This window comes from Diabrotica virgifera, chromosome 3 (genome assembly GCF_917563875.1).
Source record: "Diabrotica virgifera virgifera chromosome 3, PGI_DIABVI_V3a".
NCBI lineage: Eukaryota > Metazoa > Arthropoda > Insecta > Coleoptera > Chrysomelidae > Diabrotica > Diabrotica virgifera.
Window position 1 is genome coordinate 68,784,751 of NC_065445.1, and position 252,187 is coordinate 69,036,937.

At 32.8% G+C, this 252,187-nt stretch overlaps 5 protein-coding genes across 7 annotated transcripts; 4 read left to right on the plus strand and 1 right to left on the minus strand.

Annotated features, from left to right (window-relative positions):
* Positions 1-638: 638 nt before the first annotated feature.
* LOC126881115 (prothrombin-like) lies at positions 639-131,770 on the plus strand. 3 transcript variants are annotated; one of them, XM_050645166.1, is made up of 10 exons: positions 639-917; positions 7,341-7,570; positions 15,964-16,490; positions 51,858-51,962; positions 87,740-87,942; positions 90,452-90,619; positions 98,170-98,376; positions 118,346-118,507; positions 121,975-122,025; positions 131,499-131,770. In XM_050645166.1, the coding sequence occupies exons 2-10, from the start codon at positions 7,358-7,360 to the stop codon at positions 131,708-131,710; spliced, it is 1,848 nt and encodes a 615-aa protein (XP_050501123.1). In that variant the 5' UTR covers positions 639-917; positions 7,341-7,357; the 3' UTR covers positions 131,711-131,770. The 3 variants fall into 3 exon arrangements, with proteins under 3 accessions (XP_050501123.1, XP_050501125.1, XP_050501126.1); XM_050645168.1 differs by lacking the exon at positions 121,975-122,025; XM_050645169.1 differs by lacking the exon at positions 51,858-51,962.
* Positions 131,771-142,416: 10,646 nt separating this feature from the next.
* LOC126881116 (cytochrome P450 4C1-like) lies at positions 142,417-217,786 on the plus strand. The gene is made up of 12 exons (XM_050645170.1): positions 142,417-142,709; positions 172,149-172,392; positions 173,731-173,922; positions 183,638-183,823; positions 188,977-189,043; positions 198,440-198,566; positions 206,315-206,375; positions 206,520-206,632; positions 210,753-210,821; positions 210,910-211,075; positions 214,777-214,956; positions 217,531-217,786. The coding sequence occupies exons 2-12, from the start codon at positions 172,164-172,166 to the stop codon at positions 217,692-217,694; spliced, it is 1,554 nt and encodes a 517-aa protein (XP_050501127.1). The 5' UTR covers positions 142,417-142,709; positions 172,149-172,163; the 3' UTR covers positions 217,695-217,786.
* On the minus strand, positions 153,127-153,750 carry LOC126882508 (general transcription factor II-I repeat domain-containing protein 2A-like). Its single transcript, XM_050647475.1, has one exon. The coding sequence runs from the start codon at positions 153,748-153,750 to the stop codon at positions 153,127-153,129; it is 624 nt and encodes a 207-aa protein (XP_050503432.1).
* Positions 217,787-218,631: 845 nt separating the features above from the next.
* LOC126881117 (PRA1 family protein 3) lies at positions 218,632-234,912 on the plus strand. The gene is made up of 3 exons (XM_050645171.1): positions 218,632-218,975; positions 223,399-223,616; positions 227,003-234,912. The coding sequence occupies exons 1-3, from the start codon at positions 218,776-218,778 to the stop codon at positions 227,137-227,139; spliced, it is 555 nt and encodes a 184-aa protein (XP_050501128.1). The 5' UTR covers positions 218,632-218,775; the 3' UTR covers positions 227,140-234,912.
* Positions 234,913-237,275: 2,363 nt separating this feature from the next.
* Positions 237,276-237,850, plus strand: LOC126881118 (biogenesis of lysosome-related organelles complex 1 subunit 1). The gene has a single exon (XM_050645172.1). It carries the CDS (start codon positions 237,371-237,373, stop codon positions 237,743-237,745), a length of 375 nt encoding a protein of 124 aa, XP_050501129.1. The 5' UTR covers positions 237,276-237,370; the 3' UTR covers positions 237,746-237,850.
* Positions 237,851-252,187: the final 14,337 nt, after the last annotated feature.

Here is a 252,187-nt window from a genome sequence, read left to right on the forward strand (position 1 = left end):
TATATAGTATAGTTTGTTCCTTTTGACTGAGTCGTATGCCCGTTTGAAGTCTACAAACACGTTGTGAACATCAACATCGTGTTCCCATGCTTTGCTCAAGATCTGTTTGACTGTAAATATTTGATCCAGTGTCGATCTTCCCCGTCGGAAGCCCGTCTGATACTCTCCAATAATATTTTCTGCTAGCTGTTGGAGCCGCTGGTTTATAATATACGTGAGGACTTTACATGCTTTACATAGTAGAGAGATTCCACGGTAGTTTTTGCACTGGAGTTTGTCTCCTTTTTTATAGATCGGGCATACTATGCTTTTCTTCCAGTCGTCGGGTATTTTCTCTTCTTGCCATATGTCTTTGATGAGCGAGTGGATGTGACTTGCTAGGTGGTCGCCACCTACCTTATACAGTTCTGCTGGTATTTCGTCAACTCCCGGAGCTTTGTTGTTTTTCTGAGCCTTAATAGCTTCGAGAACTTTCTCTATGGTTGGAGCTTCAAATCCATTCTCTTCTACTTAGTTCATACCCATTTCATCTTCCGACTAGACACTGTTAAGCTATTAACAAATTTTCAGCTTGTTATGAATAAACTTTTTTTTGGTACGCGGGATCCAGGCCTATTATGTTTTTACACCTTTTTTTACAAATATCGAGCTTTGAATGTAAATATGTTTATTTTTCTTGTAAATAAGTATATTAACTATAAAAATTATATGTACCTATGTCCATCATATTTGGGATTTTCCGTTTCTTTTATTTGGAAACAAGTTCGATTTTAATCAACGTAGTATTCTTGGATCCTATTACAACATGGAATCAGTCACTAATGAAGTATGATGGATTTCTAATGTGTCTACGACATCATTGTGACAAGTGTGTTGTTATGTTAAAGTGTTGTGTTATGTTTAATTTTAAACGACAGGTTTGTACCCTTATTTATCTAATCTATTTAATCCAATATATTATCTATATGATATATTGGACCACTATAGATCTGAAAAGGTCTCAGTGCAATAGGCCAAAAAGCCCTCTTTGAATCTATCTACCTATATGTATATAAAATCTATCTCTACAGGGTGTAACAAAAATACAGGTCATAAATTTAATCACATATTCTGGGACCAAAAATAGTTCGATTGAACCTAATTTACCTTAGTACAAATGTGCACATAAAAAAAGTTACAGCCCTTTGAAGTTACAAAATAAAAATCGATTTTTTCCAATATATCGAAAACTATTTGAGGTTTCTTATTGAAAACGGACATGTGGAATTCTTAGGGCAGGAATATCTTAAATAAAAATTATAGTGAAATTTGTGCACCCCATAAAAATTTTATGGGGGTTTTGTTCCCTTAATCACTAATCACTTATAACGTTGATTGAAATATTAATATGGGATAATTGGACAGAAATAGCCAAACAAATTACATGAGCCACTACATCCTTACGAAGGAGAAAAGATAGAGGAGAGTGAAGGGGGAGATAACAATAAGCTTTTTACTCTACTTGTAGATATTCGGTTTTTTCCATTTCGAATAGATACTCTTTGGATATTCATCATAAAAATATTATATCATTTTGTCGGATTCGTCCACTAGTCCAATATTCCAACGAATCGATTACATTATCATTATTACAAAAATAAAACAATTTTCCACAACGAATGAGAAATTTTCATACGTCTTTGTTGGTTTAAAAACATATCTAAATCATCTGCTACCGAGAAATAAAGTGGATCACAATTTTTTATAAGAAAATAGTGTCATTTGGTTTTATTACATATACAGGGTGTCCCGAAAAGAATGGTCATAAATTATACCACACATTCTGGGGTCAAAAATAGTTCGATTGAACCTAACTTACCTTAGTACAAATGTGCTCACAAAAAAAGTTACAGCCCTTTGAAGTTACAAAATGAAAATCGATTTTTTTCAATATATCGAAAACTATTAGAGATTTTTTATTGAAAATGGACATGTATAATTCTTATGTCAGGAACATCTTAAAACAAAATTATAGTGAAATTTGTCCACCCCATAAAAAATTTATGGGGATTTTGTTCCCTTAAACCCCCCCAAACTTTTGTGTACGTTCCAATTAATTCATTATTCTGGTATCATTAGTTAAACACAACGTTTTTAAAACTTTTTTGCCTCTTAGTATTTTTTCGATAAGCCAGTTTTTATTGAGATGCGGCTTCTTTTTCAATATATTTACGTAAAAATTTTATGGGGGTTTTGTTCCTTTAAACCCCCCTAATGTTTGTGTACGTTCCAATTAAACTATTATTGTGGTACCATTAGTTAAACACAGTGTTTTTAAAACTTTTGTCTCTTAGTCTTTTGTTCATAAGTCACCTTTTATCGAGATGTAGCTTCTTTTTCAAAATATACCTAAAAATGTAAATTATAAATAAATTTTCAGATTATTAACAGGTCTCTATAACCGTACTTAACCATATACAAATATGTGGTGGATTCGACAAATATTCAAAATATCTCGATAAACACTGGCTTATCGAAAAAGTACTAAGAGGCAAAAAAGTTTTAAAAACAATGTGTTTAACTAATAGTGCCACAATAATAATTTAATTGGAACGTACACAAAAGTTTGGGGGGGTTTAAGGGAACAAAACCCCCATAAAATTTGTATGGGGTGCACAAATTTTACTTAATTTTTTTTTTAAGATATTGCTGTCGTAAAAATGCCACATGTCAATTTTCAATAAAAAATCTCTGAGAGTTTTCGATATATGAAAAAAAATCGATTTTCATTTTGTAACTTCAAAGGGCTGTAACTTTTTTTGTGTGCACTATTGTATATAGGTAAGTGAGGTTCAATCAACCTATTTTTGACCCCAGAATCTGTGGTATAATTTATGACCAATCTTTTCGGGACACCCTGTATATCTAAGGGTCATTAATAATATTTAACAATACTATACTAAATTTACAATCAAGATGCAGTAGAAATAAATAAACCAAGACACGTTAAATGCTACTAAGTGCACTCCTGAATCATAATTTACAATGTAATATACATTGTAAATTATTATGATTCGGGAGGCATATTTACAGATGCTCCTATACTACGGCACCAGAGTGCTGAAATCGGTTAGCCTTTGAAATACACTATTACGCTACAAACCGTCATTGATTTAGGCACCTATTAAATTATAAGACACCTACTAAATTATGGTGCCCAAGTTTTTTTTTATTTATTTGCTAAGTGCTACAATCTGGTCTTTGACCAATGAGTAACTTTTTATCTATCTTATCTTACTAACTACTTAATATCTAAGAGTCACCCTTTGATGTCTTCTTAGTTGACTTTATTATTAGTGGGGCACTTTTTGCTTGCGCACTATCACACAAAGCGCTGCTTTTCACTTTATCACGCACTTCTTGCCGCGTCCAACTATCGAACTTGCTGGAAAAAGGGTGGCTGATTACTTTACAATGGATCCCTAGTCATGTCGATGTTGAAGGGAATGAAGCGGCGGATGAACTTGCAAAAGAAGGCACTACTCTTCCACAGCCCCCTAGCTTCCAATCGTACACATCAGCAAAGTCCACCGTTAAAAGAGGAATCAAAGCGAAGATAAAAGACCAGCAAATACAAGCCGGTGCTGGAAAATCTTGGGCCCACCTAATCGAGTCACCAATCCCTCACAACTTGCCGAGACCCATCAGTGTAGCCGAGTTCAGAACAACTACGGGGCATGACTACCTGGCCTCCCATCTACATCGCATCGGCGTCCGTGAAAATGACAACTGTTCACTATGTAATCAGCCCCAGATGGATGCTGCTCACCTCCCAGAGTGCCCAGCCCTGATAACAGACCCACCCGAGGAGGATGAAGATCGCCTACGAGAAACGGCTCGTCTATTATAGACTATTATAAACATGTTAGCCATTTGGCGGCGCGCTGACCAGTATAATACTGGTCAGCGCGCCGCCAAATGGCTAACATGCCAAGGGTGGGCGTTGGCTAGTAAGTAAGTAAGTACTTTATCACGCACTGCACCAAAACGTTGCTTGCACACTAGTCGCGCAATGCTCCGCTATTAGCTTTGTCGCACTACACCAACTCGTGAGGTTTGGTCCTCTTCAGTCTTCTTTTCTGGTTTGAGTTGTCCAGGAGCTGGATGGCCTCAATATTTTCGTGGAGAAGAAGTCTTTTTCAGGACAATCTGCGTGTTTTCTGATTTCTTTGTCGACGGGCTCCATTCGTAGATACTTGTGGAGGTCGTCATTACGGATGTACCAGGGTGCATTAACTATGCCCCTTAATACTTTGTTTTGAAAACTCTGTATTATTTTCAAGTTTGTCTTTTTTGTACATCCCCATAGTTGGATACCCCAAGTTTTTATTGCAATTAATATTATTGTGAGTATTGTATATTTCAATTTATTGCTTGAAAAACAGGAATAGAAATGTCGAAACTGCAATAAACCTAGCATACTTAAGTGTTTTTTTGACCCTAACCCGAGAAACAAATAAAACAAAAATTATAAAAAAGCGCCAACGAATAAAAAAAATAAATATTTTTTATTTTTATTTATTTATAAGTACAGATATATTAATTACTCGTATTCAGTGCGTCCATAAAGTAACGCATAAATTCAATATTATCTAAATAAACAGCATTTTTAAAAATTACCGAAACAGGTCGATTTTTGATTTTCATTTATGATTTTTTGGCATATATCATACTAGTGACGTCATCCGTCTGGACGTGATGACGTTATCGATGATTTTTTCAATAAGGATAGGGGTCGTGTGATAGCTCATTTGAAAGGCAATTTAATTCTCTATCCAGTAATATAAACATTAACATAATTATTTATACAGCATGTGCAAAAACAATTTTTAAATTAAATTAATTGACACAAAAAGAAGACTGTGCGTAGTTTATTTAATTCAAAATACATTTTACTTCTGCCAGAAAACAGAAATAAAATGTTTATTTCAAATATAAACATTATTTTTTGCTTAAATTCAATGTTTAAGCTGCCACCCACCTGCCTCTTGACAGTTTGAACATTTAATTTAAGCGAAAATCAATGTTTATTTGTCAAATAAAAATTTTATTCCTGTTTTACGACAACCGTAAAATGTATTTTGAATTAAATAAATTACGCACATTCGTCTTTTTGTGTCAATTAATATAATATAAAAAAAATTTGGACACCCTGTATAAATAATTATGTTAATGTTTACATTATTGAATATAAAATTGAATTGCCTTCCAAATAAGCTAGCACACGACCCCTATTCTCATTAAAAAAATATCGATTACGTCATCACGTCCAGACGGATGACGTCACTAGTATGATATATATGTGCCAAAAAATCATAAATTAAGATCAAAAATCGAACTGTTTCGGTAATTTCTAATAATGTTGTTTATTTAGCTAATAATGAATTTATGCGATATTTTATATCTGGACGCACTGTATACGAGTAATTATATCTGTAGGTACTTATAAATAAATAAAAATAAAAACTATTTATTTCTTTTTTATTCATTGGTGTTTTTTGTAATTCTTGTTTTATTTGTTTCTCGGGTTAGGGTCAAAAAACACATTCTTAAATATGCTAGGTTTATTGCAGTTTAGACATTTCTAATAAAAATTTCGACATTTCTATAAAAAAAAATTAAATTAAACAACAAAATGTACCTGTGTATCTATAAAAATAATATTGTAGTACTTATGTTATGCAATAAGAGATTTATGACCATGAATCTGCAATCACAAACAAGTCTGGCTAATTGGCTGTGCCAAAGAAATTCAGAAAAAAAGACATTTCTATTCCTGTTTTTCAAGCAATAAATTGAAATATAAATATACAATACTTACAATAATATAAATTGCAATAAAAACTTAGACACCATAATTTAATAGATGTCTTATCATTTAATATAGGTACCGAAATCAATGAGGATTTGTAGCGGAATAGTGTATATCAAAGGCTTACCGATTTCAGCACTCTGGTGCCGTAGTATAGGAGCATCTGTAAATATGCATTCGGGAGTGCTCCTAGTAGTATTTAATGTGTCTTGGTTTGTTTATTTCTACTGCATCTTGATTGTAAATTTAGTATATATTCCTGTATAACGTACTAAAAAACGTTTTATTTTAATTGATAATCTTCTTTTTCTTCAGCCCGTTTGCATCCACTCCTGGACAAAGGCCTCACGAGTTCTCCATTCTTCTCTGTTTTGTACTATTTGGTGCCAGTTTCTCCCTATTTTTGCTTTAATGCCGTCTATCCATCATTTTTTTGGTCTTCCTCTACTAAGACTGTGCTCGCGTGGTCTCCAATGTACTACTGATTAGCATCCCCAATGAAATTATTCGTTACTGCTTCCGGTTCAAAGTGCTTATTTTTGAAAGGGCAGTAGTTGAAAGGGCTTGAACAAGTCACTAATCACAAGTGTATGCAAATTTTGACCAGCCATATCTTTGTCTTACAGAAAAACAAAAATCCAAAATATTCAGAAAATCAAAACCTACATTTTTTTACTCTAAGGTTTTTGGTATCAATAATACTTTTTGAGCTATTTTGAAAAAAAACATTTTTTTCAAAATTAATAATTAAAAGAATTTTACTTCGAAACCAAATTTTTTCAAAAATAAGCACTTTAAGCCGACAAAACTTACAGATCATATAATAATAGATATATAAGTAAAGTAACTTGTGAAGCGGTAACGACCAACTTTATTTTGAGCGTAACTTATTTACTTTTGATGCTAGAAACTTTCTCAAAAAACAAAAATAAAACTTTCTTTAAACACTTTAAAAAAGTTTTAATGAGTTTTCTCAAAAATGTGCTTAATTTTTTGGTTATTTCACCTTGGAATACTCGATTTGGAATTTGACGAATATGAACCTATTTTTCATTAGCTACAACTCTTTTTCTACTGGACTAGAGACCTCACACATACACATTTTTTTCACTTTTTTATAAGCTATATTTTTGCTAAGGCTGTTTTTTTGATAAAATACTTAGTTTTTGAGTTATTTGCGAAAAACCGTCTAAAAATGTGTTTTTTTGTTGTTGAAAAATGAACATATTTGTTCGCAAATAACTCGAAAAGTATTGACTTAGCTATATAACAACGTAGAAAAACGCTATAGAATAAAACTTACTTAAAATTCGAGAAGGGGTGAATCTCACCCTCAGAGCAAAATCACACATCGGCACAATATCACTTTTTCTTTGACATGCTAGCCAAATTTAATATCATTCTAAGCGGTTCTTTAAAATTTGGAGCAAAAACCGTGAGTAACTGGACTAATCTGTTTTCGAAAAATTTAACGTATTTTAATTTGCAGATTACTGATCTATTAAAATGCATCTACATCTTCTGATATTAACATGTGTGTTGAAAGATATAGTTACCCAAGTACCAGATCCATTTTTGTCACCATGCCCAAGGGTATTTTATTACGAACCTCAGAAGGAAGTTGGCAAATGGTTTGGAGTTATGAAAATCTATACTACCGAAAAACTTACCGGAATATGGCTTACCGTGAAGTTGGATAGGAAGGCTGAACTGTTGGGGGTATGTAGGTATTTAAATTTACTTTACATTGTTACTAATATTTTTTAGATGAGCGAAACACCCCCAAAACTCGCTTATTTTTCGAGATACTTTCGGAGAGGTGAATGGCCAATTTTAGTCGTACTGTATGTTTTTGATGGTGCTGAAAACCAAAATGAGGTTTATTTTGAATTTCATGTGGGGGAACATTGTCAAAATCGCTATTTTACCCTAAACATAAAGAAAAATCACGTTTTTTTGCGTTTAGTTCGCTACAACTCTGATCCGTTTTAATATTTTTTTCTAAAGTTTATACACTATATATCGCTCACTTTTTTGAAGACAATGGTTTCTGCTTTAAGCTTTTTGTTTTATTTTAGTAAAAGTTATAAATATTTAAAAGAACAAGGTGCAGATTCATGAATTGCAAAGTATAATCGCAAAATTTGACTGACAAAATTTGAAATATAGATAAAACACTTTCAATCCAATGGCATATAAAACAACATAAGGTTATTTTACATCCCACCAGACTGAAAATGGTTATTCATTTTTGATTGAAATATAGATTTTAAATCAAATTCAAAAATTAAACATGAGTACAAGGAAGTTTTCTGAAAAGTTTTGGATCAAAATGATTTATAGAAAACAAATGGTGCAACTTTTAACATCTACGTTATAAATCCCCAAAATAACGCTAATTTTTCGAGATACTGATCATTGGTGGTGAATGGCTAATTTTGGTCTTAATTTATGTTTTTGATGGTGCTGAAAACGAAAATCAAGTTTATTTTGAATTTTAGGTGGGAGAACATTGTCAAAATCGAAATTTTGCCCTAAAAGTAAAAAAAATTAAACCACGTTTTTCTTAAAATTAAAAGTTGCACCATATTTTTTTATAACACATCTAGACCAAAAACTTCTTCGAACTCTATGGTTTAACATAAACGTAATCAAATAGGTAAATTTTAAATTTTGTCACTTAATTTTTGCGATTTAACTTTGCAATTCACGAATCTGCACCTTTGCTTTTTGAAAATTCAACTCAACTTTTATGAAGAAAAGACTGAAAGACTACAGTAGCTTTCATAGTCTTCACAAAAGTGAGAAATATATGCTGTAGACATTTTAGAAAAGAATATTAAAATGGAACAGAGTTGTAGTGAGTTAAACGTAAAAATTCGTGACTTCACTTTGTTTTTCATTTTTAGGTTAAAATTGCGATTTTGACAATGTTCCCTCACATAAAACTTAAAATAAACCTCTTTTTCATTGTCAGCACTATAGAAAACATAAAATAAGACTAACATCAGCCATTCACCGCCCATGGTCAGTATCTCGAAAAATAAGCGTTATTTTCAGGATGTATAATGTTTATATTAAAAGTTGCGCCATTTTTTGTTCTATTAAACATTTGTAACTAAAACTTTCCAAAAAATTTCTTTGTACTCTGTTTTAACACAAATGTGATTAATAAGATAAATTTTAAATTTTGCCACTCAACTTTTGCGATTAAACTTTGCAATTCAGGCATCTGCGCCTTGTACTTTAAAAAATTCATAACTTTTACTAGGATAAGACTAAAATCTTAAAACAGATACCGTTGTCTTCAAAAAAGTGAGCAACATATAGTGTACAAACCTTAGAAAAAAATATAAAATGGACCAGAATTGTAGCGAGTTAAACGCAAAAAAAGTGATTTCACTTTTTTTATATTTATGGTAAAATTGCGATTTTGATAATATTCCCCCACCTAAAATTTAAAATAAATTTCATTTTCGTTTTCAGCAGCGTCAAAAACATAATCTAAGACCAAAATTAGCCATTGACCACCCATGGTCAGTATCTCGAAAAATAACCGTTATATGTATTAGGGATTTCTAATGTCGATAAGTCGATAATAAAAGTTGCAATATTTTTTTTTCTATAAAACATTTTGATCGAAACTTTTCCAGAAAACTTCTTTGTACTTTCTGTTTTAACATAAACGTGATTAAAATGCTAAATTTTAAACTTCATCACTTAACTTTTGCGATTAAACTTTGCAATGCACAAATCCGCACCTTTTCCTTTGAAAAATTCATAACCTTTATCAGAATAAGAATTAGAGCTTGAAGCAGGTATCGTTGTATTCAGAAATGTTAGAGCTATATGTATAGTGTAAAAATTTCAGAAAAAAATATTAAAATGGAACAGAGTTGTAGCGAGGTAAACGCAAAAAACATGATTTTATTTTTATTTATTTTTAGGGTAAAATTGCGATTCTGACAATGTTCCCCCATATGAAATTCAAAATAAATCTCATTTTCGTTTTCAGTACCGTCAAAAACATACAGTATGTCTAAAATTGGCCGTTCACCTCTCCGTGGTCAGTACCTGGTCATTTTGGGAGTGCCTGCCGCTAGCCTATTTGACAAACTTGAATTAGTTATTTTTAAAATATCAGAATTAGGGGAGTCAATGTAGATCAAAAATTTGCATTGTTTCGGAAAAAATCAAACAGGCTTATATTTTTCTAAAACCTTTTTTGATAATTTATATTTATGTTAAAGTAAATCCATGTCTACCCACAGATTTAGCCGCTAATTGTTTATTAATTGTTTAACCAATAAAAGCTGTTTTGTATAGGTAAATAATTTTAAAAATATCGGTGAATTCATCATTTTACTTTGATCAAAAATGTTTTTATTTTCTTTTTGATTGTGCTGAATCTGAATCTGACATTACAACTTGAAAATTAAAAAAAAAATTGAGCACTTATATGTATAGTTTCTATGTTTGCATGACTTATGGGAACCATATGGGAAACTTTTTTGTTATCAATTTTACGAAAAAAGTTATTCTCCATAGAATGCTGTGCATGGTCTAAAACCTAAGATTCAACCATCAGATATCAAATTTTATTAATTTTATACGAGGTACCTATGTCAAAAAATATGAATTTCGTTCAACAGTAAAGTGGTACCTACCTTTATATTTCGCAACATCGAAAATTGTTATTATAGTAGGGGAGGCAAGGATGCTAAATTTGAAGTTACTCGAGCGTTATGGGGATCTATTGGGTTGTAAAGATTAGGCAATAAAGACAAAAAAGTTAATTTTTCCAAAATGTCACCAAAAAGGTCACTTGCCGTCATACATTCAACATGTAAACAAGTCAAATCTACATCTCAGATGTTACCTGGAGCAGATTAGCTTCTTCTTCTTCTTTCTCGAAACTCCTTATGCCCCTCAGGGGCGTCGGAGGTTTTATTCATCTTCTATCCATCTCTTCCATTTCTTGCGGTCCTTTGCTAACTCTTTCATTTATTGATGTGTTTTTCCTTTTTCCTGTCCAATTTCTATAATCTGATCAATCCATCTCTTCCTTGGTCTCCCTTTCCTTCTTTTACCATATCTTCTCGATTCCATCACCTGCTTTGGTAGTCTTCCCTGGTTCATTTTGTTAATGTGTAAATACCATTTTAATTTTCTTTTTTGTCTCTTGGTTATTATCGATCCCTGTTTCAGTCTTTGTCTAATATCTTCATTTCTTATTCTGTCCAATTTCGTTTTTCCTGCTATTTTTCTTAGCTGCTTCATCTCCGCTGCGTTTATTGTACTGTCTATTTTTGCATTGTTTACCCATGTCTCACTTGCATATATTAAAATTGGTACAGAGATTGCGTTGTATACCTTCAGTTTTATTTCTTTATCTATTTCTTCCTTTCCAAATATTGTTTTATTTAGTGCATAGTAGATCTTATTTGCTTTTTTCGCTCTGTATGAGATTTCTTGATCTATCTTTCCATCCTCTGATATTATTACTCCAAGGTATTCATTTGGTCTTCATTTTCTTTACATTTACCTCCATTTTCAAATTTTCTATTTCCTCCACCCAGATATCGATTAATTTTTGCATTTTCTCTTTATTGTCTGCTATTATTACTAAGTCATCTACATATAATAATCCCTCCATTTTCACTGGTACTAAATTCCTGTACCCTATTATTGACTGTAATTGCCTTGACCTTCTTTTAGCGCTCTTCATTACTCTATCCATTACTAATATAAACAAAACTGGGCTGAGACTGTCCCCTTGTTTTACTCCTCTCCTTAGGTTTATTATTGGCGAACTGTTTCCGTTTATTTGTACTTTAGCAAGTACGTTTCTATATGTACTTTTTACCACGCTTACTATCTTTTACGGGATTTGCAGATCTTCCATTACTGACCATATTACTTCTCTATTTATAGAATCAAAAGCAGCTTTAATATCTATAAACGTAATAAATAAGTCTTATCATATTTCGTTTTCCTTTCAATTATATTTCTCAGTATGTATATATTATCTGTTGTTCCTCTTTCTTTCCTAAAAGCCGCTTGTTCTTCTTCTAGTTTTTCTTCCAGTTCTTTCCTGAGCTTCCTTTCTATTATCCCGGTGTAGACTTTATATGCCACTGATGATAATCATATAGCCCTATAGTTATCACATTCGGCTTCATCTCCTTTCTTGTGTATTGGTATCAATAAATTTTCTTCCCAGTCTTCCGGTATCTTTTCTGTTCTCCATGCTTCCCTCATTATTTCCAGTAGGCAAAGCTTGCCTCGTTCTCCCACGTACTTCATCATCTCCGGATCTATGTCATCGGCACCTCCCGCTTTTCCAATCTTTATTCTTGCCAATCCTTCTTCAATATCTTTGATATCAATTTCGACTTTCGCAGATTAGCTTAATATTATAAACATCCATACTTTATGTAGCTTTTTAAACCAATGTTTCCTAGACGGACTTCTTTTACTGGGCTTTGACGCTAATATTTTTGTTAAATACTATCTTGGTGGTTAGCATGTACATTGCACGTAAGCACTGATGATGACTGGTAAACCAGTCGAAAACTAGTTATGTGATTTTGATGTGGCCCTTTTGAGGGTTTTTAAATATACCTTTTATACAGGATTTTACTGTTTTTTTGTATTACATGGTATACAGCCAACCACGAAAATTTTTTCCTTGTTAATTTTTAATTTTTCCATTTTAGTGATGACTTTCAATTATTTAATTTAATTTTCCATTTCCAACAATCGTTTTTTCCGATTATAGCGACATTTTTCCATAATTCGAAAAAATGTATCAAATAAAAGTTACTTATATTTACGTAAGGAATCAAAATCTGCAATAAAAAATGGGGGCTCCTATTTAATATTTTAAAGTAACCCCCCACCCCACCTCCGTGGCAGGTCGAGTTTGGTGTCTCGATCTAATGTTCATTTCGCGAAATATCACGGGGTTTCTATTTAAAATTTGAAATTTACCCCCTCGCTCATTCCGCTGGTGTCGTATTTGGTATCATTCGATAGATTTTTGAAAAATATTGAACATGTATTTTTTAGTTTTTCGATTTGACGTTCATTTCGCGAAATATTCGCTTTTTTGTGAAACTTTGTGACTCGAGTTTAGCCCAGCTCAGCATATAGATAGGGCCGCCTTAAGTCTGACTTACGTTGTACCATAATTTTCGATTCTTATCAATGCAATCCACGTGGCAATCCATTACATTACATTGTGGCAAGCTGAAAATTGATCTAAGACTCAGTGGTGCAACGCGTATGTTTCGTAAGCTGAGCTTAAGGCACATCTTAAGCTTAAGATATGTTGGTGCAACCAGGCATAAGAAACTACGACATGTATTACCCAATAAAATAAAACAAAATCAAAATGTAATTCCGTACAGGTTGGAATAATTTTTTTATCAAAGTTTAGGTCCAAACAAAAGATATTTTCAAGAAAGTATATGATTCATATGAGGGGATCATTGTTTAAATAATTAAAAATGGGTAATTTTTGCACAAAATTAACTTTTTTAACTGCTGAGGTAATTCATGTTTTTATTAAGGATTTTACAATTTTTTTCGGCAAAGCTGAAGAAACAATCTTTTATATAAGACTTACTGAATTAATTTTGACCCTTAATTTAGTTAAATATTTGTAAATCAAAATTGAAAAACAAATTTCCGAAAAAATATTATTTGCATTATAAATAAACACTATAAAACATTATGTTTTACAAAAAAAGTTGCGCTATGGTACCAGTATAAACCGAAAAAAAATCGGTTAATAAATATTAAGTAGTTTATGAGATATTTAATTTGTTTATTATAAAAAATTACCATTTCTTTTGTGTTTTTTCGACAGATGTATTGATAAATCAAAATTTCAATTAAACACCCCTCCAAAATGGTGGTTGAAAATTGGTGTAATTTGTTTAAAACTTGTTTTTTTAATAGCATCGCCATGATTAAAAATTTTGAAATTATTTTTCGATATTCGTGTTCCTGATAGTTTTTGACACACTTACAAAATAAAAAAAAATTCTAGATCCATTTTTTGCCGAGATAGCTTTTCCAAGTTTAAAAATTCATATTTTGTTTATTTATCAATATTAACATTTTAAAATGCGTGAGTACGTCGATCAACCCTACTACTCAACAATGTCATTTATACATAGTGTTAAATTTTTAGAGTATTTTAAAAAATAATGATTTCCTTAGCGACCTTAAATGAAAACTTTTTGCCTGAAGAGTGGTGCAGTAGTACTTTGCAATATATTCGTTAATAATGGACCAATTTCAATGTTTTTTTTTTGAGTTTAGGGCAGCCTATAAAAATAATAACGTCTAAATGACACTTTTTACAATAAATATTCGTCAATTTGTTATAAAAAAATTTTTTTTCTCTACGTGTGATAAATAAAAATTTACACAAAAATTTTTTATAAAAAATTTAAGTTTAAGATAAATTAAGATAATACTGAATTAGCATTAAAAATTTGTTTTTAAAACTTTTTTTAAAACTAAAAGACTTTTTCTTTGTACAATTTTAAAATATATGTATATGTTGTATTTTACATTTAATTTTACAATCTTTATAACAGGTAGTACACTAAAAATTGTGTATATATTTGTTAATTTTTATTCACTTATATACATAATAGATCTATAATAGAGGTTGTCCTCCATTTTTTTATATATTTTCTTTTGTATTCACATTAACTTTGTGAGATTTTGCCAATGATTTGTACAAAGAAAAAGTTTTTATGTTTTTTTAACAAAATTTTATTATTTTGTTAGATTTTTAAAATAAAAATTTGTTTTAATACTGTTTTGTGGTTACCTTTGGTGCCAACTTTTATTTATCACAATATTAGAGAAAAAAATTTTAGAAAAAAATATTTTTTATAACAAATTAATGAATATTTAATGCAAAAAGGGTCATGCAGACGTTATTATTTTTATATGATACCCCAAATTAAAAAAAAAACATTGAAATTGACCCATTATTAACGGAGATATCGCAAACTACTCCTCCGCCAATTTTCAGGCAAAAATTTTTCATTTAAGGTAATATGAAAATCATTATTTTTCAAAATATTCTAGAATTTTTATTATGTGTATAAATGGCATTGTTAAGTAGTAGGGTTAATAGATGTATTTACGCACTTTTAAATGTTAATATTGATAAATAAACAAAATATGAATTTTTAAACTATCTCGAAAAAAAAATGGTTCTAGAAATTTTTTTTCTTTTGTGAATGAGTCAAAAACCAACAGAAACACGAATATCGAAAAATAATTTAAAAATTTTTAATCCCGGCGATGTTATTAAAAAAACAAATTTTAAACAAATTACACCAATTGTCAAACGTCATTTTTGAGGAGTGTTTAATTGAAATTTTAATTTGTCAATACATTTATCGAAAACATACATAACAGCAAAAGAAAATGAGATCTTAAAAACTTGTCTACTCTATCGGCAACAACCGCGTTTTTGCAATTGAAAAAATGGTCATTTTGTATAAACAAATTAAATATCTCATAAACTACTCAATATTTATCAACCATTTATTTTTTCAGTTTATACTGATATGATAGCGCAACTTTTTATGTATAAGAAAATGTTTGATAGTGCTTATTTATAATGCAAATAAAAATTTTTTGGAAACTTGTTTTTCAATTTTGATTTACAATTATTTAAATAAATTAAAGGTGAAATTTAATTTAGTAAGTCTTTATAAAAGACTGTTTCTTCAGCTTTGCAGAAAAAAATTGTAAAAACCTTAATATGAACATGAATTACAGCAGCACTTAAAAAAGTAAATTTTGAGCAAAAATTACCCATTTTTAATTATTTAAACAATGATCCTCTCATTTCATTCATATACTTTCTTAAAAATATCTTTTGTTTTGACCTAAACTTCGATAAAAAATTTATTCCAACCTGTACGGAATTACATTTTGATTTACATGCATTGTATTTTTATTTGATCGGTTTGAATGCCGAGAAGCATCTTGCCGTTAAATTTAAATATTTATTAGAGGTTTGAAAAGTAGCTTTTGAATATTATAGCACAGCTAATAAAATCCTTCTTTTGTAGAACTGGTTTGGAGAAACATATTCTTCAGACAACATAGAATTCCGGATCTCGAATCCGGACTACGTTCTTGAAGCAATAGCTCCAATATCAATAAGATTTTTTGTAAAGTACAACCCAATTGGTATACCCCCGAAGTTGGAGATAATACGACTTAATGGTTTACGTATTTGCCCCCAACAGCGGGAGATTTTAGACACAACGACAGCTAAGTTGCATATTAGCAAACCTAAGCCTACTAGACCTTCAACTATCGTTGGTTCAAGCTCATCTCTTAATAATGATGCACCATTAAATAATTTTAATAGTCAGACCGTAGAAGGGGACCACATTAGTGATTCCAGTTTGAATATTGACAAACCAGACGTTCATATTCCTTCTACGGGTACAAATAATGATAGAAATAGGTATCCCGTTAACACGAAACCTGTGGATCATCCGAGTTTGGGATACAATGTAGCTACAACAGGAGATTATGGTACCAACGTTCTAACAGGATCAGATGGAACCCATAAAAACTTTGAAACAAAGTAAGTAAAATTTTGTGCCAGAACTATTATAATTATAGTTGAAAGACTGATAAGTTTGTACACACTTGAATGAATAAGGGAAAATGAAAATGTAGTATGTCAAAGTGTGTAAATAATTTGTTTCCTTAGCTGAGCGCTTTCGACATAAACGTCATCATCGGAGCTAATGGTCAAATACTAAAAAAGTACCGCTACATAGAGGTGTAAACAAGTGCATCTTAGGAATGTAAATTTGATTTTTAAATTGTGAATGCTAACTTAGTCCTCCGTACAACAGCAAACAGCAAAAAAACAGAAAGAAACGGCCACATACACGTTGCACAAAAACATATAAACTTTTTTCATGGTACGGGTGTCGATATCACCCGTCCATCCTTGGCCTAGTAACAACAGCTGACTGACCTAAGGTTGTTACTAGGCCAAGGATGGACGGGTGATATCGACACCCGTACCATGAAAAAAGTTTATATGTTTTTGTGCAACGTGTATGTGGCCGTTTCTTTCTGTTTTTTTGCTGTTTGCTGTTGTACGGAGGACTAAGTTAGCATTCACAATTTAAAAATCAAAGTTACATTCCTAAGATGCACTTGTTTACACCTCTATGTAGCGGTACTTTTTTAGTATTCGACCATTAGCTCCGATGATGACGTTTATGTCGAAAGCGCTCAGCTAAGGAAATAAATTATTTACACACTTTGACATACTACATTTTCATTTTCCCTTAACTATTATAATTATTGAAATGAATGTCGACTCGATTCCAGTTCTCTGTTTAACCCAGATATGACAATATCAAAAGGCACCGCTAGAAAAATATTCCAATATGCGGTTCAGAGAACCTGTATGAAACGAGTCTTTGTACTCTAATACAGAGTAGGACATTAGTAAATTTATTATAATTATGTATACAGCATTATACACATACAGGGTGCAACAAAAATACAGGTCATAAATTAAATCATATATTCTGGGACCAAAAATAGTTCGATTGAACCTAACTTATATATATATATATATATATATATATATATATATATATATATATATATATATATATATATATATATATAACAAACAAGGTTGAAATATTGGGGTAGCAGCAATCTCAAAGAAAACTCTTTATAATAATTCCAAGCTTTCGATAATGTTTATTATCATCTTCAGGAAACTACAAATATAAATATACAGTATTTAACAATTAGTCTAACTAAAATCAATAAAAATTGTTATCTTTGTGCCATCAAAAATCCAAAACACCATAGTTTTCTCTCACTAAACTAGGTGTCTAGGATCCCCAGAAACACAAAAATAACAAAATATTGCTCTGAGAAATGCAGAGCTAATACTCTCACTATAAACACCGCATATCACAGAACAATCTTACTAAAAAATTATTTATATGTTTTGGTACTTACATTATTTGAGGATGTAGAGCCTAGTTGTTAAATACTGACATAACAATGAAATTTTGTCTTGGTAAATAGTAAATAATATAAATTAAAGTAAAAACTATATAAAAACTTATAAAAATCTGAGTATAAAGCGATAAAAGCTAAAATATTTTTTAAAAAATTATGTATGTCTAATTGGCATTTTACAAAATGTCTAACAAAATGTTATGGATGTTTATTCATTTTTCTTTGAATTCATACGGAAACGTCACATTCACTGAACCAATTACAGTTTTGTTATAAATTTCTAATAATTTTGAAATAGGAAAAGAGCGAAATGATAATATAAAAGTTTTAATAAATGCAAAATTGTTTCATAGTCCTTGTCTTTTATTATTATGTAATAATAATTATTATAACTTTATCATCTCGAATAATTTCACATAAAAGTGATTCTAGACTACATCCTGAACGTTGTGCTTTAGCAGAACATGTTTCCAAAGAGGGTCATGTAATGGATTATCAACATACTAAAGTACTAGCTTCTGAGAACTCATATAAAAAAAGACTTTTTTTGGAAATGGCTTTTATCTTTCAAGAAGAAAATTCGATAAACAAAAAATCAGATGTAAGACATCTCAGTGAAATTTATTCTTATTTGCTCACTTTAGACAAAAATAACCAATTTAAATTTAATAATTCAGATTCTTCTTTAATTTGATACATAATTTGTAGATTTTTTCAGTATACTACATAATAATAAAAGACAAGGACTATGAAACAATTTTGCATTTATTAAAACTTTTATATTATCATTTCGCTCTTTTCCTATTTCAAAATTATTAGAAATTTATAACAAAATTGTAATTGGTTCAGTGAATGTGACGTTTCCGTATGAATTCAAAGAAAAATGAATAAACATCCATAACATTTTGTTAGACATTTTGTAAAATGCCAATTAGACATACATAATTTTTTAAAAAATATTTTAGCTTTTATCGCTTTATACTCAGATTTTTATAAGTTTTTATATAGTTTTTACTTTAATTTATATTATTTACTATTTACCAAGACAAAATTTCATTGTTATGTCAGTATTTAACAACTAGGCTCTACATCCTCAAATAATGTAAGTACCAAAACATATAAATAATTTTTTAGTAAGGTTGTTCTGTGATATGCGGTGTTTATAGTGAGAGTATTAGCTCTGCATTTCTCAGAGCAATATTTTGTTATTTTTGTGTTTCTGGGGATCCTAGACACCTAGTTTAGTGAGGGAAAACTATGGTGTTTTGGATTTTTGATGGCACAAAGATAACAATTTTTATTGATTTTAGTTAGACTAATTGTTAAATACTGTATATTTATATTTGTAGTTTCCTGAAGATGATAATAAACATTATCGAAAGCTTGGAATTATTATAAAGAGTTTTCTTTGAGATTGCTGCTACCCCAATATTTCAACCTTGTTTCCTAACTGTTCAGCAAAGATTATATACCTGTTATATATATATATATATATATATATATATATATATATATATATATATATATATATATATATATATATATATATATATATATATATATATATTGTTATGATCTGCTTCTTATTAATTTTATATTAATTATTATTTATTTGATTAATTATTTAATTGTCGCAAATCATACATAAAAAATGAATAAAAAATCTCAGGGTGCCTTTTTATAATATCAAGAAAATGTCTAAATTATCTTACGTTATACTTATCTTCTCTCGTGGGTTCAGTATTTCTTAGTTGATCCTAATCGGGATAAAATAGGGAAAAGAAATAAAGCAAAACATAAAACAAACATACAGAATTGTCTTTTATTTATCAAAATCGATACTCTAAAAATCTATCAAATCTAAAACCTGTGGACACAGATGTCCGAATGAAATTTCTACCATTTAAATTTATTCTAGTTAAAAAAAACAATTTATCGGTTTGTTCCCGATGACTTTGGTACAACAAAATAAACAAAACCAAATTATGTATTCGCAAGATTAGCTATACTCCCTATTTACTTTCTGAAATATTGGAATTTTAATTCCTACGCTTTTTACTCAAAATTTTAGTTTCCGAACATAAAAATATCTTTCACATAAGTTGACTGACCTTTTGCTTCACTCACTCTGATGTCTTCTCGTGACCCAAAACAGCTCTCCCTCGTTGACTATGTTAAAGGCTACTCATCAAAGTCCTCTCCGTTCTCCAGCTTCAAAACTATCAGCATACCAGCACCAATTCTCCAACAAGCCAGGCCTCTTTTGACCAGTACTCGATTCAAACAAAACTCCAAAAATTCTCTATCTGTCTCTCGTTCCACTTTTCAGCACTATTTTCCACTATCAAACAACCACTGGTACTTGCTAACTATCTATCCACGAAAACGTCGAACTGCTCCTCAGCGATGCCAATAACATAATAACTTCTTTTTCAAACTCACTCAACATTCAAACCACTTTTCCCCTTCCAACTTGCCAAGAATCAGAAACATTTCTCTTTTCCATTCGACAAACAGTCATTTTCAAAATTATTCCGACCATCCTAATTACTTTCGGGGAACCCTACAATATTTACTCGGTTTGAAACAAAGATATTAAAATTCCAAACTTTCTTTTAAACCATTTTTCTAGAAAATGATAATTACCTCTACCTGTGGATTCTATAGTTCCCGTAATAAACAATCTTTTTCCATTTTAAATCTAAATACATCGTCCTTTTCACTTTAATTATTCACAAAAGTCTTTAATGGTTCATCGGAAAGCTCATTAAAAAAGAAATCCACTTACATCCAAACTAAATTCTAATAAATATTTACAGATCAATATACAGGGTGTATTAAATTTATGTGCCCTCGTTATTTAAAAAAATTTTAATTTAATTTTCATTTTGCCTTTGATTGATAAATTGAAAACACAATAATATATATATATATATATATATATATATATATATATATATATATATATATATATATATATATATATATATATATATATATATATATATATATATATATATACAGCGTGTCTACTTGAGTTGGAAACATATGGGAAACTTTTTTATTATTAATTTTACGAAAAAAAGTTATTCTTTATAAAAAGTTCTGCATGCTCTAAAACCTAAGATTCAATCATCAGATATCAAATTTTGTCAACATTATACGAGGTATGTCAAAAAATATGAACTTCGTTCAAGAGTAAAGTACCTTTATTTCTCTCAGTATCGAAAATTCTTATTATGAAAAGTTGTTTGGAAATAAAAACTAAGATCAAATATGCAATTATATGCTTATAATTGGAAAAAAATATTTTCCAAATTTTTCTCAAATTTATTGATACTAACTTCGTTTTTATTTATTACACATAGGATAACTCTTTTATTATTACTTTTACGAAAAAAGGTATTCTTTATAAAAAGCTCTGTATATCCTAAGACCGAAGTGCAACCATCAGATATCACATTTTATTAATTTTATATGAGGTATGTCAAAAAATATGAATTTTTCTCAAGAGTGAAGTACCTTTATTTTTCATAATATTGAAAACAGTTATTAAAAAGGTTGTTTAAAATTAAAAACTATGTTTCAATATGCAATTACATCCTTCTAATTGAAATATTGTGAAATATAAAGGTACTATAATCTTGAGCGAATTTCATATTTTTTGACACACCTCGTATAAAATTAATAAAAGTTGATATATCATGGTTGTGTCTTAGATTTTAGACCATGCAAAGCTTTTTATGAAGAATAACTTTTTTTCGTAAAATGAATAATAAACGAGTTATCATATTTGTAATAATTAAAAACGATGTTGGGTATCCATAAATTTGAGAAACAAATTTTTTTTTCAATTAGAAGCATGTAATTGCATATTTCATCTTAGTTTTTAATTCCAAATAACTTTTTATCACAAGAATTTTCGATATTGAGAGAAATAAAGGTACTTTACCCTTGACCGAAATTCATATTTTTTGACATACCTCGTATAATATTGAGAAAATTTGATATCTGATGATTGAATCTTAGGTTTTGGGGCATGCAGAACTTTTTATAAAGAATAACTTTTTTTCGTAAAATTAATAATAAAAAAGTTTCCCATATGTTTCCAACTCAAGTACAGTCGGAAAAATGAAAGAATACCCATGAACGAACATATAAAACACGCTGTATTTTCCTGTCACCGTGTCACAAAGAAAATTGTCCAGTGCAAGTACATGTAACAATAATTATTACATGTACTTGCGTTGGCCAATTTTTTGTGTGACACTGTGACAGGAAAATACAGCGTGTTTTATATGTTCGTCCATGGGTATTCTTTCATTTTTCCTACTGTAGACACGCTGTATATATTGTTCTTATTTATTTTATATTAATTATTATTTATTTGATTAATTATTTAATTGTCGCAAATCATACATCAAAATTGAATAAAAAATCTCAGGGTGTTTTTTATATTATTAAAAAAAATCCAAATTATCTCACGTTATACTTATCTTCTCTCGTGGGTTCAGTATCTCTGAGTTGATCCTAATCGGGATAAAATAGGGAAAAGAAATAAAGCAAAATATTAAAATAAAAATACAGAATTGTCTTTTATTTATCAAATTTATACTCTGAAAACTATCGAATCTAAAAAACCTGTGGACACAGATGTCCGAATGAAATTTATACCACTTAAATTTATTATCGTTACAAGAAAAACAATTTATCGGTTTGTTCCCGATGACTTTGGTAAAACAAACTAAACCAAACAAATTTATGTCTTCGCAAGATTACCTATATTTACTATTTATATTTTGAAATATTGGAATTTTAATTCATATGCTTTTTACTCAAAAATTTATTTCCCGAACACAAAAATCTCTTTCACATAAATTGACTGACCTTTTGCTTCCCTCACTCGGATGTCTTCTCGTGACCCCAAACAGCTCTCCCTCGTTGATTATGTTAAAGGCTACTCATCAAAGCCTCTCTCCGTTGTCCAGCTTCAAAACTATCAGCATACCAGCACTAATTCTCCAACAAACCCTGTCTCTTTGACACGTTCTCGATTCAAACAAAACTCCAAAAATTCTCTGCTCTCCTTCTCACAATAATACAGAATCAAAGAGGTATTTCGTCTCGATTTGATCTGTCTCTCGTTCCACTTTTCAACACTATTCTCCACTATCAACCAGCCACTGATATATGCTAACTATCTACTCCACTTAACACGTCGAAAACCGCTTCTTCTCGCTGCCAACAACATAATGAAATATTTTTCACTCTCTCTCAATCATCTAATCCATCTTTTCCCCTTCCACATTCCAAGAATCAGAACATTGACTTTTCCATTTGACAAACAACAGTCACCCTCAAATTTGTTCCGACAATCCTAATTACTTTCGGAGAAACTCTCCCACATATACTCGTATTGAAATGAAGATATTAAAATTCCAACTTTCTTTTCAATTATCAATTTCGAGAAATATTGATAATCACCTATACAGTAAACAATTTTTTTTCATTTTAAATCTAAATACATAGTTCTTTTCACTTTAATTATCCACAAAAGTCTTTAATGGTTCCTCGGACAGCTCGTTAAAAGAGAAATCTATTTACATTCACTAAATTCTAATAAATTTTAAAACAGCTCAATATACAGGGTGTATCAAATTTATGTGCCCGCGTTATTTAAAAAAAATTTAATTTAATTTTTATTTTGCTTTTGATTGATAAAAAGCAAACACAATAATATATATATATATATATATATATATATATATATATAAAAGACAATGAGTCTTTGCTGACAGTAATTATATAAATTTGGTTATTGGGTTATGCAGCAAATGAAAAAGTGTACTCTTTTAAATTTCTTTAATCCGAGCTTTCGGTTAAGATTTTAACCATCATCAGGGTGCTACAAAGATATTTTTGGTGTAAGATAATATGAAAACATGTATAAAATTTTGTACTTACAAACTTATTGAGGATATTTCAAATATGGTGTAACTAAAATGAGAATCAAACTTAACATGGTCATGTAAATGCTTAAATGGAAAAACGTAAAATAAAGTAGTAATTTAGTAAAATAAAAGTTAATTAATTTAGCACAACTTCAAAATCAATAAAAGATAAAATTACATTTAGACATGACATGACATTATTTGAAATATCTTACAAAATTTTTTTAATATAGATGAACAATTTAGTGAAGGACCAATAGGGTCAATGATAAGTATTGAAATATTTTTAATTTTTATAAAATATTGTTAGCACTATAGAGTACAATCTTTTGAGCTGAATTAAAAGTTGCCTGCATGCAGGGCTTCGGCAAAAGCTTTGTTAATGCTAGATTTTACATACCAAATAAATGGTGTAAGATCACATCGTTAAATCCTCCGTATATCAATGGGTACCAATAGAATAGACTAGTTTCGCGATGCCTCGCTCGTCAGTATTCGGCTAGGTACGAATTGATACACCGACGGTTCAATGATGTGTCTTAATATTTCGCACCTCAGGTGCCGAGCTACAAAAGTGCCATCTTTTCGAGTCGTGTTTCTACTTCTTGGTCATCAGAGTAGATGGCACTTTTGTAGCTCGGCACCTGAGGTGCGAAATATTAAGACACATCATTGAACCGTCGGTGTATCAATTCGTACCTAGCCGAATACTGACGAGCGAGGCATCGCGAAACTAGTCTATTCTATTGGTACCCATTGATATACGGAGGATTTAACGATGTGATCTTACACCATTTATTTGGTATGTAAAATCTAGCATTAACAAAGCTTTTGCCGAAGCCCTGCATGCATATATATATATATATATATATATATATATATATATATATATATATATATATATATATATATATATATATATATATATATATATATATATATATATAATTTTAAGTTTCTGTGGGTTGGAGTCAATAAAAAAGGGCTTTTAGAAAACTATTTTATATCTCTCAAGCTTTCGAATGTTAATTACATTCCTTTTCAAGAGCTAAAATACAGAGTTGCTAATAAAGTGGAAACAAAAATGATGTAAAAAATATAACTCACCAGATAAATTTAGGTTGGTTATTAAACTGCTAACTTAAGTAACATCAAATATAAATTATTATCAAAATGTATATTTCCCAGACTGTAAGGAAAATTTATGAATTTTTATTTAATTTTGAATGTATGTAGGGGAGTGAATGGTAATATATGTTTTGATTACCAGAAGCATTGTTTTGAGATCTCACTAAAGATGGTGTTAGATTATTAACATGAACTATGTTAGAAAACAGCATCCTGTGTAATAAAACTATGTTTTCTAACATAGTTCATGTTAATAATCTAACACCATCTTTAGTGAGATCTCAAAACAATGCTTCTGGTAATCAAAACATATATTACCATTCACTCCCCTACATACCATCATTAACACCTAAATTAATAAAAATTTTAAAGGTTATTGACAGTATAAAAATAGCAACAAAAAACATCAAAACCATTACATCTCTGTATTCTAAGACCAAATATCCTATAGATATGTTAAAAAAAATTTATGTAGTATACAGCATTAATTGTACTCAGTGTGAGGCTGTATATATTGGTGAAACTGGAAGGAATTTGTCTAATCGTATTATTTCGCATAAAAGCGATTGTAGAATAAAAAAACCTTCTTGTGCTTTGGCAGAGCATGTAATTGACAAAAACCATATAATGGATTTCGATAATACTAAAATTTTGTGCAGTGAAGGTAATAAATTCAAAAGGACCTTTTTGGAAATAGTATCTATTAGTAAAAGTGATAATAGTTTAAATAAAAGATCAGAAATTCAAAATTTAAGTAAAATTTATAACTACATCATCTCTTTATAATTCAAATATTTCACCATAAAACCATAAGACACATTGACTCCAAAAAAAAAAAAAAAATTTTTTTTATTCTATTTTTTATATCCTTTTTTAAAAAAAATTTGCACTTCTGTAAACTATAATAGAAAACAAAATATTTTTCTACTTATTTAAATCTTCTTTTTCTTTCTTTTTAATAAATTATCATTTGGTAATATACTTAAATATACCCCACTTTCATTTACTTGTCTATGTAGGATGACTTTTTATTTGACATTGACTTTGAATTTTATAAAAAAAATTTATTTTATCGATAATTTTAAATTCAAAATTAAATAAAAATTCATAAATTTTCCTTACAGTCTGGGAAATATACATTTTGATAATAATTTATATTTGATGTTACTTAAGTTAGCAGTTTAATAACCAACCTAAATTTATCTGGTGAGTTATATTTTTTACATCATTTTTGTTTCCACTTTATTAGCAACTCTGTATTTTAGCTCTTGAAAAGGAATGTAATTAACATTCGAAAGCTTGAGAGATATAAAATAGTTTTCTAAAAGCCCTTTTTTATTGACTCCAACCCACAGAAACTTAAAATTGTTTTTTAAATAAGTCAACATAGTACTTCTTTTTCTTTATATATATATATATATATATATATATATATATATACCGTTTTTTAGGCGTCAATGCCCTTCCGGTAGGGATCTATGGAGGAGTGTCACCGAGCCGCAAGCCCTTATTCCTTGCCGTACTGCTCCTCCATAGGCCGATCAGACACCAGCTTATTCCAGACCAAGTCGTAGATTCTTTTAAGAATTTTAGACTACGACGTCAGCCTTTTTATTTTTCTATTCACCGGGCTGGGGCACGAACCTCGATCGCCTCGACCTCATATCCACTATAGATTTGTCAATCGTGCCCCTCAGTCCGCTTGGCTAAGCTGATCGACCTAACTTACCTTAGTACAAATGTGCACATAAAAAAAGTTACAGCCCTTTGAAGTTACAAAATAAAAATCAATTTTTTTCAATATATCGAAAACAATTAGAGATTTTTTTTTTATTGAAAATAGACATGTGGCATTCTTATGGCAGGACCATCTTAAAAAAATAACAGTTAAAGGACCAGGCAACACTCCTTATGGAAAAGTGGTCCCGGTCAAATTTGATGAAAGTTTGGTCAATGATACTTCTTGATGTGTAGATTAAAAAAGTCCATGGCACCTGGGTCTGAATAACTACTATTCTCGAGTTACAGCCTTCTGAAGTTATTGGATTCGGGTGCTCGGTTTACGTTAAGTGCACTAATTTACGGTCAAGTGAACGAAAATATTTATTATTAGAAGAAGAGAAACTCATGTTCTTCATACATACTTGAGTGTTGTATATGATTTGTGGTCAAAAATAGTTGGATCGTATTTTAGTCTTCAGAAAACCTCCGAAAAGTCTTCAGAAAACTAAAGAATTGCGGTATAAAATGTGCTGCTAGATCGATATAAGCATTATCATGATTTCATGAATGCTTCTCAGTTATGGAATACCAGCAAAACTACAGTTCCGCCTTATCTTTAGAAAACTACTGAACAGTGGCGGATCTAGGGGGGATGGGGGTAATTCCACCGGTAACATGTTCCAGAATTAATGAAATAACTTTATTTAACGAAAATGAACCAGATAGAGCCATCAAAACACATTTATAACCAAAGAGCGGATAGCTTGACGAAAAGACGTAAGCCCAGAGCACGGGCGCCCATATAAAAATTTTTAGGGGGTGGCAAACGTGAAGATGTTGCACATTATATTTTGTATCCTTTGAATAACCAATATAATTCAAAGCACCCGAAAAGCCAGGGGGTCACGGCCCCCCTGCCCATGGGCATGGGCGCCCATGGCCCAAAGTACGATTTAAGGACCAGAGAAGATGAGTTACGGGTGTTAAGAGTACGAAATTGGAAAACCAAGGCGGAGGATAGAATGGAATGGAAGCTGATTCTCGAACAGACCGAGGTCCACCAGGGGTTCTACAGCCAATGATGATGAGCTTTTTAATACAAAATATTATGGAGAATAATTTTGTAGGGTTATTTTTATAACAACTATAATATTCATACTTAGGTATAATCATATAGAAGAAATGGTCAATGGAGAAGGCTTCATAATCATGATTTTGCTAACTTTCCTGTTTTCGACTTAGACTACCTAAAAGACCTTACGATTGGGACATATCAAATTAAACTGGCACCATCTTACATACAAGATAAAAAAATAAGAGAAAATGACGAAGAGTTTCAAATTGATGAGAATATGGATAAACCGGGATTCATATGAGTTCGAATATTTTCTAGGTTTCGGCAAGCTACAAAACACCAAGTATTCATTTCCTATACGGTTGATGAAGATAATGATGAAGATGAGCCTGTAGAAGAACCGATTAACAGGTACTACTGTACCTGTCAATCTGGTGCGAGAAATGTAGGTACTTGTGCTCATATCACCAGTGTCTTATATGGTTTTTAGGCTTTGTCAACCCAATGTTAAGTATCCTGATAGGTCGTTAGTTAACACGACGTATGATGCATCTAACCGAAATCAGCAAAATGTTAACATACGAATAGTCGAAGATGATTTAAACCCGTTTTTTCCATAGACAATTGTAATTAATATTTAGCATTTACAAACTACCATTTACTTTGTTTTTTTTGTATTGAAATCAAGTCCATGTTCTCTACCTGTCTTATATCTGATATGCGGGACAAGTTTCATGTCAACTAATGTATTTTTTATGTTTCAACAATTTTTTCTTTAATTATTCTGGAACATGTTACGAGTGGAATTACCCCCATCCCCCTAGATCCGCCACTGTTCAGTAGTTTTCTAAAGATAAGGCGGAACTGTAGTTTTGCTGGTATTCCATAACTGAGAAGCATTCATGAAAACATGATAATGCTTATATCGATCTAGCAGCACCTTTTATACCGCACTTCTTTAGTTTTCTGAAGACTTTTCGGAGGTTTTTTGAAGACTAAAATACGATCCAACTATTTTTGACCACGAATTCATATACAACACGCAAGTATGTATGAAGAACATGAGTTTCTCTTCTTCTAGTAATAAATATTTTCGTTCACTTGACCGTAAATTAGTGCACTTAACGTAAACCGAGCACCCTAATCCAATAACTTCAGAAGGCTGTAACTCGAGAATAGTAGTTATTCAGACCCAGGTGCCATGGACTTTTTTAATCTACACATCAAGAAGTATCATTGACCAAACTTCCATCAAATTTGACCGGGACCACTTTTCCATAAGGAGTGTTGACTGGTCCTTTGTACACCCCATAAAAATTTTATGGGGTTTTGTTCCCTTAACCCCCCCCAAATTTTTGTGTACGTTCCAATTAAATTATTATTGTGGTACGATTAGTTAAACACAATGTTTTAAAACTTTCTTGCCTCTTAGTATTTTGTTGATTAGCCACCTTTTGTCGAGATGTGGCTTCTTTTTTAATATGTTTCAAGATATACCTAAAAATATAAATTATGTAAATAAATTTTCAGATTATTAACAGGTGTCAGGTGTCTATAATCGTACTTGACCATATCGCACACCTAGTTCAATTGTGCCACAACTGCAAAAAATTCGAATTTTGGGTTAAGGCTGTAAAATATTGCCTATATAATGGCCCATCTAATGCAATACAGCCTGAACTAAAATATTGTTTTGGATAAGTATAAAGTAAGTTACTTCGGTATTTCACTCTAATGTTTTTGGAGGTTTTGAAAATGCAATACGGCCATAACTGGGAGATGTGGCGATCATATACACTGCCACAATACAACCGATGTAATTCAATACGTTCAATACGGCCACAACTGCAAAAATCAAGAGAGATGTGGCGATAATATACACTGCCACAATAAATTTGAAGCCAGTCACTTTCAAAATAAATTATTTACAGGGCATAACGCATTTACTACAGAACGTTTTGCTCATTTCTCGAGAATATTGTGTTTTGCACTTGTGGCACTATTGAACTAGGGTGCGATATACAAATATGTGGTGAATTCGACAAATATCCAAAATATCTCGATAAACGCTGGCTTATCGAAAAAGTACTGAGGCAAAAAAGTTTTATAAACACTGTTTTTAACTAATGGTACCCAATAATAATTTAATTGGTACACAAAAGTTTGGGGGGTTTTAAGGGAACAAAACCCCCATAAAATTTTTATGAGGTTCACAAATTTCACTATAATTTTTTTAAGACGGACTTGCTATAAGAATGCCACATGTTCATTTTTAATAAAAAATCTACATTAGTTTTCGATATATTGGAAAAAATCGATTTTCATTGTGTAACTTCAAAGAGCTGTAACTTTTTTTATGTGCACATTCGTACTAAGGTAAGTTAGGTTCAATCGAACTATTTTTGGTCCCAAAATATGTGATTTAATTTATGACCTGCATTTTTGTTACACCCTGTTATATTTAACAGGGTGTAACATTTCTATTACTTTTGTGAAATTTTCTATTACTTTTGGATTTTTGCCTATTCTAGGTTATATTCAACTAATCCTTTTCAATTATTTCTTGATTATTTTTTTCCTGTTTTTAAATGTTAAGGTTTTCATTTTATGTTGCATGTATCTTTTTTTTTCATTATTTATGAAAAGTAGATACTTGACTTAACTTCAGAAACATCTAACATCCATGTGAGGATTTATCCTATTCCTTATAATATTCTTAGTTAACAAGTCAGTACCCCATAAATAGATTATATTCACAGAACACAGTCAAATCCAAATCATATCGACTAGTGATGTAACGAATGTTATTTTTTTAACATTCGCGAATACGAATGCGAATGCGAATATCTGCTACTGATATTCGCGAATGCGAATGTCCAGTTTTTTTTTAATTTGTTTCTATTTTTGTAATATTTCCTAAATTTTTAATGAAAAGTTAATTGATATTTAGTGTAAATCAATCTGAATCTTAAGCTTTATTACATACTACCAAATAATAAAAAAAAGTGAAGGCTGATAATGTGATTATACAAGGTTAAGTTCTATCTATCTATTGCCCTTCATTTGTCCAAAGTTGAACGTAGGCCTCCCCCTTACTTTTCCACTCTTCTCGGTTCAGTGCTAACGCTGTCGATCTGGTCGCTGCGTATCTCTTTAGGTCATTCGACCATCTCGTCTGTGGTCTGCCCCTTCCTCTTTTGTAGTCCCAAGGTCTCCAGTGAGTTATCGCTTCATTCCATCTTCCGTCTCTTTGTCTGCTGTTTTTGCATTGTCCTGCTTTGTCCTGCATATTTCCATTTGAGAGTAGCTGCATGTTTGAGGTTAAGTTACCTTTTCTTAATAAAAAAAGATGAGAAGTGAATAGATTTTGATTTTATTAACTTAATATTATTTTAAAATTATTTTTTTTCTGGTTTTCATATTCGCAAAATATTCGCACAAATTTCGCGAATGCGGATGCGAATTCGAATATGCAAAAACATGCGAATATTCGCGAATGCGAATGCGAATACGAATATTCGTTACATCACTAATATCGACGATATGCCTCCCACTCAGGGCCGCCGCTAATGTGTTGGCCGCCCTTGTGCAACTAATACTTGCCTCCCCCTTCTAACACTTCCTCCAAATATACGTACGATTATAGTTAAGTTTGGAAATGTTGAAGTGAAGATTTTATGTCAAATTTTGGACTTTAAAGGATTTTGCTACCACGTTTATTTTACTTAAAATATCTTGCCCCACAACAACAGAACCAGGACCGTCTTAAGCATACACGGTGCCGGGGTGCAAGACTCATCTTTGCGCCCCCTTTTGTCAGAAGATTATACAGGGTAGCGAGAAAGTATGGAAACACGGTAATTTCTCGGAAACTGCTAAAACGATTCTTATAGATTTTGGTGAATCAGGGTCTTCTAATGCGGCCGATATTATAGTGGTAATTACATTGTTGTCAAATCTTCCGTTTCTCTGGAAATCTAATGAACTTTCTTACTTTAAATTGAACACTTTTGCGTTTTTAAGAGTCTAAGAAATACTGATTATTTTTCATGTTATATTCTCTCTACCTAAATGCCATAATCTCGGAGTTATTATGACATTTAGATATTAAAAACAATTATAAAGAAAATTTATAAATCAATTTTTTCGGCTCAGTTTTCCATATTTTAGGTCTTTTTGGATCATTGGGAATAAAAAAGATCTTTTATATTTTTTCTCTAAAGCTAATCGTTTCCAAGTTAGAAACAAATTAAAACTGAAAAAAAATCGAAAATAGATGATTTTCTAGGTTCAAAAACACAAGTAAAAAATATTATTTTTGAAACTACAAAGTGCCTAATTTAAACTCAAACCTTATTGTATATAGTCCAGAAAGCCACTGCGTATCCGCTAGGAAAAAAATTCTGATTCGGATTTTTTGCACAATCCTACTTAAAAAGGACTCCTTTTAACAAATTTGCATGTTGCCAGGACCAAAAGGTGGTCAAAAATTTTTTAAACGTTTTTTTTTGTTTTTTCCCTAAAATTATTTTTTTGCATGGAAAAAAGTTTTTTTATGTTTTTTAGATCATTCCAAACAGAAAAAGTCTTTAGTGACTTTTCTCTAAAAATGATAGCTTTTGACATATAAGCGATTAAAAATTGAAAAATTGCGAAATCGGCCATTTTTAACCCTCAAAAACTGTGTCAAAAACTGAAAATTTGAATTTTGCCAAGGTAAGTAGATATTCTTTAAACATCGATTGATGAAATCCCGAAGAGTTTTTTGCAATACAATATTCAAAACTCCTTTGTTTTTTTAATTGCTAATCAACCGTGCGCTACACTATTTTCCACCGACAGTATGCTGCAAATGATAGGAATAAATTCGTTATTTCGTAAACCGGCGACTTTAAGGAAAAATCCCGAAACAGGTCGATTTTTATTTTTAAGTTATGATATTGTGGCATATATGGTATACTAGTGACATCATCCATCTGGACGTGATGACGTAATCGAAGATTTTTTTAAATGAGAATAGGGGTCATGTGCTAGCTCATTTGAAAGACTCTTTAATTCTCTATTCAGTAATATAAACATTTACATAATTATTTATACAGGGTCACCAAAAATTTTTTATTAAATTAAATTATTTGACAAAAAAAGAAGTAGAAGGACACCCTGTAAAAATAATTATGTAAATGTTTACATTACTGAATAGAAAATTTAAGAACCTTTCAAATGAGCTACCACACGACCCCTATTCTCATTTAAAAAAATCATCGATTACGTCATCACGCCCACACGGATGACGTCACTAGTATACCATATTATGCCACAATATCATAACTTAAAAATAAAAATCGAACTGTTTCGGGATTTTTCCTTAAAGTCGCCGGTTTATGAAATAACGAATTTATTCCTTTCATTTGCACCATACTGTCGGTGGAAAATAGTGTGCTCACGCTTGATTAGCAATTAAAAAAACAAAGGAATTTTGAATATTGTATTGCAAAAAACTCTTCGGGATTTCATCAATCGATGTTTAAAGAATATGTACCTACCTTGGTAACATTCACATTTTCAGTTTTTCACATAGTTTTTGAGGGTTAAAAATGGCCGATTTCGCAATTTTTCAATTTTTAATCGCTTATATGTCAAAAACTATCATTTTTAGAGAAAAGTCACTAAAGACCTTTTCTGTTTGGAATGATTCAAAAAACCTAAAAAAAACTTTCTTCAATGCAAAAAAAATAATTTTAGGAAAAAAACAAAAAAAAAACGTTTAAAAAATTTTTGACCACCTTTTGGTCCTGGCAACATGTAAATTTGTTAAAAGGAGTCCTTTTTGACTAAGATTGTGCAAAAAATCCGAATCAGAATATTTTTATTAGCGAATGCGCAGTGGCTTTCTGGACTAATCAGCTACCGATAAGTCATTTGGTCTTATCTCATTCTAAAATATTGTTTTTTAATTGTTAATGCAGCCCGATCACCCGTCCTCTCATATGAGCTTTATTAACAATAAAAAACCATGTTTTATAATAAAACGTGCCAATAATTTGGTACTTCGTAATTTTAAAAATCATTTTTTTTACTTCAGTTTTTGAACCTTTAAAATCGTCATTTTTCAATTTTTTTTCAGTTTTAAATTGTTTATAACTCGGAATCGATTAACTTTAGAGAAAAATTACAAGAAAACCTTTTTTTATTCCAAATGATCCAAAGAACCTAAGAAATGTCTAACCGGTCCGAAAAAATTGATTTCTATAATCAGTTTTTCTTAAGGACTTCAAAACGCAAAATATATACAGGATTTTCCATTTAAAATAAGAAAGTTCATTAGATTTTCAGAAAAAAGGAAGATTTGACAACAATTCGTGTAATGTGTTCTGATAGCGTATTATCAAAATTGGAAATATATTCTATTAATTTTAAAAAGTTATCCTATTCATGTAACCTTTGACTGGTTCCTCTTAATGGTACATTTTGTCGTGCTAAAAATGTTATTATTTCGATCATTCTTTCTAAAACCGCCGTCCACCTTTTTCTTTCGCGTTCAACTGCTGCTGAATTGACAGAGTCTACTGTATGACTTTCTAGTAAGTCTTTTTTTAGATCTACATACCATTCTCTCGTGTCTTTCTAAAAACGTAATAAACGTATTTTTGGCTCAAACGTAGTGAAGAAAATTAGGTTTTCGAAAATCAGCATTTATATTTTCCTATTATTAAAGACGTCACTAAAATTGGGATACATAGATAGCTCCCCAACTGCAATTATACTTTTATCAGCAGAATCGGATACACTGATAATTTTTACAAGATGGTGATTCATTGTTACTCGACATTCAATATTGACCAAAGTCAAAATAGTGTACCCGTCACCTTTTTGAAATTATTATTGTAGGTGTAGTAAGCATTAATAGCCTTTGTAAAAAATACCTAAAGTGCACTTGTATGTTTTTGTTATTTTTAGTTTTTTTAAGGACAAAAATCGCCATTTTGAGCTTAGCAAATGTTCGGCTTGCGCCCCTTGGACTTGGCGTCCGGGTGCCTCGCACCCCTTGCACCCCCCGGTTGAGACGGCCCTGAACAGAACACATGAATTTCAATTTCCAAATTTTATTTTTAAGGGATTTTGCTAAAGTTATTGTATTCATATACCTTTTGTTTGTTATCATTTTGCAATTCTTCTGAAGCATCATATATTTCACTTACCTGGGTTTTTAATGGTGCGATTGCATCGATCCGACTCTCCCATCGCGTGTCCTACAATGCTTTTAATGTCAACCTTGGAAGGTGCTTTAATAAAATGTTCCATCTAATATTCGAAGAAGAATAAAATACATATACATATATACTTCCTGTACAGTATTAAAAAATTCCACCGACTCAAACCTTATTTTTACTGCATCATTCACCACCAGATTTAAACTATGCGCAGAACAGGGAATAAAAATCTTCTTCAGCCTGTATGCATCCACTCCTGGACAAAGGCCTCCCCAGGAGTTCTCCACTCTTCTCTGTTTTGTGCTATTTGATGCCAATTTCTCCCCACTTTTGCTTTGATGTCATCTAGCCATCGTACAGAAATAGTTAAAAACTTCTAACGGTTCTAACGGTCTGGCGTAGCGTAGTGGGGGCGGCAGGGGCGGCTCGCCCCGGGCGGCACTTTTTAGGGGGCGGCAAAATTTAACAATAAATAATAAAAATATTTTGTAAATATTGGAACCATTTTATATTTTTATCGCAAACCATTTTTTTTGCATCGAACAAAGTTTTTAGGTTTTTGGATCATTTCAAACAGAAAAGGTCTTTAGTGACTTTTCTCTAAAGTTGATAGTTATTGACATATAAGCGATTGAAAATTTAAAAATTGCAAAATCAGCCATTTTTAACCCTCAAAAACTATGTGCAACACCAAAAATTGGAATGATACCAAGGTAAGTAGATATTCTAAGAATATCTATTGATGAAATCCCGAAGAGCTTTTTGCAATACAATATCGAAAACCCCTTTGTTTTTTAATAGGGAACTTGCACAATTTTTTTATTACATAATAATGTTTAGTTTTGTTTAAAAATGAGATTTCCAAAATTTCACGCTTCAAAAACTCGTAATAACTTAAAAAATACGTATTTAAAGTCTTCAGCGGTATAAAATAGTTCAAACGACCCGTGACGTCACATAGTTTTACATTAGTTATTATTATGGTTATATTTCGCTGTGTCTAGGTACACGCTAACGTGTACGCAAATAAAAAAGTTAGGTACACGCGAATTAAACTTCATCAAGCCAGTGACGTCATTATTTAGCGTGCGCAGTGACTGTATATTTTGGTACATGCTATTTTGATATGTTTAGCGGGTGTTTGATAGAAAAATATTTGTTAAAGGAAGGGAAGCAGAACTATTCAGATGTTTCAAACTTAATTGTAATAAATCAATGTATATATTAAAGTATATATTTAGGTTAGCAAAATAAATATATGTATTTAGTTGACATAACACGTAAAAAATATTGTTAAAATAATTTTTATACATAAGTTAATTATTATAATCAACTATTCTAAATGGGAAATAAGCCACAATTTAACTAAAAAAATAATCTTATTAACGTTTCGACGTCCAAATCGGATGTCATTGTCAAAATACAAAAATTAGTCAGATTAAATAAATTATTAGAAAAAATTTTTACTAAGCAAAACCATTTTTGTTGAATTTAATAATATTTTGTATTTTGACAACGACGTCCGATTTAGACGTTAGTAAAAATAAAATAATAAAATCATTTTTTGGTTAAATTGTGGCTTAGTTCCCATTTAGAATAGTTGATTACAAAAATGCCACAAGGATAATAGCTTCAGAACAAGTTAATTATTATTGTGAAAGCTTTAGGTCTTCTTTCTATTTTAATCTTTTACGGTAATACATACTATTTCATTTATAACTAAAAAAAATATATAATAATTTATAGTCTCTTATCTTTTTCGTACTGTTTTAAAATGTTCTTAAACTCATTAAAAGAACTAAATAATTGTCCACACTCCGTAGTTAATTTAAAAACAAACACTAAACAAATAAAAAATAAGAAATCACTGACACTCTAACTTTTTTATTTGCGTACACGGTAACGTATACCTAGACACAACCTTATATTTAGGTATATTCTTCTTCTCCTTCTTTAGTTTATTGGCCTCCACCTACTTGGGTATTTGGCAAGCTCATCGTCGTGGAATAAGTCAAAAATATTTATATTCTAATGACATTTCTCGTATGTCATTGTAATAATATATACCAGTTTGTTAAAATTGTAGTTTTATACATGTTTTATACTGTTTTTGAAGGAAAGGAACGAAGGTTTACTATTGAAAATAAAACCATTTTGTAAAAGTACGAATTTTTCTATGAATAGTTCAACCGATCAAAAACACTTGTAACGTCACATAAATGTATTTTCTAGTGACGTTTATAACGTCTAATTTAAAATTCTGTTTACTTTATTGGAAAAATGTAAATGTAAAACCAAGTGACGTCACGACGCGTTTGGGACCACCTGTTTTAATTTGAATTTTTAATCGTCTTTGGGGGCCAAACGAAAGACAAACAAAACTTTTTTATCTTTGATACATGTTTTAAATTATGTTGTGTTGTGATTTATAACATTTTTTTCGAATTTAAAAATTTATGCAAGTTCCCTATTGCTAAGCAAGCGGCAGCGACAGTATTTTCAACCGTTGCATGTGTATACAGGGTGATTGATTAGTGTGAGGAAGCTCAGTATATCTGTTATAGTAAAAATTACAAAAAAAAGTTATTGACAAAAATTGTAGGCAGCTTTAAACTCCACATTTTAAAATTAGCTGCAATCTTACAGGGTGTTCCATAAGATGGTGGAAGACCAAACTTATGTTTTTTTAAATGGAACACCCTGTATTTTATTTTAAATTTGAAATCTGCTTCATTTTCCCATCACAACAATGTAAAGTTTTATTATGTTATACCGGGTACTTAAAAAGTTATAGCCAATATTACCTGAAAATCGTATCAAGTTTAACTCCCTGTATAATTAAAAAGGAGTATAGAAACATTGATCTATTGCATCCATAGTTTTTTAATAATTATTAAAAATTATGAAACACATTCGTTTTCATAATATTCGTTAAATCAAATACAGGGTAAGTCAAAATGCAAGTACATTATTTTCTTGGTAATTTTAAATAGAACACCCTGTATTTTATATCACTATCGAAAAGTACTAATATCGTACTTCAAATTTTATAAAGTACTCCCTATACCTAAAGTTATCAGTTTTCTAGATATTTTTATTTTTCCATCAAAGTATTAATTTGGTAGATATTTTAACGTTTACCAATAATTATTGTGAGTTGGCCATGATTGATTTGTCAGAAACTGACAGTTTGACATTATTGTTTATTAATTCAGTATAGGGATTTTCATCGACTGACATTTGTTTCGAGCTTCTGTCATATGTTGTATAATCTGTGTATATTAATATTATACATGGATTATACGACATGTTACAGAAGCTCGAAACAAATGACTGTGAATAAAAAGCCCTACTGGGGTACACCGTAAATTAGCAATAATGAATTTTACTACTGATGAAATGGTAGATATGATCTGGATTTTGGGGAAATGCAATAAAAATTCATTACTATCAGCTAGAATTTATCAATAAGGGTTTCCAGATAGGCGGCAACCGAGACAAGATACATTTGAAAAATTGAAAGATCGATTTAACCGCACTGGTTCAGTGAATTATGAAAAACATGAACGAACAAAAACTAGTGTGACAGAGGAAAACGAAATTAGTGTGTTGATGGCAGTTACAGAAAACCCACACACAAGTATAAGGAGTATTTCCAATGAACAAGAACTTAGTTACTACTCCGTTCAAAACATTAAATCTAAAAACAAGATGCACCCTTATCACATTCAAAAGCACCAAGAATTAAATAATGATGATTTTCAGAAACGAATAGTATTTTGTGAATGGGCCTTAGAAAAAATTAATGAGCAGAGAGATTTTTTTGATTATGTCTTATTTGGCGATGAAGCTACATTCCATCGAAACGGTTCTGTTAATAGGCATAACTTTCACTACTATTCAACAAGTAATCCATACCACATAGTCAAACAAGATAGTCTCTAAATTTGTGGGGAGGTATCGTCGGTAACCATGTAGTAGGACCATATTTTTTTGAAGATAGTTTAAATGGTGAGATTTATTTAGATTTTATCGTAAATCAGTTACCGATATTATTAGAAGAGGTTCCACTTAATATACGTGAACAAATGTGGTTTCTAAATGACGGTGCTCCTACGCACCACAACGAATTAGTACGTGGTGAACTTAATGATCAGTTTGGTGAAAGATGGACCGGTAAGGTGGCCCCCAAGGTCACCAGAGTTCAATAAAATGGACTCATTTTTTTGGGGTTACGTTAAGAACGAAGTATATAAAATACCTCCAACAACAAGAGATGATATGAAAAATAGAATCCGAATTGTATTTCAAAATATTTCTTTACAAATGCTTAGCAATGTAAGCAACTCTTTCAATGACCGCTTTCAAGTATGCATAGATGTTTTGGGAGGTCATTTTGAACACCTTACTTAAGTAAGATAAGTTAAAATTACTGTTGTTTTTTATTTTTTGTGTTTTTATTTTTTTTTTAATTTTCCGTCGGTTATTTGTTAAAAATTTTATTTAAAATAAATTGTTTTCTTTTCTGTGTCGGTATTTCTTTACTGAATTAATAAACAATAATGTCAAACTGTCAGTTTCTGACAAATCAATAATGGCCAACTCACAATAATTATTGGTAAACGTTAAAATATCTAGCAAATTAATACTTTGATGGAAAAATAAAAATATCTAGAAAACTGATAACTTTAGGTATAGGGAGTACTTTATAAAATTTGAAGTAAGATATTAGTACTTTTCGATAGTGATATAAAATACAGGGTGTTCTATTTAAAATTACCAAGAAAATAATGTACTTGCATTTTGACTTACCCTGTATTTGATTTAACGAATATTATGAAAACGAATATGTTTTATAATTTTTAACAATTATTAAAAAACTATGGCTCCAATAGATCAATGTTCCTATACTCCTTTTTAATTATACAGGGAGTTAAACTTGATACGATTTTCAGGTAATATTGGCTATAACTTTTTAAGTACCCGGTATAACATAATAAAACTTTACATTGTTGTGATGGGAAAGTGAAGCAGATTTCAAATTTAAAATAAAATACAGGGTGTTCCATTAAAAAAAACATAAGTTTGGTCTGCCACCATCTTATGGAACACCCTATAAGATTGTAACTAATTTTAAAGTGTGGAGTTTAAAGCTGCCTACAATTTTCGTCAATAACTTTTTTTTGTAATTTTTACTATAACAGATCTACTGAGCTTCCTCACACTAATCAATCACCCTGTATATAATCGGAGAACATTTTAAGTTTAAAAAAATTGTTTAAAATTTTTTTTGACACATTTTTGACCCTGGCAACATGCAAATTTGTTAATAGGGAACATTTTTAAGCAAGATGGTGAAAAAAAATTGAATCAGAATATTTTTCCGCACATATTATGTATATTTACGCATATTACATACAATGTTGTATACATGCAACGGTTGAAAATAGTGTCGCTCCCGCTTGATTATCAATTAAAAAAAAAAACAAAGGGGTTTTCGATATTGTATTACAAAAAACTCTTCGGGACTTCATCAATCGATATTCTTAGAATATCTACGTACCTTGGTATCATTGAAATTTTCGGTGTTTTACATAATTTTTAAGGGTTAAAAATGGCCTATTTTGCAATTTTTAAATTTTCATTCGCTTATATCTCGAAAACTATCACATTTACAGAAAAGTCGCTTGAGATATTTGCTATTTACAATGATCCAAAAAACCTAAAAAAAAAATTGTCCGATGCAAAAAAATTAGTTTTAGGAAAAAACAAAAAACAAACGTTTAAAAATTTTTTTGACTTTTTGATTCTGGCAACATACAAATTTGTTAAGAGGGGATATTTTCAAGCAAAATGGTGAAAAAAAAAATTGAATCGAATTATTTTTCCGCACATATATTTACGCATGTTACATATACATGCAACGGTTGCCAATCAAGTGCCCGCTTGATTGGCAATTAAAAAACAAAGGGGTTTTCGATATTGTATTGCAAAAAGCTCTTCGGTATTCCATCAATAGATGTTCAAAGAATATCTTCTTACCTTGGTAACATCGATATTTTCCGTTTTTCACATAGTTTCTAAGGGTTAAAATGGCCGATTTCGCAATTTTTAAATTTTTAATCGATTATATGTCAAAAACTATCAACTTCAGAGAAAAGTTACTAAAGACCTTTTTTGTTTGAAATGATCCAAAAAACCTAGAAAAAACTTTGTTAGATGCAAAAAAAAGTTTAGGAAAAAAACAAAAAAAAACGTTTAAAAAAATTTTTACCCATTTTTGGACCTGGCAACATGCAAATTTGTTAAAAGGGGACCTTTTTGAGCAAGATTGTGCAAACAATCCGAATCGGAATATTTTTCCTAGCGGATGCGCAGTGGCTTTCTGGACTAAATAGAAAAAACTTTTTCTGTTTTTAATTTAACAGTTTTTGGACAATTATATTTTAAAATAAACGGGCAATCCAAATCAATCGTTTATAGGTTGGCGCAACTGGACATTAGATAAACTTTTTTATTTAAAATCTAACCTGTATAATGCAAAATAATGATGACTGTTCTCGCCGAAAAGTTCTATACCTAAAATTAATGTATGTAATGTGTAGTATACAGTATACATTAAATTAAAATATGTACCTAAATAAGAGGGTGGCAAAATTGTCTTCCGCCCCGGGCGGCAGATACTCACGCTACGCCACTGATGTTAGCTGACACGAAAGGAACTTAATTATCGACAGACAAATTCAACCAATAAAACCCGCTAGTTAATAAAATTAAGTGAACTTAATGCATACAAGTTATTATATATATTTATATGTCTTTTATGTACTTAGTTTGGTTGGTGTTTCATAGGAAGTTTCAAAAATTGTATAAAATATATAATTCTCTTTATTTTTGTTCATGTACAATTATGTCGTAAAGTTAATAATAAATGAGACAATTCAATTCATTTTGATAGAAAATAGAACATTCAATTCATTTTGATGTTGCTATCTGAAAGCCGCCAGCAGCTTTGAATGAAAAAATATTCCGAAAAAAATAAACGTCGCATACAAAATATTGGCAATGTGTATGTGTATATTGACTGTAATAAAGCATTCGACAAAGTACGACATGAACAATTAATGCATGTTCTGGAATCAAGGAAGCTGGACTACAATGACCTCAGGATTATATCCAATTTATACTATAAGCAACGAGCAAAAGTACGTGTTAACGATCAGCTGTCGGAGGAAATTGAAATCAGACGTGGAGTGAGACAGGGATGCGTGTTGTCGCCGGTTCTTTTTAATGCCTACTCGGAAGAGATCTTGAAAAAAGCTCTGGATGGTGAAACAGCTGGAATAAAGGTAAATGGAGTTCCCATTAACAACATTAGATATGCGGATGACACTGTCATCTTAGCTGAAAATATTGGGGATCTTCAGAGGCTGGTGACCAGAATAGCAGAGTTTGGAGAAGAATACGGGCTAACAATGAATGTCAAGAAGACAAAGTTTATGAGAATATCGAAAACTCAAAGAAATAACGAAAATCTCGTCATCAACGGATCCAATATCGAACGAGTCGATCAATATGCATACCTTGGAACAATGATCAACTCCACAGGAGATTACTTACAAGAAATCAAAATCAGGATAGAAAAGGCTAGAGCAAATTTTAACAAAATGAGGAAAGTGCTCTGCACAAGAGATTTGAAGTTGGAGCTAAGAGTTAGGTTGGCTAGGTGCTACGTTTTCTCGACTCTGTTTTATGGAATGGAAGCTTGGACCTTGAATGCTGCATCAATGAAAAAACTAGAATCATTCGAGCTGTGGGTGTACAGAAGAATTCTGAAAATATCGTGGACAGAACACGTTACAAACAAAGAGGTTCTGAGAAGGATGAATAAAGAAATGGAAATCCTAAATACCATCAAAACAAGAAAATTGGAATATCTCGGACATATTACACGTGGAGAGAGATACAGCTTGCTCCAATTGATTATGCAGGGAAAGATTCAAGGAAAGAGAAGCATAGGGCGACGCAGAATATCGTGGCTGCGCAACCTGAGAGAGTGGTACGGATGTACATCAAATGAACTTTTCAGAGCAGCCATCTCTAAAATACGAATAGCTATGATGATTGCCGACCTCCGCCGCGGAGATGGCACTTAAAGAAGAAGATGTGTATATTATAGAATGTACTAAAAAAATAGAAGATATAATTGATGAATACCTGGTGGGCTTTAGACAAGGAAGAAGCACAGTAGAACAGCTTTTCTTGCTGAAAGATATACTTCAGGAAAGCTACAACAGAAACCGACCATATTATTATTTATAGACTTTAAAGAAGCATTTGATAAAGTAAAACAACAGGAACTTTATAAATCACTTGAACAACTAGGAATAAGCAGAAAAAATATTAGAATGGTACAACTAACGCTAAGAAGAACTGAAAACGAAGTAAAAGTAAATAATGAAATATCAGACAGTTTCCTAGCAAATGAATAAAGGTGACAAGCACTTTCACTTTCATCTATTCTCTTTAGTCTCCTCCTGGAAAACGTGATGCGGGAACAGGGCCGTGCGGTGCTATGATGCGGTGAGGCATTCGCATCAGGCGGCATCACAAGGGGGCGGCATAATCAGTAAAATGAAAATACATCAAAATAATCATAGGAATAAGAAAGGGTGTGCAAAATAGAACATTTGAAAAATATCCGATGGTGTGTCACTCGAGTTTAAGGCTAAGGCCAGACAAGCGATAATTTACGTCGCCGTAAGAGCAGTAGAATGGAGCGCGAAAAATGGGTACTATCCTATGTTGCTGCGCGATATTTTACAGCTCGTCTGGCCATCCACTACTCTCACCGTGGGACCCATTTTCGCGCTTCATTTTACTGCTCTTACGGCGCCGTAAATGATCGCTTGTCTGACCTTAGGCTAAAGCATGCCACTCTGTAAACTTAGTTTTAAAAGTGAAATCGTCTTCTTCTACAGAAACAATACCCTTTTTTTATATTATTTTTGTATTTTTGTACACTTTTTTTTTTCTGGTTCTACAAAGCGTTGGGAAGCTCTGAAAAATCATGTTTCACAACTAACTTTAAAACCATTAAGCGATACTAGTATATGGTCAAGTCGAACAGATGCATTGAAACCTTTAAGATTTTGTGAAATAATATGATGCCTTATTCGAAATAATAGGAGAGGTCAACAAAGATACAGAAACTAAAGTCAAAGCACGAGGATTAGCAAAAAATATTAAAAATTATAAATTTATATGCGGTGTAGTTCTTTGGCATGATATTTTATTTCATATAAATTCGGTCTCAGTCTTGAAGATGTTGCAACATGTAACTATAAATTTGTCACATTGTGCAAAAAGGTTGTCAGAAACAATAAAAAAAATTAATAGCTACAGATAATCTGGCTATGACTAAACGAAAATTGCTGCTAATGAAATTGCAGAAAATCTTGATATAAGCTCCGAATTTCCAGCGAAAAATGAAATTCGAGCTAGGAGATAAAAGCGTCAGTTCAATGACGAAATATCTATGGATGAGCTCTTAACAGAATATATTAAAATTGAGGCGCTCAGAGCAATAGTGGCCTAACCCACATCTCACAATTTTACCTAAACACTTTTATTACATTAAACTTATCCCTTATTTAAGTATTTTCAGATGCAGAGTAGCTTAAACGATGGTTGCTTGAGCCACTCTGCATATGAAAATATTTAAGTAATGCATAACTTTAATGTAATAAAAGCATTTTGGTAAAATTGTGGGATGTGGGTTAGGCCACTGTTGCTCTGAGCGCCTCAATTTAAAATAATTTTTTTCATCTATATTTTAGATATTGTCATTAATTCTTTGATTGTTCGATTTTCGCTTCTAGAAATTCATAAATAAATGTTTGATGATATTTTTAAATTGGGGAAAATAAATGATAAAACACTAAAAAATATTGTATGAACCTTCATTCAATCCTTTCAATAAAAAAAGAATCGGATATACAGGCAAATGACCTTCTAGAAGAATTGTGTGATATATCCCAAATGATAACATAATATGTAGTCCATGAAACCGTTAGAAGTTTTGAACTATTTCTGTACCAAATGTAGTTGTATCGCTAAAAATTTTATTAACAATTTCTGTCTAGGTAGTGGGTAAGGAAAGAAGTTTTTCAAAATTAAAAATTATTAAAAACTGTTTACGAAGTTCCATAAGACAAACAAATCTAAAAAAAATAGCACTCATTTCAATAGAGTCCTCACTGGCTGCTACTTTAGACTACACCAATCTGATTGACAAATTTGCCAAAATTAAAGCCAGAAGGGTAAAATTGTAATTTTTGTAAATGTCATTTAATGTTAATACGTATTTCATTTAATTTAAATTATGTTTTCTTTTTAAAATAAAAGTGTGTTCATTTTGTGCAGTTGCATTTAATAAAAATAAAAGTTAAGTTATATTGAAGGGGCGGCATTTGGAAGACTTGCATCATATTGAAAAAATGTACCGCACGGCTCTGTGCGGGAAGCCAATATGAATAAAAAAGGAATTATACAGGGTGTTTCATTGGGAAACGGAAATACGTGAATGGTGCAAAGAGGTCACTGAGGCGGTTCTAGATATACCACATTTATTGCCTTACCGATTTTTATAACCAAGTTACAGGGTGTTTTATCAATTTTGCCCATTTCTTTCTGGACCCATAACTTTAGTACTTAGAACCACCCTGTAGATTTTTTTGGTATTTGGTAGGTACACATATGTCTCATTTAAAACACAAACCATCCAACTACTAATCGCAAGAAAAATCCAGGTCCGGACTAAAAAAATTATAAAATATTATTTGTGACCTTGAAACAATACCCTCTATATTGAAATTTTTAAATTCCGTTTACATATTTAAACAGAGCACAAAAAATTAAGTTTAATGGTTCGCTTGAATTTTTCGGTCAAACAATTTAATGACTTTAATTTTGAAATTATATTGAAGTTTTAAAGAACTCTTAGATTAAAAAGCAGGTATTATTAACTTTTAATAATAAATTATTAAAGTTAATGAACAAATACTCATTTTAAAAGCAATAAATACTTATTTACTACATTAGAACGACCCATTTACTAATCACAAGAAAAATCCAGGTCCGGATTAACAAAAAAACATAAAGTAATTGTGACCTTGAAACAACACCCTGTATATTGAAATTCTCCAAATTGGTTTGCACATTTGAAAAGAGCACAAAAAACTGAATTTATAGGTTCGCCTTAATTTTTTGCATAGAAAATTTAATAACTTTAATTTTGAAATTACATCTATTAAAATATTTTATAACTCTGAGATTTAAAATCAGGTATTACTGGTATCAGTGTAACTTTCAATAATAAGTTAATGACTAAATATTCATTTTAAACGTAATCAGTAATCATTTACTACATTGGAGCGACCCATTTACTATCACAAGAAAAATCCAGGTGCGGGTTAACAAAAAAATATAATGTAATAATCACCTTGAAAAAACACCCTATATATTGAAATTTTCAAAATCCGTTTAAACATTTGACAAAAGCACAAAAACTAAGTTTAATGGCTCGTTTTAATTTTTTGCGCAGACAATTTAATGAAATTACTTTTGAAATTATATCGAAATTTTTGTTAGAGTTCTCAGAGTTCTTAAAAAGGGCCTAGCCGGGTAAGATGATGAAAAGTGCCCCCAACTCGATTCGAATTCCATATAGGTCACCGTTTAGCATATATAGTGAAACTAACTTTCTAAAATTTTTAGCCCCCTAGGTGGTCATGTGACCCACCTAGAGCCTAATTAGGCTTTTTAAGTTTTTATTTTTTATCTCAGCCGCATCGAGAACTAGCGAAAAACTTTAAATAAAAAAGTTGTAAGCTTTAAAAAGTTCTGTCCGAAAATTTTTTTTTTTTAATTTTTGGCGGGAAATTAAAATTTTAGAACGATTTTAAAATTTTAAATGAGTATAAAAAAATAACTAAGACATTTGTTTTCACGAAAAAATATATAACGTGTATTTTTGCATAATATTTCACCCTGATTTTTTTCAAATTTTTAAAATTGGTGAAACGCACCTTTAAAAATAAAAAACCGCATTTTTTCGGTTTTTTTTTTCGTTTTTTGATATAATTTCATACATATTTTTCAAAAAGGTAATACCGTCACTAGAATAGGTAAAAAACTGAAAAATAATTGGGTTTGCTTAATAAAAATTTTTTGTAATCCCATCCATTTTCAATATACAGGGCGTTGAAGAAAACAAAATTTTACACATTTTTTACGATTTTGCCAAAACTACTGGCAACATTGTAATAAAATTTGGCGAGTTTTAAAAGGTAGTTGTTGTGCATTTTTTGACATACAATTAAGAATTTTATATTTATCATTGGCGCGTGTACGGGTAATAGCCTGAAATTTTTACAGAAAAAAGATAGTACGCCACTGATATATTTAAAATTAACAATCCTTTTTGAATTCCTCGTTTAATTTGTGACAAAAAATCTATCTTCCTATTTTTCATACGACGCGCCATTTTTATTCAAAAAATAAAACATCTTAACCCTTACAAAGTATTCGAACTTATATTAGTAGTTTCTACATCTGTATTAAACTCGTACGTCCATTATAAAAACTAATTCTAATACTTTGGAAGCGTTAAGATATTTTATTTTTTGCAGCAAAACGGCGCCTCGTATGAAAAAATGATAGGATTGTTTTTTTATCGCAAATTGAATGAGGAATTTAAAAATGATTGTTAATTTGAAATATGTCAGTGGCGTACTATCTTTTTTTCTTTGAAAAGTTCAGACCATTACCCCTAAGCGCGCCAATGATAAATATAAAATTCTTAATTGTATGTCAAAAAATGCACAACAACTACCTCTTAAAACTCGCCAAATTTTATTACAATGTTGCCAGTAGTTTTGGCAAAATCGTAAAAATTGTGTAAAATTTTGTTTTCTTCAACGCCCTGTATATTGAAAATGGATGGGATTACAAAAAATTTTTATTAAGCAAACCCCAATTATTTTTCAGTTTTTTACCTATTCTAGTGACGGTATTACCTTTTTGAAAAATATGTATAAAATTATATCAAAAAACGAAAAAAAAAACCGAAAAAATGCGGTTTTTTATTTTTAAAGGTGCGTTTCACCAATTTTAAAAATTTGAAAAAATTCAGGGTGAAATAATATGCAAAAATACACGTTATATATTTTTTTCGTGAAAACGAATGTCTTAGTTATTTTTTTATACTCATTTAAAATTTTAAAATCGTTCTAAAATTTAAATTTCCCGCCAAAAATAAAAAAAAAACTTTTTCAGACAGAACTTTTTAAAGCTTACAACTTTTTTATTTAAAGTTTTTCGCTAGTTCTCGATGCGGCTGAGATAAAAAATAAAAACTTAAAAAGCCTAATTAGGCTCTAGGTGGGTCACATGACCACCTAGGGGGCTAAAAATTTCAGAAAGTTAGTTTCACTATATATGCTAAACGGTGACCTATATGGAATTCGAATCGAGTTGGGGGCACTTTTCATCATCTTACCCGTCTAGGCCCTTTCGGCATAATTTCAAAATTTAAGTCATTAAATTGTCTGCGCAAAAAATAGAAGCAAACCATTAAACTTAGTTTTTTGTGCTCTTTTTAAATGTTCAAACGAACTTTGAAAATATCATTATACAGGGATGTTTTTCAAGGTCACAAGGTCACATTTTTTTGTTAATCCGGACCTGGATTTTTGTTGTGATTGATATGTGGGTCGTTCCACTGTAGTAAATAAGTATTAATTATTTTTAAAATAAGTATTTAGTCATTAACTTTATTAATTTATTATTAACAGTTACTAATACCTGCTTTTAAATCTCAGAGTCTTAAAAAATTTCAATAGATTCAATTTCAAAATTAAAGTCATTAAATTTTCTGCGCAAAAAGTTAAAGCGAAGCTATGAACTCAGTTTTTTGTGCTCTTTTCAAATGTGCAAACCAATTTAAAAATTTTAATATGCAGGGTGTTGTTTCAAGGTCACAATTACTTTATGTTTTTTTGTTAATCCGGACCTTTCTTGTGATTAGTAAATGAATCGTTCTAATGTAGTAAATAAGTATTGATTATTTTTAGAATGAGTATTTGTTCATTAACATTAATAATTTATTATTACAAGTTAATAATAACTGCTTTTTAATCTAAGAGTTCTTAAGAACCTAAATAATATTTCAAAATTAAAGTTATTAAATTGTCTGGCCGAAAAATTTAAGCGAACCATTAAACTTAGTTTTCTGTGGTCTTTTCAAATATGCAAACGGATTTTAAAAATTTCAATATATAGGGTGTTGTTTCAAGGTCACAAAGAATTTATAATTTTTTGTAGTCCGGACCTGGATTTTTTTTGTGATTAGTAGTCGGATGGGTTGTGTTGTAAATGAGACATATGTGTACCAGATATCAAAAAAATATACAGGGTGGTTCTAAAGTTATGGGTCCAGAGAGAAATGGGCGAAATCGATAAAACACCCTGTAACTCGGTTATAAAAATCGGTGAGGCAATAAATGTGGTATATTTAGAACCGCCTCAGTAACCTCTATTCACCATTCAAGTATTTCCGTTTCCCAATGAAACACCCTGTATATCATAAAAAGCATCAATGCCTGGCGTTCACTGATGATATAGCAATATAGTAGCAAAAAGCCAATAGGAACTGATACAGACAACTAAAGAAGTAAAAAAAAGCGATACCATATTCTTGTTGTAGTGCCTATCCGTTTCAGATGTTGGCAACCATCATGGCAATCTGTACTATGCACACTGCTGCCCTGAAAAGATTTGTGGTTGTTCTGTTGAACCACATACGTAGATTTTTCAGCCAGGAAATCCTTTGTCTTACTGGTCCTTCTACTTTTTCCTGTAAAATTAGTTGCAGCAGTCCATATCTTTCGCTGTTTCTCATAATGTGACCGAGGTATTCGATTTTGGTTGTTTTTAGTGTGATTAACAGCGCTTTTTCTTTTTGTAATCTTAATAAAATGCCCTGATTAGTAATGCTGTCGGACAAGATATCTTCAGAATTCGACGATAAACCCACATTTCGAAACCCTCAATTTTCTTGCAGATGGCGTCTGTGAGAGTTCACGACACTACAACCATATAGGAAGGATATAACATCATAGTACTCTCAGAGCCGGATTTAAGGCAGTGGAGGCCCCTGGGCAGAATTGTCGTGGGGCCCTACCTTCTACCATTAAAAAAATTGTTATTATAACTATGGTAGGTACCTATACACATATACAGCCAACTACAGGGTTTTCCCGCTTATAAATTAAAAAAAATGTTGATCTAAGCTCTGCAGTTAGTTAGCATTTAGCATCAGAACTAAATATAAACGCAGTGTCACTCAACGTTTGGAAACGCATCATTCACATTCTTTTCTTTTAGCAGTCAGTACATTTGAAGTGCTTTACTTATATTTGATGAGACGATTTCCTCTTTAAATGAACTAAAAAATTCTACAAATTGTACCAGTTCGATACACAGGTTTTCATCTAAATCCTTGCTATAAATGTCGGTAAGTTTCATTAAGTGAGCTTCAATTTCATTAAATTTTCAAAATTATGTGAAAATACAACATTGGAATGAATGGATTCATATGCAGAAAGCCTCTGACGTAAAGGGAAAATGAAGTTATCTATAATACCGATAAAATTTCTAGTCCTAAATTTCTCCGATGTTGTCATTTCAGTCTCTGGAGATGTTCCATAATGCAGTGGAGTCAGTCGAATATGCCTTAAAAGAATATAAATTCTTTAAGTGATCTAAGTGCCACCACTCCTGAATTAAGATCAATATTTGGATCTTGGAGAATAAAACTTGAGCTGTTTGTCCTCTTTAAGATTTCATTCTAAAATATTGCAAATATTTCTGTTTCCAGTAGTCAGGGGCGATTATACAAACCATTTGCATCGCTACGAGTTTTAAATTGTTGCTCTTCGTCTTCTCAAATTTTGGATAATGCTCCTTTAATCTGATTATAACCTTAACTAGTGCTTTTGCGGCATCACTTCTAAATAACCATCTAGTAGTATGTATTACTCCTTTACATAGGCGTAACCAGGAAGGGGTTTTGGGGTCATAATCCCCCCCCCATTGGGATGTACTTTGAGCTCTATACGCTTAACACCATACCCCTCAGAGACCTTCCAGTAGTTGTAACCCCCCCTTTCAGGTAGTTGTAACCCCCCCCCCTTAGGATCATCCTGGTTACGCCTATGCTCCTTTAGGAACAATAATATTTCTGCCACGGTAGACGTTGCTCTCGCTTAAAGACGCAGCTTTTAAACATCCAAATAACAAGTTGTATCTATGTATGTATATGTAGAGGAAGTGAAAAATACATATACTTCATATAGTTTTTTAAAGAACTCAAAGAATGCTTTGGCAGCAGGACAACACTCAGCTGCAGCTTTTGCAACTTTTATAGACTGTGCTGCACACAACGCCAAGATATATTCTCTAATTTTAGCCTGACTGAACACCATTGTATTTTCGACTCACAACTGACGCGTTTTCGTAGGACTATCCCCTGCAGGTTTTCAAATTTCAAATCGATATCACGTTCTTACACGAATGTCATTAGATAATTAAATATATCTTCTGCTTTATGACCGTGTTTAGACCTACTTCTATTCATCAATTAAATGATTACATATAAGGATTTTAGTACAGGGCTGAACAATATTTATTTAAATATATAGAATACATGATTTCACCGTCATCTAGTATATAACGTTAGCCTTCAATAAGGATCATATGGCATATCACTATGTGTACCTAAATATACCTAATGATTTTAGGTTGTTAGGAACCAATACACAGAATCCAAATACTATTCCTAAGAGAGAAGTGAGGCCGCCATCTTTATACAATGGGCTTAATGTACATGAAAACAGATCACCAAGGCAAGTAAAAGTAAAGAATGAATATTATTAAAACGTTTTTATATACTTCACTTGGTCTTTGTCACTATATATGTCCGGTAAGCATATTTACAGATGCTAGCGTGTGTAGACACCAAGGTGTTGAAATCAGTTAGGGTTTGGAAAAACAGTACGTTTACAGATGCTAGCGTGTGTTGACACCAGGGTGTTGAAATCAGTTAGGGTTTGGAAAAACAGTACGTTTACAGATGCTAGCGTGTGTTGACACCAGGGTGTTGAAATCAGTTAGGGTTTGGAAAAACAGTACGTTTACAGATGCTAGCGTGTGTTGACACCAGGGTGTTGAAATCAGTTAGGGTTTGGAAAAATAGTACATTTACAGATGCTAGCCTGTGTAGACACCAGGGTGTTGAAATCAGTTAGGGTTTGGAAAAACAGTACGTTTACAGATGCTAGCGTGTGTTGACACCAAGGTGTTGAAATCAGTTAGGGTTTGGAAAAATAGTACATTTACAGATGCTAGCGTGTGTTGACACCAGAGTGTTGAAATCAGTTAGGGTTTGGAAAAATAGTACATTTACAGATGCTAGCGTGTGTAGACACCAGGGTGTTGAAATGAGTTAGGGTTTGGAGAAACAGTACATTTACAAATACTAACAGATTAGGACACCAGAGTGTTGAAACCAGCTAGCTTTTTTAGTGGCGATACATGCATAGATGCTAACGGCTATTGACATTGATATTATATACCTACTTCTGTGAAAAAATATTTAAGTGATTTAGATATTAATAAATAATTAAACGTTGTTAGGATATTAACAATATAAATATACAGGGTGATTCATTAAGAATGTCCAATCTCTGAATTGTAGATTCTAGACCTGAAAATAATAAGATTTAACACAAATGACTTAGATAAAATGTGGCTCGTTACTGAGCTACAGGGTGTTTTATTTAAAAATTTAATAACCATTTTTACACAGTACTTTAACACTATTTGACGTATCCTTGTCATATTTGGCAGACAGTGTAAGTACTGTGTACCCTATTAAATTATGGTAAACAAACGTTTCTGGCTACTACCAGAGGCATACGACAGGGGAAAGTGAATTGTTGACCCTTCCAAATTCTACGCCAGTGACGGCGTAGAATTATTGATCAAAATAGCTGTGTCGTTTCATTTTTAAATTCAAATATCTCGAAAACTAACGACTTTATCGTTACAAATGAAGAGTACCTATATTGTTTACATAGAATGGATTAAAGAATCTAAACATTGAGCTAAAATAGCAATTCTGCCAGTGGCGTAGAATTTGGGAACATAGGGTACACAGTACTTACACTTTCTGCCAAGTATGACAAGGATATGTAAAAATTGTTAAAATTAAATAATTTTTTAGTAAATTTGTGGCTTATTTCCCATTAAAAATAGTTAAATAGTGTAAAAATACTGAGTAAAAATAGTTATTAAATTTTTAAATAAAACACCCTGTAGCTCAGTAACGAGCCACATTTTATCTAAGTGATTTGGGTTAAATCTTATTATTTTTAGGTATGGAATCTACAACTCAGAGGTTGGATATTCTCAATGAATCACCCTGTATTAACACAAAAGAACAACATAAAAATATTAGGTTAATGAGCAGATCCGTGCCCTTTAGCGTAAGGTTTGTTTTGTGTGATGTTTCTCATCAGGTTTCTACTTCTTTTTTTTTTCAATCTGGACGTCCGTCCAAACCGAGGCCAAAAAAGGAAAAAAAAAAGAAGTAGAAACCTGATGAGAAACATCACACAGAACCAACCTAACGCTAAAAGGCATGGATCTGCTCATTAACCTAATATTTTTTATGTTGTTCTTTTGTGTTAATACAGGGTGATTCATTAAGAATGTCCAACCTCTGAGTTGTAGATTAGATTCCAGACCTCAAAATAAAAAGATTTAACCCAAATCACTTAGATAAAATGTGGCTCGTTACTGAGTTACAGGGTGTTTTATTTAAAAATTTAATAACTATTTTTACTCAGTACTTTAACAGTATTTAACTATTTTTAATGTGAAATAAGCCACAATTTTACAAAAAAAAAGATTTAATTTTAACACTATTTAACGTGTCCTTGTCATACTTGGCAGAAAGTGTAAGTACTGTGTACCCTATTAAATTATGGTAAACAAATGTTTCTGGCTACTAGCAAAGGCGTACGACAGGGTATAGCAGCGTTTCTCAACCTTTTACCCTTTGCGACCCAATCTTCCATAATTATTTTCACCGCGCCCCCCCTCGTTCAATAATTTTGACAAAAAACAGTAAAATCTTACTTTTTAGTATTGAGTGCTCTTTATGATTATAACTCCTATTCAGTGTTCATGTGTATTTTATTTTTTATTTTGTCAGAATTTTGTTTTGCTTTGATTTTAGTAAATAGTTAATGATGTTGGTGTATTTTTTTATATGCTCACGCCCCCCCCCCCATTACTAAAAGCGCGCCCCGTTATGGGGGCGCGCCCCACAGGTTGAGAATCGCTGGGGTATAGTAAATGGTTGACCCTTCCCAAATTCTACGCCACGGGCAGAATTGCTATTTTAGCTCAATGTTTAGATTCTTTAATCCATTCTATGTAAACACAATACTTTTCATTCGTAACGATAAAGTCGTTAGTTTTAGAGATATTTGAAGTTAAAAATGAAACGGCACAGCTATTTTGATTAATGTTTTGTGCCCCTCCGTTTTTAACATCAAATATCTCGCAAACTAATTATTTTATCGTTACGAATGAAGAATATATTGTTACATGGGAAGTATTAGAGGATACAAAAGTTCTCCTAAAATAGCAATTCCGTCAGTGGCGTAGAATTTGGACGGGTCAACAATTCACTTTCTTCTGTAGTACGCCTCTGGTAGCAGCCAGAAACGTTTGTTTGCCATAATTTAATAGGGTACACAGTACTTACACTTTCTGCCAAGTATGACAAGGATACGTCAAATAGTGTTAAAGTACTGAGTAAAAATGTTTATTAAATTTGTAAATAAAACACCCTGTAACTCAGTAACGAGCCACATTTTATCTAAGTCATTTGGGTTAAATCTCATTATTTTGAGGTCTAGAATCTACAACTCAGATATTGGATATTCTTAATGAATCACCCTGTATTTATATTGTTCATATCCTAACAACGTTTAATTATTATTAATATCTAAATCACTTACTTAAATATTTTTTCACAGAAGTAGGTATATAAAATCAATGTCAATAGCCGTTAGCATCTATGCATGTATCGCCACTAAAAAAGCTAGCTGGTTTCAACACTCTGGTGTCCTAATCTGTTAGTATTTGTAAATGTACTGTTTTTCCAAACCCTAACTCATTTCAACACCCTGGTGTCTACACACGCTAGCCTCTGTAAATGTACTGTTTTTCCAAACCCTAACTGATTTCAACACCCTGGTGTCTATACACGCTAGCATCTGTAAATATCCGTCCGGGAAATCTTGTAATTCATTATAAACATAGCGAATATAGGTCAGTGGTAGAGCATTCCACTGCAGATCTAGAGGTTCCCGGTTCAAACCCGGGTGTTCCGTTTTCTTATTTTTATTTTTGGTTTACTTTAGTTACCATTTTCATATTTTGTTAAGTTTATATACTAAATAGTATATTAAGTATGGAGAACGGTAAGGGTTTTATACCGATCGAAGACAATAGGGAACTTGCATATATTTTTAAATATTAAAATAATATTAAAAAATATAATGTAACATGATCATAAAACGCATGCATGCAAAAAAACAAATATTGTTAACCCATATGCTTATTACGACACATTGAAAAAACTATAAAATTCAAATTTCTTCAGAGACGCGTAAACGGGTCTGACGTCACGACCCACGTCTACCTGCTAGATTTCTATGAGTCGACAACAAAGCCGCTAGGATATTTCGAAATTATTTACAAATTCATTCACATTTACTTAAAACTCTCATGTAGAAGTTGATTGTAAATAAAAGTTCAAAAAAAAAGGTTGTTTTTGGGGATTGTATTAATTCCATTTTAATCATATTATTTAATTGGAAATTCCAAGGTATTTGTGTTCTTGTATAGTTCCATAATGAGTATATTTAGTTTCAAACTGAAATTGATCATTTTCAGTGCTACTTTATAAAGTAATGTTTTTAAATGTATAATATGACTGACTAGGGTTTTTCAAAAAGTTAATGTGACAATCTACAGTAGTTGATGTCTTCATGGTGGCAAATTTTATAAAAAGCAGTGAAAGTTATTCTATTGGAGAAATGCGAGGAGCCAAATAAGTAGGTACCTATTATAAGTATTATTAATAAACACATTTAAATTGTTTCTAACAATTGTTTTTAGTTACTCTGACTTTTATTACTAAAAGTTTTGTTTATTTTTAAGTTATTTTTATTTTCTTTCTTCTTTGTTATGAATTTAAAATATTTATAAATTATAGGTTTTAGTTTTGTTTATTACAAAATATTACGACCAGAAGTACATATATTTGGAACATTTAATAACCAATAGACAACCAAATAACCAATGTTACAATGTACAATGCAAAAGTACAGTTGCAAATAATGTTTCTATTTGAAAAAAAAAGTGTTGATTTTGCGTACCAGATACACACTTTAAAAATAATTCAAAATTTACTTATATTTGGATAGAATAGGACGCAGATATTATCGACAGTTTGATTAGTATAGCACAAGACTTTTGGAGTGTAAATATTTTCCCTCATCTATTTGGATCTGATAATTATTAAAAATAAATGGAATAAAAATTTGATAAAATAAATTCTTTATGTGAGAATGAAATTCATATTTTAAACTAAATATATATTTATATATTATAATAAAACATTCTTTCTTTTTCTTTTTCTTTTTATAAGTAATATTTTAGTAGTATCTATGTACTTACATTTTTTAAGAAATATGATATTAATGTAGGTATTTAATTTTGTTCAAACTTTATAATATAATTTGGCATTTGAGATACCTATGTTGTAAAATAAAAATGTATTTCCCTAAACTAAAAATAATATTATGAATGCATGAAAATCTTTATAAGATATTATCTGCAGAGTGCACGTCTGGCACTAGGCACTAGGCAGTAGCCAAACGAGTACAGTGGTAAATATCATGGTTGGTGACGTCAGACCCAAGCGCGCGCTTTTAAAGTTGTTTGAAACGGTAATTTCGGGCGCGGAATTATAATCAGTTGTTGTACGTACCTATTAATTGTTAAGACGTAATATTTTGAATTTATCATTTTGAAACATAAATTAACAATTTTATGCAAAAATATTTTTATGTGCAAGTTCCCTATTGTCTGAGATCGGTTACCCTTACGTTCGACATGCTTATAACGTTTTTTGCACGATTGATACCATTATAAATTATAAAATTAAACATTTTCGTCATATTGACTAGTTTCATTCATTTTATCAAGATAGATACTTTGGTTGTTAGGTAGTAACTAGGGTGCATAACAACAATGGAGAATTGAGTTTTTATTTAGTTGTCAATAATTTTAAGTACAATTTTGATTATTATAAATTAAAATATGAGCGAAAGTGAATTTGAAGAAATTGAACGGGCTTGGGAAGAAGGGTGTTCCGCAAACAAATTGTACCATAAGTTTCAATATTAATAAATAATTCGTTAGTTTTCTTTATTCTTTCAAAAAATAAATTAAAATTAAGAGATTTTTTAACTCGACGGTAAGTGAATTACTTACCGTCGAGTTGGAGTACTTACCGTCGAGTTGGATTACTTACCGTCGAGTTGCTAGTTAATTTCACCTACTGACGTAAAATCTGTCACGATAAACAGTCAAAAATTATCAATCGTGCAAAAAATTTATATTTAACTAAGTCAATATACTAAAAATTCACATTTTCTTAATAGACCTGGATCCCGCCTATCAAAAAAAGTTGATATAGCAAGCTGAAAATTTGTTAATAGCTTAACGGTGTCTAGTCAGACAAACTTTGATGTATGTGAATACTGAAACAGGGGAAGTTTTAATTGTGGAACAGGTTAAAAATTTGGAACGGAAGACTACAAAAACGTTCCATGTATTTTGTCGGACAGAACTTCCAATTGATTTGTTACCATTTCATTAAACTTTCATGCAAAAATCAGACTGGTGTTTATCACTAACTGGTCGTTTTAATGAGTGGAACACGAATAACATGTCAAATGACAGGAATCATGTTGGCTAGTAATAGCAGTCTGATTTTTGCATGAGAGTTTAATGAAAGGGTAACAAATCAATTGGATGGGTACCCAGTCAAAATAGTCCCGTCGAAAAAGCTCCGACAAAATAGCCCCGACATAATATCCCGCACACAAAATAGCTCCGACAAAATAGCCTGCAGACAAAATAGCCGCGGAATAATAGCTCGCTCACAAAATAGCCCCGACAAAATAGTCCCGACAAAAAAGCTCCCTTCAGAATTCATCATGAAATAATCCCTTAAAAATACATTTTTTCGGAAATGGTAATTATCATTTATTCAGATCGGCGGGTGTAATTTCCTCACCAAAATAATCTTTTGCCTGCGTTTATAAGGGTATATCATAATCCCACAGGTATTTTCCTCACCAAGACCAAAATGGTTATTTCAGTTATTTCAGGTAGCTTTTACTAAAAGGCATTTAATTGAATTATTTATCTACTATTAACTTACAGTAGGTACCTATAATTATAATAATTAATTAATGAATTATAGTGTTTTATTTTTAGTCACAAATGGAATTTTGACAAAAATGGCATGTTTAATAGAAAGTGATCGCGGTAAACCTTACGCGGTTGGTATTTGAAAATTTTATTTTTTATAAAGTGAAAGTTTTAAAAAGTGAAGAAGTGTTCTGGAGGATAAAACAACTTGTAGTGCGAAATTTTTTACTATTGGTGCAACTTTTACAATATCTAGAAGTAGCCGACAACATAATCATGAACCAGATTGTCAGAAGTTAGATCGAAAAATTGTTTCTAACTATGTATTGTAAACGTAAAGCAGAAGAGAATTGAAAAACCAGCAAAAATTATACGCCAAGCACTTGCAGCTAATTTGTCTGAAACAATTACTACGATTGTTGTCAATTACATAAGAAAAAATATATAATTATCGACGAAAAGTGATGCCTGATCGACTTCCTTCCAATATTGATGAGGTTCAAGAATTTGTGACGGGGTGTGCTCAAAAAACAACAAGAGGGAAAATGTTCTCTTTCTAAACTGTGTCAAAAGTAGGATAATTGTATTTAGTTGTGAAACAAATATAAGACTTTTAGCCACATTGAATTTTATTACAGTCGAACCCGCTTATTAGAGTACCGGTTATAGGAATATCCCGGTTTAAGGAATATAAATTTGAGGTCCCGAAACGTTTCTATTTACTCCTTAATAAATTTATCCTTTTATAGGAATACATTTTAATTAATTAATATCGCTTAATCGAATATTATTTAAGTGGACGAACAACTTTTTATTCATATTTTCCAAAAAAATTAAAATTATGTCTGGGTTATTATATTTTTCAGATAATAAATACTTTATTACGCACCAGTTGGACCCTTTTACGAAATAAAACAGGCCATAGACTACCTACTTTAACTTGTCTCACAAAACTTGTAAAAATTTCTATTGCGACCTACCTCGTTGCAGTTATAAATTTTATTGGTTAATGGTTTATTGACTTCGACAATACAATGGCAGACAAGAATAGAAATGTTCTCTTTTATTAATATCCGCCCTGTCCATTCATAAACCCTATATGAGTTTGAATATTTTAACAATCCGTTTTTTGCCTGCCAATGTGCCAATTCATCAAAACACAGAATTCGAAAAAATAAAAGACGAATATTTTTAAGAGTTGTTTCGTTTGACCATAATTTATCGGTTTTCGAAGGTACTGAAGATTTAGAACAAAACAATGAAACCACCCAACTCAATATTAAAGCGAAAGATGAGGCAAAAGATGAAGATTTTTTCGATTTTGTGGATATTCCATCCAATTTGGCAAGTCCTAACCGTTTGTAATATTATAAGAAGATTTCTGGAGGGCCAATTCAATGTAATTTTTTCTAATTTGTATAACTTAAAGATTTTTCAAAAAAAATGAGAAGGAATTTTGTCGTATGCATTTTAAATAAGATAATATATACATGTTTACATATTGCACACATCTCATGCTTAATAATGGATTTATGCACAGAAAATGTAATTTGGTTTTTTAATAAAATAAGTTACACTGCTGTATCATTGACATAAAACGACCTAAAACCATATAAATATAATGTAAATGTAGGTACATACATAGTATGTACTATTATTGTGTAGGTCTATTCAGTAGGTACCCTTATTTCTACCAGCCATCAATGATCGGGTATTAGAATATCCCGGTTATAGGAATATTTTTGCTTGGCACGAAGGCTATTCCAATAAGCGGGTTCGACTGTATATGGATGGCACATTGCAATTATTCATTATTTATGGGCTAATTAATGGGCATTATATTTCTTTATTAAACTGTTTACTGCCAAACAAAAAAAAAACAGAAATTTACAACAATATTTTTTATTTGTTAAAATCAGAAATTTTTAAAGCTCTCAAAATTGAGTTTAATGTTAGTAAAATTTTTGAAGATTTTGAAAAGGAATGCAATCATTGAAATGTGTCCGAACACTAAAATACATGGTTGTAAATTTCACCTACACTAAGCTTGGTATAGAAATATCTTGGTCTCTTGATTTAATATCAGAATATAAAAATGATTCTGAAAGAGGCAAGTGGCTCAAACATACTTTTGAAGACGTATCAGATTGTTTTGTGTTTGATTTGAAATGAAATTTAAGATAGATAATATGTTGATTATTTAGTTGAAACTTATATAGACGAAAATGCCATATTCTCCCCATATTTGTGGACAGAGGCAAATTCTTCTGTTATTCGTATTACGAATGCTTGCGAATCTTTTCATTCGCATTTTAATTTATCGTTTTGTAATACGCATCCATCCATATATTATATTTTCTTTGAAAAAATTAAAGAATTTCAGGTAGTTACGTATGTTAAAATTTAAAGTTTCCATATTGCAAAACCTATCAAAGATAAACAAGTTAAACTGAAATTGAAAAATGTAGTAAATTTATTAATAAGATATCAGTCTAATCAAATGACTAGAATAGTTTTTGTAAAGTGTCTGTCTTATAATAGTAAATATTAAATAATAATTTATACGTCTTGCATATTATCTATATTATAAACGATTATTATAATGTAAAGAAATTATTCGGATTTCGGATGCTTTCATAATAGACATTCTTAAATTAAACCTATATTTTTATTTTATTACCTGAGTGAGTTGCTGAGGAAAATACCTACCGGATTAATAGGAACCTTTAAATTTGGTGAGGAAAATACCTGTCGGATTATATGTTTTTACTGGTTGGTGAGGAATTTACCTCCGCCCATTCAGATGTTTATCTTAACCACATTAAATAAAAATGGTCTTTTCAGAGAACTCGAACCCTGTCTTCTGTTTCGATTAAATGTGTTCTGCTTTTCGATTAAATTCAATGTTTAAGCCAGCTCCCACCAGCCATCTGCCTCTTGGAAGTTTGAACATTTAATTTAAGCGAAAAGCAATGCTTATTTGTCAAGTAAACATTTTTTCTGTTTTCTGACAGCAGTAAAATGTATTTTGAATTAAATAAATTACATAAATTCTTCATTTTTGTCAAATAATTTAAATTAAAAAAAAGTTTTTGGGCACCTTGTATAGATAATTATGTAAATGTTTATATTACTGAATAGCGAATTAAATAACTTTTCAAATGAGCTAGAACACGACCCCTACTCTCATTTAAAAAAATCATCGATTACGTCATCACGCCCAGATGGATGACGTCACTAGTATGACATATATACCAAAATATCGTAATTTAAAAATAAAAATCGACCAGTTTTAGGATTTTAGAAATAACGAATTTATTACTTTCATTTGCACCATACTGTATGTCTGAATTGCCGATATGAATGAGTCAGATTAAATTGAAATAAGAAGAAATTTTTTACCAAGCAACAACATTTTTGTTTAATTTATTAATATTTTGTATTTTGACAACGACGTCCGAAGTGGAAGTCGAAAGGTTAATAAAATAATTTTTTGAAGTTAAATTGTGGCTTATTTTCCAATTAGAATAGTAATTTAAAATAAATGGTATTGTGCCCTCGGAGATCGCTGGGAAAATTTACACTCAAAATAACAAAATTCAGTTTGGCAACACTGTGTGAATGTTGATAGTAACATAATATCCCTTTTAAGATAGACAGAACTGTAATTTAGTCCAGACAAATTAATATATGTTTTTGCCAACAAAAATGAGATTTTTCAACCAAATAATGTTTCAAATATGATGTGCAAAATAATTTTTAATTGGGTTCTGTTAATGAGCTTGTTTTTTGTCATTGAAGTAGAAAAAACTTTAAATTTCACTCATTAAATCATTATCGTCCAGTTACCGTCGTATTTATTTTAACTGTACTAATATCCGTCGATTAATTCTGAATGATTAATGGGTTGTTAAAACATTTTATCTGTAGGGGCTTCTGGAATGTCTTAAAAATATCGAATTTCATTGATAAAATGCGCATATCCCACCGATCTTCGCTTCGATCATACTCCCATAAACTTTTTATTGGGGGTGTTTTCGCCGGGGCTGTTTTAGCCGGGGCTGTCTTGACCGGGGCTATTTTGTGTGCGATCTATTTTGTCGGGGCGATTTTGTTTACGGGCTATTTTGTCGAGGCTATTTTGTATAGCATTTATAGATTACGAAAAAGCTTTTGACAGCATAGAATTATGGACTATTGAGGAAGCACTGGTCAATAGCAGAATCGATTCTAGATATAGGATATTAATACATAATATATACAAACATGCTGAAATGGTAGTCACGATGGATAATGACATGAAAACTAGGCCAATCAAAATCAACCGAGGAGTAAGACAGGGAGACACCATATCTCCAAAACTATTTCCTGCCGCACTTGAAGACATCTTTAAATCATTAAATTGGGAAACAAAGGGACTCTCGATAAATGGGAAGTATTTAAACCACCTAAGCTATGCAGATGACGTGGTACTAATAGCCGACAGCTGGAAAGAACTGAAGGTGATGATCGATGAGCTCAATAGAGAATCCTTAAAAAAGGACTAAAAATGAACTTGAGCAAAACTAAGCTAATGTCGAACAAAGATGATCAACCAACGATAACCATCCAAGGAACAAAAGTGGAACATGTAAAAGAATATATATATCTAGGTCAGAATATCAAGGTAAACAAAGAAAACCAAACTACCGAAATAAGCAGACGAGTAAGAATGGGATGGGGTGCATTCGGAAAACTCTCATATATACTAAAAGACAAAAAGATACCACAATACCTTCGAACCAAAGTGTTCGATTCTTGTATCCTTCCGGTTCTCACTTACGGAGCTCAAACCTGGACATTCACAAAAATGAACATGGACAAGATTAGAAAAACTCAAAGAGCCATGGAACTACAGATGCTTGGTATCTCACTCATACATCGGCAAACAAACGAAGCAACCCGAAACAAAACAAAAGTAAGGGATGCCGTGGAACAAGCGGCTAAATTAAAATGGAAATGGGCAGGACACAACGAACGTCTCGAAAATGGTAGATGGAGCAAAGAAGTTGGAAACTGGCGACCGTACGAAGCGAAGAGACCAAGAGGAAGACCTCCAATGCGCTGGAGCGATGACATCAGAAGAGTCGCAGGACCAATGTGGAAACGCCTCACACACAACAGAGATGAATGGCGAGAAATGGGAGAGGCCTTTATTCGACATTTCGAATAGAAAAAAAGGCTATAAAAAAATTGTATCCGGGCTATTTTGACGGGGCTTTTTTGACGGGGCTGTTTTGACCGGGCCATTTTGACGGGTCACGAATTGGATGTTTTGTCCGACAAAATACATGGGACGTTTTCGTAATCTGGCGTTCCAAATTTTTAAACTGTTCCACAATTAAAACTCCCCTGTTCCAGTGTTCTCGTACATCAAAGTTTGTCCGACTAGTTACCGTTAGGCTATTAACAAATTTTCAGCTTGCTACTAATCAACTTTTTTTGGCATGCGGGATCCAGGCCTATAATATGATATTAGCTATATTAAGGTAGGTATATCACAATTATTATTCTTTCGAAGCATGTTTCATTAATTTTTTACAATTTTAAACATTTTATTTGAAACAACCATATAGGTAATAATGTTATATTGTGTCCTATATTATATTATAACAAAACCGTGACTAGGATACCTGGCTTTCACCCAGGAGGCTTAGGTTCGATTTCCGGCATTGGAGATCGTTTTTGTTTTTCAAATTGCCATTTTGATTTGAAACATAATAATTGTTTTTATAATACTTTTTTATATTGTGTTCTCTAATTAATAAATACGTGGTATTATAAACAGTTCTATTTGACATAAAATTTAACTATTTTGTGTGAACATTTTCATTCACAAAAAAACACCGAATATCAAAGAAAATTTTTTATTATAAATTATAAGCATAACAAGTGGAGATAAGAGCTGGAGATAAGACACTGTACGTCGGAGCATATTATGGACACCCGTGTTGAGCTGCCCCCCCCCCCCCACTTGCGAAAATCAAAAAACAAATAGCCCTGATTTATGAGCTATTTATGAGCTCTCATATTCCGCAAACTAAAAATTTTGAGCTCGTTCCACTGAGCAGGAATTCATTACTTTAGTGGTCAGCCCCCCCCCCACTACTTAAAAATAGGAATATTGAATCGGTTTTTGCGGCAGAATTACGAGCTATTTATGAGCTCTTGAAATTATATAGTTTCGATTTTTGAGCTCATCCCCTTCACCCCCAAACAACCCTTTAATTGATTTAACTTAAGAGAAAAATGCTGAGAAAACTTAAAATATATCGTATTGCAGATATAATTCCTATAGCGTATATACTCTAAGAATAAACTATTAAATCACGTGCATTTCGATTATTGAGCTACAACCCCTTCGCAAGAAAACCACCCTATCTTCCCGGCTTAAGAGAAAGTTGTACTTAAAATGCATTAAATTAATTATTTGGCGACTACATATCATTTAATAATTTATAAGTTTCCAAATTACACGCATTTCAATGAGTAAATTGCAATTTATTTTGTATAGTGCAGTCACTGAAAGTAAAAATCAACGATTACCTTCAATTTCGGTGAACCTTCATCGATTTTCACGAAAATTGGTCAGTGGTTAGAGGATACCTCAAGAAACAAAGGTGACATGGTACCAACTTGCGCCTTTACCCTGAGGGTGGATACCGCCCCTTCTCGGGGGCGAAAATTATTTTATAAAAAATAACTGCACAAATCTATAAAAGAACAAATTATAAGCAAAATTTATTATATAAAGTTATTAAAATAAGTCAATACTTTTTAAGTTATTAAAGATCAAAGATTTTAATTATTCGTGAAAAAAATGCATGTTTTGAAGCGGTTTTTCGTAAATCACTGAAAAACTGTAAGTTTTTACAAAAAAGTTAATAGTAGTATAATTCGTATAGCTTATATTCTAAGAATAAACTCTTAAATCACGCGCCTTTCGATTATTGAGCTACAACCCCTTCGCAAGAAAACCATCCCATATTCCCGGCTTAAGAGAGAGTTGTACTTAAAATAATTTAAATTAATTATTTGGCGACTAGATATCGTTTAATAATTTATGAGCTCGCTAAAAATATACGCATCTCAATTATTGAATTGCCATTTTCTTTCTATAGTGCAGTCACTGAAGGTAAAAATCAACCATGACCTTCGATTTCGGTAAATCTCCATTCATTTTCACGAAATAGGTGAGCGGATTTTGATGATATCAACTTTTTCTGGAGCTCAGTTTTGCTAGGTATTTCTAAGTACTTTGACAAGTATTTAGTACCTAAGTGTTATAAAATGCATCTCTTTCCCGTTATTTAACTTGAATCCTTAGATTTGAACAGTTGGAGAAAAAAATATACATTTAATTTGCAATAACTTACTTTAAATTAACATTAAAGAGTTTTTCATGTAAGCAATTTATTATATTTTTTATTAGCTTCAATTTTAGTAATGAAAACTTTTTTGTAAAAACTTACAGTTTTTGAGTTATTTAAGAAAAATCGCTTTAAAGCATGCATTTTCTTTCACAAAAATTAAAATATTTGATCTTTAATAACTCAAAAAGTATTGATTTATTTTAATCACATTATATAACAAATTTTGCTTACAATATGTCCCTCTCTCGATTTGTGGGGTTATTTTTAATAAAGTAATGTTCACCCCTGAGAAGGGGTGACATATACCCCAGGTTAAAACCCCAAGTTGTTACTGTCAATTCGTGAAAATGAATGGAGATTTACCGAAATCGAAGGTCATAGTTGATTTTTACCTTCAGTGACTGCACTATAGAAAGAAAATGGCAATTCAATAATTGAGATGCGTATATTTCGCAACATCATAAATTATGAAACGATAATATGTAGTCGCTAAATAATTAATTTAAATTATTTTAAGTACAACTCTCTCTTAAGCCGGGAATATGGGATGGTTTTCTTGCGAAGGGGTTGTAGCTCTATAATCGAAAGGCGCGTGATTTAAGAGTTTATTCTTAGAATATAAGCTATACGAATTAAACTACTATTAACTTTTTTGTAAAAACTTACAGCTTTTCAGTGATTTACGAAAAACCGCATAACATGCATTTTTTTCACGAATAATTAAAATCTTTGGTCTTTAATAACTTAAAAAGTATTGACTTATTTTATTAACTTTATATAATAAATTTTGCTTTTAATTTGTTCTTTTATTGATTTGTACAGTTATTATTTATAAAATAATTTTCACCCCCGAGAAGGGGCGGTATCCACCCTCAGGGTAAAGGCGCAAGGTGGTACCATGTCACCTTTGTTTCTTGACGTATCCTCTAACAACTGACCAATTTTCGTGAAAATCGATGAAGGTTCACTGAAATTGAAGGTAATCGTTGATTTTCACCTTCAGTGACTGCACTATACAAAATAAATTGCAATTTACTGATCTAAATGCGCGTACTTTGGAAGCTTATAAATTATTAAATGATGTGTAGGCGCCAAATAATTAGTTTAATGCATTTTAAGTACAACTTTCTTTTGAGCCGGGAAGATAGGGTGGTTTTCTTGCGAAGGGGTTGTAGCTCAATAATCGAAATGCACGTGATTTAATAGTTTATTCTTAGAGTATATACGCTATATTAATTATATCCGCAATACGATATATTTTAAGTTTTCTCAGCATTTTTCTCTTAAGTTAAATCAATTAAAGGGTTGTTTGGGGGTGAAGGGGATGAGCTCAAAAATCGAAACTATATAATTTCAAGAGCTCATAAATAGCTCGTAATTCTGCCGCAAAAACCGATTCAATATTCCTATTTTTAAGTAGTGGGGGGAGTCAGCCCCCCCACTAAAGTATTAAATTCCTGCTCAGTGGAACGAGCTCAAAATTTTTAGTTTGCGGAATATGAGAGCTCATAAATAGCTCATAAATCAGGGCTATTTGTTTTTTGATTTTTGCAAGTGGGGGGGGGGGCAGCTCAACACGGGTATTATGGACTTGGAGTCCGAAACGAGCGAGAAGACCTCCTAGAAACATTCGCGGAAGACTCTGTGTCACCAACACTTTCTTCCAATTACCTCCTCGCAAGCTGTAGGTACACGTAGAAATCCCCTCAATACAGACCCGGAAGAATTTATTTATTTATTTACTAAGTACCTAAATAAATGATTCCAAAACAGCTTTCAAGATTTATCCTGGAGCAGATTTTGAGACGGACCACGTTCCACTGATGGGAGTATTCTGAGTTAAACTCAAAAGAGTGCAGAAAAGAAAATCGATCTACGTATGCTAAAAGAAGTTAATACCGAAATGGGAGTTCAAGCCACGTTGAACGAGCAAGTGAGTGTAATAAAGACGAATCGAACGAAGAACAAACGATCAAACAGATTACAGATATAGTTTAAAATGTAAACGATAAACACTTAAAGGTAGATAAATTAATGAAGAAAAAATCATGGATGGCAGATGATATCCTGAAACTAATGGACGAAAGAATAAGAGCTAGAAATGACCCAAACAAATATAAAACGATTAATAGTCCAAGTAATGAAGCTTAAAATAGGACAAAACTTCGCAATTTTTACAGAATGGATCGGTTTGCTTGAAAATTTGAGAATAAGTAGTGGATAGTCCAAGGATCAAAATCTATATCATGCCGATAGGCGCTTTTACTATGGGGGTTGTTGCCACCCCATCTCGGGGGGTGGAAATTTTTTATTATATTTTAATCGAAAATGTTGGTAAAAACGTTCATTCTAAACAAAAAACCTTCTATACATTTTTTTGATAAAATTGACAGTTTTCGAGTTATTCGCTATCGAAAGTGTTAGTTTTATATCGAAAGATCAATGTTTTTAATAAGATTTCTGCTAATAACTCCAAAAGTTTTCGTTTTATCAAAACAACTTTACTAAACAAAAATGTACCTTTTGAACAAATATACAAAACCGTTTTTTTAAATTTTCTTTAAGACCAATAGTAATCGAACTATACTTTATTATAATATTGGCTCTTTTTCGTCAAATGCTAAATATTGTAGTTTCAAAGTCAAAAGACGGGAAACTATGCATTTTTCGAGGACAACTTGTTCAAACTAATCTAAAGTACTTAAAAATATATATCTCTAGAAATAAAAAAAGTCTCTAGCTCAAAAATTAAGTGACTTATAATGAAAAGAATGTCAGTCCCCATTTTTTTTAGCGAAAACGTGATCGCAAGCAACCCCCCAATCACCACCCTAATTAAAATTAGTCATTAAGCTTATTTGGTCTTTTTTACTTATGTATTATTAATAGGTTCTAGAAGTTTGACCGGCTTAGAATGATTAGTTTAAAAAAATGGAGTTAAAAGCGAATAACGAATTCTTGTAGATTGGAAACAAATTGCCTTTTCTTCAGAATAGCAAGATTAGCATCAGAGATACGAAAGATATTTAAATATGAAATTGTAGAATATTTAATTTCCAAGAACCTGGTTTGAAAATAATTTTTCTAAAACAAAAATTGAGTGAGCTATTGACAATTAAATCTTGTAATAACATGCAAAAACCACCTTTACCAACCTTTTCAAAGTCACCTCTTTTTGCGACTGCGGATTTTAAAATATTTAATACTAATAGGCTTATAGATCTTGTAAAAACCTACAAAATTATTTTTTACCAAACTTTCTTAGATAAAAAATAAAAAAGTTACGGTTAAAAAATCAATATATTAAAAAAAGGAGAAATCCAATTGGAACCATAATAATATAAGTTAGCGGTGTTTTTAGTCATTGGCTTTATTCATTCTTATTTATTTATGTAATATTAATAGATTCTAGAAATTTACTGGCTTAGAATGATTAGTTTTTAAAAAACTGGAGTTAAAAGCGAATAACGAATTTTTGTAGTTTGGTAAAAAATATCATTTTCTTCAGAATAGAAAGATTAGCATCAGAGATACGAAAAAATGTTTTAATATAAATTTGTAGGTTATTTAATTCCCAAGAATTTGGTTTGAAAAAAATTTTTCTACGGCAAAAATTGAGTGAATCTTAAATGAGTATATCGAAAAACATTGATTTTTTCTATACAAAACTAACACTTTCCATAGCGAATAAATCGAAAACTATTAATTTTATAAAAAAATGTATAGAACATTTTTTGCTTAGAATGAATGTTTTTATCAACTTTTGATGTCAAAATATAATAAAAAAATTTCAACCCAGAGATGGGGTGGCAACCCCCCCCCCCATGGTAAAAGCGCCTTTTGGAATCATATAGATTTTGATCCCTGGACTATCCACTACTTATTCTCAAATTTTCAAGCAAATCGATCCATTCTGTAAAAATTGCGAGGTGAAAAGCTTCGTTTCCTGGCCTATAATATCAATACGAAGGAAAATCAGAGAAGCTAAAGAAAAAGAAGCAATGGAAAGATGCGAAGAAATTGAGACTCGATAATCAAAGTACGATATTCACAATACATATTGAGGTTAAAGAACTCACAGGTGGACTAAGATGGAGACAGAAAGTACATCTAACGGATTCGGACGCAAACATCATATTGGACAAACAGAGTGAAGTAAGAACGTGAAAAAAATACATAGAGAAACTGTTTGAAGACCAAAGAGATAACAAATTTGAGCTAGAAGAAGAGTTAAATGGATCAAGTATATGCCATAAATGAACTAAGTACTTATATGATGTAACCAAGTATGATAAACCAAGTAAATTACAGGATGAAGTTTGTTCTGCAATAACAGAGCTAAAGGATGGTAAAGCAGCAGGTCCCGATAATATACAAGCAGAACTACTCAAACTAATGGACAATGAATCAATAACAATAATCACAAAGATATTCGTATATAATATCACAAGGGAGAAAATTTTGCCGGCAATATTTTCGACTGGTATGAAAGTTTGTTGCCTGGCAATTTTCGCGAATTAAATTTTGACTTAAATCACGAGACGTCAGAGTGATTTTGTCAAAATTTCATAAGCGAAAATTACCAAAAGGCAACGAACTTGAATGAAACCAGGAGAAAATTTTGCCGGAAATAATTTTCTCTCGAATGATATTCGACAAGACTATTTCACGAGACAATTCATGCACCATATCATCGAAATATAATCTTTATTTATTTGTTATTATCATACACTATCGTGACGGATCTGTCATAATTTTGTCGCTGAGATTTCACGTCGTTAAGGAGTTTTGTCAGTAGAAAACGAAGCGTTGCTATGCCGTTTTATCAGTTAAAAACAGTCTAGTGAAATAGTCAACAAAATATACAACTCTGGATAAATTAAAACTAACAGAATAGCTAAAGTCTGAGTTTATTGCACTTCCAAAAAAATCAGAGGCCAAAAATGTGAAGAATACCATACACCAATATTGATATGGTATCTCCAATACCTCAATCAACGATACAACTCTTATTCCAGAGATGCAGAAATGTCAATTGCGACGTATGACGTATGCGCATGTCTGGTTGCTTACGAGAAAGCGTTTGATCGAGTACAGTACGCCAAGATGATGCAAATACTAAAAGAAGCAGGAATTAATAACCAAAATCTGAAAATAATTAGAAACCTTTAGCTGAAGGTACTGAAATCAGACCGCAAATCTCAAAGTTGAAGGTGAACACACCGAATATGTGAAAATCATGCGTGGAGTGAGCCAAGGCTGTATTTTATCTCCTCTAATCTTCAATATCTACTCTGCCCTGTTGTACCTACTAAGTCCTCTAGCTGATACAAGCTATACCGGTTCTAAATCGGCCCAACCCCCTATTGAAACATAAAAAAAAATTCAAATCGGTGTAACTTTTCCACACACATACATACATACAAAGATTTTCCCTTTTTAAATAGAACTTGAGTCAATTTTCTGAGTTTCAACTTCTGAATGATCAACTTCTAAATGTATTATTGATGATATTAAATGATATTAAAAATTTGAAATGCGTTGGAAAGGTAATGATCAGTACCTACTATCAGAAACCGTAAAGGTCGGACTTAAATTTTCGAAATTTTTGGGAGTTTTGGCGAGGAGAACGAAAAATAGACCCCAAATGGGGATGACCGTAAAACCCACACCCTTGGTCCAAAATGAATGGTTGACATATGTATTGCAGGGTTTTTTCTAAACTTTAAAGGTGGGATTTGGCCACGGTTATTAGACTTTATTACGGTTGCCATGACCGACAGTGGTGGGGAGACTTATATTTTTGACTTTACGTCACACATAAGAGTACACATTCCCATATTTTTAAATGATTTTCGATCATTGAATGTGTGTTATTGTGTATATATGTGTATTATTTGTGTTATTATGAAATAATAAGACAAATAGTACACATTTTATCTTATACCGGGTGGTGAATCGTAAAAAGGGCCATAGGAAACTCAATGTAAAATTCTAAATTATTGAATTCCTGCTTCCCTAATTATTTTACATCAAAAGTCATGAGAGAATACTTGTAGAGAATTAAAATCTGTATTAAAATCAAAAGTTAAAATTGTTCTACGATTTAAATGCATTCCAAAATTTTGAAAAATATGATACATTTGCCACAATAGGTATGTGTGTAAAAGTTAGGCCACACATTACTATTTAACTGACAGTGCTCACACCATTTACTGAATAAAAAACTGTGGTGTCCACATCTAAGAATATTAAACAATTTAGACGACATGAAAACCTTTATTCATTATACTAAATGAACATATGCTAATGTCTGAATTACATATTGTAGGTTATCTGTGAAGTTGGTCATAGATAGATTTGTAGAGGTGGGAAGTAACATAACTGTTACAGGTAGCATACATTACATCCCTCCACACCAAGATCCGAATATAAAAACCACATTGTCAGTCTTAATTATAAATCTAAACGATCAGGCGGTCTGATGGTTCTTCTCAATCTTTCCTTAATATTAGGTGACTGCAACCCAACGGTTGATTGTGATGCACTGTCTTTAATTGACGAAGGAACCGCACTGATATTTTCACTCGAAAATTCGGTTTCAACACTACCGGACACTCCTTGGGTCTCACTGGTATTTTTTAAGGTTACCAAAGCTTCAGTTTCACTTAAAGGTAATGGCAAACTTACAGAAGTACTTGGAACTGAACTTAGTGGATCACACGTATCTCTATCCTTGTCATCAGAAATTTTAGATATTTCTTCATCGTAAAAATGACCACATTTAACAATTTGGTCCAAATGTCTTTTCCATTCAAGACTTGGATTATCTAAAGGCTGACATAGAAATGTTTGATGTCCTAATTTTCTAACTATTTTACTCTTTGCCCATTTAGGCTTTTGTGCATTTACCCTGTAATCCCTAACATAAACATCTTCTCCTTCTATAAATTCTACCACCCTATTACCTTTATGGTATTTTATCTGTTGTTCTCTAGCTCTCAATGTCTTATCGTTAAATGTCAAAAAGTCAAATCTGGTTTTAATTTTACGCCCAAACATGAGATAGGCAGGAGTTTGAAATATCACTGAATGAGGGGTAGTTCTGTAAGAAAATAAATATTTTGAAATCAACTCAGATATACTCTTGCTCTGGGAGCCTGTTAACATTTTGTTTATTGCATATTTTAGGGTTTTAACTGAGTTTTCGGCCGCTCCGTTTGTCGCTGGATGATAAGGAGCTGAAGTTTTATGAATAATGCCATTATTTTTACAAAATCGCTGAAACTCCTCTGAATTAAACTGTGGACCATTATCTGAAATAATTTGATTTGGCAACCCAAATCGGGCAAAACAGTCTCGAAGTTTACTGATGGTATGTTCTGAGTCAGTCTTTGACATCTCATATACCTCGGGCCACTTCGAGTATGCATCTGTAATAACAAGATAATTCTTCCCATGATACGGTCCTAAAAAATCAATGTGAATTCTATCAAACACATGAGCTCCTTCTTGGAATTTAATTAAAGGTGCCTTCCGTGGAGTTGTAGTATTCTTTAAACATGCTTCACAAGATTTTACAAACAATTCAATATCTCCATCTAAGCCAGGCCACCAAAAATATTGCCTTGCTACTGTCTTCATTCGAACTATTCCGCTATGAGTACTATGCAATTCCTGTAAGATTTGTTTATGAAACTTGGAAGGTACCACTACCCTATACCCCCACATAATTAAATTATTATCAATGGTAAGCTCATTAGCCCTGTTAGCATATGCTTTCAATTCATCTGGAACTGTTTTTGGCCAGCCATCTCTTACATACTTAAAAACTTTGCTCAAACAGATGTCTGACCGTATTCCTTTAATTATTTCTACAGCGGTAACTGGTAATTTATCCTCTACCAGAAAATTAAAATAATCAAACTCAACATCACTTTGTACCTCCTTAGGTATGGAAAGAGGCAAGCGTGAAAGTCCATCAGCTGTTTTATTCTCTACTCCCTTAATATGTTTAAAGGTGTAATGAAATCCACTTAAAAATAGTGCCCACCTCTGCAGTCTCCCTGCTGCCATTTGCGGAATGCCCTTTGTCTCTCCGAATATGGCCATCAGTGGTTTGTGATCAGAACATAAAAAGAAATGCTTCCCTAATAAATATTGATAAAATTTTTGTACACCCCAATATATTGCCAAAGCCTCTTGGTGTATAACGGAATACTTAGCTTCATGTTTGCTTAACACTCTTGAAGCAAAACTGATTGGCTTCTCTGACCCATCTGGATACACATGCATTAAAACAGCACCTAAGCCCACGCTGGAAGCATCACAAACCAATTTTAAGTCCATCTGTGGATCATAGTGTGCAAGGCCCGCACCTGAAGAAATTTCCCTCTTTGCCTTTAAAAATGCATTCTCACACTCTGAAGTCCACTTAAAACGTTCATCTCTTCTTAATAACCTATACAATGGCTCCAGTACTGTTGATAAGTTGGCCACAAAACGACCATAATAATTGATCATCCCGACATATGCCCTAACTTCGGAGATATTTTGGGGTCTGGGGCACTCAATAATGGCTTTAATTTTTCCTGGATCTTTATGTAACCCTTCCTTATCAATAATATGCCCCAGATACCTTATTTCAGGCCGGAAAAACATGCACTTATCTAAATTTAATTTAAAGCCTGCCTTCTGAAGTCTATTAAAGACATTTTCCAAATTTTTTAGATGCTCCTCTCTATTAGGACCTGTTACCACAATATCATCTAAGAAATTAATAACATTTGGAATACCTAACAAAACTTTTTCTTTTGTTTTTATTACACATTTTAGCCAGATGGCCAACCTTCCGACAGATCTTACAACTATATTTTCGGTACTTACAATTTCTAAAGTCATGTTTTATTCCTCCACACGCATTACACTTTGACTCTACATACAAACCTCCTGAACCTCCTTCTCGTGCTTCTCTATTTCTGCCTTGGTTAACACTGGTGCTTGATATCTTATTTACTGGAACTGAAGTGTTGGCTTCTACTGCTGCAGCTTCTTTTCTCAACGCCAACTCATATAGATGTTCTAAGGTTGCTGTATGATCCTCCTCACATAAGCGATCCAGAACTGGTCCCTTTCTCACACCACAAACGAATTTGTCTCTTAAAACATTGTTTAATGTAGTCCCAAACTTGCAATCTATTGCTTTATTTTTAATTCTTACGTAAAAGTCTGCCACGGACTCCTTTTCAGCTTGTCTCAAAGAATAAAATTCTATTCGTTCCTTAAAAACAGAAACTTTTTTAGTGAATTGCTTTTGTAGAAGGATACATAGTTCATCGAAAGTCTTATTCTTAGGTAAAACTGGGTCACACAATCCTTTTAATATTTCATAGGCCTTATCACCAATTATTGTCAATAATACTGGAACCATTCTATCATTCTCTACATAATTTACAATAAAATATTGCTCTAACCTCTCCTGGTATATATTCCAATCAGTACCTATCCGGTACTCTTGTAAGCTGCCTATTGCGCCCCTTAGAACACTCACTTGAGTTGAAGGAAATACTGCACCTTCCATTTTGCACCTTGCAAATACTAAATAAAACGTTTATTCAAGCGCCTTGCTTGTAAAATTGTCTACTGCTTATTTATCCTCGTCGCCATATTATGTGGTGTCCACATCCAAGAATATTAAACAATTTAGACGGCATGAAAACCTTTATTCATTATACTAAATGAACATATGCTAATGTCTGAATTACATATTGTAGGTTATCTGTGAAGTTGGTCATAGATAGATTTGTAGAGGTGGGAAGTAACATAACTGTTACAGGTAGCATACATTACAAAAACCTTTATTATTAATACTTTATCCGCAACTGAGGGTATTGTTTTTAAACAATAGATGATAAAATAAAAATATTGACAGTTCAAAAATGTGACCATTATTGAATTGTGTGTGGCCTAAATTTGGGCTGAAAACTAAAATGTATTACATTTTTACAAAATTTTGGAATATGTTTAATTACGTAGACCAATTTTAACCGTTGTTTTCAATACAGATTTCAATCCTCTACAAATAGTTTCTAATGTCTTTTGATGTAAAATAATTATTTTACTGATGTAAAATAATTATTTTACATTTAGTTAATGCAAAATTTTGACGCATGTCAAAATTCTCAATGTGTTTTAATTGTATTCATTTTTTTTCGAATCCTGAGAAAACTAATAAATATTTTTGAAAATTTTAAACTCAGAATGAAAGACTACATTATTACCGAGGGCCGAAAGTCCCTGAAAACTTCTATAATGTTTATTTTAATAAGTTACAGGGCTGAAAATAAAAGAGAAGTGTGATATTTAATTTCAAATATTTCATTCAATAGAAACTGCTTGTTTATTCTAAGGGTCTTTCCGACCTCGGTAATAATGTAATTTTTCATCCTGCGTTTAAATTTTTCTAAAATACTTGGTTTTACACTCTCGTGACGTAATCGCACCCTTAATGTTCATTGGTTAGTCGATCTAGGCAACCGTAGTAATATCTAAGAACCGTGGGATTTGGCCCATTTTTCAATTCAATCAGGTTGACAGAATCGAATACTTCGCGTATACAGTAAGCGCCACCCTACTAGATACATGGGTAGGTACCTAATTGCTATGCTTATGGGCTAATCCAGTGGTCGGCAAAGTGCGGCTCCGGAGCCACATGTGGCTCTTTAGCTCCTTAGGTGCAGCTCTGGCACAAATATCCACGGAAAGCGCAATAATATTTTCATTGAAAAAAAAACTACATTAAAACATTACCTACATCTTATTCTGATAAATTAGCTTTTATCAAATTTACACACTTTAGCATTAGTCAAAAAGCCTCTTAATGCTACGATAACCGAGTTGACATTTTCTGCTTTTGAAACTGGCATTAATAGCTTTGAAATACAATTTCTGGATTTAAGAACTAGGAGGTATGGTGCTCTAAATTCGAACGTTTTTGTGTTAAATTGGAAATATTGGAGAAGAAAAAACAAAGGTTCACAACACAAGTATTCTGCTTTGAATCACCTGGAGACGGAAGACATGATCATTTTCAACAAAGAAAATGGATTTTGCGCCAAAAATTTTGTAAAAAATACAGTGTTGTAGTAAATAAAACCTTACGATATAAATGAGTCAGATAAAATTAAATTATTAGAAAAAATTTTTACTAAGCAACAACATCTTTGTTTAATTTATTAATATTTTGTATTTTGACAACGACATCCGATGTGGACGTCGAAAAGTTAATAAAAGCATTTTGTTAGTTAAATTGTGGCTTATTTCCCATTTAGAATAGTTGCTTACAAAACAAAAAAAAAACAGAAGTTTTTACCATGATTACCTAGAAACGAAGATATTGCCAAAAAACGAAAAAACACGTTTTAATTTTTTGGAAGGTTATGGATTTAATTTTTTTTTGTAGAGTACTTCTTGATGTAGAACATGTGGTTTTTTTTTGGAATATCGCTGGGATCATTTTTCACTATCTTAACGGACTATAGTTGATTTTTTAACCAAGAGGAGTAAACTAAAAAGACAGATTCACACCCAAGAAAGTTACTAGAACAGTCACTAAATTCATCTTCTTTTTTCGTTGAACATATCAGCTTTCGATGATAATCCATACATATTATATTATACTAACACATCGCTAAAGAGTTCTAAAAACACCTGTTTTTATATAAAAGAAGACTAAAAATCTAAAAATTAAAGGAATAATGCAGAAAACACAAAAAATCGCCGATATACTTAATTAACCTATAAAATGACAGAAATGCCAAAATTTCATAAATATCATTAGTGTCAAAATTTAATAACAGTGGAGTAAACTCACGGTTATTTAGACTTTATTACGGTTGTCTTGTCCGACGGTGGTGGGGAGACTTATATTTTTGACTTTACGCCACAAGAGTTTACATTCCCATATTTTTAAATTATTTTCGATCATTGAATGTGTGTTATTGTGTATATATGTGTATTATTTGTGTTATTATGAAATAATAAGACAAATAGTACACATTTTATCTTATACCGGGTGGTGAATCGTAAAAATGGCCATAGGAAACTCAATGTAATATTCTGAATTGTTGAATTCCTGTTTCCCTAATTATTTTACATCAAAAGTAATAAGAGAATACTTTGAGAATTAAAATCAAAAGTTAAAATTGTTCTACGATTTAAATGCATTCCAAAATTTTGAAAAATATGATACATTTGCCACAATGGTATGCGTGTAAAAGTTAGGCCACACGTTATTATTTAACTGATAGTGCTCATACCATTGACTGAATAAAAAAATCTTTATTATTAATCCTTTCTCCGCAACTGAGGGTATCTTATCAACTGTATTGTTTTTAAACAATAGATGATAAAATAAAAATATTGACAGTTCAAAAATGTGAACATTATTGCATTGTGTGTGGCCTAAGTTTGGGCTGAAAACTAAATTACATTTTTACAAAATTTTGGCATGTTTAATTACGTAGACCAATTTTAACAGTTATTTCCAATACAGATTTCAATCTTTTTCAACTAGTTTCTAATGTCTTTTGATGTAAAATAATTATTAGGGAAGCTGGAATTCATTTTTTTCGAATCCTGAGAAAACTAATAAATATTTTTGAAAAATTTAAACTCAGAATGAAAGACTACATTATTACCAAGGGCTGAAAGTCCCTGAAAACTTCTATAATGTTTATTTTAAAAGTTACAGGGCTGAAAATAAAAGAGAAGTGTGATATTTAATTTCAAATATTTCATTCAATGCTTGTTTATTCTAAGGGGCTTTCCGCCCTCGGTAATAATGTAATCTTGCATCCTGCGTTTAAATTTTTCTAAAATACTTGGTTTTCTCAGGATTCGAAAAAAATCATATTACGATTCAAATGACAGTAAACTCTCGTGACGTAATCTCACCCTTAAATGTTTATTGGTTAGTCGATTTAGGCAACCGTAGTAATGTCTAAGAACCGTGGAGTAAACTTGCCTGCGGTTGGACCAATTAGAAACAAGCATTACGGCGCGGTAAATTTGAATCACTCTTCTTGGTTAAAAAGCAAACAATAGGCCCTTTAGTTTTAGTTAGTGTAATAAAAGTTTGCTGAACAAGCAGATTTGGCTCCCAGTTTTTTTTAAATTGTTGTAATGCTCATATTTGGCTCTTTGGCTAAAAAGTTTGCCGACCACTGGGCTAATCCATTCTCAGATGTGACTTTAGTCCCTGTCATGTTTATACTGTCAAGAAACTATTTTAAATAATTGTTTTTCCATGCAAAAAATACATTAAGAGTAAACAGTAGCGATTAACAGGTAGCAAGAAAATATAACTTCGGGAGATAGTATCATAAACTTTGGCAACAGTGGTAATCTTTGACATTATCTAAGATTAATATTTTGACAATATCATAGTCGCGCTAAATGGAAGAAATAGAAAATAATTTTATTATTAATAAATAGATGTTTATAAAAATAAACCAAAATGGGTGAAAATTTTATGTTAAGATAGGTATTGAGAAAGGTATTTGCATGAAATATCCAATAATAAAACAATAATACCTAAATAATCATTTTTTGTTGTGAAGCGAAACAAATTTCGATTTTCGCATAATTTTGGCACGGTTTTTAATGGACTTTTTCTTGGAAGGTTTCACTTTATTTTTCGTTTGATTTACTTTTTCCATTTTGTTAAACTATTGATAATATTTTTAGAATAAAAAATCCTCCTAAAACTTTATATACTCGCATTAGAATTCGAAATATTTTTACGTAAAATATACTTACCTACTACCTACATATAACTAAAACTCACAATTAACAACAATCTATTCTTTCAAAGAGGCAACAACTTATACAACAACAACAACAAATATACAGGGTGTCCCGAAAAGATTGGTCATAAATTATACCACAGATTCTGGGGTCAAAAATAGGTTGATTGAACCTCACTTACCTATATACAATACAATAGTGCACACAAAAAAAGTTACAGCCCTTTGAAGTTACAAAATGAAAATCGATTTTTTTTCATATGTCGAAAACTCTCAGAGATTTTTTATTGAAAATTGACATGTGGCATTTTTACGACAGCAATATCTTAAAAAAAAAATTAAGTAAAATTTGTGCGCCCCATACAAATTTTATGGGGGTTTTGTTCCCTTAAACCCCCCCAAACTTTTGTGTACGTTCCAATTAAATTATTATTGTGGCACTATTAGTTAAACACATTATTTTTAAAACTTTTTGCCTCTTAGTACTTTTTCGATAAGCCAGTGTTTATCGAGATATTTTGAATATTTGTCGAATCCACCACATATTTGTATATGGTTAAGTACGGTTATAGAGACCTGTTAATAATCTGAAAATTTATTTATAATTTACATTTTTAGGTATATTTTGAAAAAGAAGCTACATCTCGATAAAAGGTGTCTTATGAACAAAAGACTAAGAGACAAAAGTTTTAAAAACACTGTGTTTAACTAATGGTACCACAATAATAGTTTAATTGGAACGTACACAAACATTAGGGGGGTTTAAAGGAACAAAACCCCCATAAAATTTTTACGTAAATATATTGAAAAAGAAGCCGCATCTCAATAAAAACTGGCTTATCGAAAAAATACTAAGAGGCAAAAAAGTTTTAAAAACGTTATGTTTAACTAATGGTACCACAATAATGAATTAATTGGAACGTACACAAAAGTTTGGGGGGGTTTAAGGGAACAAAATCCCCATAAATTTTTTATGGGGTGGACAAATTTCACTATAATTTTGTTTTAAGATGTTCCTGACATAAGAATTATACATGTCCATTTTCAATAAAAAATCTCTAATAGTTTTCGATATATCGGAAAAGATCGATTTTCATTTTGTAACTTCAAAGGGCTGTAATTTTTTTTGTGAGCACATTTGTACTAAGGTAAGTTAGGTTCAATCGAACTATTTTTGACCCCAGAATGTGTGGTATAATTTATGACCATTCTTTTCGGGACACCCTGTATAATAAATTAACTATCAATAAACACTACTTTCCTATGAAACAACAAAAATGAATTCTTAAATTAACACACTACTGCACTGAACAGATATCGATAAAGATGACAGAACAGATTAGAGAAAATCTGACGCAGGTTTGTCAAAATGACAGTGATAATTTCTCTATGTTGCCTAATTAGTTATTTAGTTATAATATGTTCGATTTCTTGTTACAAATAAAAAATTTTAGTAGTTCCAAGATTACACAAAATCTAGGAATGGGATAAAAAAAATTATTTGAAGAAAGTTTTTTTTTCTTCTTAATGTCGGTACAGCCTCCTTTTTCAATATTTGATTTAGTTATAGAGTAATTTCCACGTACTAACATATTTCTGAAATTGGGCTCTGTACCGCCATTCTTTATTATATTACGAATATGTGTACCAAATATCTCGACAAAATATTCAAAATTAGAGCCGCAATCTTAGAACGCGTTTGTTGCTACCTGTTGATCGCTACTGTAGCCTCTTAATTATTAATGGTATTGTTACTCTGCTTTAAAATGACTTTATTCAAACACCAAGAATATTACAATACTTTTACAACTTTAACAAAATGACAACTTTAAACGTCAAATACAGCTGATCATTTATTTGTCAACTTTCTACAAGAATAAAAAACCGCTAAACGCCGTAAAAATGAGTGGCGCATACAATATTCCAGCTACAAAAGATCTGATATGAATATTACGTGGCGCGATAGGCGATAATGTATTTTCATTTTGATGGAAAACAAAATTCTAGTTTTATTTTAAAAGATTTTTCCATAATATTTGCTAAATTTGAAGTAAAACGAACCACAAAAGAGTAACTTTGATACAGTTTGCATTTTGAGGGTCTTTTGTGGCGCGTTTACTTCAAATTTAGCAAATATTTAATTATGGAAAAATCTTTTAAAATAAAACTAGAATTTTGTTTTGCATCAAAATGAAAATACATTTTCGCGCCACATAATATTCATATCAGATCTTTTGTAGCTGGAATATTGTATGCGCCTCTCATTTTTACGGCGTTTAGCGGTTTTTTATTCTTGTATCACGAGTTTTTCAAAGTTATTTATAAATTAAATGAATGAAGTTGAATGCAATGTTTCTCGATTACACGTTAAGCTTTATAAATGGCCACCTTTGTTCTTTGTTGCATTTTCTCCCAAATGATCTAGTGTCCATCGAATGTACAGGGTTATTCACTATATTTTGACCCCCCTGTAAACTGCTTTATTTACAGAATTAGAAAAAAATGTAAAATACAAAAGTTATTCGATTTTTAAATTATGATTTTTTGACATATTTATCGTACTAGTGACGTCATCCATTTGGGCGTGATGACGTAATCGACTATTTTTTTAAATGGGAATAGGGGTCGAGTGCTAGCTCATTTGAAAGGTTATTCAATTCCCTATTTAGTAATATAAACATTAACATGATAAATTATACAGGGTGTCCAAAAAAAATTTTAATTAAATTAATTGACACAAAAAGAAGAATGTATGTAATGTATTTAATTCAAAATACATTCTATGGCTGTTAGAAAACAGAAATAAATTGTTTATTGAACAAATAAACATTACTTTTCACTTAAATTCAATGTTCAAGCTGCCACCCATCTGCCTCTTGGCAGTTTGAACATTGAATTTAAGCAAAAATCAATGTTTATTTGTGCAATAAACTTTTATTTCTGTTTTCTAACAAAAATGTATTTTAAATTAAATAAATTACATACATTCTTCTTTTTGTGTCAATTAACTTAATTCAAAAAAAATTTGGACACCCTGTATAATTAATCATGTTAATGTTTATATTACTGAATAGGGAATTGAATAACCTTTCAAATGAGCTAGCACTTGACCTCAATTTCCATTTAAAAAAATAGTCGATTACGTCATCACGCCCCAATTTATGACGTCACTAGTACATATGTCAAAAATCATAATTTAAAAATCGAATAACTTTTTTATTTTATATTTTTTTCTAATTCTGTAAATAAAGCAGTTTACATATAGTGAATAACCCTATACACTAGATTTTTTTCTATTCGAAATAGAAAAAAAAATATTGAGATGGCCGGTAAATGAATTCGGATTGCCCGCTGCCAGATCAAATTTAGCGTCGTAACCACTACAACTACATAAACCATTTCGGGAATAATCGTTAATTGGATTATACGTTTGTAGCTTAATAACTTCTAAACGGCTTAACCGATTTTGATCACTAAACATGAGTTTGAAACGTATTGACAAGTAGTATCTGATGCATCTAAGGTCAAGTATAATAACTGAAGCTATTACAGGAATTATTGAGCTTGAAAAACCGTTTTTCCCATAGGAAATAGATTTGATCATACTTATGAAGCCTATAACTTAATAATTCGAATTTTCCCAGATATGAGGTGTACACCGTCAGATTTGTCTAGAGTACTTCTACAAACGCTCAGTTATTGGCGCAATTCGTAGGTTGAAATTTTGAGTAATTGTCGAAAAACCAAAATTTGCAAAGTTTAGTTTTTCAGTTTTTCGGCTATACTGAGCCGTGTGTATGTCTGATCCTGACGGCTTAGATACCATTTGAAAGCTTAACTCAACACTATTGATTTGGTGTATTTGCGGTTCTCCTGTTTCTTCTTGAACCGAAGATATGTACCCCCAAAAAATATGCCATTTTGTGTCTACCAAGTACGGGTGGTCAAAAGTCACAAACTACACCGGTTCTGAATCGGCCCTGACCCCTCTTCAAACACAGAAAAAAAATTCAAATCGGTTAACTTTTCTACACACACACACACATACATACATACCTATTATACAAATCCACAAACATTTTCCCTTTTTTAAATAGAAATCGAGTCATACTTCTGAGCTCGGTAACTTTTAAATGGTATAACCGATTTTCAAAATTAGACATGCGTTGGAAAGGTAATGATCAGTACTATTAGAAACCGTAAAGGTCGGACTTAAATTTTTGAAGTCTTTGTGAGTTTTGGGGACGAGAACGAAAAACAGACCCTAAATAGGAAGGGACGTAAAATCCACACCTTTGGACCAAAATGGATGGTTGACATATGAGTGGGTGTCTTTTCCTGAACTTTAAGATGGGAGTTGGCCCAATTTTCAATTCAGTCAGATTTAGAAAATCGAAAAGTTCGTGTATATAGTGTCGCGTGTAGGGGGGTGTGGGTGTGCGCCACTGGCGAGAACTGCCGTTCTCTGGTAATGTTAATTTTCAGTTTCTAAACATTTTCTGACGTTCTAAACGTCGCTAGACATAAAAAATAAACATTGCAACAAATGAAGGGTCCAAGACTGCAATAGCTCAATGTTCCTACAGCCCAGTCGGGATAGCATTTGACCTTGCATTACGAGCTGCCCCAAATTTTATTTTTCTAATCTTTAGGGGGGGGGGTCAATAGTAGTGTAAATTTAAAATTTCGACTGCATTCCGCCGTTGCGTTGGGTGCCATGTAAATTTTAAACGAGAACTATTTTTGCTCAATATCTCTGCCATTTTCAACTTTTCGACAAAAATGGTAGGAATTAAAATTGTTGGAATTGCAATTTCCTACATTTTTTTTGCATAATTTTTTTATGCGATCATTATTTTCCGCACCATACGAAAATACAGCCGGCTGTATTTTCGTTTTGCAACGAAATTGAAAATGGTTATTCATTTTTGATTTGCATGTTTACTCTGATTGGAGTACGAAGGCAACCATTCTCGTTGGAACTTTACCGCGCTGAGCAGATGTGACGTGAATTATAAATTGTAAAATTCCCTCATCTTCCTTAGTCTCAGCATCCGTATGGCTTGCAAATTGTAGAATCCTCGGAGGTGTAACCAGAGAAGGTTCCCATTGTTTTCAGTCTGGTGGGATGTAGAGTAACATTATGTTGTTTTATATGCCATTAGAGTGAAAACTTAGTCTTTTGCTAGCAGTTACCGCTAGGGCATCTATGCCATTCCGTTCGTTGCAATCTGGGAATGCACGCCGGGGTTTGTTTTGGTTGGATCAGAGAAAGCAGCATATGTGCCTCCTGATGAGAGACTAATAAGTTTCGAAACCGGTAGAGTGCTGCACTCTCTGGTTGGACTAGAATATGGTGCGGCTGTATTTTCGTTTTGCAACGAAATTGAAAATGGTTATTCATTTTTGAAAAATAAAGAGAATTATATTTTATACAATTTTTGAAACTTCCAATGAAACACCAACCAAACTACATAAAAGACATAAATCGACCCATAATATGCAACGAAGACTATCGTAACTCAAAAAACGTTACATTGGACTTACCTACTATTATGGTATTATTCTTTTTAAGCTTTAGTTGGTGGAAAAGTATGGTAAATCAGGTATGAATTTTAAGGCAACCAGTAAAGCATTTGCATGTGTATAGTAAGTTTACTGACCCACACTCCTGCAAGCGAAAACTATAAGGTTTGTTCCAACTCGATACGAAACCGTTCTTGAATCGTTATGCGCATACTCGTAACCGTTCAAGAACGGTTTTGTATCGAGTTGGAACAAACCAATAGTAAGTTGAGTTACTGTAGTCTTCATTGCAAGAAACAGCGGAAGGTATTCCAAGTTTGAGTTAAAATGTTTGACTTACTATAGTTTTCCCTAGTTAGACTCTAAGTTTAGTTATTCCGATTAACTATAGAAATATTTTTTATTACAATTTTTTAAATAGTACTGTTTTGAATCAATAAATCTGTTACTAGTAAGTCTAGTCTAATTAGAATAAGTATTTTTTCGGTAACTGTTTCGACGAAAACTATAGTAAGTATACAAAAATTAGCAAAAAATCTGTTTTTTGTTACGTTTGATCTGTGAAATCCCTTAAAAACTTTTATACATAATATAACAGAAATTTAAATTTGTAAGACGTATTTCTTCCAAAGATAACGTCATTTACTGTTACTAAGTCTATAAGTATTATTTTTTCCGTAATTGCTTCGACGAAAACTATAGTAAGTCTACAAAATTTAGCAAAAAAAATGTGTTTTTTGTTATGTTTGTTTTGTGAAATCCCTTTCAACCCTTTAAATATAATATATCAGAAATTTCAGTGTGTAAGGAGTATTTGTTCCAAAGATATCGTCATTTCTTACAGCGAACTCTGCGAAAAATTTTCAAACGCGATTATCTCAGTTGAACCAAAATTGAGTTACAAAGTCTTCGTTGTATGGGTCGAATAATAACTTATATGCATTAAGTTCACTTAATTTTATTAACTGATTGTTTATTGGTTGAATTTGTCTGTCTATAACAATTAAGTTTCATGCCAGCTAATATATTTTTTATATTTCAACAATTTTTTTTTTAATTTTGGACCCTGTTTAAGGGGTTCCTCATTCCGCCCTTGTAGATCCGCCACTGGTTCTCTCGAAAAATTGTAGGAAATCGCAATGGCAGTATGGAGAGTTTGTTCTTACACTTTTTGTCAAAAAGTTGAAAATGACCGAGATATTCAACAAAAACATTTACTGTATAACCATACGGGTCTTAGGCTCGCGTCTTTACTGCATACGTACTATAGTATTTTTACCATAGAGTTATATATTAGCATAGAGAGAGTGTCATTCAGAGCGAAGTGACGACACCATCTTTTTTATTTGGATTAGTGCTGTTTCACTCTTACGCATAGTAAAGCTGCTACAGTTGTCCTCCTCTTCCGTGCCTATGTTCACACTGGAATGTCATCATAGATTTTCGATACAATGTGTTAGAAAGAGATGCAGCAAACCAGTCCATGAGATCTTGTCGTCAGGAAGCGCGGAAGGTAGGCTCCCTCTATGTCAATATATACCTCTATGATTTTTACTACAAAAGCGATAGTACGTAGGTCAAAATTTTTGACGTAAGAGAACTGTCAAAACATTAGATTGTGACTTTTCATTATTGCTATGTTTATTATAAACATGGCAATAATGAAAAGTCACATTCTAATGTTTTGACAGTTCTCTTACGTCAAAAATTTTGACCTACGTAATATCGCTTTTGTAGTAAAAATACTATACCTTAAATATTGATTTTAGTAAAAAAATTAAAGAGATCAAAATTATGTAAAATTAAATTTTCTCTATATAGGTATATTTTTGCCGTAAAACTAATAATAAACGAGATAATTCAATAATGCTATAACTGTCACTATTCTCCGTCAAAACTCGGAAAATATCGACCGCAAAAGGTTGTAATAAAATAAATTATAGAAAATCACATTTGCAACAATTTTAGTTCTTATTCTTTTTGTCAAAAAGTTGAAAATGGCGGAGATATTGAGCAAAAACGGTTCTCTTTTAAAATCAAGATGGCGGCTAACTCAACAGCGGAATTCAATCGATATTTTAAATTTACACTGCTATTGACCCCCACCTAAAGATTAGAAAAATAACATTTTGGGGCAGCTCGTAATGCAAGGTTAGGCCTGTTATTCGTCTAACCCGACTGGACTACTGTGTGTCTCCTATGGTGGCGGTTACTGTATTTATAATGTCGCATGCAGAGGAGTGTGCGCCACTGCACTGGCGAGAACTACCATTCTCTGAGATGATTTTAGTTTTTTGAGTATTCTTTAATATTCTTCGGAAGCTTTAATCTGATTTTATAACACTTACATACTTTCAGACGTATACAAACTCCTTCCGACAACTCTTACTCGAATGATTCGGAGGAAGATTTCTTTCCAGGAGACTTTAATGCAGGTATAAGTGCAAGTACGGAAAATCATGTTACAAGACCATTGCTTGAAAAACAACCAAATGTAGCCTGTGGTACAGTGGCTTTAAAGCCTAAAGCTTTCATTGCTTACGGGCAAGATACAACACCAGGTAAATATTTTTTAATTATTTTATTTGAATATTTCAAAGGGTACCCCTGTTAATATAGGCAAAATGCCCTCCCAGAATTAAAATTTCCTGATTTTTTTACGTTCTGTGTGATAATAAAATAAACTCGGCTGAATTTTAACCCTTAACCCCCGTTCTCGCTCTCCCACCAACAAAAATATTTTGTTTTTAACCAAAAATTAAATTTAAAATGTTTTCTATGTTTTTCCGTAAGGTGCGCCACCTTCAAAAATCCGAAAAACTGGTTTTTATGGGGGCTTGGGGATTTTCCCCATTTTATAAACTTCAAAATAGATCAAATTCATTTATTTACGTTCTATATTCTATATGATTAAAAATAAGACTCAGCTGAGTCTGATTTTAACTCGATCAATCTAAAAATTTCAAAAAAATTTTACAAATTTTGTGTATGTTTTTCTATTATATTTATTTTGAAAAAAGAGTATAACTTTATAAAAAGGAAAGAATCTATCTTTATAAAAAGGAAAGAATACAAAGGAAGATTTTACTTCTTCAGTAACGTATAACTTTGTTTTGAAGATGGCTGCAGATCTATTTTGTTGTGTTTTTCATCAAAAACTATTTTTTTAATGTTTCTAATTTGTTCTGCTTAAAAAAATGTTTTAAATTTTTTTTTAGATTTTTTTTCCTAAGGTGCACCACTTTCATATACAGGGTGTTTGGTAAAGAATGGGCAATAACTTAATCTTAGGTTCCTGAGCTTAAAATATTTCGATTTAAGCTAACTTACCTTAGTACGAAAGTTGATAATAACCGAAATACAGGGTGTCAAAGTTTAAATTTTATTTTATTTATTCTTGAATATTTCCTGACAGGCATGCTATAAGAACAAGAAATTTGGTAAGCGGGGGTTTTTTGGGGTGAGAAATCTAAATATTCGCCACCAAAGATGATTTGTATACATCACCAGACGCCACATACGTCTTTCAGCGCTCATTTAATACGTTCAATTATTTTATCCCCCACTCTACATACTTTTTGAATCAAAACTTTCATTGTCCTCATATTTTTACTTAAAAAAGGTATAGGTACTACATTACTACATTCATCTCGCTAAACTCAATTGTTTTCGAGATAAACGCATTTTAAATCTGCGATACAACATAATTTGTTCCATAATATCATTGTAGTTACACCCGAAGATAATCTTGAAACCATAATAATTGTGCCAGTTGTTATATTTATGTCATTGCATCGCAGATTCCATTTGAAGAAATTTTGCGATACATTTTTGGAAATTTTTATGGTTCTAAATTATTTGTCGGGTGCAACTACAATGATATTATGCAACAAATTATGTTGCCTCGCAGATTTGAAATGCATTTATCTCGAAAACGTTTGAATTTAGCGAGATGAATATAGTATACCTTTTTTAAGTAAAAATATTAAGAGAATAAAAGTTTTGATTCAAAAAGTATATAGAGTGGGTAAAAAAAATTGAACGTATTAAATGAGCTCTGAAAAGCGTATGTGGCGCCCTCTGAGTAATACATCATTTTTGGTGGCGAATTTAGATTTCTTGACCCAAAAAAACCCCCGCTTACCAAATTTCGTGTTATTATCCCATGCCTGTTAGGAAATATTCAAGAATAAATAAAATAAAAGTTTAACATTGACACCCTGTATTTCGCTTATTATCAACTTTCGTACTAAGGTAAGTTAGCTTAAATCGACCTATTTTAACTTCAGGAATCTAAGGTTAAGATATGGCTCATTCTTTACCAAACACGAAAAACTGTTTTTTATGGAGTTTTTGGTAATTTCCCCATTTTGTAGCTTATTCAAAAGTGTCAGAAACACGTTCAACTCCCGCCCCCCCCCCAAAACGTGGAGTTTTTGTGGGTTTGAACGTGTTTTTCCCATTTTGGAATGTCCTAAAACTTCAAATTATGTATAACCTATAAAAAATCTTGACTGATCGATTTTGAAGTCTATAAAATGGGGGATATCCCCAAAAACCCCATAAAGAACCAGTTTTTCTGATTTTTGAAGGTGGCGCACCTTACGAAAAAAATTTTAAATTTAATTTTTGATTAAATACACAAAATAAAAAAATAGACCTGCAGCAATGTCCAAAAAAGTTATACGCTTTTTTTCCAAAAAAAAATTAGACCGCATTTTGAGGTTATGATAACTAAACCTACGGGTCTATAAAAATAGACATGTTTTGTAAAAGCTTCAACTATGTGTGAATTTTTTGAAATTTTGAAATTGATTGTATCTCATTTAACATAATAAAAACGAAAAAATGACGTTCTTGGTGGTTTAGGGAGGGGGTATGGGGTGAAGGGTTAAAATTGCGCTGAGTCTTATTTTTTAATCACACAAACGTAAAAAATGAAAAAAAAAATTTGGGAGTGAGAAAATTTTGCCTATCTTAACTGGGGGTAAATGCGTTTTTAGATATTTTTTGCTATTTTTTAATTTTTTTTTATATAAAGTATACATATTTCAATTTTTAATGGTTTAGGACAATGGCCATGGCACGCAGCAGTCTATCATACAAAAGGTATTACCTTAATGTATATATGTGGAGCAAGTCTAATATCACAGACACACCTCTTAATTGCTGCCCATTGTCTAACCAAACCTCGGACAGCCATACCCGTTGAACCTGAGGGTCTTTTAGTGTATTTTGGTGAGTATATTGACAAAATCCATTCAGTAAAAGTAGGAATCCTACCAACTACAATATGATTACCTTGCCTAAATAAAAATTCTTTAACTGTTAATTAGGACATTTCTTATATCATAAATGAAAAATACCTAATTAGTAAAGAGCAACAAAGCTTTCAACTAAATCTGCCTTCAACAACAGAAATATTCATACCCATACAAATTGCTGACAAAGCATTGGAATATAACATATTTGCAATGTACACTGTGCTAATTGCCCCAGGCATGCTTGCATATCTTTGCTTGGCTTTCTAGAAGTCTCTTCTTGATATCGTGCTCATTTACCCTAACACTTAGGGTCTTGCAGTATCTCCCTGTTTGATATTGGGCAGTATTTTGTAACTTTGTAGTGGAATCTGTTGTTTGTTAGAACGTATCCATACGTTGGTGCTCCGTGCTCTCTGTAGCAGCTCTACATAGTGGATACGTTGGAGCTCGCAGCTCGGCGCTCACCCTCTTCGATTCAATCGGTTTGCGGTTTATATGTAGGGGAGCGCATGCCGTATCCATTTAAGCAGCTACACGGAGCACTAACACATGGATACGTACCTTTACGTCGCCTATGTGATCGTTTTGGTTTCGTAAATTTTATGTTGATACTCAATATTATAACGATCGGATGGACAAGGGGTCATGAAGGTTGAACCAGAAGGATCAGGACGATATTATCCTTAGATGGAATAAGGAATGACCGAAGATGGAAAGGTCCAATCGTTTACATTGACGAAACAAAGGCCACGTTGCTCAGTCGGAAGAGATGTGGGCATGGTTCTTTGGGTTGGGCTTCTGTTACAATGAAAGATGTTAAATGAATAAATAATGATGTGCGAATAGAGCTAATGAAACGACTATAGACAAAAGATAAATAGATAATAAACATTAACTGATGGTTTGACTCATGGACTCTAAGAAAACGTAAATACTGAATACACAAACTAAAAAACAGAGGGCGCCAGGAATTTTGACCAACAAATACTCAAAGGAACAATTAACGATACGTAACGCAACAAAGAAATTAGTAACTCTACAACGATACTTAATGCTACAAAAGAAAAATTAGCAACACTGCTACAACAACACAATAATGTTCTAGTCTTGAGCTGTAAATAATAATTAAATAAAAAGCGACATCGTACACTTTAATAAAACATTTATTAAAATTCTCAACGAACTCTTAATATTCACATAACATTTGCAAATGAAGCGTAAAAACGTCAACCACAAAAATAAAAATTACGCAGTAATCATTTAAAAATGGTTAACAAATTGCATATAAACTGGTGTATTAACCAACACAATAAAACCAAAAAAATACGAAATGTAAAAGGTAAGTGAACGAATAACTTATTCACAACAAAAAAATAAACTGAATAGTTACCCAAAAAAAAAATAAAAAGTCAATACTCTAAATAAAACTTAAAATTCTTACCGTTCACTTACAACAAAAAAAGAAAGAGCTCTTTGTTCATATATATATATATATATATATATATATATATATATATATATATATATATATATATAACTCTAATAATGCTCGATAATAATACTCTAAAGGTACTCAAAAAAATTTACGTGATGAAAATGTCTTTTATTTAAATATTAAAGATAAAAAACAAGAGACCGGCGTATACGTAAATGTCACTATTAACACTAAATGAGCTAAAACCACAGTATAAAGAGGGACAGTAGAACCACTCTCCGAAAAATTGGAAGTAAAATCTGTAGTCGCGCATGGCGACCGCGCAATGTTGGCAGTCGCTTTTGCCCCACTCTCGCATTGCTATTCGCATAGAAACGTACGGCTTTTAACAGGGAAAACCCGCATCCACTACTGGTGAATTACCAATTGCGTACTGCCGGTATTACTTCCTGAGAACAAAGCGCCGACAGAAGAGTGATTTTACTGTGTAACCTCTATATACTGTGCTAAAACTGTAAGTCAATGAACTTATCCCACGGAAGAAACACAAACATAAGGTCATTGCTCTGGACACGCGAGAAGACATCTCTAAATACTTCTAATAAAGAATACGTAACTTACGTGAAAGAGATGTGGGGGGTGCCCTTACAGGCATTCCTTATCTAGGCCAGGTCATAATATACCCAGCGGCAAAGTCGAAATAAAAGTAGCGACAAAGAATAGCTTTGGCCACAGGTGATGTGGATTCAGATACTAGCGATAGGTGGTAACTGGAACTTGGGACCAGCCCTGTGAACAAAATTAATCATTCACAGCGAGTGTTCTATGAAGAAAAAGGGTTTTTTTAACGACTTACCAGATTAGTCCAGTCTGGTCCATCACAAAACCACTAACGTTCACCACATGACTCAAACAACTCAACTTACTGCAACAAAGTTTAACTCACGAATGCCAATAATTCACAGATATCTGCTTAAATAGGACTGACGGCTTGGGGACGCGACTTTGTCAACGGCCGTGAAAGAAAATGCAAAAAAGTGTCTTATTACCACCCGTAAAGGGCTTAGCAACCCCAATACTTAAAATGAGTTATGAGATGCAAGGCCGATATCTTTCACAAAAAAGCTATTTAAGTCTAACATTTTGCGTGAGAATCGCATCTATCGATTAGAGACACATGTGTTTCTAAGAAAAACACGCCGATAGAGACTAAAATCTAATCAGTTAAGCCAAAAATGCGCGAAGGTACGGGGGACTGGATTAAAATCTACACTGGGAAAACTTAAACGTTACAATATCTTCATTTATGAGGTTTTGGAAAATTTGTATTATTCATTCATTCATTCATTCATTAAGTATTACAATCCCTAAGAATTATAGCTAACGCTATGGCGTTCAAAATCCTATTCTTGGGTGAGGTGGGTTACTCCTCTGTCATTTATAGCATGATGTGTGTCTTTGCTGCTGTCGTGACTCTTTTCCATTTCTTCCTGTTCTTGCACTGAACTTTCTAGTCTTTCACATTCATTGCTCTTATGTCTCCTATATCATCCAACCATCTTCTTCTAAGTCTTCCTTTACACCTGGGCCATAGTGGTGTCCAGTTCGTTATCCTTCTCAACATATCTGATTGTGGGCGTCTCAGTATACATATGTCCCTTCCATTCTAAATGGAGAGATTTTATGTATCTGACTATATTTTCTCTCTTTAATTCTTCTTCAATTTCGGCATTTGTTTTTTTATTCTCCCTCTCTTGTTACCCCGGCAACCAAATAACGTTTACAAAACGTTGAAAAGACGTCAAACCACGTCAGTTTGTCACGTTTTTTCGACGTCAAAAGTCACGTAAATATGTCCCACCATAAATGACGTCATTTTTATCACGTTTTAAATAGGTGATATAAAAACGTAGTTTTTATGTCGTTTTTGTAGATTATTTTTCATTTTATGGTTTTAAAAATACACAATAATAATTATTCGTATGGGTATTGTTGGTATTGTATTGCAATTTTTCATTTAACTGTTTTAAATTTAGCTTATAGGCTAACTAAGGTATACTTACTGTGTCAAAACTGAAACAACGTATAAACTAATAAATAATTTATTAACAAATTAATTTAATTAAACTCGATAACACATAATTAGTTCATTAACAGAAAATATTCACCAAAACAAAACACATAACCTCAAACCGTTTTCAAGAAGAACTATTGCATTAAACTAACTCACTACTCACTTGAGAAAAACGAATAAAAATCTCTTAATTAACACGTTTCTTCAACTAAATATCTAAATGAAAAGTCCTTTTTTGCCACACAAAGCACGTAAACAATAAATGAAAAATTTCTTATGACAATTTAAGCTTATAAACGTCAATATACAACATAACATTAAGCATTAACCCGTTAAGCTCCTTCCATTTTTGTGACGTCGGACTTGGGCTGTCTGAAATGAAAACGTATTTTTCAACGTATTTTAACGTCATTAATCTTACGTATTTAATATCACCTACAAAAGACGTTTATACGACGTAATGTTCAAACACGTGTATATATTCAACCAAAAGCTAACGTTTCCTCGACGTTATTGACGTCACTTGGTTGCCTGGGTACATTGCAGCTCAGTATTGTTCTCATTATTTTCCTTTCAAATTTCAGAAGGCTATCTTCCTCTTTCTTGTTAATCATCGTTGTTTCCATCCCATATGTAACAACAGGTCTTATTAAGGTCTTATATAGGTTCATATTTATTCTCTTATTTAGAGTCTTACTTCTCAGCAGATTTCTATTCATTCCATATGTTTTTTTTGCCTTTCAGAATTATTTCCTCTGTTCTCTCTTCTCCGGTTTTCCCTATTGTTGCACCCAAGTAGCTAAAGGGGGATACAGTTTCAAATTTATGGTTCTGTGTTATTAGATATTTCTGAGTTGTTGTTTCGTTTTCCTTATCGTCATGTATTTTGTTTCGTGCTGGTTTATCATCTCTAGCTCCCTATTCTCTTAGCTTCCTTATCTAATTTTTCAACTGCTTTTATAAGTGTCACCTTCGTCTTCCCTATGATGACTAGATCATCTGCATATGCTACTAGTTGAAGTTGATCTGTAATAATATTTTTGCTTGCAAAGTTTGTCCTCCTTTTTATTACCTACTTCCAATGTCAGGTTAAATAGTGTCAGTGAGATAGAGTCACCTTGTTTCACGCCTTTGTTTACATTGATCTCCTTAGAAGTTGTTCCGTTGATCTTTGCTGTGGTATTCTTTAGGCTCACTGTTAGCACATGTCTTAATTTTTCTGGGATTTCAAAATTCTCTAGCTCCTCCTCTAGAAAGAAGAATTATACTTGGAATGTAAACTTTTGCATGGGTTTGTGGTTTTTTGTAAGGATGAAGGTGCTCAGCCCAAAGATGTGGAGGAAATGTCGAATTTTCAGATATATGTAGGTAATTATCAACAAGATAATCACAAAACTGGGTGACTCTTTCATCGACTGGTTTAATTTCTGCCAAATCTATAGCAAAAAAATCGCCAACATCTTCAGGATGTAAGAATGAAAGACCAAATATATAAATAGGAAAATGAGTAATTTCAGTTGAGTTAACAACTTTTTTCTGGTATTCTGGAGCTAAGCCCAGTGCTTGAACCTTTCTATACCATTCCTGACCAAATGAAAACGACATCCATGAAGATGTGCTTCAGAAAATGCCATACGGATACTATTATAAATGGAAATTTCAAAGTCTGAAGTTATTACGTTAGGGGATACAGGACAATTAATTTTAAAACATTCTTCTATATCTTTACAGATGAGCTTCATTGGTTTTTCGCTGAGATTTTCCACGGCTGCTCTTTTTTTGAATTGCTTACAGCTTCTCTATTGTAATCTTCGGCAGACAACTTCTCGTGGTTATGACCTAATATTGATTTAATTATCATATTTTCACATCCGTGTGTTTTCACAAATGCTTTGCAGGTTTTTTTAGTACATGACCACCGTTTTACTGTAACTTTGGTCAACATTTTTTGAAAACCGAATGTAAAACAATCAATTGATGGTAAAGGTTTGCCCTTTTGACTGACACTTATCGTTGATTCCATTACTTCGGATGTTATGACTTAAACACAATTTAATCTTCAAATCGACGATCGACTTCAAATCGCAAGAACTAATAAACTTTCAAGTATTTATACAACATTTAGCCCATTAACACAATATACAAAAGAGAATATAAACAAACAAAAAGATTAAGGTAAATGTACCTATTCATGGAATCATTAAGAAGAGATTAGAATTGGAACTGGAATTACCCAGAAAAGCTGGCTATTAGATTGTAATAACTTTCTTTCCTAAAAAGAAATATGTCGTACTGTGAAATATTTATGTTAACATATTTTATGTACACTGCATTAAGAATTCGAAAAATCAAAATAGATAGATAGTACCTATTTAAATTATGATTTGGCAACATTGTGTCATTATACAGAGATTAAATATATAGGCGTAACCAGGATGGCCCTAAGGGGGGGTTACAAAGGCCCTAAGAGGGGGGTTACAACTACTGGAAGGTCTCGTCTCTAGCGCGTATGGTGTTAAGCGTATAGAGCTCAAGGTACATCCCAATGGGGGGGGTTATAACCCCCAAAACACACTGGTTACGCCTATGATTAAATAGACAAAATATCAGCTTAAGTGATTAACGAAACGGAGGTATTTCGATTGTAACTGGGAGGCATTTAATGTACGAAAATATTTACCTGAAAAAGTGGGAGGCATTTCGATAACGCCGGTCGCGTCTTGGTCGGGGACTATTTACATATTCTCAGTAGTGATGTTGATTATAATTACTTTCGAGTATTCGTTACAAATCGTTACTTTTGTATAAAGTAATCATTTAAAGTATTCGTTACTTTGATTACTTTTGTTACTTTGTATTTGAGTTTGAGTACCGGTAATCATATCGAGAATCGTATTTCTCAGTAGGTAGGTATTTTGTATACGCTGTGAGCTCGTACGTAGAGGGGATATTTACAAATTCGCGAACGCCAGTAGTGACAAGTCTGTAAACCTTTACCGGAAATTTGACATAAATGTCAAAGTGATTAATTTAAAATTAAAATTAAAAACATTAATTATAAAAAATATTAGTTGGTCAAAGCTGTGGTATATATTTTTACCTTAAATATGCTTACGTTTTAAATACTGAATTTAAGTTTTTTTAATGTTCTATTAATCTATTAATCCATTAATCTTAGCGCCATCTACACGATAATTGTGAAAGTATCCGAAGTAAGAAATTCATATTTTGTCAATAGAACGTCAAAATGATTAGCAAAATCGTAAAAAAATCCATTACAATTTAATTACTATTTTGCGTTGTAAATATTAAGCGATAACAATTAAATAATAAATTTAAAAATTACCGGTGAAAGTTGAATAGTAGTCCGCTAGGAGCGACACCAGCGAAGCTCACAGCGTATAGGTATTATATAACAACGACCTTCACCGATCTGTTTAAGGGATAAAAATGATTTGATTACTATGATTACTTTTGTGTTTGAGTACCGGTAATCATATCGAGAATCGTATTTCCCAGTAGGCAGGTATTTTGTATAGGTATTCCGATATAACAACGACCTTCACCGATCTGTTTTTACTTGCTAAGATACGATTGGTAGAAAGTAATCAAGTGTACTGGTTGTAGATACAATAGTCTTTACTCACTCTGATACGATTGGTACGAAGTACCTAATCAGAGTAATCAAAGTAATTAAAGTAGATACAATAGTCTTTACTCGCTCTGATACGATTGGTGCGAAGTAACGAAGTAATCAGAGTAAGTAATCAAAGTAATCAAAGTAACGATTTGCCTCTCTGTATAGCAATCGTTACTTTCGGTATTCGTAAGTAACGAGTACTTTGTAACGAATAGATACTTTTTCAACATCTCTAATTCTCAGCTAGTCTTGCAGCTGAGGTCGCAGCTCAGCATCATTTTTTAATGAGGAATCAATGTTGACCTTGTTAAGTATATTATACTTAACAAGGTCAACATTATATTATTAATATAATAGAAGTATCACATTTTCTAGGAAAATATAACTTGAGGACTTTTGGACCAGAGACCCAAGACAGAAATGTAGAACAAATTATTATTCACCCACATTTTAATTCTTCGATATTTTCTAATGATATAGGAATTATAAAGTTGTCACGGCCTGTTGAAATAACTGACTATGTTAGACCTGTTTGTCTTTGGGAAGATGATACTAACTTGGAAACAATTATCAATAAAGATGGTAAGTTTATAATAATAACCGTTTTTTCTTCTTTTATATCTTTTATTTCGATTTTTGCAAAATGTTGCAAGTTTATTTGTTAAGATGAGAGGTTTAAATTTTCTTTTCCAGTAATTAGAAGTTTTTGGTCGATTTTGCGACAGACTGCAACTTAGCCATCAAAAGCACCCAGTTCGCTAGGAAAAAGATAGATAGAAAAAATACAATAGATCACGTATTGATTGATGGGAGACATTCTAGCAGCATAATAAGCGTAAGAACTATGAGAGGGCCAGATAGCGACACAGATCATTTTCTCGTAAAGGCCAAGCTCAGAACAAGAATTTCAACACAAACAATAGATACCTAAACACACAAAAATCGAAAGATGGAATGTGGCGAAGTTGAAAGAAGAAAATAACCAAAGACAGTACCAAGTAGAATTAAGAAATAGGTTTCAGGTTTTCTAAATAAGTGAAAATGAAACTGAAGATGTAGATCAGCGATGGAACTCCATAAAATCAACTATTACAGAAGCAGCAGAGAAATCTATCGGAAGAACGAAAAAAACAAAAAAGAAAAAATGGTTCGACGAGGAATGTGAAAGAACACTAAAAGAAACAAACAAAAGAAGAATTGATTATCTGTCCAACCCATCAGACGAAAAACGTACACGATTCCACAGAGAGAGAGCCGCAGCTAGAAGAACATTTAAGCAAAAAAGAGACAATATCTACAACAACAAATTGAAAAAGTAGAAGGAGAACACAGACCCAATCAAAGTAAAAATTTCTATACAGAGGCAAGACAACATAAGAGAGGCTCGTATATAAGGACAACCAACTTCGTGAGAGATAAAAATGGAGAAATGCTGGTTGCCGAAAACAAAATAAAAGAAAGATGGGCTGAATATTTTGAAGAGCTCCTGAATATCCAAAATTTCACTGATGAAAACAATGAAAATGGTGGAAACAACGGAGAACATGAGTATCAAACGGCCAAATTAGAAATACCCCCATCAAGCATGGAAGAAATTACGCATGCCATAAAAACGCTTAAAAACGATAAATCTCCTGGTCTGGGCAATATTGATTCCGAGCTAATTAAAACAGGCGGTCATGAACTCATAAGTAGAATCCATCAATTAATAGAAAAGGCCTGGCAACAAGAAATAATGCCGAAAGAATGGTGTGGTAGTATTATTGTACCAATACACAAGAAAGGAAAAAAGGAATCATGCATGAATTACAAAGGAATCTCAATAATCAACACTACGTATAAAATATTGGCTTCGATATTATTAAAAAGATTAGTACCATACCATAGCATACCAAGAATATAATCAGGACGTTCATCAGAGCTTTATAGACTTCAAACAGGCTTATGATTCAATTAATCGTGCAACATTATGGAAGGCAATAATCGAGCTCGGCGTACCCAAGAAACTAGCTTCGGTAACACAAATGTGTGTAAGTAACTCCTTTGCACAAGTTAGAATAGGGGGAAAATATCAAATATGTACTTTCTGCGTAAATTCTGGACTGAGACAGGGAGATCCGTTGTCCCCATTGTTGTGTAACCTGGCCTTAGAATATGTCATGCGAAAAATTTATCCAAAAATCAAACCAGACATAACTGCTCGGGGAGCAAAAATCATACTCGCCTTTGCTGATGACGTAGACGCAGTAGCACAATCAACATTAAAAATTAAGGATATTTTCTCGAGCTTTGAAGAAGCTGCATAAAACAAAATACATGGTCGTCTCAAAACAAGAACGACGGCGAATAAGGCAAAATATTATTATAAACGATCATAACTTCGAAGTGGTTAAAAGTACCGGCGCTAGGGTATAAGGTGCCCGCCTGCAAAACTAGCATTTGCGCCCTTTAGTTTTTTTTAATTAGTATTTTATATAATACCAACCAAAAAAAGCTTATTTTGGCTCCCTCCAAGCAGGGGCGCCCGCCTGCAATGCATCCCTTGCAGGCCCGTTATCGCCGGCCCTGTAAAAAATTTAAATACCTAGGAGCAACAATCACAAATGACAACAACTTAGAGCGAGAAGTTGAAACGCGAATAATGGCAGGAAACAGATCTTTCTTTGCAATGAAACATCTAATGAAGTCAGAACTTCTTTCACGAGGTGCCAAAATCCAGATATATATAAGACCATAATACGACCAGCAGTCGCTTATGGAAGCTAAACATGGACGCTAACAAAAAGAGAAGTAAATAAATTGCTGGTGTAGGAACGTAAAATCCTTCGAATGATATATGGCCCTTGCAGAGACAGCGTGACAAACGAATGGAGGCGCAGATACAATAACGAGCTAGAGTCGCTATTCGGAAAAGAAAATCTAGTCAGATATATAAAGGATAATAGACTCAGATGGGCAGGGCATGTGATACGCAGTAACGACAATCGCCTTATAAACAATATGTTCTGGGAAAGGCCAGATGGAAGAAGGTATGTAGGGCGGCCTAGAAAAAGGTGGAAAGATGCAGTCAAAGAAGATCTAGAGAAAATGGGAGTGCGACAATGGGAATTAGTGGCATAGGACCGACAAACATGGAAGGCAATAGTAAACGCGCCAAAGACTCACGAAGAGTTGTAGCGCCATTGATGATGATGATGATGAATTAGAAGTTCAATGTTGATGATTTCTGAAGAATTCCAATATCTTTATGCTCGCTGGCGTTTTTACCGATCTCGAGTTCTTTAATTAAATTCCGTTCCAATATATTATGATTGTTAAAACAGTATTACCTATAACTATTTATCAATCGCTAAATATTCTATTTTTACTTATACTAATAAATCCCCCGTTCCCAAGTAAATATTCTTAAATATATCTTAAAAAGTAAATTAAAGAATACCTATTGTCTATGTACTCGTATGTGTCCCTAAACAATAGAATAATTTTACGAAATGTAGCTGTAGCTGTATCAAACTGCAATATTGTGACTAGAATTATCATGATTTAACTTATTGTACATATTTGGTGATTTTTTTTCTATTGCTTGATTTATTTTGGACGTGTCCAAACTCATCATTTTATAGTTCTCCAAAAAATTATTAAACCCTTAGGGCCGGTTGTTCGAACACTAATCAAGAAGTTGATTATAATTAAGTTCCCTTACAACCATCAAATAACAACACCCCTCATTCGTACGTCAATCAGTTGATTGTAATCAATTATGTTAATTATCATTATACACGAGCGGCACACCCTCAAAAAAGCGCTTAGTTTTCGAGATACTGACCACGGAGGGGTGAATGGCTAATTTTATTTATAATTTATATTTTCGAGGGTGCTGAATACGAAAATGGGGTTTTTTTGAATTTTATGTGGGGGAACATTGTCAAAATCGCAATTTTAACCTAAAAATAAAAAAAAAATCACGTTTTTTGCGTTTACCTCGCAACAACTCTGTTCCATTTAAATATTTTTCTGAAATTTTTATAGTATATAGCTCTAACATTTCTGAAGACAACGGTACCTGTTTCAAGCTTTTATTCTTATCCTGATAAAGGTTATGAATTTTTCAAAGGAAAAGGTGCGGATTTCTGCATTGCAAAGTTTAATCGCAAAAGTTGTGTGACGAAGTTTAAAATTTAGCTTCTTAATCACGTTTATGCTAAAATAGAGAGTACAAAGAAGTTTTCTAGTAAGTTTTAGATCAAAATGTTTTATAGAAAAAAAAAATAGTGCAACTTTTAATGTCGACATTAGAAATCCCCAATATAACGCTTATTTTTCGAGATACTGACCATGGGTGGTGAATGGCTAATTTTGGTCTTAGATTATGTTTTTGACCTTGATGAAAACGAAAATGAAATTTATTTTAAATTTTAGGTGGGGGAATATTGTCAAAATTGCAATTGTACCCTAAAAATAAAAAAAATTAAATCACGTTTTTTTGCGTTTAGCTCGCTACAACTCTGGTCCGTTTTAATATTTTTTCTAAAGTTTGTACACTATATATCGCTTACTTTTTTGAAGACAATGGTTTCTGCTTTAAGATTTTATTCTTATTCTAGTAAAAGTTATGAATCTTTTAAAGTACAAGGTGCAGATTCGTGAATTTCAAAGTTTAATCGCAAAATTTGACTGACAAAATTTGAAATATAGATTTTAAATAAAATTCAAAAATAAAACATGAGTACAAAGAAGTTTTCTGGAAACTTTTGGATCAAAATGTTTTATAGAAAACAAATGGTGCAACTTTTAACATCTATCAAATGGTGCAACTTTTAACATAAATCCTCAAAATAACGCTAATTTTTCGAGATACTGATCATTGGTGGTGAATGGCTAATTTTGGTTTTACTTTATGTTTTTGATGGTGCTGAAAACGAAAATCAAGTTTATTTTGAATTTTAGGTGGGAGAACATTGTCAAAATGGCAATTTTGCCCTAAAAATAAAAAAAAGTTAAACCACGTTTTTCTTAAAATTAAAAGTTGCACCATATTTTTTCTATACACATCTAGACCTAAAACTCCCCATAATAGTTTTTTTTTAGTTATTTATGATATAAGTGTTAAAAATACAATTTTAAGGCACGCATGTGAAGGTTCGCATGAGTGCCTGAAAAATGTAATTTTAACACGTATATCATACAATATTTTTTCTACAAACGTCTTATATATCAACAATTATAATTTATTCATTCTCAATTACAGGACAATACCTACAAAAACTTTTACTTGAACTTGACTGACATTCCATTTTTATATTTTTCTTGACATTACATCAAAACTAGCTATACTGTCAATACGTAAATCATAACAACTATTGAATAACATCTACTTTTATTGTTGTATATTCTAACAAGTTTTAATAGTTTTTTTCTACAAACGTGTTAAAAATGCAATAACCCACATAACAATTTCATGTTCTTAGTAGATTCATAGAACATACTTTTCAGAAAAAGTATATACTGAAAATATGCGTAATTACCATTACGAATGTGCAGAGCAGATGCTGAGTATATACCTACTACATTACAGTACTTAAATGTTCTATTGTATATACTTAGAATGTACTATCGCACTTCTTTTCAGTATATACCAAGAATATACTTTTTAGAACATTCTAAGCAAGTGCTTTAAACCTTCTATTTATATACAGTAGAACCCCGATTATCCGTGCCCCTCGGGACCAGACGTTGGCACGGATAATTGAAAAGCACGGATAATTTGAACATTTATTTCTTATTGTAATACATATGTACGTATATCCATACATATAGCCCTACCATAAAAAGACAACAGAAAAATAAATCTTTCATTATGAGTCTCCCTCTCCGCGTATAGAGTTTCCGTCGAGTGATTTACAGTGACGCTATTTTGATAAAACCTCAAAAATGCAATTTAAGTAATAGAAAATCATAGCATGGATAATCCGCAGCCCGGATAATCCGCACACGGATAATCAGGGTTCTACTGTACTTAGAATATACTACCGCACATCTTTTTAGTAGGTGGGAAGAATATACTTTTAAAAATATTCCAAGCAAGTGCTATATTGCTCAGAAGTATGTTTTCAGCATCACCTAATCTCATCCTAGGTTCTACCAAGTATCATATTTACATACTCAAATTGCATACGAGAATGTAATTACTACATTTTACAAAATTACTTAAAAAGTAAGTAGGTAGGTACATATAAATTTTAGATATTTGTATAAATATTATTATATAGGCAAGTATATATTATATTTAGGTATTATGTGCATATCAAAATAAACATGCTGAATATATAAATATAATACCTAGATATAACCCACATAACAATGATGTTCGCATCATGTTCAAAGCATATACTACCAACATTCGTCGGAATATATTCTTTTTAGTATATGCGTAGTACAAGCATAGCATGTACCTTAAAAAACATTCTAAATTTCATGTTCTTTGCATATACTTCAAGGAATATTCTCGTACCGAATATACTGAGTACATTCGTGTACGTAGTATCTCGGAATATTCGTAAAAGTTTATTCTTAGAATATACCTTTATCAAATATTCTTAACACACACTTATAAGTAGATACTTTTAAAATATCTTAAAAATAATATGTATATGTATAGGAAGTATAATATTAGCCTTATAGATTATCAACTTCGTTATTTTTTAGAATAATTAGGTAATAAAATTTTTGTATGTAGGTAGTATTGAACGAATTTCATTTCAAAATTGTTGTATGGTAAAAAGTTTAAACATTAATTGTATTAACGTTTATTATTAAAAATTCGTTTCCATAATTGAAATTTCCTACGATTTCTAGTTTATCATGAGTATTTTTTACATCGTTGGAATTTGAATTTAGGTACATTCAATTCAATATGTGCCATTCCAGCACCAAAACGTGCCAAAACCAACAACCAAAGGCTTTGGTGTTGCCAACCGTCGAGTAAGCTTTTTCTGTCAACTTACCTTAAAAATTCCCACTTTTATAAAAAATTCCCTCCTGTTTACAAAATCTGAGAAGATATGTTTAATTATTTTGAAATAACAACAACTATTAAATACTTAGGATTTCAACTTGATAACACTCTTTCATTGGAAGATCATTTTGTTTATATACACAAAAAAATCAGCAAGAAATTATACTTTTTTACAAGAATAGCAAAAAATTTATCTTTAGAAACTAGACTTACTGTATATAATACAATAATACAACCTCATTTTGATTATTGTGCATCAGTCTTATATTTGTTCAACCTAAATAAAATGGGGCAACTTCAAAAGTTACAAAATCGTGGTATGCGTATAATATTAAGAATGGGTCGATTGACACCAATAAAGTTAATGCTGAATACATTGAACTGGTTTTCGGTATATCAAAGGTTTCAATATTTTGCATTGATTTTGGTTTTTAAAATTAAAATCAATATAGCTCCCGGTTATTTTCAGCAATTTATTAATTTTCCTAATACACACATACACGATACTCGAAATAAAAATAACATATACTTTTCTAAAATGAATTATAGCAGCTCAATGAATTCATTAATATTTAGAGGTTTCAGAGAAATTAATGAATTGCCTAATGAATTAAAAGACTGTAGGACAGTTAAAAGTTTTAAAGATAAATTAAAGGTTTTCCTTAAAAATTTAAAGTAGTATGTATTTGAATTGGCGGAGAACGTGCACAATATTTTTGTTTATTTTTATTGCCTATTATTGGTTGGTGAACTTGTTAATTTGATAATAATTCGTTATTAATTTTGATTATAATTGTTATTAATTTATTATTATTTTTTAATTTATTATTACATTTATTATTTTTTTATTGAATTTTTTTATTGTGAATCATTGTATTGATTGATTTTCTTTCGTTTTATATGTAAAAAAAATGTATTTAAGTTAAATTTGTATATTAGGTTACCTATTTTGAAATAAAGATATCTATCTATCTATCTATTTTCAAATAATTTGATTTTTTTAATAATTTACAATTTGGGCTGAAGCAAAAATTCCTTTTTTAGTTAACTTTTCCCTTTATCACCTTTTATGTTGAAAATTCCCGCAAAAAGGGAGATTTCCCTCCGTTTGGCAACACTAACCACCGATGTTGTTATTCCACAGTACATATCCCCCGTCTTATTCTAACCATTTCTGACCATTTCTTACCTGAATGGATCAGGGATAGGAAACAACAGTAAAATATGAAAACGAAAACATGCATTATTTATTTGTATCTATGCAGTGTGCAGTGTTAAGGATGAAGACGAATGATAAAGTACAAGGACTAACATAATCTCTTTATTTTGTTTGCGGTGGTTCAAAATATATCTAATCTATTTTGCTAACTCAATATTACTTAAATAGTACGTATCTAGGTAAATAAACATATAAGTATATAAATTTTAGTTACTTATTATACATAGTTTAGTTTAGCTAGATATTATATAATAATTTATATAAATAACTAAAATTTATAAATATGTACTTTCGATTTAAGTAATATTGTAGAATGTAGGTACTAACTACATTCTCATATGCAATTAAAATGTATGTAAATATAATAGGTATTTGGTAGAACCAGTAGAACCTAAGATGAGATTAGGTGATGCCGAAAACATACTTCTGAGCAACAAAGCACATTGATAGCACTTTCTTAGAATATTATTAAAAATATAATTCTTCCCATACAAAGATGTGCGGTAGTACCTACGTTCTAAGTATATATATAGAAGGTTATAGCACTTCCTTGGAATACTCTAAAAAGTACATTCTTGGTATAAACTAAAAAGATGTGTGGTAGTACGTTCTAAGTATATAAATAGAAGATTTATAGCACTTCCTTCGAATGTTCTAAGAAGTATATTCTTGGTATATACTGAAAAGAAGTGCGGTAGTACATTCCAAGTATATACATAGAACGTTTAAGTACTGTAATGTAGTATATACTCATACTCAGTATCTGCTTTGCACATTCGCAATGGTAATTACGCATATTCTCAGTATATACTTTTTCTGAAAAGTATGTTCTATGAATCTACTAAGAAGATGAAATTGTTATGTGGGAAATATTATATAATATTTAGTGAAACTAAACTATAACAAAAATTTATATATTTTTTACTTACCTACTATTTAAGTAATATTGAGTTATTAAAATGAATTTAATATTTTCAAGCACCACAAACAAAATAAACAGATTATGTATGTTCCTAGTCTAGTTCCTAGTATACTTTGTCGTTCGTCTTCCTCCTAACCTAACACAGCATCAAGCATAGATTGGATACAAACACAAATGCCTGTGCACTGTGCCCTGTGCCTGTTTAGTGTTTGTGTTTGCGTTTTTATTTTCATAAAACCTTTGTTAATTCCTATGCAGGTAAAATGAGAAGGGTCATTTCCGTTATTCCGTTTGCATTATTCCGATCTTTTACGATCTGGTAATGGTGTATTCTTTTATAAACAGCAATTGCATGTATCTAATAAATTCCAACGATGTAAAAATACTCATGGTAAAATCAAAATGGTAAATTCATTTCAATTATGAAAACGAAATTTTTTCTCTTTAATACAAATTAATTTTTAAACTTTTTTACCATACCTACAATTAAAACAATTTTAAGAAATGAATTCGTCCGGGATACCTACATACATAAAGTTTATTAATTATTCTAAAAATAATAAGTTGATAATCTATAAGGCTAACGTTATTCTTCCTATACATACATATTCTTTTTAAGATATTTTAAAAGTACATACGAACAAGTATGTGATAAGCACATACTTTTTAAAGTATATTCGTAAAGGTATATTCCAATAATATACTTTTACGAATATTCCGAGATACTACGTACACGAATGTGCTCCGTATATTCGGTACGAGAATATTCTTTAAAGTATATGCAAAGAACATAAAATTTAGAATGTTTTTTAGGGTACATGCTATGCTTGTACTACGCATGTACTAAAAAGAATATACTCTATCGAATGTTGGTAGTATATGCTTTGAACATGATGCGAACATCATTGTTATGTGGGAATACAGTTTAAATTAAATTTTAAAAAGCCTTCTAAAAAACCTTTTTCAAATTGCGCAAGTTGTACTGTTAATATTAATGTAAAAAATGTAAAAATGAAATACAAAAAATATTTTGACGTTTGTTTTCAAAATTTGACATTTCAATTTTAACTGCAGTGCCTTAAAAATTTTGTGCTAAAAGTTGCATTTTTAACACGTTTGTAGAAAAAACTTATTTAAACTCTATGGTTTAACATAAACGTAATCAAATAGATAAATTTTAAATATTTTCACTTAATTTTTGCGATTTAACTCTGCAATTCACGAATCTGCACCTTTCATTTTTAAAAATTCTTAACTTTTATAAAGAAAAGACTGAAAGACTACAGTTACTTTCATGGTCTTTGCAAAGGTGAGAAATATATGCTGTAGAAATTTTAGAAAAAAAATATTAAAATGGAACAGAGTTGTAGCGAGTTAACGTAAAAATTCGTGACTTCACTTTTTTTTCATTTTTAGGTTAAAATTGCGATTTTGACAATGTTCCCTCACATAAAATTCAAAATAAACCTCTTTTTCATTGTCAGCACCATCGAAAATATAAAATAAGACAAAAATTAGCAATTCACCTCTCTTGGTCAGTATCTCGAAAAATAAGCGTTATTTTGGGGATGTATAACGTCTATATTTTTAAAGTTGCGCTATATTTTTTGGACATCTTGGATATTAGTGCACCCTAATATGTCTGTGTAGATTTTGGCATTGGATCCGACCATCACTTGTAACACCGTTGCCGTATCCTCTATTTTTTCATACTATCACGTTACAATTTTTTGTGATATTATACACGAGCAGGACACCCTCAAAAAAGAGCTTAGTTTTCGAGATACTGACCACGGAGGGGTGAATAGCTAATTTTATTCATACTTTATATTATCGAGGGTTCTGAAAACGATAATGAGGTTTATTTTGAATTTTATGTGGGGGAACATTGTCAACATCGCAATTTTAACCTAAAAATAAAAAAAATGAAATCACGTTTTTTGCGTTTACCTCGGTACAACTCTGTACCATTTAAATATTTTTTTCTGAAATTTTTACAGTATATAGCTCTAACATTTCTGAAGACAAAGGTACCTGCTTCAAGTTTTTATTCTTATCATGATAAAGGTTATGAATTTTTCAAAGAAAAAGGTGCGGATTTGTGCATTGCAAAGTTTAATCGCAAAATTTGTGTGACGAAGTTTAAAATTTAGCTTCTTAATCACGTTTATTTGAAAGTAGAGAGTACAAGGAAGTTTTCTGGTAAGTTTTAGATCAACATGTTTTATAGAAAAAAAAAATAGTGCAACTATTAATGTCGACATTAGAAATCCCCAATATAACGCTTATTTTTTGAGGGACAGACAATCTAGGTCTAATTTCTCACCTTTAGTACTATCCTTGGAATATAAGCTTTCATTTGACACCCCATTTGTCATTCTACCTAGTATAATGACGGAGAAGTAAAAGTTCTTATTCTATTATTCTTGTAGGTACATTTAACATTGATTGAAATTATGAAAGAAATGGCATGGCAACACTGTGACGCACAAACATAAGATTCAGCTGTGCGTTAGTACCTACATAGGGTGCACTAATATCCTAGATGTCCTTTTTTTTGTTGTACGTCTTCACGGATTTTTCATCGGGTACCTTTCATATAGCTTTAAGAACCTTCAAATATCTGTATAATATTTTTACGTGAAATCAATGATTTTTTGACAGATAGACTGGTGTATTAGTGGACTTACAACACAGAGCTACATCAGTCGCTTCTGTTTCCTTTACTCATGAATTTTTGTGTTAATTAATTTTTCCCGTTATTTTAAAATGATTTTTAATAATTAGTCCATTCTTTGACAGTTTTTGCAGTAAATTTTAAAGAACCGCTTGGATTGACTTGAAATTTGGCATACATATAGATAATATGTCAAAGAAAAAAGTGATATTGTGCCGATGTGTGCTTTTGCTCTGGGGGTGGGTACCACCCCTTCTCGGGGGTGGAAATATTTAACCTCAGTTTCCCATCTCTAATTGAATTGGTAAGACGTGTTTATGAGTGCTCGTAACTTTTATCAAGTTTTGTGATTATTACGGCTATAATTAAAAAGCTTTTAAAGCGCCAAAGAAACCATAAAGTGACAAAGTGAAATTGTGCAGAAAGTGAGCCAAGAAAACAAGCAGAATAATTTGTAAGTACAATTTCTTATATCTACATTTATTGAATAGAACAAAAATATCGCTTGCAAATTAAAGAACTATAAAAACCAGAAACTAATTAGTTCTGATAAGGTGACTTGATTTTGAGCCATCGAGGCGGGCTCGCCACTTTTTCGCAAACCAAACTGTTACAAAATAACGATTGGACTATTAAGTAACGGGAGTGAATATAAGTAAGTGAAAATAATCTGTATGTGTACAATTTCTTATATTTATTGGGAAAGAACAAAAATATCGTATGCAAATTAACGAACTATAAATAACAGTAACTATTTAGGTTTGATAAGGTGAAGAGCCTCCGCGCTTTTGAGGCGGGCTCGGCACTTTTTCGCAAACCGAACAGTGACAAAACACCGATTGGACTATTAAGTAACGGGAGTGAGTAATACATGCACGCTGCGCCACAAAAAATGGCTTCGAATTTGTTAACACCGGTAAAAATAATGGATAGATACAAAGTGGATTCGGACGACGACACATCAGAAGACCATAGAAAGAGGAACAGAGAAGAAGAGGAAGAATTGTTCCAAAAAAGTAAAAAAGTGTCTAGATCGCCTAACAAAACCCGTAACGAAGATAATAAGCTCGATCAAATTATTAAAATGATGCATGACTTAACCACAGAAACAAAAAATTTAACAACGGAAGTAAAAGAGATAAAGAATGAACAGAGAAAGTACTGGGAGGAATTAAACGACCTGAAAACAGAATTGGAGAAAGTTAAACAAGAAAACCAAACTAAACACAAGGAGAAGGAAGAAATGAAAAAAGAACTAAACGATATGAAAATACGTGTACAAAGACTAGAAAAGGAAAGGAAAGTAAATAATGTTGTAATACAAGGCTTGCCAATAGATACAATCGATAGAAATGCACTGAAACAAACTGTAGGAAACTTCATGGAAAAAGAAATGAATATCAATGTTCAAATCGAAGAAGTTATCAAACTGGGAGAAAAAACATGTTTGGTCAAACTACAGAACAAGTTTGAAAAAGAAAAGATCATGCAAAATAAAGCTAAACTAAAACACATAAAAGGCAATAAAGTATATATAAATAATGACATAACAAAAGAAGAACTACAAACACAGAAAAAAATAAGACAAGTCGCAAATGAAGAAATCAATAAGGGTAAAAGTGTTACAATAAAATATAATAAATTAATAATAGATGGAAAAACACACAAATGGAATCAATACAGCAACCAGCTAGAAGAAGACCAGGGAAATCCAAAAAACTAACAGAAGACGAAAATACACAAACAAAAGCACAAATCACGACAGACAAGGCACAGAAAAAGGAATTGAGCAAGGACGAAAATAGAAATAGAGCAAAAACGAAAGATAAACATGAAATAGACATAAGAGAGAACATATTTATAGGTGCATGGAATGTAAGAACCCTACACGAAACCGGCAAATTGGAGCAGGTAAGCCAAGAGATTGATAAGTACAAATTAGACATTGTCGGACTAAGCGAAACAAGATGGAATGGTAGTGGATCAACCCGAGTAGGTGACCAACAGCTAATGATATATTCTGGGAATACGGATGTAAATGACAAACACGAAAAGGGAGTGGCAATACTGCTAACCCAAAAGGGGAGAAAGGCTCTAGTAGAGTGGGAACCAGTGTCAGAAAGGATTATTTGGGCGAGACTGAAGGCAAGATATTATAACATAATAGTAATAAATGTATATGCTCCCACAAATAAAAACGACGAAAATGAGAAGGAAGAATTTTACGAGCAACTACAAACAACGTTTAATAAGATCAATAATAAATATAGAAGAGATATAAAAATAGTAATCGGAGACTTTAATGCAAAAATAGGAAATGATAATAAAGGACATGAACATGTGATGGGAAAGGAGGGAATCGGAGAGAGAAACGACAATGGAAATCGATTAATCGAATTTTGTGAGCAAAATGAACTTTTAATAGGCGGAAGCATCTTTAAACATAAGCGGATACATAAGGAAACATGGAAATCACCGGGAGGGAGATACAAGAATCAAATAGACCACATAATAATTGAATATAAATGGAGAAGCTGGCTGCAAGATGTCAGGAGCTTAAGAGGTGCTGATGTGGGATCAGACCACATGCTAATCAAAGCGAGACTAAAAATGAAATTAGCCAGAGATAAAAACCAAAAAATCAGCAGAAGGAACAAGTATAACGTTGATGCCCTAAAACAAGAATGTATAAGAAATAAATTCAGTGAGAAACTGGCAATTAACCGAACAGTATCACAACAAACTGGAGAGTCAGTCGAAGAAACATGGAAATATTTTAAAGAAGTGATGACGAATACAGCAAAAGAAACAATCGGATTAAAAAGAAGACAAAATAAAAAATGGATTACCAAAGACACTCTACTACTGATAGAAGAAAGAAAAAAGATTAAAGAAGAAATTCTACAAAAGGAAGGATCGAAAGAAGAGAGGGCACTTGAAAGGAAATACAAGGCAAAAAACGCAGAAGTAAAAAAACAAGCCAGAAAAGATAAAAGAAACTATATAAATGAGATGCTAAATATATCAGAAGAAGCAGCGAAAGAAAACGACTTACGAACACAATATACAATCATACGAAACTTAACAGGAAAAGCACAACGAAATATACGAGAAGTAAAGGATAAACAAGGAAATAGGATAAAAAATGAGAAAGAAATAATACAAAGATGGAAGGAATACTTCGAAGAGATATATGCTAAGCATGAAATAACTCAAATCATAGAAGATGAAGTAGAATCACCAGAGCTAGAAGTGAATATTGGAGAAATTACAATGGAAGAAATTGGAAACACCCTAAAACTACTAAAAAATGGCAAAGCCGCAGGAATCGACAATATACCCATTGACATAATAAAAGCAGACACCGAGCAGTCAGTAGAGATGCTACATACACTTTTGAATAAAATATGGACGGACGAAGAATTGCCAAAGGAGTGGAAAGAGGGATTGATTATAAAAATACCCAAAAAAGGAGACCTGAGCAAATGCAACAATTGGCGTGCAATAACACTACTAAGTGCCACATCCAAAGTGCTGACCAAAATCATTTTGGAAAGATTGAAGCCGGAACTAGATAAAAAACTGAGAAACAACCAAGCAGGCTTCCGTTCCAACCATTCCACTATTGATCACATTTGCACCCTTAGAATTATCTTGGAACAAACAAATGAATGGAATAAAGATATAGATGTGAGTTTTATCGACTTCGAAAAGGCCTTTGACCGTGTAAATAGGGCACAGATGTGGAAAATCCTTAGATTATATGGGATACCACAAAAAATCATAAACTTTATTAAACTCTTCTACGAAGGATACAAAGCCAAACTAGAACATTCAGGTGAAGTAACAGAAGAAATATCCATAGAAAGTGGAGTCAAACAGGGTTGTGTACTATCCCCTACCCTATTTATTATTATGATAGATTGGGTAATGAGGAAAGTAATCGACGATCGAACAGGCATCAGGTGGAACCTTTTCAAACAGTTAGAAGATCTCGAATTTGCAGATGACATCTGCCTTATAACTGAACACCGAAATCATATGCAAGCAAAAATTGACAAATTGGCACAGTACTCCGACACGATCGGACTTCGAATAAACACAGAAAAAACTAAACTTCTAAAAAATAATAACCATCCAAATAATAAAATAATGATAAACGCTAAAGAAGTAGAAGAGGTAGACAAGTTCACATATCTGGGATCTGTCATGGAAAGGAGCGGAGGGTGTAAAAAGGATATACAGACGAGAATAACAAAGGCGCAACACGCATTCAACGCTTTAAATAAAATTTGGCAAACAAACGAAATATCGGAAACAACAAAAATTAAAATCTTTAACAGTTGCATTAAAAGTATACTACTCTATGGAGCAGAAACATGGAAACAGGACGAAACTACAACTAAAAAACTACAAACATTTGTAAACAAATCTCTAAGAAAAATCCTGAAAATATACTGGCCAAATAAAATAACTAATACAGAACTATGGGAAAGGACAAAGCAAACTAACGTATCTACTACAGTCAAGGAAAAAAAATGGAAATGGATCGGCCACACTTTAAGGAAAGACCAAAGCAGCATAGCAAGACAAGCACTTGAATACCAACCAGAGGGGAAAAGAAAGAGGGGCAGACCAGACAACAGCTGGAAAAGAACAACAACGAGAGAACACGAAAAAATTGGACTAAGATGGGGCGAAGTCAAAAAGAGAGCAAAAGATAGAAGAGAGTGGAGGGAATTAGTTCACAATTTATCCAGAGAATAAAAACAAAAGAAGATGCGCTGTCCCGGCCAGACAGCAATCTTACACTTTTGGCCAAGAAACGCATAAGCGCCCAATACTCCACAAGGAGGGATGGAACGAGAGAATATGTCTGTGTAGATTTTGGCATTGGATCCGACCATCACTTGTAACACCGTTGCCGTATCCTCTATTTTTTCATACTATCACGTTACAATTTTTTGTGATATTATACACGAGCAGGACACCCTCAAAAAAGAGCTTAGTTTTCGAGATACTGACCACGGAGGGGTGAATAGCTAATTTTATTCATACTTTATATTATCGAGGGTTCTGAAAACGATAATGAGGTTTATTTTGAATTTTATGTGGGGGAACATTGTCAACATCGCAATTTTAACCTAAAAATAAAAAAAATGAAATCACGTTTTTTGCGTTTACCTCGGTACAACTCTGTACCATTTAAATATTTTTTTCTGAAATTTTTACAGTATATAGCTCTAACATTTCTGAAGACAAAGGTACCTGCTTCAAGTTTTTATTCTTATCATGATAAAGGTTATGAATTTTTCAAAGAAAAAGGTGCGGATTTGTGCATTGCAAAGTTTAATCGCAAAATTTGTGTGACGAAGTTTAAAATTTAGCTTCTTAATCACGTTTATTTGAAAGTAGAGAGTACAAAGAAGTTTTCTGGTAAGTTTTAGATCAACATGTTTTATAGAAAAAAAAAATAGTGCAACTATTAATGTCGACATTAGAAATCCCCAATATAACGCTTATTTTTTGAGGGACAGACAATCTAGGTCTAATTTCTCACCTTTAGTACTATCCTTGGAATATAAGCTTTCATTTGACACCCCATTTGTCATTCTACCTAGTATAATGACGGAGAAGTAAAAGTTCTTATTCTATTATTCTTGTAGGTACATTTAACATTGATTGAAATTATGAAAGAAATGGCATGGCAACACTGTGACGCACAAACATAAGATTCAGCTGTGCGTTAGTACCTACATAGGGTGCACTAATATCCTAGATGTCCTTTTTTTTGTTGTACGTCTTCACGGATTTTTCATCGGGTACCTTTCATATAGCTTTAAGAACCTTCAAATATCTGTATAATATTTTTACGTGAAATCAATGATTTTTTGACAGATAGACTGGTGTATTAGTGGACTTACAACACAGAGCTACATCAGTCGCTTCTGTTTCCTTTACTCATGAATTTTTGTGTTAATTAATTTTTCCCGTTATTTTAAAATGATTTTTAATAATTAGTCCATTCTTTGACAGTTTTTGCAGTAAATTTTAAAGAACCGCTTGGATTGACTTGAAATTTGGCATACATATAGATAATATGTCAAAGAAAAAAGTGATATTGTGCCGATGTGTGCTTTTGCTCTGGGGGTGGGTACCACCCCTTCTCGGGGGTGGAAATATTTAACCTCAAAATAACCTCGGAAATTGATAGATATTTAAATTCTGAGTAAAAAATCTTATATACGACTTTTTCGGTAAATTGATAATTTATTATTGAAATTATGCACTTTTACGAAAAAGTCATTATAATCAAAAAGAAACCTATTAAATTAGTGAATGGAGTGGTGTTCTTTAAATTATTATAGACATAGCACAACCTAAGTTACAGCCTACTTAAAATTGGGGTTTTTTCGAATTAACCTTGAATCAAACATTTTATCATTAAATAACGCAAGAAATAGAGATTTTTAGAAAAAAATTATGGAGACATCTTTTAAATATTTTACTGATACCTTTAAAAGGTGCTATGATAAAAGTGATTTGGATAAAAAATGGCTGAGTTATTACAAAAACAAAACGATTATTTATTTAACCTGCTCTACAGGCCTTGGAGGCCTAGGGCTTTACAACTTAACAATAACAATTTTACATAATACAAATGACAATATATACTAATGTCTTATATTTATTATATAATTTGATTTAATGTCTTTGTAAAAATTGCTGCACTATGTTTCTCCACTGTATCCTCTTTTTCGCTTTCTCTTTCCAGTCTGTAATTTCCATCGATCCTATATCTTCTTGAAATTTTTCGTGCCAAACAAAACGATTATGTCTTTGAAAAATAAAAAGAATAATTACTTAAATTTTCCTCAATTGAATTTTCCACAAAAATAAAAATTAACAATATTCCATATACAATTAGGTTTATTTATAGCCTGACTACGCGTTCTGAGATTTTAACCAGTTTAAATTGCTTATGTTTGAAAAAAATTTCAATTTAGTATTAAATTAGTTTTTGATGTTTTATAAATGTTTTCCATTTTTCCAAAATTACTTGAAAAGTAAAAGAAATCTGAAAAATATATATCAATACTAAAATGTAGTATTTTTTATACTAAAACGTATTCAGTTGTTCCAATGTCTCTATGTTAAACACTGAGTGAGATATTTATATTTTAAGTTTGCACGTAAGTGTGAGAAGCAGTTTTCCAAGCTCTTTGAATCGCATGCTTTAAAAATCAAAGACCTCCAGAAAGTCCAGCTTCTGAATACTTTTAGCACTTATAATTCCCCACAAAATAAGCTTTGGAACAATGAAATATCTTGAAAATTACAGAAGTTATCGTTAAAAAACCATATTGAAACTTATGTCGAATACTTTTTAAGCGTTGATGTAAGAATTTGATTTTTTTTTCATGAAAAAGGCGCATCGTATGAAAAAAAGGGAAGATATATTTTCTGTCATAAATTAAATAAGTAACTCAAAAATGCTTTTTAATTTGAAATACCTCAGTGGCGTACTATTTTTTTTAATTCAGACTAGTACCCGTATGCGCGCCAATGGTGAATATAAAATTCTTAATAGTAAGTCTGTCAATAAATGCGTAATAACTACCTCTTAAAACCCACCAAACTTCATTTGCATATCTCAACCGGTTTTAGAGCAATCAATAAATCTTCACTTTGTAAGAGAAATCTCAACACCCCGTATCTTGGAACTTCATTAGCTACGACTCTGGTTCTACTAGGTCTACAAACTTCATACATACACAGATTTTTTCAGTTTTTCATAATCCATATTTCTGCCCGGAATATTTTTTCGATAAAATACATACTTTCTGAGTTATTTGCGAAAAACCGTCTAACAGCGTGGTTCTTTTGTTGAAAAATGAACATATTCACTGGCAAATAACTCGAAAAGTATTGACTTAGTGAAAAAACTTTATAGAACAAAAGTTGCTTAGAATTAGTCAGTTTATCCATTTCCGTACTTATTTTGGACCTATATTTTTTCACCCCCGAGAAGGGGTGAAACTCACCCCCAGGGCAAAAGTACACATCGGTACTGTATCGCTTTTTCTCCTTAACTTATTAGCTATGTGAATGCCAAATTTCATGTCAACCCAAACGGTTGTTTAAAATTCACAGGTTTTGCAATATTTTACCAAGAATGAATGATCTAATTAATCTAATAAATCTATTTGTAGGGGTAATTTATAAGGGTTGAAAATATTAAATACTTAATAAACTAAATTGCAAACATAAAATAAAGTTTAAATCACTACAAAATACATCATTACCTAATTTAAAGTTACAAAATATTTTTTATAAAAATTCTTATTTAGAGGGTAGTTTTTAAGGGTTTAAAAATAGTTATAAACTATAAAATACATTTCAATATGAGAAACAATCAAATTGCTATATTTAACATACTAAGTATTTAACGTACCTACACATAATTTAGATTTAAATAACGCTTATATCGGCTGTTTTTAATTTTTGGTAAAAAAGGGTAGTTTTCACCCCTTAAAAATAAAAAGCACACATTGTAGTCATATCACTTTTGAAGAGAAGGATAAGATGAGCTTATTTGCAAAATTTCTTCTAAATCGGAGCGTTCTTTAGAATTTAGAGGTCTTGCAATATTTTCCCGTTAACAAACGTACTTACTAAATGTATTTGATGGATTCACAAACAACGATCTTTTTTTAGGTACAGTCGTTGGCTGGGGTTTTGATGAAAACAAGAAAATATCAGAAAAACTAATGCAAGCAAAAATGCCAGTCGTTTCAACGATCCAATGTATCTATTCAAATAGAGACTTTTTTGCTCGGTTCACTTCTGACTCTAATTTCTGTGCTGGTTTCCGAAACGGTAAGTAATAATGAATAATTTAATTTTTCAAAGTTTAGGTGAAAGCAAAAGATATTTTCAAAAAAGTATATGATTTATACAAGAGTATCATTTTTTAAATACATAATGAAAAATATGTACTAAAAAGGGATAGTTCCCTGGGTTGGCTGTATAGTATGATATGATCCAAAAGATGGCATAACCCAGACATCCAAAGTGAAAGTTAACCTCCAACACCAAATTGTTCTATTTGGTCCACATAATATTTAGAAAAAAGTCACACCATTTTGAGCGTCGGGTTTGGGGGGAGAGGTGGGAGAAATCGGTAAATTCGTAGTTTTTTACGTTTTTCGTCAATATTTCTAAAACTGTGCGGTTTAGCATGAAAAACCTTTTATACAAAAATATTCTACATTAAATTTGAAATAAAAAAGGTCCTATGTATATTCCGTCTAAAATAAACGGTTCCAAAGTTACGGAGGTAAGATAGTATAATTGGTCCAAAAAAAGGCCTAACCCAGACATCCAAAATAAAAGTTTTCCTCCTACACCAAATTGTTTTATATGGTCCACATATGATTTAGTAAAAAGTTACACCATTTTGAGCGTCCGGTTTGGGGGGGGGGAGAGGAGGGAGAAATCGGTAAATTAGTAGTTTTTTACGTTATTCGTCAATATTTCTAAAACTATACTTTAGCGTAAACAATGTTCCATACAAAAATGTTCTACATAAAATTTAAAACAAAAAAGGTCCATACATAATTGTTATAAAATTAACGGTTCCAGAGTTACGGAGGGTGAAAAGTGGAGGTTTTCGATACTTTTTATATTCCTTGGGCAATTGATGATGATTTTGGGTGGTGAGGTTGACATTTCTTCAAGGGCTTATCACTAACATACCATTGGCCACTGAAATAGCAAATTTAATTTATAAAATACAATCCTGTTAAAGAAAATCAGTAGGAAATTGCCCAATGAATATAAAAAATATCGAATACCTTCACTTTTCACCCTCCGTAACTCTGGAACTGTCGATTTTATAGCAATAATGCACAGGACCTTTTTTGTTTCAAATTTTATGTAAAACATTCTTGTATAGAACATTTTTTACGTTAAAGCATAGTTTTAGAAATATTGACAAAAAACGTAAAAAAACTACTAATTTACCGACTTCTCCCCCATCTCCCCCCAAACCGGACGCTCAAAATGGTGTAACTTTTTAGTGAACAATATGTGGACCATATAGAACAATTTGGTGTTGGAAGAAAACTTTTACTTTGGATGTTCAGGTTAGGCCTTTTTTTGGACCAATTATACTACCTCAGTAACTTTGAAACCGTTCATTTTAGAAGGATTATGCATAGGACCTTTTTTATTTCAAATTTAACGTAGAACATGTTCGTATAGAAGGTTGTTTATGCTAAATCGTATAGTTTTAGAAATATTTACGAAAAACGTAAAAAACTACGAATTTACCGATTTCTCCCCCCTCTGCCCCCCAAAACCGACGCTCAAAATGGTGTGACTTTTTTCTGAACATTATGTGGACTATATAGAACAATTTGGTGTTGGAGGATAACTTTCACTTTGGATGTCTGGGTTTGGGTCTAGTTATACCATACTAGTATACCATGTAGTTAAATAAACTCTAACATCGAAGTAAAACAACTTCTAAGTAGTAGGTATAATTTAATATTTTTTTATTAAATTATACCTACTACTTAGAAGCTTTTTTACTTCGATGTTAGAAAAATATATCATTTTTGCACACAATTTACTTTTTTCACTGCTGCTGTAATTCATGTTTTTATGAAGATTTTTACGATTTTTTCTGAAAAGTTGAAGGGACTTGTTAAATTAAATTTGACCCTTAATTTATGTAAATAATTATAAGTAGGTAAAGCTTGAAAAACAAATTTGCAAAACTATTTATTTTTAATTTTTAATAAAACCCTATAATATTTTATTTTGCAGGAAAAATTGCGGTATGTTACCAATCTATGTAAATATTCCATAGTTTATGAGATTTTTAATTTCTTTACTAAATGTTTGTATGTTTGTGTTTAATGGCACTGCCCTAATATCACAAGGACGTCCATAGGACGTCCTTCACGGACTTTAAGGACGTCCGTTTTCGTCCGAGGAACGTCCTTTATACGTCCTATTTTGGTCCAAATGTCGCGCTACCGAACGTCCATTGGACGTCCATCTAAGGTCCTAGGGGACGTAAATTGGACCTTAATCGGACGTCCTAGGGGACGTAAATTGGACTTTAACAGGACGTCCTATTTTGGTCCAAAGCCACATTGCCAAACGTCCAATGGACGTCCACCTAACGTCCGAGGGGACCTAAATTGGACCTTAATCGGACGTAAATTGGACCTTAATCGGACGTAAATTGGACCTTAATCGGACGTAAATTGGACCTTAATCGGACGTCCTAGGGGACGTAAATTGGACCTTAACAGGACGTCCTAGTTTGGCCCAAATGCCACGTTGCCAAACGTCCAATGGACGTCCATCTAACGTCCAATGGACGTCCACCTAAAGACCGAGGGGACGTTCGGTGGACGTCAATTGGACCTTCATAAGACGTCCCAGTGTGGTCCAATGTCGTGCTGCCGAACGTCCATCTAACGTCCTGAGAGGACGTTCGGTGGACGTCTAGCGACGATATTTAGATCTGTGGAGAATGTATTGTGGGAAATAAAAAATACATTTTTTAAGGAACTTATATTACATCTTATATTAAATTACAATTATTGGGTATTACATTATTTACATTAAATTACAATTACATTTCTCCAAGAAATTAACGCACTACCTTAAAAATGGTGCATTTTTGATGTCTCGAATTTCCTAAACCTGTTGTCACATCTCAGTGATTTTTTTTTATAATATTATAGCCTAGGCTACAGGTTACCTCCTTAAGCTTGTCATGAACGGGGAGCTATACTGTAATATATTATGTATATTATATCATATCACTCTCTATAGTAATGAGTGAGCCTGGAGACACGGATCTAATGGTTCCGTGTGTGCAGGCTCACTCATTACTATAGAGAGCGATGTGATATAATATATATTACAGTATATAGCTCCCCGTGCATGACAAGCTTAAGGAGGTAGCCTATAGCCTAGGCTATAATATTATAAAAAAATCACCTAGATGGGACAACTGGTTTAGGAAATTCGAGACATCAAAAATGCTCAATTTTTAAGGTGGTGCGTAATGGGCTGTATATTATACATATATTTCAAATCGACACCTTGCTCATTTGGAGATAATGGACAATTTCTTAAAAAGAAGATATTCTATCTATGTATACTTATTATATAGTGTAATATTATATTATAATATTATAATAATCATTCAATTTTTGTCTAATTTTTTTTCATCCGCCTTCGCTTTCTCTCTTTAGATATTTCAATATTATAAATAGATTATAAAATACTGAGATAAATAATAAATACTTTTTGCTTACTAGGTACAATAAACCAACCCAATATGTTTGACAAAAGAACCGTTATGGGTAGAGGTAAGTAGTAAGACGAACAAAGGGCGACCGAGGTAGCGGAACTTTCCTTTAACAATTGTAATTCAAATCCAAGAAGGTTGATTTTACTTACATTGCAGTAAAAATTCAATGAAGTCTATACTTTATAGAAAATCAAAAAGATTGGCTGGAATGCAAATATGTACTTATACAGAGTGTTTGGTAAAGAATAGGCCATAGCTTAACCTTAGATTTCGGAGGGTAAAATAGGTCGATTTAAGTTAACTTACGTTAGTATGGGCCATTCCACGAACATACGCCTGTTTTGGATTACTTCGACAACGAATATTTTACTGTGCAACATAAGAAGTACGAAAGTAAATGGCGCTAATAATTATTCCAATAAACAACAATGTAATTTGCAATTTACTTTCGTTCTTCTTATTTTGCACAGTAAAATATTCGTTGTCGAAGTAATCCAAAACAAAGTTTTGGATTGTCGAAGTAATCCAAAGTTGATAATAACCGAAATACAAGGTGTCAAATTTAAACTTTTATTTTATTTATTCTTGAATATTTCCTAACAAGCATGGGATAATATCACTAAATTTGGTAAGCGGGGGTTTTTTGGGACAAGAAATCTAAATTCAACACCAAAAATGATGTATTGCCCAGGAAATAATCAAGAATAAAATAAAAGTTTAAATTTGACACCCTGTATTTCGGTTATTATCATCTTTCGTACTAAAGTAAGTTAGCTTAAATCGACCTATTTTAAGCTCAGTAATCCAAGTTTAAGCTATGGCCCATTCTTTACCAAACACCCATAAGATTGAAAAATGTATGAAAAATATACCAGAAAGCATAATAAATATATCAAAGAGCGTGAAAAAATATGTAAATGTAATAAAAAACGTAAATAATACCAATGTTTGGATACCAGTTGTCCTGGCTGGTGGTTTTGTCCATCATTCTCGGCGAGTTTGTCCTCTAGGCTATCAGGAATCCATAGGCTATGTCCAGACGGTGGTAGCAGCAGAGTCTGAATGCTTCCTCTTTGGCGTTCACTTACCAAGAAGTGACTGGCTGCAACGTGGAGCTCCAGTAGCTGTCTGGGGTTGATGGCTCCGAAAACTCCTCATCTGATCGAGGAATCAGGAACATAGACTGTTTCGGAACTTCAGAAAAACTCCAGGAGCAGGAATCCGCAGGGTGGTAGATTAAAATGTTGTGCGCCTATGTCAAAGGGGCACATAATAATCCATTGGATGGACTTATGCATTGATGCTCTAAATGGCCCGATGAGGCGGTCGGACTTAGTGTTATGTTGTGAAAGAGCGTCTTCATAGTTTTACGTAATATATAGTATATGTATAAGTATATTATACTTTAATTCGTATATAATATAAGTTCTTACATTATGAAAATCAGTGGGTAATGAATAAAACTCTACGCGGGAGCCCTAACGACGACAACGACTGAGAGATCAACTCTCCAACTTCGAACTGATTCGGTGGGTGAATCGAAAATCTATCGCCTATCGTTATAGTTTTGTGAACAGAGGAACCAAGTAGTGGGGGTGATTTTCAGACGTCCACAAAAAGTCCGTATTTCGTCCAGTACGGACGTCCAAAGGACGTTCGTATTTATTCCAACATCGGACGTCCGAAGGACGTACATATTTAGTCTACCGTATTCATATTTATTCCACCCGAAGTACGTCCAACGTCGGACGTCCAAAGGACATCCATTTATAGTCCATAGACATTAGGACTAAGACTGGGCCTATTTTGGGCACGTATATTCAACTTCAAAAAGATGCTCTTAAGATTCATTTGTAGTACGGATACATTGATAAAAATTATATTTTTGCTTACTAGAATTAATTAGCAAACTTATGTCATCTTGGTAACTAGAATAATAAAACATTGTAACAAATAATTTACAAATAAGATTTTCACACTTTACAAAAAAAAACAAAAACATGTTTAGAATATTAAACTGTGCAATTTTGAATTAAATATAATTATCTTATCGATGTAAACTATTTTATTAACATAATTAAGTTAATATTTTATTGAATTATTTTGCTATTTTATCCCGTAATTCGTATAATATGTCCAATATGGACGATCAGCAAACGTCCGTATTTCGTCCAGTACGGACGTCCAAAGGACGTTCATATTTATTCCACCCGAAGGACGTACATATTTAGTCCACCGAAGGACGTCCAACGTCGGACGTACATATTTAGTCCACCGGAGGACGTCCAACGTCGGACGTCCGAAGGACGTACATATTTAGTCCACCGAAGGACGTCCATTTATAGTCCATGGACGATGGACCAAAAATGGACCTATTTTAGACGTCCAGACGACGTCGTGTGCTATTGGGGTGGTTTAAGCAACCAACTGGCCAGTCAATGTGTTTTCAGTTCTCTCTTTTACAAAATATATGCTTAGTATCTAAATTTAAAACTATTACTACTACTAAGTTTTTTACTCTGTTTTTTATTACTTTTTTTATTGTATTTTTTAATTATATTTTTTATTTATTTTTTTTTAGTTTTTTTTGTTTTGTTTTTTATTTTTTATGTATTTTTTTTGTATATTTTTTTTTACTACGCTAAGACCTAAACCCGATTCAACACCTCGGAGGTTTATATCCTCTTAGTAACTTTTTATTTTATTTTATTATTTTTTTTTTTTATCAGAGCTTTAATTTTAAACAATTAACATGGTTGTATAAAATTTTATAAACATCTAGATTGTTTGATTGTAAAAGGTATATAAGATTAAAAGGAAATTGTACATTAACTTGAACTAGATTGGTACAGAAATTTGATATTTCAATAAAATGTAAAGGACATTCTAACAGCATATGTTGTAGATCAGCTAGCTCTCCACATAAACATTCATCATTATCTACAAGTCTTATTTCTCTTTTCTAGACTGGAGTCAGACAGTGATTGCTTCTTATTCGACAAATAGTTTTGATAAAGCCTCTGATGGAAACTTGATTAAACCATGTCTTGATGGGAAGTGTAGGCTGGATTTTTTTGTAATACTTTCCTTTGTCTGAATTGTTGTATTGTTCCTGCCATTTCGTTCGTTTGATACTGATAATAGAAATTATGTCTCCCGTAGGAAGTTGATAGGTTTGCAGAGCGGATTCCTTCATTGTTGATTTTTTAGCCAGATTATCTACTATTTCGTTGTTTTTTATACCAATGTGTGCTTTTATCCAGCACAATATTATCAAAGCTTCACTGTTCATTGCTATGATGTTACTGATGATATCATTTTCTTCAAAATTATGTACATTATATTTCAGTTTCTTTACTAAGGGCCGGTTGTTCGAACGCTAATCAAAAATAATCATTATCAAATATTTAATTACTGTCACCAACTGTCAACGTCAACTTTGTTTGGGTTGCTGAAAACATAATTATGAATTACAATTATGAAATTAGTTAATCAATTATGTTAATATATGTTATGTTAATTGATTAACTAATCTTATAATTATAATCTATTATGTTTTCAGCAACCCAATCAAAGTTGACATTGACAGTTGGTGACAGTAATTAAATATTTGGTAGTGATCATTGTTGATTAGCGTTCGAACAACCGGCCCTAAATGTTACTATTTTTCAATAATTGCAAAAACGCGATTCTTGCCATTAGAGTATACAAATGTTACTTCTCTCCAAATTGGCGTTTGAAAATTGTTCTAATTTGTTTATAACTTGTTTTTTAACAACGTCGTGCGGATTAAAAATTTGGAATGTCGTTTCGATATTCGTATTCCTGACAATTTTTCACACATTAAAAAAAAGTTTTTTTATGACCATTTTTAGTCTTCCGTGAGACCCTTCCAACTTTAAAAATTCATCACTTGTTAATTTATCAATATTACCATTTAAAACTACGTGAGTACATATATCAACCTTATTACTTACCGATGTCATTACGTCGACCCTGCAATGCTTAGGAGCTTATCTACCAATGGATTCTTATTATACAGGGTGTCCCGAAAAAATTGGTCATAAATTATACCACAGATTCTGGGGTCAAAAATAGGTTGATTGAACCTCACTTACCTATATACAATAGTGCACACAAAAAAGTTACAGCCCTTTGAAGTTACAAAATGAAAATCGATTTTTTTTTCATATATCGAAAACTCTTAGAGATTTTATAATGAAAATAGACATGTGGCATTCTTATGGCAGCAACATCTTAAAAAAAATTAAAGTGAAATTTATGTACCCCATAAAAATTTTATGGGGGTTTTGTTCTTTAAACCCCCCAAGCTTTTGTGTACGTTCCAATTAAATTATTATTGTGGCACCATTAGTTAAACACAATGTTTTTAAAACTCTTTTGCCTTTTAGTACTTTTTCGATAAGCCAGTGTTTATCGACATATTTTGAATATTTGTCGAATCCACCACATATTTGTATATGGTTAAGTACGATTATAGAGACCATTATAGAGAATCTGAAAATTTATTTATAATTTACATTTTTAGGTATATTTTGAAAAAGAAGCCATATCTCGATAAAAGGTGACTTGTCAAAAAAAGACTAAGAGGCAAAAAACACTGTGTTTAACTAATGGTATCACAATAATACTTTAATTGGAACGTACACAAAAATTTGGGGGGTTTAAAGGAACAAAACCCCCATACAATTTTTATGTAAATATATTAAAAAAGAATCCGTAGCTCGATAAAAACTGGCTTATCGAAAAAATACTAAGAGGCAAAAAAGTTTTAAAACGTTGTGTTTAACTAATGGTACCACAATTATGAATTAATTGGAACGTACACAAAAATTTGTGGGGGTTTACGGGAACAAAACCCCCATAAAATTTTTATGGGGTGGACAAACTTCACTTTAATTTTGTTTTAAGATATTCATGGTATAAGAATGATACATGTTCATTTTCAATAAAAAATCTCTAATAGTTTTCGATATATTGAAAAAAATCGATTTTCATTTTGTAACTTCAAAGGACTGTAACTTTTTTATGAGCACATTTGTACTAAGGTAAATTAGATTCAATCGAATTATTTTTGACCCCAGAATGTGTGGTATAATTTATGACCAATCTTTTCGGGACACCCTGTATATTATGTAGTTTTGACTCCTGAATCTAAATCTGAAATCGGCGCTTCGATATCTCGAACCATTTCCATTACAATGGGTGCGTTCGGACGACCATAGCGGCTGGCTGTCAGCAGAAATCGGCTGAGTGGTTGAATCCAGCCGTGATAGGGAAAGCTTAGTAAATCTCTCAGCGGCTGGCTTCCAGCGGTGACGTCTGACAGCTACTGCTGGCTCAGCTTTCCAGCCGCTGTGGTCGTCCGAACGCACCCATTATGTCATTACATTATGTCATAAAGGTTGTAAACAACTTAAAAGAGGAATTGGTTAAGAACGACATGATGATGTTCGTAGGTACACTCACCGGCAAAATTAACCGCTCACCTTGTATGTCTTTCAATTTGCAGAAGTTGTCAATCTTGGACCACATTTTATGAAAGATATAATGAAAACTACCTTTAAGTCTTTGAGGAAGAGAAAACAATAAAATTATTGAAAAAAAGTCGTTTATCGAAGGATGCTTGGCCAAAATCCAAACTTTAAAAATCGTAGAAGATAATTCAAACAAACATAATTTTGAAAATCATAGTCTAATTAAAAAAAATATGAGTATTAATAATGGGTGTTGCCGCCTTTGGTCCCTAGAACTTCTTGAAGCCGGTTCCGCAATCCATTCATGATATTCTGGGTATCCGATTGGGGAATATTGTGCCACTCCTCTATCGCAGCTGCCTTGAGCTCTCCGAAGGATGTAGGGGCTGAACTACAGTACAAGATGCTATCAGACGATTTCGAAGACGGGTTCATACACCCGCAGGCCAGATCAAGGGATGGACTACAATTCGAGATAGCCACTTCATTGTCAGAAACGTGTTGAGAAATCGCTTTTGCACCGCTCCTGAAGCTCGTACGAGTCTTTTTGAGGTGAGAATTGATAGTGTGAGTGAACGTACCAGTAGAAGAAGACTGGAAGAAAGAAATTTGAGAGCTTTCCGTCCAGCTCGCGCTACAAAGCTGCTCCCACGACACCGTAGAGCTAGACTTGGTTTTGTGCGAGAATATGATAACTAAACTTTGGCGGGAGGGAAGAAAATAGTGTTCTCAGATGAGAGCAGAATAGACCTAAATAGTCGAGGAAATGAAACTGAAAAAATGGCAAAACCTCGCAATTTTTTCGTCCAGCATCGATTTGTACAAAAATTTGGGATTAAGCTCATTACACCCTCTAGTCCATTTGCTATATTGAGCCGTTGTACGCTTTTGGTTTTTAAAGGTGAAAACTACCCCTAATTCTAAACAATTTTAAAATAACATTTTAAACTTAAATATTGTCAACATTTTGTTCTTATTAGTTACATAATGATTGTTTTATGCTTTAAGATATACTATCATAATATTTCAACCCTTAAAACCACCCTTGTTGGAGCTTTATATAAAAAATTTACTTATCCTAAAAGAATAATTTCGACTTGCGTCGATTTACATAAAAATTTGGGATTAGGATCATCTGACCCTGTACTTCATTTTCCATATCATGATTAAGGGCGTTAATTATTTTTAGGGGTGTAAACTATCCCTTATTGTAAAAAATTATATAAAAACATTAATTACTTTAATATGGGTAAAATTTGGTTTTGATTGGTTAAATAATGATTGTTTTATGCTTTAGGATATATGTAATATAATATTTCAACCCTTAAAAACCACCCTTAGTAACATTAAAATTTTTATAAGTAGATAATTTACTAGATCTATACAGAAAACAAAGTAGAATTAAAGAGTTACAAAAACATTTATTTACACAAAAATACGAATTTACAAATAATATGTTCAAATACAAATACAAATAGGTTTTTAGTCATCTTCCAGTATACGAATCGGTTCTGTGGTATTATACATACATTGAAAATGATCCATAAGCGGACAATTCGAATATTTTGAAAAAAAATCGTTTTATAAACATAGCTTCTTCATTTTTGGCGATAAAAAGTTTTTTCAAAAATGATTTTGTGGAATTTTTGAAGAGCTATAAGACTGTGTAAACGAAATTCCATAAGATCCCTTAGTTTTTAATTGGGAAGGGTTTAAAGGGCTCGAATAAGATGGTGTTTGCTCGTAAATAGAGATTTTAAACAGCTATATCTCGCTAACTGTTCACTATAATGAAAGCCTATGCACAAAGAAATTTTAGTTATTAAAATAGCTACAATTTAGTAGTCCATAATTTTTTTTCGTATCTCCAGTATTTTCTGAGATATTTTGAACTAAAAGGTGAAAAATAGGAAATTGCAAAAAATAAATTTTTTGTTTAAATTCCAATTTTTTTAAAATTATGCATTTTAAATAGGTCAAACTTCTTAGGTGTATTGATAATACAAAAATATAAAAGGAATTACAGAAAGGTGAAGACCAATTTTTAATTAGGAGGGTAGTCAAGGGGTTGTTCTCACTGATTTTTTCATAGAGAAAAGCAGGTACCGACTTTTTTTATCATAAGTCGCTTAATTTTCATGCTAGAAACTTTTTATTATTATTTTTTCAAAAGGTATACTTGAAAAAAGATTGTTTAAGTTTTCTTTGAAAATGCAAAGTTTTTCCGTTATTTGGCTTTGAATATTTCAAATTATGTATTTGACGAAAAAAGCTAACTTTTAACATGCCGTATCTCGCTTTGTATTGGTCTTAAAGATATTACAGGGAAAGAATTTGGTTTGTGCTACTAAAAGATACAATTTTGATACCTACAGTTTTTTTGATTAAATTCATATTTTTCGAGGTATTCTCAAAAAACCCTCTAAAAAAGTCGATTTTTTCGTCGAAAAACTGTTACTTTCAAGCTCGAATAACTCGAAAAATATTAGCTTTACGAAGAAAATGTAAAAAACATGTTTTTCTTAGAATTACTTTTTACATCGATTTACATGGTTAAAATGTAATAAAAAATTCCCGCCCCCGAGATGGGGTCGCAACCACCCCCAAGGCTTTAGCGTACAGCGGCATGATATAGAAAATGATGCTTGGACTATCCCCTACCTTCTGTGAAAATTTCAAGTAAATCCATGCTGGACAAAAAATTGCGAGCCAAAATGCTTCATTTCCTCGACTAAAAAGGTCCAAATGGACATCAGCTTGTCTACAGGCATCAAAATGAAAGATTTGCTCCATGCACTATAACCGAAACAGTGGCTTACCGAGGAGGGTCAATAATGATTTGGAGAGGTATCTCTTACGAAGCTCGTACCGATCTTGCTGTGTTCGACAGTGGCAGTGTGAATGCTTAAAGATACGTGGAAGAAGTTCTCCAAGACCACGCCATGCCTTTCGTACCGTTCATTGGTGAAAACTTTAGATTAATGCATGACAATGAACGTGGCCATACCGCAAGATTCACCCGTGCATATCTTAAGGAGGTCGGGATTCAAGTTTAACCATTGTCGGCACGTAGTACCGATCTTAACTTAATTGGACACATTTGGGACAACCTCAAAAACGGGTAAGAGCAAGAATACCAGCCCCTACATCCTTCTGAAAGCTCAAAACTGCTGCGGTAGAGGAATATGGTACAATATCTCCCAATCGGATATCCGGGATATCATGAATGGATTTCTGAACCGGCTCCAAGAAGTTCTAAGAGCCAGAGGCGGCAACACCCATTATTAATACTCATATTTTTTTGATTAAACTATGATTTTCAAAATTATGTTTGCCTGAATTTTCTTTGAAAATTTTTAAACATTGAATTTTTGCTAAGCATCCCTTGATAAACAATTAATTTTTTTCAATAATGTTATTGTTGTTTGTTTCTCAAAGGTAATTTTCACCGTATCTTTCATAAAATGTGGTCCAAGTTTGACAATTTCTGCAAATTGGAAAAAATACAAGGTGGGCGGTTAATTTTGCCGGTGAGTGCCTACATGCATCTGTAGTTTAGCATGGTAGTCTTAAGCCCGATTCTCATTAGACGGGCAAGGAACCTGACCGGCAACGCCAAGGCACATGCTCGGCAAAGATGGTTTCGAAAATATCATCGCATGCAAAGCCCGTCGCTTGCCGGTGCTTGGCACGCATAGTGTGAATTACATCCCGTAAAGTGCATAAAATTGTATGTAAATGTATCTTGACGAGCCGATGCCTTGCCCATGCCGAACACTTGCCTTGCATGCTAGTGAGAATCAGCCTTTAACGTTATATCGTTGATTGAGTATACGGATTTATCGATAAGAATGATCTCTTGTATGTGCCTGGGTGAAGTCCACCGAAGTGACGGTTCTTATAACTTTGTAACCCCAGTACCTAACACTATTTCTAAGCATGATCATGGGGATATCATATCGCTAACATAACCACTTATTAACTAAAAACTGATCGTAAAACTTTAAATGAATTATCAATTATTAATTTTTAGGAACCTCTGTGTGTAACGGAGACTCTGGAGGATCTATGGTGTTCCCTAAAAAAAGTACAAGTGGACAAAACCCGGTGTGGCAAATTAGAGGTATTGTTTCAGTAGGCGTAGCGTTACAAACAGAAGGGATTTGTGATACTTCCCAATATGTAATTTTCACAGATGTTGCAAAATTTTTGCCATGGATAAAAGGGGTTATAAATTCAAATTAAAAATATTGTGATATAAATGTAGAATAAAAAACAAATAAAAATATACTTTTTAAATATTGATTTTTATGAATTTTTGTATTTAGAGTATAAAAAACGTCCAAAGTTCCAAATTAAAGGTAAAGGGGTGAGACAGGGAGAAAGAGGTAAAAGTAAGAAAAAAACTTGGGAAGTGATATGAAAGAAAGAAAAATGAAAAAGAGAAGAGAAATAAATGAACGGGAAAAGTGTAAATGGTACGGAAACCAGGAAAAAGAAGAAAAAAATATAAACACAATAATACTTAAATACAACCGTCTTTGTTTCTCAATACTTTCATGAACAAAATAAGGACATAATATTAAGTCTTATACTTAGAAAAACTATCTAATTATAAAGTAAGTCATTAACAAGCCTAAAGTCCTCGACAGCACTGACCACTAGTTACAAAACTAATTTGGTACCTACAGCACTAACCAAATATAAAAATGCCTTCTTTAGTATTTGCCTATACAAAATGTTATGTTTTTGGTTTTCATGCGATAATTTTTAGAGAGAGATAAATTAAGCTTAAATACTGATAAATGACTACTTTGGTGGAGGTTAGGGTCACTGTCCAATGTGGCTCTAAACAAAGATGTTGAATCAATACCGGCCAGTCTCTGATTTTTTAAGCCATGAAAACTGGCGCCTACCGGGACCTCATTTTCCTTCAATCTTCCCCTGTATGATCACTTGCGCGAGGCGGTACTTTTCGTTTCTCATTATGTGTCCCAGGTAGCTAACTTTTCTAACTTTCATGATTTTATCAGCTCCCTATTTGTACATATTCTCCTCAGGACATTTTTGTTGGTGGTGTGGGCTGTCCAAGGTATTTTTAAGATCCTTCTATAAAGCCAGAGTTCAAAGGCTTCTAACTTCTTCATCAGCGTTATGTTGAGCGTCCAGGCCTTCGTTCTATACAATAGTATTGACCATACAAAGCAATGCAGAAAACGAGATCTAAGACTGATATTAATGCTACTGTTACAAAATATGCTTTTAATTTTGATAAAGCCTTGTCGGTCTACCTCTATTCTCGCTCTTACTTCGTGTTTACAGTCAAGTTGATTATTGAACCAGCAGCCAAGATATTTGTGTTGGTCTACCTATTCAAGCTATTCATGGTTCACATAAATAGTAGGGGGTAAATTTTTGCTCTTTAATATTTTCACAACTTTGGTTTTTGCAATCCCCATTTTTTGGTCTCAGAATAGAATAGAATAGAATAGAAATATGCTTTATTGTCATGAAAAATTGTACAATTTTATCGACAAAGCTTATAAAAGTCAAGAAAACAAAACAATAACAATCCAATTTACTAAAATTACATAAATCGTCAAATATTTAAAATAATAATAACAATAATGAAGTTGACTACAAATGAATGTGAATGAACACAAATAATCAATTGCAAAATTTAAAATAAATTGCAAATGCATAGTCTACCTAGTAATTAATAAAAAAGTTTTAAAATTAAGCTGCTGCATATGACACCCAAATATAGATAAAAAAAATAATAAAAATACTACTTGTGCAAAGGGTACTGTAATTTCTTAGTAATTGATTAAGAAAATCTTCTACTGAATAATATGGTCTTTCAGATAGGTAGGCTTTTGTTAGTTTACGGAATTTGGGGAAAGATGCTGCAGATTTTAGTTGTAGAGGGAGATGGTTGTAAAGTTTTTTTGCGGAGTATAATATAGATTTCTTTACTAACTCCGAGGACAGGGTTGGCAAATAGACGTTAAACGTAGAATTTCTCGTGAAGTAGTCATGGTTAGGTCTTGGTGGAAAGACATGTAGATGTTTACGAATTAAGCAAACAGTTTCTAAAATATGCAAAGATGGAAGGGTTAAAATTCCGTGATCTTTGAAGTAACTTCTGCAATGTGTTGTTCTTCTGAGGCCAAACAGATATCTTATTGCTCTTTTTTGTAATTTGAAAATAACATCGAATTGGGCAGCTGTACCAGAACCCCAAAAAGAAAGACCATAACGAAGATGCGACTCGAACAAAGAAAAATATGTTATTTTGGAAGATTCTAAATTGAGTTCATTCGAAACAGATCTTATAGCATAGCAAGCTGAAGATACTTTCTTTCTTAACAAATCGATATGGAGGGACCATTTAAGGTTGCTGTCTAAAAAAATACCAAGAAATTTTACAGAATCAACGGTACTGATCTGGCTGTTTTTAAGGGGTAAGGGTTGAAGAGCTCCTTTATAAGACAATTCTACTGGTTTATCTACGTTAAATGAGAGTAAATTAGAGTCAGACCAGGTTTTTATTGTAAGTAGATCAGAAGTTATAGTAGCATGAAGAGTTGCAATTTTGGGTTGCTCCAAGTGATATTGGTATCATCAGCAAAAAGAAAGATTTTTCCATCGATTTTTAAACTAGTGATGTCATTAATAAAGATAAGTAAAAGTAGAGGAAGAAAAGTAGAGGACCCAATACTGAACCTTGAGGTACCCCACACACAATGTTTTTGAGACTAGAGTCTGTATCATTTGCTCTAACCAGTTGTTTCCTATCATCCAAGTAAGATTGGAACCAATCTAAAGAAATACCTCGAGTTCCGTAGAAATTTAGTTTTTTTATTAAAATGTTGTGATTTACAAAATCAAAAGCTTTGGCGTAGTCACAAAAAACGGTGGCAGTGTGAAGATTATTGTTCAGTGCTTGATAAACCTCATGTAGTACAGAAAACATGGCATCAGTGGTGCATTTATTATTTAAAAAGCCGAACTGATTTTGTGATAAAATGTTGTTTTCAACTAGAAAGGGCATAAGTCGGGCTTTTATGAGTATCTCAATAATTTTGGAGAGTACCGGTAGTAGTGCAATAGGTCTATAATTGCAGGTATTAGATATTTCACCGCCCTTATGAAGGGGAATAATGATGGCTGTCTTCAGGCACTCTGGAAATTTACCTTTCTCAAAAGAATCATTAATTAGTGAGATGAGGACTTCTAAACACATTTTCTGGAAGATTAGAAAAAAATTTTATCGATATACCATCAGTACTACAGGAAGATTTGCTTTTGATACTATTGATTGTTTGGATCAGTTCAGATTTATTGACTGGTTTTATAAAGAATGAATTCGAGACCTGTCTTGAATTAGGGAGATAGGAAATGGGATCTTGTTGTGGCAAAATAGTTGATGTAATATTTTTACTCACATTAGCAAAGTATTCATTTAGATTTTCAGGGTCTGGAATTGAAACTGTTTGAGCAGTGTGGGTTTTATTTCGAAGATCGTTTATTATAAACCAAGTTTCTTTTGCAACACTTTTAGAGCTTCAAAGGCGGTTTTAGTAGTAGACTTTTTTAGCTGATTTTATAAGTTTAAGATAGGTTGCCCTGTACTTGATGATATATTCAGTGATAGAGACGTTGGTAGTAAATTTCGTGATATAGAGAAGAGAACGCATATTCTTAGAAGATATTCGGATACCTTTAGTAGTCCAGGGTTTGTGATGTTTTGGCTTAATTGCAATTAAAGGAAATGCATTATTGAAGATACGGACAAGCTTATCTAAAAAATCACTGAAATTATTATCCACGTCCATAGCAGGAAAGCGTCACTCAGAGGTTAAGCATAAATTTTGGAATTTACGAAAGTTCCGGGTGGAAAAAATCCTGCCTAAACGTCGGGTTTTCGAGGAGGGTTGTTCCACAGTATCTGGAGACTGTGGTCCGAATCAGTCATTAAAACAGTGCCTTAGTGGATGTTATTTACTCTTTCTCCGTTTATCCTCTGATACCTGAAGAGTGCGATAAAGCGTTCGCAAACATTACCTCCGAGTAGACGTTAAACAGTAGCACACACAGTAGCAATAGTAATAGCACACAACCCTGTCTAACACCTCGTTGTATTTAAAATTAAGCTTAATAAAAGGAAAAACTTCAAAAACTGAAGTATCGTTCTTCTAAGTAGGATTTTAGAATCAAATATATTGTTGTCGGTAGCTGCGTTTTTAATTTGTAAAGAAGTCCCTCATGCCACACCTTGTCAAAGGCTTTGCTGACATCCAAAAAAGCTGATTCACAGTATCTTTTATCTTCGAATGCTTTGATGATTGTGTTAACAACACGATGCACTTGTTCTACTGTCGAGTGTTTCTGACGAAACCCAAATTGATAGTCTGGGATTAAGCTTTTTGCTGCGACAGTTTCCATCAGTCTCTTCAGCAGTAACTTTTCCATTATTTTTGACAAGACTGGTAGTAAACTGATTGGTCGATAGGAGCTAGGTTCATTTGGCTGTTTTCCCTGTTTATGAATTAATATGATTTCTGCTACCTTCCATTGTGCAGGGAAGTACTTCAGTCTTAGAACTGCGTTGAAGAGTTGCGTCAACATAACGACCGCTTTTCTAGGAAGTCTTTTAATATTTGGCCGGTAACCAGGTCATAGCCAGGTGCCTTCTTGGGGTCTAAGTGATTTTTATAACGCCGTAAGTTTCTTGTATTGTGAAGTTTTTAATAGACTCCATTTGTTGCTCGTTTTCCTCAAGGAATGCATATATTTCGTCGTCATTAATTCCGTTTGCAGGTGGTAACGGTTGAAATACTTCCTCCAAATATCTACCGAAAACTTCTACCTTTTCTCCATCTGTTTTGGCCCAGGTACCATCAGATTTTCTAATTGGTGGGATTTGATCTCGTGGCTGTTTTAGGTGTTTTGTGGCTTTCCAGAGACTATAGTTAGTATCGGCTGAGGGTGATAAGTTTTGTAGATATTCTGTGAATGATTTATTTTTAAGTCTTCTAACTGATTCTTTTAGCTGCCTCGCAGCTCGATTGTATCTTCGTCTATCATCTGGGTGCCTTTTTGTTTGCCAGGTGTTTCTTAGTCTTCTCTTTTCGTTAATCATCTCTCTGACATTTAAGGGGCAGTTTACTTGTTTTTGCTTTGGTTTTGTGGTAGGGGTTGATTCCCATGCAGCCCCTTGGACCAGTGTTGTGAAGTACTCCACCGCATCTTCGAGTTCTTTTGCATTCTTTAAGGATATAGCTAGGTTAAGCTTTTCTTCAATTTTATCCCGGAATAGATCCCAATTAGTTTTGTTATTGCATAAGGTTATTGGTTTTTCTTTTAATACTACCGAGGAGTTAATTGTAGCAATTACTGGTGTATGATCAGAGGCAATATCAAAATTTGACTGTATGTCTAGGTATCCTTGTGCAAAACCTTTTGTAATGAAGAAATCTAGGCAATCAGGTATTTTTCGATGATCTGTTGGCCAGTAGGTTGGTCGATATGTAGATAGATGGTCTAGTTTTAATTCCTGTTTTACTTGATGGAGTATTCTGCCTCTACCGGGTGCTGTAAGCCGAGATCCCCAGCTGGTATGTTTAGCATTGTAGTCACCCCCTGCTAGGAATCTATTGCCAAGACTTTTGAAGAGGTTGGTGAATGCTCCTTTGTTAGGTGGATAATTAGGAGGGCAGTAGGCAGCTGAAACCGCTATTGGCCCTATCCAATCCTCTATGACTAAGCTGACTACTTGGAGGTATGTTTCTTCTACTTTGTTAGCCAAATGGTGTTTAATGCCATCCTTTATTAGGACCATGGCTCCTGCTCTTGCTAGTCTAACGGCATAGGGGTGCGCTGCATTATAACTGGTATATCCATGTATCTTGAAACTAGTATTAGAAGTTAGGTGGGATTCTGAAATTAGCATTATATCTATTTTATGAGACTTTAGAAATACCTGCAATTCATTTTTATGGATCAATACACCATTAGCATCCCAGAGAGCAATTTTGAATAACTGTGCCATCTATACTCTAGGCACGTGGGCAGCACACTTTTAAAAGTTTCTCTCAGTTTTTCATATGCTACACACCCAAGACCGATTCTTCTCTTCAGTTCATGAGTCTGATTATCCGTGCCAATCATAATTTCATGTCCAGATATTTATCTACGAGTTCTATTTCTGTCCCACCAATACTGATGTTCTGGTTGGGTACCAAATTTGTTATTATTTTTGTTTTCGAGATGTTCATATTTAAACCTGCTTTTTCTGTAGCCACAACGAGTTCCTGAACTATCTCTCTTGCCATACCTATAAATAGTCCGTCCCACCTTGACTTTACAGTATGTATAAGGAACATAGGCAATGCAGTCCCTTATGAGAGTTTTTAGCGCTGTGATGCCGATTTTATCAAAAAGTATTTGTAATAGAACATTAGAAGACCTTGGGACCAGAAGGGGACAAGCCACAATTTCGTCAAAAATGAGTTATAGTAGAAATCGCACACTTTTAGACCATATTCATTTTCCAAACAGAAAATTTCAGCAGTTTTCTCATAGATGGCGCCGCTGTAGTAAGTCCCGTTGTGTCACCATTACTTTATATTGCAACAGAAGGAGACAAGCCACAGTAGTAATCAACATGGCGGCGGAACATTCCCGTGCATGTAGGTAAACGTAAAATAGACTTTTCTGAGTTTGATTCTGAACACAGTGACCAAGATCCGTTTTTAAATAAAAGTGAAGATTACAAAGACTATACAGTATCCGGAAGTAGCAGCGATTGGAAAAATATAAACTCAGTAACAGTAAGTTTATTAAATGTGTGGCTTGTCCCCTTATGTTATATTTTTTTAACCTAAAAATATTGGGATTGTTCTAAAGGTTTTTTGTGGCTTATCCCTTTTTAGTAAAATGCCTACTTTATTGTAGGAAAATGAATAGGTTTATACCCCACAGACTTCTTGAGTTCTCTTGCCAACTCCAGAAAGAAGGCGCCTTCTAGATGAAGACACAAAGATACCCAACGACATAAAAAATTAAGCGCTAGACTAAAAAAATCTAGTTTACGAATATGTATACAAATACAAAAGGGAAGAAAATAGAACCAAAAAGATTAGGTGCACCTTGCGGTTGCAAAAAACATTGTAGGCAGAAATTGGTGCTTGCCAACAGATTCTACCAGATACTGAGAATAATGAACCACTGGAAGACATTGAACATTTGGACAACTTTTCAGATATTGAAAATATTGACAACTGAATTATTTTATTGTTGCATTTTATGTTCATATTTTAGAATATAATTTTTTATACAAAAGGGGATAAGCCTCATATTTTTTCAAAAAATGTTCAAAAACTCAAAAACCGTTAAATAAACATTTGTGTTACTTTTATTGTGTATTTAATATAATATTTCCAAACGATTACGCCTTACTACCAAGAAAATTTTAAAAATTGGATTTCTTTCGCAGTTCTAAGATTTGAAAATAAGTTTAAGGTCTTCATTAGAGAGATTAAATTAAAACTGTTTTAGAAAGGCAATCTACAATTTTAGGATTCATATGCGTAATAACTAGAGTAAATCAAATAAACGCATATGAATCATAAAATTGTAGATTGCCTTTCTAAAACAGTTTTAATTTAATCTCTCTAATGTTCGATTACAAATTGTTTTTGATAAAATCGGCATCACAGCGCTAAAAACTCTCATAAGGACTGCATTGCCTATGTTCCTTATACTGTAAAGGCTCTAGAGTCAAGGTGGGATGAACTATAGATCCTCAGCTATTATGATTATTTATATGATCGGCGAAACGTAAATTGTTTAGATGTTCTCCATCTATTTTTATTCCCTTTGTCATCCAATCCAAATTCTAAGCATGTTCTAGCACCGTATTAAAAAGTCTATGTGACATTAGGTCTCCTTGTCTAACCTCCCGTTCTATTTTTATGCCATTACTGTTGGTATGTAATTTGACAGTGGTTATTGCCTGCAGTTATATCTTGTATATTAAATTTGTATATCTACCTATAATCTAGCCTGCATTCTTTAAGCGCCTGTAATATTGCGCTTAGCACAATTGTGTCAAAGGCTTTGTGAAAATCCATAAATATTAGAACTGGAGAGGATTATTATATTCCACAACTTTCTTTATTAGGGTCTTTATAAGGTCTGTTCGTAGAACGATCAGCAACCGTTTCCAACTATCAGACGCATGCGTGTTCGAAGTCTACGATCTCTAACTGGCAACTGCGCAGCGCTAACTGGTAACTGCGCATGCGTCTGATGGTTGGCAACGGTTGCTGATCGTTTGGATCGTACTACGAACAAACCTATAGTTTGTAGATGCTCATTAGATCCGTAACTTTTTCGGAATCCTGCCTGTTGCTCTTGAAGGTTGAATTCATTTTATAAGAATAGAATATAACATATGTTATTATACTAATATAATAACATTATAATAATAAGAGAATAGTATTCTTTATCAGTAAGAAAGAGCTGACATTATGAATATTACGTGGCGCGAAAATGTATTTTCATTTTGATGAAAAATAAAATTCTAGTTTTATTTTAAAAGATGTTTCCATAATATTTGCTAAATTTGAAGTAAAACGCGCCACAAAAGAGTAACTTTGATAGAGTTTGTATTTTGAAGCTCTTTTGTGGCGCCTTTTACTTCAAAAGCAAATATTATGGAAACATCTTTTAAAATAAAACTAGAATTTTGTTTTGCATCAAAATGAAAATACATTTTCGCGCCACGTAATATTCATATCAGCTCTTTTGTAGCTGGAATATTGTATGCGCCACTCATTTTTAGCGGTTTTTTATTCTTATCAGGAGTTTTTCCAAGTTATTTATAAATTAAATGTATGAAGACTAAGTTTTCACTCTAATGGCATATAAAACAACATAATGCTATTCTACACCCCACCAGAATGAAAACAATGGGAACCTTCTCTGGTTACACCTCTGAGGCTTCTACAATATGCAAGCCATACGGATGCTGAGACTAAGGAAGATGAGGGAATTGTACAATTTACAATTCACGTCCCATCTGCTCAGCGCGGTAAAGTTCCAACGAGAACGGTTCCAACGAGATTGGACTAGAATATGGTTCGGCTGTATTTTCGTTTTGCAACGAAATTGAAAATGGGTATTCATTTTTGATTTACATTTACTCTGATTGGAGTACGAAGGGAACGATTCTCGTTGGAACTTTACCGCGCTGAGCAGATGGGACGTGAATTGTAAATTGTAGAATTCCCTCATCTTCCTTAGTCTCAACAACCGTATGGCTTGCATATTGTAGAAGCCTCGGAGGTGTAACCAGAGAAGGTTCCCATTGTTTTCATTCTGGTGGGGTGTAGAATAGCATTATGTTGTTTTATATGCCATTAGAGTGAAAACTTAGTCTTGTTGTAGCAGTTGCCGCTAGGGCATCTATGCCATTTCGTTCGTTGCAATCCGGGACTGCACGCTGGGGTTTGTTTTGGTTGGATCAGGGAGAGCAGCATATGTGCCTCCTGATGAGAGACTAATAAGTTTCGAAACCGGTAGAGGTGCTTGCCGCACTCTCTGATTGGACTAGAATATGGTTCGGCTGTATTTTCGTTTTGCAACGAAATTGAAAATAGTTATTCATTTTTTAAATGTATGAAGTTGAATGTAATGTTTCTCGATTCCCGTTAAGCGTTATAAATGATCGCCTTTCTAGCATTATCTCTCAAATGATCTAGTGTCCATCTAATGTACACTAGATTATTTTTTTCTATTCGAAATAGATTGAAAAAATATTGGGATGGCCGGTAAATGAACTCGGATTACCCTATCAAATTTAGCGTCGTAACCACTACAACTACATAAACCATTTCGGCGATAATGGTCAAATGGATTATACTTTGGAGCTTGATAGCTTCGAAACGGCTTAACCGATTTCGATCAATAAACATGAGTTGGAAACGTATTGACAAGTAGTATTTGATGCATCCAAGGTCAAGTATGATAACTGAAGGTATTACAGGAATTATTGAGCTTGAAAACCCGGTTTTCCCATAGGAAATAGACTTGATCACACTTATGAAGCCTGTAACTTAAAAATTCGAATTTTCCTAGATATGAGGTATACACCGTTAGACGCATTTATAGTCCTCTTACAAACGCTCAGTTATTGGCGCCATTCGTAGCTTGAAACTTTAAGTAATTGTCGAAAAACCAAAATTTTCAAAGTTTAGTTTTTCATTTTTTCGGCTATACCGAGCTGTGTGTATGTCTAATCCTAACCGCTTAGGCACCATTTGAAAGCTTAACTCAACGCTATTGATTTGGTGTACTTGCAGTTTTCCTGTCTCTCCTTAAACCTAAGATATATTACCCCCAAAAAATATGCCGTTTTGTACCTCCTCAGTCCTATAGCTGGCTTATGGGTGGTCGAAATTCACAAACTACACCGGTTCTGAATCGGCCCTGACCCCCTCTTGAAACACAGAAAAAAAATCAGATCGGTGTAACTTTTTCACACACATACACACATTTGTATGTGACACATACAAACATTTTCCTCTTTTTAAATAGAAATTGAATAAAATTTCTGAGCTCGGTAACTTTTGAATGGTATAACCGATTTTCAAAATTACATGCGTTGAAAAGGTAATGATCAGAAGTCGCAAAGGTCGGACTTAAGTTTTTGAAATTTTTGGGAGTTTTTGGGGACGAGAACGAAAAACAGACCCTAAATGGGAAGGGCCGTAAAATTCACACCCTTGAACCAAAATTGATGGTTGACATATGGATGGGCGAGTCTTTTTCTATACTTTAGGATGGGATTTGGCCCAATTTTCAATTCAGTCAGATTTAGAAAATCGAAATTTTCGTGTATATATAGTGTCGCATGTACGGGGGTTGTGCGCCACTGGCGAGAACTGCCGTTCTCTGGGATTGTACATAATATTTTTTGTTAAACCAAGCTGAACAAGGACGGTCTAAAAATAATATAACAGCAAAGTAGTACAATCGTAAGAAGGGGTATAAAAATTGAAACAATACCTACATTATTATTTTACAGAACAAGACGATAAGTATCTAGTTGACATCTACCTTTAAAAGTGGCTTTTTCTAGTACAAGATTAAAAGCGCCTTATAAGGAGCAACCTTGTTCTGTTACATCAATCCGTGTCAACGTGAGAATAACAATTTTAATTTTTACAAGAAGTAGGTAAGTACAACAACTTTTTTAATCTATATATTCTTTTAATATTAATAACAATTTTTTTAAATTTGTGTTTTACAAAATTTGCTGGAAGTAACTCACCAATAAAAATTTTAATTATAACTGATTGAAAATCATAAATAACTTGGATAAACAGCTGAATATACTTGGACAAAGTGTAGGTACTCTTTATACTAAATCCAATATATTTCGCCTATTTTCATAGGCATCATCAGGGAAAGCTACAATGATGGTTGTTAGGTATTTTTTACACAAGATGAATTAGTAGTTACCTAGGTATACTTACCGTGTGAAAATATTTGTCACGATGCACGAAGCAAATATAAATTAAAATAATAAAAAAACTAAGATACAAAAATTACATAATAGTTATTTATGATATAAGTGTTAAAAGTACACGTTTAAGGCACGCATGTGAAAGTCTCATTCACATGAGTGCTTTAAAAATGTACTTTTTAACACGCATATCATACAATATTTTTTCTACAAACGTAATTACAGGACAATATCTACAAAAACTTTACTTGAACTAGACTGACATCCCATTAAATTAATTTGAATGCATTTTGAATTAATTAGTTTTCAAATAAGTACATTTACCAGAAATAGTCGTAACGTAATTGTGGTAACCATAGTTTTATTTGTCAACTTGGCAGTATTTAACTCGTTATTTAAATTTAATAGGCCCTAGGGCGTTATTTTTCAATAAGACGCCCTTGGGCGTTATATAGTAGGTACTTAATAGACTTCGGATGCTCTGGATAGTCAAAAATCTAAAACAACCATCAGATATCAAATTTTATCAATTTTATACGAGTTATGTCAAAAATATGAATTTCGTTAAAGAGTAAAGTATCTTTATATTTCAGAATATCAAAAAATGATATTATGAAAAGTTGTTTGAAATTAAAAACTATGTTTAAATATACAATTACATTATTCTAATCGAAAATTTTTTTTCATTTTTTTCTCAAATTACGGATACTCATCATCATTTTATTACAATTATGATAACTATTTTATTATCACTTTTACGAAAAAAAGTTATTCTTCATAAAATGCTCTCCCTGGTCTAAAATCTAAGTTACAACCATCAAATATTAAACCTTTTTAATTTTATACGAGGTATGTAAAAAATATGGATTTTTCTTAAGAGTTAGTACCTTTATTATTCACAATATTTTAATTAGAAGGATGTAATTGAACACTAAAACAAATTTTTAATTCCAAACAACTTTTCTTAATAACAATTTTCGATATTATAAAATTTAACGATACTTTACTATTGAGTGAAATTCATATTTTTTGACATACCTCGTATAAAATTCATTAAATTTGATATTTGATGATTGCATCTTAGATTATATATGCTGCAGAGTATTTTATAAAGAATAACTTTTTTTCGTAAAACTGATAATAAAAAAGTTATCAATAGGTTCCAAGTTACGCAGACATACTGTATAAGAGCTACAAAAAATTTTTTTGCTGAACATTTATTATTATTGAAGTTTATTATTGAATATATTTTAGGTAAGTTTTCCAGAAAAAAGTTTTGATCACTTTATATAAACATTTTTTTAGCTGATAATTTTCGGTTTTTGTATTACATTTTTGTTATCTTTATTAATTTTCTCAAAAGGAAATAGTCTATTTCATTTCTAAAGTAAAACAATTTAGTTCATTTTAAATATTACATCCTAAGCTTTAAAAAAGCACTTATAAAACTGTAATAGATCTGTTCAAACTTGAGTAATGCCGTCTTAAAGTGGTGGTAATTCTATAAAACTACGAAGATTTCAAAAATTACCTTTTTTAAGACGTCATATCATTTGAATTAAATTTTTGAAATTTTTTTGAATGAAACATCATTTAGTACGATACTTGAAAGATAAGTTGTGCAAAATTGAGGTTTTTATAAGAAAAATTGTATTAGTTACACATTTTTAAATCATTTTTAAACAAAATTCATGTAAGGCTCATTTTCCGCCCCCACCGTACTTATGCCCATACATTTTATTTCTTTTTATAATAACCATAAGATAGCTTAATTATTCTTTTTTTATGTTCAATTTGTAAAATTTTATTTGATCCATTAATTACAGAAATACATTAAAATAACTCAACCGTGCACTTCGCCGTACGCTAGTTTACAGTGTGCCAATGTTTGTGAGAAGGGTGACTTTAGCGTCATAAATAAAAAATTATAGAAGATACAGATTTAATTTTAGAAAATTCTTTATATAAGGTTTTTTTTTGTAAAATTTTCTGAATTTTTCAATGGTCAAGTCAGTTTTGTTCTAAAATTTATATTTTCGGAGTTATTTAAAAAAAAACATCAAACTTCGTAGTTCATTTGTTTAATAAAAAATGAAGCACCCACTTCTCGAGTAGAACTTTTTGATATGTTGTTTATTAAACACTTCTTAATGAAATTACAAAAAGTTCTATCTTGTTTGATTTTTTCCGAAGTGAAAATCTATATGCACTCCCCTAATTATGAAGGTTAGAAAGTGACTAAATCAAAATTTAAAGCCTCCGCTACATGATCCTGACGAATTGTGTTATAAATTGATTACTCTGCTATTTTTAATTAATAACAATGGGCGGTTAGATCGTATTGACGCAGCTGTAAATGTGAGTGCAAGTAAGGCTACGGCTCCACGGGCTGGAAATTGACGCTAGCAGTAGCCGCAAAACGAACTTAAGGTTCCGCAGAACGGAATAGGAATAGCCGAACTGTACCGACTACGCACAAGTCCTGTAGTCGGTACAGTTCGGCTATTCCTATTCCGTTCTGTGGAACCTTAAGTTCGTTTTGCGGCTACTGCTAGCGTCAATTTCCAGCCCGTGGAGCCGTAGCCTTAGATGCACAATTGACTGCCGGAATGGCATGTTTCTCGCACTCAGCATTTACGATCGCCTAACACGTGCATGGCACTCATTATTATTACTTAAAAATAACAGCTTAGTAATAAAATAATGACAAAAATTTCTTCAGGATCTTGTAGGGGGGGCATTAAACATTGATTTAGTCACTTTCTGACTTTCATAATAATAACTTTTAACCGAGTTATTAAGCCTTAAAAATCGCCATTTTTCTTTTTTTTTCAATTTTAAATTGCTTATAACTCGAAAACGATCAACACTAAAGAAAAATTATAAGAGAACGTTTTTTATCCAAAATGGTCCAAAAAACCTACAAAAAAATTGTCCGGGCCAAAAATATTGATTTCTGCAATTTGATTAAAAAAAAATGTTTTTTTAATTTGGACCACTTTTCACGTGGGCGACTTCTTGAACCTTATTCTGGGACGTCTCACGAATGTGATTATGCAAAAAAATCTCATGGGAATATTTTTCCCAACGAACCTGCCGTTTTCGCCTTGTCTATTTGTATATTTGCATACATTTTTAACGTATAATTCCAAATTTTCGTATGAGCAACAATATCTAAAATGTTTTACTAAATCAAAACAAAATAAAACTTAAAAATAAAATAAAAATTTTATTTTTAATTCAGTTGCAATGCGAAAGCAAAACAATCTTACTTTTCAATTAGAATACGGAGCGCAGTCCAGTCCCTTGAATCGCGATTTTCGGCTCTTATTGGAGCCTCATTGGAAAGAACGTAGGCTTGTTCTCCATTCTCCATATCCCAATTGATCCGCACTGAGAGGTTTTCCCACCCATTGCAACCGAAGTGAAAATATTAGGTGACTAGCGTCATCTGGCAATTAAAAGTTTTCGATTTAAAAATCTTTTAGTAATATTTTAATATTTTCTAAATATTATTCATCTTTTAAAATAAAACTTAATTAATAACAACTCAATATGTTATAATAAATAAATACTCCAACCAACTACCCACCTATATTTTTTAAATATATTGGCAATTTTCATTTTTTAATATTTTTAGTCCTGAGAAAATGTATATAATTAATTGGACAAATTAAACAAATTTCTGACATATAAAAAATAGGTTTTTAGGTTGTAACCTCAAATTTTTGTACTAATGTGTATAAAGTACTATCTCGATTAGTATTTTATATGTAAAAGTTTAATTGGTTTGCTGTATCACTTTAAAAAATAATATTAAAACAATGTTTCGTTTTCGCAACGTTCGGAATTAATTGGTTTAATTGTTTATGTGTAAATGTTTTAGTGTGTAAGCAACCATACTATTATAGTAGACATACTATAATTAAATAAATCCTTTCCACTATGTACTATCATAGGGGAGTCAATAGATATTTTGACTTCGGAAAAAATCAAACAAGATAGAACTTTTTGTAATTTGATTAAGAAATGTTTAATAAACAACATATCAAAAAGTTCTACTCCAGAAGGGGTGCTTCATTTTTTATTCAACAAATGAACTGCGAAATTAGTTGTTTTTTAAATAACTCCGAAAATATAAATCTTAGAAAAAAACTGACTTCAGCATTGAAAAATTCAGAAAATTTTACAAAAAAAACTCACATAAAGAGTTTTCTAAAATTAAATCTATAGCTTCTAAAATTAAATCTATAGTTTTTATTTATAACGCTAAAGGCACCCTTCTCACACACATTGACGCACTGTAAACTAGCGTTCGGAGAAGTGCACGGTTGAGTTATTTTAATATAATTCTTTAACTAATGAATCAAATGAAATTTTACAAATTGTACATGAAAGAAAAACAATTAAGCTATCTTATGGTTATAAAAAAAAAAGAAATAAAATGTATGGGCATAAGTACGGTGTAGGCGGAAAGTGAGACTTACATAAACTTTGTTTAAAAATGATTTAAAAATGTGTAACTAATACAATTTTACCTATAAACCTCTCAAATTTGCACAACTAGTGCAGTTACTGAAGGTGAATATGAACTATTACCTCCGATTTCGTCCAACCTCCCTCGATTTGCATGAAAAACACCCCTTCTCGGGGGTGAAAATTATTTTATTAAGAATAACTCCATAATTCGATATAGGGACAAATTCTAAGCAAAATTTATTATATAAAGTTATAAAAATAGGTAAATCAAAACTTTTTGAGTTATTAAAGATCAAAGATTTTAATTTTTCGTGAGAAAAATGCATGTTTTGAACCAATTTTTCACAAATAACTCAAACTATAAGTTTTTTAAAAAAAGTTATTATTACCAAAATTTAAGATAATAAAAAACGAAATAAACTCCTTACTAGAAACACCGTTCAGTGTTAACTTAAAGTAAGTTACAGGTAATTGAATGTATATTTATTTCGGCGAGTACCTACCCAAATCTAAATATTCAAGCTTAAATGACCGGAAAATGATGCATTTTCTAACATAAACTTATTTAACATTTGTCAAAGTACTTAGAAATATCTATCAAATGAGTACTCGAAAGAGTCGATAGCATTAATTAAAATTAAAATTAATTTAATTAATTAATTAAAATTTATGCTTCAAAAATTTTTCAAAATTTATCTTTTACAAATTTTTCCAAAAAATGTTATTGTTTTTTTTTAATAACCCCATTAATTTTCACGATATCAGGTTCACCTAAAACTAAAAGGGCTTATTAAACCTCGTTTTACTTAATTTTTTAAACCCCTTACTTTTTTAAAAATAAAAGGTTAAATGGCCCCGGTTACATTGTTCTCGCAGCAAAATTTAAGCTTTAAAGGTATACAGGGTGTAACAAAAATACAGGTCATAAATTAAATCACATATTCTGGGACCAAAAATAGTTCGATTGAACCTAACTTACCTTAGTACAAATATGCACACAAAAAAAGTTAAGGAATACATTAGATGTTACACACTCCTTAAAGATGCCGACACAGCAACTGGCTCTTCGTTCAAAATAGGTATAAAATCTAGAACAGCTATTGGCCACCTGGTGTTAACATCAAATGGTCTATAGAATCATCCAATTCTGAACCAACGCTTTCATCTGAGTCACATAAGAATCCGAAGAATCTCAGAAGTCCTGTCACCTTGGAAAATCCAATTACCAATTCTCGCAAGAACAAAGATGAAGTAGAAAACACAAACATACGTACAGACAAGCAGGCCATCGAAGTTTGTAAATCTAAGAATCCGTTCCATTCGCCTGTAAATTTCATTAAGAAGGATACTTTAGAACCTTCGATAAATCTGGATCCTTTGACCCCACCAAGAGTTAGATTAACCAATAACTCGAATAGTCGATATCTTCTAGCCAGATTAAGGGAACCGGATATCTTAAAAGCCATTAAACTTCATCTTGCTTATCTACACGACCAACCAGCTTCAGTGTTTTACGATGGATTTACCAATACAAGCGTTAAACTCTTTTTGGCTTCCGAGGGACTTCCCACTAAGACTGAAGATCTACGACGAATTCTGCTGGAATTTAACAATGCCTATGGGATTGGTCCAGATGAGGTGGAAGCTGATCTTGATGCTTACAGATCCTTTCTCACTTCTGAAAGAATTATTCACCTGCAGAAATCAAGGGAATATCACCGAAATTACTATTCCGCTGCCTCTCCAAAACGAAATTTTTAAACATCACGACGTGTTCTGAGGGACTAGAATCCTCAAATTGTTTTAGTGATAACAACTTTAGCATGGTTCTGATTAATATTCGTTCTATAAGGTACAAAACTGATGAATTATTTTTGTTCCTAGAGGAATTAGGATTTCCCCCGGTAGTTGCGGTTACAGAGCACTGGCTTGAAGTCAACGAGCCTTTTTTTGTAGAAAAATACACCACAATTGCTAGGTATGATCGTCCAAGCTCAGCTTACGGAGGCACCCTAATTCTATCTACGAGCAATGATTTTTCTTCGGTAACAAAATATGACTTTCTGCTAAGTGAAGCCGTCTTTGAGTTTTCGTTAATTTACAATAAGAATCTTAATCTTTATATTATTTGCATTTATAGATCACCTAACTCTTCCGTGGAACTATTTTTTCAGAACCTGCTAAATTTGTTAGATGACCTGCCCCATAAAAGTAGAAAAATTTTATGCGGGGACTTTAACATTGATTATGCTGCTGCTAGTGCTACACAAATATCCTTGGTCAACATATTTGAATCGTATGGTCTAACAATGCACGTTGATTCTCCTACAAGGATTACAAAAACTTCATCTACCATAATTGATTATACTCTCTCAGATTTTTCACCCCTTGATGTCCACTCTACAATTATTAATGCTGGACTATCTGATCATGAAGCAGTTTATACGAAGTTTAATATCTTGAGCAAACCCTCCTCGAAAACCCGACGTTTAGGCAGGATTTTTTCCACCCGGAACTTTCGTAATTTCCAAAATTTATGCTTAACCTCTGAGTGGCGCTTTCCTGCTATGGACGTGGATAATAATTTCAGTGCTTTTTTGGATAAGCTTGTCCGTATCTTCAATAAAGCATTTCCTTTAATTGCAATTAAACCAAAACATCGCAAACCCTGGACTACTAAAGGTATCCGAATATCTTCCAAGAATATGCGTTCTCTTCTCTATATCAGGAAATTTACTACCATCGTTTCTATCACTGAATATATCACCAAGTACAGGGCAACCTATCTTAAACTTATAAAATCAGCTAAAAAAGACTACTACCATAACCGTTTGGGAAGCTCAAAAAGTGTTGCAAAAGAAACTTGGTCCATAATAAACGATCTTCGAAATAAAACCCACACTGCTAAAACAATTTCCCTTCCAGACCCTGAAAATCTAAATGAATATGTACTTTGTTAATGTGAGTAAAAATATTACATCAACTATTTTGCCACAACAAGATCCCATTGCTTATCTCCCTAATTCAAGAAAGGTCTCGAATTCATTCTTTATAAAACCAGTCGATAAATCTGAACTGATCCAAACAATCAATAGTATTAAAAGCAAATCCTCCTGTAGTACTGATGGTCTATCGATAAAAATTTTTTCTAATCTCCCAGAAAATGTGTTAGAAGTCCTCATCTCACTAATTAATGATTCCTTTGAGAAAGGTAAATTTCCAGAGTGCCTGAAGACAGCCATCATTATTCCTCTTCATAAGGGTGGTGAAATATCTAATACCTGCAATTATAGACCTATTGCACTACTACCGGTACTCTCCAAAATTATTGAGAGACTCATAAAAGCCCGACTTATGTCCTTTCTAGTTGAAAACAACATTTTATCACAAAATCAGTTCGGCTTTTTAAATAATAAATGCACCACTGATGCCATCTTTTCTGTACTACATGAGGTTTATCAAGCACTGAACAATAATCTTCACACTGCCACCGTTTTTTGTGACTACGCCAAAGCTTTTGATTGTGTAAATCATAACATTTTGATAAGAAAACTAAATTTCTACGGAATTCGAGGTATTTCTTTAGATTGGTTCCAATCTTACTTGGATGATAGGAAACAACTGGTTAGAGCAAATGATACAGACTCTAGTCTCAAAAACATTGTATGTGGGGTACCTCAAGGTTCAGTATTGGGTCCTCTACTTTTCCTTATCTTTATTAATGACATCACTAGTTTAAAAATCGATGGAAAAATCTTTCTTTTTGCTGATGATACCAGTATCACTTGGAGCAACTCAAATATTGCAACTCTTCATGCTACTATAACTTCTGATCTACTTACAATAAAAGCCTGGTCTGACTCTAATTTACTCTCGTTTAACGTAGATAAAACAGTAGCATTGTCTTATAAAGGAGTCCTTCAACCCTTACCTCTTAATAACAGCCAGATCAGTACCGTTGATTCTGTGAAATTTCTTGGTATTTTTTTAGACAGCAACCTTAAATGGTCCCACCATATCGATTTGTTAAGGAAGAAACTATCCTCAGCTTGCTATGCTATAAGATCTGTTTCGAATGAACTCAATTTAGCATCTTCCAAAATAACATATTTTTCTTTGTTCGAGTCACATCTTCGTTATGGTCTTCCTTTTTGGGGTTCTGGTACAGCTGCCCAATTCGATGTTATTTTCAAATTACAAAAAAGAGCAATTAGACATCTGTTTGGCCTCAGAAGAACAACACATTGAAGAAGTTACTTCAAAGATCACAGAATTTTAACCCTTCCATCTTTGTATATTTTAGAAACTGTTTGCTTAATTCGTAAACATCTACATGTCTTTCCACCAAGACCTAATCATGACTACTTCACGAGAAATTCTACGTTTGACGTCTATATGCCGACTCCGTCCTCTGAGTTAGTAAAGAAATCTATATTATATTCCGCAAAAAAACTTTACAACCATCTCCCTCTACAACTTAAATCTGCAGCATCTTTCCCCAAATTCGGTAAACTGACAAAAGCCTACCTATCTGAAAGACCATATTATTCAGTAGAAGATTTTCTTAATCAATAACTAAGAAATTACAGTACCCTTTGCACAAGTAGTATTTTTATTATCATTTTTTTTGTCTATATTTGGGTGTCATATGCAGCAGCTTAACTTTTAAACTTATTAATTACTAGGTAGACTATGCATTTGCAATTTACTTAACTTTTGCAATTGACTACTTCTGTTTAACTTCATTATTATTGTTATTATTGTAAATATATTGACGATTTATGTAATTTTAGTAAATTGGATTGTTATTGTTTTGTTGTCTTGACTTTTTATAAGCTTTGTCGATAAAATTGTACAATTTTTCATGACAATAAAGCATATTTCTATTCTATTCTAGCCCTTTGAAGTTACATAATGAAAATCAATTTTTTCCGATATATCGAAAACTATTAGATATTTTTTAATGAAAAGAGACATGCGGCATTCTTATGACATAAAAAATTTAAAAAGAAATTATAGTGAAATTTGTGCACCCCATAAAAATTTTATGGGTGTTTTGTTCCCTTATACCCCCCAAACTTTTATGTACGTTCCCATTAAATTATTATTGTAGTACCATTAGTTAAATTCGATATTTTTAAAACTTTTTTGCCTCTTATTATTTTTTCGATAAGTCAGTTTTTATCAAGTTGGGGCTTCTTTTTTAATATGTTTACATAAAAATTTTATGGGGGTTTTGTTCCTTTAAACCCCCCAAATGTTTGTGTACGTTCCAAGTAAACTATTACTGCGGTACCATCAGTTAGAAACAGTATTTTTAAAAGTTTTTTACCTCTTTGTATTTTTTCGATAAGGCATACTTTATCGAGATGTCGCTTCTTTTTTAATATGGTTCAAAACAGGGGTGTCCAACTTGCAATGCCTCAAGGGCCAAAACTAAAACCTTTGATGTTGTCGCGGGCCATATAATAATTTTGTTACAAGTAATAAAAAAATAAAGTGAGGTATAAAAATAATTAAAACAAAAAAGAGTATTATTTCTTTTATTGTTCAACAACTACATTTTTTTATAAACGGAAAATTTATTGATAACACTTTTCAATAATCAAGACAAACATTGCAAAAGCAACGAAAAAGATGTATCCAATTAGTGTGAGGACTGTGGTCGATCGGCTTCATCCACCAATGAAGAAATGTCCACCTCCAGTTCAGTTGTAGACAGTCTCATAAGATGACGTAAGGAAGAATCGGTAAGGTTGCTTCTGTTTTTGTTTTTCATGGAGGAAAAGGCACTTTCACATGTATATGTGCTTCCGAACATTGACATAATTTTCAGTCCAAAATCTCGCAGGTTTGGGAATTTCTCCTTTGACAGTAATTTGAATAATTCAGGTCCCTTTTCTTGTCTGGTGATTAGGAACATGTCTGCTTGAAGATCACATAACTCAAGCTGTAAGTTGGGTGGTTGATCATCAATGGTTGCTCCAAGAGGGTTATTATAAAGTAGTACACTGCTTTTTAGACTTTCAATTTCTTCAAATCTTGTATTGAATTCATCAATAACTTGTTCATTTTGTGAAATGCAGGATGAAAACTCAATATTTTCCTCACCGTTGAATTCTTCTGCTATTTGCAGACAGCTAGGGAAGTGTGTCAGGTTGTTCTTTTCCAAAGCACGTTTAAACACGTTCAGCTTATTCCGGAATCCGTTTATCATTCCGATCAAATCTGAAACCGTCTGGTTTCTTCCTTGAAGACTCAAGTTTAACATATTAAGATGATTAGTCAGATCTGTTATAAAAGCTAACTGTCTTAAGAATTCTGGATCCTTAAACTTCTCTTCCAGTTCAGTTGTGTCAGATGAAACGTATTTGTTGAGGAATGCAGGGATTTCCTTTCTTATGGCAAAAAATCGTTCCATGCACTTTCCTGCACTCAGCCACCTTACATGGTTGTACATTAGCAAGTCTCCATACTCAGCCTCTGTTTCCACTAAAAATTGCTTAAGTTGCCTGTGTAAAAGAGATCGATTTCCACCTCTAATCATATTTATAATCTTAATCACGGTTTGGAAAACTTGATCTTCCTTGACTGATTTTCCACATAAAGCTCCCTGATGTATAATACAATGAATTATTGGGCAAGTGACACCATTCTCTCGAAGCAGACCCACTAATCCAATTTTTTTACCTGTCATTGATGGGGCCCCGTGTGTTGCTATGGCTGAACATTTATCAAAGCCTCCAATTATGTCAACTGTTTTCTTCAGAGCCTCATAGATGTCTTTTCCTTTTGCTGTTCCATAAAGAGGACAAATATCAAATAACTCCTCTTTACTGGTAAAATCATCAAAAGTAGTGCGCACAAATATTAACAGCTGACTAACATCGGTTTGATCAGTGCTTTCATCCAAACAAAGTGAGAAATATGAACTTTTCTTAACCAGGCTAAGCATAGATTTTTCTACTTGCTCACCCATAGCAACAATCCTTATTTGTATGGTTTGATGTGAAAGTGGCACTGATTCAAATTTCTCCGCCATTTTAGAATCACCGAAAGCTTTGGCCATTTCAACAGCACATTTTTTTATCAAATTGCCATCAGTGAAAGGTTTTTTGGCTTTGCCAGCTCAAGCGACACGGCATAAGATGCATGCAAAGAATGCGTTTGAGAGTGTAATATTTTACTGAACATACCAGTTTGCTGTTTAAGCTTTTTCTTCAAATCTGCAACTAGGGCACGCCGACTTTCATTTGTGTACGTAGCATACTTATTTTCATGCACTGTTGTGTAATGTCTTCTCACATTATATTCTTTAGGCACTGAAACGACATTCATGCACACTAAGCACTGCAACTTTCCATTATTGTTAGCAATCAAGTAATCACTCTCCCAACTTTCTTTGTAAATTCTGTTCTCACTATCAATTTTCCGTTTTACACTCATTATTGTATAAGAGGAATCAAGACAAAGAATTAATCAAGTTCACTGTTCACTAGTAACGTAATAGATTAGCCGACTAGCCTACGTGTCAGTAGCACACTGGCACGATGGCGGCTGGCGACGGATGGTAAGCAGTGGGAGGTGTGGCCTGCGTGAACTGTGATGCGCAGTAATCAGTGCAGTTCTCATAGTGGTGGAGGACGATTGTGTTCGTTACACGTCCGCGAAGCGGCACGCGGTACAGTACTTGTGATGTAAAAACACTGCTAAACCATAAAATATAAATTAAAAAATCTTTTTTCACAGTGGCAGCATTTAAAGAAAATATATGCTTTTCGAAAATCTTACGTGGGCCACAACAAATAGCCTCGCGGGCCGAATGCGGCCCGCGGGCCGCCAGTTGGACAACCCTGGTTCAAAATATACCTAAAAATGTAAATCATAAATAAATTTCCATATTATTACAAAGTCTCCATAATCGTATTTAACCATATATATATATATATATATATATATATATATATATATATATATATATATATATATATATATATATATATATAATATGTGGTGGATTTGACAAATATTCAAAATATCTCGATAAAAACTGATTTTTCGAAAAAGTACTAAGATGGAAAAAAGCTTTTGAAACATTGGGTTTAAGTAATGGTACTACAATAATAATTAAATTGGAACGTACACAAAAGTTTGGGGAGGTTTAAAGGAACAAAACCCCCATAAAAATTTTATGGGGTGTCCAAATTTCACTATAATTTTTTCTATAAGATACTACTGGCATAAGATTGCCACATGTCCATTTTCAAGAAAAAATCTCTAATAGTTTTCGATATATTGGATAAAATCTATTTTCATTTTGTAACTTCAAAGGGCTGTAACTTTTTTTATGTGCACATTTGTACTAAGGTAAGTTAGGTTCAATCGAACTATTTTTGGTTCCAGAATATGGGGTTAAATTTATGACCTGTATTTTTGTTACACCCTGTACATCTCGGTTAGTTTTTACCCTACAGAAATAGTAAAAAAGGTAAAATATTTTATACTGAAAAAACTAAAATTTGGTTATATATCATTTTTTACGTACATTGAGTATTTTTGGAGTTATTATCCAAAGAATGTGAAAATTACGATAATTTTAAAAATTCTGATTTTTTTAAATTATATCTTTTTTTTAATATGCATTCTAAACCTGTCAATGTTGTTGAAATAATTACTTATGCTAATATAAAGAAATTTTTGTAAGGATTACTATAAATTTTAATTTCTGTGGAGATGGCATAAGTACCTATGTTTCATTTTTCACTTTTTCCTAAAAAATTCGAAAGGGTTCTTTTATTTTCATCCTAACTTGCTTAATTTTGATGCTATTAACTTCTTCTGGGGCTCATTTGATAGGTATTTCGAAATACTTTGACAAGTGTTTAGAAGGCATATTTTATAAAATGCCTCGTTTTCCCGTTATTTAAGCTTGAAATCTTAGATTTTAGTACTCATCGAAAAAAAATATACATTCAATTACCCATAACTTACTTTGAATCAACATTAGTTTAGCTTTTTAAGTAAGGAGTGTATTAAATTTTTTATTGTCTTCAATTTTGACAATTATAACTTTTTTGTAAAAGCTTATAGTTTTTGAGTTATACGTGAAAAACAGCTTTAAAACATGCATTTCTTTACGAAAAACTAAAAATTTTAATCTTTAATAACTCAAAAAGTATTGATTTATGTTAATAACTTTATATAACAAATTTTGCTAAGAATTTATCCCTCTATCGAAAATGGTATAATTTTTAATAAAATAATTTTCACCCCGAGAAGGGGTGGCATCCGCCCCAGGGTAAAAGCGCAAGTTGATATCATGTCACCTTCGTTCCTTGTGGTATGCTCTAATTACTCAGCAATTTTCATGAAAATCGATGAAGGTTCAACGAAATGGGAGGTGAAAACCTTCAGTGACTGCACTAAACTTACCTTTCAAACATCTTACCAAACTATGTTTTGTTAAAAAAAAAGATCATTAATTCAAATGATACGACGCACGTCTCAAAAAATGTAATTTTTGAAAACTTCGTAGTTTTACAGAATTATTACTACCATTTTAAGACGGTATTACTCAAGTTTGAACAGATTTATTAAAATTTTATAGGTATTTTTTTAAAGCTTAGGATGTAACCTTTAAAATTCATTTAATTATTTTACTTTAGAAATGAAACAAATAATTTCTTTTTGAGAAAATTAAGAAAGATAAAAAATGTAATACAAAAACAGAAAATTCCCCGCTAAAAAAATGTTTATACAAAGTGATCAAAACTTTTTTCTGTAAAACTTATCTAAAAATACATATAATAATAAGCTTCAACAATAAATAATAAAAATTTTTTTTGAGCTCTTATAAAATATGTCTGCGTAACTTGGAACCTATTGATAACTTTTTTATTATCAGTTTAACTAAAAAAGTTATTCTTTATAAAATACTCTGCATCATATAGAATCTAAGATGCAACCATCAGATATCATGTTTTATTAATTTTATACGAGGTATGTCAAAAAATAGGAATTTCACTCAAGCGTAAAGTACCTTTATATTTTACAATATCGAAAATTGTTATGAGGAAAAGTTGTTTGGAATTAAAAAGTATGTTTCAATCTTCAATTATATCCTTCTAATTGAAATATTGTGAACTATAAAGGCACTTAACTGTTAAGCGAAATTAATATTTTTTACATACCTCGTATAAAATTGAAAAAGTTTGATATCTGATGGTTGTATCTTAGATTTTAGACCAAGTAGAGCATTTTATGAACAATATCTTTTTTTTCGCAAAATTGATCATAAAATAGTTATCATAATTGTAATAAAATGATAATTGGTAATAGTCCATTCTTTAACGGTAAAATATTGCAAAACCTCTAAATTTTAAATAACCGCTTGGATTGACATGAAATTTGGCATACACACAGCTAACAAGTCAAAGAAAAAAAGTGATATTGTGCCGATATGTGCTTTTGCCCTGGGGGTGGTTTTCACCCCCCTCTTGGGGGTGAAAAAATATTCGTCCAAATAAAGTCAGGAAATGGATAAACTGGCTAATTTTAAGTAACTTTTGTTCTATAGAGTTTTTTCACTAAGTCAATACTTTTCGAGTTATTTGGAAGTGAATATGTTCATTTTTTCAACAAAATAACCACGCTTTTAGACGGTATTTCGCAAATAACTCAAATAGTAAGTATTTTGTCGAAAAAACATTCTCAGCAAAAATATAGCTTGTAAGAAATTTAAAAAAAAATGGTGTATATATCACGTCTCTACACCCATTAGAAGCAGAGTTATAGCTAATGAAAAATAGGTTCATATTCGTCAAATTCCAAATGGAATACTTTAACGTGAAATAACCAAAAATGAAGCACATTTCGGGGAAAACTCATCACAACTTATTTAAAGTGTTTAAAAAAAGCTTCATTTTTTTTATAAAAAAAATTTTAAGCATCAAAATTAAACAAGTTACGCTCAAAATAAAATTAGTTCCTTTTGGTTTTGGTAAAAAAATCGAGAAAATCACTCCCTAATTAGTATCTTAAATAAACTTAATCGTTACGACTTCACAAGTTTCTTGACTCATGTATATATTGTTTATATGATCTGTAAGTTTCATCGGTTCAAGGTCCTTATTATTGAAAGGGCTGTAGCTAAAAGGGGTTGAACGAGTCACTGATCACGAATGTATGCAAATTTAGAAACACCAAATCTTAATCAATTTTTGTCTAACAGAAAAACAAAAAAATACATGATATTCAGAAAAGCAAACCTGACTTTTTTGTTTTTTGAGATTTTTGGTATCTCTAACAATTTGTATGTTATTTTGAAAAAAAAAGATATTTTTCAAAATTTAAATTTTTAAAAATTTTACTTTGAAACCAAGCACTTTGAATCGATGAAACTTACAGATCATATAAACACAACATAAGTAAAATAATTTGTGGAGCGGTAAAGATTAATTTAATTTAAGTTGCTAATTAGGGTGTATTAAATAGTGTGATGTTATGCCTTCTGGTCCCAATTAATTAAAACTCAGGTTTTCCGATAACATTATATTTAATTCGAAGCCGATGATTCACTACATAAGTTGTTTACAATATTAACTTGACCTATCCTATACGTGAATACCTTCCAACTACATCGATAATCATAATAATCTTTCTCGACCGAGTTAATGTTTATATACACATTTAAATAATAACAAAACATGACAATTCAATGTTACTTGCGGTTATTGAATCCAAGAACAGATACTACATGGATTAATGACTTTGAATGAGTTTTAAATATCTTTTGTACAGGGTGATATTATAATACCATAAGGGGGTGGTCTTCCCGATTTTTTTTTTGCAAAAACCAAAGGGACCAACTTTATTTTGAGCGTAACTTGCTTAAATTTAATGCTAGAAACTTTTTGTTAAAACAGAAATAAAGCATTTTTTAAACACTTACACAACAAAAAAGATGTAATATATTTTCCCCAAAAAGTTCATAATTTTTTGGATATTTCACGTCGAAATATTCTATTTGAAATTTGGTGAATATGAATCTATTTTTCATTGACTATAACTCTGGTTCTACGAGATCCAGAGATCTAACGCGTACACCATTTTTTTACTTTTTTATGGGCTATATTTTTGCTAAGAACGTTTTTTTCGACACAATACTTAATTTTTGAGTTATTTGCGAAAAACCGTCTAAAAATGTGGTTATTTTGTTGAAAAATGAACATATTCACTTGCAAATAACTCGAAAAGTGTTGACTTGGCGAAAAAGCTCTATAGAACAAAAGTTACTTAAAATTAGTCAGTTTATCCATTTCCGGACTTATTTTGGACATATATTTTTTCACCCCCAAGAGGGGGTGAAAGTCACCCCCAGGGCAAAAGCACACATCGGCACAATATCACTTTTTTTCTTTGATATATAAGCTATATGTTTGCCAAATTTCATGTCAATCCAAGCGGTTCTTTAAAATTTAGAGCAAAAACCGTGAAAGAATGGACTATAAGTATACGTAATTTGAGAAAAAATTGATTTTTTTTTTAATTAAAAGAATGTAATTGTAGATATATTAAGACATAGTTTTTAATTCCAAACAACTTTTCATAATAACAATCTATGATATTCTGGAATGTAAAGGTACTTTACTCTTTAACGAAATTCATATTTTTGACATACGTCGTATAAAATTAATAAAATTTGATATCTGATAGTTGAGTTCTAGATTTTGGACTATTCAGAGCATTTTATGATTTTATGAAGAATAACTTTTTTTCGTAAAATTGATACCTAATAAAAAAGTTTCCCGTATGGTTCCTAGCTACGCAGACATACTGTATAAGAGCTTCTGTATAAGAATTTTCAAATTGTAATGCCATATTCGGATTCAGAATTATCAAAAACAAAATAGAAACATATTTGATCAAAGTAAAATGATGAATTCAACGATATTTTTAAAATTATTTATACAAAACAATGGTTATTGTTTAAACAATTAATAAACAATTAGCGACAAAATCTGTGAGTCGAACTTTCTACTTTAACATGTATTGTTGTATATTTTTTTATGGGAAAAATTTAGAAAATAAATTTATATCAGAGACCACGAAATTATAGATTTTCATCGCCCTGTATATGACCAAAAATGGTAATAGGATAATTTAGTTGGCAATCATTGTTTTCGCGGAAAAGTGAAATCATTAAAAAGGTGGTTTTTCTTAATGGGTTTTTGAACGGACTTAAACAATGGTGCGGGCAGATTATGCAATACCGTTTATTTCGCTTTGCAATGGACAATAAGACATTTTATAAAAAAATCGATGAAGGCTAAGCGGTAAACAAATTTATTCAGTTTAGAATGTAAGGTTTTTTGTTTAGCAGTTTGAAACAACGAAAGTAATTTGATGTCTCCGAGAATTTAACAAAATAGAAAGTTTATATACAAATTAAATTGGTTCTTGAGAAATGATAATATGGGTAGAGGGTAGAAAGGATGTTTTGTGATTAGTGAAAAATGATGGATGGAAGGGATGAGAGTGTTGAGTTTGATTTTGACGAGAGAAAAAATAGGCACTGTGTAAAAAATATCTGGAAACAGCAGTCCAGTTTTTGAAAAGTGAGAATTCAGTGTAAAGTGGTGAAATTGGCCTTTGCGAGCAGAATCAAGTTGAAACGAAATCGTTGACCGGTTTGAGAAGTTAATTTTCCTGTGTCCGAGGAAGATTCCTGTTTCTGTCTAGAACGAGTGGCCGATTGGTATCTATTTGCACAAGATATCGAACTGAGAGAAAACTGAGTCGAGAATTCGAGCGAGTCCTGTTTGTTTGTTTGTGAAGCAGTTTGGACGAGAGGGACCTTTCGCACCATCCTAAGAGTACGTGTGGGAGAATCGAGAACGACGCAATCTGGGAAAAGAAGTAGAGAAGAAACAAAAAGGTTAGTCAAATCATTTGTGAAACGAAGAGAGTTTGTTTATATCCACACCATATTTGCTTAATTTCTGTACTGAACAGTTCTATAACATAATTAGTCAGTCCAAATTTTAAAGAAGAAATAAGTAATCAATTCAAAAAGAGAAAAGTAAATTTTATTAAATTTTGTAAGAATAAATAACGAATTATTTAAATAATTTTCTTTTGTTAAAACAGAGGAGATATCAGAATTAAAGCTTAATTTAGTAGATGAGAAATAGTTGCTACAAATTTAGATTTTAGCATATTTTTTAAATCCTATGTTTATGGTATATTGGAAAAATAAATGATATTTTTTAACATTTATATGACATTGAGTGTGTTTAATTTCCATGTTTTATCCTGGATAGAGTAAGCAACTAGAGATACCAGAAGCCACAAACCAAAGGTAATGCATCAAAAATAAAATAGCCCTGAGAATAAAGTTTATTAGAAAATTTAATTTAAATTTGGTTTTGTTTTACATAAGCAGTAATTAACATATATGAGTAATTAATTAAATTTAGAATTTGCTCATCAATCTCATAAAAGAGAGAAATACAGAGCATAACAGTTAGAGAGCGGAATATATGCAAAGTGCATATAGATGCATATATTGCATATTTTCAGACAACAAACACAACATTGCATATTTAAGCTAAACACGATTTATTTTGCATATTTTAAAAATAAATTATATAAAAGTTTAAAATTTTCCTCTCTTAGTTGGAATTTTATAACTTCGATATGAACGAGCTCGTTATTTATCTATCTATCGCTCATTATTATCTATCTGGACTTTCCCATTACTACCTGAATTTAACAATTATGGGTGTTCCCAGAAAAATATTATTTTATTAGCGTAGCAAGTCGTAGGTACCTACCTGCTTTTAAAGGTCTAATATTTATTTTGTCAGTTTCCGGCCAACATTTGTTTAAAGTAAACGTTGTATCGTATTTAGTGTTTTTGAAGTGATTGGTATATATTAAATTTAAATATGTCTACCATTCAAAAAAGTGCTTGGATAAAGTGTTTTCCCGAGTTAAAGCTAAGTGGAGACAAAGTATTTTGCAAGGCCTGTTCAAAAATCGTAAGTTACATTCATTTTCACATTTCATTTTTTAAATGAGGAACTGACAAACAAAAGCATCATGTCCCACAAAAGAAATTTTTCTGGAAAGAGTGTTTTTATTCTTATATTTCTTCTTATATTTATTCCTATATTTATATTATATAAGAACTTTTAAGTAACGTACAAATTGCTAAAGAACTTATGTTCATAAAAGTTAATTTTAGTTTTTTACCAGATCTAATAAAGTCATTAGAACAAAGGAATTTACAATTAAGTGATTCGGTTAATCTTGTTAACACTTTTTCTTCTCATTGTCAAAAAATTCCCGGAAATACAGGGATTACAATTAGAAATAAATTAAAAAATGTTTTAGAAAAAAATGAGGGCTTCGATTGTTTGAGGAAAGTTGTACGTATTTTTGAAGGCAACTTTTCTGAAGATCTTACGACTTGGCAAATTAGTTTACTGCCTAAATTAAAATATTGTCCTATAACATCAGTAGATGTAGAACGAACTTTTTCTGTGTCCAAACACGTTTTTAGTGATAGAAGGCAAAAGTTGCTAGTTGAAAATTTTAAAAAATATTTGATTATAAATTCATACTATAATTTAGATTCTTAATTTAATTATAATATCAGTTTTTATGTGTCATTTCATTTGTTTTTATTTGAAAAATAAATATGTATTAAACATAAATTTAGGTTGAATTTTTTAAACCTAAATGTTTATATTTAATATATTGTTTTATTTTTGAGTATTTTTAATATGCATTTGCATATTTAGACAAATTTAGAAAAAATACCTGCATATTTGTAGTAAAAGTAATGCATATATATGCGCATATTTTGGTAATGTTGTGTTGCATATATTCCGCTCTCTAATAACAGTATATAAATTAACAAAAAAAATTAGAAACATATATAAGCTTGTTTAAATTTTTCCGTAACAATACATGTTTTCCTTCTATATTCACTCTCCTAGTATTTATTACTTTTGTACAGGCAGAAACCCAAATACATTAATAGTTATATTTGAATTTGATACTTATATGGAAAATACTAAGGTATATTAAGATTCAATTAAAGACAATAAAATTATAGTTGATCTCGTGTTCAATTGATCTAGCTGAGTTTAGACAATGATTAACGCGAGATTGAAATTTTTATATGTAAAAATTGTAAAAAACCTTACATATAAAAATTTCAACCTCCGACCAAGTTTTTAAAACTGCTTAAGAATTTTTTTCAATTCAAAAAATGGGATCCTCTTCATATTATTTATTAAGCGCAACAGGCCTTGTAGGCCTAGGGCTAAAATGTTTACATTTCTGATTACATAAATAATATAATAAATAACTTAATATAACTTACATAACTTATAAAACTTATAAATTTTATTTAATTACACTTCAGTCTTTTTATACACTCCTTCACCACCTTTTTTTATACACTCCTTCACCACCTTTCTCCATCTCCTTCTGTCCAATGCTAGTTCTTTCCATCTCTCAATGTTACTTTTCTTCAAGTCTTCATACACACTCTCCTTCCATCTTTTCCTTGGCCTGCCTTTCCTCCTCTTTTGTATTGGTCTTCGTGAAAGTACCATTTTTGGCATTCGTTTACTTCCCATTCTCTCGATGTGCCCCAAGTATCGTATTATCTGTGCTTTGATCGTCGTCGTGATCGTTGGCTCTTAATATAGTTCTTCCAATTCTTTATTGGTTCTTCTTCTCCACTGACCTTCTATTTTCACACCTCCATATATTGCTCTTTGCATTTTTCTCTCCCATCTTTCTAAAAGGTCTGTTTCTGACTTTTTGAGCACCCATGTTTCGCATGCGTATGTTACTGTAGGTCTGATAACAGTCTTATAAATTCTTATTTTTGTCTAATAATAAAACACTGAAAACGTTTGTTTTCTATACTTCCACAGAATTTATTATAACTAAGTGACTACAGCTGTTTCGGCAGAGTGCCTTTCTCAAGTGATATAGTTTACAATGTGTTTGCCTTTTTAAGTCTTCAACTGAAGAGGTTGAGGAGTGGGGAGCTGTTTGTCTCGAGTTGGTCATTCAGAATTATACCTGTATTTTTCAGTTTATTAATTTCCATAGATTCTAAAAAAGATAGCTTAAGGCCTTTATTTTGAATATGCAGAATTTGAAACTCTTCATTGAAAGAATGATTATGATCTAGAAGGTGAAGTGCGTATGTAGAAGTGTCTGTTTTTCTATTGTTGAATGCCCTTTTGTGTTCTGCTATCCGTTTGTCAAAAGTTCTGCCAGTTTGACCGATGTACGTTTTCGGACAGTCACCACACGTTAGTTTGTACACACCACTCTGTAGTTGCTTTCTCTTTCGGCTTTTATTGTTCTTAATATATTTGCTTAAGTTGTTGTTAGTTCTGAAAGCTGGTGTTATTCCTTTCTTTTTTATGTATCTGGCTATTTTTGTTGTTATCTTGCCAGTATATGTGAGAGAGCAGAAGGTACTGGGTTCTTTTGTGGTGGTGGATACACTAATTTCAGGGCTTTCTTACGGAGTTTTTGGTTTAAAATTTTGTTAACTGTTTGTTCGTTATAGCCGTTGTTTACTGCTATTTGTTTAATGATGTTTAGTTCTATCTCGAAGTTATTTTTTGTCATGGGAATTTCTGTCAGTCTATGTATCATGCTATGGTAGGCTGCTAATTTGTGTTGTGTAGGATAGGATGATGAATTGTGTATAGTTGTGTCAGTATGGGTAGGTTTATGATATACGGAGAACTCATGTTTGTTGTGTAGTCTGGAAATCGTTACATCTAGAAAGTTTATGGAGTTATTCTGTTCTGTTTCTATTGTAAACTCAATATTATTATGAAGTGAATTAATATATGATAGAAATTGGTCAAGTTGTCTGTTAGTTCCTGTAAAGCATACTAGTATATCATCCACGTATCTCCACCAATATAAGAACTGTTTAAATACGGGATGTTTAGAAATTGTTGTTTCAAGTTGGTTCATAAATATATCTGATAGCAATGGGCTTAGAGGATTACCCATAATAAGTCCTGCACTGTTGTTTGTGTATATTTGATTATTGAATTCAAAATAGTCTTGATTTACGCAAATTTCAAGAAGGTGTAAAATTTCAGATGCAATGATCGGATTCGTACTATTATGGTCTAAAAGATTCTTAACTAAAACAAAAGTTTCTGTAGGAGGAACACTCGAAAAAAGATTTTTTACGTCAAATGAAATTAGTCTGCAGTTGTTGGGCAATTGAAAATTGCCCATATTATTAGATAAAATATTATTAGATAAAATGTACTTCCATCAAGTAACGGTCGAATCCATCAATTATCTTATTTTTGTTTTTCTTGATACGTATTTGGATTTCAATAATGTGCGTAATGCTCCATATTTTTTATTTCCTTTGGCTATTCTTGCCTTTATCTCCCCTTCTTCATGGCCATTTTCATCTATTTTGGCTCCCAGGTAAATAATTTATTTGGCTCTTTTGAACGAGTATGTTTTTTCTCCATCTATTTGTACTATGATGTTATTCTCTTTTTCTTTTTGGATCTCTCCCATTATCATATACTTTGTCTTCTCTTCATTTATTTTAAGTCCGAATTTTTTGGCTTCTGTTATTATGTTTTTCATTAACTTTTGTAGTTCTTTTTTGCTTGTTGCTAATAGCGTCAGATCATCTGCAAATGCTATGCATTGGTGGCCGTTTTTAAATATCGTTTCTTGCATGTTTATTCTGCTCTTCCTGATTATTCCTTCCAATGTTAGATTGAATGCCGTTGTTGATAGTGGGTCTCCTTGTCGTAATCCTTCCTTGGTTTCAAACTTTTTGGATGTATACCATTTCCAAGCTATTTCGTTTGTTGTGTTTTCCATCGTCATCTTTACCATCCTGACAATTTTACTTGGTATCCCCAATTCTTTCATCAGTTCGTACATCTGCTGTCTGTTTACTGTGTCGTAAGCCTGCTTAAAGTCTATGAACAAAGCATATAGTACTGTTTTATGTTCGTAACAGGTAGTCTGTATTTCTTTTAAGGCAAATATTTGGTCAGTCGTTGATCTGTTGTTTCTAAAACCTGCCTGGTATTCTCCCAGTATTTTTTCCGAATATTGACTTAGCCTTTTTCTTATACTTTGTGCCAAGATTTTGTAAACTATTTCTAATAGTGCGATGCCTCTGTAGTTTTCGCATAGCATTCTATCACCTTTTTTATGTATAGAGCATATCCTTGCTATGGTCCACTCTTCTGGCATTTTTTCTACTTCCCATATTCTTTTTATCAGGTCATATATCTCTTTCTCTAGTCTTTTCCCTCCTGATTTTATCATTTCCGCCGATATTTCTGTTATTCCTGGGCTTTTGTTATTTTTCAAGCTCCTTATTTCGTTCTTTATTTCTTGTTCTGTGGGTGTTTCTATTTCTATCTGATCATCTTCAATTTTATGGTTTGTTTCATTTTGTACTTCGCTTTTCTTTAGCAGTTCTGTGAAATAGTTTTGCCAGTTTCCCATTATTTTTTCCGGCTCATTTAGCAACATCCCTTTATCATCTCTCATATATGGGTTGTTTTTTTGATATCCTCTTTCCATTTTTTTTTGCTTCCTGGTAGAATGATTTTATTTCTTTTTTTTTGAAATTTTTATATGTAAAAATTGTAAAAAACTTTACATATAAAAATTTCAACCTCCGACCAAGTTTTTAAAACTGCTTAAGAAATTTTTTCAATTCAAAAAATGGGATCCTCTTCATAGTGGTACTTTAAAAACATTTGACGTAAGTTAAACTTTGTAAAATTTAAAATTAGTTGCTTATAAGAGATATTTTATTATATCATAGCTCTGAAGATGGCTTAGTAAGCCGAAAGCGCTTAGATAAGAAATTAACAATTTTACACACTTCAAGAATACTTTTCTTTTCCCTTTCATTCAGTCACAATTTTAGTTCCCTTGAGTGAGTATCAATATGTTCATTCATTGTTATACAGGGTGTAACAAAAATACAGGTCATAAATGAAATCACATATTCTGAGACCAAAAATAATTCGAATGAACCTAATTTACCTTAGTACAAATATGCACATAAAAAAAGTTACAGCCCTTTGAAGTTACAAAATGAAAATCGATTTTTTCGAATATATCGAAAACTATTAGAGATTTTTTATTGAAAATGGACATGTGGCATTCTTATGGCAGGCTCGTGTTCCTGTGCTAGTACAAGTTGGTCGTCTACAAATGACAATCTGTGTAGTGTATTGTTGTTGATCGTTAATCCCATGTTTTTGCATTTACATTTCCAAAGTTTTAGAGTTTGTTCGAGGTAGATCTTGAATAATGCCGGCGAAATACCCCTATTTTAAGCCTTTGATAATTTGGCATCCTCTGGATAGACCACCTCCAACTTTCACTCTTGCTGTAGTTTTGGTACAGGTATAATTGTTTCGTCGCCGTTATTAAATTTGCGCTTATAGTTTTCTCTAATGCTTCCCACATGGTAGGGGAGCCCAAGCGGGGATTTTTGCAGTTACTCGAGCGCGTCAGATTATCATATAGGGAGAAACCTGGTACCCTGCAGATGTACCTCTACCATATTGGTTCTTAACACAGAAAAGGTCGTTAAGGGGGACCCGAAAAATAAATCTATCCTTAAAATACTCGAAATTGTCAGATTAAGATAAGGTAAGTTAAGTACATGAAAAGAGTGTGTATTTCAAAAATCTGACGATTTGAGCAGGGCTTAAGGAAATGGGTGAATCAAAAAATTTCACAAAAAAAAGCGAATATTTCGCGAAATGAACGTCAGATCGAAAAACTAAAAAATACGTCTTCAATATTTATCAAAAATCTATCGAATGGTACTAAGCATGCCCCCTCCCCCCCACCCCCCATGTTGGAAATGGAAAATTTAATTAAAAACTGGAAAGTCCCCACTAAAATGGAAAATTTTACTTAACTTTTTTTGGTTTTAGGACCTAATAATCACAATCCAATAGGTCCCCATAACGCTCGAGTGACTGCAAATTTAGCATACTTTGCTCCTCTACCAACAGTTTGTTTTATGTAATGCTATCATACACAATTTTGCCGTGCCATATTTTATTAGCTCAGCCGGTATGTTCCTAGTCCTGGTGTTTTTTGTTCTTTAAAGATTTACATACTTCTTTTGTTGTTACTCATAATGGTGAGGATAAGATATTTACATTGCAGGTAGGTATACTGTTGTCTAAAAAATCGGCTCTGTCCTCATTTTGGAGTTTTTCAAAATACTCGTTCCATTGTTCCGGTGTAATTGCTGATATGTATTATTATTACATCTCTTTTCTTTTCCTGTCAATACGATTTTAATACTTTCCAACTTTCTGTACTTCTCCGTCCTCCTAAATATGTGTTAATCATGTTAAACTTTTGCTCCCAAGCCCCATTTTTCTTTTGGCATATCATTGTTCGCACTTAAGCTTGAAACCTCTTGTATTCTACCTTATCAGCCGTATCAATTATACGGGGCCCCCGACATTCACGGGCCCCAACGCGGCATGTCGAAACAAAATTCTATTCAAACAATTGAACAAAATATTCTGCAATTATTGAAGTTATACTTCTTTACCGGCGATAGAGGGTGATTTTTTTATATGTTAAAACCTATCAGCCCGGCGCATGCGCATTATAACTTTGTTCTGATTGGATGTTCAAATGGCATGTCAAAAATTATCCGATATGGCAGCTGTGGTTTGGAGGTAAAGGTAAACAAATGTATAATATATTAGTTTTATTGTTGTGAGGACAGAAACAAAAAAGTTTATAATATTGTAGTGACTTTTAAATAGTTTTTAAAAGCAACAGGTACGTAATAATTGTTAATGTATCACGGGTATAAACCTACCTGTTTGATCTGCCAAAATACATAGTATGTAATACTTTTATTTATATAATTTGATTACCATCAAAATTTCTATCAATATTCACCTAATATATTGGTTTTTTGCTCTATGTTTTGTTGTATTTTTTCAATTCTAAATCATTTCAATTCAAAATTAAAATAATTTGATCAATTTTCAAAATATCAAAATATCACAAGTTTAATCCGTTTAGGTAGTCGATCTTCGTAAATAATGACACATAGTGTCCGTGGCTAAGCGGAGAAGGCGAGTGAATTCCAATACCAACCGCTCTTATCAGCGCTGGTTCGAGTCTCAATAGAAACTTTCTTTTTTGTTTTTTTTTTTAATACATTTTATGATTGTAAGTATATTTATTATATAATTGTATTTTCAGAAAATACGTATTTAGTTAAAACAATTTTCGACAATTAATTTTCAGACATCATTTGTGGCTTGTTTAATGTGTTTGTGTGTGTTTTATTCTTTTATTATTTTAATTTTTGGCACTGTTCTAATAAAAATGTTTGAGAAGTAGTAAGTATAAATTAGTTTAATATTTAAACAAAATATAAATAAAAAGTATATTAATTTCGTTTAAATCATATAATAGAAGTATAACTTCTTACGTGCGTACAAAGTACACACACATTCTATTTCACTAATAAAACGCTTTGAAACAGTGTACATATATTGTTGGGATATCGACATTTTCGTGTAATTGATTCTTTATTATAAACTATATTTATGTACTGTACAGGTACCTATCTATTTTCTGCCTCTTGCGGTTCTATAACAACACAGGTTTTTTGTTTCCAAACTACTTCTTATTGTCTATTCACCGCTGGCTGTGTGAGACATTGTATAATGTATAATGCGAAATTGAAATATTTGTAATCGCTTAACATTTGATAAGTTGAAACATTGAAACACTGTATATTGTTTGCGTATATTTTCGTGTAATCTGTTCTTTATCTAATTGTATTTAGGTATATCTATTTGCCGGTCGCTCGCCGTTAAAGAACAGAGCTTCTTTGTTTTCGTTCCTTTTCAATGTCTATTCACCTTTGGCTTGAAAAATCTGAATCTGTTTTAAAACAATGAGCCTCAATTAAAATCTGTTTTTCAACTTTGGATTATTAGAGTTTATTAGATTTATTATTATTATCTATATTTGAGTGTTATACACTGAACTTGTTAATTCCTATTAATTCCTTATTATTAATTCCTATAATATAAGGTTGTATTATGAAATTTGCAATTTATTTAAATTTTGCAATATACAGGGTGTTTCATTAATAATTGGAAATAATTTAACGGTAGATTCCTGGGCTCAAAATATGTATTAAGATTTAACCCAAATCACCTAGTAGTCTGAAAATGCTTCTTACAGAAGCTAGAGCTTTTTGAAAAAGGCGTCTGGTAATTAGTTTTTTTTTAAATACCTCCAGAACGCTTCTATTTAGAGAAACCAAAACTGGTACGCCTATTTTTCTTTTTTTTTATCTTTAACTTTTAAGCCTTTTTGACACCGGATTATTAAATTGTGAGGCATTCTGGTAATAAAAGGTACTCTTGCTTTAAGTCGGTAGGATACACCGTTTTCTAGAAATGTCGATTTGAAAATTTTGTGTTTTTTAATGTGAGAAAAATTTTCAAAAAAACTATGAAAACAAAAAACGAAAACTGGTATGTTTATTCAAGAGATGAATCAATTTCATCAATTGCGAATTTCTAGTACCGATTATATGCGTTCATTTTGGGTAGGTCAACGATTATTTTATCGCATTATGTTTTGTGTCTTTAATTTTGAAACATTTTTGACACTGGATTATTAAATTATGAGGTATTCTAGTACTAAAAGTTACTCTTCTGTAGGTCGGTAAAATACACCGGTAAAATACAATCGGTTTTTTTTAATTTTTTTTAATTTTGATCAAATTTCAAAAACGAAAAAATTTCAAATCGATTTTTCTAGAAAACGGTGTATTCTACCGACTTAAAGTAAGAGTAACGTTTAGTACTAGACCACGCAATTTAATAATCTAGCGTAAAAAATTCTTAAAAGTTAAAGACAAAAAATTTATGCGATAAAATAACCATTGCCTACCCAAAGAGGACGCATATGACCGGTACTAGAAATTCGCAATTTATGAAATAGATTCATCTCTGGAAGATAAATAGCCGTACCAGTTTTAGTTTTTCTAAATAGATGTGTTCTAGAGGTATTTCAAAAAAACTAATTAAAAGGCACCATCTTCAAAGAGCTCCAGCTCCCTTAGGAAACCATTTCGGAGGTGATTTGTGTTAAACCGTAATATTTTGAGCCCAGGAATCTAGTTATAATATTTCCAATTATTAATGAAACACCCTGTATTGTTTTGTTTTATTTCATTATCTTTTATTTTGTAATAATAATGACGATTTGTGTAATTTCAGTAAACTGTATTTGTTGTTGTTTTTTTTTCCTACCCTTTGTACCTACGCTTTGTCTATAAAATTGTAAAATTTTCAGTGACAATAAAGTATATTTCTATTCTATTCTATACACGCGTTTTTGCTGCTTTTGTTGAACATTTTTTAGCACTATCCCATATCAGTCGTGGAAAAGGCCCCCGCGACAAACTTTGATAGGGGGCCCCTGTGGGGCTAGCTACGCCACTGGTCATTGTGTTAATAATCCTTGCGTAAATAATCAAAAGACTTATTCATATACTCGTATACATGATATCAATGATGTATTTTGTTATTTATATTTTAGAAATCATCTATTAAAATGGGAGAAATATTCTCCAGTTATACTAGATTGACAACAGTAATTCCAGCCAAATATAACTGGGCAGCTTTTGACGTACTCTTATTAATGACCATATGTACTTGTTTAATATGGTTTCTTCAACTAATTTGGAGCAGAAGAAGACTTTATAAATGCTCAATGGAAATGCCTGGACCACCAGGTTTACCAATCTTTGGATCATTTATGTTATTCATGGGAGACAGTTATGGTAAGGATTTTATCGCGATTAATACAGGGTGTCCAGAAACTTTCCTAACAAATGAAGATTCCTCAAATATTTTTAAGACAATTTAACCCAATTCACTTAGTCCGAAAATGCTTCCTAAGGGAGCTAGAGCTCTTTGAAGATGGCGTCTTGTAATTAGTTTTTTTAATACCTCCAGAACGCTTCTATTTAGAAGACTGGTACGCCTATTTATCCTCAAGCGATAAATCGATTCCATCAATTGCGAATTTCTAGTAGGTACTGCTCATAGACGTTCGTTTTTGGGTAGGACAACGGTTATTTTCTCGCATAACTTTTTTGTCATTAACTTTTAAGCATTTTTGACACTTGATTATTAAATTATACGGTATTCTAGTACTAAATAGTATTCTTACTTTAAGTCGGTAAAATAAAACGCTTTTTTTAAGCAGAGTACCTTTTAGTACTAGAATACCTCATAATTTAATAATCCAGTGTCAAAAATGCTTAAAAGTTAAAGACAAAAGAGTTATGCGATAACATAACCATTGCCCTACCCAAAAAGGACGCCTATGGCCGGTACTAGAAATTCGCAATTGATGTGATCGATTTGTCTCTAGAAGATAAATAGGCGTACCATTTTTCGTTTTTCTAAATAGAAGCGTTCTGGAGGTATTTAAAGAAACTAATTACAAGACGCCATCTTCACAGAGCTCTAGAGCGCGTCTTAATGACCTAAAACGAGCTTTAGCATGTGAACGGTCTTCAGTAAAATGTATGTAGTTGTAATCGCGCGTTTTCAAAAAGCGCGTTAAGCGCCTATCATGGAAGAGGGGCCTTAGCTCATTCCCCATATCTTCCGCGATTTTTGAAAAAACGCACACTCTTTTGTCATATAAAATTTGAAGTTTTCAGCATGGAATTGGAATTCGAAATTTGGTAAAATTTCGGGAAAACTTTTAGAGAACTATTCGGCAGCAAATATTTCTTGGGGATTTTTTGTCCGGGATTTTTTGTGAGGATATTTTGTCCAAAAATATTTGTGGGGATATTTTGTCCAAAAATATTTGTGGGGATTATTTGTCCGGGATTTTTTGTGGGGATTTTTTGTCCGGGGATTATTTGTCCGGGGATTTTTTGTCCGGGGTTTTTTTGTCCAGGGGTAATTTGTGGGGATTTTTTGTCCGGGATTATTTGTCCGAGGATTATTTGTCCGGACCCCCTAGCTTCCGTAGTTATTTTCGGACTAGGTGAATTGGGTTAAATCGTCTTAAAATTATCTGAATAATCTCTGCTCTTTGTTTGTTAGGAGACTTTCTGGACACCCTGTATAATCGTCTCTCTTAAAATATTGTTTTTCAGAAATATTTCAAAATATCTCCAAACTGTTTGAGACTTACCCAGGAGTATTTAGAGTATGGCTCGGGCCCAGACTGTTTTACGCCGTTTCAGATCCAAAATATTTTGAAATATTATTCACAAAATGTCTGGCAAAGGAACGACTTAACTACAAGGCAGATTTTGTAGTTGGAAAAGGCCTGTTTACTGCCGAACGTAAGTATGAAATAACTCTAATCCTGCGATTTGAGTACTAAATGAAGATAATCGCCAATTAATTCTTCAAATATTTGTCTAGTATCGGTAGATTATTATTAAAAACCAGGTATCAACCGAATAAAGAACTAAATTTACTCAAAACTGAGAAAGCCGTAGGGGTCAATGTTATATGCGTGGAGCACATTAAACATTTTGGCCCCGTGGCAAAAAGCTGGATTTTATGCTTGTTCAATAACTGCCGAACGACATTCCAAATCCCAAAACTGTGGAGGAAAGCAAAAGTCATAGCTTTACTAACCCTGAGAAAGACCCAGAAACGCCATATAGTTACTGCCCTATATTGCTTCTCTGCCACCTATATAAGCTATATGAAAGACTTATCCTGCACCGCTTAGAGAAAGCGGTTGACTTCAAGAACCTACAACAGCAAGCTGTTTTGAGCCATGGGAAGACCTGCACCAGCCAAGTTCTAGCTCTGACGGAACACATCGAGAACGGATTTGAAGAAAAAAAGATAATAAGCCCAGCTCTCGTCGTCCCAAGCGCCGCGTACGACACCATCATCCACAGAAACTTACCTCAGAAAGTCTAGGCCATTCTTAAGGACTACCAACTCGTCAAAATAGTGGTATCACTACTGCAAAATAGACGATTCTACGTGAGTCTTAAAAGAAAAAAGTCGCTGGCAAACCAAAAAAAACGGCTTGACTCATGGTAGCGTAATAGCACCTATACTTTTCAAACCTATACACCAATGATCAACCAACGCCAACTTTTACTAGAAACTTCTTACTTCTTTGGAAGAGGTCGAATACAAATTGAAATTGAAAGCTGCATTGAATTTGATGTCCAATTATTATGAAGAAATTTCGCTAAGACCAAATCCAATCAATACTAAAGTCTGCGTTTTCCACCTTCAGTCTCGAGTGGCCAAAAGGAAACTCAACATCACCTGAAATAACACCTTGCTAGAGCACACCAAAAGGCCGATATACCTCGGAGTCACACTAGATCGCTCTTTAAACAGGTTTTACTGTGAATAAACCACTTGCTGATGGCAACAACAAGCTTTTAAGGAAACTTAGCTCTAGTAAATGGGGCGCCAAACCCCCAATACTTAGATCAACAGCGCAGGCTCTATGTTGCTTAACAACGGAATACGCATGCCCGGTATGGAAGAGATCTGTGCACGCCAAGAAAGTAAATGTACGTCTGAACGAATCTTGTAGACTCATTACCGGCTGTATGAGATCAAACCCTTTGGATAAACTGTATATAGCTTTAGGCTTCTCAGATCCTTACTACCGTAGAACGGCCGCGAAATCACCGAAAGATCGAAACAAACCTTCAACAACCGCCCCCCTTTTTGTACACGAACCGTATCTTTGTAGACTGAAAGCAAGAAAACGTTTCCTTAGCGCCCTGCTAGACGAACCACCGAAACCACCACCATATTATCCACTATCATAAACTTCACAAAGCGGGATTTCAAGCGAGTAATCAACGTGAATCATGTTGAACCGGTGTAGCACTGACCAAATTAAACCATATTAAATGGGGTCACAATGGCGACAAGTGTAATCATCATGCAACCTCTTCCGTCCACTGCTGGACATAGGTCTCTCCCATTTTTCGCCACTCTCCACGGTTAATTTTTAGACCTATTGTTGAAGATACGTTTTTTAATTCTTGTAGCCTTTGTTGTGCTTCACCCAGATCTTCGGTAATAAGTACTATATCGTCGGCAAAACGCATATGATTGAGCATTTCTCCCCATCTATTTTTATTCCTGTATTTTCCCTCGTTAGCATTTTAAAGGCGTATTCGAGGACCGTTATAATTTAGGTGAGAGAGTATCGCACTGTCTCATACTTCGCTTGATATGAATTTCTCTGGTGGTATCATGTACCTAGTTTTACACGTATTGTGGCGTTTTGGTACAATGTTTGTACTAACTTTGTAAACCGTTAGTCTATTCTAGTATTGTTCAGAGCAGTTATAATGCTGTCTAATTCCACGGTGTCGAAGGCTTTGTGAAAGTCTACGAAGATAAGTACCAGTAATCTGTTCTATTCTATCTATTTTTCTATTAAGGTTTTTACTGTTTGTAGGTGATCGTTTGTTCCGAATTTTGAGCGGAAGCCAGCTTGTTTTCGGGGCTGGTAGAAATTTATTTTTTTTTCTAGTCTTGTCGTAACTACATATTTGGGTAAACATTTTATAGATGTGGTTCAATAAGCTGATTGGTCTATAGTTTTCTAAGTGCGCCTTGTCTTCTTTCTTGTGTAGTAAAATTGTCACTGCATTGTTCCACGATTCCGGTATGCAACAATTTGTTAGACAAAGGTTAAACAAAATTTTTATTTTGGTTGAGAAGGACACGTCCGCTCATCTTTATAGTTTTTATTAAAACTCTATCTTCTCCTGGTGCTTTGTTATTTTTCATTTTCTTCATCGCGTCCTGGATTTCGCTTAGTGTGATCTCTGGCATGAGCTCTCTGGTTGATAACTTTGCGTGATGCGGTGGCATCCAAGTTCGTTTGGTCTTCTCTTTGACTTGTGTATAGTTCTTGATAGAAGTCTTCAACTATGTGTAGTAGTTCTTCTCTATTTCATGTTGGGACTCCTTATTTGTTCTTTAGTTTGTGTATTTCACATTTTCCTTTGTTTAGCCCTCTTCTCAGGACTTTCAGACTTTTATTCTCTTCTATAGTTTGGTGGACCTTTTCATTCTTAAATTTCCTTAAATCTTTTCTTATAGCTTTTGATACTTCTTTATTTATTTTTCGCAGTTTTTCTTCGTCAATGCTTTCGTTTCCTTTAATTTTTCTTCTAGTTTTACTTAGGCCTCTCGAATAGCTTCTATGATATTTTCATTTAGGGCATTTACATTATTCGTGCATTCATTTTGTTGTTGGTTATTATTGATATTGTCTTGGTATTTATTAAGTCTAATTTTACTTTGGCTCTTATACCATTCTATAATCGCTGCCTGAGGTAAATCTATTATATGTCATTCCACGAATCTCGACAACGAATATATTACCAAATATTACTGTGCAAAATATGAAGAACGAAAATGAATTGAAAATTACATTGTTGTTTATTGGAATAATTATTAGAGCCATTTACTTTCGTACTTCTTATGTTGAACAGTAAAATATTCGTTGTCGAGATAATAAAAGAGAGTCGTATATTCGTTGAATGACCCATAAGCACTGTGACATCGTTGAATATATATTTATTGTCACTGATTATGTAGTCTATCTCGTTTCTGGTGCTGCCATCTGGGCTTTTCCACGTCCATCTTCTCTGGTCTTTTTAAGAGAAGAAACTATTCATCTGGTATAGATTTTGTTGTAATAGAAATTTTATTAGTGTTTGTCCACTCTCGTTTCTGCCTTTGGATCCAAATTTACCTAGTCCTGTTTCCTGTTCATCCTGCTTTAGACCAATCTTTGCGTTAAAGTCGCTGCATATAATCGTGTAGTGTGTTGGTGTTTCTTTCATTGCCGTTGAGATATCATCGTAGAAGTCTTCAATCTGCTCATCCGGATGATCTGTTGTTGGAGCGTATACCTGAATAATCTTTGTTTTATACCTTCTATTTAGCTTTACGATTAAATATGCTACTCTTGTGGATATGCTTTTTGTAATTACTTTCTTATCTACAAATCTTTTGTGTATAAAGAAACCTACTCCCCCGATTGATTCGGTTTCACTACCTATACTGTAAAATATCTGCCATGATTTTAGTGTTGACAGGTTTTCTCCATGTCGCCTTGCTGACTCTAATGATATCCCAATTTATTTTTGACATCTCGATTTCTATTTCGGTGACTTTTTCTTCAGATAATATCTGGCATTGTAGTACAAGATAAAGAGTGTTAAAGGTTTTTTCGTCTTTCGCGTCGTCAGTTTTTTACCCCCAACCCCCCTTCCCCCAGAATTCTTGGGACAGACTGGTAAATCAGTGTGTAAGATTTTCGACCTCTCGTTATACTCACTTGGGCTACATCCGATTTTGTTTTAAAATCTGACATCTTGTTGAGAGGTATTTGCCTTAAAACACCAGGCTGGCAAGGCGGGTTGGCGAGTTTTTAATTCAGCCGCTCATTGTGACTACCGACGCTGTTTAAAGCCGCCCGCTCCGAGTCAGACGCTTTTAGGATTGTGATCTTATACTATCCCTAAAATCAAGGGTTGCCATTCTGCCAAGATCCGCCATCTTCGCCGTACCGAAAGTATTCTTCGTCGCCTTGGATGCCGTTCTGTACTTCATCCGTGACCCTGGCCAAGGGACTCTTAGCAGGTGCTAACTTCCCGGGTCAAAAAGCTCCTGGAATCTGCGGAGGGCAGGGATTGATTCTGTTTAATATATATAGCTGTATAGCAGCGTAGCAAGGGGCTGCGTGCTAGACATGACATGGCTAACTTCAAGCCAGTCAACATGGTTGTCACTTGCGTCACTTGTATGATTTATTGTATGTAAGATGTTTATTAAGTTTTACAAAAATATAAGTTTCCTCAGTACTATGATTGTTTGACTTGTAACCCATTAAATAAAGTAGATTAAACATGGCGCAGTCAAACAGCTAGCTGGGTTACAGTTTACAGTCGAAAAGCTAAGTTTATAGCAACTTGTACACGAGGTACCATACATAACCTACAATGGCAATGAAGGGAATAAATGTAAAATTACCACCAGATTTTGACCTGCAGGATCAAAATGCTGCAAGCGAATGGAAGTTCTGGAAGACTAGTTTCGAAGATTATTTACTAGCAACGGGACAAGACCAGTCAGCAGATAAAATGAAAATGTCAATTTTAAGAAATATAATTGGGGCTGAGTCTGCCAAAATTATGTCCACATTCGAGATCCCAGAAGCCGAAAATAACAAGTATGATTTGATGATATCACTAATCGATAAGTATGTTAATCCAAGGATGAATGAATCATTTGAAAGATACAATTTTATCATGAGGGTCCAGAAAGAAGGAGAGTCGTTTGAGCAGTTTCTTACTAGTTGTAGACATTTGATTCGAACATGTAATTATAATGAAATTGATCCAGAAATATGATTCAATTTTAAAATTAGTAGCTTGTGCATCACGAAATATGAATGATAGTGAGATAAATTATAGTCAGACCGAGAAGGAACTATTGGCAATTTATTATGCTACTCAAAAATTTCACAATTTTATTTATAATTTTGATGTTGATGTTCAATCAGATCACAAACCTATAATCTCCATTATGAAGAAGCCAATTTCCAAAATTGGATCAGTTAGACTCCAACGTTTAAGGCTTAAACTTCTCAAGTATAGATTAAATGTATATTTTGTTCCTGGGAAAGACATACATTTTGCTGATATGCTATCTAGGTCCAGTTTAAATGTAGAGACACATGACCCAGAAATGTTTGAAATGGTCCACTCAGTGAGTAAGCATTTACCTATGAGCCAGGAAAAGCAATCTGAGTTAAGACTAGCTACTAGCCACGATGAGGCATTGGCAGTAATTTTTGATTTTTATTACAATGGGTGGCCAAAAGAAAAAAATGTTCCTCAAGTGTGTAAAAAGTACTATGGTATAAGAGATTCACTGTATTTTGAAGCTGGCATCGCATTCATTGATGACAAAATAATTATTCCGAGAAAACTTAGGCTTGACATGATAAAATTGCTTCACAAAGGCCATATAGGAGTCAGCAAAATTATAAACAAAGCCAGGAGTATATATTATTGGCCAGGACTTAATGATGATGTGACAAACTATATAAAAAAATGCAGGATATGTGAGAAATACAGACCAAATAATTTTAAAGAACCAATGATGCCTCATGACATTCCCAGACTAAGATTCAATAAAGTTGGTACAGACATTTTAGAGTATGGTTCAAAAGCATATTTAGTAATTGTAGACTATTTTTCGCATTGGTTGGACATTTCAATATTAAAAGATAAAACCTCCAGTTCAGTAATCAATTCATTTCAAGATACTTTTAGTAGATTTGGATATCCAGAAATTTTAATTGCAGATAATCTACCATTTACTTCGGTAAAATGTAAAAATTATTATAGAGAAAAAGACATAACAATTATGACATGCACTCCACATTACCACCAGAGTAATGGACTTGCAGAAAAAGCAGTCAATATAGGCAAGCAAATTTTAAGAAAGAGTAATGAGGAAAATAATGATTTTAGAGATTTGGTGATGGAATATAATAATACCTGCATAATAAATATTGATGCATCTTTAGCTCAAATTTTACAGAGCAGGATCCTGAGAGGACAATTACCAACTACAGCTAATAAATTAGAACCTACAATCCAGAAACAAGTATATAAGAATTTATGCAAAGAAAAAGAGAAATTACAAGTACGTTACGATAAGACAGCAAGAAGAAAACCAGTAGAGTTTAGAAAGGGAGATAGGGTAGTAATAAGAAGTTCAAAAGATAATTATTGGAGTAAAGCAATTGTGTTAGAAAAGGCCAATGAACCTAGATCATATTGGGTGAAAAAAGAAGGTAACAATAAAATTATTAGACGGAATTCACACCAAATGAAACATTCATGCACCACAACGCTTGAAAAAGAACTCATTTTAGAACCTGAGTTGTACCCTGATATTCAGTCACAAAGTGTTTATAAAGATACCACTCACATTAACGAAAATGATAGTGTTAATAAAACCATTAGTTGCCCAAGCCTAAATGTAAAATCAGTACCTACATTGAGTCATAACGTCAACCCAAATATTGAGACTTCTAGCAGTTATAAGACCAAAGTTGGTCGTAATATAAAGACCCCGTATAGATATCGATCTTAGGGGGAAGGTGTTTAATATATATATTGTCCTTTTCATGAGCATTTTTCAGTGCGTAACAAATGATAGGAAAAAGGGTAAGTCCGTGATAATACACATTTATGACATTTATTCTAACATGACATTTTAGTTAAATCTGACAATTGTCACATTTTATTTTCAATTTGGAATAAAAACAAATCAAATGAGTTTCTTGCATTTATAAAATGGTATTTTCTTTGATTTGTATAATAGTCTTATAAATTATACAGATTATATTTGTAATATTATTATCTAATTAAAAAAAATTATTTTTTTTATTATGGCGCCATCTATCGACAATTAGAATAACTAGAATAAATGTTATAAATGTCACCGACGAAATGTAATCACCGACGTGCCTTTTTTTCTGTCACATACAATTTAATGCGTTAGAAAGAAATCGAAAAACTGTGACGCACTGAAAGATGATGATGAGAAAAAGAATAGCTGTGTAGCAGCGTAGCAAGTCTGCGTGCTAGACATGACATGGCTAACTTCAAGCCAGTCAACATGGTTGTCACTTGCGTCACTTGTATGATTTATTGTATGTAAGATGTTTAATAAGTTTTACAAAAATATAAGTTTCCTCAGTACTATGATTGTTTGACTTGTAACCCATTAAATAAAGTAGATTAAACAGATTCACTTTCCCTGATTGGACTATCCAATATAATCCAAGGGACTCCAAAGGAGTTCCTACCCGCTACCCGTGCGACAAGTGTAACATGAGGATTAATACAGAACATGGAACCTCTTCTAGCCTCCCCACTCTGGCGGCCAACTAACTTGATTTGGCCACATCCCAATACTGGGCTCAGAAACGATAGTTTTCCGGACACAAAAAAGTAGAAGTAAAGTTTGGCACTTTTATCATGGAATATGTGATCAGTTTATTATTTAGTTCAGCAGTAATTAGTCCAGGGCGAATCTGTTTTGAGATGGACGTTGAGAGGTGACTCAAATTTTTTTGCAGAAATTGCTTGAAAATAAATCAAATAATAATATTTGAGTTATCCTCCCTCTCAAAAAGGTCCGGAACATTGTTTAAATAATCAAAATGTCAAAAATTTAAGGAAAAATTCGATTTTTTTCTTTGTTTTTTGATTATAACTTTAAAAGTATTCATTTCCGAGAAAAGTTGTACTGACATAAAAGTTGCGTAATTCAATTTACTACAATATAGAATTGGTTAAAAATTTAAAAAATAGTAACCCTAGTTGCAAAATAGCAATAATTGCGAAAAAACCATACAAAAACAAGTATTCGCATTTTACGTTTTTCAACCATTTATGCTACACTTAGGAGCTTCATATTTCTCCCTGAAAAACTTTATGATACAGTAAAACAATACTGTAAATTTCATTCAGATCGGTTCAATAGATTTTGCAAAATAAATTTTGCAATACAGCTTTCGCAAAAAAAATTCATTTTTTCAAAATGTTACAGGACTGAAAGTAAAGCAGATAGCAAGTTGAATTTTTTTTTGCTTATAGAAATGTACTCTACCTTTCATTTGCAATTTTAAAAATTAAAATCGATTAATTACCACGGCGTCAGAAAATTTTTGAAATAAACAATAATTTTTGGTGCTACGCGCAGGACAGCTGTGTTCGATTCACACAGGTTGATTTCCACCAAAATTTCTTCTAATCTTTATCTAATATATTACTTTCTTACTCTATATTTTGTTGTATTTTAATATTTTAATTCCACAAAAATCAAACTAATTTTATTATTGTTTGTGAAATATTGTTTAAACAATTGAATATGTTTAAAAATAATAAACTTTTATTATTTAAGTTAAAATATATGAACAAAGAAAGTTGTTGCTAATAAAAGTGTTATTTCAAAGGATAGAGTATGTGTTTTTATTTTGCAATAAACAAATTTATTTATTTATATCAAAATGTCATAAAAATTAAAATGTATCAATCATTATAAAAGGTCACTGAAATGCCCAATCAGAGCAACCTATCCGCTGTCCTGCGCGTAGCACCAATAATTAATGCTTATTTAAAAAAATTCCTGACGCCGTGGTGTTAAGCGATTTTAGTTTTGCAAAATTGCAAATGAATGGTACAGTACACTTCTATGTGCAAAAAAATTTTCAACTTGCTATCTGCTTTATTTTCAGTCCTGTAACATTTTGAAAAAATGAATTTTTTTTACGAAAGCTGGATTGAAAAATTTATTTTGCAAAATCTATTGAACCGATCTTAATGAAATTTACAGTATTGTTTTACTGTATCATAAAATTTTTCAAGGTGAAATATGAAGGTCCTAAGTGTAGCATAAATGGTTGAAAAACGTAAAATGCGAATACTTGTTTTTGTATGTTTTTTTTTCAAAATTATTGCTATTTTGCAACAATTGTGAGTATTTCTTAAATTTTTAACTAATTCTATATTATAGGAAATTTAATTACGCAACTTTTATGTCAGTACAACTTTTCTCGGAAATGAATACTTTTAAAGTTATAATCAAAAAACCAAGAAAAAAATCGAATTTTTCCTTAATTTTTTGACATTTTGATTATTTAAACAATGTTCCGGACCTTTTTGAAAGGGAGGATAACTCAAATATTATTATTTGATTTATTTTCAAGCAATTTCTGCAAAAAAAATTTGAGTCACCTCTCAACGTCCAAATGTACTAATATTTTTACAGATCCGCCCTGGTCTAAATATGAATTAGTAAAGAACATTATTTAAAACTTTACATCTATAAGCAGGTACGCCTAAGAGCTAGTCAGTTGGCTGTAGTTTATATCTCTCAATACCAGATATTAGAGAAAGTTTTGTTCATATTTATGCTTCTAAGATATTAACAAGTTAAACTATTTTTTATATTTTTCAGTTTGGTCATGGAAAATCCATCGAAAAATGATAACGCCGACATTCAACCCACAAATTCTGGACACTTTTGTACAAGTATTTTCGGAACAAGGAGAGGTTTTGACCGATATTTTAGATAACTACGCGGGAAAAGGCGAATTTGACGTATTTAACGTTATTTCTAAATGTACTCTGGATATTATTTGTGGTAAGATTAACGAACATGCATAAGTAGATTATATTAGATTATCTGAGGTCGTTAGGCCATGCAGCCTCTCCTTAGAGATGTTTTGTGCATACCTTAATAACCTTAATTTAGTTAGAGTCTAGGATGCCAGTAGGGGTGTGCATGATTTGGACGCTAAATTTAAAATTCGACGCTAAAAAATAAAATTACCTGTTTCTGCATACATGATTTGGACGCTGGGTCTAATTGAAATGTAAATGGAAAGTCAGGTAATAAAATTCTAGAGATTAAGCTTGATAAGGTTTATTTGTCACTTTGAAATAAATACGACATACATTTTACGAAATGGTATCGATCGATACAGTTAGTTTGATACTCATGTATCCTATCTCTAACGAACATAATTTTTTTCTACTCTTTGGATCTTTAAGTATTACTTTCATGGACACTATTAATTTTAATGTAAGTTTCAGTTTGAAAATTTTTTAAAACATCAATAAAATGGAAAATATTTGGATGAACATGGTAAAAATTATCATTAAAACGCGAGTGGAACGATTCACAAGCATTAGTTGTTAATTCTAAACTCTCACTCATCGCAGCCCACATCTCCGGTGGAAATGTTGCGTGGTCGCCAATGTAGTTGTCCAATAAGTAGTCGGAAAACTTTTCAATTTTTGCATCCTTTGGTTGAATAGCCATAAAATCATATATGAAAGATTCTTCGACTTCTCAGGGAGGTAAAAATGGCAGCCCAAAAATATATTTCAGCCATTTAGATATTTCACTGTCTGCCAATTTATATTCCCGAATTAAGCCACAACTGTCGATATTACGATACCAAGCTTGCATAAGATGAAAACGGCACCCTTACCAGTTTGTTTTTTGCGGGAAACGAAAGTAATTAGTTTCGGTAGTACCGTAAATAAATTATCAATATGTCATCAGATGTTACTATACAGAATGTCTCACCGAATAAATCCTATTCTACCTCTTACTCTACATCAGTGGAATTTATACAACCCGTTGGATGTGCATGATTTGGCCGCTAAATTTAAAAGACCCGCAGGAGGAAGACCCAACCCTTCGGTCCTAACTTTACTTTCTGGCAGCGTCCAAAACACGGGTACTTTTAAGACCCTCAGGTACTTTAGCGTCGAAAACATGCCCGCCCGCCAGTAGTACTTCTGATGCAGTTGATGATAAGCTTCCTAGGTGACTTGTTCCCTATGTCAGAGGGCGCTACAGTGACCTCTTCTAGGAATTTTGGTCGGTTGCAGAACAGTGCTACGCAGTTGCATAGTATATATATTCTGCCATTTCTTTTTCGTTGTCACAAAAACGACGGTTCTCACTACCTGATTTGCCCATTTTTTTGAGATGATATCTCAGAGAGCAGTTACCAGTGAGAAGGCCAGTGACTATTTTTATATCTTTTTACTCATTTCGAGAAGGCGGTTTTTTGCAGTAGGCGACACTTTTATGAGCCTTTTTGCTTGCCTTTGTCCTGATGCGTTAGACCACTATAGTTGTAATTCCTTGAGTTCCCAGGTCCGGAGTTCCACTCTGATGTGGCTCTCGATAGTCCACAGAAGAGTTCTGGACCTTGGATAGGGATATTATCCCCTTCTTTTGCGAGGCTATCAGCTTCCTCATTTCCTGCAATTTCCTTGTGACCTGGCACCCACATCAAAGTTACTTTGTTGCGTTCCGCCAGCTTCTTAATCTTGAGGGATTGTTTACAGTCCCAAACTTACTTTGACTCACAAGTAAATGACTTTAGAGCCTTTAAGGTAGCTTGGCTTTTTGATAAAATAAAGACTTTTGACAAAATAAGTTATCAATCGATAACTTATCAATCGAGAAAACGACAATAAATATCGTTCCCATATCACCAGATTGACAACAGGTGGAATACTTTCTTTGGCTACAACCTCCCGAGATTTTCAAAAATTATAAATCATACAGGATGCCGAGGAAATTAAGATGAGAGAATTTTAAATAATTCACAACCCATCTGCTCAGCGTGGTAAAAGTACCAACAAGAAAGATTCCTTAGTACTCAACAAAAGAGTAAATGATTTAAAATGTATAAACATTTTCAATTTCTTTACAACACGAAAATGCAGCAGCTGCATAATACTCTAGTTAAATCGGAGAGTGCAGGAAGCGTTTATACCGGTTTCGGAGGTTTTTTTCCTCCTCATCAGTAGTCCCATATCCTCTTATCTCCGATTTTCCCAGGTATCACACTTTGGGCCTTTCCGAATTGCAAAGAACGAAATACCGCGGATGAACTGGAGCCATCTACCGAAAAACAAAATAAGTTATCAATCGAAGTAGCACAGAAAACGACAATAAATATCGTTCCCATACCACCAGATTTTCAAAAATTATAAATCATACAGGATGCCGAGGAAATTAAGATGACAGAATTTTAAATAATTTACAACCCATCTGCTCAGCGTGATAAAAGGTTTTTCGTTTTTTGCAATTCGGAAAGGCCCAAAGTGTGATACCTGGGGAAATCGGAGAGAAGAGGATATGGGACTACTGATGAGGAGGAAAAATCCTCCGAAACCGGTATAGACGCTTCCTGCACTCTCCGATTTAACTAGATTATTATGCAGCTGCTGCATTTTCGTGTTGCAAAGAAATTGAAAATGTTTATACATTTTAAAGACTTTTGCCCTACGAGTGTTTCGGATGACATTCTTGGGCATTAATGTTTATAGCATGTATTTCTGCCTGAAACATACATATATAGTTGGGGCGTTTTCAAGAGATTTAGATAGCCTGGAAATTGGACCCAGTAACTCCCACTCCTACCCTGTCATCTATCTGAGATCCATCCGTGTACAATACAAGTGAACCTTCTTCCAGTTTCGGTTCAACTTCTTCACTCATTTGGTGGTTTTTTATGACCACTTCATATGGTGTTTCGAAGTCGAATTTGACTGGCATGACCTATGTCGGCCTGTCCTTGGAATCCAAACATGCATAAGTACTTAAATCAGTAAAAATGTATTGTGGATGTATAAATTATAATTGCTCTACAAGCGTTAAGCAGAAAGGGATTGATAGGGAGTGAGATACTTAACAAATATAAGCAGTGGGGTTCCTACGATCTTCTCCGCATCCCACATTTCGCTCGCCATCGTTTTCTACCCACCCATTCGTTTTTTTCTATATCTCTATCTGCCATAGACTGTTCTATACCTTTCTTCCATGTTTATGTAGGCCTTCCTCTTCTTCTTCTATTTATGGGTGTGTAATTTAATTCTTTTTTTGGCCATCTTTCCTCTGACTCTGGAATTCTCATAGCATGATCATACCATAGCAATTTCTTTGTTTCTATTTGGTCAACCGTGGAATATACACAGAGTTTGACAGAGTACGCCACGATAGGCTAAGAGACATTCTTGAAAGAAAAGACGTAGATAATAAAGATCTGCGAATAATTCTCAACTTATATTGGAATCAGAAAGCTAACATCAAAATAGAAAATGAGATATCAAAAGCAATAGAAATACGTAGAGGAGTACGACAGGGGTACATTTTGTCATTACTGCGCTACTGCTATTTAATATATAGTGAAAGCATCTGTCAGGAAGCCCTTTTGCAAGCAAATGAAGGAATCGCAATCAATGTAGAGGTTGTAAATAATATTCGATACGCGGACGACACTGTACTAGTTGCAAGAACAGTAGAAGAATTACAACGATTACTTAAAAACATAAATATTGCTTGCAACAATTATGGCATAAACATTAATATCAAAAAAACCAAGTATATGGTCTTCAGTAAAATCATGACACAACCAGCACATATTAGTATAAACGGCATTTAAATTGAAAAAGTATCAAGTTACAAATACTTGGGAACTTTAATAAACGAAACTGGAGACCAAAACAATGAAATAAAAAGACGTATCGAAATTGCCAGGGCCACCTTCATAAAGATGAGAAAATTCTTCTGCAACAGAGATATAAGCATCCTTCTACGATTAAGAATGCAAAGAGGTTACGTATTTAACACGCTGTTATACGGTGTAGAGGCCTGGACTCTCAAACAGAACAACATAAAAAATATTGAAAGTTTCGAGATGTAGTGCTACCGTCGAATGCTGAAGATAAGTTGGGTTGAAAGAATCACAAACCTTGAAGTAATACGAAGGATAGAAAGGGACCCAGCAATTTTGTTAACGATAAAACGAAGAAAACTCGAGTATTTGGGTCACCTGATGAGAGGTCATAAATACGCATTACTTCAAAATATAATGCAAGGAAAAATAGAAGGAAAACGGAATCCAGGCCGTAGAAAAATGTCATGGTTGCGGAATTTGAGAGAGTGGTTTGGCTGCACCACTAATGAACTTTTTAGGTCAGCTGTAAACAAGGTCAGGGTAGCCTTGATGATTTCTAATCTCCGATAGGAGTGGCACAAGAAGAAGAAGAAGAAGGAATATACACCCTTTGTCCGTCGTTTTATTTCCTCATTTGGTACGTGTCGTAATCTAGATACCCTGCATGCTCTACGTAAGTAATCTATTTCCGCTGCTTCTATATTTTTTCTTTCCTTCCTGTGAGTTGCCAACACTCTGCCCCATAAGTTAGTTACCCATATGTTCCACAATTGTTCTGTAGATTGTTAATTTTGTGTTCAGCTTCACCTTGTTAGACCATAGTAGACCATTTAAAATACGAGTTGCTTTCCTTCCTTGCTGTATCTTATGCTGTATGTCTCTTTTTGTAGTTCCTTTTTCTGATATTATGCTTCCTAAATATCTATATTCCTTACATTTTCTTAGACTTCTTCCGGATTCCGGACCAACTCCGGATCTTCGGTTTCCTCTCCTATTCTCAAATATTCCGTATTCGATCTGATGACTTAACAAATACATAGAATAATAAGTAAATATAATGTAAGAAGAAAGGATTGACGCAGACACCACCCATCAATGGTTCACTGTAAATCACTGAAGTCTTCCGGCCGCAGTCTTAAGTCTTCTTAGCTTTGTTTTAGTTTAGTTTTGGTTTTGATGTCATGTCCAGTTAAAAAGTTATTACCGGAAGTTTGGCAACAATTACTTAAAATGAGTAAACTCGTAGGACTTACGAAGTCCAATTGCTTGTTATAAATAAATAATTATAAACAATATGAATTTGTTATAGAAACTGCAATGGGTATTAAAGTTAATGCACAAACTACTGATGCAGATTTTACTAAATGGACAGACAGGTAAGTTCATATTTGTTAATTACTTTATAATCTTCCCCTTTTCCATGACCCTTGGTCTTCTACCAGTAATTCATCATAACATGTCAACATGTCATGTTTGTTTAAGGGGAACGGAGCAAAATGCAAAATTTTGACGCTTGTCAAAATTTTCAATCTTTTAAATGTACATATGTATTCATTTTTTTCGAATCCTGAGAAAACTAATAAGTATTTTTGACAAATTTAAACGCAGAATGACATACTTTTATGAAAGACTTTATTACCTAGGGCTGAAAGTCCCTTAGAATAAATAAAAAGTTTCTTTTGAATGAAATATTTGCAACTAAAAATCACGCTAATTTTTTTTTATTTTCACCCCTGTAACTTATTAAAATAAACATTATAGAAGTTTTCAGGGACTTTCTGTCCTCGGTAATAATGTAATCTTTCATTCTGCGTTTAAATTTTTCAAAAATATTTATTAATTTTCTCAGGATTCGAAAAAAATTAATGCATTTAAAACGCATTGAACATTTTGACATGCGTCAAAATTTTGCATTTTGTTCCGTTTCCCTTAAGGCTTGTTATTTTCTGTGCAGTATACTCTGAGGATGTTCAGGGCTTCCTTCTTCATTCTTATCTTTTTTGTTGTTACGATCCTTTCTGATACGTATTGAAACTCGTTGATCTGATTTTGGTATACTTGGTGTATTAGTTATTCTTTCCTATACTGTTGTACGGAGTTGAGTCGTGGACTCTCACAGACGTTACCTGCAAGAATATTGAGGCTTTTGAAATGTGGCTGTATCGTCGAATCCTGAAGATATCTTATACCGACCACACTACTAATACTGGGAAAGTGTTCTACACACAGAGCTACTCGATAAATCCCCCAATTATTCCAGACAGTGTATTCAGTGATAGACCAAATTGCGTGCTGTCATCTGCATGTCGAATTTTACCAATGGGGTTAGCGATGATATAATATGTTCACTTAAATAAGGAAAAGTATTTTTCAAATATCGCTACAAGTTTTAATTTAAACCAAGGATATAATTATTAACAAAATCAATGGGAATATCCCAGTAGCTGGCTCTATATCATAATTAAAAAATCATACAGAAGTAAAAAACTTCGTTTGTATAATGGTATATAAAGTTTATTAAAAACTATTAAAATGTCATCCAAATGGATTGCAAAACATTTTCAATCTAAATCAGATCATCTTCAGTGCGTTCTGCTTAGCAGAAGAAACTAGCACACTATTCAAATAGGTAACATCGAGATATATATATATAGATTAACAAGATTTTATATATATATATATATATATATATATATATATAATCAAATCCCCTTCTACCTATTGGTGTCGGGATTACAATAATAACTTAGATATTGTGTACAAATTTACGCCACTGACTTCTATTTTGTGCCAATACTTTTGCTTCTTTCCAGGATTTGCCTCTCTTTTGTAGAACTTTTCCAATAGCTTGTTCCCATGTTTCTCTTGGTCTTCTTCTCTTCCTCTTGATATTTACTTTCGCTTCCCAAATCATTTTTACCGGTCTTCTATCATCTAGTCTTTGTAAATGTCCCCACCAGCTGATTTGTCTTTTTTCTATGAATTCTAAGATTGATTCCACCTCCAGTTCCTCCCTTATCTGCTCATTTCTTACCCTGTCAAGTCTTGTGATTCCTCTCGCTCTTCTTAGGTACTTCATTTCCGTCGCTTGTAGTCTGCTCTTCTGCCTCTCTGTTAATGTCCACGATTCACAACCGAAGGTGAGTATGGGTCTATATATTGCCTTAAATAATAATAATATCGTATGGCATTTTTGCCGGGGAGATCCTTTCGGATAGTTCCAGCGCCAATTACATCTTTAATACTGTTTCAAGTAACTAGTGTCGATGTACACTAGCCCAGGGGGACCGACGGCTTAACGTACTCTCCGAGGCACGAGACGGCTCGTGTCATTATTGGAAATGAAAATGGTTTGTCTTTGGCAGGGATCGAACCCACGTCTACTGGCGTATGAGGCCAGCGTTTATGCCGTTACCCACGGCCGCTCACATTGCCTTAAATACTTTCATTTTTGTACTTTGCGCTATTTCCTTTTTTCCTATAAAAGTTGTGCTCATTGCATAATATGAATTTATTGCTTTCTCTATACGTTTATCAATTTCTAAACCTTGTTGACCTGAATCTTCAATTTTTACACCTAGGTATTCGAAGCGTTCAACTTGTCGTATTTGTATACCATTGATCTGTATACTCACGTTTTCTTTAGTTTCTGCTATTACCATCACTTTTGTTTTTGTTAGGTTTAGTTTCATGCCACTTTCTTCTAATATTTCACTCCACGTTTGTAAGTTTTCTTGTAGGTCCTTTTCTTTTGCTGCCATTATAACGATGTCATCTGCAAAAGCACATTCTGCTATTTCGATCGGTTGTAAGTTTTTGTATCCTACAAATAGGTGTTTTGTTTTCTGACTACATTTTTTAATTATTTCGTCCATAAACAACGTAAACAATGTTGGGCTTAGTCCTCCTCCCTATCGTAGACCATCTTTTGTTATAAAATTTTCTGACTTGAGGTTTCTAGTTATAACACAATTCGTCGTATTTTTGGATAGACATTCGATATTTTTCCTTAGTTTGGTTGCTATTCCTATTTGTTCCAGGAGCGACCATACTTTTTGCCGAGGAACAAGATCAAACGCTTTTTGTAAGTCGATAAACGCAAAATATGCTTTTCCTCTTCTGAGTTTCGTTTTCTCAATGATCTGTTTAACCTTTAACTACCCGCGCATCAAGTTATAACATAACTACACGCGTGGCGTACTTTGTACGCCACAAGAAAATACACTTAAGGTAATACAGTAGCGATCAACAGGTAGCCAAAACGCGTTCCAAGATTGCGGCTATAATTTTGAATATTTTTTCGAGATATTTGGCACACGTATTCGTAATATAATAAAAAATGGCGGTACAGAGCCCAATTTGAAAAATATATTAATATGTGGAAATTACTCTGTAACTAAATACAATATTTAAAAAACGAACCTGTACCGCCATTAAGAAGAACAAAAAAATACACTTTCTTCAAATAAACTTTTTTATCCGATGGCTAGATTTTGTGTCATTTTGGAACTACTAATGAAATAAAAAATTTTAGTAGTTCCAAAATGACACAAAATCTAGGCATCGGATAAAAAAGTTTATTTGAAGAAAGTGTATTTTTTTGTTCTTCTTAATGGCGCTACAGGCTCGTTTTTTTAATATTGTATTTAATTACAGAGTAATTTCCACAGATTAATATATTTTTCAAATTGAGCTCTGTACCGCCATTCTTTATTATATTACGAATACATGTGCCAAATATCTCGAAAAAATATTCAAAATTACAGCCGCAATCTTGGAACGCGTTTTCGCTACCTGTTGATCGCTACTGTTTCCTCTTAAAAACAGCGGATTTGTTTAATTTTTTTTGAAAAAATACACTTAGTTGTTTGTTATAAACCTTATTCGGTATCAGTGAATACTTGGAGTTCCTTTTCAGTAAGCCAATTGGGATTTATAACTGGAATCATGGAATAACTGGATTCCATGATAAATAAAATTACTAATAAAAAATTTTTTTAAATGTGATTTTTTACAGGAGAAAAAGTAATGTTTACAAAGAAAAATATATTTTTTGCCATAATGACTAAAAAACAATTAAAATATGTACTTATATTACGACTTATAGTAATATAATCCTGGGGTATATTGTCCACCACCGGAAACAACAAATAATAAAATGTAAATTACGATCTTTCCAGAACGCCGATTATAACGAAACTAAAACCAAATTGTAAAGCACATTCCAGTGATAGGTTAGAAAAATAAGCAAGGTCAAAAATTAAATTTTTAAATATATTTCCAGTAGAATTCTTATATCTGGCGTACAAAGTACGCCAGCGCGTGTAGTTAAAGGTTAAAGCAATAAAATAAATCGTCAGTTTGTAAGAAAAAATTCAACATCCCGTATCTCTGAAACGAAACATTCGCGGACATACGTTTATAAAGCCAACTGTCATTATTTTTTCATGCAGAGTTATCCCTTAAAGTTTGTCGCACTTATTTAGAAACACCATGTATTGACGAAGAACGTGTGTAGTTGTTAAAGTACCTAACTTTTTTATTATCCAACATAAACGAATGAATCAAAAAACAGAATGTTAAGAAAACCAGAGGCTATAGTTGGGTTTTAACTTCAGTATTTTATAAATGCTAGAATATTCCACAGGGTGATGCGAACTTTGAGCAAAAAACACAGTTTGATTGGTACACCAGGTATACAATGAAAATTTACCTGTTTAACAACAATATTATTACAGTGGTATTGTTAAAGAATCGGGCTATTACATGTTCAAAAAATAACTTAAATCGGCCAACAGGTTTAGGAAGTATGAGACATCAAAAATGACCAAATTTTTAAGTGGGTCGATTTCTATGCACGTAAGTTTAGTAGACTTGTTTAACACAATATAAAAAACAGTACACATACCGAAACAATGGTTACTCTCCACCTTTTGTGCTATCCTTAAAAATGCAAATGCTAAAGACTGCAGTGAATACAGATCAATATCGTTAATAAGTAATGTTCTTAAATTATTCTTGAAAATAATACATGGTCGTATAAATAAAAAATTGGAAAAAGAAATAGATATGATAGTTAGTGTGGGTTCAGAAACCGACTAAGAACCAGACAGGCGTTATTTGCTTTTAATGTGATAGCTCAAAGATGTATGGATATGAATGTGGATATGCATGTTTTTATGTTGATTTTGAAAAACTATTTGACAAAAAAAGACATGAAAAATTAGTCCAAAGACAAGAAACATTGATAAAAGGGACTTACGAATAATAAAACTTTACCTACTGGAATCAAGGAGCACAAATTGTAATCGATAATGAACCCAGTCCAGAAATTGAAATCAAGAGAGGAGTTTGGCATGGATGTATTGCCTCCATTACTACTCAATGTATATCCCTTTCGTGACCGGCTCACACGATCGTGAGCTCATGTTTATGTTATCATGGAATAACTGGATTCCATGATAAATAAAATTACTAATAAAAAATTTTTTTAAATGTGATTTTTTACAGGAGAAAAAGTAATGTTTACAAAGAAAAATATATTTTTTGCCATAATGACTAAAAAACAATTAAAATGTGTACTTATATTACGACTTATAGTAATATAATCCTGGGGTATATTGTCCACCACCGGAAACAACAAATAATAAAATGTAAATTACGATCTTTCCAGAACGCCGATTATAACGAAAATAAAACCAAATTGTAAAGCATATTCCAGTGATAGGTTAGAGAAATAAGCAAGGTCAAAAATTAAATTTTTAAATATATTTCCAATAGAATTCTTATATCTGGCGTACAAAGTACGCCAGCGCGTGTAGTTAAAGGTTAATAGTGAAGATCGAGATATATGATTTACTTTACATGTTAATATTATGATAAATATAGCGACTACAAGTCGATGTTAAAAGAATAGTGCTCAAAGGGCAACATGGTTCCCTGCTCGAATAGAACGTGTGGTTCTTTCCAGTTCAATGGACACAGACCAACAGTTGGTTCATTAAACTGGCAAGAACCACACGTTCTATTCGAGCAGGAAACCATGTTGCCCTTTGAGCACTATTCTTTTAACATCGACTTGTAGTCGCTATATTTATCATAATATTAACATGTAAATCATATATCTCGATGTTACCAATTTTAATAGTGTGCTAGTTTCATCTACTAAGCAGAACGCACTGAAGATCAGTGCCGGTTTATCCACTGGGCGCATGGGGCGGGCGCCCAGGGGCCCGGGCCCCGGAGGGGCCCGAATTGGCCCGTTCCTCTTAATTATAAAAAGGTAAAGTCGCTAAATAATCTACATATTTTCCGAAAATAATCTCATATGCAGATACGCCAATACACTGCAAACGCCATGTTCTATTGTTACATCTCTTCACGCCTATACACAGTGGCGTAGCCTAGCCCCACAGGGGCCCCGTGTCAATGTTTGTGGCGGGGCCCTTTTCCAAAAACTACAGAAAGTTGTCAGAAAGATGTTTCGAATTGTAGTGAATTTTGCATGTGAATCCAGCTTGGAAGCAACTAGTTATTTCAGAACTGTTCAAAGTGTCTACACGTTTTTTTCGGCTTCTCCTCAAAGGTGGAATTTACTGAAAGAAAGCAGCAAATGTTGTGTAAAAAGATTAATGCAAACTAGATGGTCCGCCCGACTTGACGCTGTAAATGCATTAAGTATTTAAAAACTACGGATCCATCAAACATATTTTTTCCAGTTAAACAATAATAGAGATGAAAAATCAGCAGATAGAAGTGAAGCCAAGGCACTGTACAATAAAATGGATACCTTTGAGACAGCTCTATTGACACTGATTTGGGCAAGAATTTTGGAACGAGTGAATGCAACAAGCAAAACGTTAGAAACTGTGGGCTTAAACGTGTCAATGTAGTAGAATTAATGACATATCTTTTGAGCTTTGTTGGACGTAAGAAATAAGTTTAGTGAAATTGAACAAGAAGCGAAAACTTTCTTTTGCGAAGGCGAGGATATCTCAAACATCTACTATACAACTGACCTTCGAAGAATAAAGAAAATAAAAACATTTTTCGAAGAAGCAGGTGAAAGTCAAATCATTTTATAGGGGCAAGAGATATTCAGAATTGAAGTATTTAATATTATAATATGTGGCAATATTACTCAAGATCTTTTAAAGAGAATTGAATGCTACAAGGGTGTAACATCAGCTTTTAGATGTTCTTTTACGCTAGATAAAGAAGTCAAGACGTCAATTAATATTTATGCGAGAAATATTGAAATAATGAAATTACCCATTTTGTAACGTTATGCCAAAATTTAAATAAACATACATTTTATGAAAAATTTGATGTCATCCAGGATGTAAAGGCAACTTTTCTAAATATTTTAACTGCAAATTTATTTGACGATACTAATTTCTAATGCATCAGACGAGCGGTCTTTTTTAAGGTCAAATTTGGGTCAAGAAAACCTAGACGCATTATCACTATTGTATATAGAGAATGAAGAACTGAAGAAACTGAATCGTGATAATATTATATTATGGCAGTTTGCGAATGCCAAGTCAAGAAAAAAAGTGATCTAACTTTTGTCTTTTTGTATTTTTTAGAATATGTTTTTTGTTTGTCATGTGTTGTTTTGTGAAACTTTCTGTTTGTGATTTATGTTTTCAAATGTATTTTTTTGGAATATTTTTTATAATAATAGTCTCCCGTTTTATACTGCTGACGCGCCTTACAAGGAGGGTAACAGGGCCAGTGATACGCTTCAACCGCCTATTAGGTATTCTTCTTCTACGGCACTACAGCCCAAATTGAGCCTTGGCCTCCTTTATTTTTTGCCTCCACCCTTGCCTGTCTGTGGCTGCTCTTCTCCATACACGGACTCCTAAAAGGGCTTGTGCGTCGCTGTTTACTGTGTCTTCCCAGCGCTTTCGTGGCTTCCCAACCGGTCTCTTTCCTTGCATTCTAGCATTCAGTGCTCGTTTTGGTAGCCTATCCTCTCCCATTCTTATCACATGTCCGGCCCATTGCAATCTTTGTAATCTAATGAAGTCTGACAGGGGCGTTTCCTTATAAAGTTGATAAAGCTCGTTGTTGTATCGACTTCTGAAGATTCCGTTTTCCCTCACAGGTCCTAGTATTCTCCTAAGTACTTTCCTTTCGAATGTGTCGAGTTTGTTTTTGGATGTTTCTTTCAGCACCCAGACTTCACTGCCATAGCATGTTATTGGTCGAATTAAGGTTTTATAGATTCTCATCTTTGTATTTCGGTGGACACTTTTTGACTGAAATATATGGGAGAGGGCAAAATAAGCTCTGTTTGCCTGCGTTATTCTCTTCCTTATTTCTCCATCTTCTGATCCGTCGGCATATATTTCTACTCCCAGGTATGTAAACTTTTCAACCGTTTCAATGTCATCTTCATGTATAATGTTTTCTGGGACTATATTTCTTCTCGTCTGAGTCATTATTTTTGTTTTTTCTGTGTTAATTTCCAGACCTAGCATTTTTGTTTGTGTTTTTAACTCTGCATATGTTTCCTGTGCTCCTGTTGATGTTCTACTCATAATATTAATATCATCAGCATAAGCGGCCAGTTGAACCGTTCGGTTGGTCAGTAGATTTCCTCGTCCAGTTTGCATTTGCCTAACCGCATACTCCAGTGCCAGGTTAAACAATGTTGGGGCCAGCCCATCTCCCTGTTTTAGTCCCTGCGAAATGTTAAAAAAGTCTGTCCGGTGGTTTTGTATTCGTACACATGCCTGAGTTTCATCCATTGTGGCTTTAATGAGTCTTATTAACTTGTGTGGTATTGACAATTCAGCCAATATATAGTATAGTTTGTTCCTTTTGACTGAGTCGTATGCCTGTTTGAAGTCTACAAACACGTTGTGAACATCAATATCGTGTTCCCATGCTTTGCTCAAGATCTGTTTTACTGTGAATATTTGATCCTGCTTATTAGGTATTTCCCCTGGTTTTACCCAAGGTACTCATTTTATTCAGACTGAGTCGACCTGGGGCCTATAGACATTTTAAAAATGTCTAGTTGTTCTTGCCGACGCTGTGATTTGAACCCCGGCCTACCAGCACCCAAGTCAAGCATACTACCGCCTGAGCTACGCCGGCCCGGGATTATTTTTTACGTTGGCTATTCTTCTTGCTTGTTTAAAAAAATATTTTATGGATTTTACAATAAACCTTTATAGTTAATGCAGGTGTTTCCTTGTTAAAAAACTGACAACGAATAGCAATGAATGGGGCCCCTAAACCTCCAGCGCCCAGGGCCCGAAGTTAGGTTAAACCGGCACTGCTGAAGATGATCTCATTTAGATCGAAAAGGTTTTGCAATCCATTTGGATGACATTTTAATAGTTTTTAATAAACTTTTTATACCATTATACAAACGAAGTTTTTTACTTCTGTGTGATTTGATATCATTATTGTGTTCTTTCAAACCAGATATTCAGAAAGATCTTTCATGTAATAGTGTCTGCTTTATTGCATTTTTTTCATTTCGTGTGGGAGTCCTTGTGCCCAGGGCTCCCACATGACAATCACTGTGCTAATATAGAGCCCCTAGAGGGATCAAAGTGGTATCGAGGGAAGTGAATAGCCTGGAGCATCGGAGCGGGGTAGAGTAATTCCTGCTTACATGACTTAATCCTCTTCGCCTCATTGAATTGTATCACCCAAATGTCAATCTCAAGGAATGTGCATTGTGTGCAAGTCTCTCAATCTGGATTAAACTATGCTTGATCAAAATATCGCTATAAATTTTCATATTTCAGGATAATGGAAATAGTGTTTCTACGAATTTTTGTTTTATGGTACCAAAATGATTTTATTTTTAATTTATCTCCGCTTGGAAAAGAAAGTCGCAACATTGTAAAAGGAATGAGAGATTTTACTGGCAGAGTAAGTAATTTTTGAAGTTATACTTCTTTACGGGCGTAATGACGGTGAAATTTTATATGGGAAAACCTAGCGACCGGGCGCATGCGCATTATAACTTTGTTCTGATTGGATGTTCAAATGACATGACAAAAATTATCCAATATGGCAGCTGTGGCACAGCTGTGGGACTGTGTTTGGTTATAATGTATGCTTGTTGCGTTTTAAAATTTGTAGGAAGAGAAACAACAAACAAAAAGTTAGTTAATGGTTATACTGCCTTTTTAAATAGTTTTCATATTATATTTTTGGACTTATTTACATAGAAGCGCATCAAACTGTGCCTAGTATGAGTGCCGCAGATCTCGCTTATTCAAAGCTAAAGAATCTTTCACTGGTAAGTGTTATAAATAGTTGATCAAATTTTGTTATGATATTTGAGCATAGCCACTTTGCACGACTCAAGTGATTGCGAAATTTATTAGTCGTTATACGGGCTCCGATACCTACCTTGAACCTACCAAAATACATAAGTAGTATGTAATACTTTTATTTACATAATTTGATTCTTCTTACTCTATGTTTTGTTGTATTTTTTCAATTCTAAATCATTTCAATTCAAAATCAAAATAATTTGATTTACATAAGTTAAAAATGTCAAAAGGGTAATCTGTTTAGTTAGACGATCTTCGCACGTAAAGACAAGCTGCCTCTGTGGCTAAATTTTAATGCGAGTGAAAACGCAAATACCAGCCGCGTGGTAAGTTGGTTCGAATCCCAATAGAAACTTTTATTTTTTTTATTTTTTTTTTATACATTTTATGATTGTAAGTATATTATTATATAATTTTATTTTCAGAAAATACGTATTTAGTTAAAAATTTTTCCGACAATTAATGTTCAGAAATCATTTGTGGCATTTTTAATGTGTTTGTGTGTGTTTTATTTTTTTATTATTTTAATTTTTGGCACTGTTTTAATAAAAATGTTTGAGAAGTAGTAAGTATAAATTAATTTAATATTTAAATAAAATATAAATAAAAAGTATATTAATTTCGTTTATAATCATATAATCATATAATAGAAGTATAACTTCTTACGTGCGTACAAAGTACACACACATTCTTTTTTTTGTTAGTCCGATATGTATGTACTTTGATTTATTAGTATTTTGAAGTTGTAACAATATCTAGATATAACAACAAAACCGAAAGTTCACAAATGAATAAAATTAAAAGAAATTAGAATAAAATAATTATGAAACGAGAAACATTACACTCGTTACAGATTACTTATAGGCCAGGAACCGAAGCTTTTCTCCTCGCAATTTTTACAGAATGGATCGATTTGCTTGAAAATTTAAGAATAAGTAGTGAATAGTCCAAGGATCAAAATCTATATGATGCCGAAAGGCGCTTTTACCATGGGGGTGTTTGCCACCCAATCTCGGAGGTTGAAATTTTTTAATTGTATCACCAGTTTTATCGCTTTTAACTCCAGTTTCTTAAAAACTGATCATTCTAAGCCAGTCAAACTTCTAGAATCTATTAATAATATATAAATAAAGAAGAATAAATAAGGCCAATGACTAAAAACACCACTAACTTACATTATTATGCTTCCAATTGGATTTCTCCTTTTTTTTCAAAAAAGTATATTGATTTTTTAACCGTAACTTTTTTAGTTTTTATCTTAGAAAGTTTGGTAAAAAATAATTTTGTAGGTTTTTACAAGATCTATAACCCTATTAATATTAAATCTTTTTAAAATCCTCAGTCGCAAAAAGAGGTGACTTTGAAAGGGTTGGTAAAGGTGGTTTTTGCATGTTATTACAAGATTTAATTGTCAATAGCTCACTCAATTTTTGCCGTAGACAACATTTTTGCAAACCAAGTTCTTGGGAATTAAATAGACTATAATTTCATATTTCATATATTCATATCATTTTTACGTATCTCTGATGCTAATCTTTCTATTCTGAAGAAAAAGCCATTTCATTCCAAGCTACAAAAATTCGTTATTCGCTTTTAACTCCATTTTTTTAAAAACTAATCATTCTTAGTCGGTCAAACTTCTAGGACCTATTAATAATAAATAAATAAAGAAGATCAAATAAGGTCAATGACTAATTTTAATTAGGGTGGTGATTAGGGGGTAGCTTCCGATCACTTTTTTTGCTGAAAAAAATAAGGACTGATATTCTTTTCATTATGTCACTTAATTTTTGAGCTAGAGACATTTTTTGTTATTTTTGAAGATAAATATTTTTAAATATTTTAAATTAGTTGAACAAGTTATCCTCGAAAAATGCATAGTTTTTCAGTCTTTTGACTTTGAAACCACAATATTAGCATTTCACGAAGAAGAGCAAACATATAATAAAGTACCTATAGCTCGATTACTATTGGTCTTAAAGAAAATTTAAAAAACGGTTTTGTCTATTTTTTTAAAAGCTACATTTTTGTTAAGTAAAGTTGTTTTGATAAAACGAAAACTTTTGGAGTTATCAGCAGAAAACTTATTTAAAAACATTGATTTTTTCGATATAAAACTTACACTTTCGATAGCGAATAAATCGAAAATATTACCCACATAACAATTTCATGTTCTTAGTAGATTCATAGAACATACTTTTCAGAAAAACTATATACTGAGAATATGCGTAATTACCATTGCGAATGTGCAGAGCAGATACTGAGTATATACTACATTACAGTACTTAAACGTTCTATGTAAATACTTAAAATGTACTACCGCACTTCTTTTCAGTATATACCAAGAATATACTTTTTAGAACATTTCAAGGAAGTGCTATAAACCTTCTATTTATATACTTAGGACGTACTACCGCACATCTTTTTAGTTTATACCAAGAACGTACTTTTTAGAATATTCCAAGGAAGTGTTATAAACCTTCTATTTATATACTTAGAACGTACTACCGCACATCTTTGTATGGGAAGAATATATATTTTTAAGAATATTCTAGAAAGTGCTATGTTACTCAGAAGTATGTTTTCAGCGTCACCTAATCTCATCTTAGGTTTTACTGGTTCTACCAAATACCTATTATATTTACATATTCTAATTGCATATGAGAATGTATAGTTAGTACCTACATTCTACAATATTACTTAAAAAGTGAGTTGGTACATATTTATATATTTTAGTTATTTATATAAATTATTATATAATATTTAGCTAAACTAAACTATGTATAAGTAACTAAAATTTATATACTTAGGTATACATATTATGTACTACTTACCTAGATACCTACTATTTAAGTAATATTGAGTTACCAAAATAGAATATAATATTTTGAAGCACCGCAAACAAAATAAAGAGATTATGTATAGTCTGTCCGCTATAACTTTTCCCATGCGGTACGATTCATTTTCAATCAAATTAAGTCAAAACAGAAAGTGAAACGTACGTCGATGTGTGTAGTATATAGTATACAGTATACAAAATGTATATACACATCGACGTTCGTTTCAATTTATGTTTTGACTTAATTTGATTGAAAATGAATCGTACCGCATGGGAAAAGTTATAGCGGACGGACTATATGTTCTTTAGTCCTAATAGTACCTTATTATTCGTCTTCTTCCTTAACACTGCATAGATACAGACACCCTCTTATCTATGGATACAGATACAAATAATGCCTGTTTTCGTTTTCATATTTTACCTTTGTTTCATTGTTTCCTAACCCTTTATTCAGGTAGGAAAAGGCTGGCGGACTGGCCGTGTGACCGTTTGCAGTTTGTTTGGTCACCGAACAAAACAACGATGCATCGGTGGTTATAGTGTTGCCAAACGGAGGGAAATTTCCCTTTCTGAGGGAATTTTCAACATAAAAGGTGATAAAAGGAAAAAGTTAACTCAAAAGGGAATTTTTTCTCCAGTCCAAATTATTTAAAAAAAAACAAAATATTTGAAAATAATTAAACATATCTTCTTAGATTTTGTCAACAGGAGGGAATTTTTTTTAAAGTGGGAATTTTTAAGGTATGTTGACGGAAAAAGCTTATTCAACGGTTGGCAACACCAAAGCCTTTGGTTGTGGGTTGAATATTGAATTGAATGTACCTAAATTCAAATTCCAACGATTTTAAAATACTCATGATAAACTCATCGAAATGGTAAAGTCATTTCAATTATAAAAACGAATTTTTAATAATAAACGTTAACACAATTAATGTTTAAACTTTTTTACCATACAACAATTTTGAAATGAAATTCGTCCAATACTATACCTACATACAAAAATTTTATTAATTTTATTATTCTAAAAAATAACGAAGTTGATAATCTATAAGGCTAATATTATGCTTCCTACCTACTATACATACATATTATTTTTAAGATATTTTAAAAGTATCTACTTATAAGTATGTGTTAGGAATGTACTTATAAGTATGTGTTAAGAATATTCGATAAAGGTGTATTCTAAGAATAAACTTTTACGTATATTCAGAGATACTACGTACACGAATGTGCTCAGTATATTCGGTAGATACGAAAATATTCTTTGAAGTATATGCAAAGAACATGAAATTTAGAATGTTTTTTAAGGTACATGCTATGCTTGTACTACGCATATATTACAAAGAATATACTCCGACGAATGTTGGTAGTATATGCTTCGAACATGATGCGAACATCATGTGGGCAATTTTATCAAAAAATGTATAAAACGTCTTTTGCTTAGAATGAATGTTTTTACCAACTCTTGTGGTCAAAATATAATAAAAAATTTCCACCTCGATATGGGGTGGCAACCACCCCCATGGTAAAAGCGCCTTTCGGCATCATATAGATTTTGATATTTGGATTATCCACTACTTATTCTCAAATTTTCAAGCAAATCGATCCATTCTGTAAAAATTGCGAGGTTTTGTCCTATTTTAAGCTTCATTACTTAGAATATTATTAGCAGACATTATCAGCAAAAGTTAAAAGCAAACAAATGTATTATGTCAATTATACAGTTATTGCTATACACTTGCGAGCAAAAAATCGACTCAAAATAAAATAAGTTATATTTTTTGACTACGCTGTTTGGCAAGTGTCTATCCACGTATAGGTAAAATTAGAAGTAAAAAATTGTGAACAGAAGTAATTTTTACTTCAATGACACCAATATTTATAAAGTTAGTAACTAAAGAACATAACAAATATAACTTAATATTGTATGTGAGAAAACATCTTATGAGTGAAAGTCATTATTAATGAACATAAAAGTAAATGAACTTAAAAATTAAAATTAATACTGGGTATTTTCTCCTCTGCGTTGTGTTTTGTGTTACACTTTCCATGCGTGATCTTAAAGACCTTATTAGTGAGGAAGTTTTCTGGAAAATTTTAAGTCAAAATGTGCAATAGGAAAAAAGTTATGTGACTTTATAGACGAGCGGCACACCACAAAAACGCTTATTTCTCGAGAAACTGTGAGATGTGATGACCACGGTGTGGTGAATGGCTAATTTTTGTCATACATTATGTTTTTGATGGTGCTGAAAACGAAAATTAGGTTTATTTTGCATTTTACTTGGACCAACATTGGCAAAATCGCAATTTTACACTAAAGATAAAAAATAAATAAAATTTTGTTCCATTTTAATATTTTTTTCTAAAATTTTTATAGTATCATATTTTTTATCTTTCTGAAGACAATGGTACCTGTTTCAATTTTTCTGTCTCGTTATAATAAAAGTTATGAATTGTTTAAAGTGAAAGGTGCAGATTCCTGCATTGCAAAGTTTAACCGCAAAAGTTGAGTGACAAAATTTGAAATTTAGCTTTTTCATTAAGTTTATGGTAAAATATAGGGTACAAAGAATAAGACGTTTTATAGAAAAAAAAAATAGGTAATGCAACGTTTTATTTTAAGAAAAACGTGATTTCATTTTTTTTTTTATTTTTAGGGTAAAATTGCGATTTTGACAATGGTCCCTAAGTAAAATTCAAAATAAACCGTATTTTCGTTTTCAGCACCATCAAGCACACCGTGCTTTCTAAGCTTCAAATTATAGTCTAAGAGCTAATGAACCCTCCGACTAACGGTCTTCCTGTAAGGCTAGAAATTTGTATATCGATAATTCATAGCACACCAAGGCTAAAAACCATGACCTGGCAGGCATCAGCCTTGCACGTGTATCTACCAGGTGAATCGAAAAGTGCATAGTTTAGGTGTAAAATAAACTTTCTCCTGTAAGGTTTAACTTTATGTATGTGTTTGAGTAAGTCATTTTAGAAGAAATATGTACAATGACAGGCGATTCTGAACAGCATAAGACCTTGCCAGGTGAGGGGAAAGATTAGGGTCTTTTCCTAAAATTATTTTTTTGCACCGAACAAAGTTTTTTGGGTTTTTTGAATCATTCCAAACAGAAAAGGTCTTTAGTGACTTTTCTCTTAGGTTAACAGTTTTTGACACATAAGCGATTAAAAATTTAAAAATTGCGAAATCGGTCATTTTTATCCCTGGATCGGGCATTTAACTGAAAATATCAGTGTTGCCAAGGTAGGTAGATATTCTTTAAACATCTATTGATGAAATCCCGAAGAGATTTTTGCAATACAATATCGAAAACCCCTTTGTTTCTTCATTGCTATTCAAGCGGGCGCGACACTGTAGTATAAGTGAAGACGTTTGAGTTTGCATAAATTCATTATCTCGAAAATGAGCAAATTTGAAGAGAAATCCTCAAACAGGATGTTAATACAGGATCGTTTAATAAAAATAATAAACACATGTTTTTTTGGTTTTTCATTTGGAAGGGTATTTCTCGAGATATTAGACCGTTTCTATAATTTACCTATGTTATTACGATAAATTGTTTTTTCCGATTATAGCGCCATCTATCCGTAATTCGAAAAAATGTCTCGAATAAAAGTTACTTACTTTTACATAAGGAATCCAAATCTGAAATAAAAACTTAAGGTTTCTATTTAAGATTTCAAAGTTAATCCCCACCCCACCTCTAGGGAATGGAGTGGGGGATCATATTTGATGTAGTTGGATACATTTTTAAATATTATTGAAAATGTATTTTTCCACCTACCTCTACCGAAAGTATACTTTTCCAGACCTGATTGTAGGGAGCAAAGTTGTACTTTTCCTCCCTAGGGAGGAAAAGTAAAAGTGAAGTCATTCATGAAATATAACTTATTGACGCCCTGTACAATATCTATTTTCTATTACGTAAGTATCTATACATTTTAACGTTTATTTATAAAACACCCAGTATTTTGCAGAATGGTAAAAAACAGTAAATTGTTATTTTGATTTAACAATGTTTACATTAATAATTTGACTTATATTTGACAGTTGACAGTTATATTGTACCTACTTGTTAGTTTTAGTTTTAATAAATTTTGTTGGTTAGTTACATAAAGAAATTAAGTAAAAATGAAAAATGACTTGTTATTAATTTGAGGAAGGTGGAAAAACCATATGTACATATAATATGGGAGTAAAGTGCCTTTTCCTCCCTTGAATGATTACTGCCCTCCGCTACGCGTCGGGACTTCATTCTCGGGAGGAAAAGTAGCACTTTCCTCCCTTGTTAAACAAATAGCTATTTCAGCTTTTGGATCCGATGTTTAGTTCTCGAAATATTCGACCGTTCCGCTACTTTTGGGACACCAAACGCTTTGGGACACGCTGTATAAAAAATAATAATTCGGAAAATGAACTCATGGACGTTGATAAATGAAATGAAAAATGAATATTTTAAACACTATTCTATATTCTGTTGTAGGTTGTAAGAGAAAAGAAAAAGGCGTATGAGGAGAGAAAAAACTGTTCAGATAACGATGAAGGTAAATTCCTCCAGATGTATTACATTGATATTTTTTAAAATCAACCAAGAATAAATTACTATATTATCAGAATTATACAATACTGCTTTATCATTATTATTTATTATTATGTATAAATTATTTATCATAAAATATTTTCCTTAGTGCCACTAAAAAGAAAAGCCTTTTTGGACTATTTGATGGAAGTGACCAATGACGAAAACGTAGCTTTTACCGACCAAGAATTACAAGACGAAGTTACCACCTTTATTATTGCAGTAAGTATGGTTCAGTTATTTTTAAAACTGACTCTTACAACCTTGAAACAAAGAAACGATATAGTAACCACCTATAGTGCCACAACCCTAATATATATATAGACTTGTTGTTTATACCCCGTTTAGGCTTGAGCCTCTTCAGGGTGAAGGAACCTCCTTTTCAGGAGTGTGGGGATGATAGAGTGAGCTTGTTGTGAATGTTAGATGAATGGTGGAGAGGCAAAGCTGCCAGTGAATCAGGGGTTCAGAAGGTGGTTTTAGCACAGAAGCTGTAGATGTGAAGGAGAGAAGTTGCCATAGCCCAGTGAAGCGTCCAGTCAGTCAATGAAGGTCCAAATCTGTCACCAAAAAAGGAACGGCTCTTGGATCAGCGTGTGGGGATGCAGCTTGGTTATCTGCAATACATTAGGGGAGTTTGTTCTAAAATTCCGTAGTACTCATCGGTTAGTTCGTTTCTGGCCAATTGTAGAAGGTTGGCCGGAGGGAATGGAACTTTGTTTTTGGGAATCCCGGTGAGTATGTGACCTTACCGATTGCAAGGGGTGGTTAGAACATATTTCGCTCTGTGGTTATTTCCATTAATCGTACGCATAACGTATTTGTTCTGAGAGAACGTATTCTCTCATTGATGGGGGGTATTTTTGCGAGTGGGTGTACCAATACCGACGGATATCTCCAGTGCTTCCTAAGGCACTTTCTGAGTATTCTGCGTTCGCAACCGAGGATATTGTTGGTATATTTTCGGTTTAGTGAGGCATAGAGGACCGCCCTGTAGTCGATAATGGGTCTTATGTATGTTTTGTAGGTGTGTAGGAGAGTCTTGCTTGATGTGCCTCCAAACGTTCCAGATAGTGCTCCAAGGAGTTTAGCTCTATTTCTTACCTTGTTTAAGGTGTGTTGAATGTCAGTGTTCCAGTTGAGTGTCCTGGTAAAATGGACCCCCAAGTAGACCACCGACGGGCGATATTCAAGAGCTTCTCCTTGAAGGGTTATTCTAGCCCTTTCGTTCTTAGAACTTTTAGGGTGTCTGAAGGCTATATTTGGGTTTTTGTTGGATTGAGGGTGACTCTCCATACAACCCTAATGAGTTCTTCTTCTTTGGCATTATAACCCTGTACGGGTCTTTGCCTGTCTGGCTATGTCCTTCCATTCAGACATATCTTGTGCCCTTCCCCTCAATTGCCTTACATTCATAGTTTTCAGGTTATCTTCCACATCATTCAACCATCTCGTTCTGGGCCTTCCTTCATTTCGTCTTCCTATCGGCTGCCACTGTAATATTTTCTTTGTTCTTTTTATATCTTGTCTCTGGACATGTTCCAGCCGTGACAGTCTTTGACTTTTAATAAAACTTAGAATATCGTACCCTTCATTTAATTAATTAATTTCATCGTTTCTCTTGATTCTCCATATGCCGTCTTCCTTTTGCACCGGGTCGTATGCTTTTCTCAGTATCTTCTCTCGAATGACCTAAGCAGGGGCGTAAAAGAGGCCCCTGCAGCGTGAAGTTTGCGGGGGGGCGAATCGATCAGGGGCCCCATCTTGTCGTCTGATATTATGTAAAAATCTGTTATAGGTATATGATTTTACTTTGTGTGTTTAAATTTAAAAACGTAAATTTCTAAATAGGCGTATTCGGCCAGTTAATCATCTCATATCTAGAAACTTACTCCTTTCCGGTCTCACGAACTTTTATGGTGACGACAATAAACTATAATGCTTTGTACGTGACTATTGAAAGATTTGAGAATTGCAATTTGCCGAATTTTAGAACAATATTTCTAAATCTAGAAACGGGTTTTCTCTTTAATCTTTACCTGCGTTTAGTATTTCGATACAATTATCCAGAGGCGTAACAGAGGCCCCCACAGCATGAAGCTTACAGGGGGCCCCAATATGTCAAGGGCTCCATCTTGTCCTCTAACATATGTAAAAATGTGTCGTTATATTATTTGCATACATACGTTTTTTAAGCAGTGCAGTATTGAAAATGAAGTTGTCCATCCGAATTAATAAAATTGTAGATATAGTCGCTGATAGTACATAGTGCACGAAGAAAATTGTTCATCTCATAGAATAATACTATGTACTAATATGTACATAATCATTTAGTAATTTTTGTTCTATTTTATTCTATAACAATAAAGATGAAAAATGTAAGTCGTCATAAAAAACGCATGTATACACCAATAGCTTAGTAAATGACAGTTTTGGAGTGAAATTATCAACGTCACGACGGACGTATTTGCCTGACTATTTCACTAGACTGTTTTTAACTGATAAAACTTCATAGCAACGGATAATTTCCTACTGACAAAATTATGACAGATCCGTCACGAAAGTGTCCGGTCATAACAAATAAATAAAGATTATATTTCGTTGATATGGTGCATTAATTGTCTCGTGAAATAGTCTTGTCGAATATCATTCGAGAGAAAATTATATTCCGGCAATATTTTCTCCTGGTTTCATTCAAGTTCGTTGCCTTTTGGTAATTTTCGCTTATGAAATTTTAACAAAATCACTCGACTGACGTCTCGTGATTTAAGTCAAAATTTAATTCCCGAAAATTGCCAGGCAACAAACTTTCATACCAGTCGAAAATATTGCCGGCAAAATTTTCTCTCTTGTGATATTATATACGACAATTTGGATTTAGGTCCGAGTTACACTCCACTTCAAAGTTGGATCTATTCCGTTGATTGCTTTTACTTCGGGGGTGACACCCCTCGTTGGGGTGAAAAACATACGTGTAAAATAATTCCGGAAATGCATAAATTGACTAATTATAAGCAACTTTTGTTCTATAGAGTTTCTTTATCTATGTTAATACTTTTCAAGTCATTTGCGAATGAAAATGTTTATTTTTTAACAAAAAAACAACGTTTTCAGACGGGTTTTCGGAAATAGCTCAAAAATAAGTATTTATCTAATTAAATACTTATTAGATATCGAAAAAATATTTGTAGCAAAAATGTAGCATATAAGATACAAAAAAAATGGTGTACTTATTCATGAAGTCTATCGACACAGTAAAAGTAGGTACAGTTGACGCTTATGAAAAATTATTCTTATTCGTCCAATTCCAAATCGAATATTTCAACCTGGAATAACCAAAAAATAAAACACTTTTCGGGAAAAACTCATTAAAACTTTTTTTAAATGTTTCAAAATAAAGCTTTATTTTTATTTTTTATAAAAGTTTCTAGCACCAAAACTATACGAGTTACGCTCAAATAAAGTTGGCCCCATTTTTGGTAAAAAAATCGTGAAAATCTGCCCACATTTCGCATCCCAAATAAAATTTATCGTTAGCGCTTTACCATTTACTTTAAATATTTTTTATTGCTTATATAATCTGTAAGTTTCGCCGGTTCAAAGTTCTTATTTTTGAAAAAATTTGGTTTCATAGTAAAAAAAGTTTTTTTATTTTGGAAAAATGCCTTTTTTTCAAAATAACTTAAAAAGTAAGTATGAGTGATACGAAAAAACTCAAAGAGTAAAGAAATGTAGGTCTTGCTTTTATAAATATTTTGGCTTTATTTTGTTTTTCTGTAAGACAAAAATTGGTTAAGATATGGCTGTTTAAAATTTGCATTACTCGTGATTAGTGACTCGTTCAAGCCCTTTCAACTAGAACCCTTTTAAAAATAAGCACTTTGAACCGGTGAAACTTACAGGTCATATAATAAAGTTAAGTAATTTGTAAGGTGATAATGATTAGTTTCATTTGGGGTGCTAAATAGAACTCGAAAAGTCTTGAGTTGACCACTTCGGTGGTAACACTGAAAATTAGACGGTATCGCCATATTTTACGTTCATTTACTGGGCTATAACACATATTATAGGTATTTGTTGCACATGTTGCATTTAGTAATTTTTTAAAGGGGCCCCATTTCCAATTCTGCGGGAGGGGCGACGGAGTTTGTTAAGCCACTGGTCCTAAGTTACCTTATCTTGTTTCCTAGTAAGAGCTGACTATTTGAATTGTTGTATATAGGTACGAAAAAAATCTTAGCTTACCAGCATACAGTAAAAAGTGTGAATGTTTGATTGCATTACCAATATCATTTCTATTTGACCGTTATCGTTTATATTTAGACATGTTTGTTTCTTTTAGGGCTCCGATACCAGCGCATCTACCAGTTGTTATGCCTTCATCATGCTTGGTCTGCATCCACACTTACAGGTAAAGTTTCTAAAAGTCTAGCTCCTATTAGTATAGTTTATAAATATAAAGACATATATTTATTTTATTAATGACATCAATTTTATAGGATAAGGTTTTTGATGAAATAATGGAAGTAGTCGGACCTGATGGAAGAATTGAAGGATCTGATTTACCAAAATTAAAATTTTTGGAAAGATTTATCAAAGAGACTTTAAGATTATTTCCTGTTGGAGGTATTTTAGCGAGAGCAGTTGACGAGGATATTGATCTCGGTAAGATCCATGTAATAATAGTACCTATTTTAGTCTTTGAGCCCACAATTAAAAAAAATATTACCTCGCTCATGAGACTTTTTTTATTCAGATATTCATGTTGAGGCGGATAACTTTTCTATTTCGGAAAATTTTCGGGAAGGGGGAGTTTCGTACATACAGTGCGCTGGAATAAGTGTTACCCTCCCACCTTATTAACTTATTTATTTTTAGCATATAAGCAAAATTCTCGGACAGGTCGTTTTTTAAAATAATCATAGTATATTACAGCATCAATGTTTCGATCTTTACGCGACCCCTCTTCAGGTGACAGGCATAACTTCGATTTTTTTTAAATGGGAAAGTACATCATTTGATACCTCATTTAAAAGCTTCTGAAATACTGGTTACAAAAATGTATAACACTTCAAACCTTTTTGAGAGCGTAGGCGCAATATTTCGGTCGAATTATTTATAAACGTTGCCTTTTTTCGAATCCTGAGAAAAGTAATAAGTATTTTTGAAAAATTTAAACGCAGTATGAAAGACTATATATATTATTACCAAGGACAGAAAATCATTTAGAATAAACAAAATCGTTCTTTTGAATGATATATTTGAAATTAAAATCAAACTAAATTTCCTCTTTTTTCCACCCATGTGACTTATTAAAATAAACATTATAAAACTTCTCAGGAACTTTAGACCATCGATAATACTGTAATATTTTTTTCTGCGTTTCAATTTTACAAAAATGCTTATTAGTTTTCTCAGGATTCGAAAAAACTGAATGCATTTAAAAAATCGACCTAAATTTTGCGCCTACGCTCTTAAAAGAGATTAAAGTGTTATACATTGTTGTGATCAGCATTTCAAAAGATTTTAAATGAGGTGTCACATGATGTACTTTTCCATTTAAAAAAATCAAAGTTATGCCTGTCACCTGAAGAGGGATCACGTAAAGTTCGAAACATTGATGCTATAATATACTATGATTATTTTAAAAATCGACCTATCCTAGCGTTTTGCTTATGTGCTGAAAATAAATAAGTTAAAAAGGGGGTAACACTTATTTCAGCGCACTGTATATAGGTTTCTAAACTTTGGTGCGTCGGACAATATTACCAGAAAATTGTAAGAATTCTTATCAAACAATCCTGCAAAAAAATAATCATTTATGACTCTATCGTGCGCCCCCATAGGGGGGTACGCATCATAAAGAGTCATAAAATGTATATAAGCTAATTTTTGCAGGATTGTTTGATAGAAATATTTATAATTAACTGGTAATATTGTCCGTTTTAAGTCCAGTTGCCGGACGCACCAAAGTTTAGAAACCTCTATATTTACGAAACACCCTCCTCCCGAAATTTTTCCGAAATAGAAAAGTTATCCGACTCGACTGAATAACTGAATAAAAGTCTCATGGGGGAGGTAATAATTTTTTTATTGGTGGGCCCAAGACCTATACCAAGCTTATCATTTATTTTTTATTTGGTAGTTTAAATTTCTGAATATTTAAGAGATAGTAGATGGGAAGAAAATAAGCAAAACTATAATAAAACTGATATACTAGAAACATGGACAGATAAAAACAAAATTCATATATGTACAGTAGAACCCCGATAACCCGGAACTCCGGCTAACCCGGACCGATTTTCATCAGACAATCATTTCAACAATAAAAATGTACTATCCGTTGCAAGATAATTCGGATGGAATTCCCCAGATTATTTTGTGCTTGATATCGGCCCAGTCTCTTAATCTGGGGAATTTCATCCGAATTATCTTGAAAGGGATAGTATGTAATATATTTGAGAGATAATATGTGTATTTGTGTAATTTTAACTATGTATACGATAGTAAAAATGACTCATGGCACACGGCGGCGGCAGAGTGACGGTCATTGTCTCGGATTTATCAGAAACAACAGGCAGCTGTTATTCCTTTATTTATTTAAAACTGTCTTAGCATTGTTTAAAAAAGACTAGAAGACTATTTAAAAAATTCTTTTTTAAACAATGGTCTTTGTTTTTACTCTTCATAACATCGTTCCGATTGTGACTGTATTGTGTGTGTAACAGTCTTGTATTGTTTGCTTTCGTTTGCTTAGGTTTGTGTTTGCATGTTTTTAATAATTTAGATGTGTAGGTACTGTGCATATATATATATATATATATATATTTCATGTTATTTCAATTATAACGGACTTTATCGGTAAGTATACCGTATTTTATTCATTTTTACCATATTATCCGGCTAACCCGGATTTTCGATAACCCGGATCGGCCGCGGTCCCGATTAATCCGAGTTATCGAGGTTCCATTGTAATCTAAAAGATAGAACGGAGAAGAAGAAAGGAAGTTAAACATTACGAGTAAACCACAAACAGATGAGAGGGGCAAAACAAATGAGAAAAGTAAAGAATCTGCGAAATAACGGAAGGATCTGATTAGATCAATATTAGAGAATGCAAAATGGAATCTACATGGGGTATTCCCATCTCGGCTCACTATAATCCTTTAGTCCTTTATGATACCCCAGGCACATTTTAAAAACGTCCCAGGTCGGCTCGAAGATTAACAGGTAGGGCTTAGTACCCCATTAGTAGGTATAATAATAATTTTATCTTGGAATTATAGATTAGGGAAAATTTCTTATTAACAGAAATTTTGGGTTCTTTACGAATTTAAGAAACAGTTTCTCTTGGTTGGAAATGTTGGCCGTGGAATCGATTTCGCTACTGATACATAGGATAAAGCTTGGTTAGATGTTTGAGACATATTGACTGTTTAGGTATCTGCTACGACACTGCTCAGGTAGTCAAAAACAATTATTATTTCTAGTTGAAGGTACACCAACGTCACTGTTTTTGCACTATGTTTTACAAAGTACGACAAAATACAGACCGATGTTACTCGCTCGACACCTCGTAGTGGAATCGATGTATCTTTCAATTAACTACTAATTCAGTATTCAGACAAAATAGAGTATAATAACATCTTTAAAGGCCAGTATAAGTGAAATGTTTAGTCAAAGAGGAAAATTATTATTGTTGTGTGAACGTTATAAATTTAAAGAGCAAAAACGAAAATTAGCTTCAGGTGAAACAAAGTGGAGATATGTAAGGGATAATTACAAAGCTTTCAGCAAAACAAGTGGAGAAAATATTACAATTACAAAACACATTACGACAATTAGTTTTTTTTAGGACAAAACAATTAGTTTTTATTTTTATTGGGCTATGGATAATTATACATATAGATAATTATATCTATTTAATAAAGTTATTCTATAAATGTATTTTTTTCCATTGAGATGTAAAATTATTTGATAGTAACAATTAATATCCCATGAGCCGAGCTGGTATATTTTATATCGAGCAGTTTTAGTCTTTGCGCCGACTTGGGACATTTTTAAAAGACCTACCTGTTTCTTGGACCGAGATAGGCACTGCCCATCTACATAAATGCAATGACTGGGGGAAAATAGAAGAAACGAAAATTAGGAGCCGAGAAAAATTCTGCAGATATCATAAAGAGGAAGTTAAGTTGATAATAAACTAACAACTACTTTATAAAATTGTAGTAAGAGAAAGAGAAGAAATTATCATCTACATTTTCTATTACCTCATTCATCTCTTTTTCCTTGTCTTTTTTCTTTTTGACATAATAAGATATTTATGTATTCACCGATCATTATCTATCGACATTTTCTATTAGGTGACTGTATTATTCCTGCTGGAGTGTCAGTAGCATTTGGGATATTAAGAGCTCACACCAACGAAGCATATTGGCCAGATCCCTACAAATTTGATCCTGATAGATTTTTACCTGAAGAAGTTGCCAAGAGACATCCTTGTGCATACGTTCCCTTTTCATATGGGCCTAGAAAATGTATTGGTAAGTCAAGAGCAAATTTATGTTTAAGATTTAATCCAAAAGGACACCGCACACATCTTATCTTCTTCTTCTACGGCACTACAGCCCAAATTGAGCCTTGGCCTCCTTTGTTTTTTATCTCCACCCTTGCTTGTCTGTGGCTGCTCTTCTCCATACACGGACTCCTAAAAGGGCTTGTGCGTCGCTGTTTACTGTGTCTTCCCAGTGCTTTCGTGGCTTCCCAACCGGTCTCTTTCCTTGCATTCTAGCATTCAGTACTCTTTTTGGTAGCCTATCCTCTCCCATTCTTATCACATGTCCGGCCCATTGTAATCTTTGTATTCTAATGAAGTTTGACAGGGGTGTTTCCTTATAAAGTTGATAAAGCTCGTTGTTGTATCGACTTCTCAAGATTCCGTTTTCCCTCACAGGTCTTAGTATTCTCCTCAGTACTTTCCTTTCGAATGTGTCGATTTGTTTTTGGATGTTTCTTTCAGGACCCATGCTTCACTGCCATAGCATGCTATTGGTCGAATTAAGGTTTTATAGATTCTCATCTTTGTATTTCGGTGGACACTTTTAGACCGAAATATATGGAAGAGGGCAAAATAAGCTCTGTTTGCCTGCGTTATTCTCTTCCGTATTTCTCCATCTTCTGATCCGTCGGCATATAGTTCTACTCCCAGGTATATAAACTTTCAAACCGTTTCAATGTCATCTTCATGTATAATGTTTTGTGGGAGTATATTTCTTCTCGTCTGTATCATTATTTTTGTTTTTTCTGTGTTAATTTCCAGACCTAGTCAAGTCTAGTCTAGTGTTTTACTCATAATATTAATATCATCGGCATAAGCAGCCAGTTGAACAGTTCGCTTGGTCAGTAGGTTTCCTCATCCAGTTTTTATTTGCCTAACCGCATACTCCAGTGCCAGGTTAAACAAAGTTGGGGCCAGCCCATTTCCCTGCTTTAGTCCCTGCAAAATTTTGAAAAAATCTGTGTGGTGGTTTTGTATTTGCACGCATGCCTGAGTTTCATCCATTGTGGCTTTAAAAGTCTAATTAGCTTGTGTGTTATTGCCAATTCAGTCAATATATGGCAGAGTTTGTTCCTTTTGACTGAGTCGTATGCCCGTTTGAAGTCTACAAACACGTTGTGAACATCAACATCGTGTTCCCATGCTTTGCTCAAGATCTGTTTGACTGTAAATATTTGATCCAGTGTCGATCTTCCCCGTCGGAAGCCCGTCTGATACTCTCCAATAATATTTTCTGCTAGTGGTTGGAGCCGCTGGTTTATAATATAGATACGTGAGGACTTTATACGCTGTACTTAGTAGAGAAATTCCACGGTAGTTTTTGCACTGGAGTTTGTCTCCTTTTTTATAGATCGGGCATACTATACTTTTCTTCCAGTCATCGGGTATTTTCTCTTCTTGCCATATGTCTTTGATGAGCGCGTGGATGTGACTTTCTAGGTGGTCGCCACCTACCTTATACAATTCTGCTGGTATTACGTCAACTCCCAGGGCTTTATTGTTTTTCTGGGCCTTAATAGCTTCGAGAACTTCCTCTTTGGTTGGAGCTTCTACTCCATTCTCTACTTCATTCTCTTCTATGTAGTTCGTACCCATTTCATCTTCCATGTCTACTTGTGTCTCAAGTAGGGTCTGAAAATAATGCTTCCAGGTTTCTGTGACTTTCTGTTGGTCACTGATTATATGCCCACTGTCATCTTTACATAGACTTTTTTGAGGTTTATACCCACTTTTTATCTTTTTTAGGTATTCGTAAGCCCCTCTAATTTCGTTGTTTTTGAAATTTTCTTCCATTTTTTCTATTAATTTGTCCATATTCAAAGGCTCGCTTTTTATTTCTACATATCTTGTCTGCTTTCCGTCTTGTGACTTCAAATGATGTTCCATGTCTTTCCTGTGTTCTTCTTGTTATATACATTTTGTGTGCTTCATTTCTTTCCTCTATTGCTTGTGCACACATCTAATAGAAAATATAATTTCACTCAAATGCAATAAAATTTACATGAATAGATTCGTCTCGAAATTATAATCATTTCATATCATTGCGCCAACTCTGGATATTGATTAATAACGGCCTAAATTGATATAAATAAATCTAAAATCAAATGGGTAATGTACGTGAGTTAGAGAGTGAAAAGAGATTAGTTCATAAATATTTCTGCAGGTATTAAGGAAGAGGCTTACTCTTATCTTATATATAATAAATTTGGTATAATTTGGTCAGTCGTATCAAATCATGTAGTTCCTCTAATCGGCCTAGCCCACCCTGGGTTCAATATCCACTACTAGACTAATAGTATTTATGATGAGTTTTATGGACTTCAAAAATGTGATTTCTTTGAACTTTAATTAAAATGTACGCCGTTATTAATCAAAATTCAAAGTGGGCTCAATTATATGGAATGATTTTAATACGAATCTATTCATGTAAATTTTTGTTATTGCATTTAAGTGACATTAAATTTTCCATATGATGTGTGCGGTATCCTTCAGTAAATGCGTTGGCATGATTCAATATTTAAATTAATTTGGTAAATATATAACATTCTATTGTTTTTAGGTCTACAATACGCTATGATGGCAATGAAAACCCTAATCGCTACTGTTGTTAGAAAATTCAGAATATCTACATCATATCAAAGAGTAGAAGACATTAAACTCAAAGCACACTTAGTACTGAGACCAAAAGATGGATTTAAGGTTTCGATGCAACGTAGGGCATGAACTAGTTATAATATATTTTCACATTTATTATCATTGGTATTGGCTATTATACAATACAATCAAAAATATTAAAATAAATTGTTTTTATTATTCTTGCCTAGTTTTCTCTCCTATATATCTCACCTTCTTGGGCATCTAAAGTTCTTGGTCAGATCTGCCCTTTCTAAAAAGGTAGATCTGCCCATACTGGCTGTCCGACAGGCCTCCCTTTTCTTCTTTCTTTTTCGAGCCTTGACTTTAAGGGGATTTCGAATAGCTTGCCTAATGTGTTTAGCAAACATAATATTGATATGAAAACACCCGGTTCTTCCATTTTTTTCCGCTTGTTCCGGTTTGTCGCTTTCGATATCGTGAAGAATTTCTGTCTTATAAGAGAGTCGTCCATTATATTTTTCACCCATTCAACCTTTTCCTCAGTAATGATTTTTGTTATTTCGGGCACAATTTTTCAGGTGGTGTCTTCCCTGTCTTTAGTGCCTTTCCCGCTTCGATTATCTCTTTCATCGTTGGTGCTTCTGTGAGTATAATTTGGAATCCTTCCGATGAATTATACAGGGTGTTCAGAAACTCTCCTGACAAACGCAGACCGGGTAATTCCTCAGGTAATTTTAAAACAAAAAGGAGTAGGTACCAGTTTTCGTTTTTCTAAATGTAGAAGCGTTCTGGAGGTAGGTAGGTATTTAAAAAAAGCTAATTAGGTACAAGACGCCATCTTTAAAGAGCTCCAGCTCCCTTACCAAGTATTTTCGGACTAGGTGAAATGGTTTAAATTGTGTTAAAATTATCTGAGGACTCTCCGGTTTTCGTTTGTCAGGAGAGTTCTGGACACCCTGTATAAAAAAATAATCATAAAACTTCCAACCGACGTACTCGTATACACTTCCTGTTTAAAATGTTATTTATTGACATATCATATGTCACGATTCACGAAATGTCAGTGTCAGTCAGTAGTGATGTCATTATTATAAATAAGTAAAAGTGCATTCCACACTGCATATTAATTTATAATTTTATCGAATAAGAGCAAATTTTATTACTTGTAAGCATTAATTTTGCGATATATTTTAAATAAGTGTCTAAAATGCACAAGAAACAAGCATCGTCTGACTCGCTTGAAATCGCTCCCTTACGAACTTTGGACGATTTTCTATTAGAAGCGGCTCGTTTTCAGATTCCAAATGTGAAAGATTTAGAAAAATGGGGCAATAGGGTCACTCAAAATTTGCTCTACTACCAAACCAACTACTTTTTGATGTCCATACTAATTTTCATCATCGTGGGGTAAGTAATTCTTAAAATTTATTTGTGGATCAACTAACAGGCCATGAGTCAGTACAGTTTTGTAGCAGAGGGGAAAATCCCTTAATCACAATTGAAGGGTTTGGTGCAAAAAAATTTTTGTCGAAATTGAGTTTATGACATTTCTTGCCTTCAAAAATACCTCTGGGCAGTTTGGAGCAAAGCCCATGTGTGTAAGAAATTCAATGTAGAACAGCGTGGACGGTTATTGCACCAAAAATGTCTATAGCATAGTCCATAGGATCGATATAAAATATGCACATTGTCCTCAAAACTATGCAATGTGCATTAAGACGGTTATTGCACCAAGCCCTTTAACACGTTGACGAACAGTGCGTCAAATGTATAAGCAAGTGTTGTGACACTATATGTATTTTGCAAAGTAGAATAGGGAAAATGCAACGTCTACAGATGTGTCACATTACATCAATCAAAATTAGATGTCTATAGACGTTCTGTCCTTCAACGTGTTAATTTATGTGCAGGTCTATAAATTTATTATCACTTTTGTGTTTTCTTGGCCTGTATATTTTACCTATCTTCTTTTGGTGTATAAAGTAGATCTTATTTTTCTATTTTCTTTTAACTAAAGAGTTATAAGTTAGATAATCATCATCAGGGAATTTTCATTCCGGATGGAATGTTTGCCGCTCTTACTTAGAGCTCTCTGATTCTCTTATTACCGTGAATCACTCTGCATTCCATTTATGTGTTGTTAAAGTTTGTTGTGTGTGTTGTCAAAAGAAATAAGATAATTTTTTTAATAGCGCTAGTGTTATGTATTTTGGGAATTTAAGTTAATAGCAAAATATATCAATTAATTGAGTGTATTTGTGTATGTAAAAATATGTTACGGTACCTTGGATGATGAGTGAATGCCCTTCTTCTCCAGTTGACTAGACTCTGCAGTTGAACTGCTTTTCTGGCATTTTTACACTTGGTATTAGTTAAAACATAAAACTGTGTGTCATTTGTGAAGGTTAATATATTACTTTGAGGATGATTGCCTAAGCTTCTTTAAGTGTGTAAAGCTAACTGTCCATTTGCGATAAAATCTCGAGATTAGCCTCAAGGTGTTGACCATTTGAGATCAATTGCGGTTTCGAGATTGGCATGGGAGACTCGCTGGTGACTTCATCAGCCACTAGCTTTTATAATTGCATATATGATTGTGCAAAAACAAAAAATAAGGTAAAGAAAGAAGTGTTGGATGAGAAAATGGATGCATCATCAAATTAGCTTGGGAGCCCTTTAAGCTCTCGTAAATGAGTCACGGTTGAAGTATGCAAAGCAATTCAAAAATTTTATTTGACTGTTTTTAGATTTAGTAAAACACCAGATTTACAAGAATGTAAATTTTATTGAATACTCATCATACAAACTCATTTTTTTCACAGTTTCTGTATAACTTGTGGTTAACATTTCATAAGAATTCATTTTATTCATAAAGAGAAATTAACCCGGGAACAGTTGCACTCTTTTCTGTCACATAATCGGTCACATGTTAGGTTTTATCTAACAATATGAATTTAAATACGAATTTACAACAAATTTTTATTTTTTTGTATTATTATTTTGAGTATTTTTATTTACTTGTTATGTCAGAAATATCCATTTCTAACAATTATTAAAGCTAATTGGTTCTCAACAAAGCCATAAATTCAACAAAAAAAGAAGAAGAAAGAAAAAAAACTAAACCTCTGCATTACTACACCCTTCCTTGAAGCACTTGCGAGTGGAAAGTTATTAGCAAAATTTTTCATCAAGTTATCACGGAAATGGATAAAATGTTAGATTTTTTCTAATGATGCGACTGCTCCCGGGTTAATTGCAAAATTTCATCATCATCGGTCCAATGGCGCTCACTCATTTTTTAGCTAGTCAATATATACTTTTTCACTAAACACCAACCTGAGACTAGTCTCAGCTCTTCTGGCATAGACAGAAGACTGGAGATTAGATCTTAAGATCATAAATAATCATGTCTACTTGAAACAAGCGCAGTATTTGCCACAAGTCACAGCTTGTTTCGGAGAGTACTCTGAGACCCATATACATTTGTGAGTGCAGTCTCAAGATTGGTCTCAAGATTATTTTGTCTCAAATGAACACTTAGCTTAAGGGGTCAGTGCCTACAGGACTCTATATAAACGGATGTTTTATACAACAGGGTACACATAGTGGTGCTTCAATAACCAATATTTACAATTTCTAAAGGGTAACAACTCAATAATAACGTTCTGTGAAGATGTCACACAGTATATTTTATTATATTATAACAGTAATTATTTTAATTCCAAAGTGTAACAATTCGAGTTGTTACCCCTCTTTTCTCATAACTAATGATTCCTCAGATTCCTGCTTTGTTACACTTTGGAACTGGTATATCCATATTTTTCTTTCAAATATCACTCCCATTGTATATCATGCCACACAAATAATAATCAATATACAGCAAAGTAGGAGAGTTGTAGAAGTGTAATGCTGAAAAACACTTTACCATATTATAGGTAAATTATCTATTTCGTTATAAACAAATGTAGATAAAATACAAACTCTAAACAAACTTCTAAACAAAATGCCATGTGGATCAGTCTATAAAGATTCTTACATGATACTGATACTAACATTGCGACCAATTTTTAGAACTGGGTATAACTTCTTAAATTTTCATAAGAGACTAAGTTCTTATATCACTGATGTTTTTTAAGCTGATTATGAAAATCAAGATTTGACTTATTATTTATTATTATTTCTGCTGACTATTTTGAATGCACAATTTTCCCACAAATATAGATTGTCTCCTATCTGTTGGTCTACTTAACTCAAAATGCCCAAAACTTTACTTTAAGTTTTACCCTGTGACGACAGAACTAAACGTACATGCATAGAAATCGGCCCACTTAAAAATTTGGTCATTTTTAATGTCTAATATTTCCTAAACCTGTTGGCCGATTTAAGTGTTTTTTTTAACATTTTATAGCTTGATTCTTTAACAATACCACTGTAATAATATTGTTGCTAAAGAGGTAAATTTTCAGTGTATACCGGGTGTACCAATCAAACTGTGTTTTTTTCTCAAAGTTCGCATCACCCTGTGGAATATGCTAGCATTTATAAAATACTGAAATTAAAACCCAACTATAGCCTCAGGTTTTCTTAACATTCTGTTTTTTGATTCATTCGTTTATGTTGGATAATAAAAAAGTTAGGTACTTTAACAACTAGACATGTTCTTCATCAATACACGGTGTTTCTAAATAAGTGCGACAAACTTTAAGGGGTAATTCTGCATGAAAAAATAATGACCGTTTGCATCATAAACGTATGTCCGCAAATGTTTCTTTTACGAGATACGGGATGTTGAACTTTTTCTTACAAACTGACGATTTATTTATTGCTTTAAAACCAGTTGAGATATGTAAATGAAATTTGGTGGGTTTTAAGACGTAGTTATTAAACATTTTTTGACATAAAATTAAGAATTTAATATTCACCATTAACGCGCATACGTGTAATGTGACTGATCATATTACCCGTATGCACGCTAATGGTGAATATAAAATTTTTAATTTTATGTCAAAAAATCCGCAATAACTATCTCTTAAAACTCACCAAATTTCATTCGCATATCTTAACTGATTTTAAAGTAATAAATAAATCGTCAGTTTGTAAGAAAAATTTCAACATCCCGTATCTCGGAAACGAAACATTTGCGAACATACCTTTATAAAGCCAACTGTCATTATTTTTTATGCAGAATTACCCCTTAAAGTTTGTCGTACTTATTTAGAAACACCGTGTATTGATGAAGAACATGTCTAGTTGTTAAAGTACCTAACTTTTTTATTATCCAACATAAACGAATGAATCAAAAAACAAAATATTAAGAAAACCTGAGGCTATAGTTGAGTTTTAATGTCAGTATTTTATAAATGCTAGAATATTGCACATTGTGATGCGAACTTTGAGAAAAAAACACAGTTTGATTGGTACACCCGGTATACAATGAAAATTTACCTGTTTAGCAACAATATTATTACAGTGGTATTGTTAAAGAATCAGGCTATAACATGTTCAACAAATCACTTAAATCGGCCAACAGGTTTAGGAAATATTAGACATCAAAAATGACCATATTTTTAAGTGGGCCGATTTCTATGCACGTAAGTTTATTTGCAGGTGTATATAGAACTGTTTTGGATTATCGTGGAAACGAATATTTTACTGCGCAACATAAGAAGAATGAAAATAAATTGCTCTAATAATTATTTCAATAAAAAGGATCTTAAAAGCAATTTACTTTCGTACTTCTTATGTTGTACAGCAAAATATTCGTTGCAGCGATAATCCAAAACAGTCGTATATTCATGGAACTGACTGTACAAATATACTATGTTTTTAGAGTTATACATCCCATTAAAATGGCTTGTGGAGTATTAGCAACTGCTGTACTGTTTATGATATTCTTATATGTTACCAATGAGAAAGTAACAGCAGCACAATTTAAAAGGAAACACCCAATTATTTCTCTCATTATTGTTTTTGCTGGAGCCTATTTTATAGCATATATGCTTCAATCTCTTATGGTTTTCCTTCTTGGAGTTCTCCTACCAGTTGCAGGTAATATATTAATTTGAATTTTATAAAAAAAACTGTTAAACATTTAATTTCTAAGATGTTATCAAACTATAGAGTCAGAAATCATCAGAAACAATACTGAATATACAAAGTGTAACAAAAAGACAGGTCATAAATTAAATCGCATATTCTACTACCAAAAATGGTTTGATTGAACCTAACTTACCTTAGTACAAATGTGCACATAAAAAAAGTTACAGCCCTTTGACATTACAAAATGAAAGTCGATTTTTTCCAATATATCGAAAACTATTAGAGATTTTTTATTGAAAATGGACATGTGGCATTCTTATGGCAGGAACATCTTAAAAAAAAACAGTGAAATTTTAAAATTTGTTTATAATTTACATTTTTAGGTATATTTTGTTTCTTTCTCCCATTCCTTATACTTTATACCCTTTCAGGTGTCGGATAGGTATATGTATTTTGAAAGATATTAAAAAAGAAGCCACATCTCCATAAAAACTGGCTTATCGAAAAAATACTAAGAGACAAAAAAGTTTTAAAAACATCTTGTTTAACTAATGGCATCATAATAATAATTTAATTGGAACGTACACAAACATTTGAGGCTTTAAAGGAACAAAACCCCCATAAAATTTTTATGTATTAAAAAAGAAGCTGCATCTCGATGAAAAACTGGCTTATTGAAAAAAAAATACTAATAATAATACCGCTGTTTTATACCGCTCACGTGGCTTTGGAATTATAGCAGGGTAGTCTGCTATATCTAGGGCCTACGGAATACAAGAAAGGTAACAGGGCCAGTGCTAGGCTTCAACCGCCTATTATTACCCCCGGTTTTACACAAGGTACTCATTTTATTCAGGCTGAGTCAACCTCAATAAAAATACTAAGGCAAAAAAGTTTTAAAAAACATTGTGTTTAACTAATGGTGCCACAATAATAATTTCATTGGAACATACACAAAAGTTTGGGGGGGGGGGGGGGGTTTAAGAGAACAATTACATTTAACAAATTTAACAAATCTTTATGGGGTGCACAAATTTCATTATCAATAAAAAATCTCTACACACACCGGCAAAATTAGCTAAACACCTTAAAAATATGACGTGTTTGATGTCTCGAATTTTCTAAACCAGTGGTCCAATTTAAGTGATTCTTTTAGTATGTTATAGCCTTATTATTTAAGAATATCGTTGTGATAATATTGTTGCTAGACAGGTAAATATCATTTTATACCGGGTGTACCAATCATACTGTGTTTTTTTCTTAAAGTTTGGAACACCCTGTGGAATATTCTAGCATATGTAAAATATTAAAATTAAAACTCGATTGTAGAGTTAGGCTTTCTTAACATTTTCCTTTTCGATTCATTTAATTATGTGGGATAATAAAAAAGGTATGTGCGTTAACAATTATCCATGTTTTTCATCAATAAATCCTCCTAGTAGGGGAGGAAAGTATGCTAAATTTGCAGTTACTCGAGCATTATGGGGACCTATTGGATTGTGTAGAGTATGTGCTAAAACCAGAAAAAGGTTAAGTTAAGTTTTCCATATAGTGGGGGACTTTTCATTTTTTAATTTGATTTTCCATTTGAAACAATCGTTTTTTTTTCGATTATAGCGCGATCTATCCATAATCCGAAAAAATGTGTCAAATAAAAGTTGCTTATTTTTACGTAAAGAATCCAAATCTGTAATAAACATTGGGGCTCCTATTTAAGATTTTAAATTAAATCCCCCACCCCCACCTGCGTGGGGCTTGTGTTCGGTGCCATTCGATAGATTTTTCAAAAATATTGAATACGTGTATTTTGCAGTTTTTCGATCTGATGTTCATTTTTCGTCGATGTTGTATATAAAATCATGCAAAAATAAATACTGAATATTACATACTTGATTCAAATGCATGTGCGCTCAGCGTTTGACATTAAAACCCCCCTCAAAGCTAGTTCAACAATCCACGAGAGGTCGTCATTGTGACATTGTTTATTAAACTAAGCAGATAATGATGGTAGGGGAGCCCAAGCAGGGATTTTTGCAGTTACTCGAGCGCGTCAAATTATCACATGGGGAGAAACCTTGTACCCTGTAAATGTACCTATACCATATATTGGTTCTTAACCGGGGAATTCATTAAGGGGGGCCGAAAAAAAATCTATTAGAAAAACTCGAAATCGTCAGATTAAGATAAGTTAAGTACATGCAAAATAGTGTATATTTAAAAAATCTGACGATTTGAGCGGGGCTAAAAAAATGGGTGAGTCACAAAGTTTCACAAAAAAAGCGAATATTTCGCGAAATAAATGACAGATTGAAAAACTAAAAAATACGATATTTTTCAAAAATCCATTGAATAATACTAAACACGTCACCCCACGGAGAGGGGTGGGGAGTAAATTAAAAATTTTAAATACGATATTTCGCGAAATGAACATCAGATCGTAAATCTGCAAAATACACGTGTTCAATATTTTTCAAAAATCTATCGAATGGCACCAAACACGACCCCCCACGGAGGTGGGGTGGGGGGTTACTTTAAAATCTTAAATATGGGCCCCCAATTTTTATTGCAGATTTGGATTCTTGACGTAAAAATAAGCAACTTTTATTCGTAACATTTTTTCCAATTATGGATAGATGGCGCTATAATCGGAAAAAACGATTGTTGGAAATGGAAAATTAAATTAAAAAATGGAGAGTCCCACACTTTATGGAAAACTTATCTTACTTTTTTTGGTTTTAGAACCCACTCTTCACAATCCAATAGGTCCCCATAACGCTCGAGTAACTGCAAATTTAGCATACTTTCCTCCCTTACTATGAGATTGATTGATGAAAAACATGGCTAGTTGTTAAAGCCCATAACTTTTTATTTTCCAACATAAGCAAATGAATCAAAAAACGAAATGTTAAGAAAGCCTAAGGCTATAATTGAGTTTTAATTTCAATATTTTATATATGCTAAAATATTCCACAGGGTGGTCCGAACTTTAAGAAAAAAATACAGTATGATTGTTACACCCGGTATAAAATGGCATTTACCTGTCTAGCAACAATATTATTACACCGATATTCTTAAATAATAAGGCTATAACATACTAAAAGAATCACTCAAATCGGACAACAGGTTTAGGAAATTCGACACATCAAACATGTCCCATTTTTAAGGTGTTCGGCTAATTTTGCTTGTGTGTGTAGTTTTCGATATATTGGAAAACATTGATTTTCAATTTGAAACTTCAAAGGGCTGTAACTTTTTTATGTGCATATTTGTACTATTATGTGCACATTTGTACTAAGGTAAGTTAGTACAACTATTTTTGGTCCCAGAATATGTGATTTAATTTATGACCTGCCTTTTTGTTACCTCTGTATATATAATTCTATCTTCATTTTCAGCAATCTTTGTCCATGCCTCTTTGAGATTGAGAAACTTAAAAAACAAGATTGTTAACAAAGTAGAAAACTTGGGACTTCGGACAACACCTATGGGGTTTTTTCTTGAAGAGATGGGATTGGAAAGTGATCTTTTCTGAGAAACGGTGTAAAGATTCAAGTTATCCCATTTGTGATGGTTTCATGTGATTCTTCAGAAGTGCACTAGACTGTTTTATATCAGTATAAAAAATTACTATAAGAATACCTTAAAATGGGCTACTAATGTTGGGAAATCACGTACAGAGAATAGAACATTGGACCTTTCCAAACGAACTAATAATAAAACAAAGCTCATATAATAAACAAATTCTTAATTTCAGCTTTATTCCTAAATTTATTATAGAAGTGCAAATAATGACTTTTATGTGACACATATACTATTAGGTTTGTTCTAGCATCAGTTTCAAACGGTTTGAAACCATCAGCGAATAGTCGACCAGCGCGAGTAGAGGGGATAGCACTGGTGACTGTATTATGTTCTCTCACTGACCAACTGTTTGCTGACGGTTTCTGACTAGTTTGACTGTTTGCTAGAACAAACCTATTATTAAATCTTACATTTACGATATAATGCAAAGTAAGTAGTTTTAAGCGTTTAGCTTTTAGTGATATATATTTTGAGATTAAGTTGCAGTAATATCAATATTTTTTCAATTAAAATTTCAAAATGTAAGTAATTTTTAACATAAACACCAAATATGTTAAAAAACTAATTTCTGGATTATATTTTGACCATAGCTATGGCCCAAATCATCCGACTTTATAAATGTACTTATGATTAATGCTCTTTCTTATTCTCAATTTTCAAGAAAATATTCTATAGTTGCAGAAGCTCAAAAAATATGTTATGCCTTTTTAGCTAGGTCAGATGTTTGTTTGGGAATGTCCACATTCTTTTGCGTGAAGTTAGATTTTAATAATTCATTATGTTAAAGTAACAAATTTTGAATATATTAGTGGTCTTATTGTTTTGCACCAACTTAAGTCTGAGTTTATTTAAACACATTTGTGATAACTAATCCATCACTAACAAATTTAATAACTTACAAAAAAGTTAAATCATTATTTTTTGTAATCATCTGCTTTTAGAACATATAAATGCAATAATAATTCCAAAATTATTAGAATTTTAATGATATACCTAATGCCTAAATATATACTTTAGGGTGGTGATTCCTCTTTCCTTGTTTATTGTGACGTTAATTGAACATTTGATAATATTCCAGTATTTAAAGAATGATTTTCTGACTATTGATTGTAGCAATATTTGCTACTGATCTGTTGAAATTTAAAATTAAAATACCTCATCCAAGCAGCCTATATAGATATACATCCATGTATATTTTTCAAGAATTTTAGTGTAATCTGAATCCATTCTCTTTTCATCTAGATATATTTTCTATTTTTAAGAAATTTTTACTGAACAGTTTTGTTCCATATAGCTTTTATTGTCTCTTATTGTTTTATACACTGAATTCTTCAGCCTGTTTCCTTTAGATTGTATTTTTTAATAGGGGTATGAGTTTTTTATTTTTCCTAATTTTTGTTTTCAATGTTTTTCATCTAATTTTCTTGGGTTATAAGATCTTAGATGCCATAATATGTTACATTCAGTAGATTTATGTCTCTATAATCTATATAATATAAACTGTGTTCTCCTCGTTTTATCTGTATTTATTAAACTTGTTGACTCATTTAAATAAAATTCAGTCATGTCCAATCGCAAAAAGTTATCATAATTTATTTATTTATTAATGACCTTGTTTATGAGAATTGCAACATTAAGCAACACATTGTCATGAAAACCAATATTTTTACCAAAGCTTTAGTGCATTTCTATGTTTCCTGTAAATCTTAGTGTACATTATAATCTACCTTTATATGTCATGTATTTAGTGGGCAGTATCGCCCTAAGTATTTAAGCAAATGATGTGATTAAACTAGCATATAATCAACAAAAATACATATTTATGAAAGTTGACTATTTTTCCATGCAGTAACTTCCTTATTGTAAATAATAAAAAAGCAATTTAACGACAATATCTGATAGTTATAGAACAGGTTGTTGAATCTGTTGATATTATATGCTAGTTATTTAGTAATATCCAAGCGGAGATTTAATGAATAGTATAAACCAGAGGTGGAGAACCTATTACCGTTACCATTGCCTGTTTGGCAATGGTAAATTTTTTTTTGTTTGTTTTCTGGCCTTGATTTTGAACCTTTAGCCACGTAATTACTATCACTAGCTCAGGGGAGTAATGTGTAGTGTGTGTTGAATAAATGTCTTGTTACTTTGAAAAGTCGACTTTATTGTCTTTACAAAGAGACGCTTATTGAATCGGAACGTCTACGGTCCCTCAGGTGAGTACTGATTCCACAAGGATAGAAACTATTTTTTTATTGGTACACCATTTGGTTACTTAAAGTACGCCTCAGCGTGTTTAAACTCGACTTTCGAAAACGCTCGTGTTTTAAAATTACCATGACAACATCAACAGTTTTAAATATTGATCTGACCTGACAGAAGTATGTACCTTGTAACGTCAAATAAATCAAATCTGAATAAAATATTCGTAACAAATGTTTCAAAAGCTTTATTCAAATATTTGAAAATCTTAATTTTTTAAATGAATGAGAAAAGTACAGTTGGTATTGTTTAAAATATTTATACTTCCGTTTTTTAAATCGGAGCAAATGCTGTTCAAATTTATACTACCGACATTCTCGGAAGCCAATGAGGTTGTACTTCCATTAATGGCACTCCCAATAATGTTTGAAACATTCTTTTTATTGGTAATACTCTCTTCAACGTAACCAGTCGCCACAGCTGCCGATTTCCATCCTACTTTTCGTTTTATTTGATCTATTGTCATGCCAATGTTCTCCATAGCGGACGTACGTCGAAACGCATGTCTCGTGTATTTTTCAGGATCGCCCAATTTTAGATAACGTGCAATTTCAAGAGACATGATCTAAATATGTATTAATACCAACTACTTGATTAGTGCACTTCCCTTTATCATACCGTAAGAAAATTCGATATGTACTTACATTTTTAGGGCGCAATAATAAATACTTCTTCACCAAACGCACATAATTAAGTGTATCGCTATCAGCAACTGTAAAATTTCGAGCCATCACAGTCTTAGGTGGTCGGATAGTAATAAGCAATACACATCTTTCTTTCTTAATGCCATGTAAGTGTAAATCGCACAATCCACATCTTCTGCAAGAGGCACAGACATCGCAAATGGCTACCACCATAATAATACAAGGAAGAATACAGGGTAGAAGGAGTCGCGGAAGAAGACGCATCTCCTGGTTAAACAATTTGAGAGCTTGGTTTAATTGCACTTCTGCTGATCTCTTTAGAGCAGCGGTATCGAAAGTGCGAATTGCCGTGATGGTTGCCAACCTTCTTAGAGGAGATGGCACATGAAGAAGAAGAAGGTGCATATGTGAAAAACTGCGGCAAATCGTCTTCCTTGATTACATTCGTCTTCTTTGCCACGTCATTCTTGCTAATTGCCTTCATGAATGCATGCACTTTCACAAAGGATTTTAAATATATCCCTTTGCTTGTCCTCAACATACAAGACCTCAATATCCACTTATACTTTAGGGAGCGTTCAAGTATTACGTAACGCGATTTTTGAAGATTTTTGACTCCCCCTCCCCCCTTTGAAGATTTTTTTACCCCCCCCCCCCCCCCAACCTGCGTTACGTAATACTTGAACGGCCCCTTAATATACAAATCATTTATAAAATTTATAATAAAGAAAAATTCCCTCCCAGCCGGAATTCGAACTCACGACCTTTGGGTCCAAAGATAGGCTCTCTTGCCACTGAGCCAAGGAGGGATTCAATGGTAAAAAATATATCATGAAGTTGGGTATAATTTTGATGTCATATACCATATAAAATTTACACCATGAAAGTAATTTTTTGATAATTCTTACGATTTTTTAAATAATATACAATATTGGTAAGATGTTGAGGTATCGTTTGTACCACAGCAACAATCTTATCCTGGTCTATCTACAACTATTCAAATGTGTGGAATTAGCCATAGTTCCAACTAATCCTTCTTTTTAGAGTATTCCACATATACTCTGTGCTGTTTAGATTCGAACTTCTAAGTGGCCACTCCAATACCGACTTTGCAACTTCTTGGAGGTACTGACGAATTATTTTGGCAATGTGTCGGAATAATGTCACTAAAGGTATCATCTGTTCTTGAGACATTTCCTTATATACCTGTCCAAGTTAAGAATGCCTCCTCGATGGGTTATAAGGGCCATACAAGCTTCCCATTATTTCCCTATTTTATTATACCTCCACCACCAAACAAATACAAATAATGTATTTTACAAATAAAAAATAAAAGGCAGATATCGAGCACAGTCATTTATTCGCTGTGAGCCGATGAGTAGAGGGGATTTGACAGTTTTCGCCAGCGCTGTTAGTGGCAGTTTTGTCTATTGAATTTGAACAATTTTATCAGAAAAGTAAAGTTTCAAACCGCGAGAGAGCGCTACCGACGAAACTCACAACCAATAAAAACAGAGGTAACCTCTAAATTTCACATAAACTTCTTCTTTTTCTTAATGGCTTCTTGCGTAAGCAGTCATCCAGTCGCACGAATTTATATATTAAATATTAAAATTATAATGAATAAAATAAAAAAACATAATTACTTTTACTATTAATTCTGTGTAGTCGTTCAGTAATCATATTTCAGTTCAAAATTTGTGTTTTTCTAGATGAATATCTATTTTTCTCGTTTTGTATATTTCACATACACCAATTTTATCAGAAAAGTACAAGTTTCAAACCGCGAGAGAGCGCTACCGTCGAAACTCACAGCCAATTAAATTAAATCTTGCCAAGTACCTTCGCTCTCTGAGCATCTTCAGCGGTATTTTGTCAAAAAAAAGAGGCTATCCAGCACATCCAGGAATGTCGTAAATATTTACATAAATATTATACAAAAAACAGACACTATACAAAGGAAAAACAGTTTAAAATAATTCTTCTGGAGCTATATTATGGGCAACATCAAGAGATAGAATGTCATGCCATGTACGTGTCCAATTAATTTTGCGGTCGATTGGACATAATTATGATAAATTATTTAAAGTATTTTATAAAAAGCTATTAAACAAAACATCCATCGAAGTGGCAGTTATAGAGGTAATGGATTTTGACAAGAGCTATGAGTCATGCCGAAACAGTATTCTACACAAGTTTACGTGTTATTTACAAGGTCATAGCTCTTGTCAAAATCCATGAGGTCTACCAATGAAACTAAGTTCATGTCAGTAAATCAAACAGTGTTTAATTGCCATTACATTTATTTGTCAGGTTTTCCATCTCTGCTATAAACAATAAGAAATGTAATGATTATATACCTCCTCTTCCCTTTATAATCTGTTTAAGCTGAACATTATTAGTTACCTTTGATGTATAGTATATTTACAGTTGCAAACACAAATAGGCTCAATTATTCCAAGTAAATATTATATTCTAGAACTGTTTTCAACTAGTATTAGACATGGGTAATTTTAATAGTGTAGAAATTATTTTTCATTTTATAAAAAATATAACAAAGTTGGAATATTCGTGTCTTTGCAAAACCTATTTAAAATACAGATATTTTTATCTAAAAGAGAAACATAACAGCTAAAAGAAGATTATCTAAATGAATTTTCTTCTTTTTTGTCCGCTGCAATGTTATGCATATTCAAAACTTCTAGTTTCTATAGTCTTCTAAAAAATACCTTACGCTACAGAGAAAGACGAAGAAATTTTGGGAATTTTTGAAAGATTTCCAAAGACAAATACAGATATTAAATGTTGACGAATAAAGATAATACTAAACTACACTTTTAAAAGTTTTCCTGTACAAATTCACAATTTCGTTAGTAATTCTATTCTATTCTATTCTCCAACTTAAGTTCATTCCTTAGTGTAAAAACATAGTGAAGCATCGCACCTCGCCAGGCACATTGCTACGCACATCGCATCCTCAAAAACAAATTATTTTGTTCTTCAAACATAGCTAATATAAGGGCCGATTTCTCATATCGAGTTCAACTCAAGTTTAACCTGAACTTTTAGTGAACTACAGTTAAACGTCAAAACAGTATTTCTCAATTCCCGTTCAAACATTGTGGTGGTTTAAACTGCGTTCAATTTGAACGCTGAAATTCGGGCGTTCATGAACCCAGTTCAGATGATTTCAGAGATTACGCTTGCCTAGTATTATCATGAAACATTGGGCGCGTTCACCAGATGCAAACGTTGGCAATCAGTTTGCGCTTTATGCTTCTGAACGACTTGCTAACGTCACAGTATATAGAGGTTCCACAGTAAAATCACTCCTCTGTCGGCGCTTTGATCTCAAGAAGTAATACCGGCAGTACGCAATTGGTAATTCACCAGTGGTGGATGCGGGTTTTCCCTGTTAAAATCCGTACGTTTCTATGTGACTTGCTATGCAAGAGTGGGGCAAAAGCGACTGCCAACATTACGCGGTCGCCATGCGCGACTACAGACTTTACTTCCAATTTTTCGGAGAGTGGTTCTACTGTCCCTCTTTATACTGTGCTAACGTCAAACTTGTTTGGAAAGTGGTCGCCATTTTTGCAAGCATAAAATATTTAAGTTGAACTTTGCAAACGTGTTGAAAATTGAAAAAATATGGCGGGAATTTAAATTGTATATATTATAAAATATATTTATAATGGTTTTATATATATATAAAATAACGGCGACTGAAGACATTCAGCTATGTTATTATCTATTAAATCCATTTTCTTCTTTCTCTTAATAAAAAGAATAATTTCAAAAACTTATTTATTGATAAAATTATTTTAGGTTACGTTCAAACCAAACAAGCAAAATGTCAAATTTTAACCTAAACAATAAACCGTTCAGCTCACTGTCAACAAGTTTAAAAATCAAAACGCAAACTGTTGTGAACGTGTTTGCATCTGGTGAACGCAGTCACTGTCATTAAATATGTCAAATTCAGTTTGTTATCAAGCGTTAAATAGATATCTGAGCATTACGAAAACATTATTTGTATTTTTGTTAGATTTATTAATAATTTTTAAAATGACTTTTACTATAAATACTTAAATATAACGTTATTCAGAGATAGCATAAAAAGTTCATACACAATGGCGATATTTTTACCTTTTGCCACCTATTGGAATTTCTCGAAAGCTACTATAATCTAGGGATATTCGCATTACCAACAAACGTTCAGGCGTAGAACGTGTATATAACTGTATTGAACCTCAGTCAGTTGAACTATAGATTAACTTAGTTATGAGAAATCGGCCGTAAGTGCGATGCTCTGTGATGTACACTGTTATTTAAATGTATTCAATGTTTCTTCATCGGCAATCGGCGATGTGCGTCAATATACCAGGCGGGGTGCGATGTTTCACTATAATTTTACACTTGGGCAGGATCTTCGTCACGAAGATGTGATTTTTAAATAGTTGGTTGGTTGAGTGATTTCTGTATTACCCATTCAAATCGTATAATTAGATATATGTATTAGGATTTAAAATATGTTTTACATGTCTTTAGTGGTTTTAGTCAGCCAGTTGGAAGTTTATTGCCAACTTTGATGTATGTCCTAAGATAAACTTTTAATTAAATATTTGTTCCACTATGTTTTATTATTAAATTTCAACGATAATCTTAAATATTTAATATTTTACTCTGTCTATTCGTTTTGTATCAATATTTTATATAGTATTTACTTTTGTTTTGTTATATTTTAAAACAAATTATATTGCTGCTCATATTCTATAGAATTTCATATGGAATTAAAAATATATGATTATATCTTATATTTTTTTCGTATCCTTATTTACTCCAATTTAACTTATTATATATTAAGATTCAGTGAAATTAATTTTAAATATCTCGGAGCAAAAATCACTGCAGATAGAACGATATCACGGAAGAGATTAAAGGGAAAATTCAGGCAGCAAAAAGATGTATGTACACCTCCCCAATACTGTTACATCTAAGAGCCTACGAGCATCAGAGATCAGAATATATAAAACAGTGATTAGACCGGTGCTCATGTATGGGTGTGAGACGTGGACTCTGACCAAAGCAATTGAAAGAAAACTGTTTTGAGAGAAAAATCCTCGGAATAATATTTGGACCTTATCACGACCCTAATAGCAACAAATACCGAATGAGAACAAATGCCGAGGTCAAGCAGATGTATAGGGCGAGCGACGTAGTCCAAGAAATTAAATCTCAACGTCTAAGATGAGCTGGCCATGTCCATAGACTCCCTGGTTAATGACCACCTTGCCAAGTTAATCTGAGAGGAAACCCCCACAGGAAGAAGGCCCTTAGGACGCCCGCGAAAGCGATGGAGAGACAATATATGGTCAGATTTAAGAACAATAGGGCTACCCACTGACCTAACTATGTTGGACGACCGTTCGACATGGAAGCGAGTTGTGCAGTCCGCCAAGACCCACCAGTATACCAGAATTAAGAAATTAAGTTTTGATATGTCACTAATGAAAGAAAAAAGTCCAAAAAACAAGACTCCAAATTCGTATGTTCAGAAAATGCACAATCTACATACTTAAAATATTAATTTTGCGCTCAGGGAAACGACGACAGAAGTGAAAATCTTTATAGACAGACCTGGAAAACATCTTTTATACTGAAAAAAAAAGAATGTGTGTGTACTTTGTACGCACGTAAGAAGTTATACTTCTATTATATGATTTCTTAAAAATAAATATACTTTAAACAATTTGTTTTAATTTTTTTAAACACCAAACTAATTTTGTGCTTACCGCTTTCAAAAAAATAAAAAAAAAGTAGGATTGCTCCGGACTCGAACTCAAGACCTCTCGATCTCTGGCCGAATGCTATACCAAATACGCTACGAGGACTGTGTCTGTATCGGTTCGGACGTACCTAATGACAATTCATGGTAACAAACAGACTGGAAGGTGAAGTATAATAAATATACAATAAAATGTTGTAATGAGGAAGACAAATCCAAAAACACAAAAATTATAATAAATATATTGACTAAAAACACTAATATATTCTTTTCACACCTTTTCTTGCACTGATATATTTATACATAACTTGAAAGATTCAGCAACTAAACGCCATACTGTCTGTGTGCGTATGCGCGCAGTATTATGAAATTTTACTCTCAATCGCGCCTAAAGAAGTATAACTTCAAAAATATTTAATTTTATTGATCTCAAAATCGAAGGTTCCACATCCGCTGAAGTAGAATATGTTTAATCTTTACTCCGAGTTTCTATGAGACTCTGGAGGATTCCAAGGATGGAGTCAAGGTGAATGGCATAAATATCAACAGCATCAGATACGTCGATGATACGGTGCACATTGCGGATTCCGACTTGGGTATACAACAACTCATTGAGAAAACCAACTCCAGCTGTGAGAAATTTGGTATGAAAATAAACATTAAGAAATCCAAAGTGATGTCAATCCGAAAAAACCAAAACGTACCTCAACCTTACACAATAAATGGGCACATTTTAGAACAGGTCAATAGAGTTAAGTACCTGGGATATTGGATCGATAGCTGCCTAAATCCTGATCTAGAAAAAAGATCGAGAATAAAAGAGGCCAAAAAATCTTTCGAAATAATCAAAAAACTGCTTTGTGATTCACGAATAAAACTCGAAATTCGACTAAGTACGTGTATCAAAATGCTGGTCGACTCTTCTCTATGCAATTGAGGCATGGACCCTTGAAACATCAACCGTAAATAAATTGGAGATCTTTGAAATGTGGATCTGCCGGAGAATCCTCAGAATTTCATGGAAATCGCATATCTCAAACGAAGAGTGCTGCATACAATAGGCAAGGAAAGAGAACTTTTCAACACAGTGAAAGTTAGAAAAACATCATACCTAGGCCACATTCTGAGAAATAATAAGTACCAATATCCTCAATTTATACTTATAAAGGAAATTTATACTTTATAAAGGAAAGAGAGGACTAACAAAGAAAAGACTTTCTCGTCAAATTCAGTAATGATCCACGAACTTCGAAATAAATCACTGACAACTATTTCGTTCTCCGAGTAAAATCAAAAATGTATAACTGATTGCCTATGTTCAGGACTCCTATACAATTTGGAAGACAACTCACGGTTGTATAGTCACTTCTATTAATACAATAATTGACATTGACAGAAAAATCATATGTTTACTAAACATTTTTAATAGTAAAGTAAATAAAACCACTGTCACATTGAACAAGAATACTGATTATTTTTACATAAAAATGTTATCATCTATGGTAAAAGAACATCAATCAAAACAGGTATTAAAGAAAGAACTACAAGAAGCAAAAAGAAAAGAGGCATGTTCGGCTGCAAATGACTTAACACAGGCACTGGTAGACCATTTAAATGTTGGTGTAGCTCAAGCTTATCTAAATCAAAAAAAATTGGACGCGGAAGCTAAACAATTGCATATGAGTGCTACGAATTTCTCCAAACAGACTCAACAATGGTTAAATTTAGTTGAACAATTTAGTAGTGCTCTCAAAGAATTAGGTGATGTGGAAAATTGGGCAAAGGCCATTGAAGGGGATGTTCGAACCATTACAACTGCTTTAGAAATTGTCTATCAAGGCTCTCAAGAAAATAGTCAATAGTTTTACCTTGTAAATATAGCTGTATAAGTATATTATAAATAGCTGTTATTATCAGTTGATCAAAAAATGTAAAAACTCTTGTGTATATAAATGAATTTAATGAAATTGAGTATTTTAAACTACCTACCTTACTTTGTGTCAGTTTCAGTGTATGAATCTTCTTTTCTCCTCACGGTGCCTATACGCTTGGATGTTGGTGACCAGTATATTATACTAGCCATATGGCTATCCCAGCTTTGCTTGCTACTATTCGGAAAAGTCAGTTTGTAAATGTGTCGAACCACTTTCTCAGGATTTGAAGCCAAGATATTCTTTTTCTGCCTCGTCCTCTCTTTTCAAATACCTTGCCCTGAAGAATAAGTCCTAAACAATCTATATCTCTGTTCATTCCTCATAACATGGCCAAGATGTTCTAGTTTGAGCTCTTTGATTGTGTTAATAATCTTGCAGTTCCTGTCCATTCTATGTATGACCTCAACATTAGTCACACAATCCACCTATTAAATTCTTAAAATGCATCTGTAACACCACATCTTGGTGTTTTTTTTTTTAAGAAGTTTTTTTAAACCCGCAAGCAGTCGCGCCGTTAGGTAAAATCTAACATTTTCTCCTCTTACGCGATAACTTGTTGAAAAATTTTGCAATTTTGAAAAAATTTCATAAGTGCCTGGAGGAAGGGTGTAGTAATGCGTGTGTATTTTTTTTCTTCTTCTTTTTGTGGAATTTATGGCTTTGGGAAGAGCCAATTAGCTTTAATAATTGTTATAGAAATAATATTTCTTAACAGCAAGTAAATAAAAATACTATAAAATAAAAATTTGTTGTAAATTCGTTTTGTGAGGTAAAATCTAACACGTTACAGAAGTGAGCACAACTGCTCCCGGGTTAAAGAAGCTTCAAAAACTGTCCAGGCTTCTACACCATATAATAACGTAGAAAGTACTTTAGTACATAGCATCTGATGATCAAGATTTTGATACCAAGTGATAAATCGTGACTTCTGAAAAGAAACTTCATTGTTATGAACGCTGATCTTGCTTTTCCTATATGCATTGTTTTATTTCAGTAGAGTGGTCCTATTGGCTGTTTATGTTGGTACCAAGGTATGTGTAGCTGTCCACCCTGTCAATTGGTTGTTGGTTAACCAAAAGCTGTGTATTTAATATTTTACACTTACTAACTGTCATGTACTTCGTTTTTTTTTCATATTAAGATCAGGTCTGTGTTCTCTACTTATATCTTTAAATTATTCTTTGTAAACCATCTAAGCTATCTGTAAAGACTACTGCAATGCTGGCATATCTGATGTTGTTTAGATGCACTCTGTTGACTAATATGCCTTCCTGTAATACTAACTCGAAGATATGTTCAAAGTACAAATTATTAAATAACACTGTGGACAGAATGCATGCTTGTCTCACTCCTGTATCTATGGATATTGTCTCTGTCAACTGATCATCCACTTTAATGTTGGCAATTTGGTTGTAATATAAATTATATAGGATTCTCAAGTCTCCATCATCTAATCCCACTTCTTTCAAGATGATTGTGAGCTTATGTATTACTCTATCAAATGCATTTTTCTAGACAATAAAACAAATATATATTCCACAGTTGGCATCTCTGCATAAGCACTTGGACAGCAGTCGGGTGCTTAAGGCGTCGCGAAATTCAAATTGTGTCCATGATACTTGCTCTTCGCATTTTTTATAAATAGTCTGCGGTGTATGCCGTAATGCCTTTGGGGAACTAGCGCACTGCTATGTTTTAATATAATTTCTATCCAAGTGGTAGTGGTAAGAATAAAATGGACACAGACAAAAGAAAAAACGGTCCATTAAGAGCAGTGATTCCCAACCGGGGGGCGTTCGCCCCCTTGGGGGCGATTTAAGATTTTCAGGGGGGCGATAGAGCGAAGGGGGCGATATGGGGGGCAATAGAGAAAAGGGGGCGATTAGCATCTGGGAAAAGAGAAATGGGTAATAGAGAAGAAAAAACAATACTTTCGATCGGATATCCATAGGATAATAAAAAGTAATTAAATGTACACCAATGCAGGTAATAATAACACAAACATCTCGTCTAGTAACAGAGGGCTATGAATCATGATACAATTTAATTCTATAGGTAAGTAATACATTATAATTAATTCTGCATTTTCCTTTTATCGAGCTTTCGTATTGGGCGAACATCCGCACAAAAAGAAAGGGATAGAAGTGGGATAAGGATGATGAGAGTAGGTACCGACCCTGCCGATCTGACTCCAACAAAAAGTGTACGGCCAAAATTGTGGTCGTTTTGTCATCTATCTATCTTTTGCCCTTCATTTGTCCAAAGTTGAACGTAGGCCTCCCCCTTATTTTTCCACTCTTCTTCGTTCAGTGCTAATCTTGTCCATCTGGTCCAAGCGTATCTTTTTGGGTCATTCGACCATCTCATCTGTGGTCTGCCCTTTCCTCTTTTACGGTCCCAAGGTCTCCAGTGGATTGTCGCTTCATTCCATCTTCCGTCTTTTTGTCTGTTGTTTTATCATGTTTTTAACTAGAGAGTAGCTGCATGTTTGTTTAGATCTTTCACTTTGGTTTTATTTCTGATCCATGTATTTTTATTTTTGTCACTTATCTTGATACCCAGCATCTTTCTTTCCATTGCCCTTTGAGTATTGGCCATTCTTTCCATATTTTCCTTCGTGAAGGTCCATGTCTGTGCTTCATATGTAAATATTGGTCTTGTCATAGATGAGGTAAATAAAATTAAAGCAAAACCAAATAAGAATGATGGAATATTTCGTACACTCTGACACTCTGTAAAGAAAATGATGAGATATTTAATACATTGCTACTACAGTACTAGGTACATACGGAAGTCCGCTGGCTTTCGAAAGGGAATTGCTTACGGCGGTTCTGCAGTCTCATGGATACTATTATCGAATTTCTGATAACTACTGACCCCACACTGAGTACAGCACTACAAGAGAAGCGAAATGACATCGCTTAACTATCAGATATTTCTGAAAAATTAAATGGAACGAATCTGGAATTACAAAGAAAGAACATAAATATGGCCAAAGCGAAGGGAGTAGTCGGAGCATTCATTGACAAACTATCTATTTTTGAAGAAAATATACAGAGAGGAGGTCTGACCGAATTCCCCAGAAATCATCATGTGGTTATTCTGAGGATCTTCAAAGATATTGCCTCCACCTTGGAGGGGATTTGAGATACATAGCTATTAACCAACATTGAGCCAGACATAAAGAAATTATGTGAGTATCACCAGGCCCAAGGGAGAAATTAACAATTATTACTAACCATGTTCACCAACACGTGGACAAAATGCAAGAGGCACAAGATCGAAATAGAGGGAAAATTATGAGAGAGATCTATGTCCAGCAGTGGACAAGCGAAGATTGAATGATGACTTCCCATGTATCATTTTACGAAATGTAAAAATAAATCAATATTGTACTGAATAATTTTTTGTTTGAATTTAATTGGGGAGGGGGGCGATTATAGTATTCACAACCGGTGAAACCTGTCTAAGGGGGCGATCATGGGAAAAAGGTTGGGAACCACTGCATTAGAGGATTTAGTAATGAGTAATTTTGTTGTCGAATCTTTATTGATGCCAACATTTTGTTTTTTCCATGTTTATTTTAAGGCCAATATTTTGTGTGGCCGGTAAGATAAGTCCTCGTGTTGTGTGTGCGATCAAACTAAATCATCAGTATGAGCATTAATCTGCGTTGTGTTAACATAAATTGTTCCCCTACTGTACGTGGGTGAATCAAATATGAACCGACCTTTCCATCCCCGCTTATTATAAACTGGCTATATTGTCTAAATTTGTCCTATGGTGGAAGGTTATAGCAACGGTTATAGTCTTATAATGTGTGACTGAGCGCTACCGCCTGCTCTCTAATGACGTGTAGTAAGTTATTATACAGGGTGTCCAGAAACTCTACCGACAAACGAAGACAGGAGATTCCTCAGATAATTTTAAGACAATTTAACCCAATTCATCTAGTCAGAAAATGCTTCCTAAAGGAGCTAGAGCTATTTGAAGATGGCGTCTGGTAATTAGTTTTTCCTAAATATCTCCAGAACGCTTCTATTTAGATAAGCGGAAATTGGTACACGTATTTATCTTCCAGAGATAAAAGATTACATCCATTGCAAATTTCTAGTACCGGCCATAGGCGTCCGTTTTTTTGGGTAGGGCAAGGGTAACAGTTATATTATCGCATAACTTTTTTGTTTTTAATTTTTAAACATTTTTAAATTCAAAAATTCAACTGCTCCGTTTACTTAGATTCCAGAGATTAATCGATTTCATTAAATGTGAATTTCTAGTACCTGTCACACGCATCCGTTTTGGGTAGGTCAACGGTTATATATTTTATCGCTTAACTTTTTTGTCTTTAATTCTTAAGAATTTTTGATACTAGATTAATAAATTATTAAGTATTCTAGTACTAAAAGTTACCCTTGCTTTAAGTTGATAAAATACACCGTTTTTTTGGAAAAAAATTTTCAAATTCAGGAAACGAAAAATTTTCAAATCGATTTTTATAGAAAACGGTGTATCCTTCCGACTTAAATCAAGAGTATCTTTTAGTACTAGAATACCTCACAATTTAATAATCCAGTGTCAAAACTGCTTAAAAGTTAAAGACAAAAAGTTATGCGATAAAACAGCCGTTGCCCCACCCAAAACGGGCGCCTATGACTGGTACTAGAAATTCACAATGGATAGAATCGATTTATATCTGGAAGATAAATATGGGTACCAATTTTCGCTTTTCTAACTAGAAGCGTTCTGGATTTATTTAAGAAAAACTAATTACAAGACGCCATTTTCAAAGAGCTCTAGCTCCCCTAGGAAATATTTTCGGACTAGGTGAATTTGGTTAAATTGTCTTAAAATTATCTGAGGAATCTCCTGTCTTCGTTTGTCGGTAGAGTTTCTGGACACCCTGTATATTGCGATGGGCGAGAGAGTAGTGCCATGTTCGGTTGCACAACACATTGTTACAAATTCCTTGCAAATGAAAATGTTGGTCCCGCTAAATTTTGGCGAAGATTAAAAAATCAATATGGGGAATCAACACTGTCCAGTACACAAGTGAAATTTTAGCATAGACAAGTTCGTGAAGGACGAGATGCCGTGCAAAACAAAAGCCATCAACGACGTCCAAAAACAAGCACGTCTCAGGAAACTATTGACGCCACATTCATGACCTTATTGCGACTGACCATAACACAAATTCAGTGGCCTTTTTGTGCTGGATTTTCTTCATGAGAGACAAACCATTAATGCTGCTTATTACTGTAGTCTTTTGGACCGTGTTCCAACTTCCTATAGGTCCAAAAGACCGGAATGTCCTATACGAAATGTGTTCTTCTTGCCTGACAACGCCCGACCGCATACAGCTGCCGCCGTAACAAAAAGAAAAAATGGCGGAAATGCATTGGATTCTCATCGTTGCATAAACATTCTGCATACAGTCCTGATCTTTGAACATGTGATTACCACATGTTCGGTCCATTAAAAGATGCACCAGACGGGTGCGTTTTGAAGATGATAATCAACTGGAGTAATTCGTGAGCAATTGGTTCTAGCCGCTGGAAAAAATGCATACAAAAGGAAGAAATGTATATAGAAAAATTAACTATTGTTTAATTATTGTAATTATAATTCAATAAAAAGTTTTTAGCAAAGGTCGGTTCATATTTCATTCACCTCTCGTATAACCCTTTTCTTAGAAGGAAATTTTCATAAGACTGTCAGATTAGTCAGAGAGTGGGATTCAGTCCTCTCGCCCTACCCAGACACACGTGAAGCCGAGCGAATCGATCGTGAGAACGCAACTGCCTACCCACTCTTATTTCCAGCCACGGACACCCGGGTCTTCTTTAAGTACCATCTCCGCGACGAGGGTTGGCAATTATCATGGCTACTTTGACCTTAGAGGCAGCTGCTCTGACCAGTTGCCTTGAGCTGCAACCAAACCATTCTCTCGGGTTCTTCAACAAGGAAACGCGTCTCCTTCCTACGCTTCTCCTACCCTCAATTTTTCCTTAAATTATATGTCTCATAAGATGTTATATCTTTCGCCTATCATCACATGTGCGAGAACCCGGTTCTTAGCAAACTTTATTTCGGCTGCTTCTCTGTTGACCCTCTCTGTAGTCCAAGTGGATAGAGCCGACAGTGAGAAGGAGTATAATATTGATTTGTTCCATAAATGAGGAATAAAAATTGTCACTCTCTCGTCTTCCACATTGTCTCGATCTCTCTTGTGTTTAATTTTTTTATTTGTTATTTCACTTATTACTTTTCTGATAACACCCGTAAAGCTTATGACCCTCCTCTTTACAGTTGAAGCATCTTATCGTGTTGCTTTGACTCTCGAGATTGTACAATACTCTCTACCCCGCTCATCCAGTTTATCTCTCGCATTTTTTAACTAGATGGTCATGTGCTGCGAATCTCAGCTTCACTGTAACGTGGACCATCCATCCAAATCTTTATCCTTATTCCTGTTCCTGACGATGGCACGTATCGTCTTATCATTTTCCTTTATAATACTAGATACACATTATTTCATGTTTTGTTTGATACCACACCAAATTGTTGTATCTTTGGGGCTCCCTGTTTAATCTCGTTCTTCGTATGTATTTGCTTCTGTATTTGTTAATTTCACACATGTTCATTAACTCGGCCCATGGAGAGTTAGAGCCATCTTCTCTAACACTCACATGGGTAATTCCTACCTGGCGCGTCCATGTCGCGGGGGTGGGCACCTCTCACTTCAGTAGGCCGGAGTGAACAGGTGGCGAAGTTCAGGTAGGGACCCAGTTCTGTGGGGTATAACGCGGACCCCTGCCCAGGGATACGGGTGAAGACCACAACGGCGGAGACGGCGTAGAAGAGGATCTTCGGTTCGGCGTCAATGGCGGAAGTGGCAGGCCTGTTTTTTCGGCATACCACTGCAGAATCGGATCTAAAATGGGCGGTTGTGGATTCTGGTTGGCAAAGAAACATTCGACGGCGAAAGAAAAGGAGCAGATTGGGCTCTTTAGTCCTGTAAGACAACCAATCTAAAGGAAGAAAACCTTGATTACAAATTCCCGGTCCTCCAGGTAGGGGGTTAAGACGTCAGGCCGGTTCCCTGTCACTTGTAAAAATTAGAAAAATACCAAAAAGCCTAAAGATTGCCTCGGAATCTCGGACGGATTAAATAATAAACGACTTCGGCGACGGAAAAGGATTATGAACATTGGCACCTGGAACGTGCAGAGTATCAGCGGAAAGATGGAAGAAATAACTGAAGAAATTAAAAAACTAGATATGGATATAGTTGTCTTAACCGAAACAAAGAAGAAAGGAATAGGTATAGAAAAAGTAAACAATTATGTACATATTTTATATTCAGCGGAGTTTCAAAACACGAGAGAGCGAAAAGAGGAGTATCCGTTCTAATACACAAAATACATAAACATAAAATCACTGACTTTGAAGCAATAGACGAAAATATAATAAGAGTAAACATAACGATAAAAGAAACACCTATTACGATACTTGGGATTTATGCAATCAGTGATGATGAACCTTACACAAACAAAGATGAGTTCTTTGCTAAAGTTAACGACGAAATTACGAAAATTGGAAATAGAAGAGAATTGATAGTTATGGGAGACCTGAACAGTAGAGTAGGTCGTAAAGTAGATAATAAGGTGGTAGGTCCCTACGGAGAAATAAACCAGAATGATAATGGTGAGAGGCTAATTGAAATATGTGAAAACCATCAATTAAAAATAACCAATGGATTTTTTAAACATAGAGATGTACACAAGTACACCTGGACCTAAACTACAAGACATTTAAAGTCAATTATAGACTATGTCATCACAAAACAAAATACTAATATGCAAGTACAGGACACAAGAGCATACAGAGGAATAACATGTGGTTCAGATCATTATGTCGTAAAATCAAAAGTAACCTGTCCATTTAGATATAAAATAACACATAATCAAACAAATTGTCAACCCCAACAAGAAGAAACTTTGGAAAAAAGAAGTTATAATTTGGATAGTTTGACCCAAGAGAGTACAAGAATACTATATCAACAAAGACTGGATGGCAAACTAATGAATATAACTGAAACATCAACAGTAGAGGAGGTATATAGAAACGTAGTCGTTAGCGTTAAAAAAGCTGCAGAAGAAGCACTCGGCTTTAACACTCAAAGACAAAGTGAAAAACTATGGTGGAACAAAGAAATAGAAGCACTCGTAGAAGAGAAAAAGCAAGCGTATATCAGATGGCTGAGCAGTTAACAACAAAAAGATAGAGATGAATACCTGGAACTCAAAAGAATAACAAGAAGAACAACAGTAAAAGCAAAAAGAGAAATGTGGGATAAGAAGTGCCAGGAAATTAATACCTACCTGGGAGGCAGAAAATGTACAGAAACGTGGAAGTTCCTCAATAAAATAAGAACTAACGAAAGGAAGAGCACAAACATTCAATTAATATCCACACAAAAATGGGAAAAGTACTATGGGGAACTACTGACAGATAATAGGGACGAATACTTAACTCAATCACCAACAGAGGTTAACATTGAAGGAGAAGATATAACAATACAAGTAACAGAAATTAGAAAAGCTATAAAAGAACTGAAAAACGGTAGGTCTCCAGGACCAGGGGATATCCCAGCCGAACCAATATAATGTGGATCACAAAAATTGTTTGAAACCGTCACTTGGTGCATAAATCAATTTATAAATGGTTCTCCCGTACCCGACGAGTGGAAAATTGCTTATATTTCGTCGTTCCATAAGAAAGGAGATAAGCTTAAATGTGAAAACTATAGAGGGATATCAGTGACTAGTACATTCAGCCGTTTGTATAGGGCTTTTCATTCAGTCATTTGTTTCGAGCTTCTGTCATGTGTCACATAATATTAATATATCTACGACATACGTTATTGGTATATACAATAATACAAACCAAAGACGTATGACGTAGATATCTTAATATTATGTGACACATGACAGAAGCTCGAAACAAATGACAATCGATGAAAAGCCCTATGGACGAATAATTAGAGACCGCATTGAGAAGGAGTACAAAGCCCAAGAGGAAGAACAATCCGGTTTTCGAACAGGAAGAAGCTGTACTGATAATATCTTCTGCCTCAAACAACTAATAGAAAAAAAATTAAGCACAAATCAAGAAACCCACCTCATGTTTATTGACTTGCAGAAGGCGTACGATACAGTTCCTGTAAACAAACTCTGGAACGTGTTACAACAGACGAATATTAGTGTCACCTTAATAAAAGCCTTAAGAAATTTGTATGAAGGGTCAACATCACAAATAAAAACTGGAAACAGATTATCGCAAAGCTTCCTGGTTAATAAAGGTCTACGTCAGGGGTGTTGTGTATCACCGACCTTATTTAAAATATATGTTGCAAAAGCATTGAAAGAGTGGAAACGAAAATGCAGAGGCATGGGCGTAGACCTTGGAGAGATTTGCTTATATACATTGCAGTTTGCTGATGACCAGGTTGTTATAGCAAACGATAAAGATGATTTAGAGTACATGGCAAGGAAATTACAAGAAGAATATAGAAAGTGGGGACTAGAAATTAATACAGAAAAAACAAAATACCTGCCAATAGGTACCGAACTATCGAACATCACATTAGAAAATAATGAAATCATCATGCCCTGCGACCATTACACATATCTAGGAATCGTTTTTGACACAACGGGGAAAGATGATGAAGAAATAAAGAGAAGAATAACACAATCCAGAAAAACAATAGGTTGTCTAAACAGCGTACTGTGGAATCATGAAATAGGAAAAAGAAGAAAACACAATATCTACGAATCTCTTATTAAAAGCAGTCTATTGTACGGAGCAGAAACTTGGCGGATAACCGAAAACAACAGAAGAAAACTGGAGGCAGTAGAAATTGACGCTTTTAGAAGATCAGTAGGTGTGTCACGCAGAGAGAGAATACGTAATGATGAGATAAGACAGCGAATGGGGGTTGACGGCTCTCTAACAACAGACATAGAAAGAAAACAGCTGATATGGTACGGACACGTCCAGAGGATGGATAACTCAAGACTCCCTAAAATAATTATGCAATGGGTACCACCAAACCGCAGAAAGAGAGGAAGACCCAAGAAATCTTGGAGAGAAGGAGTAACGAAGGCGATGAGCGCAAGAGATCTTAGAGAGGGCCAATGGGATGATAGAGTGTCATGGAAATTAGGCATCGGACAACGTCGCAAGACGTTTTAAAACCGATTGATATATATATTTGTTAATTTATTACATAACTCCATACTAGCTGGTATGGACACCTTCAGAGAATGCCTGAAAATAGATGGCCAAAAAAAATAGAAAAATGGACTCGATGGAAAACTAAGGCTCTACTGGATCTCCCTCCCCTGCACATTGTTATAAGAGTGAGGCGAGAATGGGATATTATAGACTGCGAGAAAACGTGAGTAATGCAATGATTGGATCAGGACACAGTAACATCATAAAAAACATAGGTATACCATAATATGGATATTAACTTCTGACCATATGGTACCTGGATAAAGGCTTAAAGTAGCTATCCAGGTGGACATCTCCTCACGAGACATGGGTCAAAGGAAACACACAAACCAGGCTTCAGGGTTATGTCTAATACACAAACGTTTCTATAATTGAAGAAGTGCCATTTGTAACAATCCACAATATTGATGGAAATATAAATATTTCTATTCTATCTTGTTTATTATTATTCCGGTTTTTTTATAGCATTCTCCCCCTTTCGGTTCCTAGTTTCCAGCTTCGCCGGTCGTTCCATTCGCCAGGGTGAAGGTTGCTTTCACTTTGGGACATTGCCTTCTGAATGTGACCTATTCAGGATTATTTCGGACTTCCTCTATTCCTTCTTTCCCTTTGCATCCACTTTAAAATTCGTTTTGGCAGCCTGGCATCGTTCATTCTTTCTACATGACCATACCAAATTAGTTGGCTCCTTTGAATTTCATCTATGATAGTTGACTTGACTCCCATGTCTGATTTGGTCATTTTGTATTCTTTCAAGCCTTGATTTTCTAGCTGATCTTTCCCAGATGTCCATTTTCCATGCAAGTAGACGTCATTCGAAGGATTTAATATGTTGCCATGTTTCGCATCGACAGAGTTTTAAAGATTGAGTTAAAGATGAGATGTTTTTATTTGGTTTGATAGTTCTTTTGACCACAGGTTTGGGTTTAGGCATCCGATCACCCTTTTTCCTTTTACGATGCTTTGCTCTATCTCTATTTCGGTGCGCCTACTCTTGTTGTTCCCAAATAGGGTAAAGTGGGCCCAATGAGACACGGGCCACTATGATACTGTTAAAGTATTTAAATGTAGCGGGGCTTGACAGATGCTGCACTTTATGAGCAGTTCTATGAATTTCATCTTTACCCATAACACTATATTACCAATGGCTGCTATCACTCTATTACAGATTGTTTGACTTTAGTACTTTTTCAACACCAGAAGTTTTTTTCCTATTTCATCACAAAATATTACCCAGTTAAGCAGATATTCTGTTACTTTTTATAACTAACATATATAACACATCTTTATATAGTTAAATTTCATGATATTTACATTTTAAGTTTCTATGTTAAATCGGTTATAATAGGTTTGTTCGTAGTACGAGGGACAGTTAGCGCTGCGCAGTTAACAGTTCGAGTTCGTAGACTACGAACGCGCTTGCGTCTGACGGTTGGCAACGGTTGCTGATCGTTCTACGAACAAACCTAATAACAAAAGAGTAAAACATTGTACATTCGGCCACAATGAGACAGAATTTTTGTAGGCAGTCAGACATAGAACACTACGTTTCAAGTGAGAGCAGCGAGGAATTTGAAATTACTGCTTCCAGTAACAGTGAAGAGAAGTTTTCAGACACTAATAATGACCAGCAAGAAAGAGTTGATCCTTCAAAATTTAAGCCCCTTGATGAAGACCCAAATGTTGAAGATTTTTTGAAGTTTTTAAGCAAAAGTTGAAAAAATCCAGGTGTCCATGCTTGGGCCACAATGAGACACTATTGCAATGATTTTTAAAAAACTTTATGAAACTGATTGAAATCAATCACAGATCATCAATTTCAATGTAAAACGTAGATTGTAAAACGATGTGACGTTAGAGAAAACGTCAACGTTTCTAGAATACTAAATTTGAAAATAATCTGTCTACTGAAAAAAAAATAAAAAAAATAATAAAGTGAATTTTGTCTCATTGTGGCCCACCCTCCCCTATATAATATTCCTCACAGTTCTTGATTATTTCATGTTCGTTCACCATTAGAACTTCTGCTTCATTCCGGATGCATAAGTATTGCGTTTTGTTTCTATTTACAGAAAGACCCCACTCTTCACATGTTTGAAATAACAGTCTCTTCTTGAATTCTAAATCTTCCATGCTTGTTGCCACTACGACTCAGTCGTCCGCAAAATTTTGTATACAATGAGTATAAAATATTGCATCGTCGTCAAGTTGGATCTCCATCCCTGAACAAGATGTTTCCCAGTGTTTTAGTGCTTCATTTAAATAGATCTTGAATAAGAGACAAGTTTTCAATCCAATGGCATATAAAACAACATAATGTTATTCTACATCCCACCAGAGTGAAAACAATGGGAACCTTCTCTGGTTACACCTCCGAGGCTTCTACAATTTGCAAGCCATAACGGATGCTGAGACTAAGGAACATGAGGGAATTTTACAATTTATAATTCACGTCCCATCTGCCCAGCGCGATAAAGTTCCAACGAGAATAGTTCCCTTCGTACTCCAATCAGAGTAAACATGTAAATAAAAAATGAATAACCATTTTCAATTACGTTGCAAAACGAAAATACAGCCGCATCCTATTCTAGTCCAATCAGAGAGTACAGCAAGCACCTTTACCGGTTTCGAAACTTATTAGTCTCTCATCAGGAGGCACATATGTTGCTCTCTCTGATCCAACCAAAATAAACCCCGGCGTGCAGTCACGGATTGCAGCGAACGAAATGGCATAGATGCCCTAGCGGCAACTGCTAGCAAAAGACTAAGTTTTCAATCCAATGGCATATAAAACAACATAATGTTATTCTACATCCCACCAGACTGAAAACAATGGGAACCTTCTCTGGTTACACCTCCGAGGCTTCTACAATTTGCAAGCCATAACTGATGCTGAGACTAAGGAAGATGAGGGAATTTTACAATTTATAATTCACGTCTCATCTGCTCAGCGCGGTAAAGTTCCAAAGAGAATAGTTCCCTTCGTACTCCAATCAGAGTAAACATGTAAATCAAAAATGAATAATCATTTTCAATTTCGTTGCAAAACGAATACAGCCGCATCATATTCTAGTCCAATCAGAGAGTACAGCAAGCACCTCTACCGGTTTCGAAACTTATTAGTCTCTCATCTCAATTAGACTAATAAGTTTCGAAACCGGTAGAGGTGCTTGCTGTACTCTCTGATTGAAAATGGTTATTCATTTTTGATTTACATGTTTACTCTGATTGGAGTACGAAGGGAACTATTCTCGTTGGAACTTTACCGCGCTGAGCAGATGGGACGTGAATTATAAATTGTAAAATTCCCTCATCTTCCTTAGTCTCAGCATCCGTTATGGCTGGCAAATTGTAGAAGCCTCGGAGGTGTAACCAGAGAAGCTTCCCATTGTTTTCAGTCTGGTGGGATGTAGAATAACATTATGTTGTTTTATAAGCCATTGGATTGAAAACTTAGTCTTTTGCTAGCAGTTGCCGCTATGCCATTTCGTTCGTTGCAATCCGTGACTGCACGCCGGGGTTTGTTTTGGTTGGATCAGAGAGAGCAACATATGTGCCTCCTGATGAGAGACTAATAAGTTTCGAAACCGGTAGAGGTGCTTGCTGTACTCTCTGATTGGACTAGAATATGATGCATATGATTTCGTTTTGCAACGAAATTGAAAATGGTTATTCATTTTTGAGATCTTGAATAGTACTGTAGAATATACCCCTGTATTCTAAGCCAAAATTTCTACAAAATTGCATAGTGCAAGATAAATTAATATGAGGACTTTTAAAATTTATTGTGCCATTTCATGGGATTAATAATTTATAGTGTTATGGTGCATATTTTCATTAAATAATTTTACTTTTCTATTGTAACTACACAGTAAACGAACAATCTTATTTGTTGTTAAATATTTGTGACATAAGCCAATCTATAATAATGATTGCATATTTAATACATAAATAATTAATGTTTACATTCCATTGATTAAAATAAGAACATCATTTTCATAACAAATGTCTTTATTTACATTTAATGACATAATATATACAAGCTTTATTAAAAATATATTCCATTCACAA

What these genes read in the sequence shown, in the direction of transcription:
- LOC126881115 (XM_050645166.1), top strand. Translation starts at nt 7,358, where the DNA reads ATGCATCTACATCTTCTGATATTAACATGTGTGTTGAAAGATATAGTT. An exon ending in CGGGCAAGATACAACACCAG is followed by an intron (nt 87,943 to 90,451) that starts GTAAATATTTTT and finishes TTAATGGTTTAG; the next exon opens with GACAATGGCCATGGCACGCA. An exon ending in CTGTGCTGGTTTCCGAAACG is followed by an intron (nt 118,508 to 121,974) that starts GTAAGTAATAAT and finishes TTTGCTTACTAG; the next exon opens with GTACAATAAACCAACCCAAT.
- LOC126882508 (XM_050647475.1), bottom strand. Translation starts at nt 153,750, where the DNA reads ATGTTAAACTTGAGTCTTCAAGGAAGAAACCAGACGGTTTCAGATTTG.
- LOC126881116 (XM_050645170.1), top strand. Translation starts at nt 172,164, where the DNA reads ATGGGAGAAATATTCTCCAGTTATACTAGATTGACAACAGTAATTCCA. An exon ending in CTGTTCAGATAACGATGAAG is followed by an intron (nt 206,376 to 206,519) that starts GTAAATTCCTCC and finishes TATTTTCCTTAG; the next exon opens with TGCCACTAAAAAGAAAAGCC. An exon ending in GTCTGCATCCACACTTACAG is followed by an intron (nt 210,822 to 210,909) that starts GTAAAGTTTCTA and finishes TCAATTTTATAG; the next exon opens with GATAAGGTTTTTGATGAAAT.
- LOC126881117 (XM_050645171.1), top strand. Translation starts at nt 218,776, where the DNA reads ATGCACAAGAAACAAGCATCGTCTGACTCGCTTGAAATCGCTCCCTTA. An exon ending in CTAATTTTCATCATCGTGGG is followed by an intron (nt 218,976 to 223,398) that starts GTAAGTAATTCT and finishes CTATGTTTTTAG; the next exon opens with AGTTATACATCCCATTAAAA. An exon ending in AGTTCTCCTACCAGTTGCAG is followed by an intron (nt 223,617 to 227,002) that starts GTAATATATTAA and finishes CTTCATTTTCAG; the next exon opens with CAATCTTTGTCCATGCCTCT.
- LOC126881118 (XM_050645172.1), top strand. Translation starts at nt 237,371, where the DNA reads ATGTTATCATCTATGGTAAAAGAACATCAATCAAAACAGGTATTAAAG.